At 39.1% G+C, this 243,306-nt stretch overlaps 5 protein-coding genes and 2 pseudogenes across 37 annotated transcripts; 1 reads left to right on the top strand and 6 right to left on the bottom strand.

Annotated features, from left to right (window-relative positions):
• Positions 1-18,103: 18,103 nt before the first annotated feature.
• WNT8A (Wnt family member 8A) lies at positions 18,104-66,772 on the bottom strand. Of its 5 annotated transcripts, XM_025432718.3 has the most exons (8): positions 38,640-38,761; positions 26,417-26,492; positions 26,054-26,227; positions 25,929-25,962; positions 25,557-25,695; positions 24,046-24,171; positions 23,012-23,154; positions 20,261-21,703 (listed from the first exon to the last, which is right to left on the bottom strand). In XM_025432718.3, exons 3-8 carry the CDS (start codon positions 26,119-26,121, stop codon positions 21,155-21,157), a joined length of 1,059 nt encoding a protein of 352 aa, XP_025288503.1. In that variant the 5' UTR covers positions 26,122-26,227; positions 26,417-26,492; positions 38,640-38,761; the 3' UTR covers positions 20,261-21,154. The 5 variants fall into 5 exon arrangements, with proteins under 5 accessions (XP_025288507.1, XP_025288503.1, XP_025288506.1 ...); XM_025432722.3 differs by lacking the exons at positions 26,417-26,492; positions 38,640-38,761 and adding an exon at positions 18,104-18,381 and having other exon boundaries at positions 21,246-21,703; positions 26,054-26,311; XM_025432721.2 differs by lacking the exons at positions 25,929-25,962; positions 26,054-26,227; positions 26,417-26,492 and adding an exon at positions 66,643-66,772 and having other exon boundaries at positions 38,640-38,794.
• LOC112650068 (transcription factor BTF3-like) lies at positions 43,863-44,915 on the bottom strand (annotated as a pseudogene).
• On the top strand, positions 60,910-147,620 carry FAM13B (family with sequence similarity 13 member B). Of its 18 annotated transcripts, none has more exons than XM_025432701.3 (25): positions 60,910-61,046; positions 85,655-85,821; positions 87,075-87,266; positions 87,738-87,950; positions 88,932-89,109; positions 89,410-89,551; positions 94,287-94,382; positions 96,777-96,937; positions 112,989-113,030; positions 113,894-114,049; positions 115,721-115,853; positions 123,178-123,242; positions 125,410-125,458; positions 126,075-126,225; positions 128,929-128,994; positions 130,379-130,589; positions 131,744-131,873; positions 132,469-132,550; positions 134,720-134,949; positions 136,891-136,974; positions 137,205-137,300; positions 141,244-141,327; positions 141,417-141,580; positions 143,435-143,536; positions 145,258-147,620. In XM_025432701.3, exons 3-25 carry the CDS (start codon positions 87,110-87,112, stop codon positions 145,379-145,381), a joined length of 2,916 nt encoding a protein of 971 aa, XP_025288486.1. In that variant the 5' UTR covers positions 60,910-61,046; positions 85,655-85,821; positions 87,075-87,109; the 3' UTR covers positions 145,382-147,620. The 18 variants fall into 18 exon arrangements, with proteins under 18 accessions (XP_025288486.1, XP_025288488.1, XP_048947767.1 ...); XM_025432703.3 differs by lacking the exon at positions 60,910-61,046 and adding an exon at positions 64,686-64,707; XM_049091810.1 differs by lacking the exon at positions 60,910-61,046 and adding an exon at positions 65,403-65,423.
• PKD2L2 (polycystin 2 like 2, transient receptor potential cation channel) lies at positions 145,703-179,861 on the bottom strand. 9 transcript variants are annotated; one of them, XR_003129921.3, is made up of 16 exons: positions 179,733-179,784; positions 178,926-179,027; positions 176,979-177,112; positions 174,838-175,094; positions 172,013-172,306; positions 168,691-168,919; positions 166,515-166,685; positions 166,057-166,238; positions 156,682-156,802; positions 155,403-155,504; positions 153,940-154,001; positions 153,286-153,337; positions 149,626-149,738; positions 148,914-149,034; positions 147,723-147,840; positions 145,807-145,997 (listed from the first exon to the last, which is right to left on the bottom strand). XR_003129921.3 is itself a non-coding variant. In XM_025432713.3 (15 exons), the coding sequence occupies exons 1-14, from the start codon at positions 179,761-179,763 to the stop codon at positions 148,938-148,940; spliced, it is 1,947 nt and encodes a 648-aa protein (XP_025288498.1). In that variant the 5' UTR covers positions 179,764-179,784; the 3' UTR covers positions 145,807-145,997; positions 148,914-148,937. The 9 variants fall into 9 exon arrangements, 6 of the variants coding, with proteins under 6 accessions (XP_025288497.1, XP_048947774.1, XP_025288500.1 ...); XR_003129922.3 differs by lacking the exon at positions 153,286-153,337 and having other exon boundaries at positions 179,733-179,786; XM_025432713.3 differs by lacking the exon at positions 147,723-147,840.
• A 1,539-nt stretch (positions 179,862-181,400) lies between these two features.
• On the bottom strand, positions 181,401-201,879 carry MYOT (myotilin). The gene is given in 11 exon segments (XM_025432349.3): positions 181,401-182,009; positions 182,234-182,367; positions 182,792-182,957; positions 184,855-185,062; positions 186,301-186,433; positions 187,258-187,304; positions 190,408-190,512; positions 191,605-191,779; positions 196,813-196,915; positions 196,918-197,375; positions 199,935-201,879. Coding segments are annotated over 10 exon segments (1,494 nt in total). The 5' UTR covers positions 197,168-197,375; positions 199,935-201,879; the 3' UTR covers positions 181,401-181,836.
• On the bottom strand, positions 197,387-239,390 carry LOC112649855 (palladin-like). Of its 4 annotated transcripts, XM_049091823.1 has the most exons (15): positions 239,263-239,390; positions 237,689-237,824; positions 235,139-235,336; positions 231,588-231,688; positions 230,228-230,313; positions 212,941-213,109; positions 209,979-210,040; positions 209,475-209,592; positions 208,652-208,714; positions 207,339-207,477; positions 206,151-206,174; positions 205,120-205,239; positions 204,790-205,027; positions 197,713-197,952; positions 197,387-197,588 (listed from the first exon to the last, which is right to left on the bottom strand). In XM_049091823.1, exons 7-14 carry the CDS (start codon positions 209,984-209,986, stop codon positions 197,916-197,918), a joined length of 747 nt encoding a protein of 248 aa, XP_048947780.1. In that variant the 5' UTR covers positions 209,987-210,040; positions 212,941-213,109; positions 230,228-230,313; positions 231,588-231,688; positions 235,139-235,336; positions 237,689-237,824; positions 239,263-239,390; the 3' UTR covers positions 197,387-197,588; positions 197,713-197,915. The 4 variants fall into 4 exon arrangements, with proteins under 4 accessions (XP_048947780.1, XP_048947778.1, XP_048947781.1 ...); XM_049091821.1 differs by lacking the exon at positions 212,941-213,109; XM_049091824.1 differs by lacking the exons at positions 197,713-197,952; positions 212,941-213,109.
• On the bottom strand, positions 239,190-240,746 carry LOC118350285 (glyceraldehyde-3-phosphate dehydrogenase-like; annotated as a pseudogene).
• Between the last annotated feature and the right edge of the window lie 2,560 nt (positions 240,747-243,306).

Genomic DNA, 243,306 nt, shown 5'->3' with positions numbered 1-243,306 from the left:
TGTACAGTTTAAAAACAAGTTTCCCACAGTTTTACATTTCACTTTTTTTCTTCAAAAGGAGTAAGTTGTATACTTTAGAGATGAGAAAGAAAGTAGAACCCACTTATTTATCATCATCATCATCATCATCTTCATCCTCCTCCTCATCCTCTCCATCTTCTAATCCTTTTTCTAATCCTTTTTCTGGTTTTCAGCTTTGAGGACTCTTTTTTTTTTTTTTTTTTTTTTGAGGACTCCTTTTTTTTGTCACATAAACTTATTTTTATATTTTATATTTCATATTTCAGCAATTTATCTGCTTTATCTATTTCTCCTCAGCAGCCATGTTGTCCTAAGACTGCTTGTCATCTGCAGCAATGCTATTCCACATCTCTCCCTGTTCCTTTGCAGCATGACCAGTGCATAGGCAGGATGTTCTCCTTGGATCAGGGGCATTACTCAACAAGACTCAATGTAGCCTCTTCGGTGCATCTGGATCCTTGAACTTTGTTTTTGTTTCTCCTTTAGGAAGAATGCAGTTATCCATTTCTTTTGCAACTGCCTTGTCTGCATTTGCCATGTCTTCAAAGTTACCTTCCTCTTCAGCAGACATGTCCTTCTACCTCTCTGGGCACTTTTTGTAAAACTCTGAGAAGGTGACAAGTATCTGGTTGCTTCTCGTGCTCCTCTTGGCAAGTTTGCACAAAGAATGCCTATGATGACGTTTTGCTTCTTGGTCTCTTAGGATCTTCTCTGCCTATGTATGGTTATTTTTTTTTTTTTTTCAGTGTAATACAGAATCACCCAGTGCCCATCTGGCTCTGACTTGCCCTGGTCCTGTCTCTTGGGAGCAGTACACTGCAATGGCTGTCAGCTTACGGTATGATTTTAACAATGATGTAACACTGAAGGATAGAAGACTGATAGAAGATGTTGCTTATTATTTTTTTTTAAGTTCGAGAAGTAGGACATGGAACTTTTTTTTTAGTAAGTTCTGCATGGAGCTTGAACTCATCACCCAAGTCACATGTTCTACCAAATGAGCCAGCCAGGCACACCACAACACAGAATTTTAGTTATATTTTCCTAAGCATATATCCTCCATCTAGATGCATAAATGATACACAGTTCACACCATTTAGTTTTAAAAGTATTTAAGTATCTAAATAATTATTTTGTATAATTAAAATGGTCTGAACTGTGTTATGATTTTAACTAATCATTTATATATATTTCCTCAAGTGCCCTCCAACTGTGACCAGACAGTAGGGTAGCAATTCACCCTGGTTTGCCTATTACTTTCCTGGTTGTGTAACTGAAAGTAATGCATCCTGGAGTTTCCTTAGTCCTTAGGTTAGTCCTTAGGTTAGTGTTTCCCAATTATATTTTTGGGATAAGGTATGAGTTGCAATGGAAAATGTAAAATTCTTACTTTTTAAAAAAGATTTTACTTATTTATGAGAGACACAGAGAGAGACAGAGACACAGGCAGAGGGAGAAGCAGGCTCCATGCAGGGAGCTCGATGCAGGACTCAATCCCAGGACCCCAGGATCATGCCCTGAGCCAAAGGCAGACGCTCAACTACTGAGCCACCCAGATGTCCTGGACCCTTGTTTAGACAGGGAAGCTGCAAAACACCTTTTTGAGGTAACTGGGAAGATTTGAATCCAGACTGAGTATTAGATGAGATGAAAATATATCGTCTTGGAAGGTAAAGATAAGTAACTGGAAAACATGCATTATAAACAATATGCACAGGGATGCCTGGGTGGCTCAGCAGTTGAGCATCTACCTTTGGCTCAGGGCCTGATTCGGATTCCTGGGATCACATCAAGCTCCTTGCATGGAGCCTTCTCCTCCTCTGCCTGTCTCTGCCTCTCTTTCCGTGTCTATCATGAATAAATAAATAAAATCTTAAAAAAAAAAAACAATTCAATGTGATCTCACTTTGATGAAAAAGATTCATATATGAAAAAAATATATATATAAAAAAATACATATATGTTGGGCAGCCCCGGTGGCTCAGCGGGTTGGCGCCGCCTTCAGCACAGAGTGTGATCCTGGAGTCCTGGGATTGAGTCCCACGTCGGGCTCCCTGCATGGAGCCTGCTTCTCCCTCTGCCTGTGTCCCTGCCTCTCTCTGTGTCTCTCATGAATAAATGAATAAAATAAAATCTTAAAAAAAAATTATAGTGGAGACGCAGAGGGGCAGAGGGAGAGGGAGAGAGAGAATCCTAAGCAGTCTCTACACCTAACACAGAGGACTGTGGGGCTCAGTATCACAACCCTGAGATCATGACCTGAACCAAAATCAACAGTCGGACACAGGGCACCTGGGTGGCTCAGTTGGTTAAATATCCAGCTCTTTTTTTTTTTTTTTTTTCCAGATTGTGATTTATCATTCATGAGAGACACACAGAAAGGCAGAGGGAGAAGCAGTCTCCATGCAGGGAGCCCAATGTGGGACTCCATCCCGGAACAGGGATCACACCCTGAGGCAAAGGCACAAGCTCAAGCCCTGAGCCACCCAGGTGGCCCAAACATCCAACTCTTGATTGCAGCTCAGGTCATGATCTGAGGGTCTTGGGATCAAGCCCCGTGTTGGGCTGGCTCCCTGCTCTTTGGGAAATCGGCCTGAGGATTCTCTCCCTCTCCCTCTGCCCCTCCCCCTGTTCACACTGTCTCTCAAATAAATAAATAAACCTAAAAAAAAAAATAGGCACTTAACCAATTGAGCCACCCAGGCACCCCTAAAAAGATAAACACCTCGATAGATATCAACTTAAAAGGGTTCTTTATTAATAGGCTATCTATCACCGAGATGTTTTACAAGTTCTTAGTGCTGGTGTAGATATGAATTTTTGGACATACTCCTCCTGAGACTGATATACCTGCTTCATTTCAGAACACTAGCATTGGGGGCTGAGAAGACAAACCTAAATATACATAGGCAGGGGGAGAAGTAGGCGCCATGCAGGGAACTGCATGCGGGACTCCATCCCAGGATCCCAGGATCACGCCCTGAGCCAAAGGCAGACCCTCAACCCCTGAGCCACCCAGGTGTCCCCAAACCAAAATCTTAATAAAAAATAAGTGATAGATTTTATATATTTTTAATATTTTTTAAAGATTTATTTATTTACAATAGACATAGAGAGAGAGGCAAAGACACAGGAGGAGGGAGAAGCAGGCTCCATGCCAGGAGCCTGATGTGGGATCCCGGGACTCCAGGATCGTGCCCTGGGCCAAAGGCAGGTGCCAAACCGCTGAGCCACCCAGAGACCTCCTAGATTTTATATTTTGAGCAATGGCCAAGAGCACTTAGGAAAAAGCAAATAGTTTTTATAATGAGATTTCAGTGTGACAGCTTAAGGCAGTCATTTCCACCACAAGAGGCTACTCTTGCATAAAAAAGGCAGTATTGTATATGGCAGAAAAATTCCACAATGAAGGGCAGCTCCAGCCTCCAGACACTTGTTTTTTGTTGTTGTTGTTGTTTGTTTTTAATGGAGTGGGGGGTGGGCAGTGGGCAGTGCCTGAGTGGCTCAATTGATTAAGCTTCTACTCTTGATTTCATCTCAGGTCATGATCTCAGGGTTGTGAGATTAAGCTTCATGTTAGGCTCCTCGCTCAAAGGGAAGTCAGCTTCTCCTCCCTCTCCTTCTGCCACTCCCCCTGCTCATGCTCTCTCTCTCTCTCTCTCAAATAAATAAATACATCTTTTAAAAAGATGGAAAGAGGAGGGGCACCTGGGTGGCTCAGCAGTTGAGCATCTGCCTTTGCCTCAGGGCGTGATCCCAGGGTCCTGGGATCCAGTCCTGCATCGGGCTCCCTGTATGGAGCCTGCTTCTCCCTCTGCCTGTGTCTCTGCTTCTCTCTGTATGTCTCTTATGAATAAATAAATAACATCTTAGAAAAGAAAAAAGAGGGGATCCCTGGGTGGCTCAGTGGTTTAGTGCCTGCCTTTGGCCCAGGGCGCGATCCCGGAGTTCTGGGATTGAGTCCCACGTCGGGCTCCTGCCATGGAGCCCGCTTCTCCCTCTGCCTGTGTCTCTGCCTCTCTCTCCTCTCTCTATGACTATCATGAATAAATAATAAAAAAAAAATTTAAAAAAAAAAGAAAAGAAAAAAGAATTTTTAAAAATGGAGAGGGGGTAACAAGAGAAATAGATGTATTTTGGAGAAGGAATAGACAAAACTAATAGGCAAATGGAAAAACTTATAGTTAGCTATAGAATTCTTGAATTGTAGACACATTTGAGGTAATTATTTCATTGATCACAACTGGGAAGTGTAGCATAGGGTGAATAGGAAAAACGGGAAGACTGCCTTCTTATTTATTTCCTAGGTAACTGGAGAGGAGAGAAAGAGCACCTTCCGACACAATCTTTGAGGCAGAACCAAAGCACTGCTATGCACACATTTGTCATAGTTAAGTGCTGGTGATTCAATGCATTTCTCTTACATTGAATAGTAGTGTGGTATCCGTATTAACCAATATATATTATTTCATTTATTTCCTTTCTCCAGGACTCGAAGAAACCAAAGATAACAGGCAAGCAGGCAACTCCATTATGACTTTCAACTAAGCATTTCAGATGTTTCTTTACTTCTGTGGAAGTCTAGATCTGGGATGGCATCTGGAAACTCCTATGCCTGTTACCAGTCTTCTTCAACTTGGCCAGGAAACATGGTACCTTATGTCTAACCTGGGCAGACCTACCTCAGCTGCTGTTGGGGGCATTTTGAAGACTAGAATATTGCTAGAGGAAGAGAGTCCAGGGCAGTAGTGTGTCTGCCCTGGGAAAAGGGTACCACAGATTAGCTTGATGTCAAAGTGTCACAGATGACTTTTGACAAGTACTTTCCTAGCTCAGAAATACTGCCACTGGTTTTATGCAGTTAACTGTTTGTAAGACCTATGTATGTTAAGCTTCGACTTTTGATTCAGAGATGACTCAATTTTTTGTTTCCTCCTTCTTGGACTTCAGATGCTTTTCCTGGATTTTTTTTAAGATTTATTTTATTTTAATTAATTAATTAATTAATTTTATTTAGAGGCAGAGACACAGGCAGAGGGAAAAGCAGGCTCCCTGCAGGGAGCCCAATGCAGAACTCCATCCCAGGACCCCGAGATCATGACCTGAGCTGAAGGCAGGCGCTCAACCACTGAGCCACCCAGGCTCCCCTTTTCCTGGATTATTTTGTTAAAACAACAGGCCCTATCCTAACTTTATACCTTTCGTTTTAGATCTATAATTGGTTTCCAAAAGGTAGTTAAATTTCCTAGACTGTTGGACTTAAGAGAGCCTTTAACAGAGTTTACTTCTAAAGGTAGAATCCAGTGATTTCTAGCAATTTCAGGTACAAAGTAAAAGCAAGATGGCTTTCTCCCACCTCACCACAAGACATGACTAAAGAAAGAGATCTTTGTGGAGCAGTCATGCATAGCTTTCCTATTAAATTAGACCCTTGGGTCCATTGGACTAAGATGACTATATAAAATGATATTGTCTTTCCTTTCCTGCTCCCAAGAGGACTCAAAAAGTTCTCTCCCATCCAAATCAAGGGTGGATGACACTGCTTTGATTGATGCCTTTTGTTCCCAAACCAAATTGTTTTTTATAGCCTACCCCCTGCCAGCACTTTCCAAAGTGCCACCGCCATCAGCTCCAGAGGGAGCCCTTTCCTCAGGCTTCCTGGCCAGCAGCTGCACTGTGATAGCTAGGAGCAGGGAATGGGAGGAGAAAGCAGCTTGCAGACAAATGGGCAACTAATCTGACCAACAGCCCCGTCACTAGAACCATAAAAAACTCCCCGCTCTTTTTTTTTTTTTTTCTACTTGCCTCATCTGCATTTCTTAGCTGAGGTGGTGGAATGCTCCTTGGAAGAATTATGGCTTCAATATGGTCTATCAAATCAGGCTCAATTTTAAAAAAATTTTTTTCTTTCTTAAACCAACTCTGTTTATTAGGCCCGATATTGTCAGATCACTACAGACCTTACAGATATTAAAAGGGCAGGGGCGCCTGGGTGGCTCCATCAGTTTAGTGTCTGACTAAGCCTCAGGTCACTGTCTTGAGGTCCTGGGATCTAGCCCCTCTTGAAGCTTCTTGCTTAGCGGGGAGTCGGCTTCTCCCTCCCTCTCCTCTGCTCCTCCTCCTGCTTGTGCTCTCTCTCAAATAAATAAATAAAATCTTTTAAAAAATTATAAGAGCGGGATCCCCAGGTGGCTCAGCGGTTTGGCGCCTGCCTTCGCCCCAGGACATGATCCTGCAGTCCTAGGATCGAGTCCCACATCAGGTTCCCTGCACGGAACCTGCTTCTCCCTCTGCCTGTGTCTCTGCCTCTCCCCCCACCCCCTGTGTCTCTCATGAATAAATAAATAAAATCTTAAAAAAATTATAAGAGCAATCAGGAAATATTATGAATAACTTTATGCCAACAAATTTGACAAACTAGATGAAATAGTCAAGGCCCTTGAAAGACACAGATTACCAACAATGTGTCAACCTGAATTACAATTTCTAGATCCTTCTTTAAACTTTCTATTATTACTGTCTCCGTGTTCAGCTTTTTATGACACAGCCATGCAGGGCTTACTTAATTAGCATTCTCAGCTGTTCTACAGGGATCTGCGAAGTTTTCAGCACAAGTTTTGTAATTGTGGGATAGAGAGGGTTAAGCTGTTTTTACAAAAATAATAAGTTATCTTAATCAGGATTGTAAAATCCTGATCTCTCTAGGTGGCCTTTATGTTCAGGCCTGAATGACAACCTCCCTGGACTTTATCCAGTGTTTCTGGTCCTTGCAATGTGAGAACATTTCAAGGAGTCTTTAACAAATATATGTGGTTAGAGCCTCTTGCACCATAAAATGGTTAGACAAGGACCAATATAAAACAGTCTACAATGAAGCTGAAACCTTGGAAACAAGCTCATGCTTGCTTTTATAATGTGTCATTTAGCAAATGGAGTGTGAAGAATTAGTCATGCTAAACTTCTAACCATCCGATGACTGGCTTTAGACTAAACATCCCAGTTGAAAATTTTTAGGCTTTAAAGTTCCAGTCTTTCCATTCAAAGTTCAATTAAAAAAATATTATATCTAATAGCCCCTCCCCCCCCCAATTCTAGTGTAGTTTAGCCTGTTAGCACCTTTCAGAGATACAAGTTCAACATACAAATGGCAAACCATTATGAGTTCCTTCATGCCTCTCAGGGATGTAAGAAAATGTAATATTTGAAACCATTGTTATCTTTGTGCTAAGAAATAAAATATACTTGAAAATATCATATTATTCAGGTATTAACTCATTGGTAAAATCACATTGTCACGTCCCCCTTTCTGTTGCTAATATGGTAGGTCCCAATCTGAATCCACTGCTGTATGCAGATAGCCAGACCTTTTGTGTAGCTTCCCATAGGTTTGAGCACCCCTACCTGTCCTCTTCTCTATACTCTTCAGGAGTTGCCTGATTCTGAGGGCTTGGCCTTAGGCTCTCCAAAGCCATCTGGCTGGCCTTTTCACTGGACTCTGTGCCCTTGGATCTCAGACTTTTCTTCCTTTCACAGCTCCACTATTTTCAAAGGCTGTTCATCTTTTTTTTTTTTTTTTTTTCCCTCACCTTCATCATTTCCCTTTATTTTTATCAGGGGGTTTGGTATTCCTTGACATGAACATAAACTGCTGTAAAGATTTGGGTATGCTAGGAGGCCTGGGTGGCTCAGTGGTTGAGCATCTGCCTCTGGCTCAGAGTGCATGTGAGCACCCTGTTTTTAACTACTTCAGTCTGTGATGTGCTTCATAATTTCAAACTCTTTGAGTTTTATTGAGATATAATTGACATATCCAAATCTTTTTTTTAAGATTTTATTTATTTATTCATGAGAGACAGAGAGAGGCAGAGACACAGAAAGAGGGAGAAGCAGGCTCCTTCCAGGGAGCCTGATGTGGGTCTGGATCCCAAGACCCCAGGATCACGGCCCCGAGCCAAAGGCAGATGCCCAACCACTGAGCCACCAAGGCATCGCAAATCTTTAAAAAAAGAAAAAGAAAACCTTGTTTTTCTCATAGGGTCAGCTAAGTGTTGTGTACAGACCCAGTTCATTCATTTAATGGATTTATTATGAATAAATCAGTGGAGTGGAACTTGGAGCTTTACTACGTTTATGCTGTTGCTTTTTGGGGCCTACAATCATAGATCATTTTTTTCCTCCTCCTTTATCACTTAAAAAGTGTCTCCAAATTCCTTTTCATTTTCTGTATCAGTAAAGGCCTGAATGCTTTTTTATACCTTGAACCACTACTCATTCTTGCTCGGCTTCACCAATGAATATTAAACTATCTAATACAACCCCTTCATTTATAATTGAAGCAAATGGGCTCAGGGAAGCTAAGAGACATGCCCAAGGTCACAAATGTAGCTAATGGCTGAGGACCCAGGTTCCTGGCTCACATCCAGAGTGCTACTTATTATGCAAGGAGCCCCTTGAAAAGATTGTTATCAGAAACTGTTAACAACCTCCACCTGCAGTCTTTTTTTGTGGTGTTAATTTAATAGTAAGCCCTTCTAAAATATAATATACAAATAAGCTTCCTTCAGCACAAAAAATCAAATTACTGAAATCTAATCATAAGACTGTATGTATATGAAGAACATCTTACTATAGCTGTTTTACATGCTGTAAGTTTCTAGAAACCGAAATTCATTCTAATTTATAACATATGGCCATTGGCATGGGACATCATATGAGCAGAACTGTCAGGATAGAGACACTTAGAGTCTCAGAATAGAATTTTAGAATTTCAAAAAAGTTTTGTGCATATCTAATGCATTTGAATCCAATCCCTTTCTTTTTATAGCAAAGATTTTGAAGCTCAGAAAGTGATTTGCATGGCGTTATAGTAAAATCTGCAGCAAAATCAGCAGTGCTTTTCCTGTAATATCAAATTGCCTCCTTTGATTACTTAAAATTATATTGTGTTGATAGTCCAGAGATAGCAGAAATAAATCCTTTTGAAAAAAAAAAAAGATAGCCAGGGAACTAAAATCAAACATTACCTTAATCTTTGTTGGAGCATGAACCCTCATATTATTCAGGCAACTTCACTGCATTTTCCTGGCTTTTTGATAGCCCTTATGGGTTACTGGCAGAATTGTTTTCTCACCAGAAACATTAGAATTCAGAAAAAGAGAAAAATGGAATTATCTCAGCTAAATGGGAACTTTGAAAAGCTCCAGATTGTGATCTATTCTAAAGTAGCCTCAGTTTTTAACAACTTCTGGGCATGGGAAGGACCCAGAATGTGTTTGGGTCATCCTCTAGGAAAATCAACAATTCTTTCCTAACGTTTTAGCCGTAGAGGCAACAGAAATATCTGCCTGTTCAGGAAAGCTCTAACAGTATTTTTTTTTTTTTTTTTTTTCTAACAGTATTTTTATCTTCACTATTTTCTTTAGGTTGTGGGTTGTGTTTATACACCTCTCAGAGCCCAGGATTTGGGAGAAATTTTGTATTGTTAATTTTTCAAGAAAACTTCATTCTTCCCAGTTTACACTCATATAGATTCAAGTCAGACTTTTTCCGTTGTTACCATACATACTACCCTCCCTGTGTGTAAAGAAATCAGACCTGAGAAGGAGGATTATAGGACACAGTGGGGAACTGCATCCATACCCCAGCCCACCCCTTTCCTTCAAACTCTAGAGATTATTCAGAGTCAACCCCAGGACACTGGTGAGTGTGGGAAGCTCTTGGAGGGGTGAGGAGTGGGAGGGTGCCAGGGACCTGAAAGATCTTACGAAGTTTCCTGCCAAGCTGGCCTAGGATTAACCCATCGTTTCCCAGCCAGGAGCTATCCCAGCTGTCTTGCTTTCTTGGGGCCTCTCACGTTAATCTATGGAATTGACCAACTGAGTTTGACCGTGACTGGCTTTGTTTTGCAAAACAAAATTGGTAAGGCAGGCCTCATGCTGATTGACTGAATGGTGTCATCAACTCAATTCAAGGGGTGCTACAAAAGCAAGGAAATGAAACTTCAATTTCCTCCTCATGTTAAATGATAGCTTATCATACTGATTATGACCCTTATGCAGCTCAGGGCAAAGTATTTTATTGCTTTTTTTGTGAACAGCAATAAACCACTCTCATCTTCCACTTTTTCCTCTGACTCTCACCCCACCCCACACCTGATTAAGGCCCATCGGAAAGGACTGTTCTCTATTGTCAATGGTCAGAGAACCAAAGCCTTGTTTTATCCCTGCCAACCTGTCAGGATTTTACCTTTATTCCAGAAAGCATAAGATTTGCTTTTAAAACAGAATCAAACAACCAAACAGAGGTGGGGAAAAAGCCATTCTGGCTTCAGAGCTCCCTTGCAAAATGGTCAGTTCCTCTCACTGCTTGAAAGAGCTTTGCTTCAGCTTTGGACCAGGCAAACATTACTTGCTGTCTTTCCTGTATTCACATTGCTTCCCTATGTCCCTCCACTACAATGCTCACCATAGCACATTTTTATGTGCACAAGTATGCTTTCCTTCTTGATTGGGAAGGACTATGTCCCTTCGTTTTTATATCTCTGTCCCACAGAAGGCATTCATTGAACGAATAGATTGAAAGAGGCCACCCACAGATTTGAGCTTGTCTACTTCTCTACCTGCCAGCAAGTCTGTACCTAGCGATTCCAGGGGTCGAAAAGAGGTTCAGTTGCTCAGCTTCCTCTTTGGGCACAGGTAGGCATCAGTGGGAGAAGTGCAGTGTTTCTTTGGACTTGAACCTGTACCCTCTTCCTTTCACCTCCTCCTCTTCTTAGGAAGTCTCATTTACTCCCATGACCTCAAGAGCTAACTCTGTATTCATGTCTCCTAGATTTACATCTCCATTTCAAATTTCTTCTCTAATTTATTTAGTCAGCTTTCCCAGATTTATTTTTATTTTTAAAGATTTTATTTATTTATTAATGAGAGACACATAGAAAGAGAGGCAGGGACACAGGCAGAGGGAGAAGCAGACTCCCTGCAGGGAGCCTGACGCGGGACTCGATCCCAGGTCTCCAGGATCACGCCCTGGGCGGAAGGCGGCGCTAAACCGCTGAGCCACCCGGCTGCCCCAGCTTTACCAGATTTAATAGCCAATTGCCTACTTGATATCTCCACTTGAATGTCTCAGAAAAGTCAGCATGCTTAAAATGGAACTCTTTGCAATCTATTTATTTAAAAGATTTTATTTATTTATTTACTTATTTGAGAGAGAGAGAGTGAGAGAACATAAGTGGGGTGAGAGGCAGAGGAGAAGGAGCAGGGAGCCTGATGGGGGGCTCAATCCCAGGACCATGGGATCATTATGACCTGAGCCAAAGGGAGAAGGCAGATGCTTAACTGACTGAGCCACCTAGGCACCCTGCCATTTATTTTAATTTTTATTTCTTTACGTAAGCTCTATACCCATAGTAAGGCTTGAACTCACAACTCTGAGATCAAGAGTCCCATGCTGTATTGACTGAGTTAAAATGGAACTCTTGGGGTGCCTGGCTGGCTCAGTCAGTACAGCATGGGACTCTTGATCTTGGGGTCCCATGAGTTCAAGCCCCACATTGAGTGTGGAGCCTACTTTAAATAAATTTAATTTAATTTAAAAAATTTTAAAGATTTTATTTATTTATTTATTCGAGAGAGAGAGAGAGAGAGAGAAAGAGAGAGAGAGAGACAGGCAGAGGGAGAAGCAGACTCCCTGCAGGGAGCCCGATGTGGAACTCAATCCCGGGACTCCAGGATCATGCCCTGAATCAAAGCAGTCCCTCAACCGCTGAGCCACCCAGGCGTCCCTAAATTAAATTAAATTAAAAAGACAACTGTTGGGGCAGCCTCGGTTGCTTAGCGGTTTAGCGCTGCAGTCAGCTAGGGGTGTGATCCTGGAGACCAGGGATCAAGTCCCACATCAGGCTCCCTGCATGGAGCCTGCTTCTCCCTCTGCCTGTGTCTCTGCCTCTCTCTCTCTCTCTCTCTCTCTGTGTGTCTCTCATGAATAAATAAATAAAATCTTAAAAAGAAAAAGACAACTCTTAATTCCCATGTTCCCATCAGCTCTAACCTGGTCCTCTCTCATTTTGCCTATGCCACTCACTAGAAAACCAGAGTTATCCTAGATCCCTCCTCTTCTCTCACCCACCACATTGAGTCCATCAGGTTCTACTTTATACATTCTTCTCATCTTCCCTGTTCTCTCTATTCACTCTGCCCTTACCTTACTCCAAGCCACCATCCGCTCTTGCCTAACTTTTTCTTTTTTTCTTTTTTTTTTAAAGGATTTTTATTTATTCATGAGAGACATAGAGAGAGAGAGAGGCAGAGACACAGGAGGAGGGAGAAGCAGGCTCGATGCAGGGAGCCTGACGTGGGACTCGATCCCGGGACCCCAGGATCACGCCCTGGGCTGAAGGCGGCGCTAAACCTCTGGGTCACCGGGGCTGCCCTCTTTCCTAACTTAATACAATTGCTCTTTTGTCTCCAAGCTTCCGTGTTTGCCTCTCTTCAGTCCATTTTCCATATAGCAGCCTGTATGAGTTTTCTTAAAAAGTATCTAGGATCCTATGACCACTTCACTTAAAATCTTTTAGTGGGGCAGCCCCGGTGGCGCAGCGGTTTGGCACCGCCTGCAGCCCGGGGTATGATCCTGCGGACCCGGGATCGAGTTCCACGTCGGGCTCCCTGCATGGAGCCTGCTTCTCTCTCTGCCTGTGTCTCTGCCACTCTTTCGCTCTCTCTGAGTAAATAAATAAATCTTAAAAAAAAAAAAAAAAATCTTTTAGTGGCTTCTCATTCCTCTGGTGCAAAATTCAGACTTCTTACTATGACCCCGTGGTTCTTAGACCATCTGACCAGTGCCTGCTTCTCTAATTTCGCTTCATGCCACCACATGCAAACCATGCCCCAGTCACATCAAACTTTGATCAACTCCTGGAATTTTTCAAGCTCTTTTCTGCTTTGGGCTTTATTACTTACGAGGGTACTTTCCGGATTATGCTTTCCTGAAACTCTTATAATTGGATTCTCTTCATCCTTTGGGTACCAGTTTACATGTCAACTTCACAGCCTTATCGGACCAATTCTTCTTTTCTTTTTAAAAAGATTTTATTTTTTATTTATTTGAGGGAGAGGGAGAAAGACAGCAAGAGAGCAGGAGGGCAGGGAGAGAATCTGAAGCAGACTCTCTGCTTGTCAATCCCACAAGATCATGACCTGAGTGAGATGATTGCTTAACAAATTGAGCCACCCCGGTGCCCTTCTCACCACTTTTTCTAAAGACTTTGCTGCCTTTTTATGACAGCTGTACTTATTTCTATCATGACAATTATCTCAACGTGTAATAATTTATTTTTTTATTTCCTCATTCTGTGTGTCCTCCACTAGAATGCCAGTTCTATGAGGGCAGAGACCTGTCAATGTCATGAACTTCTGTATCCCCTGTGTTTGTATTATGTGTATAACAGAGTAGGTGTTCAGTAAATATTTATTACATGAATGAATGAATAAAATAGGTTATAAATAGGAGCATCATATCTCCAAGCCAGGGTACTTTTCAGTGTGAAAGGAGACACATTTACAGTTATACTTGGGACAACAGACATAAACCATGAAGTAATAGAAGAGCACTGGGTTTCCAGAGATATCAGAAATCCAAGGTAACTCTGACTTTGTGCCCTACAGTAATTTTTTTAAAGTTTGTTTTTATTTTTATTTTTAAAATTTTAAAAAGATTTTATTTATTCATGAGAGACACACAGAGAGAGGCAGAGACACAAGCAGAGGGAGAAGCAGGCTCCATTCAGGGAGCCCGATATGGGACTCGATCCCAGGACTCCAGGATCATGACCTGAGCCAAAGGCAGACGCTTAACTGCTGAGCCACCCAGGCATCCCAAAGTTTGTTTTTAAATAATCTTTGCACACGACATGGGGCTCAAACTCATGACCCTGAGATCAAGAGCCCCATGCTCTTCTGACTGAGTCAGCCAAGTGTCCCTGTACCTCTTCTGCAAGATGAGAGGATTGTAGGAGATGATTAAGGTCTTCTCCATCTCTGAGATTCCATGAGCTGTTTAATGTCGGAAGAGCACTAATCATCTACCACATGCAAAGTGTTGTGAGAGGCTTATAGAGGCACAGAGAAGTAACATGGTCTTACCTCCAAGGGGAAACTTGTCAGCCCTATTGTTGAGACAGAAAAATATGTAATGACTAGATATCATAGGCAGTGATATTTAGATTTTATCAAATAAAAGGCAGGCAATTCCTGTTATCTTTTGGATTAAAAAAAAGGAAAGAGAAGAACATATGATGTTTCCCAAACATACCATTACCATTTATACCCAAGGGTAAGGAGAAGGTCTCAAATAAATAAATAAAATCTTGAAAGAAGAAAGAAAGAAAGAAAGAAAGAAAGAAAGAAAGAAAGAAAGAAAGAAGAGAAGAGAAAGAAGAGAGAGAAGAGAAGAGAAGAGAAGAGAAGAGAAGAGAAGAGAAGAGAAGAGAAGAGAAGAGAAGAAAGCTCTCCAAGGGTGGGAGCAGAGAGCAAGTGTGTCCTGATATTAGTTGCATGTTCTTGCCCCTGCACCACTGCCAGCCCCTGGTACAGGAGGACTTTGATGATTATGGTCCCAGCTGACGGAGGCAGGGATCAAGGCTACTTCACTGGAGTGAAGGGGGTTAGAAATGAACTCAGGCCATGGAGAAATGCAAGTAGGGCCTGATGGGTCGATCAAAACTCTATGACAGTGGAGATTAGGTAGATTCTTTAAATAATTGAGGACAAAGAGGTCATGGCAGTTGAGGCTTGAGAAGGGTATGTGGCCTGCACCCTACCTAACTCCTCATAGAAGCCTAGATTTGGTGCATTTGAAGGCAGTCTAGGAAAAAGAATGTGAGAGAGAAATAGTGAGAAACTAGTTAGGGGTTTTTAGCTTGGAGAAAAGGAGAATTTAAAGGCCTGAATCCATAATGAGAGGTCCTAAAAGATTTGGTAACCTTAAAATATAGCATTGATGACTCAGGTTAGACATGTAGCAAACATCCTGATAAGCACTTTAGCACTTTATCACAGGAGGAAAGGACTGGCTCCCATCTCCCTTGATAGTCTCTTTCTTTTTTCTTTCTTTCTTTCTTTCTTTCTTTCTTCTTTCTTTCTTTCTTTCTTTCTTTCTTTCTTTCTTTCTTCCTTCTTCCTTTCTTCCTTTCCTTCCTTTCCTTCCTTTCTTTCCTTCCTTCTTTCTTTCTTCTTTCTTTCTTTCTTTCTTTCTTTTTTTTTAAAGATATTATGTGTGTATTTGAGAGAGAGAGACCATGAGTGGGGAATGAAAGGGTCAGGAAAAGGGAGAAGGAGAAGCGGACTCCCCACTGAGCAGGGAGCCCATGGCGGGTCTTGGTCCTAGGACCCGGAGATCATGATCTGAGCCTAAGGCAGATGCTTAACTGACTGAGCCCCCTAGGTGCCCCCTCCCCTGATGGTCTTTCAAAACTGAGTATGTGGGCAGCCTGGATGGCTCAGCGGTTTAGCACCACCTTCATTCCAGGGCGTGATCCTGGAGACCTGGGATCGAGTCCCACATCGGGCTCCCTGCATGGAGCCTGCTTCTCCCTCTGCCTGTATTTCTGCCTGTCTCTCTCTCCCTGTCTCTGTCTCTATGAACAAATAAATAAAATCTTTAAAACAAAACAAAAAACAAAACAGAGTATTCAGTGTGCTTCTCTTCCTTAGGCTTTTGATTAGGAGCTGTTCTGTTGAGAAGCATGTGGCTGAATCAAGTGATCTCTTTTGGGCTGTAAGAAGCTCCTGGTGAAGAAATGATAAGGGACCTCAGTACCTCAGCACCTCAGCAGAGGTCTGCACAGGTACTGGAGAATCTGAGAGGAATGTGGTAATGTGTTTGGGGTCCTCGTATACCAGCAGGCCTTTTCCCTCACCCATATGCCTAGTTCCCTTACCCCTAGTCTCCCTATTCCCTCATTGACCAAGTAGAGTCTGAAGCTTCCTGGAGCCTTGACCTAATTTCCTCAATACTCGCATTGTTCATCCAATGTCCCTTTTTTGATGAAAACGGCAGTCTGACAAGGGTTGGCAAAGCACCAGCCATGGAGAGTGTTCAGGGCCTTGGAGTCTAGTGTTATCTCATCAGTTATCTTCTTTGGTGACATAGGGCTGGACACTTCTCTCCTCTAAACCCAGCTTTCCCCTTTTTTTGTTAGGGAATGCGACAGGATTAGCTGCTTTAGAGCTGTAGTTCTACTCAAAGGTCTTTAACTTCTCCTGAAGCCCTTTCTCTGGTTTTCGCTTTCACTGCATTTCCCCTCAACTCAAACATCTGTATCTGGGCCGAGTCTCTATCTTTTGTGATCAATTATTAGAAGTAGTTTGTGATCTGGGGCTAGAAATTTGTCTTTCTCTAGATCCTGTTTTTCCTTCCTCTACCCTCTAAAATAAACACTCCTCCTTTGACATTCCTTTGAAACTTTGACCTCTAATATAGACCATAATTGTTAGCTTTTTTCTCTGAGTACCCCCTAGTGAACCAGGATTCGCCATCCCAAGTCAGCAGGAGTCAGGCTATCTTGCTTTATCATTCTAAGGAAGATCTTTGCAAGTCAAAAGTTAGGTTTCCCCATTCTAGAGAAGGGCTGAGAAATTTAACTCTCCTACTTGCAGAAGAGGGAGGAAGAGGACACCTTTCACTGCATATGAATGGTAGTCATTCGGCAAAGCTGTCAAGACAGTTAAGAATGTCACCGGAGATGCTGGGCTCCCAGAGCACAAGTGGTGTCAAGAAAGAGTGTGGAAAAAAAAAAAAAAAAAAAAAAAAAAGAAAGCGTGTGGATTTGTGTGATCCTGGCCTGAATTCAAATCCACCTCCTTGTGTTTAATTTTAGGGTGAGTGCTTAACTTATCTGAGACATAGTTCCTCAGTAATAAGAGGGGAATAATTGTAACTCTTTAATTGGGTTGTTCCCAGGGATGAAGCATATAACATATATTAAGCCCTTGACACTTAATAGGTGCTCCATTATTTCCTTTCCACCCTTACTATTACAACCACTGGCAAGCCCTGAGGAGACTGGCAGGGCACCTTAGGAGACTCTAGGAACAGACCTCACAGTTTTCTTGGGAATCCCTAGTTCTACTCATGGCAAAGGTCAGATGGGAAGGAGGATGAGGAAGAGAAGGAGGAAAAAGAGGTGGGAGGGGGAGGAGAAAAAAACTTTATAGGGGCCTGGCAAGCATAAGCATATTTTCCTTTTAATCTAGACAGAAAATACAGGCTTCTGTTCTCCAGGCCACATGAAGCAGTGCTTGGATTTGAAATGGGTGAATAGGCTTGTGGACAGGTTTCCCTTATTGAGCTGATTCTCTTTTCAACAGGTTTTCAAGATCCACCATAGATTATGGCCAGTCTGCCTGTCTGGGGTCCTGAACGTACTGAACATAGGAGTTTTACTGTCCTGTCACCTCCATGAGAGCCCACTTGTCAGGGTGAGCCAAAAGGGAAGGAGGGGAGGGTTGTAACTAAGGAAGCTGAGTAACACCGTAAGCCATGGAATGGATCCCTGACAGGAAGGTGATGGATGTAAAGAAATCTGAATTCCTTTCCTTTCTGGCTCAGGGTCTATGTAGGAAGATTGTTGATGTGATTGATTGATGGCAAAGCATCAAGTACCTGGGTCCTTTGGATGGAGATTCCGTTAGGAATGAAGGGAGAAAATCTAGTTTGTTCATTTCCCTAGCACAGTTTCACAATTCGGATTTTATGACGGGCACTTTGGCATCTGTGTGCACTGGAGGATTGACCTCAATGCCACATAATTTTATGATTTTTCTTTTTCTCTGAGCCCCAGGTTAATCTTTTCTTTTGATTGCCTATTTCTTCACCATAATTTTTACGCTTAGATGGTGTCTCTTTCCCCTTTTCACTACCGCCACACACACTTTCTCTGTCAATAACTGTAGTGTCTTTCTGTAAACTTTCTTAGGAGAAAGGTAGAAGAAATCTTCCATTTTCTTGACATAGGCTGTACTTTAATGGATTTTTTCTTGTTTCCACCATCCGTGGGAGTTGTAAATGCACCAGAAGAAATAAAGACCACAGTAAGCTTTCAAGGTACCTGCTTATGGTTTCTCTCTCTCTCTCTCAAGATTTTATTTATTTATTCATGAGAGACCCAGAGAGAGACAGAGACATAGGCAGAGGGAGAAGCAGGCTCCATGCAGGAAGCCGATGAGGGACTCCATCCCGGGACCCCAGGACCACGACCTGAGCTGAAGGCAAAGGCTCAACCACTGAGCCACCCAGGCATCCCCTATGGTTTCTCTTGAGATGCCATCTTCCTTAATGAATATTTCACATTTCTATTCACTAAAAAAAAAAAAAAAAAAAAAAAAAGAAGAAGAAGAAGAAGGTTATTTCCTGTTGGCATTTAAAAAAAAAAAATAACTCATTCTTTTTTTCCAGAAGTATTTTATAAAAAGTATTTTTTAAATCTATCTTTCTTCCTTTTTTCTTTTGTCCTTTTGTTCTTTCTTGGTTTCTTGGTTTCTTTCTTTCTTTCGAGGGCTTGAACACACCACCCTGAGATCAAGAATTACATGTACTGACTGAGCCAGCCAGGTACCCCAGTAACGATTCTTTTTGATAAGAAAAATATTTATTATCGTAGACAAGTGTAAGAACACAGAAAAACACAAACAGGTAAACATATTACTCTATTTGGTACTACACAATAGCAAATATTTTCTTTCTTTTTTTAAATTTTTTTTAATTTATTTATGATAGAGAGAGAGAGAGAGAGAGAGAGAGAGAGACATAGGCAGAGGGAGAAGCAGGTTCCATGCACTGGAAGCCCAACGTAGGATTCGATCCCGGGTCTCCAGGATCGCGCCCTGGGCCAAAGGCAGGCGCCAAACCGCTGCGCCACCCAGGGATCCCTCTTTTTTTTTTTTTTTTTAAAGTCAGTTCTATGCCCAGTGTGGGGCTTGAACTCACAACCCTGAAATCAAGAGTGGCATGATGGGATCCCTGGGTGGTGCAGCGGTTTAGTGCCTGCCTTTGGTCCAGGGTGCGATCCTGGAGACCTGGGATCAAATCCCACGTCGGACTTCCTGCATGGAGCCTGCTTCTCCCTCTGCCTATGTCTCTGCCTCTCTCTCTCTCTCTCTCTCTCTCTGTGTGAATATCATGAATAAATAAATAAAATCTTAAAAAAAAAAAAAAGAGTGGCATGACCTAAGAACTGAGTCAGCCAGGTGACCCAGTTTTTTCAAGTTTTTGAAAACAAAATTGAGTTATCCTGAACATGCTGTTTTGTAATTAACTTTACTCACTTAATATATCATGTATGTTTTTCATGTTGCCAGGTATTTCTCCAAAATATGATTTTAATGGTTGATATTCCATTGTGGGGCCATGATTTAACTACTTTGCCCTACTGTTGAACATTTAAATTGTTTTCTAATTTAAAACATTAAGCTGAGAGGTTTCTTCACTCTTGGTGATCAGTCATTGTACTTGTTTATGGTTGGCCTTTGCACAAAGGGGAGACTCCTAAAGCTGAGATGCTCAAATTTAGGAGACCAATTTTTGAGCCCCCAAGGGCTCTCCACCCCAAGATTGCCAGTGGAAGATGTAGAAGTGCAAATGAGGAAGGTAGAATCCACAACTTTCCTAGTCTCTCTAGCCCAGGGTCTCCCTGAGGCATACAGACACCCCAGGAAGCCCAAGTTAAGAGAGCAAACACACTTTGAATATGGTTCAAGTTCAAAAGGCTTCCTTGTTCATCAAGTTTCTTAGGTTGCATTAAAATAACACCACCTAAATCCAGGAGTCTACATTGTTTTCCTATTGACCAGTTCCTGATTCTCAATTATATCATCTCTTAAACACTTATACCAAGAGGGTTGTGTATTTCCAGTTTTTCCCTTAGTTTTGTGCACAACTGGAATATACAAGCAGGGTTTTCAATTCCCTTTCTTTTTTTTTTTTTTTTTTTTTTTTTAATTTTTTTTTAAACTTTTATTTATTTATGATAGGCACACAGTGAGAGAGAGAGAGAGGCAGAGACACAGGCAGAGGGAGAAGCAGGCTCCATGCACCGGGAGCCCGACGTGGGATTCGATCCCGGGTCTCCAGGACCGCGCCCTGGGCCAAAGGCAGGCGCCAAACCGCTGCGCCACCCAGGGATCCCTCAATTCCCTTTCTTATCCTAAGGTTACCAAAGTGAGAAATAAAACGTCTCAGGTAGATGTATATTCTAGCATTTATTGCAAAATGAAGTTGAATTCCCAATCTGGGAAAATAACAAAAGAGTCCTTTCACAGCTCTTGGGGGCAAAAATCTCTCTCTTTGGGCAGGGTAATGGAGGAGAGCCTCCTCTAGATAAGTTGGGGTCACCTGCCCATTTGCTATGACCATTCTTTTTCCATGGCTACAGAGGTGGTTTCTGAGCTGGGAAAGTCCTCAGTTTATGTTGGGTCCTGGTTTCCTGGTTTTCCCAGGGTTTTGAGGGGAGAACTTTTTTTTTCAGTAAGCTCTGAACCCAGTAGGGCTTGAACTCACAACCCCAATATCAAGAGTCACATGCTCTTCCAACTGAGCGAGTCAGGTGCCCTGAGAACTTTTTAAAAGTGCATACTCAGATGAAAAACTCAATACCTTAAAAGCCACCCACTAGGTACATATATGGTTTCTGCCTCAATGATCTGCGTGAACACATAGTTGTTCTTTCTGGAGTTAGCCAGCATCGGGGAAGCTTGCTCCTTCAGAAGTCTGAACAGAACTCTTTGGTTTTTGCTTCCATTCCCTCTGAAACTTATGGTGACAAGTACTTTGAGGGTCCCTCTGGATAAGACCCCCAAGCCAAACTCCCCTTTAGCAAGATGCAAAAGTACAGACACAAAGTCCAGGAAACAGCTTGCAGGAGAGATTAAATGAGGTCTGCCCACGTTAGAATGCCACATTCCAATTTCAACTCTGTCAAGAATATGCTATATAACCTTGGGCCTCCATTTCCCCATCAATAGCAGATATGAAGAGAGCTACAGACCAACTATGTGATTTTCTAATTCACTCTTTCTGAGAAAGAAACCATGTCCCCTCCCATTGTCAAATTCACTTGCAACTAAGCAAGTGCTTGCTATGAAGCACTGCCCTTGCCTCTGGCCGAAGCGCTGCCCAGGGAGCTTGTGCAGTAGTACTTGTTCACTACGTGCCTACACTGGTCGCACCTGACTGTACAGCACCACTGGAATTTGCAGTTACAGCTGCTGATAGCCTCAGTTCTTCTCTCTTCCACCTGCAGGCCACACTCGGTGCATAGGCGCCCGCAGCTGTGTTGCTCCCACCTGGATGTGTTGTGGCTGTCCTGCAGACACTCCCGACCTTCTGTGCCATAGACGCCCAGACTGGAATTACGGGTACAGTAATCTGGTGACTCCTCTAAAAAGATCAGCTCAGCCTCTGCACTAGGAAGGAAGGCCTCAGTGGGGGCCCAGTGGCCCTCAGCACTGTTCCCAGCCCTCAACTGCCGCTTATCCATCTCAATTTTCAGGGCCTGCTTGTACTTGGCTTTCAGGTAGTCTCCCATTTCCCGGAAGTCAGCCAGCTGCAGCCAGCATGTCTGGATGCTGCAGCTCCCAGAGATGCCATGACATTTGCAGGTCCTTTTCATGATGGCTCTCACTGCCTAGAGAGAGAGGAAGTGAGAGAGGACAAAAAATAAAATGACATTGGGTAGGGAAGACCAAAGGCTAGTAATTCAATGGGATATTTTAGAGTTGTCCTTCTTAACTTTGGAAGAGCATCAGAATTACTGGAGAGGCCTGTGGGAAATGCTCGTTCCTGGGCCCCACCTCAGATCTTCTCAATTAGAGTATTCAGGGGTGTAAAGGCCTTATAAGGGTAATTTTATTTATTTTTAAAAGATTTTATTTATTTATTCATAAGAGACACACACAGAGAGGCAGAGATACAGGCAGAGGGAGAAGCAGGCCCCATGCAGGGAGACCGATGTGGGACTCGATCCCAGGACCCCGGGATCACATGCTGGGCCGAAGGCAGGTGCTCAACCGCTAAGCCACCTAGTCGTCCCTATAAGGGTAATTTTAAAGTGCTGTTGGGTATTGTATGGGAAAATCAAGCAAGTGTTGAAGAAGTTGCAGGAATAGGAAACCGAGGCTCTAGGCCCAACTCCATCCCTTGTTGAGCTTGTTTCTCTCTGTCATTGGAATAAGAATGATCAAGAAAGTTCCGGGTAAATTAAAGGAGAAAATATGATCATCGGCACTGTTATTGTCTTGAAGGTAGAGGCTGGAGTATTGGTGAGGGTTTGTCCTCTCCCAGTGGTAGGGGAGTTCATGCAGTCTGGACCTCTACCGGCAAGGCAATTACCCATGTGTGTGTAATTGCCTTGAAAATCTCTTCCCCTTGCCCTGGGCAATCAGGTCTTCCAGGTATGGGCTCACGGGGAAATTTTTATGCTCTTAGTTTTAAATCCAACTTGCTTGCACTTGAATTCAGAACACTCCAGAAGTCTTGGGTGAAAACAGCCCCTCCAGAGAAGTCTAGATAAGTCCCAATCCCTAGAAATCCAGACAGATTTTAGGATACAATTTGGATGATCTCCCTCCCCTCCCCCATTAATTTCCTAGAATACACAGTTGAAATGTTTAAAATTTTGTCATGAAAGCAAGGCATTGCTACCGTATTGTCCTGTGTTCTCAGAAACCTGCCTGCAGAAGGGGCTACATGGTAATGTTTCATAATAATACTAAAGTAGAAGATCTGAGTTTATTGCCTGGTTCTGATGCTTATTAGTTGTATTGAACTGACTTTGTCATCCAGAGAATGGCGGTGGCCATCCCAGTCCTGTTAGGTGGTATGAGGATGGCACATGGGTCTGAGACAGCTCTTGCTAGGTTGTAAAGGGCTGTGCACATGTGAGGCTATTGCCAATAGTGATCCTGATAGTTCACTGGGGGGCTCCTATACCTACCAGCCTGCCTGCCCTGTTGTTGTGAAGGTTCATCAGGGCTCTGGCATCTTTTCCCTTTTCCAGGCTGTCCACAAAGAGTTTGGAGATCCTTTCCCCAAATTCCACATTGTCGCTGCAGCCTCCCCAGATCCAGCCATGACCTCCTACACATAAGGAAACAATAAGTCCTACATACTTCTTTTATTTTATAAGTAAATCAAACTTTATTATTATTATTATTTAAAGATTTATTTATTTATTCACGAGAGACACAGACTGAGAGAGAGAGGCAGAGACACAGGCAGAGGGAGAAGCAGGCTCCATCACACCCTGGGCTGAAGGCGGCGCTAAATTGCTGCGCCACCGGGGCTGCCCAAGTCCTACATACTCCTCCTGGCTAAGTTTCAGAAGGGTCAAGGTCACTTTAGCTAACATAGCCAAACCATTCTCCAAGAGCCCTAGAAGCATGTAAAGCTGCAGGTGAGAGAGGGAAGTGGAGGTGAGTGGGTAAGGTCCTTTCCCCAAAGCCAACTGCCTACCCTTCAGGTACTTTCCATCTCTAGGCAATTAGTCTTTCTACGCACAGTAAATGTAAGCATACTGAGCCTGACCAAGATGATCTTACAGGTTCATTGCAGCTCAAATATTCTGTAATTGTGCACCATTATCCTACAGTAGTCTTGTTAGAGCCATCTTCTCCCTCTTTGATGACAAATCCGAGTCTCTTAGATCGTCTACAAATAATTGAGTAGCTCTGGATTATGGCCAAGCTGTTCTCAGCCTGAAATATGAGGGTTAGCTTTAAACTGTCTTTGGCCTTCTCATTCCTCGATGTCTTATTAGTTTTAGAGCTCAGTGCTACTTTGTGATCCTGGAATCAAGGACCCGGGCTCAACTCTTGGAATAGTATAGGTCCAGGAGCTCCCACCAAGAAGTTGCTGCTAGCATCTCGGTATCTGAGGGACCTGTGTCCCTTAGCCTTTCCCTGGAAGACGTTAACCTGCATGTAGCTCTGCATTCCTCGCTTCTTCCTACCCACACAGAGCACAGCTTACCTGTTTTTCCGTTTTTTGACTCATCACAGCCACAGTTTTCAAAGTCGCCCATGCTACAGTTCTTGGTGATGATGTACATGACTCCAGCAGAGCTGATGGCATGAATGAAAGAAGTCTCCCTGGTGGCTTTGGAGAGAAAGAGGGGACTGGAAACTTGGTGACTCAAAGCAGAGGCTTTAGAAAAGCAATTGTTTCTCTCCTCTGTCCCCTGTCCCTTTTGGGTTTAAAAGGATGCTCTTTCTGGGCATCTGGACGGTGCAGTCAGTTAAGCATCTGCCTTTGGCTTGGGTCATGGTCCCAGGGTCCTGGGATTGAGCCCCACATTGGGATTGCTGCTCAGTGGGGAGTTTGCTTCTCTTTCACCCTCTGACCCTCCCCCCACCACTCATGCTCTTTCTTTCAAGTAAATAAAATCTTACAAAAAAAAAAAAAGAGAGAGAGAGAGAGAGGATGCTCTTCTACTTGAGAGAACAATGCATGTCTTTCCAGCATCCTTACTTCATTCAGGTAGACAGTATCCCTATGGGGGTGAGGATAATAAAACCCAGAGAGGGAGTGATGGCACCAAGGCCACTCTCCTCACCACTTGTATTGGGACCAAGACACTGCTCTTCTAAAATCCAGCCTGGGCTTCTGTTCACTAGCCACTGCTTCCAGTCCTTGGGCAGTGGGGACTAAGGGCCATGAAGCTGACTTAGCAAAGAGAGAAGGGCCTTTTCTTTCTTCTGATATAACTCAGGAACTATTTAATAATAATAATGATCATGGCTACCACTTACTGAGCTCATATATTACTAAAAAACATTCTTCCGTTTCATTTCCACACACTCCACATTCCCACAGGAATCTGTAAAGAGAGTGTGGACTCTCTTCTTCCACATCTTCTTTACTCCCTTCTTGCCCCCCTTCTCAGGCAACTCTGTATTTTTTGTATATAAACGAACTTTATGCAAACTACTACACACAGTTATAAAGAACCAACAGGTGCGCGCTCACACACACACACACACACACACACACACACACGAGATACAGCTCAATATGATCTTTCAGCTTCTCTGTTGTTGGGAGTTTATGACAGCTGGGCAGATGGGAAACCCCTCAGCGGCTGCAAACACAGAACCCTTTCCCTGTTTTTATTTCATGCAACTCAGTGCAAGGTAAGTGTATACAAACACACACATACAGCCCTGCATTTTAAAAAAATAGAGAAATGATGACATTTGTATGGAAATACCTTTGTATCCACCCCATGCAACCCTCCTAGTATTCCTGGGGAGCTAAATAGAGCTGGCCTCATTGACCCAATGACAACACTGGGGTTGAAAAAGGGGAGGGGTAACTCGGTCAAGGTTTCACAGCCAGGAAGTGGCAGGTCAGTAGATCACTGATAACGTTTTCATTTCATTGTGCGTATACATGTCACACAAACGTACACACAAAACGTACACGTGCAGCAAGCGCACTATCACCATGCACAATATACCCCTTTGTGCGAGTGCACAACTTACCACTTCTCAGCCTGTTGTGAGTGGAGAGCTGGAGAGCACTTTCCGGGCAGTTCCAGCGTTCCCAAGCAAATTGGAATTTACACTCCTCTATGCCACTCTGGGCGCCCAGGGCCACGCTGGTGGTGTAGGTCAGATAGGCCTGGCAAAGGGAAAGTACTATGAAGGTCAGTCCTGACTTGGGTCAGGTCGTCCGGGGCTGCTGGGGGGCAAGCAGGACTCAGGTGGGCTCGCTCTCCATGAAGGAACAATTATGGGTTCCTCTGGGTGGGGAACTTCCGTCACTGTCTCCTTCCCCTTCCCTCTTTTCTTTCCTCAAAAAGAGTTCCCTTAGGAACCTGGGTGGCTAAAAACAGAAGCCAGAGATCATCCTACCTTGGGACCTGTTATCAGGAAATTGTTCACTGACCTGTCAAAAAGAGAAAAAAATGAAGCAGCGGTGAATGGGAATGAGATCATGGGAGCTTCCTGGGTGGGGAAGGTGGATGGAAAGTACTTACCAGGCAGAGGCACTGAAGGTGGCGTAGCATATGCCCATGGCCACCCTGAGCATAAACAGGTCCCCCATGGCCCTGCTCACCCTGAGGGCGCCAGGTCCAGCCCAGGGGCAACTCCTGAGAAGTGAGGGGAGAGCAGGGTCTTTCTCGGTATTTATGTGGGAAAATTCTGAATGGCTAAAGGGGAAAAACCAACAGCTCTTCTCATTTGTCCTTCCCTGGCAGGGCTGCAGGATCCACTGACCCAATGGGGGACCAGAAAGGAAGGACTCAGCCCCAAAGCCTCCAAGGAAAGCCCCGCCCCACCCCGCCCCACCAGCCCTTCTTCCCTCCCAGGCTGACCGAGGGGCTGAAGCCTTTCCCTACCCTTGAGGTTTCTTTCCTCTATAGATCAGACTGCTCTCTTTCTGCTACATGGTTCAATTTCTTAGAGTCTTGGAGCCTAGAGCAGATGAGATTCCTAACCCTGAAAGTAGGTCACTAGTTCCTGTGAGCTACCGTGTCCTCATCTGTCACCCAGACTTCACTCTTTGTCCTGCCTTCTTCCCCAAGTGTTCCTACTTACAGGGGGAACCCTATTTGGTGCACCCTCCTACTCATTTTACCAAAGTACATGGATACACCTTTCCTATCTCCTTCCTTGGTGGCTGTAAAGTTGTGGAATCATGGGACCATGGAGCAGAAACATTTCAGAGCCCATCTCCATAACAGGCCCTTCTACCACATTCTAAGTTCTGGCTAATTTCCTTCATTCCTAGGAGGGTTTATCATTTTATATGTGAAAATCAACCTTTGGGCCACCCAGGGCTGTATTTGAAAAACTGAATGCCCTTTTCACATCACTTTGTTGCTAGGATATCAGCTCCTTAGGCAGGAATTTCTCTTTTATTTAATTTTTTGTTATTATTATTATTATTTTAAGTAATTTCTGTGCCCAACTTGGGGCTTGAACTCATGACCCCAAGATCAATAGTGACACAATCTGGGCAACCTGGGTAGCTCAGTGGTTTAGCGCCGCCTTCAGTCCACGGCGTGATCCTGGAGACCGAGGATCGAGTCCCATGTCGGGCTCCTTGCATGGAGTCTGCTTGTGTCTCTGCCTCTCTCTCTCTTTCTCTCTCTCTCTGTGTCTCTCATTAATAAATAAATAAAATCTTAAAAAAAAAAAAGAGTCACACAATCTACCAACTGAGCCAGCCAGGCACCCCAGGAATCCCTCCTTTAGATTCACTTAAGTGCTTGAGAAGATGCCTGGATGACAAACAAATTAATGAAAGAAATTTGTGACCACTACCTAATAGGGACCTGAGGCACCATTTAGATAGGTTTGGGGTCAAGGAGTCAAGATCTTCCTTGGTTGATGGAGCTCTTTTCTAGGACTGGGGAAGGCAGTCCAGAGAGACTCAGAGGAAAATACAAACAGGAGGTCACCATCATGACTCATTTCCATGGTATCCAGATTACATCCCAGCCCCCCAGGGCCTGATTTGGTGAAAAAGGGAGCTCAGACATCCCCTCATCAAAGGAGTTCCAGGAGCCAAGGAGTCTTCTGGCTTTTTTACTTTTTAGGGCAGTGCATTCAAATTATGGGCTAGGATTGGTGTCATTCTGTAAACTGCTACCTGTTACTAAGTACAGAAATGAAAATATTAAGAAATTTTAAAAAAGATTTTATTTTATTCATGAGAGACATAGAGAGAGGCAGAGACACAGGCAGAGGGAGAAGCAAGCTCCATGAAGTGAGCTCGATGTGGCACTCGATCCCAGGACCCTGGGATCATGCCCTGAGCTGAAGGCAGATACACAACCTCTGAGCCACCCAGGTGTCCCAGTATTTAGAAATTTTTACAATGATTTGATGTAGTGATTTTATTTTACTTTTTTTTTTTTTTTTACTATTTTTAAAATGCAATTTTATTAATTTAATTTAATTTTTTTAAAAGTAGTCTCCATGCCCAGCCTGGAACCCAACATAGGGCTTGAACTCACAACCCTGAGATCAAGACCTGAGGTGAGATCAAGAGTTGGACGTTTAACCAACTGAGCCACCCAGGTGCCCTGATGTATAATTTTAGATATGTTGAATCTAATAATAAGACGTTTGGATTCCTATTTTGTATATATTTTTTCCTGTTACATTTTTCTAAGAGGATGGGCGCAAATGTCACAAAAGCAAAATGTCCTTAATGGACTTAAAGCTCGGCCTCTGAGCCCAGCAAGCTGTCTTCCTTTGCTTGGTTGTGGGCTCCTCTCCTTGGGGAAAAGAAGTATCTGAGACTTGAGTCACTTGGGAAAAGCCCCGAAGTTTGCTTACTATTTTCTCCAGTCAAGAATCTAATGTTTAACTTTTCCTTCTTAAGAACGTTTAACTTGGGCAGCCCCGGTGGCACAGCGGTTTAGAGCCGCCTGCAGCCCGGGGTGTGATCCTGGAGACCCGGGATCGAGTCCCACGTTGGGCTCCCTGCATGGATCCTGCTTCTCCCTCTGCCTGTGACTCTGCCTCTCTCTCTCTCTCTCTCTCTCTATGAATAAATAAATAAAATCTTTAAAAATAAATTAAAAGAAAAGAATGTTGAACTTTTCCTTCAACTGCTTAACAGACTAAGCCACACAGGTGTCCCTCTCCTTTAAAAAAAAAAAAAAAAAGGTTCCATGCCCAACGTGGAGCTTGAACTTACAACCCTAAGATTAAGACTAAACTCTATGGACTAAGCCAGCCACATGCTCCTATCTCTTTAGTTTAGTTTTTTTTTTTTTTTTTTTTTTAAGATTTTATTTATTTATTCTCTGTGTCTCTGTGAGAGACACAGAGAGAGGCAGAGACATAGGCACAGGAAGAAGCAGGCTCCCCATGGGGAGCCTGATGCGGGACTCAGTCCTGGGACCTTGGAATCATGCTCTGAGCCGAAGGCAATGAGCCAAAGGCAGATGCTCAACCACTGAACCACCCAGGCATCCCTATCTCTTTAGTTTTTAAGTGATGATCCAACTCTTCGTTTTTCTTTTCCAGAGAGGGAGATCTGGATCTGAAGACCAGAGCAGATGATGACAGGGAGATAGAGTGGTACCATCACAAGGCCATAACGTCTCTGAACCAGTGATGTGCTGGTAGACAGGTATTTAACAACCAGTTCTGGTGTGTCAGGAGCCATGATTGGTAGTGTTTGCTGATTTCCATGGTGTAAATACTCCCACCATGGCCTTTTTCAAACTACCAACGTGGGCTTGGGAAGAGATGAACAGTACCACATCATTATGTAATATTCTATCATATAGCTATAATAGATGTAAATTACCTTAAGAGTATTGATAATAGGGGCAGCCTGGGTGGCTCAACCGTTTAGTGCCACCTTCAGCCCAGGGCGTGATCCTGGGGACCCGGGATCCAGTCCCTTGTAGGGCTCCCTGCAGGGAGTCTGCTTCTCCCTCTGCCTGTGTCTCTGCCTCTCTCTCTCTCTCTCTCTCTCTCTCTCTCTCTGTGTCTCTATTTATTTATGAATAAATAAATAAAAAATCTTTAAAAAAAGAGTGTAGATAGTAGTAAAATATCAGAAAGTAATCAGGAAAAGATGAATTTTGAGTACTTGTTCTCTTTGTTTTTATTGGTTACGAAACTTAATTTTTTTAAAAAGATTTTATCTATTTATTCATGAGAGACACAGAGAGAGAGAGGCAGAGACACAGGCAGAGGGAGAAGCAGGCTCCATGCAGGGAGCCCGACGTAGGACTTGATCCCGGGTCTCCAGGATCAGGCCCTGGGCCAAAGGCAGCGCTAAACTGCTGAGCCACCCGGGCTGCTCAAGGTTTTATTGTTAAGTAATCTCTATCCCCAACATGGAGCTTGAACTCATGACCCCAAGATCAAGAGTCACATGCTATACCAACTGAGCCAACCAGGCTCCCCCATGTAATTTAATTTTTAATAATGACTGTGTTTAACAACCAGTTTGCAAAATTCCTGTCCCAGCTTTCTGAACTGGGACAAACTACCCCACAGCACACCGTTAGAGCCCTGTGTCCTCCCTCTAGGCCACTGGGAGATACAGTGCAAAAGATTTCGATGTGGAATTGAACACCATCTATTTATCATTTTGTTATATGCAAGGCTTTCACTCTTGCTGAGCCATAAATCTTGCTACCTGCCCTCAAGGAGCTTAGTACCTAGTAAACAGTAAATAGAGGTTTAGGTGTATATTTAACTATGATGAATGAACAAATGCATGTACCTCTGGAAAGGTGTTCATAGAACTAGAAAGGAAGTAGGATCAGATAGTCTTTTTTTTTTTTTAAGATTTTATTTACTTATTTATTCATGAGAGACACACACACTCAGAGGCAGAGAGACACAGGCAGAGGGAGAAGCAGGCTCCATGCAGGGAGCCCGATGTGGGACTCGATCCCAGATCTCCAGTATCACACCCTGGCCTGAAGGCGGCGCTAAACTGCTGAGCCACAGAGGCTGCCCAGGATCAGATAGTCTTAAAGGCCCCCTCTACCTCTACTGTTCAAGGATGTTGAAGTTTCAAGAATCCTAGGGAAAGCTCTGGGGATTATAATCAATGAGGAATAAGCCAGAGTTGCCCTTGTGGTGCCCAGCTTCAGGAAATCTAGAGGCCATCCAAAGAACAGTAGAGTATCTGAGCTAGAGGGTCCCATTTTCTGAACTACATGAAGCCCAGAGAGAGGAGACATCTCATGGTTACACAGTGAGTTGAGGCCAAGAACACTTGGATCCTACCATCCTGGTTTGCTCTAGATGAAAGATTTCCCATAGAGTGGAACTTGCAGTGCTTACATCCCGGCAGTGTTGGGCAAGCTGGGTGATTGGTCACCCTACAACGATGATGGTGTGCATCCTAGACCAATGTTTCTTTCCGAATGCACACTCTCACTAAACTCCCAAATTCCTGGTTCCCCTACTTTTCTTTTCCAGGCTCCTTCCAGGGCCCTGACCCTACTAGCACCACTTAGATTGTGGAGCAAGTTGGAATGGGGGCAGTAGAGTGAGTGGGTGGAGGTAGCCAGAAATAACAGAAGAGAAAGAGAGATAGGATTTCTGACTTTTTACACTCCTCTGCTAATTAGATAAGGGGGGATGGAGCAGGGGGGGAGAATATACCTCCATGCATATTCTTCTAAAGTGTGACACTGAGCAGAGCTCAGGGACTTTCAATCTCTGGTCTCCACCCCTTCTCCTTGGAGATTGGTCTCTTCCCACTCCCTGGGGATCCTCAACTCCCAGTCGAAATGCCACAGCTGCTTGAACCCTGGACCCTCCCTTTGGTCCCCCCAATTTAACTTCTCAATGACTTGCAAAGTTCCTCCACACACAGTATGTCCAAGGAAGGAAGAGGAGCATACTTTAAGTTCTCTGGCTCTCAGATCCAGAGTTCCAGGTGTGGGGAAGAAAAAAAGGGGGCCTCCTGTATGGGAAATGGAAACAGTTAGTTGTCTGTTGAACACATGGGCTTGTGAGGGCTGGGGTCCATCAGAGGATCTAAATCTGCAAGCTATTACTGTTTCATGTTTGAAGATGCTTCCTTCATCATTGTGAAAGCTCTGTAGGGTAGGCTTTGTAAATCCCAATCACAGGGGGATCTCTCAAGGGACAACAGCAGTTTCTCCCATTGGATGGAGAAGCCCAGATGGCAGAAGGTATATCTTCACTATTAGCCTTGGAAGGTTTGGAGTTGGAGGAGCTCCTCTGAAGAGAGATATCAGGTGGTTAAAACTTCTTTATTCTGTTTTTTTATTCTCTCACCATTCTAAACTCCCATCTGTGAGCCTTGGATAGGACACAGAAATTCCCAATTAATGTTTTTCAGTTGATTGTTGGGGAAGAAAGTATGGAGATGATTGTGGGATTTTTAGTTTTCAGAGAAGTATTCATCCATCTATTCATTCTAAAAAAAATGTATCTACTTGAATTCAGGCCAGGACTCAACACTTATGAGTCTAATATGAATTACCCTTAGCTGATTTTTTTTTTAAAGATTGTATTTATTTATTTGAGAGTGAGTGAGAGAGCATGAGCAGTGTGTGTGTGTGGGAGGGAGGTGGTTGCTGAGGGAGAAACAGGGACCATGACACAGAGCCCAATCCTGGGACCTCAGGATCATGACCTGAGTCAAAGGCAGATGTTTAACCAACTGAGCCACCCAGGAGTCTCTTAGTTGATGTTTTTATCCTGGACAAGTTTTCAGTCTGGTCTGAAAGAGACGTTTAAACAATTTATAATAATACAATGAGATAAATTACTTTGGTGGAGTAAGGAATGAAAATAATGAGAAAAAGTCCATAGAATGGGACTTCTGATGGAGACCTGCCATCTGGTGACAGTAGATGGTACAACAGGCTTCTTGTTGCTCTGATGGAAGCTTCACTACTGTAATTTCAGCCTGTATGAACCTGCCTGATGGATGGCCAGCCCATTGGTTGGCACGGTGGGGCACATACAGTAAAGCTTCTAAAATGATCTCCATCCTTGAAAAACTTGTGCTTGTGAGTGTAAGGCATAATTAAGGTAGTTATCAGCCAAATAAATACTTGATGTGCATGCATGAACAAATGAACTTTAAAAAATTTTGTATATATGATTCATGCTCGTTACCAAAAAAATTAAACAAAATGGAAATACATAATCTAAAAAATGAGTCTCACCCATCCATTCCCTGTAGATAACCATTATGAATTTTAGTGTGGATTCTTTTTTCTGCATGTTGATATATACATGTTATTTTAATTTAATTTAATTTAACTTTATTTATTTATTTATTATTGTTTAAAAAAAGATTTTCTTTATTTATTTATTCATGAGAGACACAGAAAGAGAGAGGCAGAGACATAGGCAGAGGGAGAAGCAGGTTCCATGCAGGGAGCCCGATGTGGGACTCGATCCCGGGTCTCCAGGATCAGGCCCTGGGCTGAAGGTAGAGCTAAACCACTGAGCCATTTGGGCTGCTCTGTTATTTAATTTTTTAAGTAGACTCCATGCCCAACTTGGGGCTTGATAGAACTCATGATTCTGAGTCCAAGAGTCACATGCTCTACCAATTGGGCCAGCCAGGTTCCCTTATACATATGTAATTTAAAAAGTAGAACTGTGTTATTATTCCTCAGCTTGGTTTTGAATTTTTCCTCAGGGACCCCTTTCTGTGACACTACAAAACAATCGACCTTATTTTTTCTTAATTTTTATATTAAATAAAAAACATGCTCCTAAGAGTTAAAAGTTTTATAGGATTTAAGAAAAGCACAGCCTTCAATTATACCCCCTTTTTTCTTCTTAAGAAGCAACCACTTTCAATTCTTTTTATTTGTTGCTATTAGTATTACTTCCATATTTTTTTTTTATATTTTTATTTATTATTATTATTATTAATTTTTATGATTTTATTTATTTATTCATGAGAAACACAGAGAGGAGAGAGAGAGAGGTAGAGACACAGGCAGAGGGAGAAGCACGCTCCATGCAGGGAGCCCGACATGGGACTCAATCCCGGGTCTCCAGGATCACGCCCTGGGCTGAAGGTGGCGCCAAACCGCTGAGCCACCTGGGCTGCCCCACATTTCTTTTTTTAAAAGATTTTATTTTACGTTTTTATTTATTTATTTTTTTAACTTAAAAAAATTTTTTTTTAATTAAAAAAATTTTTAATTTTACTTTTAAGATTTTGTTTTTAAGTACTCTACACTCATTGGGACTTGAATTCACAACCCCAAGGTCAAGTGTCACATGCTCAACCAACTGAGCCAGCCAGGTACCCCTACTTCTATATTTCTAAACAAAATATATTTGAATCCTATTTATTAATTTCTCAATTTTAGGTATTACCTGTTGACTTCCCACCATGGAAGTTGAGGATTTGCCTCTCTTTTCTTTCCCCATCTACCAAATAGAAATCCATCTTTTTCATTCTCTCATCTCCCAAGATAGTTAAACTATAATTTTACTTAGGAAAGTGTTCAGTGGGATGCCTGGGTGGCGCAGCGGTTTAGCGCCTGCCTTTGGCCCGGGGCGTGATCCTGGAGACCCGGGATCGAATCCCACGTCGGGCTCCCGGTGCATGGAGCCTGCTTCTCCCTCTGCCTATGTCTCTGCCTCTCTCTCTCTGTGTGTGACTATCATAAATAAATAAAAATTTAAAAAAAAGGAAAGTGTTCAGTGTTTACACTATGATTATATAAATACTATTTAGAGGAGGGGCATGTGGTAAACCAGCCTTACTTTTCTTTCCCTACAAGTCTTTCTGTCTTGCCTGGAATGAATAGTTTTCTTTTCTTTTGTTGTTTGCTTCTTTTCTATGTAGTTATTACCACTTCAGCCCCTAATTGTGCCACTCTTCTAAAATGCCTCTCAAGACACTGAATTCTCATACCCGCTCCAGTCGGGCTGAGCTGTTTCTCTGCATACTGAAAAGCTGTCATTTGAGTATCTTTTTTCACTATCAGGATAGGGTTCACTTTGCTTCTCCACTTTGTTATGCATCCTGTTTCTTAAATATTATGTTTTTTAATCTCTGTTTACTCCCTCATTTTGGTGGGTAACATATTTTAGTAGCTTCCTGAGAATGGGTGCATAGGAAACACATTTTTTGAGACCTCACATGTCTGAAAATCTTTATTCTACTCTCGCTTGTTGATATTTAATTTTTTTCTTAGATTAATATATTGGTAGGGTATAGAGTTGTAGGTTGGAAATAATTTTCCCATGCAATGTTGAAGTCATTTTTCCAATATCTTCTAGTTTCCAGTATTGCTGTTGAGAAATTTATGCCATTTTGAATGCTAGTCTTATATAGGTTACCTGTGCTTCTTCCCCCTACTCCCTTTGGAAACTTGTAGAAACTTTTCTTTTTCCTCAGCATACTGAAATTCCACAATGATGTGGCTTTGGTTTACAACTTTTTTATTTCTTGTTTAGTACTCATGCATTCTTTCAGTCTGTAAACATATGTCTTTTTGTTTTGGTAAACTTTCTTGTATTATTTCTTTGATAGTTTCTTTCCTTTCCTTTTCTTTTTTTTAAATTTTTATTTATTTATGATAGTCACAGAGAGAGAGAGAGAGGCAGAGACATAGGCAGAGGGAGAAGCAGGCTCCAGGCACCGGGAGCCCGACGTGGGATTCGATCCCGGGTCTCCAGGATCGCGCCCTGGGCCAAAGGCAGGCGCCAAACTGCTGCGCCACCCAGGGATCCCTCCTTTCATTTTCTATGTTCTTTTTCTACAATTGTATTTGTATGTTTGTGTGAGGATAACAGACTTCCTTGGCTGATCCTTTCATTTTATCATTTTATCTCTTCTTGCCTGGACTCCATCTGTTTTTGTTTTGTTTTATTGGTTTATTATCTAGGAGGAATTCCTCAACTTTTCTTCCAACCTTTATTTATTTTTGTTTACTTATTTATTTTTAGATAGAGAGTGTGTGTGCTGGGTAGAGTGGGGGGAGGAGCAGAGGAAGAGGGAGAGAATCTTTTCTTTTTTTAATTTTTTTTTTAAATTTTTATTTATTTATGATAGTCACAGAGAGAGAGAGAGAGGCGCAGAGACACTGGCAGAGGGAGAAGCAGGCTCCATGCACCGGGAGCCCGACGTGGGATTCGATCCCGGGTCTCCAGGATCGCGCCCTGGGCCAAAGGCAGGCGCCAAACCGCTGCGCCACCCAGGGATCCCAGAGGGAGAGAATCTTAAGCAGGCTCCACACCCAGTGCAAAGCCTGACATGGGGCTCAAGCTCATGACCCTGAGAGATCATGACCTGAGCCAAAATTGAGTCAGATGTTTAACTGACTGACTCACCTTGGCACACCATCTTCCAACCTTTAGATTACATTCTTTTAATTTCTGCATCAAATCTTTAATATCTAAGAGTTTTATCTTATTCTTTGAATAATGCTTTAAAAAATAATATTCTGGGGTGCCTGAATGGCTTAGTTGGCAATAAGATCATTACCAGAGTGGAAATCAAGAGTTGGATGCTTACCTGAGTTATCCAGGTGTCCCACCCTGACTGACATTTTTTTTTAAAGATTTTATTTTTTTATTTATTCATGAGAGACACAGAGAAAAAGAGAGAGAGGCAGAGAGAGAAGCAGGTTCCATGGAGGGAGCCCAACGTGGGACTCGATCCCAGGTCTCCAGGATCACACCGTGGGCCGAAAGCAGGCACTAAATTGCTGGGCCACCCAGGCTGCCCCTGACTGACATTTTTAAAAGATTACTCTGACTGCTGTGTGGACAATGAGTTGGTGGTGGAGGTGGTGCCAAAGATATTGGCAGATCTCTCTTAAGAAGAACTGACCAGTTCTCGTTACTTAATTTACCATTCTTCCTCGTTCCTCCTCAGTCCTAGCATTTTTCCAGCCTATGTGACTGGAGAGAAAGGCGATAGCATGACCTGAGAAATCAGGGCTTCTTTTGGTGAAAAAAGTGATGGCAGCAAAGCCCAATGGAAATGTTTGGGAGCTGGAAATTTGGCTGAGGAGCTGCAGAGAAAGGACAGAATTTTGAGTGTCTAGATTTCAGATCTCCTATGGAGAAGGAATAGTTGAAGCTGTGAGATTGTATGAACCATCTGAGAGAGGGGATTCAGAGAAAAGAGCAGAAGACCGAAGCAATGCCAGCAAAAGCAGCAGAGGGACAGTACTGTAAGGTTGCAGCACCAGGGCAGTGCAGAAATGCAGGACTACTTAAGCCAGAGTGCCGGCTGAGAGGTGAACACAACAGCAAAGGAGGAGCTATGCCAGGTTGGAATCCTCACAAAGGGTTGCGGCAGAAACAGGACTTGAACAGATATTTATTTATTTATTCATTTATTCATTTATTTATTTATTTTTAAGATTTTATTTTATTATTTATTCATGAGAGACACACGCAGAGAGAGAGAGAGACAGAAACACAGGCAGAGGGAGAAGCAGGCTCCATGCAAGGAGCCCAATGCAGGACTCGATCCAGGACTCCAGGATCATGCCCTGGGCCAAAGGCCAAACCATTGAGCCACCCAGGGATCCCCTTGAACAGATCTTGAAGGACAGGTAGACTGACTAGGTTGATGGAGATGAAAGCAGGGATTTCCAGGCTAAAAAGCCCAAGAACTGGCACCTGGGTGGCTCAGTCGGTTAAGTGTCTGCCTTTGGCTCAGGCTGTGATCCTGGGGTCCTGGGATTGAGTTCTGCTTTGGGCTCCCTGCTCAGCGGGGAGTCTGCTTCTCCCTCTGCTGTTCCCCCTGCTTGTACTCTCTCTCTCTTTGTGCCAAATAAATAAATAAAATCTTAAAAAAAAAAAGCCCAAGGACCAAGGTATAACAGAAATTTCTGACTATTGAGTATGTGTGCAAAGTCAGGGTGTTGTTGGGAGTTTGTGAGAGGAGGCTTCAGTCAGGAAATCATAAGTGATAAATGTGTGTAGAAGGAGCTGAATCAGTTAGTTGATCAACATGTATATATTTTTTTAGCATCCCTGCAAACTGTGCCCCAGGTCAGGCTCTGTGACTATATCTGTGAACCAAGAAACCAAGGCTCTGTACGTCAGAGCACACCCATTAGCAAATCAGACAGGTCTTCACAGGCAAGCAGAGGTGTTCAGACTTTATTCTATGAGACACTGCTCTCATGGGACCCTATAATGGGAGCTGGTTGGAAGGATGTCCCCAGCTTGTGGGGACATGACAGGGAGTGTAGGTAGAGGAGATGCAGACTGGTGAAGAGTTTGCATGTGCATGTGAGCCTGAACTGTGAACATAGACTAGGATGGATGCACTGGAAAGGCAGGGAATACTTTCTGAGAAAGTATTTTTCTTCGGAGAGATGGATGGCTGATTCATTAACCTTTGCAAGGGACATTTGCATGTAATGAGAGTAAAGTCTTTGGCTAAGCTGCAGGAATTAAACTCTGATGATGGAAATTTTTTTTTTAAGATGGTATTTATTTATTCATAATAGACATAGAGAGAGAGAGGCAGAGACACAGGCAGAGGGAGAAGCAGGCTCCACGCAGGGAACCCAATGAGGGACTCGATCCCGGCACTCCAGGATTGCGCCCTGGGCCAAAGGCAGGCGCCACACCGCTGAGCCACCCAGGGATCCCCGATGGAATTTTTAAAAAATATTTTATTTATTTATTCATGAGAGACAGAGAGAGAGAGGCAGAGACACAGGCAAAGGGAGAAGCAGGCTTCATGAAGGAAGCCCCATATGGGACTAGATCCTGGGACCCCAGGATCCTGCCCTGAGCCTAAGGCAGACACTCAACCACTGAGCTACAGAGGTGTCCCCCCGATGGAATTTTTAAAAACATTTTATTTATTTATTCATGAGAGACACACACAGAGAGAAGCGGAGACATAGGCAGAGGGAGAAGCAGGCTCCATGCAGGGAGCCCGACGCGGGACTTGATCCCGAGACTCCAGAAGCACACCCTGGGCCGAAGGAAGAGCTAAACCGCTGAGCCACCGGCGCTGCCCTGATGATGGAATTATTGACTTGAGGGAGTAAGAAGAGGTGTTTGTTGGAGGGACAGCACAGAACCATCCCTGGCCCTGAAATAACACCTTTTCAGGAGCTGTCTACTTACTCAAAGGCTAACTCTTACCTTCCATGTGATATGAGGAATACTGCTTTGCTCTCTGGACATCATTTTGACCACTGAGATGCAGTCATAGGACTTCTTGGTTTTATGGAGATAAACTCATGCCCTCCCAATTCCTCAAGGACTGTCACCCTGCTTGCCCTGCAGACTCAACTTTCCTAGAGAAAACAAGGGAAAGGAAATGAAGAGAAATAGGCAATAAGGAGGAGCACACAGTGCACAAAAATTCTGTGTAAGACTTGAAAGGGAAGTTAAAGGAAACAAACAAACTTTCTTCTTGAGCTTGGGATCAGCAGGGAATGATGCAGCTTCCTGAAGATATTTATAGAAAGCACTGGACAAGCAAAATCAAGAAGCAGAATGACCAACTCATCATGTTTTTCCCTGGACTTGCCCAAGTTTGACACCAAGGTTTCCATATTCTGGGAAAACTGAGGCAATTGATCATCCCATTAGGAGGCCTGGTTTCTATCTCTGCATCTGCCACTGAGTCTTCCCTTTGAGCCTGAGGGTTCCCCCTCATTTGGTAAAGTATAGTACCTGGACCACGTGATATCAGAGAGCCCTTCTAGCACTAATGGAACAATACAGAAATTTGCCCAGGCTGCCCTGACATCCACTTTCTGTGGGAGCTTGTCTTGAGTGTGGGCAGAACCAGTGTCACCACCAGAAGGTTCACCCAAGGGCTAGAGGACCACCAAATTCTTACAAAGACTCTCCTTTCTTACAGATTAGGACTTTTTTTTTTAAAGATTTTATTTATTCATGAGAGAGATAGAGAGAGAGGCAGAGACGCAGACAGAGGAAGAAGCAGGCTCCTTGCAGGGAGCCCAATGCGGGACTCGATCCCGGGACCCCAGGACCACAACCTGAGCTGAAGGCAGACGCTCAACCACTGAGCCACCCAGGCATCCCATGATTCTTGAAGTATTTAAAACCCATGGGATTTGTCTATTTTCACTTTTTAAATTTTGCCAAAAGAAAAAATGAGGTCCAGAAGGACTCTTTCCAATGTCACGTGAACTTGGCTGGCAATAAAATTAAATATTAAATCTTTGTCAGATGAGAAAAGCGCTAGATAGAACCTCTGTTTCCCCACTGTATCTTTCTTTCTTTCTTTCTTTCTTTCTTTCTTTCTTTCTTTCTTTCTTTCTTTCTTTCTTCTTTCTTTTTTTTACCAGTCCAATATTTATTATAACTTTTCATGGAGAAACATGCAGCTTTCATTTGAGTGGATGCCATGCTTCCTGATGGCACAACATCCATCATAGCCTGCGGAGTCAGTGCTCTCCCATAGGAACAAAATGCCTTGCCCTGAAAGAAGATGGAGAACTGTATTCATACTGGGTGCTTAACTCCTGTGTACCCACTCATTCTGATGCCTGCTTCTCTTTCCTTCCTCAGAAAGCCTGAAACCCTGGGTGCATAGCCAAAACTCCCCAGCTACTCCAGAAATGAACACTGCACTGATTTTTTAAAAAAGATTTTATTTATTTGTTCATGAGACACACAGAGAGAGGCAGAGACATAGGCAGAGGGAGAAGCAGGCTCCCTTGGGAAACCTGTTGCAGGACTCGATCCCAGGACCCCAGGATCACGATCTGAGCCAAAGGCAGATGCTCAAACATTGAGCGCCCCCAGGTGCCCCAAACACTGTGCTGATTTTGCACTGAGGCAGACTTGGTTTCAAATCCCCTTTCTGCTACTTACTACCCGGGTGGCCTTGTTGTGCAAGTTTTTGTGCTTCCACAGCTTGGGTTTGTGCATCTATAAACTAGGCACAATGCCATCAGACTCACAGTAAAGGTAAACATTAGCTAATAATATGCGGCCAACGGATTGTTCAACATGGTGAATGCAGAAGGACCTAAAGCATGTTGTAGTTTCAAGCTGGGTTGTCCAGGAAGCAAACTCTAAGATGGAGAGTAGCAGGCAGGGTGTTTATGAGACAGTGCTCTTGGGGTCGACACTTATAGAAGGAAGGAGAAGGAAACAAGATGGGGCAGAGGAGGAAGTGGGCTGTGTTGCAGGCCCAGGGAAGACCTCAGCTGACCTCCCATGGGGAGCTGTAGAGCTGGGATGAGCCTTCAGAACTTGCCAATTGTGGTGAGGGAGCTGGACCTTTCGTACTCCCATCTTGTCGCTTATGCAGTACAGGCTGTCCTGGAGGTTTTCTTCAGCCAAAGCATTCTCCAAAGAGGACTGATAGCTGAGGGTCATGGCAGCATTCCCAGAAGCTGAGGGAGATAAGTCCTGCATTCTTTTTTTTTTTTTTTAATTTATTCATTTATTCATGAGAGACACAAAAAGAGACAGAGAGAGGCAGAGACACAGAAGGAGGGAGAAGCAGGCTCCATGGAGGAAGCCCGATGCGGGACTCGATCCCGGGACTCCGGGATCACACCCTGAGCCAAAGGCAGGTGCCAAACCACTGAGCAACCCAGGGATCCCTAAGTCCTGCATTCTTGAAGTGGGATCTGGATTGTACAGTATAGCATTCATCACTCCCAAATTCCAGATCCTGCGTAAAGATCTCAGGGGCGCCTGGCTGGCTCAGTTGGAATAGCATGTGACTCTTGATCATAGCATTGTGAGTTCAAGCCCCACGTTTGGATATAGAGATCACTAAACAAACAAACAAACAAACAAACTTAAAAAGGAAACAAAAGATCTTGAAAGCTTTCAGAGGGGAAAAACAGGGCATCCAGAAAGGAACAGGAATAAGAATGACATCAGATATCTCAAAAATCCCAGTAGATTTTTAGCAAATCCCATTGCTAAAAGGCAATGGAGAAATGCCTTCAAATGTCCCATGGAAATTGGTTTCTAACCTAGAATTCTATTCTGAGTCTATCTATCAATCAGGTTTGAAGATACAGTAAAGACATTTCAGATATGCAGTTTTGGCTTTTTACTGTTTCTCAAGAAGCAGCTAGATGAAGAATCCAGGAAGTAGAGGATTTGCCAGGAAGATGTGAAGGGAAGTCTGAGCAGCAAAGGTCCCTGGAATAGGAGGCTGAATCCTGGAGGGAAGCGATTTATAGTCTAAGCCACATATTATTTATGGCTATGTCAAAGTTGGTAAAAGTTTGAAGAAAAATGAAGAAATGATGATTATAAAAATTAGAATAGAAGTTACCTCTACAAACAATGGTGGGGTTGTGATGGGAGAGGAGCTTTTGAGGTGTTGGTGATGTTTTGTTTTTTTGATCTGAGTGATGTTACATGACTATTGCTTTGTAACTTTTTTTTTTTTTTTTTTGAGTAAGCTTTTCACCCAACATGGGTCTCAAACTCATGGCCCTGAGATCAAGAGCCACATGCTCTACTGACTGAGCCAGCCAGGCAGGCACCTGCTTTATAACTATTTTAAAATATATAAAAAAATATATATATATTATGTTTATATATATACTTTATATATATGCTTTATGCCATATTCTGTGTATATATTTGAAAATAAGTCATTTAAAATTTCATATGAGGGCCACCTGGGTGGCTCAGTCAGTTAAGCATCTGCCTTTAGCTCAGGTCATGATCTTAGTGTCCTGGGATCCAGCCCCACTTCAAACTCCCTGCTCAGTGGAGATCTGCTTCTCCCTCTCCCTTTGCTGCTCCCCCTGCTTGAGCTCTCTCTTTCTATCAAATAAATAAATAAATAAAAATTTTTTAAAAATAAAATTTCGTATTAAAAGAAAATAAATAATAAATGTAGAGCCCTTAGCACAGTGCCTGGCCTGGCACACAGTACATGTCCAGAGTTGAATATCATCATCATCATCATCATCCTGACCTTGCTGTCCATTCCTGAACAAGTGCTTTCAGCTCTTGGCTTCTATAGAAGAAGAGTGTGGGATGTCTTCTAGAGGAGTGTGCAAAAGCAGGGGAGGATTAATGCCCAGCCAGGAAATGGTTTTATGTCTGCACAGAAAAAAATTGAATCCAGAGCTTCCTGTTCTGAAAACATAAAACTGCAGAGAGAAAATTAAGGGATTTTCTATTTTTTCTGTTTTTTTGATAGTTGTCAGGTGGATAGTAGGATGGGAAGATCTGCTATCCTATGTCCCCATTCCCCCCCCCTTTTTTTTAAAGATTTTATTTATTCATGAGAGACACACACAGAGAAGCAGGAGACACAGGCAGAGGGAGAAGCAGGAGCCTTGAAGGGGAGCCTGATGCAGAATTCCATCCCAGGTCCCCAGGATCACCCCTTGAGCCAAAGGCAGATGCTCAACCACTGAGCCACCCAGGGACCTCTTATGTCCCCGTTCTTACCTGCAGTTGATACTTATGAACAGCTCAGTGGGAACGTGGAACCCAAGAAGATGTTTTCTGGGAGCTATTGTTTTCATGAAAAATTTGTAACTCTAAAATTCCTTTGGAAATTTCAGATATACCTTTGCATGACCTTAACATGTTTGCCATTTGCTTATTTTAGTGCTTCTTAAAACTGCAGAAACATTTCTTGCACAAATGGTTCCTTGTTGCAACAGAAATGCAAAGACCACCAATGAGAAGAAGAACCATCATTCTCCTGGGCATTTCAGAAGCCCTGCCCTGAACTATGGGAGGAAGGTCAAGAGGAGAGGGGACTCAGGTGGTGGGGCTTTACTTGATAGCGACAAGATGCCCAAAAAGAGCAGAGAGAGCAGTGATTAGCTTGAAGATTAGTTCCAAATGGAAGACACCAGAGGGAGGAAAGTAAGTTACCATATGTACCCCAACAGCAGCCTCTGATCTTTGGAGGGTAGCCCTTCTTTGCTTCCAAGGACCCCATGAGACCCCACTTATGGGTACTTATTGGGCAGATTCTTCTTGGGGACACTTCTCCTCCTGTTAAACCCTCCTAAAAGGATGGTAGGCTGTTGGAATGGAGAGAGCTCTAGACTAGGAGCCTGGAAGCCTGGGCCCCAGCTCTGCCTTTAAGCAGTGTGCACCTTGGTCAGATCATTTCATTTTTCAGGCATTGGTTTTCCACGTGCTGAGACTATATCATGCCTCATATCCCCTCCAGATCTGAGAGTCTGTGATTCTAATATCCTGCAAAGCTGGTGAGAGGTAGCACGATTAACAGGATGTTGAGTCCAGTAGGCCTAGATAAATTTATTTATTTATTTATTTATTTATTTATTTATTTATTTATTATTTCCTAGGTAAAGAACTTTATTAACCTTGTTTCAAACTTTATTCCCAGGCTTCTTCAACTTAATTAGCTGCAAAGAATGAATATACAAAAAATAAAGTTTTTGTATAGCAAAAACTGAAAAGAGCTGCAGTGTCCAAGAGGCTTGGGCTTAAAAATATTAGAGATCTAGATTTTATCAGATCCATGAACAAAATTTTAAAAAGCAGTCATAATATAAAATAGCAGCTCCCAGTAACTTCTTCAAGTTTTATCTTCTTCAGAAGTTGACTCAATTCAGTTTGCTTCATTCTTGGAAGCTTCATCAAAATTCTCCACAAGATCTGGAACTTTATCATCATCATCCTCTCCAGTAGCAAGTGGTGTTTTTCCTTTTTTTTTTTTTTTTAAGATTTATTTATTTATTCATGAGAGACACACACACAGAGAGAGAGAGAGAGAGAGAGAGGCAGAGACACAGGCCGAGGGAGAAGCAGGCTCCATGCAGGGAGCCGGATGTGGGACTCGATCCTGGGACTCGATCCTGGGACTCGATCCTGGGACTCCAGGACCACGCCCTGGGCCAAAGGCAGGCACCAAACCGCTGAGCCACCAAGGGATCCCCCAAGTGGTGCTTTTCCATCCACGGATTGTTTGGGCAGAGCTTCAGCCAGTCTTCTTAAACTAGTCAGACTGTCTGCACCAAGCTGGTTTAAGAAACTGGGTAGCATTTCTGTCAGCTGCTTTGTCTCAGCATGGCCTGTAATGGTGAAAGTGTTCGCTGCCAGTGATGCCTGAACTTTAGGGTTGTTAAAATGGATCACTGTTCCTTGGTTTGTGAACATATTCACTTCTTCAATAACCAGAGATATTGTTTACCCGTAACTTCTTTAAGGAGAACTGAAGTTTTTTTATCATCTGCTGTAGCTGTTCTATGAACCACCTTCTTTCGGCGAGCAGTTCCTTTCCCACCAATGCGCAGTTGTGCTTGCAGTTTGGCGAGTTTCTCCTGGCTCGTGATAGTTTCTTTCATCTTGTTGGAGCGCAAATGGGACCGCGCAGGGACTAGGGTTGGCGCTCGGAGGGGGTCTCGGGCGGACCAGCTGAGGTTAGGCGCACACACGCGGGGACGCAAGATCCAGGCCTAGATTTAGATCCAGCACCACCTACTAACTATGTGAACTTTGCAAATTATTCAACTGTCCTCAGCCTGGTTGCCCAGATCTATAAATGTATAGCTGTACTCACAGCTGTTTTGAAGTTGAAGGGAAGCAGTGTATGTCCATGGTTCTCAAACTGTGTGTTCAGGCACCCTAAAGCTCTGCAGTGAAGTCACGCCAGACCACCGAGGAATTTTTCAAATTTCTGAGGCAAACACAATGAAGCAGAGGTAGCTTGTCATTTCAACATTAGATTGCACTATATTACTTGACGCCTTGTGATGCTTTGTGTATTATTTCACAAAGCGAGGTTTTCAGTACGATAAAAGGCAAGTAGCATGTGAAAATCTGCGTGGAACACAAAAGGAGGGCGATGGTATCCAATCCGATTAAGAAGCTGAGCAGTGTACTATAGGTGTGAACATCCCATTTGTAAATACTTGTAGTTATTTAAGAATAAAATAAAAATATTTTTTCAAACAACTACTAAGTTGTTAGTATATTAATGCATCTTAGTGTTTTTGGATCTAATTATTTACTACATGGAGCTGTTAGGTATTTCCTTTGGCCCAAGGGAATGGTGGCAAGCTTATTGAATTTTCCTATGGTTCTGTGAACAGAGGAATTTTGGGGACCTCTGATATGGAAAGTACTTGGCATACTGTAGGTGCTCAACAAATGGTAAAAAATATTTTTAAAAAGATTTTATTTATTTATTTGAGAGAAAGAGAGAGAGAAAGGGGAGAGAAAGAGAGAAGACATGGAGGGGAGGGGCAGAAGGCGAGAGAGAAGCCGACTACCCACTGAGTGTGGAGCCTGTCTTGGGGCTCGATCCCAGGACTCTGAGATCATGATCTGAGCTGAAGTCAGGTGCTCAACTGATTGAGCTACCCAGGTGCCCCAAATGGTAAAAATTATTAAGGAAGCTCGCAAAAGGGAACAGGGAGCTATCTCTGCTTATTTCTGGTGGTGGTGGGAGCTAAGCATGAATCAAGAGGTGTTTGACATATCTTTATAATAGTAGTACTAGGCACATGGAGGTGCTGCATACAGGCCACCTGAATGAGTGAAGGTGTCACAGATAAAAGTTTGGGTTATTTATTTCTTTAGTTAGTTAGTTTTAAAATATTTTTGTTCGTTTGAGAGAGAGAGAGAGAGCACGAGCAGTTGGAGGGAGAAGCAGACTCCCCCCTGAGCAGGGAGCCCGAAATGGGGCTGGATCCCAGGATTCCAGGATCATGACTTGAGCTGAAGGCATATGTTCAGCCAACTGAGCCACCCAGGTGACCCAAGTTTGGGTTTTTAAAAAGATTTTATTTATGTATTTGAAAGAGAGAGGGAGAAAGAGAGAAAGCACGTGAGCACATGAGCAAGGAGAGGGGAAGAGGCAGACAGAGAATCAGACAGAGAAAAAGGTGGAGCAGGGAGCCCAACTCAGAGCTCTATCTCAGGACGCTAGGATCATGACCTGAGCAGAAGGCAGATGCTTAACCATCTGAGCCACCCAGGTGCCCCGTGAAAGATTTTATAAAGCACCTGGGACAAAACCACCAAGGTGAGCAATAATTTTTTCAGGGTCCCTTCGTCTCTTCATCACAGTTTATACTTTGCACAGTGTATTTCCCCAGGAATCCCCAAATACAAGTCCATTCTCTCCAGAGGATTTGTCTTTAGTCTTGTTTTCTTTTTTTTCTTTTCTCTCTCTCTCTCTTTCTTCCTTCCTTCCTTTCTCTCTCTCTCTCTCTCTCTCTCTCTCTTTCTTTCTTTCTTTCTTCTTCCTTCTTCCTTCTTCTTCCTTCCTTCCTTCCTTCCTTCCTTCCTTCCTTCCTTCCTTCCTTCCTTCTTCTTTAAGTTTAAATTCTATTAGCTAACATGTAGTACATTATTAGTGTCACATGTAGTGTTCAATAATTTATCATCTGGGTATGACACCGGTGCTCATCACCTCATGTGCCCTCCTTTTTTTTTTTTTTTTTTTAAGACACTTGCATCTTTTTTTTTTTTTTTTTAAGATTTTATTTATTTATTCATGAGAGACACACACAGAGAGAGGCAGAGACACAGGCAGAGGGAGAAGCAGGCTCCATGCAGGGAGCCTGATGCGGGACTTGATCCTGGGACTCCAGGATCACATCCTGGGCGAAAGGCAGGCACTAAACCACTGAGCCACCCAGGGATCCCTCATGTGCCCTCCTTAATGCCCGTCACCCCGTTACCCTATCCCTCCATCTTTTAGTCCTGTTTCAATGTGGTAACATTGCTCTTCTGTAGAATTCGAGTTTGGAGAGTTTGCCACAGATTCGGAGACAATTGGAACTTGTTAGGTGCAGTCTGGACTGGGTTTAAAATAGGCTGGCCACAGAGCAGAGAGAGTCTTGTGTGGGAGTTACACTGTACCAAAGGGAGTCAATCCTCCTCTAGTCTCTTTCCCTAGAAAACAGCTGTTTAAAAAAAGGGGGGGATCCCTCGGTGGCTTAGTGGTTTAGCTCCTGCCTTCAGCCCAGGGCGTGATCCTGGATTCCCGGGATCGAGTCCTGCCTGGGTCGGGCTCCCTGCATGGAGCCTGCTTCTCCCTCTGCCTGTGTCTCTGCCTCTCTCTGTGTGTGTGTCTCTCATGCATAAATAAATAAAATCTTTAAAAGAAAGAAAGAAAGAAAGAAAGAAAGAAAGAAAGAAAGAAAGAAAAGAAAGAAAGAAAGAAAACAGCTGTTTTTAAGCCCTTAAAAAAACAACACCATGGAACAGTCCAGCGCTCTATATTCCATCAATTTTAAGTTTAAATCAATTTAGAATAAAAGGTATAATTATGTTTCCAAATAGCCTCTGCCTGTAGTGTGGAAACAGGGCTCCCTTCTCCAATATTCAGTTCTCAATATTTGATATTAGAGTGGTTTTCATGCCTGTTTGCCTATCAGTTCTTAGGTGAGAATGAACTTTTACCATGGAAACAAGTCTGTCTCAGGAGTTCTGCCTTCCTTTCCCTTGACTTTCATCACTAACTGCAAATAGTTTTTTTTTTTTTTTTTTAAGATTTTATTTATTTAGGGATGCCTGGATGGCTCGGTGGTTGAGCGTCTATCTACCTTTGGCTCAGGGCATGACCCTGGGATCCTGGGATCAAATTCTGCATCGGGCTCCTTGCAGGGACCTGCTTCTCCCTCTGCCTGTGTTTCTGTGTCTCTCGTGAATAAATAATAAATGAATCTAAAAAAAAAAAAGATTTTATTTATTTATTTGAGAGAAGAGAAAGCACAAGCAGGGGGAGGGGCAGTGGGAGAGGGAGAAGCAAACTCTCTCCCCCCTGAACAGGGAGCAGACCAAATCAGGGCTCAGTGGGGTCATGACCTGAGCTGAAGGCAGACGCTTAACTGACTGAGCCACTCAGGCGCCCCTGCAAACAGTTTTTGAAGCATACATCAAACAATCTTTTGTTCTTGATTCTGTTAAATAATGGGGTTTTGATAGCAGGAAGACGGGTTTACTGAGAGCTTTATTCCTTATAGGATTTAAGTCTAATAGAATGTTTGTCTGGTGATATTTGGTTTAAAAAAAATTGGAGAGCTCTTGGCCCTGCTTTTGCATCAAAAATCTACCTAAACTTCCTGGGAAGGAGGAAGGCAGGATCAAATTCTAGGTTGCAAATAAGGAAACCGAGACAGGAAGAATGAAGTAATTGTGGATGAGGTGGGAGTAATAGGTGAGTGCTTATCTCTGACAGTCCGGCTAGTCTGTGTTTATAAACTCACACACTTAAGAACTAGACAATAGGGATGCCTGGGTGGCTCAGGGGTTGAGCAGCTGCCTTCGGCCCAGGGCGTGATCCTGGAGTTCAGGGATTGAGTCCCATGTTGGGCTCCTTGCATGGAGCCTGCTTCTCTCTCTGCCTGTGTCTCTGCCTCTCTCTCTGTGTCTCTCATGAATAAATAAATAAAATCTTAAAAAAAAAAAAAAAAAAGCTAGACAGCAGGTGCCTGGGTGGCTTAGTCTGTGAAGTGTCCGAATCTTGATTTTTGGCTTAGGATATGGTCTCGGGATTGTGGGATTGAGCCTCATGTTGGGCTCAGTGCAGAGTCTGCTGAAAATTCTCTCCTCACCTCCCACCACTCTCTTTCCTCTTTCTCTCAAATTAAAAAAAAAAATCTTTGGGATGCCTGGGTGGCTCAGTGGTTGGGTGTCTGCCTTTGGCTCAGGGCGTGATCCCATAGTCCCGGGATCAAGTCCCACATCGGGCTTCCTGCATGGAGCCTGCTTCTCCCTCTGCCTATGTCTCTGCCTCTCTCTGTGTGTGTATCTTATGAATTAATAAATAAAATCTTTAAAAAAATCAAACTAAAAAAATCTTAAAAAAAAAAAAGAATTAGACAACAAATAGGGTGCCTGACTGGCTCAGTTGGGGGAATGTGTGACTCTTGATCTCAGCACTGTTTGAGCCCCGTGTTGGGTGTATAGGTTACTTAAAATCTTTAAAGAAAGAAAGAAAAAAACAACAACAAAAAAGCAAGACAACACACCCAATATAGCTGGTCTCCTTAAAGAAGTTTTTCATGGCTCACTGATTGAGCATTTGTATACAGTAAAGGATTTATAATCACATGGGAGAGAATTGATATGTAGAAATTTATTTTTTTTAATTAAAAAATATTTTTTTAAAGATTATTTAATTTTACTTATTTGTTTTGGAGAAAAAAAGAGGGTGGGGACAGACAGAGGGAGAGGATATCTCAAGCAGGCTCTAAGCTGAGCATGGAGCCTGACCTGAGTCTCTGTCTCATGACCCTGAGATCATGACCTGAGCCGAAATCAAGAGTCAGTTAAGCAACTGACTGAGCCACCCAAGTGCCCCTAAAAGATTTTATTTTTAGGTAATCTCTACACCTAGCATGGGGCTCAAACTTGCAACCCACGATCAAGAGTTGCATGCTCTGCTGACTGAGCCAGTGAGGCCCCCCCAGTAGGTAGAAACTTCTAAAAGAGAATTGCAGCAGGACATATTCATGTGGACTCTGAGACCTGAGGCTGACAGCATTCCAGAGGTTAATGGGCTAATCTAGCAGCTCTGTCAAGCACGTGATCAATCTGATTGGAAACATAATTTAGATGTCAGCATCAGTCCTCTGCCCTTCATGGTTGGGCTTCACCGAATGAGACTCTGGGAGTTGAAGGTAATGAAATTTTACTCCATCTTGCCATCTAATCCTGGGAAAGTGGCTCTTTTTTTGTGACCCAGTTTAACTGTCTTGAAACAGGAGAATTACCTTGAATTCAAAGAAGGATTTTGTGAGTGAAAGGCTCCCTCTAAGTATTTAAAAGGGTGGAGATGCCATTTACGATTTTGTTAATAGGGCAGCCCTGTTGGCGCAGCGGTTTAGCGCGCCGCCTGCAGCCCAGGGCGTGATCCTGGGAACCCGGGATCGAGTCCCACGTCAGGCTCTCTGCATGGAGCCTGCTTCTCCTTCTGCCTGCGTCTCTGCCTCTCTCTCTCTCTGTGTCTCTATGAATAAATAAATAAAATCTTAAAAAAAAAAGATTTTGATAATACTGTCTGAAGCATCCTGAAACCAACTCTTACCAGGGTCCCACTTGTAAAAGAAAGAAAGATCTCTCCTTCCTGGTCTAGCCCATCCCTCCAACCTGAAACCATGTTCTGGTCTTTTAGAGATCTGGATTTATCACAGAAAACAAAACAAAACAAAAAACATAGGAAAAATAAAAAGTAGATGGCTTCCAAGTTAAATTTGCAATAAATTGCAAATGTATTATGTGTTCAAAATACATTTAAAGTGCTTCATGACGTGTAACATGTTAACGTGATAACATGAGGGATTATTGCTCCTCAAAAGAACAGGAACTATGTTCTATTTGTCCCTGGACTTCTAGTGTCCAATCTAGTGTTTGGCACATAGGACTTTTTTATTTTTTATGCCACTCTGGAAAACTGTGTGGAGGTTCCTCAAAGAGTTAAAAATAGACATGCCCTATGACCCAGCAATTGCACTGTTGGGGATTTACCCCAAAGATTCAGATGCAATGAAACGCCGGGACACCTGCACCCCGATGTTTCTAGCAGCAATGTCCGCAATAGCCAAACTGTGGAAGGAGTCCATCGAAAGATGAATGGATAAAGAAGATGTGGTCTATGTATACAATGGAATATTACTCGGCCATTAGAAACGACAAATACCCACCATTTGCTTCAACGTGGATAGAACTGGAGGGTATGATGCTGAGTGAAGTAAGTCAATCGGAGAAGGACAAACATTATATGGTCTCATTCATTTGGGGAATATAAATAATAGTGAAAGGGAATATAAGGGAAGGGAGAAGAAATGTGTGGGAAATATCAGAAAGGGAGACAGAACATGAAGACTCCTAACTCTGGGAAACGAACTAGGGGTGGTGGAAGGGGAGGAGGGTGGGGGGTGGGGATGAATGCGTGACGGGCACTGAGGGGGGCACTTGACGGGACGAGCACTGGGTGTTATTCTGTATGTTGGTAAATTGAACACCAATGAAAAATTAATTTATTAAAAAAAAAGTAAAAAAAATAAAGACAATTTCGTCAAGAAAAAAATAAAATTTTTTATGATTGGAAAAATTAAATTTTTTGAAGGTAGAAAATATTTTATTTATTATTTTTAAAAACTATTTATTTATTTATTTATGATAGACATAGAGAGAGAGAGGCAGAGACACAGGAGGAGAGAGAAGCAGGCTCCATGTCAGGAGCCTGACACAGGACTCGATTCTGGGACTCCAGGATCGTTCCCTGGGCCAAAGGCAGGCACTAAACCGCTGCGCCACCCAGGGATCCCCAGAAAATTTTTTTTTTTAATTTTTATTTATTTATGATAGTCACACACACAGAGAGAGAGGCAGAGTCACAGGCAGAGGGAGAAGCAGGCTCCATGCACCGGGAGCCCGACATGGGATTCAATCCCGGGTCTCCAGGATTGTGCCCTGGGCCAAAGGCAGGCGCTAAACCGCTGCGCCACCCAGGGATCCCCCCAGAAAATATTTTAATGCACCTCCATGAACTGGCTTCAAACTGTTGTCAAGTCATTATATAGGCATTTAATCAATGCTTTTGGAAGGAAGAGAGTTTAGCAGTTTCTTAGAAATAATTTACCCCATCCTGCTTTATATATATATATATATATTTTAAATGGGGCCCAAACCCATGATCAAGATTTGAGCTGAGATCAAAAGCAGACACTTAACTGATTGAGCTATCCAGTCACCCCTCCTGTATTTCTCATTGGGTTAATCACTTTGAGGAAAAAAAAGGAGTGGAATTCTTGGAATTCTGGATTATTAAATAAAGAACTGTAAAATGAACGTTTCAACTTTATAGAAAGAAGAAACTCAAACTATTTGCTACTCATGTCTGTGATTAATAGTTCATTCAGATTCAGAGTTTTTGTGTGTGTGTGTGTGTGTTTTTAAAGATTTGCTTATTTATGTGAGACAGAGAGTGTGAGCATGCAGAGGGGTGGGAGGGGCAGACGGAGAGGGAGAGAAGCTTTAACAGACTGCACTGAGTGTGGAGCCCAACCCGAGGCTCAATCTCATGACTCTGAGATCAGGGCCTGAGCCACAATCAAGAGTTGGACGCTTAACCCACTGCACCTCGCCCCCATTTTTTTTTAAGACTCTAAAGCTGAAGGGGCGCCTAGGTGGCACAGTTGGTTGAGTGTTGGACTCTTGGCTTTGACTTAGGTCGTGATCTCAGGGTGGAGGGATCAAGCCCCATGCCAGGCTCCACATTCGCCATGGAGTCTGCTTGGGATTCTCTCTGTCTATCCCTCCCAATACTTTCTCTCTCTCAAATAAATGAATAAAATCTGAAAAAAAAAAAACTGTAATTTGGCAGGTGGGTGTTGGGAAGTAACTGGGAGACCATTTTACACCCTAAGGCTGACTTGAAGGGCCATCAGTCCTCTTCTTGGACTATGTGATATGGATGGAATGGGGCCAAAGTCTCTGTTTCTTGGTTTCTGTTTTATTTATCTTTGACCTTTGTAGTTTGTGTTAGTTCTTTATTTCTAAGAACACAGGTAATAGGCTGGCCGATCTGAAATATTTGCCTGAATCGCCTCTGGGAAATGTTGTTTTCTGGGAAGACCAGCGTAGTGAAAAGCCCACCAGTGGTCTACATTGAGATAGGCATCTAGCTACGAGGCTATGAATGTTTGGGTGAGTCACTTCCCTTTCGGTTTCCACATTTGGGCAAAATGAGGCTTTTTTTTTTTTTTTTTTTTTTTTAAAGTAGGCTCCCCACCTAACATGGGGCTTGGACTCAACTCTGAGATCAACAGTTGCATGCTCTATTGACTGAACCAGCCAGGTGCCCCTAAAATGAGGCTTTTTGATAAAGTGACATAGGAGAGAAGGGGCAGCCTCAAGAGTAAAAAAGACTAGGGTATGAATCTCATTTCTGTATGCTTCTTGTATTTCCCATCCACAGCATGGGTTGTTTTAAGACAAACTTTATTTTCAAGCATCTAGCATGGTGTCTGGAACACAGCCAAGTGCTTGAAATATAGTAGCTACGCTTATGATCAAAATGAGGAAGTTGCAAGCAGAAAAATCGGCCATGGAGTTGGATAGGTAATTCACTGAATAAGAAATACAGCAGGCAAGGAAGCATATATATGACTCTTTGTAATTAGGGAAATGCAAGTCAAATAATGTGCTCATCTAATTGACCAAAAATAAAAATACACATTATATCCATTGTTGGTGAAAGTTTAAGCAAATAGGCATCTCCTAGAAAGCCTCTTCTGAGGGAGGTTTGGTAGTATCTACCAAGTTTAAATGTGTTACTCTTCAAATCAGCAATTTTGTTTCTAGGAATCTGTTATACACAAGTATATACATGAGTATACAAACATTTATTCCACTGCTTTGTTTTCTCCTTTGTAAAGAATTTTATTGTGTGGCTTATGTAGGTTTCTTCATTCGACCTTTTTTTTGGTACAAGAATTTTTTTCACTATGGTTTTTAACGGAGAAAACTGGAAACAACCTATATTTTACTAATATGGATGAATTTCTATGGAAAATTATGTGTAAAAAGCATATTATAGAATATTACAGTATGATCCCATTTATGTCAAGAAAAGCAATTGTGTGAGTGTGTGCATTATATAAATGTATGGAAAGGAGTCTGGGAGAATATACTTCATAAAATTTACTTGTGGGGAGGAAAGTAAATGAGCAGGTAGAGAATTTTGCTTTTCATTCTTTCTTCCTTTTTTTTTTTTGTAAAGATCTTATTTATTCATGAGAGACAGAGACACAGGCAGAGAGAGAAGCAGGCTCCCCATGGGGAGCCTGATGTGGGACTCGATTCCAGGACCCTGGGATCACGCCCTGAGCCGAAGGCAGATGCTCAGCCACTGAGCCCCCCGAGGTGTCCCATTTATTCTTTATTCTAAATTTTTTGAAATTTTCTCAGTCACTATGTATTATTTTTCCATTTGAAAAAAACACAATTTTTAAAAAAGCGTGGCAGTGTGAATTAGACCATCTTTCAGCTACTGTGTAAGTTGAGTACTTCTCTAGATCCAACATCACAGTTGAGTAGAGCCATGCACTTCTTAGGTCTGGAAGGGTGCAGAAGCTTGTATTTGAGTAGGAAAACTTGGTTTGAGGTTTGGATTGATGGACTAGTGAACCCAAGTGACCCCTTCTGAAGATAGCATGTCTGCATGGGAATAAAGGAGAGGTGTTTCAGTAGCCTTCTGTCCTTTTCCCAGGTGCCCTTTTAAAAAGGAAAAGCAGAGAAAAGGAAAAAAGAAAAGAAAAGAGAAGGTCCTGGGTTTCTTCGGAAGAGTCAAGGCAATCTCGGAGTTGTAGTATCCCAGGATCCAAGACTCCTAGGCTGGGATAGAACCTTCTAAGTTCATCTGTCTGCTTATTCTCAGGTCAGCATGTCAGATTTTATCAGACATACCAGATCTCTAATAATGAAATTTTTCTTAGGTCTCAGGAAGCATTCTTGGATTATAGGTGCCCACTAACTTCTTTGTGATTTGCACATTCAGCTCCTACCACTGTGTACAATATCTGGGTGAGAACACAGACAAAATCTCTTATTTAAGATAGGGATAAGGGCTGAAAGAAGGGGAATCCTGTTTTCCTGCTCATGGATGACTTGCCCCTACTCTGAAAAGAGCTTATGTGGAGTTAGGAAAAGTATTACCCTAGGGACATGAGGCTGGCTTGGTCAGTAGAGCATATAACTCTCGATCTTGAGGTGGTGAGTTCAAGCCCCATGTTAGGTATAGAGATTACTTTTAAAAAGTAATGATAATAAAAAGAAAATATATCTGAGAAATAATGATAATAGAAAATATATCTGAACAATTGAAAAAATATATATTAAAAGAAAGGGTCACTCCAGTATTCTTCAGAACCCCCTGATTCTTAGATTGTACAAAGAGCAAGAATGGTGCCCAAGTACTGGTAAAGCTCTGCATGGGATGGAATGGTATACATTTTATCACATAGCTGAATATTTTAACACTTTAAAAACTGTGATCAGTACGAATGGAAGAGTATATAGTATATACATGTATATAGAGTTTGAAGGTTAATTATGAAAAACAAACCCTCTACCCAGCTTGAATAGTAAAATATTATAGAAACTCTGAAGTTCCCTGGTGGGGCTGCCAGCACTGTGGTGAGAGTTGGACCTTCATAAAGGTCCTAGCCAAGGGGAGGGAGATCTCCTGGAGAATGGGGTCTTTTCCTTGCGTACAAAGGCTGCCGGGGCAGACTGTGGGCCCTCTGGGCTCTTGTTTTTTAATTCATTTGCTCAAGAACAACCCTTTTCCTAGTTCCCATAGAGATGACTTACAGGCTAGTGTGGCCCTGTTCTTGGGGAGGGTGTCCCTCTTATATGCTCCATACCCTCCACTAGAAGTAACAATTATATTGGATTTTGAATGAATTATTCTCTCATTTTTTTGTTAGCGTTGTTAAAAAGAAAAAACAGGCCCATGGAGTCACCTGTGTATAGCCCCACCAAGACTTAATACTTAGCTCACATAATTGCAGTTTCAGCCTCTCTCGGGAGTGGAATTTTAAAAGTCAATCTGGAATTTCCTGGTCAGCACTAATGAGGTAATCTGTCTGATAAAACCTCAGCCTTTTCCTAAGGGAAGGTAATTTTGCCTGAAATAATCCAGTCTTTTAACTTCCTAGTCCCATCTTGCTTCTGCCTATAAAAATCTTCCATTTCAAACTCAGCGCTCCCCTCCCTCTCTTTGCTAGATGGGATGCTACTCAATTCATGAATTGTTCAGTGAAGCCAATTTTGTTTCTTAACAGCATTTTACAGTATCTCTATATATCTCTACATCTCTCTTTTTTTTCCTCCTCAAAATGCCACTTGCCTTTATATTTATTTTTTACTGCTGCTCTAACAAACTGCCACAAACTTAGTGGCTTAAAAAATACAAATTCATACGTGGGGGCAGAAGATATCTACAAAATCTCTTCCTTCTGCTCAATTTTGCTGTGAACCTAAAACTGCTCTAATGTCCATGTTTTTTGTTTTTTGTTTTTTAAAAAGGCATTAGGTACTAGCATTAAGGGAAACTGGGAGCTCTCTGTGTGATCTTTGCAACTTTTTTTCTGTTTAAAGATTTTATTTATTTATTCATGAGAGACACACACACAGAGCGAGGCAGAGACAGAGGCAGAGGGAGAAGCAGGCTCCATGCAGGGAGCCTGATGTGGTACTCCATCCTGGGTCTCCAGGATCACACCCTGGGCTGAAGGCAGCGCTAAACCGCTGAGCCCTCCGGGCTGCCCCTTTGCAACTTTTTTTAAGAAAAAAACTTATTTCTAAATAATCTTGTATACTCAACATCAGGCTTGAACTCACAACCCAAGATTGAGTCTCATGCTCCACCAACTGAGCAAGCTAGGCTCCCTTCTTTGCAACTTTTCTGTAAGCCTGAAATTATTCCAAGATATAAAGTTATTTTTCTTTAAAAAAACAACAACAACCATGACTTCGGTACCTTATGGTTCTGTAGGTCAGAAGTCTCATTTGGATCTTACTAGGCTAAAATCAGGGCTCTCAGATCTCTAGGGAGAATCTGTTTCCTTGCTTTTCTTGGCTTTTAGAAGCTGTCCATATACCTTGGCTCATGGCACTGGCACCCCCTTCCTTTTTCAAGACAGCAATGCACATCTAATCACTCCAAAACAAAGATAACTCCCCCTTTCAGATAACAATTGCAAGTAGAGGGTCCCCAGGTTTCCCCTCACTCCTGTCTGACTTGGCTGCAAATCAGGGGTGTTCCCACTACCCTCTCCTCAGGTTCAATAATTCCCTATAATGGCTCACAGAACCCATGGAAACACTTAACTCTCTATTACTGGTTTATTGTAAAGGATATTATAATAGATACAAATGATTAGCCAGATAGAGGTACTTAGGGCAAGGTACAGAAGGATCCTAAGTTCAAAAAACTGAGGAATTTGGGCTATACTACTGTCACAGCTCATGGATGCATTCACCTACTCAGAAGCTCATCAAATCTTGTTCCAGTTTTTATAGAGCTTATAATCTCTAGCTTCTCTCCTTCCCAGGAGGTCAGATGTGGGGCTGCCAAGTTCTAACCCTCTAATCATTTGGTCTTTCTGGCATCGGCCTCATATGGGCCTATTTAGGGGCCCCACTCTAATTCAACTTAGCATAAGCTCAGGTGTGATGGAAAAAGGGACTTGTGAATAATGAAATACACTCCTTTTACCCCTATTACTGAGGAAATGACAAGGGTTTTAGGAGCTCTGTGCCAAGAACTAGGGAAAAGAACAAATATTTATTTATTATATTACAGTGTCACACATATTTTATTTATATTCCATATCTGGTAACTAAAATCCTTGCAGTCATTGCTGGTATTATTATGAAATGCATGATTTCCTTGTTATTTTAGTAATATTTTATTATCAGTCATATTTCTTGGAACCTTACCTGTGGGATCTCCACAGAGGATTTTTACTTTTGCTTATGCGAGGTGCCTGGGGCACTAAAGTGATCAGCTTTTGAATTTTCATCTCAGTGTTTTCTGGTTCACACAGGTTGTATGAAATTTTGCTCCCCTCAATGTGCTCATAAAACTTGTTTAGGAAATCTCAGAGGAGAGTTTTCTTTTTCTTTACTCCATCCTCAATTAAGGCAGAGACCATCAAGTTTCCTTACCCTTTCCTTTGGTAGGTCAGATTTTTTTCATGTTCTCCTGTTGAGGGGGAAGTCTCCAATGTGAAATATGGGGAAGATGCCTGAAGCCCAGAGAAGACAGATGTTTTATCTAACCTAAATGAGGTCACAACGGATGCCCAGATAAAGTCATACTTAGGATATTTAAACTGGACTTAGGCTTATTGACATAATTACACTGTGTTCCCCACAAGGCAGGGATCGTGTCTAATGTGTTCACTGCTATTTCTCCAGCACTTGGCACAGTACATACTAGGTGCTCAATAAATATTTTTATTATTTATTTATTTATTTAGTAAACTTTTTTTAAGATTTTATTTTATTTTTATTTTTTATATATATATTTTAATTTTTATTTATTTATGATAGTCACAGAGAGAGAGAGAGAGAGAGAGGCAGAGACACAGGCAGAGGGAGAAGCAGGCTCCATGCAGGGAGCCCGACGTGGGACTCGATCCCGAGTCCCCAGGATCACGCCCTGAGCTGCAGGCGGCGCTAAACCGCTGAGCCACCGAGGCTGCCCTCAATAAATTTTTTTTTAATTTTTTTTTTAATTTATGATAGTCACACAGAGAGAGAGAGAGAGAGAGAGAAAGAGAGAGAGAGAGGCAGAGACACAGGCAGAGAGAGAAGCAGGCTCCATGCACCGGGAGCCCGACGTGGGATTCGATCCCGGGTCTCCAGGATCGCGCCCTGGGCCAAAGGCAGGCGCCAAACCGCTGCGCCACCCAGGGATCCCCCTCAATAAATATTTTTAAATGTATCAATGAGTAAGAAGCATCCAAGTAGTCCAGGTGAAGGAAAACAATACACATAAAGCAAATGAAGAAACCAATAGCAAAACCTTGTTAAAAGACAACAAATTTGGTTACGCTATGGGCCATTTCTTTTTCCAGCAAGTGTTTTGTTTTTGGTAAGACACTCATTCAGGATACAGGCAGTGCCGTTCTCTAAAAGGGTGATAGGACACATGCATAATAACTGTGATACTTCTGTCCAATGTACAGTTTGGTTTCTGTCACTGTGAAAGGCTGAAAGGAGAGTGTGAGCCTTCATACTTCAGAGTCTTTCTGCTGAGGAGCTTGGGAACTGGAAAAACACTAGATGCTTCTGTAAATCATTATATCCTGTCTTTAGTGGAAAAGAGCAGTCAGGTGTAAATATTTGGCAAAAATGTGGTTGCATTTAGATTGTAATCTGCAAATATTTGGGCTGTTAGTTTGCCAGAGAAGGTGTGGCCCTAATGAGTTTGAGGAGTCTGGCTGGTCAAATGGTAGGAAGATCCAAAAGCCTAAGGCCTTTGGAAGAGGAAGGGTATGCAGAATGGCAAGATCTTCCTACCTGGATTTCTGGATTTCTTTGTCCTACCTGGGTTTTGTGAAGGTCATAATCTCATCGAATCTCTGAGCACTTTTTAAATTTCCCCCACATGGATATAGGGAGAGGGGAGAAGAGAAAGGGATATCTTTTTTTTTTTTTTTTTAAGTAAACCCTACCTCCAATGTGGGGCTTGAACCCATAACTCTGAGATCAAGAGTTTACATGCTCTACCAAATAAGCCAGCCATGCACCATCCCCCGCTTTAATTTTATTTATTTATTTTATTTATTTATTTATTTATTTATTTATTTATTTATTTATTTATTCATAGGGACACAGCTAGAGAGAGAGGCAGAGACACAGGCAGAGGGAGAAGCAGGCTCCATGCAGAGAGCCCGACGTGGGACTCGATCCCAGGTCTCTAGGATCACGCCCTGGGCTGCAGGCGGCGCCAAACCGCTGCGCCACCGGGGCTGCCCTATTTTATTTATTTTTAAAAGATCTTATTTTTTTGACACACAGAGAGAGAGAGAGAGAGAGAGAGAGAGAGCGCCCGAGAGTGTAAGCAGGAGCAGGGGGAGCAGCAGGCAGAAGCAGGCTCCCTGTTGATTCTATGACCCTGGGATCATGACTTGAGCCAAAGGCAGATGCTTAACTGACTGAGCCACCCAGGCGCCCCCAACCTTCCTTTTTTAAAGCAGAAAAGTTCTGACTGGAAAAAAAATACCTACTTGACTACAGGAATTTAATCAAGAGACCAGAACACTAAAAAAAAAAAAAAAAAAAAAAAAAGAGAGAGAGAGAGACCAAAACACTTAGGTCTTTTTTCTTTCTTTTTCTTTTTCTTTTTTTTTAAAGATTTTATTGAGAGAGGAGAGAGCGGGGGGGGGGGGGGGGGGGGGAGGGGGGAGCAGGCAAAAGGAGAAGGAGAAGCAGACTCCCCATGAGGAGGGAGCCTAATGGGGTCTTGATCCTAGGACCCTGGGATCATGACCTGAGCTGAAGGCAGATGCTTAACCAACTGAGCCACCCAGGCGCCTCCCCACCCCCCAGTCATACAGTGAATTCTGAGTGATCAGGCCAAAAATGTGGACTTGGCAAAGATGAGAGTTACTGTTAATTGTTCTAGCTCCCCAAACTGGATGGTACCAGAAGCTGTGTGAGTGAATATGGAAGCTGAAATAAACATTATGTTAGCTTTGGTTCTATTCCAGAAATGTTCTATTCCAGAGATATGTAAGATGAAGCTTTTTCAGGGCAGAGATCATGATTATATCCCCTAACACAGTGCTGGACCCCTAATAGTTGCTCAAGAAATATGTGTTGAATAAATAAATGGCTCAAAGGTTACTTTAGGTTGCTAAGATCAGAACAGTATTTGCCATTATTTTGGATGTTGGCGTGGGATTTGTACACCCTGGAACAGTTTCTTCTCTTTGCAGCTAGTAATATTTTTTTTGTTTATGAAGAACATGCATTCTTGCACGCTGGCACAGTGGTCCTGGGGAAAGTGGCACAGACAGATTCCATTGCATTCCTCAGGAGAGCCAGCAATACCACTGTCTAATGGTGAGTTCCTTCTTTATGAGAAAATTTTAATTTTGTGGAGTTTTTAGTCCTTTCTTTTTTCCCAATATACACGAATACTTCAGGAAAGAGACAATTGGCAGAGTTTGATTGAAATTTGATAACATTTTACTGCTTTGTGGGAATCCACATAATTATAGCATTGTGTCCTGTGCCATAGTTTCTCCTGCACATAAAACTGTGTATGTTTCCCATTCTTATCTCTATGCATGTCTTCTTCTATAAGTGGGCAGTGTAAATATGCATCCTAAGTAGGGAGGCGGTATGCTCATATGGATTAGAATTCACAAGGTTCAGGGTTATCTTAAAAATAACACCAAGAGTTTGGGGGTTCTTAGTGGTTGTTGGTTTTCACTTAAAAATAAATTTACAAGTATTTAGCAACTTCTGCCAAGAAAGGCTTCCACATGGGGCTCATTGCTAGCAATAAAAACCCAGATGGTGGCAAAACATGTCCAGAGACTTCTTCAGGTCTCTGAAAGTGGCACAGGAGGGAGGAGTGAAAAGAATTGTACACAGCTTATAAAACGCTTTTATGCATACCAGTTAATTTCAGTATCCTCTTTCCTATCTTACCAATGGGGACTCTAAGGTGCATTTAGGTTAAGTACCTGGATCAGAGTCACATGGCTACTAAGTGAAAGGGCTAGAACTCAGATACAGGTTTTCTTATTACAAGTTCCATGTTCTCATTCCAGGTCCGACATTTGTGGGTGTTGAATGTTTTACTTTTTAAGTGATAGGATCAGTGGGGATGGATTATGCCTCTTTGGCTCTTGCTGGCTAGCATGGCTCCAGTTTCTTGTGAACACTGTATTAAAAAAGATAATAGCAGCCTTGAGTGAACAAAAGTTCATCTCTATGCTAGTCCTCAAATAGCCTTGGCTAGATAGGGGATCAGTAAGGGTGAGGAGGACACCTAAATAATCAAAGTTTCCTTACTGGAGGCACAAGAGCAGGACTCCATGTCCTGCTACATCTACAAGAGCTGAATTCAAAGTATTCCTTGGGTGAGGTGGGGGGCGGGGTCCATTTGCATCCTCCAGGAATAGTAAGGGTGTCCATGGTAGAGTGTCTAGAGACAGCTGCTCCCTAAGTTCAGTCTCATCCCGGTGACACTGGTGACCCCGGGGAAGCAGACAGGTTGAAGTCCCCCCCACTCCACCAAAACCCATCCCATCCCCCCAGCCAGCAGCTAGAATGTGTTCTGGGCATTGCAGCAACTAGATATTTCTTCTATAGTATTTGACTCCTGACTCTACTTCTGAGGGGCTGAAAGCCTCTGCTCAGAGAAGCTGGGTAAGGTATTTATTTTCCTAGACTATAAAAATCATCTTGCAGAGAAATACCTAAAAAAATTTCACCTGAAATAATAATTTTGTTGGCACGCCTCACTTCCAGAGGTAGTCCTGGCAACACACCAGTCACTTCTCATCCTGGCCATACAGCTATGTGAAATGCTGTTGTTGACATTAATGATATATTAAAATGTAACCTCTGCATCCATAGGTGAAACACTTGGAGGCAAAAGGAAGAAAAAAGTGATGTAATTTTGAGGTGTTTTCTTACTTACAGTGATTGCCAAGTGTAGAAATACTATCTGTCACAAGATGTTACATTTTCAGCCAGATAGTTCTTTGTTGTGGAGAGGGCTGTCCTCTATATCATAGGATGTTTAGCAGTGTCCTGGACCTCTGCCTGCTAGAGCCCAACAGCACCTCCCCCGCTAGATGCCATCAGCACCAATAGCTCATAGAAGTGTCTCTAGACATGGCTATAAAAATTGTCCATGGTTAAGAACTACTGTTTTTAATGAAACACCAGGATATTACAAAAAATATCCAACAACTGCCCCTTCCCTCCAAAATACTCATTACAGTGAGTTCTGAGATGGACTCCCCCTAGAAATTTAGACAGAATCACGTAGATAACTCTAAATGCTTAGAGCAAGTTGTAAAAAGTCAAGTGAGAATATTATTTCATTGGAGACTGTTGCTGCAATGCCATGAATTCTTACTACACACCTGCCTTAGTTTTACCTCAAGCTGAGGGAGGGAACCTTCAATGGAACTACTCAGAGTACTCTTGTGGTGAGAGAGGCACAGTGGACCTCTGTCTGATTCCTGCCTGGAAAATACAGAGGACAAGAGAAGGGCTGGCAACTGTTTTGGCAAAAGAGCAGAGGAATGCTGAAACCACACTGGGCTTGACCTGTGCTCCCCAGTCTGTTTGGGCCAGAAGTGCATAAGAGATTCACGCAGACCAGGTGTGGACCATACAGTGCTACCTCGAGCATAAACAGCACCATGAGAAAGAAGTTCTCCTTCATCCAGACACTTCACACTTTCCATTTATTGGAAAATACGTTTACTTTGGACAAAACACTTTACTGCCACCTGCTGGAAAACTGTCAAAATGAAGATACAAATCTACAACAAGGATGCTGTGAATGGCACTCCCTCGGGTGTGGAGACCCAAGCACAACTAGAAGGCGTGGCCCCCAGGGCCACTTGCAAATGGACTGATCAGTGTCAAGAGTGACCTTAGCTCCTAACCGACAAGGTCCTTACAGAGAAAAACAAGTTTCAACAGATAAGAAGTTGGAGGTAGACCTCCAGATTCCAAGGGACTGAAAGAGGGAGTAAAAGAACTGCCAGAACAGACACTTTTGTGCAAATCAAGGGAACTATGGGTAGGAAACCACCAGAGAATGGGGATGGGGTTGGTTTCTGGAGTAACCATACAAATATTCATGGGTGGCTTTAAACATCTGCTCAAGTGTGAAACCATCACGTGAAAGTAAAGAATCCTGATTTACCTCTGTCTCCCTCCCTTTGCCTCTGGGTGGGAAGCTGGGAGAGCACTAGAATGACCAGGCCTGGTGCCCCTCTAGGGAGAGCAGTGCGGGAGCTAGCCTCAGGTGAAGAGGCAAAAGGGTCACTCTTTGTGACTCAAGTACCATAAGACTTTATTTATTTATTTATTTATTTATTTATTTATTTTTAAGTAAGCTCTATGCCCAGCATGGGGCTTAAACTCATGATCCCAAGATCAAGAGTCATATGTTCCATTGACTGAGCCAGCCAGACGTCCCTCAGATACCCTAGGAATTTTCTGTTCCTGAGGGTGACCATGGAACTCATGAAACCTGCCTTAATCAAATATATAACAGATGTACTACTGCTGCCCAGGTTTAAAAGGATGGTGAAAGATAAAAATGAAGGGTTTTTGTTTTTTAAAATGATACTCCTGAATCTTGCACGGATTCATATTGGTCACATATCATTCTGGTTACATATTATAAAGCAGGATCTAGAAAAGATATCTTCCAAGGACATGTTCTTGAGTTTTACAGGGGAAAATGGTCATTCAACTGATTCGTTTGTTTTTTGGGAGCCCTTACTTTGTGGGAGTAGGGCCATAAATGCAGAGCATTCTCTGTTCCCTGGGAGCTTAGTCTTAGGTTGCATACTCAGAGTAATGTATCTATTACAGTCAGTTATGTCAACAAGAGCCTGTGTTGCATAGGTAGGACAGGTACAGGAAGGTTTTCATGCTACGGATTTACTCTAAATTTCACTGGCTTATGATTAAGCTTTAGAAGCAATCATGCTGCCCCTGTTCTTCAAGTATGGAACCACAGGTAAAGCTTCCATTTAAGATGTTTAAAGAAAGATGCCTAGGCTGCATCTTGATTGGGCTGCTATGAAACTGGGCCTATCTGGTCCTCAGTTTGGCAATATTCAGAAACTTATATTTCCCTTCACTTAAGCTTAATCAGGCTCTGAAAAATTAATATGGATAAAACAAATTTATTTTTGAATAAAACACCTTTATAATTCAACCCAGTGAACAGAAGCTGATTTTATAACCCTGATGTGAATTTATTAATTGAGAAAGAGTGTATAGCAAGTTTAACTAGTACTAGTCATGTGCCTTGGACAATTGCTTCTTAGTGGGTTTATTTACTTGAGACCCCTTAAGTGATGGGAAGACTACTTCATGGGTATGGCATCAGAGCCTGGGTCTTTGCATGTTCTTAAAGGATATCCAGAACTTAGGTTTGCTAGTATAGAGACTCAATAAGGCAGAGATCTTACTTGCTGAGGAGTACGAGAGGCTAGAACACAGTAAGTATTCAGTGAGTATTTGTTGAGTGAGGGATTTAAATTGAATTAGGTTTTTACCTGTCCTGATAACAGCTATTGGTCCTGGTCATTAGAATCAGTAGCCTCTCTTCTGGACAGAGTGGGGGCCCACACTACATTCTTACTCAGATTCTGCTGGTTCTAGGCTCTTGATGGACCCCACCCTTCTTTTATGACAGCATCCACTGGGCAGGTGACACTGAAGTTACAGGTGATTTTACTCTCTGATGAAATTTGGGAGCTACCCTGGCCTCTGTAACACATTTACAGATCATCTCATAGGGTGACTTTTTCTTTTCTTTTTTTTTAAAATCTCGTCCCAAGGTCTGTGAGGGTTCTTGTTTGGCATTTTCTTGGTTCTCGGTAGGTGACTCGCACCTCCGGGAGACAGGAGACGACCGAATTGTAGCCATTTATATTTTTACAGACACCCAGAGTTCTTTGTGCAGGTGTGGATCTACCAGGCATCAAGGAGTCCAAAAACAGGAATACCGTGTTCTACTTAGCGGAAGATCTCAAAGCCCTTAACACACTAAAGCAAAGAGGAGATTGGCTGAATATTCACACCTCTGTGAGCGCGTGGGAGCTGCAGGGTCGGTCTGGGTGGCTATGCAAGCTCACAGGGCGCCTGATTCCGCCTTCCAGCTCTGCTTTCAGACTCTGGTTCAGTATAGGAAACTCCCTGCGAGCATGTCGCCTATCGACGCGCATGTTCCCAGACGGTTTCCGCGCTAGAGGCCTGTATGTTCTCTTTGGAGTCAAGGTCTGGTCCTTCGGTGAAGAGGAAGGGTGGGGGCGGGGGCAGGGTCCCGATCTGACTCCCAACGCTGGGAAGTGGGCACGTGAGTCACCGCTTCGGCCTCCCTGGCGGTTTTCGGCATACCCCGTGCTCCTCACCTGGACAAGGGCACCCGGGTTTTCCTGGGCTTCTGCAGGAGGCCACGGCCGCCTCTGCAGAGACCAGGGGGCCTCGGTCTAACACATGGACACTGTGTCCCTCCTACGTCGCCTCCCGAGTTTTCTCTTCTTTCCAGCCTCCCCGGGCTGAGGACCCCCACACGCCTCCCTCAAGCGCGCGCCGGGCTTCTCGCAGCCTAGCGCAGGGGCCCAGGCTCGGGGCCGGAAAAGCAGACGTGGTTCTGACGCCCACAAACCCCCCGGCCGCGGCCAGGGCCTTCGGGGACCCCCACCAGCCCGCGCGCACGCCCCGCCCCCGCCCCCGCCCCCACCCGCGGCCCGCCCCGCCCCGCCCCGCCCCCTCCCACGCACGTCACGTCCGGCCCGGCCTCCGCCCGCCCTCCGCCCTCCGCTCTCCTCCCGCTCGCCGTTAGGGAGGGTCTGCGCCTCAGCCGCTGCTTCAGTCGCCGCTCTTGCCCCTTCTTCCGCGTCTTCGCCGCCGCCACCGCCGGGGGCATCCGGGGGTCGCTTACCGGGCTGGCCCCGCGCCGCAGCCGTCGCTTCAGCGTCCCGCCAGTGGCCGCCACAGGAGGAGGCTCGCCGGCCGCGGAGCCACCTGGGGCCTCAGTTCTCTCTCTCGTGCCGTCGCCGCAGGTCCTGGAGAAGCGGCCGCGGCCGGGGAACGGGGCGTCGTGGTTCCAACGGTAGGTGAACGGGCGGGTACCCTTCTCTGCGCATGCGCGGGTCGCCCAGCGCCGCGGCTCCCCCCCCCCCGCCCTGCGCCCCCCAGCGCCTTGTCCCAGCCGCGCGATGCTCAAGGGCGTTGCACGTCGGGGTGCCGGGGTTAGCGGCAGTGCCCTGCGGTGGGCGAGCCCGTAGAGCGGGCCCCCTTCCTGCCTGAGCTTGAGGAGGTGAAGCAGTGCCTGCTTCAGCGGGGGTGGGGGGGGAGGGGGTGTGGCAATCTTCGATTTTTCAGCCGCTGCAATGCGCGTGAGCTGGTGTGCCTTCTTATCTCCTAGCTCCCCCAAAGTCCGAGGCACAGCAGCCCACGCGTTTTCTAGTCTCGCCTGAACACCAGACTGCGCCACCTCCCTGCCCACTTCCTTGATGCTGGTCGGTGAAGTTGATGCAAAAAAAAAAAAAGTGTGGTTTAATCTAGGCTCAGCTGCGCCCCGTTTTAAGATCACGTGAGATGAGTGGTTGCTGACTTCCTTAAATTGCTAAGAGAATATAGCCAAAATTGGTATATTGGGGACTTGTCTAGAATGCACTCTGAATACGCAGCCCAGAGAGGGGTACAGCCTTAAGTTTCAGTTGGGGCGACTCTTTTCCGAAATAAGGTTATAGGAAATTGAATCGGTTGGCACACTTGAGAAGTGAGAAATTGGTAACCTTTGTCTGTGATCAATTAAAAATCACTGAATTTTAGGCAGTTGCAGAATTTCATTCGGTTCCTCATTATGCCATCTAATTGTCGAGAGAAGTACCTCAAGTTGGGCATTTACCTTCCTTTCAGGGAGCTGATAATCTAAAAATAACAGTCGGCACCAAGGTAATGCATACTATGGACGTTAAATAACTGGGATGCACTTTTAGAGGCAGACATTAAATGATAGTTTGAAGTAATGACTCTGAGTTAAATGTGAGGCTGTGTCTTCAGCTTTCCTTTTTGCAAGTGCAGTAGCCATACTTGTTGGCCTGGGTTTCTCACGGGTACTGTGTGTGCATTTACTAATTACTTGTTGAAATTGGATGGTCACTATTTGTATATCCATTGGGAGCTCCTTTATTAATCTATGCTGTTTTTAAAATTAGGGCAGTATTTTTTCCAGTTTGTGTCACCAGTTAGGGATTTTGACACAACCTAAGTCCTTAGAAAGATGTAGAAAGGCATATTAACAGTGTCAGAAGATTTTTCACCGAGTGAAGTAAATGTTACAGTATGTTTTTTTTATTAGACTGCCATTGTTTTAGGACAGAAAATGGCTGAAATTGAATGCATTGCGACTTGTCAGTTTTCCCTTACCAGTAAAATGACAGCTATTTTTATTTTCGTTTATGAATAACCACTCATTTTGTGCATGGCTTCTCCTTCATTGTACACTAACATTTGCTATTGGGGGATATAAAAATAGAAGTTACTGTAACTATGCTTGGAAAAAATTGTGGTAAATGATACTTAACAAAATTTACGATTTCAATCATTTTTAAATGTACAATTTACGGCATTAAGTACATTTACGGTGTTGTGCAACCATTACCATTATCTATTTACAGAACTTTTTTTTATCATCCCAGAGACTCAGTAGACAATAATTACTTATTGCCTCTTACTCTTAGCCCCATAACCTTTATTCTACCTTCTGTCTCTTTAAATTTGCCTATTTTTGGTACCCTAAGTAGGTGGAATGTGTTTGTCCTTTTGTGTTTGGCTTATTTCATTTAACCATGTTAGATGACCATGGTCATCTATATTATAGCTTGTATCAGAATTTACTTCCTTTTTAAGGCTGAATTCCATTGTATCATATACCACGTTTTGTTTATTCATCTATTGATGGACATTTGGATTGTTTTTACCTGTTAAAAAAGAAAATTCAATTGAACAAATTTTAACAATCTTACTGGCTTTATTCAACTATTCATGAGCAGCATCCCATGTAGCAGATCTAAAGGAGCTCTGAGGAGCTGTGCAAAATGGAAGGCTTATAGGCAGAAGGAGGCAGGATAAGGAAGTTACTAGCAAAGAGTGGGTTGTTTCGGGCAGGTCACCATACTTTGGACAGCCTGAGTCTCTCAGGCAGATTACTTCACTAGTGCTGACCAGGAAATTCCAGACTGACTGGTTAAGATTACATTCTTTGGGGAAGCAGCTAGGTAGATATAGAGTCTTGGTTTGGCGATGAAGGCTTAGTCTAGGTGACTCTGTTTTGGGCCTGTTGTCTGTCTCTTTTTCTTAAAGTAGGCTCCATGCTTAATGTGAGGCTTGAACTCATACCCTGAAGATCAAGAGTCGCATGTTTACTGACAGAGCCAGCAAGGTGACCATGTTGTCTTCCTTTTTAATGCACGTTTTGACTTTTGTGAATAATGCTGCTATGAATATTGATATACAAGTGTTTGTTTGAGTCCCTATTTTTGACTCTTTTGGGTATGTATCTAGCAGTGGAATTGCTGCATCATATGGTAATTCTATGTTTAACTTTTTGGGGAACATCCAAAATGTTTTCCAGGGCTGCTGTACCATTTTGCATTCCTATTAGCAAAGCACAAGGGTTCCATTTTCTCCACATCCTCTCCCAACAGTTGTTACTTTCTTCCTTTTTTTTGGTTGATTTATTTGTTTGGTAATAGCCATCTTAATGGAGTTGAGCTGGCTTTTATTTTCATTTCCTTAAGTCAGAAAGCTACTTTTCATATGTGTGTCTTTGGAGAAATGTCTATTCCTGTCCTTTGCTCATTTTTGAATTTTTTTGTTTCTTTGTTATTTTTAAAACAAGATTAATTAAAAATAGGTTCTTTTTTTTTTTTTTAAAGATTTTATTTATTTATTCATGATAGTCACAGAGAGAGAGAGAGAGAGAGAGAGAGAGGCAGAGGGAGAAGCAGGCCCCATGCAGGGAGTCCAGCGTGGGATCCGATCCCGGGTCTCCAGGATCCCGCCCCGGGCCAAAGGCAGGCGCCAAACCGCTGCGCCACCCAGGGATCCCTAAAAATAGGTTCTTAAGGTTATTTTATACATGAATTAAATCTTTTATCTGAAAACTGTTCCAAAAGTGAATGAAATACTGAAATTTAAAAAACAGACCTAGAGGGGCACCTGTGTGGCTCAGTGGTTGAGCATCTACCTTTGGCTCAGGTGGTGATCCTGGGGTTCTGGGATCAAGTCCCACATTGGACTCCCTGCATGGAGCCTGCTTTTCCCTCTGCCTGTGTCTCTACCTGTCTCTCTCTCTCTCTCTCTCTCTCATGAATAAATAAATTAAAAAAAAAACAGCTAGAAAATTTCTGTTTTATACGTTGGATAAACAACAAAGGGACTGATTATATCTGAAAAATATTTCCAATTATATTGTAAGTCACTCTTTATTTAGAACCCAAATAGATGTATATCAGTACTAAGAACTTATTTCCATCACTTCAATATTACAAAGGTACATCCATTAAATAAATGTCCTGTCTTCACCAGTGAGTAACATTAGTGCTCCTAAACTTAACTTTGTTTTTTGAGTGTTTTATTAATGTGGCTGGGAGCAAAGGAGGAGATTACTTGGTAGAGAAAAAGGAATTGTAGTATGCATACATGAATTTTTTTTTTTTTTAAGATTTTATTTATTTATTCATGAGAGACCAGAGAGAGAGAGAGGCAGAGACACAGGCAGAGGGGAGAATCAGACTCCATGCAGGGAGTCCGATGCAGAACTTGATGTGGAATTGATGTGGAACTTGATCCTGGGTCTCCAGGATCATGCCCCAGGCCGAAGGCAGCGCTAAACCAGGCTGCCCTGCATACATGAACTTGACCTGAATGAGTCATGGTTCCCCAAGGGAGGCAGTAGGCTAATAGGTGAATAGTTTCAATTTGGGGCCTTAAGGGAGAGCTGACTTTGATTGGAAATGGAAATAAGGAAGGATAATTTGAAATAGAATAGTAATAAAGGCAATTTTGCCTATGAAATCACATGGTACACTGAACACATAGTAGTAGAGTAAGTCATTATCAGATTGATTTATTCATTCATCAGATATTTATCTCCTTCTAAATTCCAGAGTTAACAAGTAGTCACTTGGTAACAGTTATATAACTTTGTAAATTTACTAGACACTTTCAAATAGTACACTTGAAAAGAGTGAATTTTGTGGTATGTAAATTATACCTTAATGAAGCCTTTTTTTTTAAACCCACCAGCAGACTTCATGGAGCTTATACTGTTTTGGGAGAAATAGACATATAATATGAAAGGAGTATATAGTAAAACCTGTGGTGAATGATTTGGAGCTAAGGAATGATAAACCTTGAGAAAATTTAACAGGCAGAGATCATTAGATTGAATGGATTGGAGAAAGCCCCTCCAAGAATGGTACTTGAGTAAGAGCTGAAGATGAGTAGGGTGAAGTGGGGACAGTGTTTTAGGTAGATAAACCAGAATGCATGAAAGTCTTCAGTTGAGAAAAATGAGGTGCGTTGATGGGATAACTTAATGAAATTTATTGGATTTCTGTTAGAGGGAAATACTCTAATCTTTTCTGTCAGGTTATTACTTAGCTCTAGTGTGTATTTTCTTTTCCTTGTGTATATGATGCATGATAATTCATATCTCTTTGATTTTAAACAACTTTCAGAGGAATGTCAAGTTTATTATTGTCCTCTTTAGGGAATTTAAAAACAAAACATCGAGCTGTTTACTTATTCTTAAAACATTTATTTTTGTTTATCAAGCTGCTGTTCCGTACATTTGGAGAGAAAAAGTAAAAAATAAAATAAAATAAAATAAAAAAGAAAACTTAAGGGCGCCTGGGTGGCTCAGTTGGTTAAGTATCTGCCTTCCACTCAGGTAATGATCTCAGGGTCCTGGGAAGGAGCCTACTTCCAGCTCTCTGCTCAGCCAGGAGCCTGCTTCTCACTCTCCCCCTGTCTGCCACTCTCCCTGCTTATGTTCTCTCGTCCTCTTTCTGTCAAATAAAATCTTTAAAAAAGAAAATAGCAGAAACAACTTAAAATTTCTTTTATTGTTGAAGTATAGTTGACATTGTAATGTTAAATTAGTTTCAGGTGTATATTACAGTGACTCAACAGTTCAATACATTATTCAGTGCTCACCACAGTAAGTGTGATCACCATATGCCACAACATTATTACAGTATTTTTATTTTATTTTATTTATTTATTTATTCATGACACACAGAGAGAGAGGCAGAGACACAGGTAGAGGGAGAAGCAAGCTCCATGCAGGGAGCCTGACATGGGACTCAATCCCAGGACCCCAGGATCACATCCTGGTCTGAAGGTGGTGCTAAATCGTTGAGCCACCGGGACTGCCCTTGATCTCAGGGTTGTGAGTTCAAGCCCCACATTGGGCTCCATACTGGGCCTGGAGCCTACTTAAAGAAAAGAAATTGGAAAGGCAAAAGAACTCAAATTTAGAATCAGATAAGATGAAAGAATTTTTATAGGAAAAGCAGACCATATTATGATTGATTGTAGAATCATTTTTGAAACTTATAATTTCAAAAGATAAACTTTTTTCTACTAAGGAATGTTGTAGTTTGAATAATGATTTTTTGGGTAGCAGGTACAAAATATTTAAGTGTTTTATAATTTTTTTTAAAGATTTTATTTATTTATTCATGAGAGACACATACAGAGAGAGAGGCAGAGAGACAGGCAGAGGGAGAAGCAGGTTCCATGCAAGGAGCCCGATGCGGGACTCCATCCTGGGTCTCCAGAATCACACCCCGGGCTGCAGGCAGCGCCAAACCGCTGCGCCACCGGGGCTGCCCAAGTGTTTTATAATTTACCTCCTGTGTGTCTTCAAACATCTCAGTGAAATTTTAAACAAAATTTTCAGTGATGATTGTAGTCATTGTTGCCTGAAAGAGAGCATCCACTTAAAAGATAGCAGTCTTAGAGTTCTAGTCACTAGTTCAGTGACTTTGAACTAGTTTTTTCAGCTTTCTGAGATTTTTTGTTTGTTTGTTTCTATTCTGAGAGAGGGAATGATGATCTATCCTGCTTATCTCACAGAAGATGGTTGTGAGGATTCATTTGGATAGTGAACTGGAAATGGAAAGTACACCAGAAATGATAGCATCAGTTTAGATATTGGAGTTCTCCTTTTGTTTAGTGTTCACAAATGGGTAAACAAGGTGAAGTCATATATTTTGCTCTCAAGGTTCATAATCTAATGGGGACAACGCATACAGAAATAAGTATATTAAGTGTTTTTTTGTTCATATGCTAGCTTTTCTTTCTTTTTTTCCCCAGAGAAGTTTCTTCACAAGTTTGTGCAAAAGGAGAAATATCCTGATTTCAAGGGACCCAAAGAAAAAGTTGTGAAATACCGACAATGCCCCTTACATGAAAAAAATGAAGTGTTACGGTTTTTATTTATGTGCAGTAGGAAATGATAAACTAGTCTTCCTAAAACCTTGTTCATTAGTTTGCAGTAGGCACTGGTTGTGCATATTTCCAGTGGAAAAGAGGTGAAAGGTTACTAGGATAGAGGAGTTTGGGAGAATCAAAATTTGTAAAAATTGAGATTACATGCACACATTTAACTGTCTAGAGTATGTGTTTTCAGTATATATGCTTTCTCACATGTTTTTTTGTTACCTTTTATTTTATATATTTTTTAAAAGTTTTACTTGAGAGAGAGAGAGAATGAGCAGTGGGGAGAAGAAGGAGGGAGAAGCAGGCTCCTAGCTGAGCAGGGAGCCCCATGTAGGGCTCCATCCTAGAACCCTGGGATCATGACCTGAGCTGAAGACAGGTACTTAGCTGATTGAACCACCCAGGTATGCCTTATTGCCACCTTTTAAATTGTAGTGCTATTTATTTATTTATTTATATTTTATTTTATTTTATTTTATTTTATTTTATTTTATTTTATTTATTATTTTATTTTATTTTATTTTATTTTTTTATTTATTTTATTTTATTTTATTTTATTTTATTTTATTTTATTTTATTTTATTTTATATTTATTTTATTTATTTTATTTTATTTTTATTTTTTTTTTTTTTATTTTATTTTTTTAGAGACACACACAGAGAGAGAGGCAGAGACACAGGCAGAGGGAGAAGCAGGCTCCATGCAGGGTGCCTGATGTGGGACTCGATCCCGGGTCTCCAGGATCACGCCCTAGGCTGAAGGCAGCATTAAACCGCTGAGCCACCCGGGCTGCCCTATAGTGCTATTTTTAAAAAAGGGTCACTCACTGTACAGATACTTAGTGTGAAGGATTAATTTAGCTGATAGTCACTTTGAGTTAATGGAAAATCATGCCATATTAGTGGACCAGTGACGCTGGAGTGCCTGTGGGAAAAGGGAACCTGTTGGGAGGCATCTTCCTCTAGCACATTACAGGCTTACCTTTTAATCAGGAGACAGGCATTACTTTACTTTATTATTATTATTTTTTGTGTATTTTTTTATTGGAGTTCGATTTGCCAACATATAGCATAACATCCAGTTCTCATCCCGTCAAGTGCCCCCCTCAGTGCCCATCACCCAGTCACCCCATTCCCCCACCCACTTCCCCTTCCACCACCGCTTGTTCGTTTTCCAGAGTTAGGAGTCTCTCATGTTCTGTCACCTCTCTTGATATTTCCAACTCATTTTCTCTCCTTTCCACTTTAATCCCTTTCACTATTTTTTACATTCCCCAAATGAATGAGACCATATAATGTTTGTCCTTCTCTGACTGACTTACTTCACTCAGCATTAACACCCTCCAGTTCCATCCACGTGGAAGCAAATGGTGGGTATTTGTTGTTTCTAATGGCTGAGTAATATTCCATTATATACATAGACCACATCTTCTTTATCCATTCATCTTTCGATGAACACCGAGGCTCCTTCCACAGTTTGGCTACTGTGGACATTGCTGCTATAAACATTGGGGTGCAGGTGTCTCGGCTTTTCACTGCATCTGTATCTTTGGGGTAAATCCCCAGCAGTGCAATTGCTGGGTTGTAGGGTAGCTCTATTTTAAAAAAAAAAAAAAAAATATTTATTTATTTATGATAGTCACACAGAGAGAGAGAGGGGGGCAGAGACATAGGCAGAGGGAGAAGCAGGCTCCATGCACCGGGAGCCTGACGTGGGATTCGATCCCGGGTCTCCAGGATCGCGCCCTGAGCCAAAGGCAGGCGCTAAACCGCTGCACCACCCAGGGATTCCTAGGGTAGCTCTATTTTTAACTCTTTGAGGAACCTCCACAGTTTTCCAGAGTGGCTGCACCAGTTCACATTCCCACCAACAGTGCAAGAGGGTTCTTCTTTCTTCACATCCTCTCCCAACATTTGTTGTTTCCTGTCTTGTTAATTTTCCCCATTCTCACTGATGTGAGGTGGTATCTCATTGTGGTTTTGTTTTGTATTTCCCTGATGGCAAGTGATGTGGAGCATTTTCTTACGTGGTTATTGGTCATGTCTTCCTCTGTGAAATTTCTGTTCATGTCTTTTGCCCATTTCATGATTGGATTGTTTCTTTGTTGTTGAGTTTATTTTTATGTTTTTTTAAAGATTTTATTTGTTTATTCACGAGAGACACACACACACACAGAGAGGCAGAGACACAGGCAGAGGGAGAAGCAGGCTCCATGCAGGGAGCCCAATGTGGGACTTGATCCCGGGACTCCAGGATCACACCCTGGGCCGAAGGCAGGTGCTAAACCGCTGAGCCACCCAGGGATCCCTTCTTAAGATTTTTAAGTCACTTGGGTTAGAAAGATGTGCAGTAGATTCAGCAGCATATTTTAGCATCACCATTTATAAATTTGAAGTTAGGTAAGTAACTTGAGGCTCATACTACTTTCACTTTTAAAAAATTTATTTAAAAAATTTATTTTTAAATTTAAATTTATATTTAAAATTTTATTTTTATTTTTATAAAGATTTTGTTTATTTATTTGAGAGAGAGCCAGGGAGATCACACAGAAAGAGAGGGAGAAGCAGACACACTACTGAGCAGAGAGCCCAATGTGGGGCTCCATCCCAGAACCCTGAGATCATGACCTGAGCCAAAGGCAGATGCTTAACTGACTGAGCCACCCAGGCATCCCCACTTACGCTTTTTTAAAAAGATTTATTCATTTGAGAGAGGAGAGTGAGCGAGACAGCACAGGGTAAAGAGGGGCAGAGGCAGAGGGAGAGGTAGTCTTAAGCAGACTCTGCTGGCATGGAGCACCACTCAGGCCTGGATCTCGTGATCTTAAGATCCTGAGATCACCTGAGCTGAAACAAGAGTCAGTTGCCCAACTGACTGTGCCATCCAGGTGCCCCACTTTCACTTTTTATATATGTAAAAGTGTCTGATTCACAGAATTATTCTAGGTGTGAGAAATAACTTGTAAAGTGCTTTAGATATTTTCATAACTAATAGTTGCTTTCCCTTCATGACTTGATTATCTTCGCTTATTGTTATTGTGGAAAGTAGATATGGCAGCCATTTTTGATGTTTTATTTAGTTTTTTTAATTTTATTTATTTTATTTTTTATTTTTATTTTTATTTATTTATTTTTATTTAGTTTTTAATCATGTAAGGAGATTCCCCTTGTTAATCTTAACTTTGAATAGACAGTATTTATTGAATAAAGTCTTTATTCAATAAATATTTAAAAAACTGTATGTCAGGCATTGGGTGAGGTGTTTAGTGTTACAAAGATGAAATGACAGGGTTCCTACCTTCACAGATCCTATCTATGGAGAGACAGACATACTTTTAAATTCTATGGTACTGCTAAAAAGGTAAGGTCCATCTGGAGCAAAGGAGAAGGAGAACTGCTTTGGCAATTAGGCAAGGTTTGACAGGAAATTAGAATTGGACTTGAAGATCAATAGAAGTTTGGTGAGTAAGATAGGATTGGTCAGAGTGGTGGTTGATTATGGTGTAGAGTTATGGCTTTAAGCACAAAAAATGATACGTGTAGAGCCTGAGAAGTGTAGATTGTGAATGTCATGTAACTTAGTATTGCTGGAGAGTAGAGTGAGGTCAAAGAGTGGCAGGAAGGGAGATTGTACTGGTGGGTGAAGTACTTGTAGGCCATGCAATGGAATTTAGGGTTAAGTTTGTATACCAGAAGTTCTTAAATATTTCTAAGCGATATAATGACCTGAAGAACTTATTAAACATACAGAGGTTCAAGCCATACTCTCAATGGATACTGGATTGGGGTTGTGGCTTTGTACTTTGTATATTGAGCAAAGCCCCTCCCCATCCCCAGACAAGTGAGAGAAATAGTGCTCTAGGTCACTGGTCTCAGAAGTGAGGGTACTGGCACTATTTTTTTTTTTAAACATAAGTATAGTTGACATGATATTGTATTAGTTCCAAGTGTACAACATAGTGGTTTGACATTTATATACATTATGAAATGCTCACTGTAGTAAGTATAGTTACCATCTGTCACCCTACAGAGTTATCACATTATTATTGACTGTATTCCCTATGGTGTACTTTTCATCTCTGTGACTTAATTTATTTTGTAACTGGAATTTTGTACCTCTTTATCTCCAGTTTTTTGCCCATATCCACCCCCCTCCCCAACCCCTGGCAACTACCATTTTATTCTGTTTGCAAATCTGTTTCTGATTGTTTTTTAGATTCCACATACACGTGATATTGTGTGGTATTTGTCTTTCTTTCTGATTTATTTCACTTAATGTAATATCCTCCAGGTCCATACATGTTGTCGCAAATGGCAAGATCTTTTTTGTTTATGGCTGAGTAATATCTCATTGCCTATATACACTACGTCTTCTTTCTTTCTTTTTTTTTCTTTTTTTTTATTTATGATAGTCACACAGAGAGAGAGAGAGAGGCAGAGATGCAGGCAGAGGGAGAAGCAGGCTCCGTGCACTGGGAGCCCGACATGGGATTCGATCCCGGGTCTCCAGGATCGCGCCCTGGGCCAAAGGCAGATGCCAAACCGCTGCGCCACCCAGGGATCCCATCTTTTTTTTTTTTTTTTTTTTTTTTAAGATTTTATTTTATTTATTCTTGAGACACACACACACAGAGGCAGAGACACAGGCAGAGGGAGAGGGAGAAGCAGGCTCCATGCAGGGAGCCTGATGTGGGACTCGATCCCAGGATTCCAGGATCACGCCTTGGGCCGAAGGCAGGCACTAAACTGCTGAGCCACCCAGGGATCCCCTATACACGACATCTTCTTCATTGACTGATGGACATTTAGGTTGTGTCCATGTCTTGGCTACTGTAGATAATGCTGCAGTAAGCATTGGGTTGCATGTATCTTTTCAGAATAGTGTTTTCTTTTTCTTTGGGTAAATACTCATGAGTGGAATTACTGGATTGTATGGTATTCCTGTATTTAATTTTTTGAGGAACTTTTTTGAGGAATACTATTTCCCATAGTTGCTGCACCAGTTTATTTGCCTACCAATAGTGCAGGAGGGTTCCTTTTTGTCTGTGTACTTGCAACCTGTGTTCTTTCTTTTTATACTAGCCATTCTGACAGGTGTTAGGTGATATCTCATTGTATTTTTGATTTACATTTCCCCGATTAGACTGATGTTATGCATCTTTTCATGTCTGTTGGCCATCAGTATGCCTTTTTTAGAAAAATGTCTGTTTAGGTCCCTTGCTCATTTTTTAATTGGCTTGCTTTTTGATGTCATGAGATGCTCTTGTACTTTGGAAGGACAAGATGATATATTAAAGTGTGCATGTGGGGGTGCCTGGGTGGCTCAGTTGGATAAGCATCTGCCTTCATCTCAGGTCATTATCCCAAGATACTGGGATTGAGCCCAGCATCGGGCTCCCAGCTGAGCTTCTCCCTCTCCCTCTGCCTGCTGCTCCACTTACTTGTTCTCTGTCTCTCTCTTTCTCTGTCAAATAAATAAATAAAATCTTTAAAAAAAAAATGTGTGTGTGTAGCAGTAGTAAAATTTACAGTTTTTAATTAATTATTTATTTTGTTTACTTTTTAATGATTTTATTTATTTGAGAGATACAGCCTGAGAGGGAAGGAGGACGGAGAGGGGGAAAGTGAGGAAGGGGGAAAAATTCCCAAGCTGACTCTGCACTGAGGGTGGAGCCCTGAAGTGGGGCTTGATCTCACGACCCTGAGATAATGACCAGAGTTGAAACCTAGAGTCTAATGTTTAACCAAATGAGCCACCCAGGTGCCCTAGAATTTGTGTTTTTATGTATATTTTAATCTTAAAGTTATTTTTGTGTATGTTTATTTTATGTATAATATACTAGTATATTATTTACTACTCTACTTTAGAAATATGCATATAATACAAAAATGAAGAGTGAATTCCTGTCTCTTTCCCTTATCAATAATTTGGGGTCCAGGACTCTAGGCAGTGGAACACAATTGTGGAATTTTGTGCCAGGGGGATTTGGGTTAGATTTTAGTTTTGAGGAGATTAGTGAGGAGAAGAGATGAGGGGACTTAGTTACAGGAGACTTCATCTCCCTCTGGTTTTATTACTTTGTTTTGATTGGAATAGCTTGAAGTCGTGGTTGGAGGTTATAAAATAATTGACTGTGGTCATGAAACCCTTTTGAGAGTTTTTCAGAATGAACCAGGCTGTTTACCAATAGCTTATTTCCAAGGGCAACCAATTTTTGCTTGAGTATGTTAAATAAGAGAGGAATAATAAGCTGTCTCAAGGTAAAATGGGTTACATTTAGTGAGTTTTAGTATTTGAAGTATATGTGCTATATCTAGTATAGTTTGGCAACTGTTGTCTTACAAAATAGGCTTAATTCCATTGCTCATTTTAGTTTTGTAAAATCACCACGGAGGAAGATTGTACTTTCAAGTAGTATATTAAAGTGCATTCAGGTGAACAAGTCCTCAGGCATAGGGGTAAAAATTGTCACAAGAAGTATTTCATACTCTTTTTTTCTGTTTTTTAAGGTAAAGAAGTTCCTAAACTTTTGAGTGTAATAATAGCTCTTTAACTTAAAAAAATTTCTAATACTGAATTGTTTTATACTATAGTCACTTAATGGCATAGTCAATATGAATTTAATAATTTAATTGACTTGGTGTTTTTCCTGATCAAAATAGCATCTATGAACACATGACAGGTAACTTTATGTGCTCTTGGGACATTTGTTCAGCCTTCCTTTTTGTTGGGTGTATTGTTAAGGGTTTCTGACAAATTAGTGCCTTGTCTGTCTGTTTGTTTGTTTGTTTATTTATTTATTTATTTATTTATTTATTTATTTATTTATGATAGAGAAAGAGAGGGGGGCAGAGACACAGGCAGAGGGAGAAGGAGGCTCCATGCCAGGAGCTTGACACGGGACTTGACCCCTGGATTTGACCCCGGGATTCCAGGATTGCGCCCTGGGCCAAAGGCAGGCGCCAAACTGCTGAGCCACCCAGGGATCCCCCCGTTGTTCAGTTTTTTACATCAGGAAGGAACACACTGATTTAGCATTTTGGGAATCTTTGTAGAGCCATCTTTGTTCAATTTGAATGAAAGAGGTGCTTTGATGAAATGTTTAGAGCTTGCTAATGAAAAGCTGAATGTGTGGAGCAGGGGTAAATTTATTTGTCTTAAGCTTTGGTTCATTGACTTAGGCAGTGTAATTGTCTACATACTTAAATTTCTGTTCCCAAAGTTTACCGTCTTTATTGAGGCCCAGCTCCCTGTTGGCTTTTCTCTCATAGTAAACAAGTGATAGGATGTTTTTTTTCTTTCTGGCATTAGCAATTATTAAGGTACCTCTTTTAAATTTTTCTGTGTGAATTGCGTCCTATTTTGTCAAAAGCATTTAGGGCAAAAGTGAATTTTCCTGTTCCTTTCTCCTCATTTTGAATGTAGAGGTTTTATCGTGGCAGATGCTGCTCTTAGATTGCTTATTTGCAGAATGATAAAACTTTATTTGTGTATCACAGATCAAATCTTATTACTATTAGTTTTCTGTTACATTATTTGCTTTGAAAAGACTTATCTTCAGTCCAATTTTAATTTTTCTTAATGCGATATAGAAAATGTAGTAGCTTCTAAATGTGCTGGATAATTTACTAGGGCTGAATAGGATAGGTTCTTGAAATTGGTTAAAATAGATCTTTAATTTTTCTTTTTTGGATGGGGAAGTACATTTTAAAAATGACATACCCTATAATGAAAATAGCTTGGTATTTGTTAACCTATTAAAGTGATGTTATGTCTTGATTTGTATGGTTTCTTTTTTTTTTAATTTTTATTTATTTATGATGGTCACAGAGAGAGAGAGAGAGGCAGAGACACAGGGAGAGGGAGAAGCAGGCTCCATGCACTGGGAGCCCGACATGGGATTCGATCCCGGGTCTCCAGGATCGCGCCCTGGGCCAAAGGCAGGCGCTAAACCGCTGCGCCACCCAGGGATCCCTGTATGGTTTCTTTTTAATATTTTCAGTTTTTTTGAAGTATCATTTATATGCAATAACAATTTTTTTTTATTCTTCTATTTTTACTTATCTATTCATAGAGACACACACACACACACACACACACACACAGAGAGGCAGAGACACAGGCAGAGGGAGAAGCAGGCTCCATGCAGAGAGCCTGATGTGGGACTCGATTCAGGGTCTCCAGGATCACGCCCTAGGCTGCAGGCGGCTCTAAACCGCTGCACCACTGGGGCTGCCCGCAATAACAATTTATGTACCGTAGCACTCATCAGTTTAAATGTCCAGTTCAATTAAAAAAAAAAAAAAGTTCAGTTCAGTAAGTTTGACATGTGCATTATGCATGTAACCACCACTATCACAGTCATGACATAGAACATTTCTGTCACCCCAGAAAGTTCTCAGTTTTTTTTTGGTTTTCTTGTCACTGAAATGGATATAATGAAAGTATCTGCATCCATAGAATTGTTGTAAGGATAAAGGAATTAATACATTTAAAGCCCTTAAGGGGTGCCTCGGTGGCTCAGTCTTTTAAGCATTTGTCTTCAGCTTGGGTCATCCTATCAGCGTCTTTTTTTTTTTTTTTTTTAAAGATTTTATTTATTTATTCATGAGAGACACACACACAGAGAGAGAGGCAGAGACACAGGCAGAGGGAGAAGCAGGCTCCATGCAGGGAGCCCGATGTGGGACTCGATCTGGGGTCTCCAGGATCACACCCTGGGCTGAAGGCAGTGCTAAACCCCTGAGCCACCTGGGCTGCCCCCTATCAGCGTCTTGATATTGAGCCCCATGTCTGGTTCTGGCTCAGCAGGAAGTTGGCTTCTTCCTTTCCCTGTATATTCTTTCCTACTCTCTTGAGTAAATAAATAAAATCTTAAAAAAAATAGCTCCTGGCCTATTGTAAGAGCTCAGTTATTTGTCCATCGTATTGATGTTGGTATTCTACCTTGTTTTTTTTTTTTTTTTTTTAAGATTATATTTATTTATTCATGAGAGATACGGAGAGAGAGAGAGAGGCAGAGACACAGGCAGAGGGAGAAACAGGCTCCATGCAAGGAGCCTGATGTGGGACTCGATCTCGGGTCTCCAGGATCACACCCTGGGCTGAAGGCGGTGCTAAACCACTAAGCCACTGGGGCTGCCTGCTACCTTTTTTAAAAAGCCCCTTTTGGGGTACCTGGGTGGCTCAGTGGATGAGCATCTGTCTGCCTTTGGCTCAGGGCCAGATTCCCGGGTTCCAGGATCTAGTTCCGCATCAGGCTCCCTGCAGGGAGCCTGTTTCTCCCTCTGCCTCTCTCTTTTTTTTTTTTTTTTAAAGATTTTATTTATTTATTCATGAGAGACACAGAGAGAGAGAGAGAGAGGCAGAGACACAGGCAGAGGGAGAAGCAGGCTCCATGCAAGGAGCCTGATGTGGGACTCGATCCCAGGTCTCCAGGATCACACCCTGGGCTGCAGGTGGCACTAAACCGCTGCGCCACCAGGGCTGCCCTCCCTCTGCCTCTCTTATATCTCGTGAATAAATGGATGGAATCTTTAAAAAAACAACAACAAAACAAAACAAAACAAAACAAAAAAACCCCAGCCCTCTCTGATAATTTTATTAGGTACTTAAAAGATTCTGTGCTATTAAAAAAGGTATATCTTGCTGTCATATATATATGTGTGTGTGTATAAGTGGGACTAAATGGAATGCAGAAATATCTTGCTCCTTAGTTGATAGCCTGGTATGTGAAGGTACGCTTTACTGAATGTACCTATCACCCACTGTTATTGAAAATTGGTATTTAATTGAGGTTTTTTAAATCACTTTTGTCTCATCATGTAAAATTCAAAATGGTTTCTTACTCGTCATTAGCACTGTGGGAGGCAACTGTCATTTGTATATAAGATTATTTTGCTGTTTTAGGGGTGCCAGGCTTGCTCAGTCATTAGAGTACCCAACTCTTGATCTTGAGGTCGTACATTCAAGTCCCATGTTGGCGGGCGGTGGTACAGTGTACTTAAAATTTTTAAAAGTCTTAAAATGGTTTTGCTGTTTTGATTTATAATAAAATTGTGCTTTTGGAAATCCTTGGTTATTTTGAAAGTGTGCACATTGTAATCTCTTGTGTCAAGCCTTTTTATTGATTAGCTGCTTTCTTTGCATTTATTGATCCTGTCTGCTAAGACATTTCATCAGACATCTCTTTGGGACATTTTTCTATGGTACGTGACACTATTTTCTTTGAGAATTAGATTTTGTAGTTTAGATATCACATGAATTTTCTAGGGGTTCCATGACAAATTAATACAAACAGAACTCTAAAACAGAAGTTGTTTTTCTCACAAATTTAGAGGCTAGATAGAAGGCTAAAATCAAAGCGTGGGCAAGGCCATATTCTCTCTGAAGTTTCTGGGGAGGAATCTTCCTTTGCCTCTTCCAGCTTTGGTGGCTCCTGGTGTTTCTTGTATTATGACAGCATAACTCCTAGTCTCTCCCTCTATCTTCACATGGCCTTCTTCCTTTCTGTGTTTCTCTGTGTGTCTTGTCTTCTGCTTATAAGGACACCAATCATTAGATTTAGGACCCATTCTAAAACCATGATGACTTCTTTTTTTTTTTTTTAAGATTTTATTTATTTGAGAGAGTCAGGAGAGAGAGAGTCAGGAGAGGAGAGAGAACGCAAGCTGGGGGAACATCAGAGGGAGAGGGAGTAGCAGGCTCTCCACCCAGCAGGGGCCTGATTCTAGGACCCTGGGATGATGACTTGAACTGAAGAAGGCAGAGGCCTGAGTTACCCATGCCCCACCCCCCCCACCCCCACCCCCGCCCCACAGGATGCTTTCATCTTGAGATCTTTAACTAATTGCATATGCAAAGACCCTATTTCCAAATAAGTTCACATTTTGAAGTCCTGGGTGAACATGCGTTTTTTCAGGAGCACAGTTGAATCCACTACAGATAGGAAGGGAATATTTACATGATATAAGCTCTGACAAGGAGTGGGGAACAGTATTAAATAAAGTCAAAAACTACTTTGCATTTTGCAGAAATGTTATTTTGGGCCACTCTCTAGTCTAAATACTAAATACTAGTCTAAATATGCACGGTGCTGATTCCTGGTTTCATTAACAAGATACAGAAACACTGAGTACCCATTTTAATGATACATAGAACTTGCCTCTGACAAGACTCTTCTAATGAGTGTTCATTTATTGTTCATCAAGCAAATCCTCTTTTTCTTTTTGTTGTGAAGGTATCAACCTGACTTTAATGTAAGTGCGTTAAACATTTTATCTCTGAAATTAACCTCTCTAAAGGATCTACTGCAACTTAACTTTGAAGTTGTGTTTCAGATGAATAGCCTACATGTTTTAGCAGGCATTTCAGGATGTTTGGAAAGTAATCATCTACTGAAGATTTGTTGTAGGAATGTGGTTTTCCTTCCTCTCCATTTTTCATGTTCTTCCTGGACGTATATGTTACTAATAAGACATTTTTATTTTTGAAAACCACACTGAATGGTAATACTCTTCTGCTTACCTGGACTCTTGAGTAGAGTGCTAGAGGGTAGTTTCCTGAGCTTATTAGAAGATTTTTTTTTATTAGAAGATTTTTAAAGTAGATTACTGCAACTCACAGAGGGTGATGAAACAACAATTCACAGATGAGATCATATATTAAATGTATTGTCGTACAGATCTCTCTCTTCAGTCTGTTTGCTAGCCTTTTAACATTTAATACAAAGAGAGAAAATTGGTTCTCTACTACCTGCATGTATTATCTCAGTTAAACAGCTATATAGGTATTACTCTTCTATAAAGGAAACCTAACATTAGAGACATGAAGACATGGAAGTTGTTCAGGTTCACATCTATCGGATGGTGTATTTAATACTTGAACGTCAACATTTTTGGTGCTTTTTTCCCAGCATGTGCTATTGTTTCTCCAAGCCATAAAGTTGAGACAACTACATTCTTGCTAAACAAAATATTTGCTGTATACAAAGAAAATAATAAAGTACATAGAGTGCTTTTCCAAGCTTAAAATCCTTTCTTCTGTTCTATGATCTGAAAATGTTTCTGCATTTTGTTCTGAGTATGTGGGGACCCAGTGGAGATGGGTGGGTCCTCATATGTGTTCAAATGAAGAATCTGTTGAGGAAAATGGATTATTTGAGTGGTGTAATCTCTGAAGGTTTGTACTGTTAAAGATTCTCCTTTGCAATTCCTTTATTTGCTTTTACCAGAAAGATTCTTGTCCAGGTTGGCCATCATAATTTGAAATCTTGTGCAAGATTTTCCCTCTAACTAGGTCACAGGCAAATTTTGAGGCCGAAGAATGATTTTCAGTGTAGGAGCCCTCCCTAAATGGATTTCACTGCTTATTCTAGTCCTTTCTCATAGTAAGAGATGGTTTGGAAAATGAAAAGAATTGTTTTTTTCTTCTAGATTAACTGCTGAAGTACTGATCGAGTTCTGCGTTTCTTCAATGAGGAACTACAGGCTGATCTTCTGCCATAATCTCAAACAGCCATAAATGACAAAAGAATGCTTGCTCAGTGAGGGTAGCTGGTGCAGAAGCCATTTTTTAAACTTAGGTGTTTAAGTACTCAAAGGTAAGTTTTTAAAATGATAACTCTTGTGCTGTATAAATCCAGAAAAAATTTGGAGATTATCTCCTGTTGCTATTTGATTATTAACTTGAGGTTTTGTAGTTATTAGCTGGCACTAGATATGTTGAAGAATGGGTCTTGCTTGTTTAAAGCTATGTAAATTTATGGCATTTTGCTTCCCCTAAGTTAATTTCTTTTGTTTCTGTAAGTAAGTGTGACACTCTTGATCCACTGGTACGGCTATTATGTAATAAATATAGAAGTTATTTTTGGAAACTTTAGAATATCGAGTAGTTTTATTTTTTTGCTCTGTTCTTTCTTGTGGTGAGAAAAGGAATTGTTTCTCTGGTGTGATCAAAAAAGCCAGCCCAGTTGGTGTCATTTTGTTCGTTAACATAACTTTTGAAAGGTTTTTCTTTCAAAATACCCATTTCCCACTTAAAGTAATAACTTTTATTTTAGGAAACAATTTTTTCTTGGGATTACTTGTTCTCTGTGCTTCAGATACTCAAAACATTGTTTTCTCTCACTGTTTTACTGATCGCTATTCCTACGAAGTTAAGACAAATAACTTATTTCTTCTGAACAAGACTGGCTATGGACATTTTTCTTTGAAATAATTAATGAAATAGCAGGCTTGATGAAAGAACATTCTCATTTGAAAGTTGATGTCTAAAACTAAAAAGTTTCTTTCATTTATAAAAATGTATTGTGGCTGCTCTGTCATGTAGAAAGAAGAACTGGTTAATCTTGCTCTTACTAGCCTGTTGTTGATGAAAAGTGATTATTTATCACTTTATAAAAAATGATTCTTTCCTATTTTGGGTGTTTATAAATTACAGGATTAGATGGGCTTCAGATAGCACAATGCAGAAATGATTGGGTTTGATTTTTTTTTTACCTGTGTCAATAAGCTTGGTCAATAAAGGTCCTCTTGGAGCCACATTTGCCCCTTAATTTGTCTTTGGGACATTAATGTCCTTTGTTAAGTTTAATGATGTATTTGCTATTGTTTGATAAATGTTCAAACACTGAAGGCAGCTTTCAAAATTAACTATACATACTAGAGAAAATGTTTGGATGATTGTATTGAGCTTTATTTGTAGAACATGTTGTGGGTCTGACAACAGGAACATATGTAATGATGAAAACACATTCAGGTGTAAAGCTTTTTTTGTAATGTATTTAAGCATATTGTCATCTGTTGATTATTAGTCTCTCTCTCTCTATCTCTATCTCTGTCTTTCATTTGGCAGAAAAGACAGCTTTGATTTCTGGCTGCAAAAAAGATATGAGGAAGAGCTCCTCCCCTTCCTTGAGTAACTGCAACTCCGTTCTTGCTAACAAAATATTTGGAATTCCACTTGATGAGCTGCAGCAGGGAGGACATCCAGACAATGAGGTTCCGTTCATAGTCCGCCACGTTGTGGACTATATTGAGGAACATGGTATATATTTCCTTACTTTGAGGGCTAGCCTTTGTTTTAATAAACACAGCTTATCCCTTTGACCTTGGATTTTTTTTTCCTTTTTTTCTTTCTAGTATGGAAAGTCCAAAATACAGTAAGGAAAAATGAAAGAAGTTTCTTACATAAAGTCAGACATGCCCAGCATAGAGTTTTTTTTTGTGTTTTTTTTTTTGTGTGTGTGTTTTTTTTTTTTTTTTTTTTGCATAGAGCATTTTTTAGTGGGATGGTGATATGAATATTTTTAATGGAGGTGGGGTGGATAAAATAGAATCTCTCTCAGGACAGAGATAGTATGTTTCTAAATGTGTGATTTGAAGGTGTTTAGCCCAATCAGGAGAGCCAAGAAGGACTTTTCAAATGTATGAATATTTTAAGTTGATTGGAAAATGAATATATATGGCCAGGTAGTTGAAGTTGAAGCTTACTTAATTTTTACTGTCAACTAATTAGGAGGTCTGGAGCAACAAGGACTTTTTCAAGTCAATGGAAATGCTGAGACAGTGGAGTGGCTTCGGCAGAGATACGACAGCGGAGAAGAGGTGGATTTGGTTAAGGAAGCAGATGTTCCCTCAGCTATTAGTCTTCTTAGATTTTTCCTTCAGGAACTTCCTGAACCTGTTATCCCTGGCAGTTTGCATATTCACTTGATGCAGCTTTCTCAAGGTAGTCTAATTTGATTCTTACCAATCAGTCCTTTACCATTAATTTCAAAGTCTTTTTATCTTGTGGAAATCTTGACATGTAAACAGTAATTATAATAGTTCTGAGATTAATTGCTTATGTTCCCATTTGGGGACTTAACGCTCTTTGGGTCTATATGGTCTAGCTACAGGAATGGCAATTTCTTAGATCTCTGTAGTACTATTTTTTTTTTTATGATGGTCAAGAAACCTAAGCTAAGGTTAAGGAGGGGGAGGAGAAAGAAAGGCAAGAGACAAGAATAAGGAATAGGATGGTTGGGAAAGAAGAGAAATACATATAAAGTGGTATGTGTGGCATACTATTCCAATAATAGCCAGTGCTGTTCCTTAGTGATGATGTTACTATAGGATATTATTTATCCCTGGTTTGATAGAGCTTCTAGCAAAAACCAGAAGACAACTTTGATTCCAGATTCAGAATATACTTGAAACTTATGCTTGGGTTCATGCCTGAAGGAAGTAAAATACCAAATTGGACATTGGACTTCAAATAAAGGAGAAAAAGGCTGATTTGTATTTGTTGGGTTAGATTTTTGGTGGTGCTGGTTAAATCATTTTTATTCACTCATAGTTGTTGATTAGCATTGGCCAGTGCATTTTGACTTCTTGTAGTTGGCACTGCTTTTAAAACACAGGTACAGTCATGCAAGAGGCAATATGATGAGAATGAAAAGTAATTAAATTAGAGAGTTTGGACCGATGAGTAACTGAGGGGAAAACATCCTTCAGCAATTGAGGGGTTGAGTTCCTTCTCTCCAACTCTTCTCTTCCACCTAAGTGAAATGCGAAGCTCTAAGGCATTTGGCCTCTGGTGGAGGAAGTGAAGAGGTTTTGAATTGTTAATAGTAAAAAGGTGATGTGGGTGGAGTAATGTGAACCTGGCAAAATATCTGAGCTTTACTTTTACTTCATTAAAAAAAAAACCTGTCATTATGTTTTGTAGATTATAATAATGAAGATGAATTTGGAAGAAAGTTGAGGTTCCTTTTACAGCAGCTTCCACCTGTTAATTACAGTTTGTTAAAGTTTCTGTGTAGATTTTTAGCCAATGTAGCATCACATCATGAAGAAATTTGGTCTGCAAACTCTTTGGCTGCTGTCTTTGGTCCAGATGTCTTCCAGTAAGTTTTTCCAGAAATTTTTATGTAATAAAAAAATTGAATTTGTGAAATAGAGTCATTATATTATTTCCCAAGAATCATAGGTTGCTTGGTAAACCATTATTTTTTATAGTAGATCTGATTAATCCTCCCAGCATTTCTGTGAAGAGGGTACAAATTAGGTAGGCTTAACAGATGGGAAAACAGAGGCACAGAATGACATAAATTGCTCAGGTTTATAAAGTGAGTCATTGGTTGTCTTCTAATTTTACGTGTATTTGATTTAAGGACTCTCAATTCAATGTGGACTTTTATTCGTAGCATTTATACAGATGTGGAAGATCTGAAAGAACAAGAAATAGTGAGCAGGATAATGGCTGGACTTCTGGAAAATTACTATGAGTTTTTTGAGAATGAAGAGGAAGATTTCTCATCTAATGATTTGAGTTCAATTACTGAACAGGTGAGAATATTTTAAATACTCGGAGCATATTTAAAGAATATGCTCTTTAGGGCTTGATGCAAACTCAGGTGAAATTTTAAAGTACTAAACAAAGCAGTTCTCTTGGTTATTATATGTAATAATATGGAGTGACACATCCATGTAATATATGAATGTGATTTTTTTCTTGTTCTCAATTTGAATAGTAAGGAAAAGGCATTGAAAGCAGAGTATATGTTGAGATATTTTGTGGGGTTTGTATGTTTTTCTTCTAACTTAAGCATTGTTTATTTTGTAAGAATAGGGTGTTCTTTTTTGCTTTTGTGAAGAACCAGCATGGAGGAATGTAGGCAAAGGGTGAGAAATAGAAGGGGGAGGGAAAGATTGAATACAAAGTTCACACAAACTTTTAAAAATAGGAAGCTTTTCTGGATTAAAGTCACAAGTCAATAGAGCAGTGCAATCATTGTCATTACTGGGAAGCATCATGGTAGTTTTTTAACTTTTATGTCTTTGGAAAGTTAGCATCCATTTCTCTGGCTACGTTATATTTTGTTTTTCTGCTATGCGTTAATGGTTGAGATGGTACAAGGACCTGATTACTTTCTCCTTCATGAAATGAGAATATTGATGCAGAGTCATTAATTTATTGTAAAGCCATATTAATTCAGAATTTTCATGTTTTAGGATTTGTAATTTAGGTCTGTGTGCAGGTTTTTCTTTTGCACTTAAGTGAAATAATTTGTCAGACTTTTTTTTTTTTAAGATTTCATTTATTTATCCATGAGAGACACAGAGAGGCAGAGACATAGGCAGAGGGAGAAGGAGGCTCCATGTAGGGAGCCCGATGTAGGACTCGATCCCAGGACTCCAGGATCACGCCCTGGGCCGAAGGCAGACACACAACCGCTGAGCCACCCAGGTGTCCCCAAAAAACTTCTATTAGGTTAAAACCTATGCAGTTACTTATATTTTGGACATGGGGTGGGGCTGCTATTTTTTTTTTTTTATGAGTAAATCATTCACCTGGTTAAAAAAAAGAAGTAAAATAGTGAAATTTCTTGATTTTACCCATACCCACTCCTTTGGCCCATTAGTTTTTTATGTATGTTTTTTTAGAGTTTTGTTATGCAAAGTAAATATTTGCTCAGTTTTTTATTTTTATTTTTTTTTAAGATTTTATTTATTCATGAGACACACACACACACACACACACACACACACACACACACACACAGAGGCAGAGACAGGCAGAGGGAGAAGCAGGCTCCATGCAGGGAGCCTGATGTGGAACTCAATCCCAGGACTCCAGGATCATGCCCTGAGCCAGAGGCAGACACTCAACCACTGAGCCACCCAGGCGTCCCTTTTTTTTTTTTTTAAGTATGTCAGCTAACAGTGTACTGTGGAATTCTTTTCTTTCTTTCTTTTTTTTTTTTTAAAGATTTTTATTCATGAGAGACACACATACAGAGAGAGAGGCAGAGATAGGCAGAGGGAGAAGCAGGCTCCATGCAGGAAGCCTAATGCAGGACTCAATCCCAGGTCTCCAGGATCAGGCCCTGGGCTGAAGGCAGTGCTAAACTGCTGAGCCACATGGGTTGCCCATGGAATTCTTTTCTTATTGGAATATAGAGAACATACTCTTTTGTTTACATGTGCATAGGTCCCTATTGTATGGATGCAACATTATAATTTGATTTAGTATACTGATTTCCATTAAAAAAGATGATAGTATACCCCTTTTTTTCAGAAGAGTTCTGGTTTATATTTGTTTCTCATGTAATTATTAGTAGCTCCCCTTTTCACTTGTATATATCCACGTTTTGAGGATTAATTTTATGGTCATTATTTATTGATGCACATTGGGTGACTTCATTTGCTTTTATTTTATTTTTATTTATTTACTTATTTTTTTAAGATTTTTTTTTTTTTTTTTTTTTTTTAATTCATGAGAAACCAGAGAGCGAGAGAGAGAGAGAGGCAGAGACACAGGCAGAGAGAGAAGCAGGCTCCATGCAGGGAGCCCGATGTGGGACTTGATCCCGGGTCCCCAGGATCACACCCTGGGCTGATGGTGGCGCATAACCACTGAGCCACCCAGGCTGCCCCTCATTTGCTTTTAGATTAAGAAGCAGCATCTCTTGAAAGTTAGTTTACCATACAAATTTTCATTAGTTTTTATAGGTGTTGATTCTGGTAATGTGAATTTAATAGTTTTATTTTCTGGATAGCCCATCGTTTTTAAAAAACAGTTTCTGTACTATTGTGAACTTCTATGGATAAGTCTTTTTAAAATACTTGGTGTTGAGACCTTCCTTAGTTTTTCATGTTTTCTTCATGTAGGCATTTGTATCTTTGTCTGATTTTCTCTCCCTCTTTCCCTTCTTCCCTTTTCCTTCTCCCCACCTCTTTTCTCTTTCTTTTCAAGTATTAGAAACTTTAAGGAAACAGTAACAAGCCAAATTGCAGTTTGTAATGTATGATCTGAGAATGAAAACATGCATATGTATACATATTTAAAGTAAAATCAAGTGAATGAAATTCATAGCCAGAATCAGTGATCATGGAACTTTTGGCATATTTTTTGAATTTCTATCATATACAGGTCCTGACTTAAAAATTTGGTACATCTCTTCAAAATTACTTAAAATTTTTTTTTAAGATTTATTTATTTGAAAGAGAGCGCACGTGCGCATACAGGCATACAAGCATACAAGAGGGGAAGCAGAAGGAAAAGCAAGTTCCCTGCTGAGTAGGGAGCCTGATGTAGGGCTCAATCCCGGGACCCTGGGATCATGACCTGAGCTGAAGGCAGCTGCTTAACCTACTGAGCGTCCCAGGTGCCCCTCTTCAGAACCCTCTTCAAGATTATTCTTGCGTTAAAGAAAATGACAAGAAGAGAGCAGGGAGATAGATATTCCTTAAACCTTTAATATCTCTTTTTTAAGATTTTATTCATTCATTAGAGAGAGCCAGAGAGAGAGGCAGAGACACAGGCAGAGGGAGAAGCAGGCTCCCTGTGGGGAGCCCGATGTGAAACTCCATCCCTAAACTGGGATCGCACTCTGAGCCAAAAGCAGACGCTCAACTGCTAAGCCATCCAGGCGTCCCAAACCTTTAATATCTTTTGATGCTCATGAGAAATCCCATCTTTGGGGACTTGTATGCTACCTTTCTTTTCTTTAAATTAGTTTTGTTTAGGGGTGTCTGGCTGGTGGAGCATGTGACTCTTGTTCTTGGGGTTGTAAGTTCAAGCTGTATTAAGTTGGGTGTAGAAATTACTTTAAAAAATAAAATAAAAAAAATATATTTTAGTTTAGTAATTTTTTTAGATAAAATTTATGGCTGCTCAGGATGAAATAATATGCATACATTTGTGTTACTCATTTCCTACGTTTCTAAGATGATTTGACTTGTAAGAAACTGATGATGCCAGTTTGCCCTAATATTTATATCTTGATGACTCTGAAGGCTTCAGGGTATGCCTTAACTATGTTTTATGTTGTGATCTAATTCCCTGATATTTCTGATATCTTGCAGCTTATGTATGGTCAAATAATTCACATCTAATGCATTTGTATTTTTATATTTGTTTAAGCACTAGAAAAATTGACTTAGGGATCCCTGGGTGGCACAGCGGTTTGGCGCCTGCCTTTGGCCCAGGGCACGATCCTGGAGACCCGGGATCGAATCCCACGTCGGGCTCCCGGTGCATGGAGCCTGCTTCTCCCTCTGCCTGTGTCTCTGCCTCTCTCTCTCTCTCTGATGACTATCATAAATAAATAAAAATTAAAAAAAAAATTTAGAAAAATTGACTTAACAAGTGTTGTGCTTTACATTAAATAGAATTGTGGTTAATTAACACCAAAACGTAATGTTGAATTCTGCACATTTATCTACATTTAATCATTTCTTAATGCCTCTTTCTTTGAGGTGGCTCAGTCAGTGGAGTATCTGACTTTTGATTTCGGCTCAGGTTTTCATTCTCAGTATTATGAGATCGAGCCCATGTTGGGCTCCTTGCTCAGTGCAGAGTGTGCTTGTCCCTCTCTCTCTGTTCCTTTTCTTGCACATTCTCTTTCTCTCAAATAAATTTAAAAATCTTTGGGGAAGAAAAAAGGGATGTTAGCATATTGAATAGAATATGCTCAATAAATGGAGTAGTGCTGTGGGTCCTAGGAAACAGTGATGCATATTTAATTATTTTGGCCCACATTACTAATCAACCAAATTATTTCAGAATTCAGATACCTGAAAGTTTGTTTTCTTGAAAGCAGATCTGGTAACTTTAATTTGACTTGTGAGACTGAAGTGATAATGTAGTGAGTGAAAGTAAAATTTCCTCAAATTTAGCACATTTTGGTTGTATTTTTAAATCGACCTGACTTAAATGCTGCTCATTTCTTTTCCCCATATTTAAAGATGTGGATAAACCAGGCCCATCTTTGCAGTGCTTTGATTATTTTTTTTCTACTTTTTATATTTGAAGGAAGCAAAGTTAATCTAGTGTTCTATTCTCTTGGAGTTTTATACCATTGATGCAAGTATTTGGCTGTTAGAGCCTTTTCAAGGTGGTAGATATTTTTATTAATAGTGTGAGAGAGATGACTGGGGATGATGAATAGGGAGTGTTTGAGAAATGACCCAGAGTTGGTGGACAGGTTCTTTGTATGGGATCCCTACATGAATGCAAATTCAGTAGAGTGGTTTGAAGATGTAGGTGATAATTATGTTTCTTTATACATTTGAGAAGGCAGGTAGCAGCGTTCTCCACAAGCTGGAGTCTGGAGAGCAGGCATTTCACGAGGCCCTAGAGAAGGGAATTACAGCAGTCAAAGAAAGAAGAGATGTAAGTATGGATGAGGATTTTCCATAAGTGGAGTGAGCGGTTTTCTAGAAGTGGAGTTGAGGCAGTTGCGTACATAGGCTAGGTTCAGAATAACTTAGGAACAGATTAGAGCAATGATAAATAGAAGGTCAGGCTGACCAGGAAAGGATTAAGAACTTGTGAAGTGTGGAGTGAGAGAGGGCATTTTTAAAGTTTTTAATACTCTCACTCAAAGTTATTTAATCATTTCTTACTGCAGGAAGTTATATTGGGAGGCCTGGGAAATGGGAAGAGGGGAAAAAGAAATCCCACTAGGGTATTTTTCATGTCATATCTTATTGGATGATTATTGGTGAAAATAGTGGGCAATGTCAATTAGTTTACATAAAGCTTATTGAATTGAATATAATATATTCAATATAATTGAGTATAAGGTATTTGTAGTTCCTGAGAGCTATTGACTACAGGCACAGAGTTGTTTTTAAAACATATGTTGTGCATGTTAAAATAGTAGTACCTCTGTACCAAAAATATGTGGACTGAATAAATACTTATTCTCGGCTTAAATAGCTATCTTAAATTTTTTTTTTTTAAATAATTCTGTGGTGCCCAAACCTTCATTGATCAGCCACAGTAATTCCCATTTAATACTACTGAAATCAGTATTTTCTTGCATTTTTTTCTTTCTTGAATTATCAGGTAGATACTAAGTATATTCTTTAATTTCATTTATTAAATACATATATGGAAATGAGGATTATTTTCCATTTGATTCAGTTTAAATATTGATTTATCATATGAAATTTTCACCTTCGTGTATAAATACTACCTTTCAGTTAATAATCATTTACTGTTTTTTAGTCTTTTTCATCACTGTTCAACATGATAGGGGATAGATGAGGGTTAGCTTTTAGGAGCACAACAAATTCAGCTGAATCTGCTGAGTATGCTTTATATATAAAATAAGTGGTTCACAAATTGAAATTATTAAGTATTATTATTAATAAGGAATTTTTAGTGACCCAGCTGACTGCTGACCTTGATACACCAGTGGTTGAGAGCTCCAGCTTTAGTTTGGGTGGCAAATATTGCCTGTCTTTCTCAAAAGAAGTGATGTTACATGTAGAAACTAGGCTCTGTGCTATATAGAAATAACAATTCCAGTTATAGTGATAGCTATTATTTATTGCTTATTATGTATAGACACTGTATAAGAGTTTGCATATATTACTTAATCCTTTCAACTAGCCTTATGACGTAGATAGTATATATGACATCTCCATTTTAATCATAGACTTGGAAAAATTAAGTAAACTGAGAGATAGTTAAGGGCACAGTAGGAGTGTGGACATACAACTTTCTGCCTTCAGAGTCTGGCTTTTAAGTACTTACTGTATTACACTTGAAAGCAGGCCATCTGTCCTTGCCTATTACGAGTGTGGTAGAGAATACCACAGGGAAATCACTTTTCTTCTGGTTGAAGTTTACTCTCTGGAGTATTCCAGAGAATATGTTTGACTATCTGGAAGGAGCACCACTGTTACACATAGTGGTGAATTTATTTTAGGTATTTCCAGTGCACTTGTCTAGAATGGATAAAGGTATATACTTTTGCTGCTCTGTGTTTTTAATGACTAGTATTAAATTAAAAGATGTCAAGACAATTTATGACTGGTTTCTTCTTTGGGATAGCTTGAAAAGTTATTTCTCATTTGGGAATATTTTGTTGGTTTTCCTTCTCTGATATTATTATTAGAGTGATTATTTATTTAGGTAGTCAGCTTGATAATGGAAGACATTTTATAGCTCCTCCCAAAATTAGAATTATAACCTTCTAACCTAAAAAATGAGTTGTGTTGAATGTTTTCAGTTGTGCTTATTGGCCAAAACAATGAGTCCTCCCTTGTAAGATCCAGTCTTTTCGTGAAAAATTCCGTCTGAATCATTTAGAAGTTAGCTGGCATTTTCTAAAATAAAGTTAACACCTTAAGGCAAAATTTATCTGCCCTTTTCCGACACTTCCCCTATATTAAAATCACTTGTTAAATGCACCTGGAAATCAGAGAGGTCAGTTAGAAATCTTCCTACGTATTCAGTCTGTAAAACTGAATGCTTAGGAAATGAAGCTTTCTTAATGTTAACTAACTGCAGTGTGCAAGCTTTTCATCGTTTGCAGTCTTACTCATGTTCTTAGTGATAGACGAAGGTCATCATTGCTTTGTGTTTTAAAACGTTACATTTGGTTTGCAGTTTTCTTCTAATATGAGAGAGTTGGCAATTACTTATTCCATTAGTAAAATTGGTCCTAGGAAATGAAGTAAAAAATGAGTTGTGTTGAACGTTTTCTTAGTTTATCTTAATGTCAGTTAACAGTTGTATTCATTTTTTATTTTCAATTTTCTCTTATTTATATAGGTTAATGAACTTTCTGAGGAAGAAGAGGAAGATGAAAAGTTGGAACAGATAGAAGAACTTCCAGAAGAGGGTGCAGAAAAATCAAGTGACATGGCAGAGGTGGTACAGTTAAGGATGACTGAAAATATCCTGGAACCAAATAGTGTTACAGCATCAACAAGGTAGTGTTTCAATGGAAAGAACTTTAGCCTTTGAACTTTTTATTCTAGATGTAGATTCACTGAAGCACTGAATCATACAAATTTTAATGATGTGTGAAAGATTGATTTATGTATGAAAAAGAGCAACAAGAAAATTTTAAGCAAACTTGCTAAGAAAATTTCAGGTGTCAGCATTTATATATTTTTTTCAAAATACAGCCTTTTACATTTCTTCTTAAAGTTTTTTTTTTTTTGAGTTGGGTAAAATTTCAGGACCTTTGGAAATGGAAAGATAAAGTGGTCAAATTAACTTGTATTTCCAGCTTCTAGACTAGAACTAGGTTGAGTTGGGCTGTAAGAAGAGAACTCTGTGATGCATTAAGATATTTCTTTCCAATTTTTTTTTTTGTGTGTTAAGGAATACTACTTACGTGGCATACTGTGTACTTTATAAATGTGGTAGGGTAGAGGCACTATGTTAATGCATAGCTGGAGTCATTGAACATACTGTTTAGGAAGCGTTGGAGAATTCGAGAATCCCATAGCTCTAGGTATGTTAGTTCTCTGTAAAGTTCTATGGTTTACTAACCCTTTTTTTTTTAATTGGAGTTCAATTTGCCAACATATAGCATAACACCCAGTGCTCATCCTGCCAAGTGCCCCCCTCAGTGCCCATCACCCAGTCACCCCAACCCCTCGCCCACCTCCCTTTCCACTACCCCTTGTTCATTTCCCAGAGGTAGGTGTGTCTCATGTTTTGTCAACTAGCCCTTTCTAATTAGGAGAGCAGCAGTATATATATATATATTTTTAATTTTTATTTATTTATGATAGTCACAGAGAGAGAGAGAGAGAGAGAGGCAGAGACATAGGCAGAGGAAGAAACAGGCTCCATGTACCGGGAGCCCGACGTGGGATTCGATCCCAGGTCTCCAGGATCGCGCCCTGGGCCAAAGGCAGGCGCCAACCCGCTGCGCCACCCAGGGATCCCAGTATATTTAAATCACTAGATATCTTTTATTAAATCCATGTTCAGTAGAATGATTGAAAAGCAGAGGAAATAATTTAACAGAAGGCAAAATGTCATTTAACTCATTACATAAAATAACTCATATCTAAGGGAGAAACTGTCCAATTTCATATAGGAAAATTATAAAACAACTTGAGATGTTTACTGCCAAACAGAACTATTAAATTTCTTTGTGGGCCTCTGGATCTTTATATATTATAAATGATTTCTTCAAACATGATTGTAATTGTGGTATATCAACATGTTTGTTTACTCTTTTGCCCCTGATTTAACATTATGTTTGTGCTTTTTCTGTGTACATGCTCTTCTTTTTTTTTTTTTTTTTTAATTTTTATTTATGATAGTCACAGAGAGAGAAAGAGAGAGAGGCAGAGGGAGAAGCAGGCTCCATGCACCAGAAGCCCGATGTGGGATTCGATCCCGGGTCTCCAGGATCACGCCCTGGGCCAAAGGCAGGCGCCAAACCGCTGCGCCACCCAGGGATCCCTGTGTACATGCTCTTCTAATTTACTTTTGGGAAGGGGGGAGCCTCTTAAGTATAATTACATATTAAGATATTTAGAAATTATATGCTGAGCTGTTTATATCTTAATTATATATTTCCTGTCCTTTTTTCTGGAAGTTTTGAATTATTGTAGCTAGCTTCTCTCTACTAAACTGCTACTGAACAACCTTTTTAGGTTTCTTAGGCCCCTTTTTCCTTCTTTTGAATTATTTGCATTCATTTATTAGGTTCAAATAGTGAACTTTTCTTTGGCCTAGTAAGTATTTCCAGCAAGCGTAAGAGACTTATCCTGATTTATATTGCCATTAGCATTTTTTTCCTCCAGGACCTGAAAACAGTAGATTAAATGAATATTCTTAATTTGGTAAGTTAGAGTTACATCTCTAATAGGTGGCTACTAGCTACATGTGGCTATTTAAATTTGAACTTGAACCAGTTAAAATTAAATAAAGTTTAAAAATCACTCTCACAGTTGTACTAGCCACAGTTCAAGTGTTCAACAGTCATATAAGTGGCCACTGTATTAGTGTTGATACAGAACATTTCTGTCATTGCAGAAATTTCTATTGAGTAGCGCTGATAGAGGGGAAATTTTTTCAGTATTTTTATTTATTATCAGCAAAGTTATTATTTTAAATGGATACTTCTAATAGTTTCGTCTTTTTGATTATCTTTCTAGTTTTGTAGACAGTCCTTCCAACTAATTTTTAGATTCATTGGAGATTTGGAGATAGGTAGTCAGGATTCCTTTAATTACATGTCACAAAAATGGACCTTGGTTAAAGGAAAGAAAAAAAGCAATTTATTAGAAGAATCCTGGATAGATTGCAGAGTCTGCAGATAAAGCAGAGATAACACAGGAAGCCCTGGAGAATTTAGTAGCGGGGTTATGGGAGAATCTCTAGCATGGGGCTGTTACTCAGAGAGTTCCTTCCAGTTGTTTCCTACTCTCATTCTGCTCAAGACCAGATTCCTGTGGGGTGGCAGGGAAGAGAGTCTGGTCTAAATTGGGTCAAGTGTCTGGTTAGATAGAGCTGGTCATTGTAATTTATGTATCAAGATTATTGGATGAGAAGAGGGATTAATTTGCCACAGAAAAATGGGGCTGTTTACCAAAAGAAAAGATTGGGGATATCAGGCAGCAAAAACAGGTGTGTCTACCAAAGTGGTCTTTGAGAATTAGTAATGATAAAAATTTCAGTTAATATATATATATTAATCTTTTATTGTAGTGTTGGCTGATTGCTTGCATAAAGGTAAAAATATACATTCTTTTTTTTTTTTTTCAAGATTTTATTTATTCATGAGAGACAGAGAGAGAGAGAGGCAGAGACACAGACAGAGGGAGAAGCAGGCTCCATGCAGGGAGCCCGACATGGGACTTAATCCTGGGTCTCCAGGATCAGGCCCTGGGCTGAAGGCAGCGCTAAACCGCTGAGCCACCTAAACTGCCCAAAAAATACATTCTTTGATTGTCTACCATAGATGAAAGAAAAATAGGGGAATGCATAAGCATAAGCCCTAGGATATAGGGAGCTATTAATAAATTTGTTTTAGGGAATTAGTGGATACTGGAGATTGAACTTTTGGTAACTTTTAATGTTCCATCTTTTTGAGTTTTTCTGGGAGGTACTTTATAAATATTTACTGGAGTATTAGGTAGCTACTCTGTTTTTCTTCACAAGTAACTATGGGAAAATATGTTAGAAACCTAAGGGAATAAACATTTAGTGATAGTTTAAAAATAGCAATTCTCAAACTTTTTGCTTTTAAATGTTACATTCTTAAAAATTATTTACAACTCCAGAGACCTTTTTTTAAAAAAAAAAATTTTTATTCATTTATTCATGAGTGACACAGAGAAAAGAGAGAGGGAGGCAGAGACACAGGCAGAGGGAGAAGCAGACTCCATGCAGAAGCCTGATGTGGGACTCAATCCCAGGACTCCAAGATCACTCCTTGGGCCAAAGGCAGGTGTTAAACTGCTGAGCCACCCAGGGATCCCCAAGACCTTTTTTTCTTTTTTTTTTAAGATTTTATTTATTTATTCATGACAGACACAGAGAGAGAGAGAGCAGAGACACAGGCAGAGGGAGAAGCAGGCTCCTTGCAGGGAGCCTGACGTGGGACTTGATCCCGGGTCTCCAGGGTCACACCCTGGGCTGAAGGTGGTGCTAAGCCGCTAAGCCACCAGGGCTGCCCCCCCCCCCCCCCCCCCCGCAACCTCTGTTAATGTTGATTTTACCTACAGGCACTTACCACATTATAAATTAAAGCAACATATTTAAGCCATTGGAAGTATATCTTTGTTGAGTTGTAGTTTGGAAGATGCTTGTATATAGCCATTGATGACCTAAGGGGCTTTTTTGTGTTTTGTTTTTCTTTTTTTTTTTTACCTAACAGTTTTTTGGTTGATAGATTACTCCTCCTCTATTAGGTTTAGGTCATTAGTTCTCAAACTTTGGTCTTATAACCCCCCTCACACACTTAAAAATTATTTAGGATCCAAAGAACTTTTGTTTCTGTAGCTTGTAACTGTTGTTATTTATTATATTAGGAATTAAAACTGAGAGATTTACTTATATATTTAAAGTAGTAATAAATCCATTACATGTTAATGTAAAATTCTAAAATGTTAACTGTTTTCCAAAATCTCCAAAAAACATCATAGTGAAAAATTTTTTAGTGACTTGTTTTATATTTTTACAAATCTCTTTAATGTCTGGCATTAGTAGATGACAGCTGAATTCTTTCATTTTCCTCTGCATTGCATTCGTTGCTGTATGTTATTTTGGTTTAAGTATATGAAGAAAATTTGCCATCACACCAGTATATAGCTGGAAATAGAACATTCATAGTCTTTTCAGATAATTGTGTCCATTCTTTCTTGATAATATGCCAAAACATGGTAAGTAGCAGCGTTTTAGAAGTTATTTGTATTGCATAACTTGAAACCATATCTGAGAATTTTTCATGCTCTGGTCTTTTGGTCGGTCTGTCTTGTGCTGTGGTGATTTTATTCATGCTTGATTTTGTAACATGGTAATTAGGCATTCAGAAAATGAGGCTTCAGGGAGTTACTTGGATCTTCCAAATGATGATACATTTTGTTACATAGTATCAACAGTTCACATTCTTTAATATTACCACTGATTGTATTAAAGACATCTTTTAAGTCCTGGGACATTAATGAGTTTATGGTAAAGATAAAGGTTTTCCAGAATTCAATTTTTTACTTGAAAACTCAAATCTTATCAGCTGTGTCACTTGTTTTTCTTGAAGTCTCAGTCTTGCTCATTTTTGAGAAAATGTCTGCCAGATTATTCAGGTTGGAATAACTATATATAGTTTGTCAGCCTATCTTTCAAGTGAAAACGGTGATCCCAGATAAAACTTGAGTTCACAATTCAAATAAGACAAGCATTGTACTACGCTGTGCAGAAGTGTTTTTCTAAATGTGCCTCCCATTTTGTCATACCAAATACAAAAATGAATTATACTCAGGGCTGAGGTAAAATTAATAATTTTTGCTCCTTCATCAGGACTGGTCCTCTTTTTAAAAAATTGCAAGTGAGTAGTGGTAAAGAATGCAGTGGCCATGGTTCAGTCTGGTACCACTTGCCTGATTTATGCTAAGACCCCAAGCATTTTTTTCTACCATTGATTTGGTATATCATGCAAAAGTCAGCACAGTGAAAAAGGTAAATATTATGAAAATAGTTTGTGTGTTTTGGTTGACTGACCACCTTTTCACAACCAGTGGTTTATTTTATTTATTTTATTTTTTTAAAAGATTTTATTTATTTATTCATGGGAGACACACACACACACACAGAGAGGCAGAGACACAGGCAGAGGGAGAAGCAGACTCCATGCAGGGAGCCCGATGTGGGACTCGATCCCGGGTCTCCAGGATCACACCCGAGCTGCAGGTGGCGCCAAACCGCTGAGCCACTGGGGTTGCCCAATTGTTTGTATTTCTTTGGTGTTTGATTGTGATCTCTCCTCTCTTGTTCATGATTTTATTTATTTGGATTCTTTCTCTTTTTGATAAGTCTGGTCAGGGATTTATCAATCTTATTCTTTGAAAGAACCAGCTCCTGGTTTCATTGGTCTGTTCTACTGTTCTTTTGATTTCTATTTCATTGATTTCTGCTCTAATCATTATTCTCCTGCTGGGTTTAGGCTTTATTTGCTGTTCTTTGTCTAGCTCCATTAGGTGTAAGGTTAGGTTGTGTATTTGAGGTCTTCCTTGTTTCTTGAGAAAAGCTCATATTTCTATATACTTCCTTCTTAGAAAATAGTTGTGTTTTGGGGCAGCCCTGGTGGCGCAGCGGTTTAGCGCCGCCTGCAGCCTGGGTGTGATCCTGGGGACCCTGGATCGATTCCTACATCGGGCTCCCTGCATGGAGTCTGCTTCTCCCTCTGCCTGTTCCTCTGCCCCCCCCCCCCCCCCGCCGTGTCTCTATGAATAAATAAATAAAATCTTAAAAAAAAAAAAAGTTGTGTTTTCATTTGCATTTGTTTCCATGAATTTTTAAAATTCTTCCTTAATTTTCTGATTGACCCATTCATTCTTTAGTAGGATGCTCTTTAACCTCCAAGTATTTGAGTTCCTTCCAAATTTCCTTTTGGGATTGATGTCAAGTATCAAAGTATTGTGGTCTGAAAATATGCAGGGAATAATCCCAGTCTTCTGGTTCCAGTTGAGAGTCAATTTGTGACCCAGTATGTGATCTGTTCCGGAGAATGTTCCATGTGTATTTGTTTTTGTTTTTTTTTTTTAAGATTTTATTTATTCATGAGAGAGAGAGAGGCAGAGACATAGGCAGAGGGAGAAACACACTCCATGCAGGGAGCCTGATTCGGGACTCGATCCTGGGTCTCCAGGATCACACCCCGGGCTGAAGGCGACGCTAAACCACTGAGCCACCGAGGCTGCCCCGTCTTGCTTTTTTTTCCAATCTGATAACCCGTGTCTTTTGATTGGAGCATTTAGCCCATTGACATTCAGAGTAACTATTGAAAGATAATGAATGTAGTGCCTTTGTATTACCTGCAAAGTCTCTGTTGCTATGTATTGTTTCTTTTCTTTTATGTCTGTGTTACTTTTGGGCTCTCTCTTTGCTTAAAGGATCCCCTTTAACATTTCTTGCAGGGCTGGTTTAGTGATCAAAAATTCTTTTAGTTTCTATTTTTTTTTTTTAATTTTTTATTTATTTATGATAGTCACACAGAGAGAGAGAGGCAGAGACATAGGCAGAGGGAGAAGCAGGCTCCATGCTGGGAGCCTGACGTGGGATTCGATCCCGGGTTTCCAGGATCGCGCCCTGGTCCAAAGGCAGGCGCCAAACTGCTGCGCCACCCAGGGATCCCTAGTTTCTATTTTTATCTCCTTCTATTTTGCATGACATCCTTGCTGGATAAAGTATTCTTGGCTGCATATTTATCTCATTTAGCACTTTGAATACCGTCCTGCCAGGTCTCTGTGGATAGGTTTGCTGCCAGTCTAATGTTTCTACCTTTGTAGGTTGTGGATCTCTTGACCCAACCTACTTTAAAGATTTTCTCTTTGTGCCTGAGATTTTCAGGCTTCACGATTAAATGTCAAAGTGTTGACCTATTTTTATTGATTTTGAGGGGAGTTTCTCTATGCTTCCTGTACTTGGATGCTTGCTTCTTCCCCCAGATTTGGAAGTTCTCAGCTATGATTTGTTCAATTATACCTTCTGCTCTCCCTATTTCCTCTTCCTCTGGGATCCCAATTATTCTAATATTGTTTTGTTTTATGGCATCACTTATCTCTCGAGTTTTTCCCTAGTGATCCAGTAGTTTATCTTTTTTCTCAGTTTCTTTATTCTCTGTTGGTCTTCTGTATGTATCACTGATTCTCTCTTCTGCCTCATTTATTCTAGCAATTAGAGCCTCCATTTTTTTTATTACATCTCATTAATAGCCTTTTTAAATTTTGACTTGATTAGATTTTAGTTCTTTTATTTCTTCAGAGAGGGATTCTCTAGTGTCTTCTGTTTGTTTGTTTGTTTGTTTGTTTTTTCCCAAGCGTAGCTGGTATGTTTATAATTGTTATTCTGAACTCTAGTTTTTAACATCTTACTTTTATCCCTACTGATAGGTCCCTGGCAGTCAGTACTGCCTCTTGTTCTCTTTTTTGGGGGTTCTTCTGTCTTGTCATTCTATCCAGAGAAGAACAGATGAATTAGAGAACAGAATAATAAAATAGCAACAAGGACCCAGAAAAATAGACACTAAACAAATCAGAAGAGACCAGAAACTAATAAAGGGGGTAGTGGTGGAAAGAGAGAATATAATCAAATAGGTGAACAGAACAGAGCAATACTCTAGATCCTTGGTGTATTTTGGTCTGTTTGTTACAAGAAACTAGATGCCAAAATTGTATAGAAGAAAAACTTACATATATAGAAAAAATAAAGTTGAATATAATGAAAGGAAACCAGAATTGAGAAATATATATACATATATAAATGTAAAAATGAAAATTTTAAAAGATTTTAAAAAGTTGATAAAAAGAAATTAGTTGAAAAGGAAAAAAATTTAAAATTGAAACACTAAAAGAATCATGAGAAAAAAACCCATGAATTCTATGTATTTTTTTCCCTTAGTGCTGGTGCTCTGCTTTATACTTCTGTGAGATCAGTAAACTTAGTCTCTTAGCTGGATGTTTCTGCTGGTCTTCTGGGGGAGGGGCCTATTACACTAATCTCAGGTATCTTTCCCTGGGTGGAATTGCACCCCCCCTCTTGCCACGGGGCTGGGTTCAGTGTAAACAGTTTCAGATTGCTCTGTGTAGCTCTTGTTCCCGGAAGGCTTTCCATGCTGCTTTTTTTTTTTTTTTCCCATGCTGCTTTGAGTGATGGGAATGAAAGAGCCAAGGAGCTGAAAGTTCACACACCCTGAGTGATGGGAATGAAAGAGCCAAGGAGCTGAAAGTTCACACACCCTCACTTTTCATTGTGCCCTCGTGGAAAAGCAGTCAGTCATTCTTGTCTGACTGTTCACAGACAAGACTCCACACTCTGTTCGCCTAGCCTGTGACCAGATGTTTTTATCTCAGGCTTGCGGACCCCCTTTCAAGTGTCCAAACTTTACAGACTCCTGTGGTGCACACACCTGTTGGGCTTCTCCTCTGCCACTTGTTGGATCCCTTCTCAGAGAACAGAGGTTGGACTGCGCCACAGTTTAAGGTTTATGGCAACGTTAAGCAGAAAGCCCATTTCTGGGCTCTTTGCAGTTAGCTTCCCTGCTCTGAAGCTTGAGAACTCTGCTGCACTCAGGCATGCCGGTTCTTACTGTGATCCCGGGGATCCCGAGACCACACTGTCTTATCTAGGATTATGCTCCACTTCACCACCTGAACAGCTTTCAGGCAGGGACGCCCCTTCGCCAGAGCAGACTTTTAAAAGTTTGGATTTCGCCCTCTGCTGCTGCTATATCACTTTCCAGTAGCTAGCGTCCAAGGGCTCCCTCCTAGTATATCCTCTCAGATTTACTTCTCTGCACCTCCTACCTTGGAAAATGTGGTTGCTTTTCTATTGGTAGAATTGCAGTAAATCTTTTTTTTTTTTTTTTTTTTTTTTAAGATTTTATTCATGAGAGACACACAGAGAAAGAGAGAGAGAGGCAGAGACACAAGCAGAGAGAGAAGCAGGCTCCAAGCAGGGAGCCCGATATGATGGGACTCAGTCCCGGGATTCCAAGATCACACCCCGGGGCCAAAGGCAGGCGCTAAACCACTGAGCCACCCAGGGATCCCGAATTGCAGTAATTATTTTCTTACATCTCAAAACCTGTTGAGTTCACAGATGTCCAGGTGATTTGATAGCTGTCAAGCTGAATTCCAGGGACCAGAGTAAACTCGGGTCCCCTACTACTCTGCCATCCTCCTCCTTTTCAGTAAATACTGTAGATTTATCCATGTTGTACGTCATTGTGGTTTATTTCACTGATGTAAAGCATTCCATCATATAATTATGCCTCAGTGATCTAGTTTAAATTTGGTGGACAGTTGGTTCTTTTTTTTTTAATTTTTTTTTTAAATTTTTATTTATTTATGATAGTCACAGAGAGAGAGAGAGAGAGGCGCAGAGACACAGGCAGAGGGAGAAGCAGGCTCCATGCACCGGGAGCCCGATGTGGGATTCGATCCCGGGTCTCCAGGATCGTGCCCTGGGCCAAAGGCAGGCGCCAAACCGCTGCGCCACCCAGGGATCCCCAGTTGGTTCTTTTTGATCATTTACTTTTTGAATAGCTTTTCTGGCTACTTTTTTTTTTTTTTAAGATTTTATTTAAAAAAAAAGATTTTATTTATTTATTCATAGACAGAGAAAGGCAGAGACACAGGCAGAGAGAGAAGCAGGCCCCATGCAGGGAGCCCGACGTGGGACTCGATCCGCGGTCTCCAGGACCACACCCCAGGCTGCAGGTGGCGCCAAACTGCTGCGCCACCAGGGCTGCCCCCATTTTTTTTTTTTTTAATTCAAAATCTTTTTATTGGGACAGTGTCCTATTCATCTTGATTCAGGGAGCTTTTAGTGCTGTTTCTGCCTGAAGGGGCATCCTTCTGTAAGCCTTGCTTTTCCTCCCGTGGCCTGGCAGAGGACGGTGGAGCAGCTGACACACAGAACTACTGTCTGCGTGGCTGAAGATGGTGGTGCTTTTGTAGAATCCCGGGCACTTCTTGTGGGGCTCTGCACCAGGTGCTTCTTCTTGTGCTTCCTTTTCTCTTCCGGGGATGGGTGCAGGAGGTCCTTTGTGAGGGGCATGTTCTCATGGGGAGGTCGTCACCATCAGAAAGGGCTGCCCGGTACATTCTTCTATACATCTTCTGGTGACACATGCATGCACATGAAGACATGAACCTGACTTTCAACTTTTTTTTTTTTTTTTTTGACTTTTAACTTCTGTAAATATTACCAAATTGTTTTCTAAAGTGCTTGTCCCAGTTTACACCCTCATTAACAGTGTATGAGCAGGGATCCCTGGGTGACGTAGCGGTTTAGTGCCTGCCTTTGGCCCAGGGCGCGATCCCGGAGACCCGGGATCGAATCCCACGTCGGCTCCTGGTGCATGGAGCCTGCTTCTCCCTCTGCCTGTGTCTCTGCCTCTCTCTCTCTCTCTCTGTGTGACTATCATAAATAAATAAAAATTAAAAAAAAAAAAACAGTGTCTGAGCATTCCCATTGCTTCACATCCTTGCTAACACTTGGTATTAACTATTCTGAAGGAATAGAAATAATATTTCCTTGTCATTTTAATAGGTTCATCCCCCCCTTTTTTTTCATCCCCTTTTTTTTTTTTTTTTTTTTATTAATTTTTTATTTATTTATGATAGTCATACAGAGAGAGAGAGAGGCAGAGACACAGGCAGAGGGAGAAGCAGGCTCCACGCACCGGGAGCCCGACGTGGGACTCGATCCCGGGTCTCCAGGATCGCGCCCTGGGCCAAGGGCAGGCGCCAAACCGCTGCGCCACCCAGGGATCCCTTTTCATCCCCTTTTTATATGTGTATTGTCGTCAGTTCTTTTTTGAAATAGCTCTTCAATTGTTTCCTATTTTTCTTTTTTTTTAAGAGGGGGGGAAAGCAGTAGAGGGGCTGAGGGAGAGGGAGAGAGAGTATCTTAAGTATGCTGCCCATCCAGTGTCGAGCTTGACATGGAGCTTCATCTTAGAATCCTGAGATCATAACCTGGGCCAAAATCAAGAGTAGAATGCTTAGACTAAGCCAACCAAGCACCCCTCCTATTTTTCTCTTGTTGAGTTGTAGGAGCCCTTTAAAAATATGTATTGTGCTAATCTTTTCTTCATTTTATGTTATGCCTTTTCCATCTTATGTCTTCTGAAGAAGAATTCATAATTTTAATCAAGTTTACTATACTTTTCCCTCTTTGGTTAATGCTTTTTGTGTTTTAAGAGATCTTTTCCTGAACATATATTTCCGTATTCTTTTTTTTCTTTACCAGTGCTTATATACATGTTTTTATTTTTAATTTATTTCTATTTTTAATTTCTAAATTTTAATTCTAGTATAGTTAACATTCCTGTATTAACTTCTAAAGCTGTATTATTTCACATTTCATATTTAGGTGTGTAATCTACCTGGAATTGATTTTTGTCTTTGGTGTGGGAAGTGTGGCCAAAGTACTTTTTTCAGTGTGGATACCAGATTGTGCAGTACTCATTTTGAAAAGATTGCCCTTGCTCTGCTTTCTGTAGTGCTACCTTTGTTCTTAAGCAAGTGTGTATGCATGGATCCACTTGTGTTCTGTTTGTTTCTTCTTGTGTTAGTGCTGTTATTTACTTTGGCTTTATTGATTTTTAGGTCTGGAGTGGGGTCTAGATCTCCAATAAAATAACATAACACTGCCACTCCAGGAGAGTGTGGCCATTGGGTCACATTCTTGTATTAGGGGTAGGGGTAGTAGAAAAGCCCCCGCATTTTGACAGTCTTTAGTAGCTTGTATGTAGAATTCTAAAAATACATTTAAAAATCTTTTTTATTTTTTAAAAAACACGTTTATTAAATGTAGCCATTTGATACATAGTTGCACACATTATTTATGCACATACAAAAACACTTTCTCATGTTACTTCCTGATCTTTATGAACATGGATAATTTCAAATTGGGCCATTGACTGTGTGTACTTTAGTCCATTTTATATATTTATTTCTTTGTTTTACTCCTTTTCTTTTTTTGAGAGAAAGAGAAGGGATGAGGGAGAGAAGTACAGAGGGAGTGGGAAAGAGAAAATCTTAAGCAGGCTCCATGCCCAGCAGGAGCCCACCACAGGACTTGCATGACCTAAGCTGAAATCAAGAGCTGGATGCTGAACAAAACTGAGCAACTCAGGCACCCCTATTTTCTGATATTTCTTAAAAATAATTTTGCAAATAGGGTAACTTAAATTTTTTTTAAAGATTTTATTTTTATTTATTTATTTTATTTATTTATTTATTAATTAATTAATGAGAGAGAGAGAGAGAGAGAGAGGCAGAGACACAGGCAGAAGGATAAGCAGGCTCTATGCAGGGAGCCCGACGTGGGACTCGATCCCAGGTCTCCAGGATCAGGCCCTGGGCTGAAGGCAGCGCTAAACCACTGAGCCACCCAGGCCACCCCTTTTTAAAGATTTTATGAATTTATTCATGAGAGACACACAGAGAGAGAGGCAGAGACACAGGCAGAGGGAGAAGCAAGCTCCCTGTAAGGAGCCAGATGTGGGACTCGATCCCAGGACCTCAGGATCATGCCTTGAGCCGAAGGCAGATGCTCAAACGCTGAGCCACCCAAGCGCCCTGTGGTAACATATTAATTAAGAATCGAGTTGGTTAAAAAAAAAAAAAAAAAAAAAAAAAAAGAATCGAGTTGGTATATCTGAGGGTGTTTATCATTTTTCAACTTTTTCATGCTTTTGGAAGTTTTTATAATAAAATAATGGGAAAAATGTTTCAAAGAAAATTTTATGGCACAAAATACTATTATTTTTTTTAATTTAGATTTTGAGAGATTTGATAGATTCTTTTAAAAAAAAATTTATATATTTATTCATGAGAGACACAGAGAGGCAGAGACACAGGCAGAGGGTGAAGCAGGCTCCTTGCAGGGAGCCCAGTGTGGAACTCAATCCCGGGCCCTGGAATGGGCCCTGGGATCAAGCCCTGAGCCAAAGGCAGACACTCAACCGCTTAGCCACCCAGGAGTCCCTTGATAGGCTCTAAATAGAGTGCAGTGTGGAAGTTTTGAGTCAAAGAGCATGCATTACTTTTAAAAACACCTCGCCAAGGTTCATCTGGGTGGCTCAGTTGGTTAAATGGTTAAGTGTCTGCATTGGGCTCAGGTCATGATCTCAGGGTCCTGGGATTGAGCCTCGCATCAGGCTTCTTGCTCAGTGGGGAGCCTTCTCTGTCTCTGTCTGCTGCTCACCCTGTTTGTGCTCTCTCTCTCTGTCAAATAAATAAATAAAATCTTTTAAAAACAAACAGAAACCATGTCACCAAAGTGATCTCCCTAAGAATTGTACTAAGTTACTTTTTCACCAGCAATGTATAATTGTCAGTTTCATAGCCTTTCTCATCATGAATGGTATATTAACATCAAAAAATATTAATTTTATATTAATCCTATTTTAAATTTGTATTTCTAGTTGTCGTGTTTCCATTTTTCTACTAGCATTTTGGTAATAACCTAATCTGACAAAAAAGGTGAGATAATTCCTCTGGGAGATTAAGTAGATGCCTAATAATGGCAAATTTGGAAAAGAACAGAAAGGATATAAACTGTAACAAAAGTTAAAATATGGTGTTAGGCTTTAGTAACATACTTCTGGACAAAGTAGCTGAGAGTTAGAACTTCTTGAGATTTTTGTGTAAGGTAAAAACCAAAGCACACTAGAAATCACAAATTAAATGGTGAAGGGAAGGATGTTGGATTTAGATTTGTTTTTTTTAAGATTTTATTTCTTTATACATGAGAGAGACAGAGGGAGAAGCAGGCTCCCTGTGGGGGCCCCGTGTGACCTGAGCCGAAGCCAGATGCTCAACCACTGAGCCACCCAGGCATCCCGGATTTAGGAATTTTCTTTACACCATTCAACATAACTACATTGTCAGTGGATTATAATTAGGTATTAAAATTACTTTCTTTTAAAAAAGATTTTATTTATTAATGAGACACACACACACACATAGAGAGAGAGAAAGAGGCAGAGGGAGAAGCAGGCTCCATGCAGGGAGCCCGATGCGGGACTCGATCCCGGAACTCCAGGATCACGCCCTGGGCCGAAGGCAGGCGCTAAACCGCTAAGCCACCCAGGGATCCCCCTAAAATTACTTTTAATACCTAAGCTTAGGAATTACAAATATTATTGAGTAAAATATAACTGATCAGACCATGTAAAGATTTAACTTTTATGATTAAATAGGCAACCTCATATATAAACAACAAATCATTGTAGCAAAATAACAGAGAAAGATCTAACCTTAGTTAACATTTAAGCTATAGGAAGAGCTTCATTTATCTTTTTTTTTGTTTTTGTTTTTTTTCTGCAGAAGTCACTAAATACTGACTTTAACCTGAAACTACTAGAAACAGACCCACAGCTAAACTCTTCTTTGTGCACATACATGTGATTTTTCTCCCCAGTTTCCTTCAGAAACAAAGTTCCAAAAAATGTCATTTAAATTTGAAAACTTAGGTTTAAGTACTTATCTTGAAAGTATTTTGAGCTGAGAATAATCCATTCATGAAAACTAGCCTAATGTTGGCAGTTAAATTTTTCTTATAAAGCTGAGGGATGTGGGATCCCTGGGTGGTGCAGCGGTTTGGCACCTGCCTTTGGCCCAGGGCGCGATCCTGGAGACCCGGGATCAAATCCCACGTTGGGCTCCCGGTGCATGGAGCCTGCTTCTCCCTCTGCCTGTGTCTCTGCCTCTCTCTCTCTCTCTTTCTCTCTCTCTCTGTGACTATCATAAGTAAATAAAAATTAAAAAAAAATAAAGTGGATGCAAGATATTAAAAAAAAAAAAATGCTGAGGGATGTTATATGTGCCAAACCAGGGTGACTTACTTTTGTCTTATAAAGCAGTTGTGCAATTTGCTACTCATGTGTTTGCTCTAAGGGAGACCTGAAGATTGCTGCATGATGTTTATTGGATTTTCTACAGAGAATCTTGAGAATATATTTTTTTCTTTTTTAAAATTTAAATTCAATTAATTAACATATAGTGTATTATTAGTTTCAAACGTAGAGTTCAGTGATTTATCAGTCTTATGTAACACCCAGTGCTCATTGCATTCCCTGCCCTTCTTAATGTCCATCACCCAGTCACCCCATGGGTGACTGTGAACAGTGAGCCTGATCCCAGGACCCTGGGATCATGACCTGAACCTAAGGCAGATGCTTAACTGAGCCACACAGGTGCCCCCAATTTTAATTTTAAACACTTAAGTGGTATTCGTATCTCATGGGTTTCACTTGAATTTTTAACTATGATGAAGATGAGGCTATTTATGTTTTTGTAAGTATTAGTAGATAGTGTGGTGCGAAATTTGCTAAGGAAAGTCTGTTAATGCTACAGTGAATGAAGTAGTCTAATTTTAGAATCAATTTTGCCTTTTTCGTCACTTGAGTACATCCTCTGAGTAGTAGCATATGCTGTTACTTCGGGCAAGGAGTACAGAGTGAACATTGAGGCCTTCATACCATCCTAGATGAGGTGGTTTTGTTGGGCTAGTAGTACACTTTTTTCCCTTCAGCCTTGGAATATAGGTCAGTGTTTCTCCAAGTGAGCACCAAGTGAAATAGTTGGCTACACATACACACAGATATGTATATTTAGTTTTTTTGTGTGGAAATAAATTCTTTAGAAAATTAGAATCCTATTCTGCCAGAAATGAATGTGAAAGTTGATTGTGTCAAGGTAGTGCAACTGTGACAGTTTTCAACACTTTTTGTCATTAGTATTGCAAAGTTTTATAGCTAATTTCTTTCTTTAATTACAGTGCCCATTTATCTCCCATCAGCATCTTACCAGCCTCTGCGGAGTAAGTAGTATACTTGTAGAAGACCATTTTTTAAAATTTAAAAATATTACTTCACTTTAGAAATGAAAATCATGTATTTATTGTGCTTAATTTAGGGGAAGGATTATACATAAGGCAGTGAACCTAGTTAATATTTTATGTACTGCAGTAGGAACAAATGAAGAAAGAATGCATTGCCTAATATATAAAATAAAAATTGAATTTTCTTCAGAGGATTTATTTATTTTTTTAAAAGATTTTATTTATTAATTCATAGAGAGAGAAAGAGAGAGAGAGGCAGAGACATAAGCAGAGGGAGAAGCAAGCTCCATGCAGGGAGCCCGATGTGGGACTTGATCCCGGGTCTCCAGGATCATGCCCTGGGCCGAAGGCAGGTGCCAAACTGCTGTGCCACCGGGGCTGCCAAAAAGGATTTTTTTAATCTTTTGAGATGATTGAGATATGTCATCTCTATTAAATTTTCTTAAAGAAGTAAACTTCATGTAAAAAATATGGGCAGGACTCTTAGTTTCTTTGATTTAGCTGAGTATTGACAAATTATTTTGCTTTATAAATGTAGCTTTGAAAAGTATTTAAATGGTTTTTCGGTATACTAGCAAGGAATGAATTACTGGGACAACTGATCCTTCCCACCTAAGTAGTAATAGTGATACTGTGATTGATTTGTATAATATCTATTTGGGTAAATTTCTTTTAAACTTTTAGCCCAGTATCATGAATTCCTTTTATGTTTCTTTTTATACTCTACCCACTTAAATACCCTGTTAATTTGTCTCCTTAGTCCACGTTTTAATGTTTGTATTTATGTGGACAAATGCCCAGTTCGGTGACTGGTTTTCACTAAAATGTGTTCTATTTTGTAGCATTTTAGAAAGAACAATTAGAGCAGCTGTGGAACAGCACCTTTTTGATCTGCAGAGCAGCATAGATCATGATCTTAAGAATTTACAACAGCAAAGTCTGGTGTGTAATAATGAAGCAGAAAGTATTAATTGTGATGGGGAAGGATCTAATAACCAGTAAGAAACTTTTATAACATTTTACTATTATTAACAGTTATAAAATTATTTTATGATCTTTTAAAAACCATAGTTTACTTACGTAATGGGATCTCATCTTGGGAATTTCTCGGTGTGTGTGGAAAGTGACTTTGTATATAAATTGTATATGCTCACTTAACATTGAAAATCTAAATCTTCAATTAAGTTAGTAGACATTAAGTTCAATACTGCCAGATTTTCCTCCCTGAACACCAGATAAAGTAGTGAACTTACCTCACTATGCTGTATGAAAAATGTTAAAAAAGTTAGACCCATACTATTTGAAACAAATGGTCACACCAATGAGAGACATGAAATGATCTAGACAGCTGGGTGCAGGGACAGCAGATCGGCATCAGTCATAGTCATTGAGTGAAATGGTGAGCAGAATCATTTTTTGCAATTTACATTTTATCCCTTCACCAGCTACTACCCTGCTGCCCTCCCTCCATACTTTTTTGTTGTTTAGCTGTTAATAGTTGAATTTTGTATCAGTTAAAAAGTACCTCTGTGTGCTATGCGATTTGTGAGGTTATTTCACTCTTCATCTGACTTGTTACCTTTAAATGGATGAAAGGTCTCCTCTCCTTTCCTGTTATCTCAGCCCTGTACTTGAGGGATATAAAGGTGTCTTTCTTTGAGACCATAATACAATAATTTCATTGTTTTTATTTATCAGATTTTATTTGAAGGACATATGAGAAAGATGTACAAAAAAATGGGTAGAGTGATTTTTCTTTTGAAGAGTTTGATTTTTAAAAGGCCAAATATATATAGTACACTCTAGAATAGCTATTAAATATTAAATGAAACTGAAAAAGTTAATAGATATGAAAACTAGTGGTTACAATATGTTTATTTTAGAAATACCATATTGTACAACTGCAGGTTTGCTGTGTAGTCTGAATAGATGGCATCATTAGCCTGTGTACCTCCATGGCCCTGATTTGTGTTGCTTTGAATGCATGATTAGAACTAATAAAACTGGATTGATCTCGACTATTGGGCTGAATATAAAGGAAAAAAGCAGTATCTGAAAAAAAACCCCCAAAAACAGTAGTTAGAAGTTGGAAATAATGGGAAAGTGTTCCAAAGGATAAAATGAATATAAGTAGATTCCTTAGTGTTTGTCTTTATTCTGGCTAGAGATCCTGAAAACCTTTGCCCATGCTCAGACAATATTTTTATTTTTATTTCTGGGGAAGTAACTTATGTTCTGACTTTATTGGTAGTATCATCTTTGTAAATCAAAGCCTGCTGCAGGATTTTTGCATATTCTAAATTCTATAACATGAAAAATCTACAATAGGAAGCTATTCCTACAGTACTTGGTAAAGTGTTTGATATTATTGTGTCTAGTGCTAGGCTTATATTTTATTGGAACAGATCATTATGATTGAGAGTATACATTTTTAAGGAAAATTATTTTGGCACATAAATTATCTTTTCAGATTTGTTTTTGAAAATTATAAAAAAAATAGAAAAAAATTATCAAAGAGAATAACAAACAAGGTAATTTTCTTACAACATTCCCTTGAGAGACAAAAATAAACTTAGTGTGTAAGTTTGAGATCATTGGTATTTATTTATTTTAAAGGTATTACATAATCAACATTTGGCCTGATCTGATTTTTTAATCTTCATTACTAGGGTTGATATTGCTGATGATATTATTAATGCCAGTGAAAGTAACAGAGACTGTTCAGAACCTGTGGCTAGCACTAATTTAGACAATGAAGTTATGCAACAAGATTTTGTATTTGAGGATGAAGAAAATAATCAGGTAAGAAATGCACAGACTAAAAAATCTTTGTGTAGGTATGCTAAACATACAACTCTGATTGCTTTATGTGTTCCTTTGATACCAGAAACTGACACACATACTTGTCTTAATTATAAATCCCAAGAACATAACTCTCTCTGTAAAGATCTAGAACCATCATTGGGTAGAGAATTATATATAAAATATTTAAAAATAGTTTTCCTGGAAAGAAACATTAAAATGTTAGCTGAGGTGGTTGGTGATGTTATGGTTGAATTTTCTTACTTTTAATAGCTTTTTCTATTTCCCAATTTTTTTCTGAAGAATGTGAGATCTCTTCTTTTTTTTTTTTTTTTTTTTACCTTTGAACCTTTTATTGGCCTCCTGCTCCTCAAAGGGTACTGTTTTGCTGCCTCAGTGCCTCAGAATTTTGGGGTCGTTGGCATGGGATCTTTTCATAAAGAAAACTGGTGAACATCATTTTAAAAGTAAATTGTTTTCATTGATGATAATTGGCATTGGTAACATTGTTTTTAAAATGGCAATAAATATACAAAGCAGTATCCTAAGACGTGTTTCAAAGTTTAGTTTTGATAACACTTTTTTAAAATAAGATTTTTTTTTTTAAGATTTTATTTATTTATTCATGAGAGACACACACAGAGAGAGGCAGAGACACAGGCAGAGGGAGAAGCAGGCTCCATACAGGGAGCCCGACGTGGGACTCGATCCCAGGTCTCCAGAACCACACCCTGGGCTGAAGGCGGTGCTAAACCGCTGAGCCACCTGGGCTGCCCTAAAATAAGATTCTTAATGAATAAGGAGGTTTTCTTCAGCATGTTTTCATACTAAAGCATAAACTTTAGGTGTAGGTGTAATAAAGAATTCAGGATCTGTCAGCTGAGATTTGTATTCTGGCTTTGCCTCTTTTTTTTTTTTTTTTTAATTTTTATTTATGATAGTCACACAGAGAGAGAGAGAGGCAGAGACATAGGCAGAGGGAGAAGCAGGCTCCATGCACCGGGAGCCCAACGTGGGATTCGATCCCGGGTCTCCAGGATCGCGCCCTGGGCCAAAGGCAGGCGCCAAACCGCTGTGCCACCCAGGGATCCCTGGCTTTGCCTCTTAATAGCACTGTGACTTTAGCCACATTACCCAACTTTCCTTATCTCCTCTTTGCTTTTCCATAGACAGGTGGGGAGTAATATTTATATTAGGGGATTGTTAGAGATATCCAGAGAAGTAGAAGTATACAGTTATTTTATAAGCTAGGAGACGTTTCACAGAAGTTAAGCTCACAGAAGTTAAGCTGTTCATGTTATTTTCACTGTACTTGTATATTAATGCTTTTACTTCTACTGATATGTTAGATCAATCCCTTTTCATCTATTCGTGGTTACTGCTTCTGTAGTTGTCTCCTTGCCCTTCTCTGGATTATCAGTTTCTGCCTATCTATTGGATCATTCCCACCAATATAAAATGTTATTTTCCCATGTTTAGGAAATAACTCTCTCTTGACTCTTCACCCCACTGTAGTTAAGCCCCTATGTTTTTGCTTCCCCCATAATAAAATAACTTGAATGTGTTGTCTCTTTAATTCTTCTCTTCCCACTCTGTCTTGAACCTCCTTCAGGTAACTTTTTGCCCCCATCATTCTTCTGAAACTGCTTTTGCAAGTTACCAATAATGTCTGTTGCATATTTTACTTGATATATGAGTACAGTTTAATTCAATTAATTACTCCCACTACCTTGATACCTTTTTTTCCTTGACTTTTAGGATCTCTCTCTCCTCTGGTTTTTTTCTACTTGACTGGCTGCTCTCTTTGTTGATTGCTTTTCATGTTCTGAACCTTTGAAATTTGGAATGGCTCAGTGCCCAGTTCTCAATATTGCTTATTTTCATTCACTCCCCCCATAATCTCATTTAGGCTAATGGTTTTTAAAATAGCATCTACTTGCTAAAGATTTCCAAATTTATATATCTAGGTGAGATCTTTCTCTTAAACTTAATTCCTGTGTCAAGTTGCTCTGCTTAACATTTCCACTTAAATATCTTATAAGCATTTTGAATTTTACAGGCACCAAACTGAATTTATAATCTTGTCCACATATCTGCTTTTCTCAAATCTCAATCTCAGTAAAGGAGAATTTCTTCCATATGCATCAGCCAGAAACCTTGAGTCATCCTTGGTTTCTTTCACTGCATATCTAGTCCTTTACAGAGAGGCCTTTTGGCTATACTTTCAAAGTTTATATGGAATCTGTTGCCAACATGTGGGTCCAAACCAATATTTCACCTAGATTAATAGATTGATATAATTTCCTGAATGATATCATCTCTGACTCCCTGTGGTCTTTTCTCAGCACAGCAGCCAGAGCGATTCTTTTCAAAGGAAAATTATATAATGTCACTTCTCTTCTCAGACTCTTCCAATGCCATATAGGAGTAGGCACTCAGAAACACTGACTGATGGACATCTTAGTATTAAGGTCCTGTATGGATTGCTGTTTTCCCAGGTGTTCCATGATTTGCTTCTTCCTTTGATCCTGCAGATGTTTTCTCACTTTTACCTTTTCAGTAAGGCTAAATCTCCTCATCACTCTGTTTTAGTATTAGGGGGTCTTCCCATTGACCCACTCCCATCTAGTCCTGGAGTTTCCTGTCCTTCTCCTCCTTGCACTTGGTAGTGTTATTACTGTTGTACATATCTTTTAAATTATTAGTTCATTGTCTTTCTGCCACTATTAGACTGTAAAACCCTAAGCCTTTATGAGGGTTGAGATTTTTACCTGTTTTGTTCATTATTGCATCCCCATTATCTAGAACACATAGGTATTCATTAAGTACTTGTGGAATATGTGACCAAACAAATGGAGAACATCTGGCTCTTAGAACAACTAAGTAAATTTGTTCTTGTTCTCTTCTCTTTTGTCTTTTAAGTAGGCTCCACACCTAATGTTTGGTTTGAGCTCTAAACCCTATGGTCAGGAGTCATGCTCTCCAGCTGAGCCAGCCAGGCACCCCCTAAGTAAATGTGTTGAATGAAAGTAGTGTATCGATTACTTTGATAAGAATGCAAGAATTTTTTTTTTCCAAAAACTTGGTTTTTTAGAGCAGCTGTAGGTTTACAACAAAATTGAGAGGGAGGGTACAAGTAATTTCCCATATGCTCCCTGCTGCAACACATGCACAGCCTCCTGCATTATCACTATCACTCACCTGAATGGTACATATTTTACCAAGGATGAACCTACACTGACACATTGTAAACACTCAAAGTCTAGTTTACCTAAAAGTTTATTCTTGGTGTTGTATATTTCCTGGATTTGAACAAATGTATGACAGGTATTCATTATAATATCATACTCTGGTTTTTAAACTGTCCTAAAAATCCCCTGTACTCTGTTCTTCTCTCCCACCACCCTGATTTTTTTGTTGTCTACATAGTTTTGCCTTTTCCAGAATGTCATATAGTTGGAATTATATAGTATTTGGTTTTTTCATATTGACTTCTTTTACTTAAGTCATATGCATTTAAGGTTTCTTCATGTTTTCTTCATGGCTTGATAGCTTATTTCTTCTTAATGTTGAATCATAATCCATTGTTTCAGTGTACCACAGCTTTTCTATCCATTCACCTACTGAAGGACATCTTGGTTGCTTCAAGTTTTGTGATTATGAATAATACTGGTACAAAAATCTGTTTCTTTGTGTAGACATAAGTTCTTAACTCCTTGGGTAAATACTAAAGCAGTATGATTGATAGATCATATGGTACAAGTTTTATAAGAATCCCACAACTGTTTTCCAAAATGGCCGTACCATTTTTATATAATATCAGTAATGTATGCATATTCCTGTTGCTCCACAACCTCACCAGTATTTGCTGTTACTGGTGTTCCAGATTTTGGCCATTCTAATAAGTGTGTGTAGTGGTATTTCATTGTTTTAATTTGCAGTTCCTTAATGATATACCATGTTGAGCATCTTTTCATATGCCTGTTTTCCATCTATATCTTCAGTGACTTCAGGCCTTCTGCCCATTTTTTTTTTTTTAATTTATTTATGAGTGAGAGAGAGGCAGAGACATAGGCAGAGGGATAAGCAGGCTCCATGCAGGAGCCCAGTCTGAGCCCAGTTGATCCCAGAACTCTGGGATCACACCCTGAGCCAAAGGCAGACGCTCAACCACTGAGCCACCCAGGCGACCCTGCCCATATATATATATTTTTTTTAATCTCTCAAACTCCAAGCTCATTTTTTAATTGGGTTGTTTTCTGTTGAGTTTTAGGAGTTCTTTGCATTTTTTGAGTAGCGGTCATATGATAAAAGAGGTTGTTTTTTAGATGTCACATGTAAGATCATGTGACATCTGTCTTTCTGTCTGACTTCTTTCACTTAGTGTAATGCACTGATGGTCCATCCATGTTGTGACCAATGGCAGGATTTGCTTCTCTTTTTATGGCAGAATAATACTCCGTTGTATAAGTATGTGCACTACATTTTCTTTATTCATTCATCCATTGATGGACTCTTAGGTTGTTAACACATTTTGACTCTTGTAAATAATTCTGCAGTGAAAGTGGCTGTGCAGTTATCTTTTTGAAGCAGTGTTTTTGTTTAAGTGTTTGGATAAGTGCCCTGAATTGGAATTGCTGATAATCATATGTTCTGGTTTTAATTTTTTGAGGAATATCTAGACTTCTTTCCATAGTAGCTGGACCAGTTTACATTCCTACCAACAATATATTGTGGTTCACATCTTTGCCAGCACTTGTTATTTCTAGTCTTTTTGATAATAGCCATTCTGACAGGTGTGAGTTGCTATCTAATTGTGGTTTTGATTTGCATTTCTCTGATGATTAGTGATGTTGAGCATGTTTTCATGTACCTTTTGACATTTTATATGCCTTTGGAAAAATTTCTCTTCCAATCCTCTGCCCATTTTTAAATCCTGTTGTTTTTTCCTATCGAATTATAGGAGCTCTTTTATCCATTTTGGATATTAACTCATTGTCAGATATATTGTGGGTTTGTTTTGAGAGCGTGAGTACATGTACTTGATCTGGGGGTGGGGCATAGGGGGAGAGAGAATTGCAAGCACATTCTATGCCCAGCGTAGAGCCTGATGTGGGGCTCAGTCTCACAATCCAAAGATTGTGAGCTGAAATCAAGTTGGACACTTAACTGACCGAGCCACTCAAGCACCTCTGTCAGCTATATTGTTTGGTAATATTTTCTCCGTTTAGTTGCCTTTTCATTTTGTTGATGATTTCCTTTACTGTAGTGACTTACATACACCTTAATCAGTAGAAGAAATTGGCTTAGAAGTATACTTTATATACTGTGTAGTAAGGTTTACTAAGCAAATTAAATGTGTAGAATGGAGTGGGGATATTTAGCTTACTTAAAAGAAAGTACCTTAGCATGCTTGGAATATTGGGTGGGTGGAGATGGGGAGATGCAGAACTAAATATTGTGAAATCATCAGTAATGGATGGATAAGGACTGGGGGGAAGCCAGAAAAATTACTAGAAATGCCCATTAGGCTTTAATTAGCTCCTGGAATTGAGCCCCAACAGCCCCTAAACATTGGCATTACAATTATGCTGCAGCTGCTGCTCTCAAGAGTACTGCCTCCACCACCACCACCACCACCACCACCACCACCACCACCACCACCACCAAAGCTCTTTAGCTTACCTTAACGGAGACTAGAGCACCTTAGACTTCCTTTTGAGGACTGATGGTTTGGGGGAAGAGAGGGGTAGGAGGAGGAGGTATGGGCTTGTTTACCGGCTAATGTTTTAGAGAAAACAAGTTATTTCTACCCATCTACAAAGGAATGAATGTTTTATGTAGAGTGAATTCTGAGGAAGTAAAATTCCTTTAAGTGATAAAACTCAAAGTTTTAGTTCTCAAAAAAGTATTGTTTATTTTCATCTGTTAAATTGAAGTCTGGACATACTTTAACCTGACCTTAATACCTCTTTTTTTTTTTTTTTTGTCCTGGGGCATAATGTAGAAGATAACTCTGCACCTTACTCTGAATTCCATCTGCCTTCTTCACTGTTAGTGTATCAGTTTTTGTCTTCTGTTATTGTGTCGGGCTTCGCTCTCCCTCTATTCACCTCCAACTCATGTGTGTGTGTGCTCACGCTCTCTCTCTAATAAATAAAATCTTAAAAATAATTATGTTGTCTAAATCTGGCTAGAAAGTATTATAGCAGTCTTTATATTTGTTTCCGTTATTTCATAGTATAATGAATTGTAGGTTAAATAGAGTTGGAGATATGATTGTATGTTTTTATAGTAGAACTTTGTGGGCAGCCCAGGTGGCTCAGCGGTTTAGCGCTGCCTTCAGCCTGGGGCCTGATCCTGGAGTCCTGGGATCAAATTCCGCGTCGGGCTCCCCACATGGAGCCTGCTTCTCCTTCTGCCTGTGTCTCTGTCTCTCTCTGTCTCTCTCTCTCTGTCTCTCTCTCTCTCTCTGTGTCTCTCATGAATAAATAAAATTTAAAAAAAACCTTGTTTTTCTTCTAAGCTATTTCTTTTGATTCACAGTAACTGTGAGATAGGCAAATAAATGATTATTCTCATATTTGTGATGAGAAAAGTAGAGCTGGGACTTGAACTTGGTTCTTTGAGTAAAACATCAAGGCTTATTTTAAATATTGTGTCTAGTAATGATTATTTCATGGGCCCAAATTTGAAAAAGTAAAGTTATATCCTAGACAGAAAGGTTGATGAAGTCTGATATGGAGATCAGTGATTCTCAAAGTTTGAGTCTCAGGATTTCTTGATACTCTTAAAAGGGTTGAGTATCCCAGAAGGGTTTTGTTTACATAGGTGTATCAGTATTTACCACATTAGAAAATAAAATTTAAAAATTAGAAAGTGTTTATTAAATTCATTCAAGGTACCATAAATACTATTGCTTTTTTTAACTTAATAAAAATAAAAAGCTATATAAAACTTTGTTTTTAAATAAAACATCTTCTAGAGCAGCCTGGGTGGCTCAGCAGTTTAGTACCGCCTTCAGCCCAGGACGTGATCCTGGAGACCCCTGCTTCTCCCTCTGCCTGTGTCTCTCTCTCTCTCTCTCTCTCTGGGACTCAGTCCCGGGTCTCCAGGATCACACCCTGGGCTGAAGACAGTGCTAAACTGCTGAGCCACCAGGGCTGCCCAATTACTCTCTTTAAAAAGAGATGCCAACACCTATAGACTACTATGAAGAATTTGACTAACTTGTGATCTAATACCATAATTTAGATGGGAAACTTCTCTCATATGTGAATATTGGGAGCTCCATTAATACAGTGGTGGTGTTCTTTTTTGTCAGTCTATAGGTATACTCTTAGAGCCATGCAGTGACCACGGTGATAGTGAAGATGGCTGCCTTGAGGGGTAAGCATTTTCTCTCATTACTAATTAATCATTTTGAGAATTAGAGCACTTTACAGATTTGGGGGTGAGATTTTTAGATGAATCTGTCATAACATATATTTTTGATAACCTAAAAAACCAACTTCTTGTTTTAGTAGTAAATATAAAGTATATTCATAAATACTCAGGGGAGCCACAGGTTCAGACAGACATTAGTTATAACTTGGAAAATGTTCAGAGGGAGGAAAACTGAGCCTTCTTGGAGACACTCAAAATTTTTCACTTGATTTGTAGCACAATTGGGAGTTTGTTGATATTAATATACCATTCAGTGAGTTAATTCATAGTCTTAGAACTATGATAACTAACTGAAGGATTATAGCATATTTGCTTTACCACATTTGTATAGGATATTTTTGTTCCCTTTCCAGCTCCACCTTGGTTTATCCCAGCATAGTCTTACATAGTTTGTGCTTGTTTACTTCCTTGGCCAGGAAAAATGGGAGGGAGATACTAAGGCAATGAGTATTTCAGCCATATGTAGTCTCCATAGATACTCAACAGATACAGTCCTTTGAACAGAAGCTTTCTAGAATGTTTTCAGTCACTGAATGGGTTTTGGATCTTGTTACCCTTTTTCTGATTCTTTGAACATTGCCAGTTACTATAACTTTCTTAGGAAGGATGATTGATATTCAGAAAACAGATCTGTAATAAATGCAGACTAGATTATAAATACTAAGGATTCTCAAATATTACTGATTTGATGATAGCTTGTTGGCAAAGGTAAACTTGTGTTAATGCCATTGTCTCTCTTAATTGTGAGTAGGAAACCTGTTTTCTGAGGGTAAGTAAATTCTTTGGAGCCATGTCTCTGGAGTGTCTCCATACTCTGAAGGTCCACAGATTTCCTGCTTACAGCAGTTCCTTGTGCTTCCTTTCAGGAGGCAGGAATGATCCTCTTCCAGCCCAGGGAGTATTGGAGCTATGGGCTGAAGATATAAGATTAACAGGCATCCCCAGAATGATGACATCTGGATTTGGTAGAACAATAAGGATCCATTTAGTGAGGACTCAATCTTTTTGGAAAAGCTCTTTCCTCTTCAACTTGTGTATAGGTTAGCAAACTTGTTTTTAGATCCAAAGAGTTCCTTGGTTAGTTGGATTACATTTTGCATGCCTAACACTCATGTTTCTCAAATTTAGGTGATTGGGTCTTTTGTAGTCGTAAGGTAGAATGTAGTTCATTCCACCGTTTGCTCCCACTCTAAGCAAGGGAAGGCCTTTGAGCTTGCCAGAGAATTTAATTTAGTTCATTTCTTATGCTCAGCAAGAATAAGGTAATTATGCATATGATGAGATGATTTGCCATAGTTAGGTCAAGACATGTCTTCTTGGTACACACTGGGAGAGAAACCACATCTGTGTATCATTGTAAATTGCCACCATATCTTTGGGGAGAAGAACTTTCCCACTGTATTAGTTATATTGCCAACCTACTGTGATACTAGATGCTCTGTGGATTGTTGGTCAAATAGGTAGAGATCATTTGTGACAGCTTGCTCTACTACTTGTTCTAAATAGGGGTTCATTTTTATGGGGGAGAATATGGGGTGAATTGAAATTTTAAAAAGATTCCTTTTTATATGTTACCATTATGTTTTGAGGAAGGAGAAGTTTAGAAGTAGAAATCTTGTTTTGATTGTGATAGAAAACAATCAGATTTAAAATATAGGACCATAAAAAAATATAAAGAACCATCGCTATACCTTTACAAAAAAGTCTTTAAGAGAAAGAAGTCCCAGAGTGGGGGATAATAAAGCTCTGGTTAAAGCTAATATTTACTTTACAAAATCTTTCCATTATTTAGTCAACCCCGTTTGGTTTCTATTTATTGTGGATTTTAATTTTACTCTTAAATGTTTTTCTTTTGGGGGGTGGTTGTGTGGGGGAGGGTGGTGAATGTTACTTAATTTTTCTAAACTTGAAGTAATTCTGTGGATCTTTTCAGTAGTGTGTGATTTTCAGATATAGGGCTCCAAAGAATGGGCATATGTTCAGTTGTCATTTTCTTCTCTCACATTATAAATGCTGACTATATGGGGAAGAGAGGAATCTAGGTAAGAAATGTGCAATGATAGTAACCTACTTATTCCTAAAAGACTAATAACTGTACTTGTATTTTTAGGAAGGAATGTGTGTCATTTGACAGTGATACATTGTCACACTTGATTCTGGTAAGAATTATTTTTTTCTTGTGATTCTTACAAATTTGACTAGGTTTAACCTACCAATTATTATATCTGGCCTTCAACTCTTAGGTTGAATAGGTTAAAGGAGATGTAAATACAGATTCTCTTACCAGGTATTTTACATTTAAGCAGCGACTTAATTAGTCACTTTTGATTATAAGTAACTTGGTTATAAAAACATTTTCTTGGGTGCCTGGGTGGTTCACTTGGTTAGTGCCTGCCTTTGGCTCAGGTCATGATCTTAGGGTCCTGGGATCAAGCCCCACATAGGGCTACCTACTCAGTGGGAAGCCTTCTACCTTTCCCCATGTCCCCCCTTTGTGCTTGCTTGCTCTCTTTCTAATAAATAGAAATCTTAAAAAATATATTAAAATTTTTTTTCCCTGAATTTGGGATCCAGACTTTGTCTTCCAGCACTACATATTATAAAATTGCAAATATGTATTTGAAAATAATTTCGATGGTGGGAGTGGGACAGCTGAGTATAGATAGGCACAATAATACACTAATGGAGACCATACAAGGATATATGCTGCTTGTTTTTAAGCTGATTGAGAAAAGCTTTGTGGTTATGAAATGTATTCTTTATTTTAAAATACAGGATTCTAGTAGCAAGATATGTGATTTGAATGCCAACACTGAATCAGAAGTACCAGGAGGTCAAAGTGTTGGTGTTCAAGGGGAAGCAGCATGTGGAACCCAAATTCCACATTTAGATCTGAAGAATGTTTCTGATGGTGATAAATGGGAAGGTAATTTTAGCCACACGTTATTTTCCTGATACTCTTATTTGTAACTGAAATTACCTAAAGCAATAATGAGACTACTGTTCTTTTCTGGACAGCCTTATTCATTTTGACTTTCAGTTCTTTCTTTCATATAAGAAGAGTGAGTGTTGTTACTCAGATGCACTAACGAGATTGTAGGGTGACTATCTCATATATACTAGAAGTTCTTATCTGATCCGTTAGCTTTGAAGATGAAGTTAGAAGTAAAAAAATAAAATCTCCAGGATAGGCTTTTGTTAATTGTTAAACCGGTGCTGTCTCCCAGTCTTTGAAAATTTCATATGTTAGGGCTTAGAGATTTCACTTTAAACAGGGGGCTTATATGTAGCTATCTTTCCTTTATGATCATCAGGAATACTTTTTTTTTAATGTTCTTTAAAGGCATTTCTAAGCAAATATACCATATCCCTGCACCTGTGTATTAGCATGGATACAGAGTCCTAACAGTTTTTACATAAAGAGAAAAGTTTAAAAAGCACGCCACATGTGTATGTGTTTGTCAGAACTCAGTAAATGTGTAAAGACTCGGATTTCGTTATATATAAGTTTTTCTTTTTTTAATCAAAAGTTGCAAAACCTAAATAAATATTGAACTCCAGTGAATGATTTGCATGCTGAAATGTTTATGAGGAATGTATCATTACTTGCAGTTAACTTTGAAATCCATGAAAAAAATAAGTTGATGGGATGGATAAATGTTAAAAAGCAAGTATAGTAAAATGTTAATGGTAGTATCTAGGTGATTGATGTTTGAATGTTCAGTGTAAAATTTTTTCAAGTTTATGGTATATTTATAAACTTTGAAATAAAATGTTGGGGTGGGAGAGTGGAAGCCAGCAACAAACTTGAATTTAGGAGTCCTGGATCATACACCTTCCTAGGTAAAGAGTTTTTGAGACACTCAGGAATCTTCAAGTTACTTATTTATTCACTTGAAGTCCCCTTGGTTATGTCACATTTGGTAAGTTAGCTGATGACATAGAGTAGCCATAACAAGAATTGCAGTGCTAATACTACGGGCTCGTTTTGCCACCTCAAGTCTACTCATTTGATCACAACTCAATTTTATTTATTTATTTTTTAAGGTATAGCTAATTTTTTAAAGCCCCAACCAAGTCATCGTCTGTGCCAATCTTTACTGCTGTCTCTCCACCCCCTTCCTTTTTTTTTTTTTCCTTTTTTGTATTAGATGTTTGGCATGCCAAGTGGCATATTATGTGTCTTAACTTAGACTAAATCAGGAAGTTGTCTTTCATTTGCTTTGTTCTGGGTCATTAGGATGTTTGGAATTTATGAAGATGCTCCCCAGAATTAGGGGATATGTTAGCATCCTGGTGGCAGTACAGATCAACCGTCCCTTTCATTTATTTACCCTGGCATAGTCCCTGAAAAGAAGTGGTGGTCAACAGAGCATCCTTGGAGCCAGCCGTAGTAGGAAAGCAGTCTCTGAAAGATGAGGCTGGGATTCTGACAGAGGGCGGATGCTTCACCCTTTTTGGAGAATGTAGATAAATAGCCTTTCATAATCTGTGGCCTGGGCCAAATTGATCTTAAGTTTTAAGCACAGAAGAGCACTTGTTTTCCATGGTCTGAGGAGATAGATTTTTCTGTATTCAGCTTCAGCTTTCTGGAGGCTTACCTAAAGAGAACTTAATGCCGGGCTCACTGTTTGCCTGTCAGAATCCACCTCTTGCAGCTTGTGGTACAGAAAGAAACTAACTATAGACTTCTAATTTTCAGTGCCTCAACTGCCCTGTTAGAAACCTGGCTCAACAGCTGTGACAAATCCATGTAGGCCGCCTGCAGGTTTTTACAGGAATAGGGGTCAATGACTTTCAGAGAGCCAGTGGCAATAGACATTTGGGTGAACTTCTCTGCCATGAACCCTGCATGTGCTTGGAAGAATGCCTGTTAGCAGACCATTTTGTTCCTTCCAACTTTGCTACCAACACAAAGATTGATTTTCTGTATCTAGGAATTAGGATGCTCTAATGAAAGTCTTCCTTAAGAGACCAAGTTAATTTTAGACACTAGGTACTTTGGAATCAGAGACCTACCTTGTTTAATAGAGAACTGGGGTCTCCACATAGAAGCCCACCTTACTCTTCCTTAGTATGTGGGTTTTGTTTTTTGTATTGCTCAAAGGATAGTCAACAGAATGCAGTTGGCAAGCAGGTAGTGCACGTCTACCCACCGGTTTGAATTTGTAGCAGCCAATCAAAAGGTTTTGGCTTTTAATGGAAGTGGGCAATATCTTTCCTTCAGATTCTCTCCTGCTAAAACTCTTGAATGAAATACAAGTGGTGTCTTTTCAAAGAGCAAACTAAGGGAGATATTTTTCTGTCAAATCGATTAAACTAAAAAGCTTCAAACAGTACTTGGTGTTAAAGAGTTTCCATTTCTTCAGTTTTATGTTTGAGTTTTAATAAAACAGCACTACTTTGATTTTTTTGCCTTGCTTGCTGAAATGGAAATGTATGTTTGTGTTTGTTTTTAAAGTTTGGTTAGTAGTAATTTCTTTGAATAAAGTTTTTGAGCAGAATGCCTAACTGGTTTTAGGGAAATGTTTTTGGTATCTTTGGCTTTGTGTTAGTTATGTGTATGGTTTGTTCTGACTGTGCTGTGTGTTCACTTTAGTATTTTTTGCCATTTTTTCCATTTTATTAGCGTCATGCCCTATCACTTTTCCCCTCATTGATTTCAAAACAATGCATCTGCAGAGAGATGGGGAGGGTAAGTATGGTTCACCATAGTTTAGTTTTTTTGCCTTTTTATGGTTCACTTTGTTTGCCTTTTTATGAGCCCTTCTCCTGCTGTCCACATATATTAGGAAAACTGTTCTGGGTTAAAAATGATACCCAGAAAAATTCATTTTTGTTACTTCCCTCTTAAAACAGGTGATTTCTCATAAAATGTTTATTACAAGTTATTTGCTGGGAAGCAGGTACAAGGGTTGCTTTGAAAATCACTTTATTGCTGGGTTTATTGTGGGATTGCACGCTTTTACCCAATTTTTAGTTATCAGATTGATCTGGGCTTTAAAAACTAAATTATGTTCTTATTACCCTGGAAAAATTATGTAATGCTTTTAGTTGCTAATATATAAATTAAAACTAAATTACTAAAGTAGCGATCCTTAGCTATTGTGTGAAGAAAAAACATCAGTCTTGTTTTTTGACACTGTCAAGCCATCTTTGCATCCAAAAATACTTAAAAACTCACTTTTACTATTGCTAATAGCCATATATCAAAGTTTTAAATTGTAGTTATAAATAAAGTTAATATGTAGATGGAAAAATTTTCCCCCTTCTGGATTCCAGTGATACTTGTATTTTTGTTCTTGGAGTATATTTGTGGATTGTATGTTTATCTGTATGTGTTTTGTATGTAATCAAACCTCATCTGTGCACAGACATCAAATATATCGGTGTGGTTTCATTTGCAAACATACAGGATAACTCCAGTAAGATAAATGTGCTGAAAGACTAATGCTGTTAAATTTTGTCTTGATAATACTGTTGAATGTTTAATTGTTAAGATATATATTAAACAGAAATTCTGTAATAAAAAATAACCACATTTAATGTTAGAGGCCAAGTGCTGTCAGGTGAGTTAGCTGCTCATTTGGAAATGTTAAGAATTCTTTTGGGGTCAGAGAGCTTCATTTAGTGAGTGTTGTGAATAGAATGGGGAATAGCTTCTTTCCACTTTTAAAACAGTCACTTGACAATGAGTGATAGTTTATTCACCTGGCAACTATTGAGGACTGTTGCGTGTTTACTCTATAAAACAGCACTTGAAAAATAATATAACTAATATAACTTTAAAGAGCTTGACAGTGTCCTTTCTTGCTTTGTGACTGGCTTTAGAAATTTAAGTATAACTCCTTATATGAAAAATAGAACTCTAAGCTAAAAAAAAAGAAGCATAGAAAATTATAAACGACAGTAGCTTTATGAAAGTCCTAAATCCTTTGTTTTTTTAAAGCATATAATAAATATTATATAAACCACTATATAATATGGTTTAAAGAAAATACAGCTGATAATTGTGTGACTTCTTTTCTCATGTGGAACCAAGAAACCCATGGGTACTATTCTTTGTGTTTGTTTTACAGAGCCATTTCCTGCTTTTAAGTCTTGGCAGGAAGACTCTGAGTCTGGAGAAGCTCAGCTTTCTCCACAAGCTGGAAGAATGAATCATCACCCCTTGGAAGAGGACTGTCCTCCAGTATTATCACACCGTAGTTTAGATTTTGGGCAAAGTCAGCGTTTCCTACATGATCCAGAAACATTGGATTCCTCATCGAAGGCACTTTCTTTTACTAGGTACATTGTTCTTACATATTTACGAGAGGCAATTCTTATTATGTCATTAAATCCTTTGAAAGATTTAATCCAGACTTTCCCCCCTGTATCATGAAAAATATTTTTGTAAGTTTTTGGAGGGGACTCCTCTAATTCTGCATTGAGATGTAGGGGTTTGCTTTCTAATAGACATTTTCTCACAGTATACATATTCATTTATTCACCTATGACTGAAATATGGAACTCTGGAAGGGAGGCAGGTGGAGCCCACCAATCTCTAGCATTTTTATTATTAAAACTTAAAATTGATTCTAAATGTCAAAACCTTTCCTTTGCAGTTTGAAGACAAAAAGAATTCTGAGCTGCTAGGCATTTGTTTCTTTTCTGCTTTTGTCCAAACAACTTTTGAGTGATTACAAATTGTTTTTAACAGTACTGATGTTAGCTAATGGTGTGGTTTCTAAAAACTATAGTGTAAAGTGTTTGTTTTTTAACTACTACCTGTCCTTTAATGTTAGGTACTTAATTTTTTACTTTAAAGATTTGCTTCTTGGCAACGGCGTTATGTTATATCAGAGTGATAAGAGATATAACTTGGAAAAAAATTTTTTGACTGGGTAGCAGCAGCAGCAGCTGCTGCTGCTTCTTCTTCTTCCTTTCTCCTCCTCCCTCCTCCTCCCTCCCTCCTCCTCCCTCCTCCTCCCTCCCTCCTCCTCCCTCCTCCTCCTCCTCCTCCTCCTCCTCCTCCTCCTCCTCCTCCTCCTCCTCCTCCTCCTCCTCCTCCTCCTCCTCCTCCTCCTCCTCCTCCTCCTCCTCTTCTTCTTCTTCTTCTTCTTCTTCTTCTTCTTCTTCTTCTTCTTCTTCTTCTTCTTCCTTTTTTTGACATATAACTAACATACACTATTCTTTTATTTCAGGGTGACATTCTGGCTCAGTTGGTAGAGTGGGCAACTCTTGATCTCAAGGTTGTAGGTTCAAGCCCCACTATGAGTATAGAGATTGCTTAAAAATAAATATAAAAATTAAATTAAAAATTCTGTTGTTTTCAGGTGTACATCATAGTAATTTGATAGTTTTGTACATTGAAATGAACCCCATGATAGATCATGCCCTACCATCTGTAATAACTCGAAATTTTAACACAGTGTTTGCCTTTTGTTTTAATTTTAATTCAGGATTCGGAGATCGTCTTTCAGTTCAAAAGATGAAAAAAGAGAAGACAGAACACCGTATCAATTAGTGAAGAAATTTCAGAAAAAAATTAGACAATTTGAGGAACAGTTTGAAAGGGAAAGAAATAGCAAGGTAAGTGTGTAACATTGTTCAGGATTTGGTAGATCTATTGGAGGAGGTTCCTTAGAGAGCATTAGTCCATCTCTTTCCTTATATAATGAAGTTGAGATGTGCAGAGAAATAGTGATCATGTAGATCTGAGATCATACAGATCCTTAGCACTCTAATTCCACACCACTATTCTTATCATTGCATCTTTATATTTCATTTGGCAAAAAAGCTTGTATAATTTTTAAAGGAAATACTTTACATTGACCACAAATAGCAAGGGGAGTGGGAGAGGGAGAGAGATTTAATAATTAGAACATGTGAAGTGGAAAGAATCCTGTACTTGGAGTCAGAAGACTCATATTCAAATCTGGCTTTTGTCAGTGGCTAGACTCTGCTCTGAGAGAGCTTTACTTTATATACCATCTGTATACAAATAAAATAAGATGAAACAAGGATGGAGTGAAATCTCTGCTGTGGGAACTGTGAAGTATTATTTAGGCATACATTAATAATTATTAAAAAAAAAAAAACCTCAAAACCAAAACAAATAACAAAAAAAAAAAAATTTAATGATTATCTCTTACCACAGAGGTGTCAGTGTTCCTTAATTTTTTAGCCCTCCTACAGTGATATTGCAGCCAATCCAAAGGTATTAAAATGGATGACAGAGCTTACCAAACTGCGGAAGCAAATTAAAGGTAGGAAATATATCATTTTTATAATATTATATGTGCTTTAAATGTATTTTTAATTCTCATTATTACAGTATTCTCATAATTGCATGAGAATTATATGAATTAATAATTCTATGACATGAATTAATGAGAATTAAATTCTACGACAATTATGGTTATAATTTTTGATAATTTAAATTTGAGATGCTGTTTGGCAAAAAAAAAGTTTCCTTTTTTTTATTAGTTTTTTTTTTTTTAAGATTTTATTTATTTAATCATGAGAGACACTGAGAGAGAGGCAGAGACATAGGCTGAGGGAGAAGGCTTCTTGCAGGAGCCTGATGTGGGACTCAATCCCAGGACCCCAGGATCATGATGTAGGCCGAAGGCAGATGCTCAAGGGCATCTGAGCCGCCCAGGTGGCCCTGTTCTTTTATTAGGTATGGTCAAAGTTATACTACTATATTCTTCTGTATGTCTTTTTTTTTTTTTTTTTTTCTCCTGTATGTCGTTCTGGTGTTTCTGTTAGTAATAGTCTTTTGAAAGGTGCCCTAGATTGTATATTTATAGGTGATATAATAAGGTTTATCTGAAATATAGTTCATATTAAACGGTTTTGATTTTTGGTAGATATTTCATTAAGAATTAAGAATTTTTGATGGGGGAATGCCTGGGTGGCTCATTCAGTTGAGCGTCTGTCTGCCTTTGGCTTGTCATCAGAGAGTCCTGGGATCAAGCCTTGAGTTGGGCTCCCTGCTCAGTGGGGAGTCTGCTTCTCCCTCCCCCTGCTCTTGTACTATGAGTCTTTCACTCTCTCTCCTTTTCAAATAAATAAAATGTTAAAAAAATTTTTTGATGGGTATTTAACACTATCACAATCAACTGTTTATACTACAGAGACCAAAAATTATAAGTCTTTAAATAAAAACTAGTTCTGTGTTATGGGTGTTGGCCTAGCACAGCAATTGCTAATTTATATTTACTTTGTGCGTGTTTAATCAGCATGTTTTTTAGTAATTGTTAATACTTAAAAATTATCTGCACCTACTATGGGTTTATAATTTGTAGCATCACATTTTGGTGTATTCATTTGAGTTTATTCAATAAAATTTTTACTGTCATTAAGTACCAAGTACTTGTAGACATCTGGGCCTTTGGCAGTGAATAAGACGGTATCCCTGTTGTCATTGAGTTAACATCCCTGTGGTTAAAATAAGCTTCCTTACCTCTTTAGACTTTCCCCTACAATTCTATGAAGCAGTTTCTTATAAAATGCCAGTTTCCAACCATCAGTCAAAATCATTACCTTAAATGTGTTACTAATGGTTATATTAAATTGACAAGCATTAGTCTCTTAACTAATTTTCCAGTTTTCTTCCACTTTTATTGTCTCAAAGTTCATTCTCTGCATAGCAGCCAGAATAAAAAACTTTGTTAACTATCTTTAGACCCCTCAGTAAGCTTCCCTTTTAACTTAAACTCCTTATAATGGAGAGAAATAGTGATCATGTAGATCTGAGATTATATGGATCCTTAGCTACCTCATTTCCTTGCCTACTGTGTCCTTAGCCATTTTATCACATTCCACTCTCATTTCCTGTTCCTTAAACATGCCATGTTTCAGTGCCTGTGCATTGGCTATTGCCTCAACTGGAAAAGATCTCTTTCCCTAAATCTTCTAGGCTGGGTTAGCTGCTGCTGCTTCCATGTTCACTTAGGGTGTTACCATCTCAAAAAGTCCTGTTTCAGTCCATTAAATATAATTGCTCTTCCCAAAGCACATTCCTTTTAGCACTGTGATGCCATTGTGTCTTCTCTCCTTTATAGCACTTAGCATTCTCTGAAATTATTTTATGAATCTGGTTACTTGGTTTTTATTTTTACTTTCTTGAATATATGCTCCAAAAGAACAGGGGTCATGTCTCTGTTTACTCCTGTATTACCAGTGCTTATCAGAGAATCTTACTTTATGGTAGGCTTTCTATGAATTGTCATTGAAAGAACGAATGGTATAGCTTGCCACATATAGATTTCAGTATTTCATATAACCTTGAAATATCTGAGCCTGTGTGCTGTTAATGTCCACTATCCTGTTACATATCTTGCTTATTACCCTTGGATTTTTTTTTTTAACCCTTGGATCTTTAGCAAAATCATTACTGATCTATCTGTCCTCTTGGTTCTGAAATATAGATGCAAAACACAAAAGCTCTGATGGAGAATTTGTACCTCAGACACGCCCACGTAGTAACACTCTTCCGAAAAGCTTTGGCTCTTCTCTAGACCATGAAGATGAAGAGAATGAGGATGAATCCAGGGTCATTCCGAAGGAGAAGAAGCCATCTAAGGAAGCAACACTTGAACTTATTCTGAAAAGACTGAAAGAAAAACGTGTTGAGCGGTGTCTTCCAGAAGATATCAAAGTAATCTTGAGCTATGATTTTGCCCATACTAGCCTTTAGAGTCCCTAAAACAAAAAAATTACCCAGTGTCATGGAGATGTGTAGGTAGTCTTACTGGCCTGAGTCTGCTCCCCAGGTTTATAGATAAACAACATGTTTTTATCTGAACACCAGAAATGCCCAGTCATTCTGGGACACAATCATAATAGTAAAACTAAAGGGCACCTGGTTGGCTCAGTAGGTAGAGCATACGGCTCTTGATCTCAAGGTTGTGAGTTCAAGCCCTGCATTGAGAGGTTACTTAAAAATAAAATCTTAAGAAAAAGGTCGTGATCTGTTCATATATATTAGAAACAATAGGCAAGATGAGTGTGTATAAAGCTTAAACATAACTGAGCTTGAATCTTGGGCCTTGTATCTTAATAGTTACATGTATTGAGCTCTTAGCTTTTGCCAGGCCCTGACTCATTATTTTATTTGGGTTCTGCCCTTGAGTCCCTTCAACTGTCCTATGACAGATATGGATGTCTGTTAAAATACTAAGACAATATGGTTGTTATGAGGATTGAATAAATGAATTTTTTTGAAGAACCATTCCTCAAAGCCCAAGCCTAGGGCAGTCCTGGTCAAAGCACTTGGAAACCCAAATTATTTATCAGATGAGGTTTGCTGCAAGAATACAGAGATGGCCTCATGTAAACTTTTGTCTTGGCAGTAATGAGCCCTATGGCTCATTCCTATCTAAACAACAGAGTACACCTCTTTCATGGTTTAAATATTGGAGTGTTTTATCTCCCTTGATCAGGGCTGGATTAGAAATTTTAATCACTCCCTTCCCTTAGCTTTTTTTGTTTTTTAATTTTGGGTTGAATCAGCCAACCTTCTTTCCCTTCCTTCCACCCCTTTTCCTAGAAATGATTTTGATTGGATTAGCTTTATTCACATTTATTGTCCTAGATTTAAGGTGCATGCTTGAGGTTGAAGTCAGTGTTTTGCAGTTTACCCCAGCTATCCTCTACTGGATGTACATAATCTAAATTTATATTTGTTAGAGGAATATACTATACATAATCTAAATTTATATTTGTGAGAGGAAAATTTATTTTTTTCTTTTTTTAACCTCTATTCCACTCTGATGAGAAATAAGATAGTATTATCTAATCCTGAGAATAAGTAGAGAGTTTATGTCTAGATTCAAAAGGGTATTTTATGGAATGTTAAAGGTGGTCCATTGGAACAAATTGGGAAGGTTCTGCGGACAAATAAATTTGGGATACCCTTCCTCCTCTGTAATTTAGAGTACTAAAAGATAGGAGATGAGTATTGCAATGTAAAGAAAGTGTCATAGGAAAGGAAGCTGAGCTCATAGATTAGAAGTTTAGGTCATAAACTGGCAGTGTACTTTTTCAGGATCTTTTCCACTTACACTGCTGCCAGATTTACTTAATAGTTTAGTAGAAATACTGAATTACAAGATCTGTGCTGTTGGTATATGTATGTTTTGTGTGTTTATACAAAATTAGAAAAAAAACAATTAGAGTAATAATGCCAATAAAAGACTGTAAAATTAAACAGTAGGCATTTGTGTGTATTTCTTGTGTGGTAGGTAGGCACTGTTATAAATTATAAATGCCTTTTAACATATCAGCTCATTTAGTTCTCATTAGAGCCCTGATAGGTAGGGTGAAGTATCCCCATTTTATAGATTAGAATATTGGACAAAAAGCATTTCAGTAACTTATCCAAGCTCACCAAGAGTGGATATCTACTTACTTGAAGACCAGATTCTACAGGCGACTGAAAACTGTTGTCTGCAAATTTGTAAGGAAAGGCTGTATCCTTATTAGTGTAGGCTGGAGTGGTGATGGGCTGCCCTTTTCACCCTAATTATTTACATTGTGATATTGAGGAAAATAATGATGGTGCCAATGAGTGTTTTTCTTTTTTTCTTTTAAATTCTAGAAAATGACAAAAGATCATTTGATAGAAGAGAAAACTTCTCTCCAAAAAAGTCTTCTTTACTATGAAAGTCAGCATGGAAGGCCGGTAAATGTCTCTTTTGCTAAAGAAATTTCATTTTCTACCTTAAAAAAGAGCATGAATTTCTTTTGTGGCCCACATCTTGAGCTAGTTTATAGAGACTAGTTTTCTGCATTTATAAGATTGTCTACTTATTTAAAATAACTTCTTAAAAGTTGGTAGAAAGTCATATTGCTTAATGTTTTGGACATTTAGAATTTCTTATGACTAGGTAATTTCCATTTTTCTTACTTTAGGTGACCAGGGAAGAAAGGCACATTGTGAAACCTCTTTATGAGAGATACAGACTTGTAAAACAGATGCTGACAAGAGCTAGCATCACTCCTGTCCTTGTGAGTAAAACACACAAAGATTTATCTAGTTCATTTTATCAAGACCTACTATGTAAGGTTAGGTTACTACTTTTAAAAGAATAAGCAATTAATAATCAGTGCCTACCTACCATCTCTCAGGCTCATGTAAAAGCATTTTATGTATGACACTAAATGAAGATGTCATTAAATCCTGACAAGTCACAACAAGTAGCAGATGATGGCATCATTTTACAGATGATGAAACTGGGGCAAGAAGTGATGTGCCAGGGTCATCTACCTTGTGAAATTAAAAAAAGAAAACAAAACAAAACATATTTCAGACCCTGGCCTAGTTTCTTTCAAATTAAATTATTGTGTTTGAAAACATACCAGTTTTGTGATGGCTCTTATGATGATATTGACTTAATTACACAGTCTAATAAATTCCTTTTTTTTCAAGTTCATCTTTTTATTTTTTATTTTTTTTTTATTTTTATTTTTATTTTTTTTAAGTTCATCTTTTTAAATGAAAAAGTATTAATGCGTATTTACAATTGTGTATATTTTTAGAGAAAAAGTAAAACTCAAATACTTATGTGCAGATTAAGTGCTGTCTCCAAATTAACCAATAGATAGTATGGCTCTAGATTTCTCTTAGGCTTAAATAGAAAACAGCATGTAGCCCATTCTGAATCATCTTGTAGGAATTAATTCAGTGGAGATATGGTTTGCTTAGGCATGCAAGGTCATTTTTAAATCGATAGTCACTTGCATGGGCATTTCTTTCAGGCTTTGACTACCTGACTACTCATTATTAGAAGGTTCATGTTGGCCTTCTGAGCATTTTTTAACCCTCAGAAACAGATTCTTTTTAAATGGCTGTTTTTGAGTTGGTCATCCCAACACTATATATAATCAATTATTTTGAACAAGAAATCCTGTATAGGTTATGTTCTTTGCACATAAGACAGTTTCATACAGTTTTGACCCTTGATTACAAAGCTTTTTTGTGTATCATTGACATATTCATAATTCAAATTCAATTAGCCTTTGAATTTCTTTATGAAAACCATTTTAGAACTCCACAAGTTTGTTTTTAAACTGAAGGAATAGCAAGTATTGCTAGATCTTATGGACTCCTAAATATGACTATCATACAGAGAAATTTGAAGTATAAAAGTTAAGCCAAGACAGTTGCATAGGAAAGAACAGTTTATCAACAAATGGTACTGGGACAATTGGGCATTCATATGCAAAAAAAGATAAATGTAGATCCTTATATGACACAGTTTAACTCAGAATGGTTCATTGACTTAAATGTAAGAACTAAAACTCATAGGAAATAGAAGAATAAATCTTTGTGACCTTGAATTAGGCAGTGTTTTCTTGGATATGACACTAAAAACACTGACCTCATTAAATAAATAGGACCTTTAATTTATTTAATTTATTTATTTAATTAATTAAATTAATTAAATAAATAGGACCTCATTAAAATTAAAAAGTTTTGCGCATCAAGAACATTTTTTTTAATTACTTATTCATGAGAGAGGCTGAGACACAGGCAGAGAGAGAATCAGCCTCCATGCAGGGAGCCTGTTGTGGGACTCGATCCCAGGTCTCCAGGATCACACCCTGGGCTGAAGGCAGGTGCTCAACCGCTGAGCCACGCAGGTGTCCCAAAGGACATTTTATTTATGTATTTATTTTTAAAGATTTTGTTTATTATTATTATTATTATTATTATTGTTATTATTATTATTTATTCATGAGAGACAGAGAGAGAGAGAGAGAGGCAGAGACACAGGCAGAAAGAGAAGCAGGCTCCATGCAGGGATCCTGATGTGGGACTCGATTCCGGGTCTCCAGGATCAGGCCCTGGGCCGAAGGCGGTGCTAAACCGCTGAGCCACTCGGGCTGCCCTATTTATTTATTCTTGAGAGACACAGAGAGGTAGAGACACAGGCAGAGGGAGAAGCAGGTTCCCCTTGGGATGCCCCACGTGGAGCCCCATGTGGGACTCTATTCCAGGACCCCTGGATCACGACCTGAGCCAAAGGCAGATGCTCAAGCACTGAGCCACCCAGGTATCCCTCAAAGTACATTTTAGAAAGTGAAAAGACAACCCCCAGAATGGGAGAAAATGTGTGCAAATCATGTATCTGATAAGGGATTGGTATCTAGACTATATAAAGAATTCTTATAGTTCTGTAATAAAAAGATGAATAAATCAATTAAAAATTGGGGAGGGGCACCTTGGGTGGCTCAGTCTTTTAAGCAGCTACTGATTTCAGCTCAGGCCATGATCTCAGGGTCCTGGAGTCAAGCCCCATTTCAGGCTCTGCCTAGCAGGGATTCTGCTTCAGGATTCTCTCTCCCTCTGCCCCTCCCACCACTTGCTCACTCAAGCTCTCTCATTTGATTTTAATTTTTTTTAAATATATCTTTAAAAAAATTGGGTAAAGGACTTGAATAGACATTTCTCTAGAGAAGATAAGTAAATTGCCATTAAGCATGTGAAAAGATGATCAACATCATTAGTTACTAGGAAATGCAGATAAAAACCACATTCAGATGCCACTTTATACCCACTAGTATAGCTTTAATGCGAAAAGACAACAGTTTGACAGGATGTGGAGAAATTGGAATGCTTACATGACACACTGCTGATGAATGGAAAATGGTACAGCCACTTTGATAAATAGTTTGTCAGTACCTCAAAGGGTTAAACATAGGGTTACCATCTGACTTAGCAGTTCTCCTAGGTATATGCCTGAAAGAATTGAAAACACGTCTACACAAAAACTTGTACACAAATGTTCATAGCATCATTTATAATGGTTAAAATGTAGAAGAAATCCAAATGTGCAGCAGCTGATGGATAAACAAAATGTGGTATATCCATATAATGGAATATTAGCCATGAAAAAGGAATGAAAGTACTGATCTATGCTACAATATGAGTAAACCTTAAAAACATGCCAAGTGAGAGAAATGAAATACAAAAGACCACATATTGTAGGGTTTATTTATGTGAAATTCAACCTAGAATAGGCCAGCCCATAGAGAGAAAGTAGGGTAGGTAGGGAGAGAGGGCAAATTAGTTAATAGCTAAATAAGTACAGAGTTTCATTTGGGGGTGTTGAGCTATTCTAGAATTAGAGGTGGTAGTAGCACAACTTTGAATATACTAAAAACCACTAAATTGTACACTTTAAAGGAGTGAATTTTATGTTATGTGGATTATATCTCAATGAAGCTGTTACTTTTTTTTTTTTTTTAAGATTTTATTTATTTATGAGAGACACAGAAGGAGAGAGAGGCAGAGACACAGGCAGAGGGAGAAGCAGGCTCCATGGGCGGAGCCTGACGTGGGACTCTATCCTGGGTCTCCAGGATCACACCTCCGGCTGAAGGTAGCACTAAACCACTGAGCCACTGGGGCTCCCTGAAGCTGTTACTTTTTAAAAAGGAGTTTAAAAGGTGTCCTAGACCAAAAAAGTTGACAGCTCTTGTTAAAAAGGAAAATGCTCTGAATAAAATTACATGTGATACTTTATTTTTTACTTATTGAATGAGCCATTTTAGATTATCCAGACATAAATGATCAATTAGCATTTGTGTGGGTACACAACAATTAAACATAAGCAAAAATGAATTTAGTAAGGAATTGCTGAAAAATTTTAAATTGTATGATTAAGATTTTGAAAATAAAGTTTAGTATCTGTTCCGTAGTGAATGAAGCTTTCTTTGAATGATTTAGATATTTATTATTATTTAAAGATTTTATTTATTCATGAGAGACAGAGAGAGAGGCAGAGGCAGAGGGAGAAGCAGACTCCATGCAGAGCGCCTGATGTGGGACTCGATCCCGGGACTTCCAGTATTATGCCCTGTGCCGAAGGCAGGCGCAAAAACCGCTGAGCCACCCAGGCATCCCTGATTTAGATATTTAAAGTATAAACCATGTTTAATGTTACAGGGATCTCCATCTACTAAGCGAAGGGGTCAGATGCTACAACCAATCATAGAAGGAGAAACTGCCCATTTTTTTGAAGAAATCAAGGTAATCCTTAAGAGAAATCTTTCTCTCGTATCTTCCTTAAAAAGTTGAGAGTCGTGGCCTGTTTGATGATTTGTTTGATATCTTTTTAGGAAGAAGAAGAAGATGGTGTTACCCTGTCCTCTGAGCTAACTGATATCTTGAAAACTGCTGTACAGGCACAATCTTCATTGGAAAACTCTGAATCTGATGTTGAAGAAAATCCAGAAAAACTGGCTCTGGATCTCCGATTGTCAAGTACTCGAGCAGCTTCTATGTATGTGTGCTGGTTTGTGATTTTTTTTAATCTATTTGTATAATGAAATTTACATGGCAAGAAATTCAGTGTTATATAATCAGGCACTTGGAGGGAATTAATGTAATGCTCAAGAGATACACCCTTCTTGGGGCACCTTGGGGGCTCAGCAGTTGAACCTCTGCATTTGGTCCAAGGCGTGATCCTGGGGTCCTGGGATCGAGTCCCATATCAGGCTCCCTGCATGGAGCCTGCTTCTCCCTCTGCCTGTGTCTCTCATGAATAACTAAATAAAATATTAAAAAAAGGGATCCCTGGGTGGCGCAGCGGTTTGGCGCCTGCCTTTGGCCTAGGGCGCGATCCTGGAGACCCGGGATCGAATCCCACGTCGGGCTCCCGGTGCATGGAGCCTGCTTCTCCCTCTGCCTATGTCTCTGCCTCTCTCTCTCTCTCTCTCTCTCTGTGACTATCATAAATAAATAAGAATTAAAAAATAAAATCTTAAAAAAAAAAAAAAAAAAAAAAAAAATATTAAAAAAAAAGAGAGAGAGAGATACACCCTTCTTAAAGGGTGTGATTTACAAATACATGTTGTCATTCACATTTTCTTTATCAAACATTAGTGTGTTTTAAAAATTAAACTAAAATCCTACATTTGTTTCATAACACAGTGCTGAAACTAGCTGAAAGTTAGGTTTGTTCTCTGCCAGCCTCTTTCCCTGTTAACGGTGTGTGATGGTGATTTTCAACCCTTGCTTCGCCTTTTTTATATTAAAGTATAATTAGCATAAAATGTTATATTAGTTTCAGATATACAGTGTGTGATTCAGCAATTTTATATATTACTCAGTGCTCACCACAATAAGTGTAGTCACCATACAATGTTACTACAGTATTATTGACTACATCCTGGTGCTGTACTTTTTGTTTCTGTGACCTGTTATTTTATAACTGGAAGTTTGTGCCTCCTAATCTCCTTTACCTTTTTACTTAGCTCCCCACCCAGCTCTCTCCCTCACAGCTACCTAGTTTGTTCTCGATATTAGTGATACTGTTGTTATATGGTTGTTTTATTTTTTGGATTCCACATATAAATGAAATCATAGGGTATTTGTTTTTCTTTCTATGACTTAATTCATTTAGCATTATACCCTCTAGGTTCATCCATGTTGTTGCAAATGGCAGGATTTCATTCTTTTGTTATGGCCAAGTAATATTCCATAGTGTGAGTGGTATGTGTGTGTGTTTGTGTGCACATGCACGCATACCATACCTTCTTTATTCATCTATTTTTTTTTTAAGATTTCATTTGTTTATTCATGAGAGACACACACAGAGAGATACAGAGACACAGGCAGAGGGAGAAGCAGGCTCCATGTAGGGAGCCCGATGTGGGACTCAATCCTGGACTCCAGGATCATGCCCTGGGTGGAAGGCAGGCGCTAAACCATTGAGCCACGCAGGCGTCCCTATCCATTCATCTGTTGATGGACATTTGGATTACTTCCATATCTTTGCTATTTAAATAATGACCTAATAAACATAGGGGTACAGATACCTTTTTGAATTAATGTTTGTGTTTTCTTTGGGTAAATAGTAGTGGAATTACTGGATCATATGGTACTTCTGTTTTCAATTTTTTGAGCAACGTCCATATTATTTTCCATAGGAGCCTTGGTTTCACTTTAATTTTTCTTTAAATACTGATGCAGAACCCTACTTGGAGCTATTCCCTTTTAGTTGGTCTGGGCTGTAGCTTAGGCATGGGTGATACTCTAAATGCTCCCCAGCTGACTAGTTTGCAGCCAGGGTTTGGACCTCTGCTAAGAACCATAGTGCTCTTTTAGTAATGTTTTCTTCCTATTAAAATTTTAGGCCTGAATTACTGGAACAACTTTGGAAAGCCAGAGCTGAAAAAAAGAAACTACGTAAAACATTACGGGAATTTGAAGAAGCATTTTATCAACAGAATGGAAGGTTTGTTGAACATCACAAAACTGAGTCCTTTCTCCTTAAACTTATAAGTGCCTATATGCTAAATTAAAAGAATGTATAGGAATAGAAATAAATGGTGCATGTAAGGATGTTACCATTGAAAATAAAAGTATAAAACATACCTTCTTACTTTGAAGGCCTGCTATTAACTGCAAGAAAAAATCAGAGTAAACATCTGATACAGTATTTCAGAGTTGTTCTAGGCTTGGTTGAGTGGCAGTTATGTTGTGTTTTTGAATTCTACATTCTCACCCTTTTGGAAATGTTTGTGAAATAAGATGTTTTCCTTTTATTTTTGTTTTTCCTTCTTTTTAAAGATTTATTTATTTATTTTAGAGAGAGGGAGGGGAGAGAAGGGAGGGAGAGAGAATCGCAAGCAGACTCCCAGATGAGCATTCTCAGAACCCTGAGAATCACAACATGAGCCAAAATGAAGAGTCAGACACTCAACTGACTGAGCCACCCAGGTGCCCCTATTTTTCCTTTTTAGGAAAGGTCCCTTAACATGATTGGTATTGTCACCTAGTGTGGATCTTATACTAAGACCATCGCTGGTTAGGCTACCTATTGGGCCATTCCAGGTTCCCCATTTCTAAGATATGTAACAGGGTGCCAGTCAGCAGTGTGGCTTCTAGAATACAATATGGCATGTGCTTTTATCTAATTGGGCACAGCTGACCCAGTGGAACTCTTTGAAAAGTAAGAAAAATATTCCTTTTTTTTTTTTTTTTTTTTTTTTTAAGGAAAGTACATTCTAAATCAGATGGTGGCCAGAAATGAGTGTTATCTCAGGCCTCAGAAAAGTTTTTCCATGTTTGTAACTGGGCGGTCTTACCAAGCCAGTAGCTACATTACAAATTCCAAAATGTGTTTACTTTGAAACTTCTGTGTAGTTGGCAAAAATGGTTTAAAAAAAAAAATCTCAGTGTGGGTGCCTGGGTGGTACAGTTGGTTAAGTGCCAGCCTTTAGCTCAGGTCATGATCCCAGGGTCTTGGGATCGAGCCTCACATCAGGCTCCCTGCTCAGCGAGAAGTCTGCTTCACCCTCTCCCTACTCTTCCCGCCTGCTCATGTCTCTCTCTCTTGCTCTCAAATAAATAAATAAAATCTTAAAAAAACAAACAAACAAACAAACAAAACCCTCAGTGTAAGAATGCATTTTTCAAGTATCTTCTTATTTTTTTTGTCTGAATGGAAGAAAACTTTGCTTATAATTATACTCAGGATGGTTTGATGCTTTACCTAGAGATTAAACTGAAATGCATTGGGTCATTAATACAAAGTGAGGAAACTACTTTTTTCTGTGGGTAAGATGTTTTACATGTCACTTCATTGAAGCCACAGTTTGGTAAATGTATGAAATGACTGTAACCTCTGGCGCTTGACATACACTCATAGACCTGACTGAGCTTAGCAGTGCATATCTTAATAAGATATTTAATTACTTCCTAGTTCTTTGCAATGATCATTGATAAAAATATAGCATTATTTAATCTGTCAGCAGAGAAATTCGTCAGAAATAGAAGTTTTTTAGGAATGTTTCTTGGAGATGGGGGGAATTAGTCCAGTAATCTTTTTTCTTGCAGAGGAATTTTTTACTGGAGTTTATATTTGATAACATTGTGTCTCATATTAGGACAGCTTCTGGAACTTTATTTTTCAGATGATCTCTAGAATATTACAGATTTTATTTTCTTCCCTAGGAATGCCCAGAAAGAGGATCGTGTTCCAGTGCTTGAAGAGTATAGGGAGTACAAGAAAATTAAAGCCAAACTTAGGCTTCTTGAAGTTCTTATCAGCAAACAAGATTCTTCAAAATCCATATAAAGTATGCTCTTTGAAAACATCATAAAAATCAGTTGTATTCCCTGAAGCTATCATCGTGTGTACTTGGCTGGTACTTGAGTTCATTTTGTCAGGCACTCCAGGAGTATCATTTTGTACTTGGTTGTGGTGCCACTAGAGAAAAATGGGAGGGTAAGTAGACCCTCTTTAGGGAGCGTGGTGTTCCATATTAACCACAGACTGTCCTCTCCACACCTTTAGCAAACATCCAGTTTTCTTCATTGTTTTGTACTACAGATACATCCTGTTAGCAAAAGACTAGTACTTTATTCTTTCAACTTCAAGAACTTTGGAGATACAAGCTTTTTGTTATCATCAACTTTATTTTTATTATTTTTTTAATTACTGAAGGAAATTCAGAGGAACATCTTCACATTGAATTCTTCGGTTGCCTTTTTCTTACAGAATGACTGAAAATTTGAAAGAAAAGCATATAAATGTGCACAAATGCAACTATGTCCTATGTTTTCTTAGAAAACCAAAATCAACTGAAATTTCAAGTCCTACTGTGGAACACATTTCTGTTTGATTTCCAAAGTGACACTTTCTCACAGGTCGTATGTTAGCAAAATTTTCCAATTCACTGGTCACACAGCTCCTGGATGAAGATAACAGAGGGTAGACCAAAAAGTGACCTTGTTTTAGTATAGTGAAAACACACACCACACATCAACACAGAACTGAATCATATCACATGCTGCCTATGGGACATAAGTTACTGTTTCCTCAGTTACTGTTTATTAGCTGGTGATGATGTGCTTTGTCTGAATCAGATCCTGTATTTTTTCCCCCATCCACCTCCAGAAAATGTGAGAAAATAGCCATGTGTCTGTAGGAACACTGATGGTGCTCAGCTTTGTGTGTTCAGTCAGATGGGTCTAAGTTGGCAAAAAGAATCATTATGCCTGAATTAAATCTTTTCTTAACAAGGGCTATACCACTGCATTTTTACATGTACCTTCAGGGGGTTGCATCATTTTTTTTTTCCTCTTTTAATCAGCAAAATCCATAAAACATCCTCTTAACAGGAACACTTTGCTCAGTCACATGCTGTTTAAAGCAGTTGTGTAGTGGTGTTCAGAGATGCGTAGTGGTATGCCCCTTGTCATATACTCTAAGCTTATCTTTTTTTCTTTAGCTTTGCATGGCTTTTCTTCAGGTACTCTTCTGGTATTCTGCTAATCATTTTCACAGATCGGTGACTTTATTTGGGCTAAGAATATAGTTCATAACAGTGTATTCTGGTTAGGCTTAATCTAAGTGTTAATTTTTTTCCTGGTGCTTTTTTGGATTGATGAGTGTCTCACTTTGTGCCCATGTTTTGCATGCATTGACTCATGCATGGTTTTCTTAACTAGAGAATACTAACAGTTCCATATAAAAATGGGACTTCTGCAACATACTTTAATCAAGTGAGGGAAGCATGAACCTCATACTTCTGGCACTATTACATAGTAAGCACATGAAGTAGCTCGAGAATAAGTAGTGTTTCTAGTATTTCACATTTCACTTGTGTGTGCAATGCCTTTTTTGGGGGGGAAGGAATGTTCATTCGTGGTGAACATGTAGTTCGGGAATAAAGCACTAAATCCAGCCCTTTCCGTGTGATTTCCTTTTGATAACAGCTAGATTATTCATAATGTATACCTAGAAAAATGAATTGAAAATGCCAAAAGAAATTATCACTTTGATTTGAATCCAGCATGCAGTGTACATTTAATTTCTTTCAGTCTCCAGACAGGAGTATATCCAAACATCTGATTTAATGTGCACTGTATATTGTTTTATATGAATGTTTTATATACCACATGCAAAAATGTCCATATGCACTATTTAAATGTTTTAAATAATATATTCCTTCTTTATAATGCTAAATCTATATGAGTACCATATTTTTATAAGTCAGTGGCCTGATTGGTTTCATTTTAGAATTAACAGCTGCTTCATGGTATTGGTTATTCACTGTTAATGTTTGGCTGCGAGTAGAATAGTCAAAAGTGGCATGGTGGCACGTACCTGCTGCGTGACAGTATTGTGTGTCATAGTGGAGCAGTAGGTGGTAGAATTAGGCAGTTGTGATAGTTTTACTTTGGTACAAGTAGAAGCTGTATATCTATATACAAATAATATATAGATATATATGGCCACCAATATAATTGCATTGCTGTGTCTGGCACTTCATTGTATAGACTTTTGTAATAAAAGAACTTGAGTGTTCTAAGTCATTGTAAATGTTTTTTGTTTTGTTTTCATTAGAAGTTAAAGAAAATGGAGACCTTAAGTGTTTCCTTCCCTTAATGTTCTTAGGCTTTGTTTGAGTTACCTCAACCAGGGACCATGTTGGGGGACAAGAGTGTGACTAAGTCTCTTGGCTGGCAGCAGCTCTGAGGATTGGTAAGACAAGGAAAGGCCACGCTGTTTGTTGATAGCTTTGTGGAAATCTAGGGGGAAGATGCAGAGAGAACCGTCAGCACTTCTTACTGCAAGTGAACTATCCTTTTTTTTTTTTTTTTTTTTTTTTTTTGAACTATCCTAATAAGCAAACTTGAGGTACTATTTCTAAGAGAAAAGGTTGCCCTGACTGAGGTGGATAGATTTAAAATTGATTGAGCACCAACGTAGAAGTTGAGTGTTATGGTCTCATGTTGTTGTTTGGGCCAAGAGAACATATGGCTCTTTTAAGGGGGCTTATGGAAGGAACCTACTAAAGAAATTAGAAGAGTTACTTCACACATTTTTCCAACCACCCAAGCAGGGTGCCCTTATTCATACTTCTCCTACATTAAGTTGACTTCTCTTAGCCCTGATACTCCTACCTAGTTCTTTGTTTTTTAAAGTATATTTTGCTTTTAGAGTAGTTGAAGAAACACTTTTAGGAAACCTTAAATGTGTTACTTTAGAAGCTTTCTAGATGAATTTCCAGTGTGTATTCCAGTATTAGTGAAATTTCTGTAGGAAATTGGGAAGTTTGTTCTTCTACATTTTAACTTTTTCTAGGTGACCTCAAATTGGGAAGAATGGAGATGAGATTATTTTATTTGGGGTCCATATTATATAATGGTTTTCCAGAATCCTAAGGATTTATTAATTTATCCTAGAAGAAGTTACAACGTATGGTACATGATAAAAGCACCAACATTTCTATATTTTAGGTAACATTAAGAAAACTGTTTTTATCTACTTAGTGACCTATTAGAGATCTTCCCCACAAACCATAAGCAGCATTATTTTGTACTTTATCTTCACATTGCTAGAATTTAATAAATCTCATAAAATCCTTTATGTGTTACAGTGTGTGTACTCTGGATGCTTGCTGTAATACGCACGGATCGAACAGGAGGTCCCATTCAAGGGCACTTAATATTTGGAAATCTCTTGGGATTATCATTGGCTCTGAAAATAGTTTGATGATAGATAGGTGTAGTGTTTTTACAGTGTATCTATAATGGGCACATGTTTACCAAATAATTCAGTACAAGGAGAAATCTTTGTTAGAAATGCTCAGTGATCATACCATATGTTCTCACATGCCCTTGTCTCAAGATTGTAGAGCTGAAAGCTTTCGCATCACTCGGTTTAGTTTTAAACTGACATAGTGTAATTCCTTCTCCAGCTCCACGGCATATAAAAAGAGTCTAGAGGATGAGTAACAGAGAATGAGTAACATACGTTTGTGCGTAAAGAGTCAGCAGGTTGTTAGTACCTACCGTGAAGTACTTGGGAGTTTCTAAAACATGGCCTAGTGTGGCCAAGTATGGATCTTCTATTCTAAAACTGGAGAAGAGTTTCTGCCATTCATATCCAATATAAATAGCAGTCCTCTTTGGAGATAAAAGGATAAAAACAATTGGTTTCACTCTCACCTTAGATCTAAACAAGTAGAGTTGTGCTTTCTGTTCAATTTCAAAGTTGTGTAAAAAGGGCACCTGGGTGGCGTGGTCAGTTGTGTGTCTGCCTTTGGCTCAGGTCATGATCCCAGGGTCCTGGGATCAAGTCCTGCATTGGGCTCCCGGCTCAGCGGGGAGCCTGCTTCTCCCTCTGCCCCTCCTCTTGGTCATGCTCTTTCTCAAATAAATAAAAAAATATTTAAAAACAAAAAGCTGGGTAAAAATGAGAAAAAGGGGTGGCATCTCCAAAAGGTCTAGTTTCAGGAAAGTACTGTAGCTTGTGTCCCCAGTCCCCCCATATCATGATAGCCCACAGTGCCCTGGTTGGAAGTTACTTACTCTCGAAATTCTTGTTGAGTGACAGGCTGGTAGTCATCTTGAATTTCTGTGGAATAGTACTTTTTCTCAAGCCTGTCTTTCCACTTTTTCATCTGCTCTGCACTTTGGATCTCCTGTCAAGGCAGAGGACAAATATAGTTGCCATTTGTAGCTGCAGCCTTTAAAATTTTCTGTCTTAATGAAGTCTTTGGCACACAAGCACCATGGGGTTGAGAATCTTAAACTAGTCCACTCTCCAGGGCTGTGATGTTGAGCCCCATGGATGCCCTACCCGGCTTTCAGGTCTGTGAGTCGGCAGATTCATTTGAGAGGACTTGGTGTAAGAACTGTTCGTTGGAACTAGGGTTTTTTTTTTTAATTAAAATCATCAGCTTATTCTTGTTTTACTGCCTCTTCTCTGCTTCTCTGGCTGAATTTCTGATGTTCCCTGTTCTTCGCTTGGCTAAGGCTAAGCTGTTCTTTTCTGTACTTCTGTTGTTTAATGAAGTCAATGTACTTCTGAGTACATCTGTGGGTATTTGCCCTCCCAGCTGCTTGGAAGCCACACCCCTGTTGCCTTACCTGACTAGAGTCCCCAGGCGCCTTTTCCGTATTACTGCATCAATCTGCGCACTCCCAATCTGTCCACAGACCCCAAAATAAGTTCGGCATACCAGAAAATTCTTGTTGCTGCGTTTGTCTCTGCTCCTACAGAGTCCTTCCTGTTTTGTCCTCACCACCACTCACTTCCCTTTTCGTGTCCAAAGAACTTTTTTCCAGCTTTAGAAAAAATGCACTCTTAGGTTGTAAAAAAATAGGGATAGCACTTTAAAAAAAATAGGAAAGAGGACACCTTGTGTCCAGAGGTGATCCAAAGACTTCTTGGTGAATCAGTATGATACTGCCCTACTCCAGCAATAATGTGAAGTACCAAAGTTACCGAAGTTGATCCCTTTATGAGGATTCTTTTTTTTATTTTTTATTTTTTTTATGATAGTCACAGAGAGAGAGAGGCAGAGACATAGGCAGAGGGAGAAGCAGGCTCCATGCACCGGGAGCCCGATGTGGGATTCGATCCCGGGTCTCCAGGATCGCGCCCTGGGCCAAAGGCAGGCGCCAAACCGCTGTGTCACCCAGGGATCCCTTTATGAGGATTCTGATTACATTCCCCAGAGAGGATGGTGACACCAAATTTGTACACTGTTTACGGGATAAGTGTGTGCTGTTCTGGTTGGAGAAACTACTCCATCAGATAGTCTGTCTTTAGCCAACATAGCATAAGTAGGAAAGGATGGCTTCCAATCCTGCTAGTTTTACTTTGCCCACAAAGCATTCGTGTTCTGACATAATCACTTACACTTTAATGTGGTGTTGAGGTGGCAGGCCCTGCAATTCTTTCTAAATGACCAGGCCTGTTAAAATGTGACTGTATCAGTGCTACGAGTTAAATAGACAGCCTAGTTAACTTGACTCATTGTTCAAAAAAACCACATCTCAACCATCACTACTTCTGTGAAACCCGCCTTGATGTTCACGGCAAAGTGGTGCTTTCCCTCACGAGCCAAGCAGCGATGCTGGGGCTCTTTCTCCCGGGTCTAAGGTCCTAATCATCTCCTATCTTCCCTGTGGATAGCAGCTGCCTCTTACTGTCGTCTCTGCGCTTGTTAAGTGTCCAGCGCTGTCTTCTTGCATGTTTAAAACTACTTGAGCCTTTACACTTGAAGCAGAGGTCTGCTGGATATAAATATGCTTGGCTTACATTTTCTTTCCTTGCATATTGTAGATATGGTTCTTTTGATTATGGTGTTGAATGTTGTCATGCTAACCTGGTTTTCTTTCTCTCTTGTAAGTCCATATTTTACTTGGATGAGTATTATGTTCATTCTAGCTGATTTCCCCTGGGAACACAGTATGATTTTCAATTTACATCATCTTTTATTTCAGAAATGATTTAAAGACTCTCAAACTTAGGGAAAACAATACACTTTTTTTTCCTTCGAACTATCTGGAGTTGCCAACACGAATGTCCCATTGTCCCTGAGCACATCGGTGTGTATTTGCTGCTACAAGGACATTCTCCTTTATAATCACAGCATAAACATCAGAATCAGAAAATTGATATTGATAGATTATTATCCTCTAATGCTGAGTCTCCCATTCGAATTTCCCGGTTGTCCCAGTGATGCCCTTTATAGTAAAAGGATCTAGAGTCCAGGATTAGGCATTACAATGATTTGTCTTTTACTCTCATTCAGTCTGGTGTAGTTCCTCAGCTTTACCTTGGCTTTCTTGATACTTTTGAAGAATACAGGCCAGTAGTTTAGTTTTGTGTGATATTTTGTTATGTTACACATCTTTGGCAAGAGCATTATAAAAGCTGTGTTCTCTTAGCATCTTATCAAAAGATGTATGATTTCAGTTTTTTCCCATACTGACCAAGGCACTGTCTGCCAGATTCCCCCACCCTGACATAACTCCTTTTTTTTTTTTTTTGTAATTAATATGCATTTTGTGGAGAAGTATGCAGAAGTTCCATTTTCCTCCAATTTTTGTCCATGTATATGTTTAGGTCAGTGGAATCCTATGTTATTCAATGGGTTACACATATTATTCATTATGGTGCTTAAATATTCCCAGATTTGGCTAGTGAGGGCCCCTTGAACCTGACCTTTTGTCTTTTTAACAGATCTTCATCATTCTTTGAGCGCTTTTACTTTCTGGCTCAACCAGATATTCCAGACTCACGTTGTATTTTCCAGCCCTGGAATGTAGCCATATCTCCTCAGAGGCCCTGGTTCCTTTTAGAAGAGAATGGTATTTGGAAACCAAGGTCTGGGCAACTAACCTAGTTTTTACTTCTAGACTTAGTGCGTAGATAGAGCTATAGAATACACACGCACATCTACAATTCTAATCCAACACCACAAAGTTCATTTTAACCTTCAGCCTTTCCATTTTGGGACTCCCTTACCTCAGAGTTGGAAACCTCACTCCAGTACATGTACCACTGACCTCTGAACAACACAGGGGCACCAACCCCTGTGCAGTTGAAAATGTGTGTGTAACTTTTGACTCCCTGAAAACTTAACTAATAGACTATTGTTGATTGAAGCCTTACCTATACTATAAACAGTTGATTAAAACATTTTCTGTATATAATATGTATTATATACTGTATTAAGGTACTGAGAAGATCATAAGGTAGAGAAAATACATTTGTAATAAATATTGTATTTTTTTTTAAACCCACATATAAGTGGACCCGTGAAGTTTAAACTGTGTGGGTCCACTTACACATGGATTTTTTTTACAGTACTGTAAACATAACCTTTCTGTTGTTCAAGGGTCAACTGTATAAAACATTAAAGTGATTCATCACATTAATGATATCAAGAGGAAAATTATATAATCATGTCAATAAGAGTATACTCACTAAATCCTGTGTGATAATCCCACAGCGACTGTACAGCTGTAGGACCAGGAATCTGGCTGAGAGCAACAATAAGACAGGTAGCTTGTAGCATTGAAATGACTTGTTCTAAACAAAATAGCTAGACTGGGAGACGTTTTTGGAGGTGGCAGCTACTGCTCTAAAGAATGCAGATCATTTCAATTATTAATCAGAACTCCTGTAGGCATATTTCTAATAAAGCTATCTTTATGAGAAAGTTAAAATCTTACATTTTCATCAAAGCCTTCTCTTCTGGCTTGCTCAGCCAAATCTCCTTTCATACTAAGAATATAAAATAAAAACCAGAGACATATGACAGTAGAAAAGGAAATGCCAACATAAAATATCAGCTCTATAGTTAGGCTCTGAACTGCATTTTTGGTCTTTTTGATAACACCAGTCATTTGGAAAATGTGGTCATTAATAAGTTCTCCAGAGTGTCACATCTCTAGATATAAAAAAGTGTTTATATTATGTCCCATGGCCACAGGCCTGGTCTTGGGAAGCATTTTGGCAGCAAAATGATTTATTAAATATAAAGGTATCCTTAAATATTTTGTATAAAAATGTTTTTATTTTGATAGCTAAGTCAGTGTGCTTAGTGCAGACTAAAATTTTTAACTACCTTTTTAGGGGGGTCTGTATTGTCCTGTCCAGTTTTCTGCTAAAGCTTTTTCTGAGTGGCATGGCATATGTTCTATTAATTTTTAATTAGCTTAGCTTAGAATATCATAGCACTCTCAGAATTAGGCACTATTGGAGGATGTATTGACAACATATTTGGAATCAACACATTGGATGGTGATTGTTTTGCAATCAAGACCTCACTTATTGTGAGTTTCTCATATAATATACAGTCTTAAATGGTAAGTTAAAAACCCTACCTTATGTCTTCATCCTGTTCAGGTTTCTTTAATCTGAGCTTTTCAAGAGCATTGTTGTAACTCTAGACATAATTAAAAATAGTTTAAAACTTCAGCAAATAAATATCCTATATTCTGATCAAGGAAAAAGAAATATGGAATGCTTGTCTCTAGGGACTACTACAACCCTAAAGAAATATGGAGGCAATGCTATGATTTTCTTTCCTTCACTTTGTCACTGCATATGTTTTCTGCCTGCTAGTGAAAAAAAGGGGTGCTCTTGTGGGCATCACACTTGAAAAAAATGATTAAGAAGTTTTATTAACATTTATTGCATTTAAGAATATTAACACTTGAGATGCCTTGTGGCTCAGTGGTTGAGTGTCTGCCTTCAGCTCAGGTTGTGATTCTGGAGTCCTGGGATCGAGTCCCACATTGGGCTCCCTGTGTGGAGCCTGCTTCTCCCTTCTGCCTACATTTCTGCCTCTCTCTGTGTCTCTCATGAATAAATAAATAAAATCTTTAAAAAAAAAGAATGTTAACACTCTAATGCACATTAGCAGCATGGTAATCAAGAGATGAAAGATGAGGGATCCCTGGGTGGCTCAGCAGTTTAGCGCCTGCCTTTGGCCCGGGGCGTGATCCTCGAGTCCCTGGATCAAGTTCTTCACTGGGCTCCCTGCATGGAGCCTGCTTCTTCCTCTGCCTGTGTCTCTGCCTCTCTCTCATGAATAAATAAAAAAATCTTTAAAAAGATGAAAAAACCTACACTTTAGCTCACTGGAGGGCATATTAATAGTTTCATTTTACAAGTGAGTTCTGGGACGGTTTTCAAACACTAATAACCTCACGTCTTTTAGGACTTTTGCTATGTGAAGTGATGTGATTAGAGCCATGGCTATGCAGAGGTGGGCAAGATGGCACACTCATGACTCTGCTAAGAACTCAAGTGAAGTAGGTGCTGAAGAAGACAGGGAAGATGCCAATCTGTCAAGGAGAACAGAATGTCAGGATGGAGGGAGCATTGCTGGGGTCAGTGAGTGACATGAGCAGAGGCGCAGGGGGAGAGGTACAGCAAGAGATGGTACACAGCATTGTGCTCAAACACGAGCTGGGACATAACAATGCTGTAAATGGAGTTGAAGGTAGGAACGCTATATGTAGTTCAGTGATAGTGATTAGAGAGAAGTTGGGACTGTGAGACTTAAGGAGGCCCTTGGACTTATTTGATGGGCCCGGAGAAACTCTGAAGAATTTTGGCAGAGAAGTGATAACATAGCTGGGCGGGCGCAGGAATGAGGCCAGAAGATGTTACTATACTCAAGGCTGGGTGAAGAATATGCGGGGGGCCCTAATCCAGTGTCGGCAGTGAGAATTCAACATGTCCTTGAATCTTGCAAATGTGAACTAAAGCCTCCTGTGTCTCTCATGAATAAATACATAAAAGCGTAAAAAATTTGAGTTAGGAAAAGACTTGGACATACCTTTTTAATCATTTTACCAAGTTCAAAATCTGGTCGTCTGCCTATTGAGTAATCAGCTTTCACTTCAGAATAGGTATCATTAATAATTGCCAAGAACATGTTCTGAAAAAAAAAATCACATAATTATTTCAGTAAAAACTTACATGTTAGTGACTCTGATGAGTGCTGGGATTTGTAAAATTAGATTTAAAAATTTAAAGTAGCTCATATGGGGCAGCCCTGGTGGCTCAGCTGTTTAGCGCTGCCTTCAGCCCAGGGCGTGATCCTGGAGACCTGGGATCGAGTCCCATGTCAGGCTCCCTGCATGGAGCCTGCTTATCACGCTCTTTATCTCTCTCTGTGTCTCTCATGAATAAATAAATAAAATCTTAAAAAAAAATAAAAATAACGTAGCTCATATGATCAGTAATAGAGAAATGGCCATGCAGACTATAACATAGTAGAATGAGGAATGTATAGAGTGTGGATATAGGAAAATATGTTTATGGTAAATGAGAAAATATAAAATATGCATATGAACTGGTATATATGTATATATACACACATGCAAATACACTAATTGGTAAACATTGCATATCAGAAGAAAATAGAATAATGTAACTATATGTTCATAAGAGTATTTTTTTAAAATTCCATAAGCTGTTTAAATGCACAGCCATACTAAAGCTCTTATGAATACTCTGTTCAGATAATACAAACAGCTGTGGTAAGGGTATTTTACTCTCTGCCTACCATTCGCTGAGGCCCAACTCTGTCACTCTGAGGACTTTTGGCCACCACCAGGGCATAACTGCTGCACGTTGACAAAATGTTTTTAAGGAGGACTACAGCAATGCCTGGACTAGGAAAACAAGTTTTCCTGATTAGGAAGACCAAATAAATTTGTCCTGAGCACACATGGAAGACCCATCCTGGAGACTTCTAAAAATCACAAAGGAGCTTTTAGCTATGGGCAGAGCATATTCATCCCTACCAGTGTGGGATGTCTCGGGCTGGAGAGACCTGGGATATTCAAGTTATATGTGGAGAAGATTGAGCACATGACTAGCACACGGGAGACACCAAGATAGTAACTACTGTGATTATGGTCTCCTTTGGACAAATTGAAAACATCTAGACACAGGACATAGCCTGGATTCTTAGGAATCCACACAATTCCTAATAAATGTAAAAAGTTCTGACAGCTAAGCAGTGATACTGTAATTTCTTCTAAGTCAATTTCATTTTTTTATTCTAAAAAAATATAAGCAAAAAAGGGAACATATACGGTCATACTTACCAGCAGGACAAAGAACACAAAAAAGATGAAAGTGATGAAGTAAATGGGTCCCAGGATACGATTGGCTTGCTGAATACCAGCAAAATTAAAATCTCCAAGAACAATTCGAAATTGTGCAAATCTTTGATAGGAAGAAAGGAAAACATTATATCCCCTCATACATAAATGACAACTGATGGGGGTTACCACTGTGTCTAGGAAAATATCCATCCAGCTGCATATGGCATAGGTTCTCTGGTGTTAGTCATGTTAGCACAGTCCTATAAAACTAGGTGTGGAAAGTCGCCCCACAGTTAAAGTACTTCAATAGCTCAGCGGTGATTCAGGAAATGACAGGCTGCCACATACTGAATGTTCACCTGCAAGATTTGGCCCTTGAGATACCTGCTTACCAATTAATCTTGGCTATAGCTTTCTTAGCCTTTCCTGTGCTCTTCTAAAACTTAGAATACCTGACCTTGTCCAATCAGGATTTTCAACTTGTACCTAGACCCAAGAACCCTAAAATTTCAAATATCAAAAATGTGCTGTTTAAATTATACACCTCTTCTGCTAAAATAAGATGCAACAATTTGTCACTTGCTGAGTCTCAAGTGCTGGTAATGATCCTCAAATATGATCTGGAGTTTTTTTGTTTTCTTTAGTTTTTTTGAAGGAGAGCACATGCCAGTGAGCAGGGAAAGGGGCAGAGGGAGAGGATGAGAGAGAGAAGACTCCCAGCTGAGTGCGGAACCCAACTCAGGGCTCAATCCCAGGACCCTGAGATCATGATCTGAGCCAAAATCAAGAGTCAGATGCTCAACCAATGGAGCCACCCAAGCGCCCCCTGAGGTTTATTTTATTCTCTTCAATAACTGTAAATCTTGGATTTGATGTAAAATAATATTTAAGATATTACAGATCTTCATTTTATTAATACTAAAGGTGGAAAATTAAGAAATTAAGGCTTTGAATGAGCACAGTAGTAGGAGAGGTAGAATTAGGATTATTTAACACCTTATTTTCTCATCATTAATTTGCAATGGCATTGCCAGACATGCCAGGCATATGTTATACATTATGTAGATTATTCATTTTTTTAAGTTGAGAACTGTTTCATTTCATCTTTATTCATATATTAAACAATTAATTTTAAAAGTATTTGGGGGATCCCTGGGTGGCGCAGCGGTTTAGCGCCTGCCTTTGGCCCAGGGCGCGATCCTGGAGACCCGGGATCGAATCCCACATCGGGCTCCTCGTGCATGGAGCCTGCTTCTCCCTCTGCCTGTGTCTCTGCCTCTCTCTCTCTCACTGTGTGCCTATCATAAATAAATAAAAAATTTTAAAAAAAGTATTTGGATCTTTCTTTACAAGTTAAAATGGTTTTCTTAGGAATAATTATCTTTTTAGCTGTAATACAAACACTGAGCAATCTGCGGAAGCAAGTTAGAATTTTGCATAAATGGTGATAAACATAGTTAAGGATTGTTGCTTGGGTTCTGTATTATACCAGCAATTAAATTTCAGCATTATTTTAATTAATGTTAATAGAGCCAACAGTCCCAGGAATCAGATTTAAACTAAATTCCAAAGGAAATGATACCAGATTTAACCTATATTCCAAAGGAGGTCATTGGGTCAGTAGGTTATTAAGTTAGAAAAAGATTTGTCGTTTCCATTTTTAAAACCCAGGTTCCTGAGTTGATCATTTTAAATTAATAACTTAAAAATTACTAATAATTAGATGAAACTAAATTCTTTTTCTTTGTATTATGTGAACAGTACATAGGAAAATAATCTCTGTTACTCTTGCTTTGTAACAGTAACATGCTTCTTTATTACTCATATTTTCTGGAATGGATAACATCTATTTTATGTTTCATATGTATAGCCAGGACTCTAATATTGGACAATTAAAAGAGGAAAAAGCAGTCCGGTTTTTCTAATTATAATAATAATGCATGTTCATGGGAGAAATTTTAGAAAGTACTAAAGAAAAGTTTTAAAAATTCATAAGCTAATTAGGAATAACCACATTTTGAAAAAAGGAATAACCACATTTGATACTTTTGCCTTATTTGAATATATGTTTGATATATTTTGATGCCATTGTTACTGCTATTAGATGCTTAAAATGAGTTCTTTATTTTATGGGGAAGCCTGGGATGGAATTTTTTAGTAGTATGTAGATACTTTGCTTGATTGGTTTGTCAGTCAAAAGGAGGAAGTCTTCTTATTCCTGGTTGCTTTTGCCCAGCATGTAAAGGGAGCATATAGCTGTAAACAATGAAGGAAGAAACTATGAAAAGAGCCTGGATGTCCATCCACAGATGAATAGATAAAGAAGATGTGGAATATAAATACAATGGAATACTACTTAGCGATCAAAAAAATGAAATCTTGTCATTTGCAATGATGTGGATGGAACTAGAGGCCTTATGCTAAGTGAAATGTCAGAGAAAGACAATTATGATCTCACTCATATGTGGAATTTAAGAAACAAAACAGAGGATCATAGGGGAAGAGAGAAAAAAAAATAAGACAAAACCAGAGAGGGAGACAAACCAGAAGAGACTCTTAATCATAGGAAACAAAGTGAGGGTCGCTGGAGGGGAGGGAGTGGAGGGATGGGGTAACTGGGTGATGTGCATTAAGGAGGGCATTTGATGTGATGAGCACTGGGTGTTATATAAGGCTGATGATTCATTGAATTCTACCTCTGAAACTAATAATACATCATATGTTAATTAATTGAATTTGAATAAGACAAAAAACCAATGAAGGAAGAAAATGTATTTAAAGAAATTGGCTACTTGGACTCAAGAGTTACCTGGAGTTTCATCCTGGGTACCTAAGACACAATTAAATCATACTTAAAGTGTTTATTCAGCCTTTCCTTCTTTTCTTTTTTTAAAGATTTATTTATTTTAGAGCAAGAGAGAGCAGGGGGGAGGGGCAAAGAGAGAGGGAGCGTCTTAAGCACACTACAGGCTGAGCCCGGAGCCTGACACTGGGCTCGATCTCATGACTCTGAGATCACGACCCTGAGATCATGACATGAGCTGAAACCAAGAGTTGGCCACTTAACTGACTGAACCACCTAGGTACTCCATTTATTCAGCTTTTAATACTGTTTCATAATGTTCTTCTATACAAGATAGAAAAAGATAAGCTGACCTGGAAGAAGAACAAAGTCTCTTAACAAATATTTTTTCCTCTCTGGTATAGGAGATCAAGCTTGATCTGTAATCTTTGAGGTGTATTTATAGGAGAAACGTTAAGGAGGCATCATTTCTCTTCTCCAGAAATTAGCTCATTAACTACAGCTCCCATTCAGCCCTTCTGTATCAGGAAAATATCCAGATACCCCTGCTGTGTAAGTAATGTGAATAACAAAACCCTAACCAATTTGCTGAATGGTTATAATCAGGAGACTTCAAACAATGTAATTGTCATTTTTCTCCTCCTAATTGGAGTTTATCTCCTCCCACCCTCCCACCCTAAGCTAAAAGGAACACCATGACTGCTTTGCATACAGGGTTATGTTGAATGAAAATACTATTTTTACCCTTGGTAACTTTCTATAGTTCTCTTTTACTGAGAAAACTTCCAGCTAACAGATTATTCCATAATAATATATCATTATGGTTAATACGACTTCACATGCCTGGATACTTAGCTATTTCTCAGCATTCTCCAAATATTGCCTAGTCCACTATCTGTCTTCTGTAACTCAAGTTAAACATGTTAGGCCTTCTTGTTCCAGTCTATCTCATACCTTCTCCCACCTGATGTATCTCTACGCCACATTTTCAGTAATTCTTTGCTGACCTATTTTTTACTTTATTCATTATCTTAATCTCTTACTTGCTGTCAAACCTGCTGTCAAACCAACTAGGGTTTTTTTTTTGTTTATTTTTTATTTTTAAGTAGGGTCCATGTGCAGCATGGAGCCCACTGTGGGCCTCAAATCCACAACCCTGAGATCAAGACCCCAGCCAAGATAAAGAGTCCAAAGCTCAATTGACTGGGCCACCCAGGTGCCCCATGTCAACTAGGTTTTAAATCTCAGTTACTACAATTTTCAGTTTTAGAATTGTTTTTGATACTTTTTCAAATATGTAATTTTTATACTGTCCTGTTCTATAACGATATTTTCTGACTTATGTTTTATTTCTCTAAATATAGGAAGTATTGCATGGTTATTCCAGTATCAGAAGTCTTTGAGTCTGTTGTTTGTTATCTGCTAATTCTTGCTTATGATTTCTTACCCCTTCTGTACCAGGTTGGTTTTGACTATCAATAGTAAGTTATATTTGAAAAATTGCTTGTAGAAGTAATTTGAGACTTAGAATGAATAAACCTTTCTCCAGAGAGGTTTTTTGTTTGTTTCTGCAGATGCACACAGACCTTCTAGCCCAGGACCATCTTAATCCAACTTTAAGACATGAAATTCCCTGGATACTGGGTAATTATGAGGGATTGGTTCACCTTTAACTTGAGGCACTAGCACTTCAGTTTCCTTGCCTGATGTGTGGAGAAGTTCTCAGATAAGCCCTCTCCTTGACACCCCCCAGGCAAGCTCTGGACTTTGCCTTCTGTTTCCTTTCTGGGAGAGGTGGCCAGGAGCTCAGTTTCGTTTCTTTTCTTTTCTTTTCTTTTCTTTTCTTTTCTTTCTTTCCTTTTTTTTTTTTTTATAAATTTGTTTTTTATTGGTGTTCAGTTTGCCAACATATAGAATAACACCCACTGCTCATCCCATCAAGTGCCCACCTCAGAGGAGCACAGTTTCTTGACTATTTCTCTGGATCATCAAAAATGCCTTCATGGTGGAGGGTTTGAGGAAGGTGGTGGAGTAAGAAACATTAGGACTTACTAATGTAAGTCCCCACCTAGACAACAATGACATAGGCAGAATTTGGTGTAACTGTTTTGGAGCTCTGGAGCCTCGTTAAGGCTAGCAATGGTCAGGGGATGGCTTAGACAACTTTGGTCTATTTCAGGTTTCAGGTTGGCAAAAACTACCTATCTCCCACCCCCGAGCCCATGGCAGACAGCCATGCATGTATCCCTGGGGCAGCTTGCATGCAACCTCTGGGAGTGAGGGTGGGCAATCAGGACACTGTTCTCCAAACATTAAGGGTCTGTGTTCTGATTGCTGATAGCTCCTTCTGATCGTAGGGGTGCAGACAGAGGTGGGCATATTCCCCTGTCTGTTGCATGTCCCTCTCCCTCTTGCTGAAGAAATGTCCTTGGGATTAAATGGCTGGTGCCCTCCCCTCCTCCTTCATTTTTCCTTTTTTAAAGAAAAGGAGCCAGACATTAAAGACATCAAAAGCAACTGCATATATAGAGGAAATTAGAAAGTCACCATGCATCTCCAAGAAACATGCAGGCTCAGAAAAGACCTAAGAAGACCTTTACATGGGGCACTTGGGTAGCTCAGTTAGTTAAATTTCTGTCTTCGGCTCACATCATGATGCCAGGGTCCTGAGATCGAGCTCTGTGTCGGGATCCCTGCTTCTCCCTCTCCCTCTGCCTGCCACTCCCCCTGCTTGTGTGCATGCATGCTCTCTGTCAAATAAATGAATAAAATTTGTTTACAAAAGAACTTTTACACTTTAGGCTAATCCTCGGTATGAAGACAGTATATAATAATAATAATAATAATAATAATAATAATAAAAACAGGAAACCTGGTGAAGGGCAAGAATCTTATTTCCAGGGTTACCACATTCTGCATTCAAATGTCCAGTTTTCAACAACTAGAAAAGACAGGACATACAAAGAAGCTGGGAACTATGAACCCATCGAAGGAAAAAAATAAACCAACAAAAACTATCCCTGAGAAAAACCAGATGGCAAGCCTACTAGACAAAGACTTTAAAACAGCCATCTTAGAGATGCTCAAAGAACTCTAAGACATGGAGGAAGTCAAGAAAATGGTTTATGAACAAAATGGAAATATCTATAAAGATATAGAAAACCAAAAGAAACCAAGAGGAAATTGTAGAGCTGAAAAATACAATAATTGACATCAAAGTTCATTAGAGGGAGTCAGAGGGATATTTGAGTAGGCAGAAGAAAAAAAAATCAGTGAACCTAAAGATAGGATGATTGATATTATCAAGCCTGGGAAACAGAAAGGAAGAAGATTGAAGAAAAATGAACAGAGCCTCTGGGACACCATCAAGAGACCAACATATCCTAAGGACATGAAAAGATGCTCCATATCACCAACCATCAGGGAAATGCAAATCACAACCACAATGAGATATCACCTCACACCCATTAGGATGTCTACTATTAAAAAAAAAAAAAAAAAGCAGCCCAGAAAATAACAAGTGTTGATGAGGATGTAGGGAAATTGAAACCCTGGTGTACCATTGGTAGGTATGTAAATGATGCGGCCACTGTAGAAAACAGTATGGTGGTTCCTCAAAAAAATTTAGAATAGAATTTCCATGGGATTCAGCAATTCCACCTCTGGGTGTACACCGAAAAGAATTGAAAGCAGAGTCTCGAAGAGATTTGTATGCCCATGTTCATAGAAGCATTATTCACAAAAGCTAAGACTTGGAAGAAGTCCACGTGGCTATTAACAGATTAATGGATAATCAAAATGAGATTTATATATAGAATGGGATATTATTCAGCTTTAAAAAGGGAGGAAATTCTGACATATTGCTCAGCACTGATGAATCCTGGAGACATGCTAAGTGAAGTAAATCAGTCATGAAAAGACAGATACTGTATGATCCCACTAAGAACCTAGAGTTAATAAGAGGGACACACACACACACACACACAAGGTAGAATGGTGGTTACTGGGGAAGGGGACATGGAGAATTCTTGATTAATAGGCATAGTTTCAGTTTTACAAAAGGAAAAGAGTTCTGGAGATGGATTGTGGTGATGGTGGCACAATATGAATGTGCTTAATATCACTGAATTGTACACTTAGAAATGGTTAAGTGCAAATGAAGAGACTGAATATTGACTATTTGAGACTAAAAATATAAAATATTTATCTGCAAATGAAGAGACTGAACTAAATTAATCCCAAAGATCCTTTCCAATGTCAAACAGCCTATAATCTGCGAAGTTTAATTAGCTTTCTCATGAGTGAATTATGTTTGCAGTTCCTACTTCTTGGTCCTTTCCTAGGATCTTATTTCAAGCATTACTTAATAATAAAATGTAGTAGTATTGGACATTGAATATAAATGCAGTAATTTAAAGAACCTGGAGGGATGCCTGGGTGGCATATATATTTTAACACAATAAAAGAAATTCTTATCAACTTAAAGAAAAGCCTTTGGGGCAAGAGAAGCCTTGGATGCTGAGCTTAGTTCTCTGGGTTCTTGCTCTTTGGTTCTGATCCACTATCTATTTTTTTGGTTAGTTCTTCAATGTTATCTGATTTTGTCTAGCTTTTTATTTTTATTTTATTTTTTACTATTTTATTTATTTATTTGAGAGAGAGAGAGCTAGCTAGAGAGCACAAGCAGGGGGAACGACAGAAGGAGAGGGAGAAGCAGTCTCCCCACTGAGCAGGGAGCCCAACTTGGGGCTTGATTCCAGGACCCTGGGATCATGATCTGAGCTAAAGGCAGACACTTAACTAATGGAGCCATCCAGGTGCCCCTCATCTAGCTTTTTAAATTGTCTGAATGGAGGTTGATCTGAATAACCTAGCACATTATTACCAAAAGCAGAAGTCCCTTCATTAATGCAATCTAAAGTTGTCTACCTATTTATTCTGCGCCTTATACTTCCTTTCTTCCTCACTATATCAAGTAAGACCAATTTCCAGGTTCTTTATTTTATTTTTTAATTTTTAAAAAAGATTTTATTTATTTATTCATGAGAGACCCAGAAAGAGGCAGAAACACAGGCAGAGGGAGAACCAATGCGTGACTAGATCCCCTGGGATCATGACCTGAGCCGGAGGCAGACACTCAACCGCTGAGCCACCCAGGCATCCCTCCAGGTTCTTTAAATTACTGCATTTATATTCAATGTCCAATACTACTACATTTTATTATTAAGTAATGCTTGAAATAAGATCCTAGGAAAGGACCAAGAAGTAGGAACTGCAAACATAATTCACTCATGAGAAAGCTAATTAAACTTCGCAGATTATAGGCTGTTTGACATTGGAAAGGATCTTTGGGATTAATTTAGTTCAGTCTCTTCATTTGCAGATAAAGAAATAATGGTCTAGGGACACCCAGGTTGATGGGTGGTTGAGCATCTGCCTTCGGCTCAGGGCATGATCCCATGGTCCTGGTATCGAGTCCCACGTCGGGCTCCCTGCATGGAGCCTGCTTCACCCTCTGCCTGTGTCTCTGCCTCTCTCTCTCTGTCTCTCATGAATAAATAAATAAAATCTTAAAAAAAAAAAAAAGAAATAATGGTCTAGAAAAGTTGAATAGCTGGTGGCAGAATTGGAGAGTAGAGCTATATCCCCTTGGTTCCTAGTCCACTGATTAATAAAGGATTCCAGAAATTATTATGGTATTTCTTAGAACTGGCACTTCAAGGATTTCCATGTGGATGGTGAAGAGAGAGCAACCTAAAACGTTTCTTTAGACCAAAGTTCTCCCAAAACCAAGTAAAAGGGAATCGACAAGTAATTTTTTCTAACCTAAAGAAGTTTCTTGCAGTTTTCCTCAAGGCTGTATGTTAATATGCACTGCAAATTTTCAAAAGAGTGATGCCAAATTTGAAAAACTTATTTAAATATGAAGCCACTTCCCCCCAATCTTGATCTAAGTTACACAGAACATATTTTGAGAATTGATATTTCAGACTATTGTAATTTTCTTACACAAACAGAACTTACTTTACCCAAAAAGGAGAGCAAATTTATTTAAATTATTCACTTAAAAAAAAAAAAAAAGCCTGAATACTTTCTAAGGATTCTACCTGGTAAGTGGTATAAGTTCATTGCATGCTGATTGCTTTATGTGTATAAAAATATTTTCAAAACACAGCTTTGCCAGGTCAGCAAAGAACAATCAGGTGAGTATCAGTAAAAGGATTCTGAAGGTAGAGCCCTTAAAGAAAAACATTTAAGCTTTCTTTTCTCCAGACAATAAATATCATAGAGACATAGAGGCCAATTTCTGTTATATCTGATAAAATTTTTACCAGTGAAAAATTATTTTTCTAACTTGACCTCTTAACATTTAAAAAATGGACTGTACTATCCATTTGGATCTTTTAATGCTAAATACTACTTTGAGTGTGACCAGGTATTTTGCTATCAGTGAAAATAAAAAGCCAAATCTAAATTTATTAAAACATATGTTACTACTTATTATAGGCCTTTCCATGATTTTTCTTTCTTAGAAGCTAGTAAATACAATTACATTTACACTAGCAGCTTACATGGCATTTTGAAAAGTGGAAAAGTCGTCAACTTGTGATCCAAAAACGAGAAATCCTAACTGAGCATAAGCAAAGAATATTATAAAAAACATGATGGCAAATCCTACTATGTCTTTGAGACAGCGAGACAAGGTTGATGACAGCTGAGACATTGTCTTATTAAAGCTTATAAATTTGAATATCTGAAAAAGAACAAAGTTAATTGAAACAAGAATAATATAATTATTTAGAGTGAGTAAAATTAATTTCAGAAAAAAATTGCTTCAAATTAAAGGAAGTACTTAATGATAGGAGTGTTTGAGGATTTGCCCGCAATCATTGCAAGGCCAAGCTACTTTTAAAATTACTTTGTAGTTAAGAAAATCCTTCCCCCCCCCTAATTTGCAGCTTTAGTTCCTGTTTTGCTATCCAATACAGTAAAAAATATATCTGGTGTATTTAATATAAATTATAAATACCTTTATCCATGCAAAAAAGATGGTGATAGCAATTACATTGTTGTAATAAGTGTGCCAATATGCAAGAAAATAGAAGTCTGAATATTTTTCAGTATTTTTTAACAGGTCTCCAAGTAAGAGAAAAATTTGTACATTACAGTATATGTTGAAGGTAACAGTCACAAAACACAACTGAGTGGAAAAATAAGAAAAGTTAAATTAGAGACAATTTCTACTTCTAAATCTCCTGCAGCCTATGAACAGACACAGGAAAAAGTTCCCCAGAAGTTTAACAAAAAAGAAGGGAGAATTAAGGTGAAGGCTTTTACATGAATGGAAATAAACCTCAACTTAAGTTTATGATAGCATCAGGATCACAAAAGTATAAAAATACTGATCACCTGACCAACCTAATCTATCTGCCTGAGTCATGAAACACAAATTTATATAATATTCTGATAAGACTGCATTTCTGCCTCATGTAACCATGTGATTCTTAGAAGCCTATTTTTATTTGTCTTTCATTCCAATGTAGTTGACAGGTAGTGTTATATTAGTTTCAGGTGTACTGTGTAGTAGTTCAACACGTCCATACACATGATACCTAAAAGTTTAATATCTTCTACCTTGCCACACTAAAAAGAATTTTTCCTGTGGGGGAAAAAAAAAAAAGCCCTTTGAGAGCCCTTTGACAATTCTTCTGGAAGAGGATTTCAGAACCAGGGTATGTCAGGCATCACAGCTTTCTAACTGTCATGAAAATCTTCCTTTAACATCCTTGGCCTGAAATGATCATAGTTAAACATTCAATGTCATGTTGTGTGTTAAATGCTAAATGAGGGGATCCCTGGGTGGCGCAGCGGTTTAGCGCCTGCCTTTGGCCCAGGGCGTGATCCTGGAGATCCGGGATCGAATCCCACGTCAGGCTCCCGGTGCATGGAGCCTGCTTCTCCCTCTGCCTATGTCTCTGCCTCTCTCTCTCTCTCACTGTGTGCCTATCATAAATAAATAAAAATTAAAAAAAAAAAAAAATGCTAAATGAGGACACCAGAGATGTAGATGGAACATTTCCTCACTATGAGAAACTTTTTTTTTTTAAAGATTTTATTTATTTATTCATGAGAGACACAGAGAAAGAGAGAGGCAGAGACACAGGCAGAGGGAGAAGCAGGCTCCACGCAGGGAGCCTGACGTGGGACTCGATCCTGGATCTCCGGGATCACGCTCTGGGCTGAAGGTGGCGCTAAACCGCTGAGCCACCCATGCTGGCCAAGAAACTTTTAATCTCATTTTGAGAAACAAAACCTGTATCCTGGATTGGCTCTAAGTGTCAATAGGAGCGTAGAAGCCAGAAATGTTTGTTCATTGTTCCTAAGACTAATGTCTTGCCATCTGCCGACCTCTTTGTATTTTAGTACGTTCCAGTGATGAGAACTGGCAGTTTCTGGAATTTCTTTCAGAGACTGTCTCCCCAGTCCTGGTGTTCTCTGTACCTAGGAGCTACCCTCTGTTGCTCACTACCACCTGCCCCTCCTCTCAGTATTCTTTCTAGGCTTGATTTTGCATATTCTTTCAAAATTCAGTGTAAAGAGGAAAGTGGATTAAGGCAACATAGCAGAGCACATGTCCAAAAATAACCACAATTTTCAACATGAGGTGCTATAAGAAACACATTTTTTTTGAGGGGAGGGAGACCTGTACACATTAAATCCTAATACCTATACAATCACCTGTTCTTCTAAGTTTATGCTGATTATTTCAAGGATCAAATCAGGAAGGAAAAAAGAAATAAGACTTCTAGGGATCCCTGGGTGGCTCAGTTTGGCCCAGGGCGTGATCCTGGGGTCCTGGGATCAAGTCCTGCATCGGGTTCCCTGCATGGAGCCTGCTTCTCTCTCTGCCTGTGTCTCTGCCTCTCTCTCTCTCTCTCTCTCTCTCTCTCTGTGTCTCTCATGGGTAAATAAATAAAATATTTTATTTTATTTTATTTATTTATTTTTTTAAATAAAATATTTAAAAAAAAATAAGACTTCTTAGTTTTGGAAGCATACTAATGGTGTGACAGTTCTTTTTATGATCGATACTTGCAGCTTTTAAAGTAAGTCCCAGATGAACAGAAAATCCTGCTTTTTATACCTCCCTCCCTGGAGAGTTCAGATGTGATTCCCTCCAACCATACACAGGAATGTATACTTACCACCAAGAGTAGTAATTCTAGCCAGTTCCAAACACTTTTGAAATAGGCAGACTTAAATTCTCTTATTTTTTGGGCTTCTTGTGTTGTGAAGACAATAAGAAAAATACAAAATGTGATTTCACAGGAAGCAATGATATAATCATAGTAGCTAACGTATCTGAGGAGCTTCACAGAATAAAACTGCCAGGAAGTAATTATTCCTCCGGTTGCCGGGAATTCTGCCGCCAATCTGTAAAATTAGGTTGTGAGGGTGACTGTGCATTTATTTCAAGCATTTCGATTTCAGTGCCTAGCTCAGTGTGAAACTTCTGGGATGATGTGTACTGTAATAATCGGTTATTTTGTACAAAATATGTCCTCTTGGGATCATGTTGTTTAATACACACGGAATTCTAGTGCACTCACTTATCTTTTTAATGGCTCCGCTTCTTTTGTACTCTGAATATTCAGTGGCCAAAGACCAATGTACTTGAGAAAAGTAAGATGTGATTTTAGCCAGACATTCTTTCTACTCTGTGTTCAGCTTGCTTGGTCATAACAGGGAATACTATTTTATCTCCACAGGAGAATGAGATGATGTTCAAGAAAATGCTATACTGTTACTTACTGGTTTTTTTTTTTGTTGTTGTTTTTAAGATTTTATTTATTAATGAGAAACAGAGAAAGAGGCAGAGACACTGGCAGAGGGAGAAGCAGGCTCCATGCAGGGAGCCCGACGTGGGACTGGATCCCAGGTCTCCAGGATCAGGCCCTGGGCCTAAGGCGGCGCTAAACGGCTGAGCCAACTGGGCTGCCCACTGTTACTTACTGTTATTAATCAGTACTCCTCCCCCACCCCGCCCAGAATACATAATTCTTGAATATTTCAGAAAAGGAAAATACCCTCTCCCCCTTTAGATTATCAGAGACATGTCTTGCTTCTAAGGGTCAAGATTACATATTCTACTAAAACAAATGTTTCTTGTTTACTTTAGGCACACGATGTTGGATTCAAGGATCTACAGGCAAATACAAGGATAAAAATGAATTCCAACACTAAATTTAAAGGTTTTGAAGTTGTTCACTGTATGTCTAATCTTCTCTGTAACTTCAAATAACTAAGAATTGGCAGTAATTTAAGGAACCCAGTATCTCTATCACAATGTAATTATTCCGACTGTTACTCCTATATTAGCAAATACTGGTAGTGGAAGAAGGTGCTGCCAAAAAACCCCAAAAACCAGTTAAAGAGAAAACAGAACTGTTTGTTTTTGCTTTGCATGTAGTAGGTGTGGAATGGTGAGTGAGTGCAGTGAGAGGAATTCAAGATTTTGATCTGAAGTTGTACACTCGTGGAAAGGGAAAAAAAGAACAGCATTCAGTTCAGTTTGCCAGACATGTTTACAAAAGGAAAATCAATGGATAAAGTCTTAAGTAACGTGTTCCCATATAACTACTTACTAGGTATACAACCCGTTTAAAGTTTCAAAATCTGGTTTCTAAAAAGTAGCATTTAAGACAGAAACATAGAATAAGCAGAAACCCCGGAGACAGGAAAGCTGCACTTAGTCTAGTGTAACAAGGAGTTCTCCACATGATTTTAAGCCAGTTATCCCAATGTTTTTCCTCATATTTAAAACATAAAAATGATTTGTATTCTTCACTTTATTCTGAACAGGACTGTTGGAAAAAGTGATTAATGTTGGTAAAAAAGCTCTGATTTAATAAATTTATTTAAAAAATAAAAATAAAATCTTTTAAAAAACTAAAAAAAAGAAAAAAACTCTGATTCCCTGAAAGAAGAGAAAAAAACTATAAATGACATAATGTCCATTGGCTACTTAAGACAATCGATTTGTTTTATTCATTTTATTCATTTTTCCAGATTTTAAAGGCCATGGTTGTGTTTCACTGTCCCTGTTGAACAAAATCCCCTTATCAGAGTAGACACCAATTCCATATTCCATTCAGAGTAAAAATGTAAGACTCATGGGAGAGATGTAAGGCTCACTGAGATTTCAGTAGATACTACTGTTTGCTTGTCTAGTGGTCATTATCCCATTCCTCTTTTCTAACAGAACCCTGATTGTATCAGGTATCCACTCATTCCCAGATCACTCAGAGGAAGCTGATTCAACCTGATCCAATCATGGATTAATGGATCCATGGATCAAACAGATCCAATCATGGTAATCCTCTTTCCTTTGTCAGTGTTTGATTCTAGAACATGGGCCTAAAGCCAATTAACATGGTCCACGTTAGGCAAATGACCTAAGATCATCAGACTAATGGAAAGAATTTTTCTCTTTAGAGGGTTCTCTCCCCCTGCCTTCTCTTTCTCCTTTTTCTCCTCCACCACCTCCTCCTTTTCCTCATAAGGGAATACCTCTTATCATCTTCCCTGGGTCCAAATCACCTGGGTGTGTCCTTCTCATGTAATGATAGAAATGCAAGGGAACAGGTTTAAAATACAAACTCATTTCAAACTTCTGCTTGTATCTCATCTGTTCCCATTCTGTTGACCACATCCAGTCACAAGGCTGAGCCCAGCATCAGGAGCTGGGTGTAAGTGTACCTGGCCTTGGGTGGCAGAGCACTGCAAGGTTACATGGCAAAGATGTGAAGAATGGGGGCCATTTTTGCAAATCACCACAGGCTCTAATCATTTCTAGGATATGGGCTATTGGTGTATATTGTTTGGAACTTATATTGTTCATTCTTGAGACAAAAATTAATAACTTAATGAAGAAGCTCATTCTGAAAGGACATCAACAGATTTGAATGATCTAGAGGAAGAAATCAAGACTAAATGTTAGATCTGCACAGCTGCAGAATGACAATAGGACTATATATCATTAATATAAAACATACTATAATTCTCCATTTTCTTGAATATATCTCAAAACAGTGAAACAATGAATATGATGTTGCTTTACCATAGTTTTCATTATTGGCATAACTACATTATATTTGAGGCTTATGATTTCTTTTTTTAAGTAGGCTCCAGGCCCAGTGTGGAACCCAACATGGTGCTTGGACTCATGACTGTGAGATCAAAGCCTGAGATGAGATCAAGAGTCAGATGCTTAACCAAATGAGCCACCCAGGCACCCCTGGGGCTTATGATTTAAATCTCAGTACACACACAAACTGGAAACCCTAATGAGGTATCTGGATGTTATATATGCATGCATGTATTTGAAATAGGCTACACACCAATGTAGGGCCCAAACTCATGACCCTGAGATCAAAAGTCCTCTGCTTCAGTGACTGAGCCAGCCAACCACCCCTTTGGAAGCTTTTTAAATTCAAGAGGCTAATAAAGAGGTTTTGAGTTACTTACCTGATAATGCAAAACAGGTTTACGTTAGCATTGTATAATGAAAAATCAATAAAAATAACTCTAGTCCCTCTTGTGATCCAGCTGTTCAGTTTAAGGTCAACGAACTTGTTTTTTGTTTCAGATTTTGATTTTGATAAAGTGAAAATAAATCCCCCATTTTGGTAAACACCAACAAATCCCCAGTGCCAAGGGGAGGAACTAGTAGGAGCAGCATACTTCCATCTGTTAGGTATAAAAAGAATAATGGAGAGACGAGAAAGCCTGACTGAGATGTATTCTAAGAATTTACGGTACCTTAAAAAAAAAAAAAAGCAGTATTAAGTTTATAAGTATTATAGTAGTTTTGAAGCAAGACAATGAGTTAAGGATTTAGTATGTTTTCATTTTTTAGTGTTTAGTGTGGACAACACACTGGACTAGATGCTATGAGAAAAGGTTTTAAAAAAATCCATCTGTTGCCTCAAGGAATTTATAATCTAGAAAACCATGACTGAGTTTTTTTTTTTCTTTAATACATGTTTCTGTTGTCTTATGAGATCTTTAGTCTTTTTGTAGGACAAGAATATCAAGCACTATGATTCAGAAATACTGGTCTCCATACAGTAAAAGAGGAGCTTCGTAGTCTGTCTTCTACAGGTCATATGCCATGTATAAATGTCAATAAACAAGGGCTTTCCTACAATGTCTAGATCGTTAAATAGGTATTTTAATGAAAGTTCATAAATCAAAGTAAAATATGCATAACTGAATTTTGTTTCCATCTATTTATTTATTTATCAAGAACGAGCAAGCACACGTGAGGTGGGGAGGGGAAGAGGGAGAGAGAGAGAATCCCAAGTGGACTCCATGCTTAGTGTGGAGCGGGAGGCTGGTCTGATCCCCCAACCCTGAGATCATGACCTGAGCTGATATCAAGAGTCCCATGCTCAACTGAATGAGCCATCCAGGCGCCCCATCTTTTCTACTTTTAATTATGGGATATCAAAAAATAAAGTCTTGACTCCTCATTTAAGTCCTTGTTCGGTCTCCCCAAACAGGATTTGAATGATTTCCCAAAGGTGCACTGCACTGCTTAAACTCATTTTTCTATTAATATTAATAGTACTGTGTTTGTTTTCAGGAGGGGGGAAAAGTGATACCACTAAGAAAAAATACTCAGATTTAATGAAAATTCCATTGTATTTTTGAGTGTTTTCCACATGGTTGTTAAACTGGAACAAAAACATTTGTTACACCAATCCTCTCCTACTTCCAATTTTTTATGTTTTTAATTAGTGAATGTTACATTTTAGATAGACAAACATGCCCAGACTGATGCTTATTTTGGTTGTTAGGGAATAACAAGTACTGTAATTCCAAATCTGTGGTGTTAATTTTGGTATTTATTTATTTTTAAATATTTTATTTATTTATTCATAAGAGATAGAGAGGCAGAGACACAGGCAGAGGGAGAAGCGGGCTCCCTATGGGGAGTCCGATGCGGAACTCGATCCCAGGATCCAAGGATCATGCCTTGGGCCGAAGGCAGACAGTCTACTGCTGAGCCACCCAAGTGTCCCTAATTTTGATATTTAAATTAATTGTAGTTGTTTGTGGAGATTTTGGAATAATAGAATACCTAACAGATTAGTTTTCAGATTCCAATTTAAGATGTGCAATTGAATAACTGATTTATTTTGTAATTTTTCATTGAAAGAGTAGTATATAGTACTGTAGTATCTAAGATAATGTGTCACCATGCTTTTGAGTTTATTATATTTCTAAGAATTATACAAGCACTTTATTATTCTAAAGTATAACCAAAAACTTAACACAAAGAAAAAATGAGTCAACAAAAACTGCAAAGCAGTGATTAATCTTGGGGCTACAGAAGAGGTTGTTGAAGAAAAGCAATGTAATCATTGCTCATATTTATAATATAAACATTGACTAATGATTAGCAAAAATTAAGATCTAACTACAGGCCAAGAGAAATGGGAAGTTATGTGTAGAGGGAGGGACACAGGACAGACACCTTTTATGACGGAGACAACAGATACATATAACTGTAAAATCAAGTAACAGCAGGATAAGCACATCATTTAGAAATAGGAAGTACACCAGAAGAAATAACTAGAAGAGCTCAAAGAAGCTGCTTCTAGAAAATTGTATCATTTTGATAAATATTACATTAAAAAATTTGTTCCCTCTCCCTATGATTTTCATAGGATCATAAAAGCAATGATACCAGAATCTTCTGTATTAAGGGGAGGCAATGTCAGTGGTTTTGGGTTTTATGTTTTCAGTATAGACATGAGTGTACATCAGCATTAGCCTCAGCCAATTTGGAGAACACTGCTGTAATATCTTTAGAAGACATCATCAAATGCAATGCCTTCAGAGCATAACTGCTCCTCTTCCATATTGGCAGTAACACAAGATATCACTGAAGTGAGCCAGAGTGAGGAAGGAGGAAAGCAGCAGGGCACACCTAAGATACTCCCTAGGGGTCCCAAGACACTTTTGGGATGTGTTTGAGGGAGTCTGGTCAGAGACAGAAAAACTGATTGAGTATTGTAAAAGCAAAAATGGATGCTTTACCTTATGTCCAAAATGACTTAGCACTTCACACTCTGTTAGAAAAAATACTCTTAATATCCTTTGGTAATCAAAATAACACATTCACTCTTACTTTTCTAAACACCGCTCCTTCCTTTGATACTATTATTAAAATAGTCTCCTTACCTGTCAGACCATTGTTGGTATTATTTGGAAAAAATATATATTTTCCTAATTTTTTAAAAAACATACAATGGTAAGATGTTAGAAAAAGTTACATTACTTACTCAGTTTCCTGTTTAAGGCCAAATTCATCCATGTCTTCACTTTTAGAAGTATATTTATCATAACATTCATTCATCAAAGACTGAAAAGATGAATAGACTTTGCATGTGTTGTTGCGGACTTTTAGTTGACGAACTCTGGGGACTCCTAAAAGTATGTTCTCATAGTAGATGCGACTGCTGTTCTTTAAATCATACAACGTCTTGTTAGTGTACCATGAGTCCCAGTACAGACCTTCCAAAAGGGGTCCTTCCATAAACTTCATATAGAAAGATAAATGTTATAGGAAAAATATTTTCATGTCAATTGTATAAGAGAATCTACATTCAAAATGTTATCTTAAGACCATGAAAATCAGTGATTTTCAGGAGTATGAAAACTACTGACCAAGTCACCACTAGTATTAAAGGAAATGAATTCAATGATGATAATGAAGATGGTTAACATTCACTAAGCTCTGTGTACTATGCATTGCTCTAGCATTGCCATTTAAGGATTTTTAAAATTACAAATATTAATTCATTTAATTTCACAACCCTTCTTCTCTGTTTGAGGGTATATTGAAAACTGTCCCCAATACATGAGTATATAAACCCATAGTCACACACTCATGGTGTCATGGCCACAAATCATGACTTCCCCTCAAAGTTGTCTGTTCTCCTTTCCCACCAGCTCCAGTGGTGATGACTGCTACTCCTTCCTGGCTTTGCCCTTGTAAGAGATCCTAAACCCAGGATTCTGTTTTTTCTCTCCTGCATTTGTCTTGTCATTGGCCATGCATACTTCAAGACAGCACGATGAAAAAAAGCAGGGTGAACTCTATTCCTAGTCTTGGGGAAGATCTCCTTGTTCTTTTCTATTTCATCTGGCCTATACAAATGACCTCTAATCATCTGCTTCTCATCTCGAACTTCCCCTCTAACACTAAAGAAGGACCCTGCCTCCTTCCTAAGTTTCAGATTCCCAGCATGGCATTCATAATTTGACCTCTGTTCAATTCATAGTTTGGCCTGTTTTTTTAAACCTCATTTTCTATATTCCTATAATGCCAAACATAGCTCCATGTGTAGAATTACTTATAGCACATAACCTAAAACGCCCTCCTGGTATGCATCCTTGAAAACGCAACTGAATTGTAATCAACTCTGGAAAACCTTCCTATCTCTTCCTTATATGTCCTAATGTTTGTGAGTTGGTACCTGAAAATTCCATTCTCTTAATTGTTCTTTCCTAATAATGTGAGCATCTTGCTAAGTTAAATGTAATGGAAAAAACAAATCTATTCCAAAGCTGAAGGAGTTATACTCTCACATAATTAAAAACACTATAAAGTTATATTTTGCATATGTACTTTATTATTATACTTGATTGTATACTGTACACTACTGTAATACACACAGTACAGGGCTGTATACCAAAATTATATACATTTCACTTAATGGGCCATTTAAGGATTTTTTTAAAGTTTTACTTTTTTATTAATCTCTACACCCAAAGTGAGGCTTGAACCCATAGCCCGGAGACCAAGAGTTCCATGCCCTTCCAACTAAGCCAGTGAGGCATTCACACTTAAGGATTTTTTTTTTTTAAAGATTTTATTTATTTACTCATGAGAGACAGGCAGAGAGAGAGACAGAGAGACAGAGAGATAGAAGAGGCAGAGACACAGGCAGAGGGAGAAACAGGCTCTATGCAGGGAGGCTGACATGGGACTCGATCCCAGGTCTCCAGGATTAGGCCCTGGGCTGAAGGCGGCGCTAAACCGCTGAGCCACTGGGGCTGCCCCACACTTAAGGATTTTTTAAGAATAATTTTCACTGTATACAATTACAGTGTGACACATATCCTAACCTCACATAAGCAAGTCTACTATTTTCCAAATAATAATGTTAAAAAGGATAATTTTTTAAATTATGCAATGATAATGTTAAAAAAGGGATAATTTTTAAAATTCTAAGAACTCTGTTACAATGAGAGCATACGTTCTCAATATACACTGATTGGCTGATTCTAAAAGTTTAAAGGAACGATATTCATTTTTATTCATTCCTTCAACAAATGTCTCCAGTGCCTATTATGTGTGCCAAGAGTTAGTTTATGCAATACCAAAAGCTACTTCATTCTCAGTCACATGATACCTTACCTTCCAAAAATCAGTTATGCTGCGTATAGATTTAAAGTTGGTTCTTTCATCACCAGGCACAGAAGTGTCCAAAAATAAAGATGACATAACTTTGTTTAAGTAATACATATGTGGGTTTACCATCCCAAAAGTCACTAAAGAAAAGAATTTTTGTTTAAAAATTTATTTTTAAAAACTGTTTATCAGGATTAAAAATTAAATTTTGTTCCCCATTTTGTTTCGAAAATTCAAATTTTTTGACTAATTATAAAAGTAATTAAAAAAGGAAACAGAAATATACAAAACAGGAAGAAGTTGCTAGACTTAGGTTTAGCATGTATTCTTCAGATATTCCCATATGCCTACACATTTATAAAGAAAATAAATTTATTTTTACAGAAATGAGATCACATTATGCATACTATTCTCCAAGCTTTTTCTCTATTTTGAGTAGACAATGTAATGTAGTGAATAAAGCTATGGACTCTAAATTCAAACAGATAATGATTTGAATCCTAACATAAGGATGACATCTCCTCCCTCATAGTTTTGAGAAGTGAGGTAATGCATATGGAACATTTAAAACCATGTTTTGGCATATGATAATAATTTTAAAAATTAACTAGTATTTGTTCTATTTCAAGGGTAGGTGGGTAGGTTTTATAGCAGGGTCTTTCTTTTTTTTTTTTTTTTTAATTTATGATAGTCACAGAGAGAGAGAGAGAGAGAGGCAGAGACACAGGGAGAGGGAGAAGCAGGCTCCATGCACCGGGAGCCTGACATGGGATTCGATCCCAGGTCTCCAGGATCGCGCCCTGGGCCAAAGGCAGGTGCCAAACCGCTGCGCCACCTAGGGATCCCCAGGGTCTTTCTTCAGTATGACTATTTAGTCATATTTAGACCTATTTAGGTCTTTTTTTTTTTTTTTTGCTAGAAGCCTTTTAGTTTTTACCAATATCTATCTTCAACATTATTCTATAGCATATAAGCCTATGCCATACTTTATAATGTTCCATATTATTTCATTGTAAATACCAAAATGTTAAACAAATCCTGTCTTTTTTGTTTTTTTTTTTTTTTTTTACAAATCCTCTGTTGATAAAGATTTAAGTTGCTTTCAGTTCTTCCTAATTATAAAGATTTTTTAAAATGTTTCTGAATAGTGAGATTTTGATTTTTATATTTTTCCATTCCCTTAATGTTCTGTAAGAAGCATTTAAAAACCAGTCTAAGTTGTCTTAATTTATAAGATCTAGAATTGTCTTTTTAATCAAGATCTTACTCAAACTCACTCCTACTCCAACTAGTTAGCTGATAACATAATTGCCAGTATGCAGGCCATATCAACGTGAGAGAAGTCTGGCCAATGAGCTTATACCTACTATTTGCTGGGTGCTCTAATGATGAGGTGCTCTTTACTACTGAGTCAGTCAATGCTCTTGACCCACAGAAAGGAGAAATGCAGATTGAGATGTTTTCCCAGTCTCCTTAAAGATTTGCATTGATCCATACATACCTTCTGCGACTCAACACCAGCATATTTTACTAACTGTGCAATAGGCCAGAGAAAGAACAAAGCAGACACCAGGACTAACTTCTTTGGTCTCGTGTGTAGAATGACCTATGAAACTGAGCAAATGTATTCACATGGCTCTAGCAGAAATCGTGTCAACATTGCCAAGTCAAGGGTACAATTATATTCAGGATAGAACTGAAAACTGAAAGGAACAGTTCAGTGTCGTCTATGAAAGGTTTTCATTACATCTGTGACCTCAGCAAAGCTTTGCCCTTTAAGAAATGGAAACAGTACCATCTACATGAATTAGAGGTAAGTCTAAAATGTGGTCGCTATTTTATTGCACAGGTCTTAGTCTGAGAGCCTATGGTTCATAAAGTGCGTGTTTTATTTTTCACCTCCACATAACGTCTTAGTTCAAACAGTGTCTTCATCTACATCTGCATACTTACATATACATAGGTTTATTAAAAAAATAAAGTAGAGTGCCAACTCCTGAAGTGTGGTTCTAATTTCTACTTCCTTTCTGTAATGCAGCTTAGGTTTCGGAGTCCCTGCGAGACACAAAACAAACTGGTTCCTTACATTATTACGCAGTTTATAATGTATACAAATTACGATGATGGGAAAACACGGCCACTTTTAGCTGATAACACTCTGTGAAGGAGAGCTCCAAGGGCTTCTGGTTATTTATTTTTTTTACTGTCACTTTTAGGAGGAATAATTACTAACATTTCTCACGGAGGGTGAGCGGGCGGTCACTTTACGACTCAACACTAATGAATTTTATGTATTACGTTTCCTCAGAAGCCCTGTCTGAAAGTGAAAAAAGCAAAATACAAAAACAAAAAAAAACAAAAAAAAAAACCCCACCCATTTGTCCCTAGTCGTTTTCTCTACCGTCTACACTGCTGCTCGGGAAGGGCTGGATCCTGCTGGAGGAGGAAGGACCCCGCCTGGGTCTTATAAGGGAAGACTCCCCAGATCAGGAAAGGGCATCGCAGGAGGGCCTAGCGACGGCCTGTGTGCAGCCCGGAGCCTCCAACTCGAGCCCCGGCGCCATATCGCCTCCAAGCGTCAGTTTTCCCATCTGTGAAAAGGGACCGGTGTCCACCCCTCCTCACGGGAAGGCTGTGCGGGCTAAACGTGCTGGGAATCCTAGCTTTCCCGTGAGCACACACGGGGCTCCGCCGCTCCTTCCACGCTCCTTGCAATTGCAAGTCGGCCCAGCCCCACCACGCCTTAGGGTCACCCCTCACCGCCTCGGTGCCACCTCGACGCCTCCGCCATGGCGGACCTGGACAACGACGCCCGTTCGGCCTGCCCGGCTGGCCGCGCCTGCGCGTAACTTTGCGACGCGCGCCCCCTGGCTCCTGCGCCTGCGCGCCCCCTCACGCTCCTGCCCCGGCGCAAGCCGCGCTACAAGTGGCCAGCGCGCGTGCGCACCGAGGATGCTCTGGAAAGCCCGCGGCCGAGGCGGGGCTGGGAGTTGCGGCGTTTGTCTCTGGCGGAGGGAGACTCGGCTTCTCGGGCGAATCTGGCTTTGGGCCTGGGGTTGGTCGTAAAAATCGTAGTAATTAATTCTAGCGGGCTACTGTGTCTTGAACACCTTTTACATTTATTGGCTTGTTTAGTCTTCACATCCCCCCTTCCTGAAAGGTAGGTGTTTTATCGTCATTTTAGGTCTGGAGACGCTGAGGCGCCGAGAGAGAGAGAGAGAGAGAGAGAGAGAGAGAGAGAGAGAGAGAGAGTCAGTGACTTACCGAAGTGCACAGGTGGTCGGGGCAGGTGTGCTGGACGCCAGAGCCCACGCCGGTTCTCGTTAACCGAGAGCTGCTGCTGGAAATAGCTTCCACCCCGCTTGCCACCCAGTGTGGCTAAAGAAGGCGATAAATTAAAGAAAAAAAAAAATTTCCAGCTCTGAAGTGATTAGGTCTTGGATGAGTGAGGCCAAACAGGAGACCTTGGGAGCCCAGACTCCTACCTGGCCCAGAAGCTTTGCAAAGATGGGGAACGTTTGTAAACCAAAAAAAAAAAAAAAAAATGGCTGTAAATGAAGGCATCCAAAACCCCACCAGGATATGAGACAGGAGAGACTCTCATGTCGGAAAAAGGGAAAATGAAATGGAATTCAGTAGAAAGGCCCTAGGGCTGGCCAGCAAAGAAAAACCATCAAGCTGTTGGGGAAGTAAAAAAAAAAAAAAAAAAAAAGAAAAAAAAAAAGGCGCTTTTGTGATTTCTCTGAAAGAGATGTTGAGTGATGTTGATAAATGCTATTTCATGTGTAGATAAAAAGCAAAACGAGGCCACACAGCAGTGAGGGTCAAAGACTACCAATGATAAAAGAAATAGAGGCCTAGCAAAAGGCCATGGCGAGTGGACAGGAGGCCTAAGAAGAAAGGGCTAATGTCCTAGCTTAAGAATTGTGTAATAAAAGGATTTTCCCTTCCTGTACTTAGATTCTCAGATGCTCACAAAATTATGCCTTCTAATGTTATAGGTTATCTGCACTTGAAATGTAGGAAGAACCCCCCCTCCCCCCACTGGCATCAAAATTTACTTAAGATACAAAAATTCGGCAGGTGGCTCTATAAACTTCTTACTGAGCCGTTGAGCTCAGTAGGCTCCAAGATCTTGAAGGCTTAGGGACTTTTTTGGTTAAAACAAAATCACAATTTCAGGAGAGATCTGTCGGAATTTAAGTTATTGTGGTTGCTTGCTTTTGAAGTGAAAACCATAGAAAAGTCTAGCCTAATGTCAGGAATTGACTGAGCTGTAAGTGAGCTTCATTGAGACACAGTTCTAGAACATGATATTGTTGCTTTTTGGGACCTTGTTGTTCTTAGGTTTTGCTAAGTGTTGTATAGTATGTAAAGACCAGAAAGTTACATTTTAAATATCTAGACTTTTGTGAAGAGAAGACAGTCTTTGAAATATTTGAAATTTTATTCTCTTTTGACATTGAACTATGGAACACTCAGATAATCAATGCCTTGTTAGTATTCCTATAAGAGAAAACAGGTAAAACGGTATTTAGAAAGCAGTACCGGTAAACCTTATTACAAGCATTAGATGTGCTTAAAAAGTTGATGTGTATGACTTAAATGTTAAAATCTCACATTTTGAGATGGATTCTACAATTACAAACTCATATGCCCAGATTTTCCAGAGGCTTCGCAAACCAGAGAAGAAGATAGAATGTGCAAGAGTCAAAGGATAAATATAAATGTATATTAGTTATATTACCTAATTAAAGCCATAATCTGTTAATACTGCCATGGATTTATTTATTTTAAAAATTTAATTTAATTGAATATATTACTAATAATGTAGTTATTGTGTTTTCCAGTGTTGGTAACCTCATTAAAGTTCTTCACTTTCATAGAGTCCAGATTGAGCTGCCAGACGCTGAAATTCTCCTTCAGGGTTAAAAGCTTGTTTCACATCCAGACCTCTACCGTTAAGTGCGAAATATTTACTGAAAGTTGGTCGAACACGTAACTGCTTAGGGGCCGGAAGAGTTTGGTTTTGACGGACTGAAATAGATCAAATAGAGGTTAATTCAGAAAACCTGTTCTAAACAAATGGGTTGCACTAGGTATTCAGTATCAGACAGGAAAAGAAAAAAAAAATCAGAACTGATTATGGGGAAAATGTCATATTTTATACTATACATTTTTATATTTTGCTGGGATTTGTGTTTCTAACTAAATGTTTCTGATTAGTCCTTTATAATGCTTGGGTTTATAGCATGACATACCTGTAACATCTAATCTTGTGTTACATGTGGTCACTCCAGCTTCATTAACTGCAGACACAGTATACCACCCAGCATCTTTCTTGTTTACATCTTTTATCAGTAAAGTAACTCTTCCAGAGTTATCATGATATAAACTGAAAAGAAACAATAATAAAAAATTGAAGTATAGGAATTAAGTTTCCTGTGAATGTTTATTTATGATGCCTCTGACCCAGGGGGTCTGATTGTTAGAAAACGAAGCATTTGGAAATTCTGAGACTGCACCTAGTCAATGCCAAATAGGTATTGGTTTTATGGAGTTTAATCCCCCCTTTAATTTTGTTTGTGTCATAATTTCCTTGAGCCATCTTTCTTTATTGATAGTAAAAAGGTAAATCCTAGCTTTATGCCTTAAATTTTTTATTAGTAGAATCAGGGTTAATGAGGTTTATTGTATTTCTACACATGGTTTAAGAACTAGACAGTGAGATTACAAATGCATGCCATTTATAATGCATTTCAAGTGCAACTGCATTCACCCAAATAAACTAGAGGAACATCTAAAAATACTTATCCTACCTTATTCGATCAGTGTTGAATTGTACCATTTCATTATTTCTTTTCCAGAAAAGCTTTGGTGGAGGTACAGCTGAGATTTGGCATTCTAGCTTCACTGAGTCTCCCTCAAAAACTTTTTTGCTTTGTGGTTTGTAGATAAACATTGGTGCTCTTCTATGTTCTTTTGCTACATATTAATAAAAAATTCAAGTATTGGAAATATTATAAAAATATAAGTCAAACCAAGGTGTTATGAAATTTGTATGTTGACATAAAAAGTTTAAAAAACACTAATTCAAGAAGATTGGAAGCTTTATGTTTTAGCATTAGTTAAAACAACATACAGTAATACTATTTGGTAATATACCAATTAGAGTTCTAAAACAGTAATGTAATGTATTGAATTTATAATCATGTTTCATTCAAAGAATTTAAGTTATAGTCTCATTTATGTCTCTTCTATAAGGAAACATCATCAGTGGTGGCAAGACTAGACAGCTTAGGTTCAAATTCTCCATTTGCTCCACCAGCTATGCCAAATTGGGAAAAATTTGTTCAGTTTCTCTGAAGCTCAGTTTTATCTATTGTAAAATAGTTAAATAGATAATGCACTCTAAAATACATATAGGTAATAATGACTGCTCTGCCTACCACTACCTTTCAAAACTACTGTGAGGATCAGCTGGGATGACGAATGAAGAAGCATTTTGTAAACTGTAAAATAGTATACGAATGTCTGTAATTGTTACGTCATTTCTTTAATTACCTGAGGGAAAAGAGGAATTGATACTATACTACTGTAACCCTAGCTTTTCTGAAGGAGAAATGAAATTGGACAGATGCCTGCCAAAGCCTCTTTCAGCTCTAACATTATAGTATTTCTGGAGCTCTTGGCACAAAAAGGATTTGCCCAAAGTTAATCACCTGAATTGGATTTTTTTTGATTCCCAGATCACTAGTTTTTCCGTTAGGCTGAGGCCCTTTATTAATTGTATCATAGAATAATCTTAAAGATTTTTCGTTGTTCCGAGTAGAATGCAAACTCAAGGAAGTTGTCCATCCTTCAACTTGATCAAGATTTTATATAATCATCAGTGAATTGTAGCAAAATATCTCTTCTGCAATATACTAGGGCTTAAACCATTACAAATGAAATATATATTTAAAGTACTTAAGCTGTAATATTTTAAAGTAACTGCATAAGTTTTCTAAGAAACTGCCTTACTGAAAAGAAATCCGAGGCATGAGTTTAGCCATACCTGTTTTCTAAAGCAAGTACGCATGTTTTTGTTATAATTAGAGACTAGTTTCATAGTAAAGAAAACATAATCTAAGGCTAAAAGTTAACGTTAATTCCTCAGTTTTAAATTATGTGTGTTCATGACAATTCTGTAAAAATAGGAATCAGATTATTTTGGACTATATGTCAGAGAAATGATTAGACTAATAAACTTTAGATCCTTTAGTTAAATTTAAAAATGCTTGTATAGTTGACCCTTGAACAATGCTAGGGCGTTGGAGCACCCCCCACCCTATGCAGTTGAAAATCTGCATTAACTTTTGACTCCCCAAAAACTTAACTACTAATAGCGTACGCTTGACTGGAAGCTTTAATGATAATATAAACAGTCAATTAACATATTTTGTATGTTAAATGTATTATATACTGGATTCCTAAAATGAACCAGAGAAAATATTTAAAAAATCATGAGTAAGTGAAAATAACATATTCAGTACTGTGTTGTTAAAAATTTGCATGTAAGTGGACATGTGCTGTTCAAACTGATGTTCAAGGGTCAACTGTATGCCTTATTTTGTCTGAAATTGCACCATTTCTTTATTTCTTTTCCTGAAAAACTTTGGTTGTAGCTCTGTCATTGAAGTTTCACTGAGTTTCCCTCAAAAATGCTCCCTTCTCTTCTACCACCACTACTCTGTGGCTTTTAGATAAAAATTGGTATTCTGCTGGGTTGTGTAGACATTAACCTTAAATATGAAGTCACCTGGGCTTTTCTTTTTTAACACTTGCTTTTAAAAATACTGCTAGATTTTAAGGAGCTCTTGTAGATCTCTTTGAAGCTTACCCAGGACATCCAGCTGCACGGTAAAGGTGGCTTCTCCTGCTCTATTCTTGGCAACACATGCATAAGCACCTGCATCTGAAGCTCTGACCACTTCAAAGATGAGTGAATGAAAACCCTTTTCAGACACTATCATTTTGTGAAAATCATCTGATTGAACTGGTCTTCCATTCAGATACCATGACACATCAGGAGCTGGCAATCCGCTTACCTGGAAAGGAAAACAGAAGATGACAGTATTTTAAATTATATCATCACTGGAACCTATTTGTCCTTTTACAGATTTTAACCATTCTAGTATATGAGTGGGTTTGTGATGCAAAATGCAAAGCAAGAGCTTAAAAAGGTATTTGGTTTCAACGATTTTTTTTTTTTTAACAAAACAGTGGAAATTAAAACTCAAAATTAACTTAGTATTTTCAGACTACCTCAAACCAGATCTAACCCTTTTGTATGTAACCTCAGGCTCCTTAAGATCTCTCAGTTACTATATTTAGAATATCAATTTATGTTATGTAGGTCTCCACAAGAAATAGGAAGTGCTATGGCATTTTTCACTAATGGTGACTGCAAATGAAGTCCCACGGGGACATACATGTGACGCTTGCTGATCTAATGAATGACTTTACCAAAACAGAGTGTTCTTGAGCTATAATTCTGGTTTTTAAATGCCAGTTTGTTAAGTGTTTTTCTTTAACCCTTAATAATTAAATCCATATACTTTGATTCATAAGGAATCCAGAAAAATATTTTATAAGAAAAGGATTCCAAAATGAGGATAAGTAAAAAATGGAGGTCTTTCTAAAGATCCCTTCTAGCTTAAAGAACTCTTCTAGGCCAACTGAGTAGGTTAGCTTGAATTTCTTAATGGAGAAGAATTAAAGAGGCATTTTGCTTTAGAAATTCTATTGTTTTTAAAAAAAAAATTCTATTGTTTTGGTAGCTTCACTTATGGAGTACTTTATGCCTGTTTACTCAGTTAAGCCTCATAATTTTATGAGGAGGTACGTTTGTTACTCCCATCTTACAGAGGACACAGAAAACAGAGAGGTTAATTGCCCTATCTGAGGTTACACAGCTGGATAGTGCCAGAGCCAGGATTAAAACCCAGGTAAGCTTGGCTCCAGAATTTTTGTTCTTACCCACTGTACGTGTTATTTGTTAAGGTGTACAGTAAGTTATTTATTTATTTTGCGGGGGGGGGTTGGGGCGGGCAGGGGCAGACTGGGAGAGAGACTCTTATACGGGCTCCATGCCCAGCCCAGAGTCTGACGCGGGGCTCAATCTCACAGTCCTGAGATCAAAACCTGAGCCGAAATTCAGAGTTGAACACTTAACTGACTGAGCCACCCATGTGCCCCAGGTGTGTAGCAAGATATGAAGAGCAAGAGGACGTTTTCCAAAACGTAGTGTCTTGGTAATTTTCCTCCAGTGTTTTTGAGCTCTTACTTTGAAATCCATTCTGCAGAATCTTCCTTCTTCAATTGACATGTTCTCTGGCACTTGAATGAAACGAGGTGGGTAAAATTTCTCCTGGATTGCATCCTGATCATTCACATCTCCCCTTGAAGACGACCTACTTCTACAAAAATATTTTAATAATCACTATGTAGGAAAGTTGTCATTGTTCTTCCTTTTACACAAATATAGTTAAGCCACTGGATTGGAACCCAGAGTGTCTAGTGTTTGATATGTTGGTGTAATAACAATAGAGAGAAGCCTTGGAACTCCTATTTAGCAGTGGCATATTTGTTGATTATTAGAAATGGTAGCAATCTAGAAACATCTGGTACAAATTATATATCTTTGTGTTTTCTATACAATGCTATAAATTGATGAAGAAACTGATTACAATGCAGAGTACCCCATGGACAGTTCTTTTTTTTAATAATAAATTTATTTTTTAATGGTGTTCAATTTACCAACATACAGAATAACACCCAGTGCTCATCCCGTCAAGTGCCCCCCTCAGTGCCCGTCGCCCATTCATCCCCACCCGCCGCCCTCCTCCCCTTCCACCACCCCCAATTCACTTCCCAGAGTTAGGAGTCTTTATGTTCTGTCTCCCTTCCCATGGACAGTTCTTATGTGCAATGATTTAGTAATTGGAATTGGGTTTCAATTACCATGAGAAAGTTGCTTAACATGGACATGTGGCCCTGGCTTATTTGACCAAAACATATAAAAAAAACTTCCTCTGAGATCTAGCTCTGATAATTAACAGATAAAAATTTTGATCATCCTCTTAGGCATTAGAAAATTCACATTTTTAAAAATAAAAAGTGTAGAAAGCTTGTAAGGCTTTATAGATACTACATTTTTAAGCTGAAAATATTTTTGGTAGCAAAATAAATGTTTCTTTAAGAATGAGAAGAAAAAAAAAGTGAGAAGAAAAATTATTTTTACCTTACTTGTGATGTAGGAACTTGCAGTCGTGCATGTTCTAAGTTGTGCTGCTTGAAATTAGAACAAAGTGAGATTGTCAACATGATTGTTAGCTTGAAATGAAGCAGAGTTAAGTATCATAGTTGAACATCTCTTTGTTGACTGTATTTGGGCAGTCATGGTTAATCACATATATAGTTGATCCTTTGACAACACTGGTTTGAACAGCACAGACTCACTTATATGAAGGTTTTTTTTGAAAGATAAATATAGTACAGCACAGTACTTTATATTTTCTCAGCATCTTTTCCCTCTATTTTAAGAATATAGTATATAATACATATAGCACACAAGATCTGTGTTAATCTACTTATTGGTAAGGCTTCTGGTCAACAGTAGGCTATTAGTAGTTGTTGGGGAGTCAGAAGTTATATGTGGATTTGAACTATTGTTGGGGGGGCTCAGCACCTCTAACTCCTGCATTGTTCAAAGGTTAAGTATTAAAAACAACTGAAATATAGTACACTGACCTCTAATACTCTAGCAAGAAATCCCCGTAATTAATAGGACTATTCAACAGGCATGGTATATGAAAATTAGCTAGCCTTGGAATTTTTGGTGGTTCATTTTTCATATGAGTATTTTACAACAAAGGGTGATGTGTCCCCCTGGTGTATTTGAAATGAGAGCACATAGTACAGATTGTCCTTTAGTAAAACAGGAATAGACATGAAGTCACTTGTGTTGGCAATTTATTCAGGGTATTATGCCTACTGTTCAAAAGTGCACTAGCAGCAGTTAACACATATTAGACTGGAAAATACTTCTCTTTTTAGCTTATGGCACAAAATCATGATGGACACCATGAAAGGTATGTGTAGAGCTATGAGAAGGTTTGAAGAAACATTAAATATTTCCTGCTTAATAAAGGTATATTTAAGGAAACTTTTTTTTTTTTTTTTAAGATTTTATTTATTTACTCATGGGAGGCACACAGAGAGAGAGGCAGAGACATAGGCAGAAAGAAAAGCAGGCTCAATGTAGGGACCCTGAGGTGGGACTCAATCCTGGGACTCCAGGATCACGCCCTGGGCCTAAGGCGGGTGCTCAAACACTGAGCCACCCAGGCATCCCAAGGAAACATCTTTTAGGATTTATATTTGAGCCCCAGGAAATTATTTCCATTTGGGAATAAAACCAGAGATTGATGGAAATCATAATTAAATATCTTCTCATATACTTAGTACTTATTTTGTGTATTTCACAAAATACATGTGCAATGATAAATTTACTTATTGGAATGAAGCTGATCAGGAACAAGCCTGTGGGATTGCACAGTAGGCAAGACAAGTGAAAAATATATATGTATCCAAATACCTGGAAAACATTTATATATATAAAAATTGCACACACACACACACATATATATATGTGCAACAAATCTGAGTATAAGTTATTTTGTAATGAATATGTTTAATGTATTTGGTCATTTTAAAATAAAATTCTTAAAACTAACAAATTTTGACTAGTCTTAAGGTTATCTAAGCAAAATGTCAAAAAAATTCATTTATCAAATCAGCTGAGTTTTTGATGAAGTCATCTGATTAAACCTCAAATATCCAATTTTTGACTTTTTCCTATAGTAGTGGTTTGAATATATATATTCATTTTCAGAATTTAATATTTCAGTTTTACATAATTTGATGACATCTTAGGTTATTAGAATGTTTGAAGCATACAAAATCTAGGATTTATTTTTTCTGATTTCATAATATTTTGCTGCTATCTTTTTTCTTGGTATCATCACCTTCATTTTAATGTATTTAAGGAATGTATGAGAAAAATGATACATTGGTGCCCTCAAAACCATACACTGAATTTATAACATTGGCCATCAATATAATGTTGTTTTGAGTTCCTTCTAACAGAGTTAGTTTCACATCTTGTAATCTGTACAGTCCAGAGCCCAACTCAGAGTAGGTGCTCCATATAAATGAACTAATCGAATGAATGTATGGACTGTTGAGTAGCTGAAAAGAGATTCAAGTTCTGTTTTCATTTTCTCATTACTTGCCCTATTAGACCCTGCTCTATCCTTTTTAGTAGGTCTAATCATCTTTAACAAAACAAAAATTCTATTTTCAATTTCCTGTGCTTAGAGGCTTGGGGTTCTTGGGTGTCGAATCTTATCCCTTTGGCTCCCAGTTTCTTGTGGAGTTTTTGGCAAGAAATGAGAGGTGACTACACAAGGAAGACAGCAGTAACAGTTCAGTCTGTTCTTCAACTGTGTATTTGTCTTCAGGGTTAAGTTTACTTGTTGGAATGAAGCTGATCAGGAACAAGCCTGTGGGATATTCACTTTATGCCCTCCATGAAGTTTATCTGTTCTTTGAAAGGATCCTTTTGTTAATCTTAGAGCCGTTACTCAAGGCTTTTTATTGTTGCTGTTGCTTGTTTTGTTTTTACTAAGAATTTTTGAATACAGGAACAAAGGGAATTGGATGTTTCATTAGTTTCACAATTTTATTTAAGATTTTGTTTGTTGTTTGTTTGTTTGTTTATTTATTTATTTATTTATTTATTTATTTATTTATTTATGAAAGAGCACAAGGAGGGAAAGAGGCAGAGACTGGGAGAAGCGTACTCCCTGCTGAGCAGGGAGCTGGAAGTGTGGCTCAATCCCAGGACCCTGAGATCGTGACCTGAGCTGAAGTCAGACACTTAACTGACTGAGCCTCCCTGGTGCCCTCACAATTATATTTTAAAACGTTGAAATGATTAACAGCTTACGAGAAAAGGTTATAATTACTATAGCTTAGAGTTTTAACTTCTGTCATATTAAAGATTTACAACTCATAAATTGTCTATCCCTGCAAACCTTGGAAAAAGAGTTGTAGGTGTAACAGACTACTAAATGTCCAGATGAAAAGTGACACTCTTAGCCTTTTGATATTTTGACTTTGTGACATTTCATATGCTGATATTAGAAGGCAAGAAAATGGGGTAAAATTTTAAGTTTGTATATTTTAGCCCATGTGGCCTCTCCTTTTTATACATAATGGAGCATGGAAATGATTGACTTTTGCTTCAAATGGTATTTGTAAGCATTTGGAAAACAAGACATTTAAAAATCACACCAAAGAAAAGTAGGTAAAGATGATTATAATTTACCTGTGGTGAGTCTTGTGCCTCACTGTCATTTTGAGCTTGAAACACAGCAGCTGCATTCTGTGGTCCTAGCAATCTGCGAGCCATCTTCTCCTCATATGTTAGCCGCTTTAAATAAATCATTAAGGAGATAGTAATGAGATGTAATAAAACTTGTTTGCATATCTTTACCTTAAAACTACCAAGAATTACACTAAAGAAGTATAGTTCTGTCGAATTACAATTATTTATTATGTTTTAAAACTTTGTTTTCATTCAAAGCATTTCCCTTCCATTCTAGTGCTACCTCCCTCATCTGTTTTCCTCTTGCTCTTAGGAGACGCAGGCATAACCACCCTTAAGTAAGGCTATCCCAAGTCAAGGGAAGTTCTTCACCTTCCTTTTTGTTCTGCATGTTCTCGTTTGCTCCATCTTTGAAGATTGTACAACATATCCTCACATGGAGAAATAACTTTTATTAAATGAACTTTTATTAAATATTAGATTTAATTTCTGTTTGAAAGCAGTGCAACTGGTATGTTAAATGTATTTGGATTTAAGGTGTATAGTACTGTTTCAAAGATAAGTGACTGATATAGTAGGTACAGAAGAGTTGTCTCATAAATCTCATATGTCCAATAGCTAATATGTCCAATAGTAAATACCACAGCATACGAAGAAGTCGAGAGTATTTCCTATTGGTTATTTGGTCATCAGACATATTTTATGAGAGAGTAATGCTTAAAATTTCTATTAAATTTTTCAGATTTCTTTTTCTTCTCGTGCTTCATTCTTTTTTTAAAGATTTTATTTATTCACGAGACACACACACACACACACACACACACACACACAGAGGCAGAGACACAGGCAAAGGGAGAAGCAGGTTTCATGCAAGGAGCCTGATGTGGGACTCGATCCCAGGTCTCCAGGGTCACACCCCAGGCTGAAGGCAGCACTAAACCACCGAGCCACCAGAGCTACCTGCTTCATTCTTTTACATTGTTTTACATTCTCTACTTCTTTTGTGTCATTCTACTACTACTGAAAACCAAGAGGTGGTTTAATGTGTAGTATTTGATATTGGATCCAAATAGTTCTTCATTTTAGATAATCCTATCCCTTGCGGATTATATGGACATAGATCTGTGAGATAGAATTTTCTTAGATTAGATTTTATAGTTTAATTGGCTTTTTGTGTAAAATAGACATTTAGCTTACTTGATTTCCATTATGAAGAAGACTGTCTTTGCATTTTAGCTTTCTCTCCAAATCTTGAATCAGAGCTTCTTTTGATCCTTGTATTTCATGGTCAGGAGTCCTTGGGATGGGCTTAGCATTTGTGCTTTGGGATGGCTTAGCATTTACAGGTTGGCCAAATGAGGGTTGTTGGTAGCTTTAAAAAGAAAAAATATATTTTAATAAAGTTTTTATTTAATCTCTATACCCAACATGAGGCTTGAAATCAGGACCTTGAGATCAAGAGTCACATGGTCTGTGACTGAGCCAGTCAGGCACCCCAGAAAGATTTTTTTAAAAAGGTCTTCAAAGTAAGATGTACTAAAACAGAATTGACCTTACTCTGTCAGTTACCTTTATACAGGTTGAAACTACCACTTAGTACTATTAGCATTGTTAAAAACAATTTTCTAGCAACAGTCAAGAGGGATTTAATAAGAATGGTTACTAGCTTTTTTTTTTTTGTCTTGGCAAATTAAAATTTAGCGGCTGGAGGAATGAATTAGATTAGGCATAAGGAGGATGTCCTTCCTGGAAGATCTTCCCTAAAGTAGTGAGAGAGTAAGTCTAGTTACTGGCTGCTTGAGAGTTCTTACAGTCTTATAATTCAATTTGGTAAGTTTGTTTCATGAATGAATACCATTCTCAGCTCCCTATGATCTCATGTTGAAGTTTGAAATTGGTGATGATGGGAGTATGTACAACAGGAAAATTGGTAAAATAGCACAAATCATAGCTCCTTTCTCCAGGGCTGATTGTTAAACATTTACCAGCGTGACCACTGGTATTTAGTGAATATTCTGTTGATTTGAATGTAGTCTACAGTTGACATAGTCTGGCTTTTCTTTTAACTTCCAATTCCTATTAATTTGTTAGCTTACACAATTCAAATGTGGTGCTATGTAACAAATAGCTTTTACAGTAACTGATTTCTTAAATGTTGCTGACATGATTTTTAGAGAAAGAAAGGAATGATTAGAGGAGGAAGGAGTAAGAAATGTAACCTGAATGAAAAGGGGAGTTGGAGGGAAAAAAGCAAATTTGAATAGTAGTTGAAGAGTTTGGTTTAAATCCGTATTCCAAATTCTGATCCTAAGTTATCTTGAAAGATGTTTTAACCCCTCCCTGCATTCCCTGGTTGATTGTGACAGAGTGCAGGGGGTAGGGATTCCTGTATTACTAGATTTGTTAGGTAGCTTGTACTTTACCAGTTGTTTGTTCAGATTTCACCTGGTTTATTCATTTAGGGCCCAGCAGGTAAGCACTTAAATCTGTTTAATGCAGGATAACTGGTCACTACCCTCACTGAATATTTTAGCAGTCTCATAATAAACCTCTAGTTACCAAGATGAGGCAGCTTGGATCTCTTTTCTGACCTGTTCCTGTCCAGATATTTTCAAGGCATTAAAAGAACTTACAAGCGGGTCCGTGGCTGGCTCAGTCTGTTAAGCGTCTGCCCTCTCCTCAGATCATGATCTGGGGGCCCTGGGATGGAGCCCTGTGTCGGGTTCCCTGCTAAGTGGAGAGTCTGCTTGACACTCTCCCTCTCTGCTCTCTCTTCCATATGCATGCTCACTCTCAAATAAATAAAAAATCTTAAAAAAAATAAAAGAACTTACAAGCTAAGTGGAAATTTATCTCATTTGAGAGGAGATGGAGTTTTAATTCTTGCAGGCTTTGGAGACTTGGTTAATCTCTAGATTATAAACATTCTGAAGTAAAAAAGATGGCTTATTACTGACCATTGTAATGTTTATTTTCACACAAGAAGTTATGGTATAGGCATTACTCTATCAGTTGAATGAATGATGTTTTAATTGTATTCAGGATGCTCTGTATTGAAGGTTGATGGTACACATTTCTCCCCTTTACATTTTAGGTCTTCAGGGCTGTCTATATTAATGCTTAACTAAAGTCTAATTTGTTCAGTTAAGTAAATAAATCAAGTGTTTAAATAAATAGTTATTATTTTTTAAAATTGAATTCTCATGTCAAAATGGTAAAATTCCTTTGGTCTTACAGATCTATTATTCTTACTATATGAAGTTTTGATAGCCTATTTTTTTAAGATTTTATTTTTTATTTATTTTAGAGAGTGGAGAGAGAGAGAGGGAGAGAATCTTAAGCAGACTCTGCACTGAGTGCAGAATTCCATGTGGGACTTGATCTCTCAACTCTGAAATCATGACCTGAGCTGAAACCAAATTAGACATTTAACCAACTAAGCCACTCAGGAGCCCCATAGCCTGTTTTCTTTTCTTTTCTTTCTTTTTTTTTTTTTTTTTTTTGATGTTAGCCTACCATCTTTATAAAATTTACATTTGTTAAAGTGAATTAGAATCAAATAAAGTTGTTTTTATACTGTCATAATATAATGCAATATATCTAAGAAATCTTGAAGGATTATCAGAACCAAGTGTGAGAATTACTGATATGTATGTGATCTAGTCACATTATTCACTGAATTCCCCTATCAATTTATTTTTTATTTTTTTAAAGATTTATTTATTTATTTATTCATGAGAGACACAGAGAAAGGGAGAGACATAGGCAGAGGGAGAGCAGGCTTCCTTGAGGAGCCTGATGTGGGACTCAACCCCAAGACCCCAGGATCACAATCTAAGCCAAAAGAAGATGCTCAATCACTGAGCCACCCAGGTGCCCCTCTCTCATGATTTTTTTTTCTTTTTTAATATTTCATTTATTCATGAGAGACGCAGAGAGAGAGAGAGGCAGAGACACAGACAGAGATAGGAGCAGGCTCCATGCAGGGAGCCCGATGTGGGACTTGATCCTGGGACTCCAGGATCACACTTTGAGCCAAAGGCAGATGCTTAATTGCTGAGCCACTCAGGTGTTCCCCCCCACCTCCCATCAGTTTAGATGGCCTAAATGTTAAGACTAGATATGTGCTCACATTTATAAACTAATATTATTCTTGAACCCTGCTTCATAGGTCTTTTTATTCCCTATCATTAATCACCCACATTAGTAATTTTGTTCTAGATCATAAAACTGAATCACCGAGCAGGTAAGGCACACTTGCTGAATGTCACACAGCAGGCTTTTTGAATGGAATAATTAGAATTAGAGATATCCTCAATTTCTGATCGACTGAATAAAATGTTTGCTTAAGGGTTTCCTCCTGATGAAAAGCTAAATAAAGCTTTCAAAGCAATCTAGGTCAGAATCCAAGGGATTACTTTTGAAGGCAGGGTGAACTTCAGGCCACCATAACAATGAGGGAGCTGTGCACAAATGTTCAAAGGGCCAGAGCTTTCCACCCTGTGCAGCTGGACACCCAATGGATATCAAGTGGCTGTGGGAAGATTAAAAGAGTTATCTATGATTGCTGCAAATGGAGCAGCTAAAGCTGTATCTTTGATCTCTGGTTTGGGGACTTCCTATGCTTATTTCTTATCCTCTCCATTTTTGCCTTTTTCTTTCAGTTCTGTGCACAGAGCCAGGAACATGATTGAGGTTCCATAATATTTGTAGCTTTCTTTTCTGGGCAGATATTTGGAATAGGGTTGAAAGACTAAGGCAAAGAGTGTAGTCAGAACAGGTTGTTTATTTATTTGGCCTGGGTCCCCAGAAAAGATGATTTTAGATTAAAAATGCTCAATAGGAGATCTGAAAATAATAGAAAGGTAGATGAAAAATGATCATTGGGGTAAAATGTAACAAGAAAAATCTACAATGTGTGATGATGGATATAACGGAAATTTTGGAGGGAAGAGAAAGAGAGGGCTCCTAATTCTTAAAGGCATCTTCAAAAAATATTAGGTTGGGATGCCTATATGGCTCAGTGGTTGAGCATCTGCCTTTGGCTCAGGTCGTGATCCCTGGTCCTGGGATCAAGTCCTGCATTGAGCTCCCTGCAAGGAGCCTACTTCTCCCTCTGCCTGTGTCTCTGCCTCTCACTCTGGGTCTCTCTCATGAATAAATAAATAAAATCTGTTAAAAAAATATTAGGTCAAATGAATACCATTTTTTGTAGGTGAAAAATAGTTGACTATCAGCCATTTCAAGTGGTTCAACCTAATATATATAGGATTCTAACATATTTTTGGCTTTCTTCATTTTGATTTTTTAAGATGTTGTATTTTTTGCAGATTACTTGCTGTAGTTCAACTGTTTCCAGAGTTGTCACCAACAACAGGAATCTCTAGAAAAATTAGCCTCCATAGAAGACTGAGGGAAATTATCAAGCATCTCAGCAAATTTGTTGATAAGTCTGTAACAAAACATATTCCATCAGACAATTTTTCAGATGCCTCTGAATTAATTATCCGGTGTTTTAGCCAGCCAAGGGATAGGAAAACTGATATCTCTAGGTTTGCATAAGCACAAAGTATTTAGTTCATGTTTTAAAAAAAGCACAGCAACCGTGTCCTTATTCATATCAGGTTCTCCTAGGATAGTTTTGGGACTTTGCAAGTAGTACATGCTTGCATAAGGCACCAGGTATTCTTCTCTTTATTTAGACAGAACAATCAGCTCAACCAGTTTGGATGAGTGTGGTTTTAATTACCAAAGGGAATCCTAAGGTCATGTATCTGTTCAAGCCTTTCTTCTGATTATAGTAAGGAAAATTCATACACTTCAGCATCTGAATCCCAGGTTTTTATTTAAAAAAAAAACAAAACTATTTTTTTTTTTTTTTTTTTTTTAGCCAACTGGATATTCAGGGTCAGAGGGGAAATGGATAATAGGAAGAAAAGACTGAGACCGAGAAGACATTTAATAGCCTCTGCTTGTGTGAGAGGAAATCCTATCTGAGGAAGAGCAGACAGGTGTTCTTCATCTCAGCTGAGCCCAGAACCAGAGGAATTAAATTTACAGCATGAGAACCTTAACTTAGAACTGGGAGAGAATAGTTCACTGTTCATGGGTATGTTAGGAATCTTTTTTTTTTTTTTTGAAGATGGAAAATAGGTAAGTAATAGTATGTGATAATAGGTAATTTGGGTCTAGCTTAATATAAGCACTAAAGAATGGATCAGATAAAACCTCTTACTGCCGGCATCCTGATTCAAGGTGTCTTAGGAGAATGATGTGAGACCTTGAGGTCGAGTTGCCTGTTTAGATAACAAATAGAGAACCAGGACATCCCCCCGCCCCCCACTCTTCAGATGCAAGGTCAGTGTATATGCAATATATAGTTATACATAAAAGAAATTCACTTACTTGGAGTCCACGTTGGAAGGGATTTTACTGCTACTATAATCAGGCTGTGATGGTAATATGGAGCTGAGGAAGCTGGCTGGGGACTGGTTATAGGTGGCTGTAACCTTTGGCCTGGGTTGGAGCCAGCATGCTGCTGGGGAGAAGCAGGGAAAGCAGAGGAGGACATGGTGACATGAGAGCTCACTGTTGAGGAGGCACAATATCTTTGCTCTGAGCATTGGCGGGGCTGGATGATAATGGAAGACTGTTTGGTCTGGCTAGAATAGCTGGAGGTTTCCGGTCCGGGAGGCTGCAGTCTGGAGCCACATGGATTTTGGGATTGAATGAAGTGTTTTGGACGTTCGTAGTTAAACATGCTTAGCTGGTATATGGAAGATGAAGGCAATTTATTACTGTAATAATTTGCTCCTGGAAGGGTGGGGTCCTTAATTTGGGATGGCAAGCCTGGAATCACAGACGGTCCCAAGGAATCAGAAGCAGTCTTGGTCTGCCCCTCGTTGAGATCTTGGGAATATTGTGTTCCTGTCTTTGATGGAGTAGACTTCTCTTGAAGAATATTGTTCCTTCAAAAGGCAAAAAAAAAAAAAAAAAAAAAAAGATTCAGTTAAAATATTTTCATAAAAAACTATTGTTTGTTTTACATCTTTAGGAGCGTATACAGCTTGGTTTTTTTTTTTTTTTTTCTTATATGCTTTCAAGGTCACCTCAAGGTGGAACTTCCCTGGCTTCTAGGCCTCTTCCTTTAGCTCTCTGTCTTTGTACAAATGACTTTTCTCCTGAGAACAAGAAGAAATGATTTATTAATATTTGTTTGCCTCTGGGTAATTCTTAAAGCATGCCCAGTGACTTTCAAGATAAAGGAGTGGGAAGTTTGAGTTTGCCAAGTGGTTGGTTACTTACGGAAAGAAGTTCTGTGATGTTGCTCAGTGTGATAATTTTATGGTTTTAAGATTAACTTTTGCCCAGAAGATTCAGTTTTATTAACCACAGAGATTTAATGATTTAAATTATTAGCTGTTAAATATCTAACATGTCAACTCCCATTCAGTCTGTATTTTTCCTGTTGCTCATGAAGACCAATGAAAGCTCTTCTGATACATCAGTTAATTAATGTCCTGGTGATCTGTGATGAATGATGTCCTGGTAAATCAAGGGGAACAGTAAGCTTTTTTATAAAGAACATGAGCGTCTGCATTTACTCCTTCATCCTTTTAGAATTTCATAAAGTAGAAGGAACATGTATAAATCATTGTTGTCAACTTGGAGTGTAATCTTTTTTTTTTTTTTTTTTACCTTTCAATGTACTGCCTCTTTTTCTTTCCTTGATTCCAAATTGACCATAGTGCCAAACTAAATGATAATTAAGGAATCTGTGTCTTTCTTTGTGTATGTATGTATGTCTATTCCAGAGCATTATATAAATTCTTGTTATTTTTAGATTATCTAGTTATTGCTGTCAATATTCTTAGTTTGCTTTCTATTTTTTCATATTTCATGTGTATTTTAGACTAATTCTGAAATTGTTTCAGCTTCTCTTTTACTTTTTTCCCCAAAATGGCAGACAAGGATGTATAGAAGGATGTAAGGCAGTATGAAGCTAGTTATGCCTTACCAGAAAGGATGGGTGCTATTTCTCTGACTTAATTCTGCATTGGTTCTTCTGACTTCCTATGATCCCCATTTTTCCTTAGATGAATCTTTTGCCCCTAAAATCAACCTTGAAGGATTATATTTGTCTCTGATTTCTTCCATTATTATGGTAAGTCTAAGCGGAACTATATGTAGACATTACACACACAGACTAACCCTATGAATTGTGGCGTTAATTCTGTCTCTAATCAAAATATCAGGTAATTTAGTTCAAAATACATTTAATTTTACATAGTATAAGCCAACTCTGAGATAATGATAAATTAAACTTTTAATTGATAAAGCTAACCTGTCATCATCAAAATGAAATCTTAAAGTTGTTTAATTTCCTATCTTGAAGAACGTATCATTTTTAATGAACAAAATTCAGACCAAATAGCTTTATCCTAAGGCTATGCATGTAGTTTAGAGTTAAATTAAAACTAGCAGTTTTAGGAAAGAACAAATGTGACTTAACAGCGAAGAGGAAGATTCTGTTGAAAAAGAACACTTAAAAATCCATATATTCCTTAATTTCAAGTTTATGAACACAAACATGTTCAATTAGAGTGCATTTTAGTAATTAACTATATTAGGCCTTTAAATTGTTGGAGGAAAACATCCAGAAGGAGGCTTTAATTAGATCTTCTCAAAAAAGGGCTCTATTTCAAGGCAGTAGTTTTATAGTTATGGGCTTATTCATTGCATTGCAGAATCAAATTCAAATTTGGTTCTTAAATTCCTTTTTAGGAAGGCAAATCATTCAGATTCATTTCATATAGCAAGTAATAAACTGTTTAACAAATAGCCAGTAGATATTTTCCAAATGTTCCCTGTTTTTTTTTTAATATATGTTTTTAGAATATCAACTATCTTGTACATTTTGGTATCAGCCAGCATAGTTAACAATTACTGTTATTTTCAAAGCTCAATTGAAAATATGTTCTTTCAAAAGTTTCATTGTTCCCATGTTTCAACAAAATTTTATGCAGTTGCTCAAATAGATAACTCTGAGAAGCTTTTCTTCATATTTGTAGTCACTGTCCAGACTTAATTCTATAATAGATTCTTTTACACAACAGTATCATTTTATTCCAAATAATCGTAAATACATTTCAAAGATTTTATAAGTAAAATACTATGCAGTTTCCTATTTAAAAATCTTAACTTTTTCTTTCTAATATAGTTCAGACTTGCACAAAAACTGATTGAGGGTATTTCCCAGGACATCAATTACAGTCAGACCAAGTATCCCAGAAAAAATGATTTAAAAATACTAACACATGACCATCTTTCCTTGTACCTTTTCTATAATGCCTTCCAGTTTCAGTGTAATGAGTAAGTTACTTTCTCCTCACATTTCTGTATAACAACATGATGTTGTGACTTTCAAACATCTTATGTGAAAATCATCTTTGTGCACATTCCTCTGATTTGGACAGAAACACAAAAACAAAACCCAAAACTGTAGCAGAAATAAAGATGGGACTTACCCGTCGTTCCAGAGGGTGCCAGCTGGGTTTAACCCACTACTGAAGGGAAGGAAGAGGCAACCCCTTCCCTCACAGACTAATCTAGTGGCTCTGTGCTTAGTATTATAGCGCCACTGACTTTTATCAGCTGCCAAACAGTGACATCTGATGTGCTTGCCTGTCCATCTACCTATGCTGGCATGTCAAAGTAAGAGTCCACAATCTAAACAATATCTCAGATGTCTCAGTGATATTTAAGGAGTGGGATTACATGAGCTTCTCTTGCAGGCCTCTTTATTTTAGATGCGAATTTTGACTGTGAGCTTTAGCAAGCTCATGCAGGAGGAAGAGCAAAGAGTTGGGAAGTGGAAAAAAGTCTAAAGAAACTCAAGTTTCTTTATTGTGATGAGGGCTTGGAATCTTTCCTATTTAAGAAAGGACTAAAGGGGAGACTGTATTCCAAGACTGATGTTCTATCTAGTAAAAAATTTTCCAGAAACAAGACAGGGATTGATGGGTTCCAAACTGATTTGTATTGGGTAGTTGTTCTTCTGAAGGCTCCCCACCCCCCTTGCCAAATAGAAGTAGGGGTGGAGCAAAGTCCAAGCAGTTTGTTTCAAGAGACAGGGTGTGGTCTTGGCAAAGCAAGAGAGCATGGTGATGGTGATGTATCACTGGGAAGGTGGTGAAGTGGAAAAACATGATTTGGTTTCTTAGCAAGTTTTCTGAATCTGTATGGCATATGCCTCTATGACCTTGTTCTTTTGTTCTTCAAGAGTTTTGAAACACGTAAGAAATTACCAGACCAAAAAAAAAAAAAAAAAAAAAAAAAAAGAAATTACCAGACAAATAAGCATTCTGTAAATTTAGGGCTTTATATTGTCAACTCTTTCCCTCATCTCCCTTAACTCTTAGCAGTTAAACAATTTCCTTTCTCTTTTAACTGAGGAGACTGTCTTGGTATTTTGGTTTCCATTTTTGTTAGGGAACTAAATAATTACAGAGGAAGAAACTTTCAGATCAACAACAGAAGTAGTAAAGAGGGGTAGGTGGCATGAGTATCAGATCAGTTGAGTGGAATTATCACCATTTAGTGTTTTCAATTTTGGTATGTTTCTTCTGTTTAAAGCATATCTATTTATTAACTTCCTTCATGGGTGCTCCAGTATTGATTTAATTACCATGTACATTAAGGTCCAATTGATGTTTGAGCGCTTATGAGCCATATAAAATTCTTCACAGCTGACCATGTAGGTGTATCTTCCTTTGGTGTTCAGAGAAAGTTTGATAATTGCTTCCTGGGCACACAGCCATTACTTAGTGGAAAAGGCACACTAGACTGGACGAGTAGGTGTTTGCCTACCAAGTCTTATTTCAGGAATTTCCCAAAATATTTCTCTACATCTGTTTACTGATATTTCAGATTCCATTAATAGGGACAAAGTGTTTTAATCCAAATTAAGGAGACTTAAAATGTAAGTGCAAGTGACAATCAAAGTAGCAAGAATAACCAACAAGTAATAGCATTTACTATGAGTAGGGCTTTGATGTAAGCACTTTAAGTATGGTATATGTGACTGATACTTGGTTCAGAATGGTATGGAAGAGGGGATACTAGATTTGAGGTATCTTAGTACCTAAAAGTTTAAGTTGTTATGCTACCAGGTGAGTAGGGAAGATGCCCAGGACAAACTATGAAGTCCCTAACTTTGCCTAGGGCAGATTCTAAACATACTATAGTTGAGGAATTTTAGTTCCATTTACTGTTTATCCTTTAAGCTTTATCTCTTTTCTTCCCCTATGCCTGTGTAAGATGTAATGTTGGTTTCAGTGTAGTAGCTCTGTGGTACGTCTAGTCTAAAGTTCTTGCCACAGTAAGGGAGTCAAGGACTGATTTTACAAAGGTAAAGAAAGTCTTTGAAGGCCCCATGCTCAATATAATGGTCTATATTTAATAATCTGTTATGGATCTACTTTTCTTCTTTATAACGGTTGGTTTACTTTTTTGAATGGTGTTTTGTTTCCTCACAAATATGGCTATTTGAAGGTTTAGTTGCTTATTTAAGAAAAATTGTCCCAAAACTGAAAGAATCCATAAGATGTCACGTGAGTAAACTATATTCCAACCTATCCTCAAAGACAACCTTTTCCATTTATTTCTCTGAATTATCAGTAAGGGCCTCTGGTGAATCATTCTAGTGCCTAACAATATGTAGGTAACTTCCTTTTTTTAATTTTTTATTTATTTATGATAGTCATACAGAGAGAAAGAGAGAGAGGCAGAGACACAGAGGGAGAAGCAGGCTCCATGCACCGGGAGCCTGACATGGGATTCAATCCCGGGTCTCCAGAATCGCGCCCTGGGCCAAAGGCAGATGCCAAACCGCTGTGCCACCCAGGGATCCCTGTAGGTAATTTCCTACTGTCTCACGGAACCATCTCTTGTTGCATGTTAGGGGAATTCTTTATTGTCCTGTCGTCAGTGGAAGGATGGCTTGGCTATTTAGCTGTCACTCATTCAGAGAGTTTATAGCTCTTGTTTTTTTAAAATATAAACTATACACACACACACACACACACACTATTGTAAAATGGTGCTTGGAGGTTTGTTTAAAGTCAGATGTCAAATGTATGTGATGAGGCTACTTTCTGTTGTATCAACCGAGAGAAGGCAAATGCTACATTGCAATGAAAGAAGTAATGAGTGAAGACCACTTCATTTATTTTCAGGTTATGCATAATTCACTATCATTACTGGAGTTCTGTCCTAATGTAGCACTTGTAATTTGAAATCTCCTTTTGAGCACTTGATTTGATCTTGTATTCTTTTCAAGCGAGAAATAATGGACATTACACTAGGTTTGGACCCCAGCAGTAAAAATGGTTACATTACTTTCGTTAATGTTCTGTAATGTTGTAGACCCATTAATCTTATTATCTGTATTGGAGGCCTGAGTGTAAGTGCCCACTATGCCGTATACCGTATACTTGCGATGTAACTTTAGACAAGTTGCTTAAACTCTCTGAGCTTTAATAATTAACTGAAAAACAAAGATAGTATCTGTTTTACTAACCTAATCAGAGGCTTGCTGAGAGACTCAAATGAAACAGGAAATCATATAATGGACTCTTACGTGGTTTAATGTATCTCTTCAAGTTAAATGTTTTCTGAGGGAGACACTATTTATTTTTTATCTTAGCCTGGGACATTGTGGGTCATAGTTGACATTCAGTAAAAACTGGCTAACTTTTTTGGAACTTGCATTAATTTTTTTCCACAGATGATTTTTTTTAATGAAAAAGATGGTCATCTCCTATGAAAGATCACATAAATTCAATGTCTTTTTAGGTCTTAAAGGCTCACTACTAAACATAGGTAGTCATGGAGAAAAGTTTTAGATATCTGTGTTGGCTGTCTTCTCAAGGGAAGTCTCGCACCGAAACTGACATAAACGCATAGAATGTGCTTAATAAATATTTGTTGAATAAATTGCAGTCTTTTGTCTCACACACTCATTCTTCTTTGACCTCATGAGAAATCTTTATTTAGAAGGGTAGCTATATCCAGGCAACTAGAGATCCCAGAAGGTAAAGGGGTTCCAGGAGACCAACTGAGAAATGACAGTCATAGACTGTTATTGGAGATTCATTGATCCTAAGAAAAAAATGCAGTGAAGTAATGGCGACTATTATGAATCCCTACTCTGTACTTCACATATGTTGGATATCTGTTAATACAAACTCTCCAAGTACAAACTCTTTCCTTCACTGTCTTCATTGAGAAAAATGTGGAGGAAGTACCTATCCCCAGGTCATAGAAGAATGGTAAAACAGCCCTCAAAAGTATCAGCCAGTCGGGATGCCTGGGTGGCTCAGTGGTTGGGCTTCTGCCTTGCCCAGGCCGTGATCCCGGGATTGAGTCCTGCATCGGGCTCCCTTCAAAGAGCCTGCTTCTCCCTCTGCCTGTGTGTCTGCCTCTCTCTGTGTGTCTCTTATGAATAAATAAATAAAATCTTAAAAAAAAAAGTCAGCCAGTCATCTACAATTTTAGTCATTTGCAGAATAAGGAACTTCCATGTAGGTGACCTCCATTCCTTTCCTCTCTAATGTGATAAATTTATTCACTTGATAGACCCAGATACTACTCAAGAAATCTTTTCTTCAAAGAGAATTCATTATCTACATTTAATTATACTAGAAAACAGGAATGTTTATTTATTAGGTTTTATTAAAGGTATTTAACCTAAATTCAACCTAAAGGTAACTTTAGATTTGTAAAATATTCAGTGTACTATGTTAGACATTGGTAAAACAAAAATTTTGAATGACTCTTTTAAGTATCAGGTCCTCCACCATCCCAGTCCCTCTTTTGGTTTGAGGTTTGTGTTTGGGGGTTGGGGATGATGGTGGATTGTTCTGAATATAGCCTGGTTGGCAAATTCACCTACTGAATTATCTTTCCATTTATATACTTGCCTTCTAAATGCAAGGACAATTCTGTCCGTTTTCTAAGACAACAAGAAGAAACCTGTATCACAAGATGTTTTATGTGTTTATATTGAGATAGAACCCTGAATTATTTTGGGGGAAAAGATTCTACTTATTCAAAGTCTTGTGCTATTTTAGCACTGCTGTTTTTTTTTTCCCCCCAGTAAGTCTCTGTAACAAACCTTTAAATGTGAATCTAAGCACATGATTTACTATTTCAGCCCTGGTGAAAGATTTGATGGAGGGCAAGGGAGAAATGACAGAATTAAGTGATTCAGCTCAGAAGGCAAGCACCCTAAGAGCAGGAACTTTGTCCTGTCCACTGTTGTATCTGCAGGACCAAGAACATTTGTTGAATGAGCAGAGTGTGAGGTCTGTCTGCCCTTACCATTGTGGTTGTAGCTCAGGGAAATTTTCATTGCAGAGATCCTCCTTTGGAACCTGGATCTCATGTTCATTGAAACTGGCTGGTTCAGTAATAGTTGAAGTAATGTTCATTGGGATATCATCTGGACTTTTGTCCTTTGTGTGGGTATCATTGCTCCAGGGAAAGGAGGCCAGTTTTGGAGAAAGTTTCCTCATGGGTAATGTTGGAGAACTCTCTGATTTCTCCACTTCTTTTCCTCCTGAAAAATATAATTATGTACCTTAGATAGAAACAGAATCTTCCTCCTCCTCTTGGCTGAATTGGAGCAAGGAGATCCTGAAAAGTAGTTACCTGGGGAAATGAAGAGTCTTGCTGTGGAGACTGCAGTCCCAGCCTCATTTTCTGCAACGCACTTGAATTCCCCAGCATTTTCAGGAAATGCTTCTGTGATAATCAAGGTGCAGACTTCCTCTGGCAAGACAAGAGATTCAACTTGACCAGAGTATTTGGAGACCCCAAATTAACAAATAGTGTGGATGAATGTCAGGAAAGTAGGTACTAGAAATACAAATCTCAGTATTTCTGAGATTTAAAAAAAATCCATCTGATTAGACTTGTTATTTTTGAGTGAGCTCCTGAAGATACATCTTAAAAATGCAACCTAAAACAATCCCAACAATGTGCCTATCAACTGTCTGACACCTCTGCTTACTACTGTGAGTTCAGGGTCCTATAGACAAATTTTCTGAGCCGATCTAAAAATTGTCATTGCCAGGATAGTTTGTTAGTATAGTAATAGCCACATTGTGATGAGCATTACACCTACTTCTTGGACAGCCAACAACTTGGATGTTTGATGTCAGCATACCTCTTTACTGTCTCTCTGTAGAGCTCATGAGTCCCAGATTAGAGGATGAATACATGCTCTATGAGTGCAAAGACCTCCTCAGTGCCCAGAATGGAATGTGGTATCCTCTGAACTAAGTTGAGTGAATGAATAGATGAATAAATACACTGACAAATCCCAGTTATCTTGCTGCTTTTGTTGTGCCAGCTCAAGAGTTGTTATAGCCTCAAAACTACTCAAGAAGGCAAAGTGATTAAAGGACACAAAGTCTTCTGATGGTAATTTCGACTTAATCATTTATTGTCAAGATGTTGAAAAATTGGGGACGCCTGGGTGCCTCAGTCGGTTAAACGTCTGCCTTCAGCTCAGATTGGGATCTCAGGGTCTTGGGATCGAGCCCTGTCAGGCTCCTCGCTCAGTGGGGAGCCTGCTTCTCCCTCTCCCTCTCTCCTACTTTCCCTGCTTGAACTCTCTCTCTTTCTCTCTCTCTGAAATCAATCAGTCTTAAAAAAAAGAGATGAAAAATTGTGCTTACCGGGAACGGATGATAAAGAAGCTTCTGAAAAATAAAACAAGGGAATAGAGAATTTAAAAGTTGATAATTAATTTAATTTGGAGAAGGGACTATGTGTATATGATAAAAATCTTGAATAAATAAAGCACATACAAGATTGACTGTAATCTGGAGTCACAGATTATAAACTGTGTGGAAACCCAGAAAAAAATACATGATGGAATGAACACTTGGCAGGGTGCCAGAAAAACTGTATTTTTGTCTTTGTTTGCTCTGTGATTTTATGAAAATTACTTCTCTGGGCTCTAGTTCTTCATCTCTAACATGAAGAAATTATCTGTTCTCTGAATGGGAACCAATTACTGAACCCCTGGTCCTGTGGTGCTCTCTTTTTCCCAAGAAAATGTTTTCTTTTAATCTAATTAAAATACAGGTGAATATTACATTATAAATGTAGTATTACTGTAGAAAAATATACAAAAGATTAATAATTTGGGTGGTGTGGGCATGAGTGACTTAAAATTTCTTCTTTATGCTAATACTACATTGTGTAATAGAGGTTTTTCTTCCCTGGATGTGGTGTGCAAAAGTTCAGTTGTGCTTTATCAGTATTTAAGTGAATACATTTTCTTCACTTGGGGTGAGAACTATTTTGGGCTTGAACCCTGGCTACAGCATTTATTAGCTTTGTAACTGTGGGTAAGGCATTTAATAGTTCTGATTTCAGTTTTCTTATAAATTGGAGATAACAATGCACACTTCAAAATTTTGACATGAAGATTGAATGAAAGGTTGCTTATAAAGTATGAACTTCATGTTTAGCATGAAGTATGTCATCATACTTGTTATTCTCTAAATTTACATTAGGTAACATTAATAACAAAGTAGAAAGCTATACATCACTATTTGTTTTACTCTAAAAAATGTTTATTCTCACATTTCTTGTTTATATGTTAAAAACTCATTAAGAAAATAGTTAATTTACGAAAATAAACCAGTCTTTTCACAGCTTTTAAAACTATTGTTTCATCAAAGAAACACTGCTGTCTTTTCTGATTGTATTGAGGAATCCTTTAGATTTGAAATCATAATTATTTAACAATAGAAATTTCTGAGCCTGTAACAAGTCAGCTATTAAACTTTAAAACATGAATTAGATTTCAGGGTTAATTGAAATTAAAAAGCAAATTGAAAAGCTTATCACAATACTTCTCAGAATCTGGAAGTCCTCAGAGTCTGCTATCTGCTCTTTCTCTCTGTACCAGTGAATTTGAACTGTGGTTGTTGCCTGGACTCGGCATTCAAATGCGACAAACTGACCGCTGGTTGTAGAAATGTCTTGAAGATGCTGAAGAACAAACAGAATTCACAGAATGGAAGAAACTTTCACCATATACAATGATTTGGAATGCCAGTTTCAGTAAGTAGGCTTTTTGCCAAAATTATTGACAACCCTTCTGTACTTTAATCAAAACAAAGAATTGCTGGGATTTTCTAGTGCTTTATAGTGTGCTTTACAGTCATGTATAAGTTATCTTTACTTAACTTCATAGAGAAAGTTATTACTCATTTCCCCAAGGGCCATTTTTCAAAATACGAAACAGAGTAGTTGAAAACTCTCACCTTTGCTTCATTGAGTACACGTACAGTCATAGATATAACCTTCATTATCAGTCAGATAGTGTGGGCAGTATTGTATTTGTTAAAGATCCTGAATCATGACTTAGAGGACTGGACCAGTATCTCAACTCTGCCACTAGCTGGTTGAAGCCAATCATAGGAACGAACTCAGAAACTCTTAACCTCTGTGGAACTCAGGTACTTTTATCTGCAAAATAGGGCTGGCAAGATACTCAGCCTTTTTTGAGGTTTTGAAGCTCACTTCAGGTAAATAATCTGAGGACTTTCTTTAAGGAGTGAAAAGTTACATTGTTACATAAAAGTCTATAAAAATAGGTGGTTTGGTCTCCCAGAGCACAGATGAATGGGTGGCATTTGTGGTAAATATGGCTGTTAAGTTCAGATCTCCCTTCTCTCCTGTTTGCAGCTGCAGAGTCTTCTAGAATCTAGAATAACCTTACAGGTTATAACTTGGCTGAGAGGGAGTATTCTGAGTATTCTACCAGGTGAGACACAGTGACCACCAGCCCTGTTACCCAAGGAGGAAATAAATATTGCTTTTCTTATTGACTACCTCAAAAAAGTGTCTTATGGCTAGTTGGGAGAATCAGATGAACCTTGTAGTCAGGTAGAGCAATGTCTGCATGGGGAGGACAGTCTGAGCATTGCCCTTCAGAGCTACGGATTGATGACAGCAAAAGCCTAAAGAGTATATGAAAGACCCTGAGTTGCTCTGTGACATTGAACAGTAATTTCACCCCTTCTGGGACTCAGTTTTCTGATACATAAAATAATAATTTCTGAGGTTCTTTTTAGTTTCTCCTTTTCCTTCTCACCCTTTTGATGATGCCCACAATTTATTGATAAAATCCTAACTGCACCATGCAGGATGGATAGATTACCTTGGTGAACACAGGGGCCACAACATAGGTGGATCCGGACAGGCTACTGCAGGGACTCTGCATCTGGTTTAAGAAAAAGAGACCCTCTCATCCATACGGCCAAGGCCCTGAGACCTAGGAGGATCGTGCTAATGAGCCAACCGAATCAGTAGTTGGTAGTAGTTGCACCCAGTGAGTTTTAGCTGCTACCAGTGGGTAGTAGTTGCACCCAGTGAGTTTTAGCATGCTACCAGCCATACCCCAAGTGTCCTCTTTGAAAAGGATAATGCTTTTAATTTAAATGTCATTTTGCTTATCTGCTCCAGTGCCACCCTTTTTACCTCCCTGTCCTCCATCATTCCATTAGCTGAGATGGTGAAATATAACACCGAGCAATTAATTTGAGAAATGAACTTTGGCAGTTATTTAGAGACTGTATGTAAAAGGCATAAATAACTTGTAAATTTGACTGACTAGATATTTTCCCCCTAGATTTTTATACAGTTGCTCTTGTCTGTTAGGTTTCTGTAAAAGCATCTCCCCTCCCCCACTTTTTAATTAAAAGGGAATTCATTCCATGAATAGTTGCAATGCTCTGTTATGGACTAAACTCCTAGAAACCAACTGTCTTATGGTTTGGCACATAGACAAATGGTCAACCCACAGAACTACCATGGAGTTATTTCTGAGATCAATGAATTTCTTTTCTTATTCTATTTGAGGTCATACAGCTGGAGGCTCTGTTCATGTATGCTTTTCAAGAAAGTTACATTGATTCCTTTTTCTCTGGGCCTCTGTCTCCATTACTGGGACCTCTCAGAAGGCTTTTTAAAACTGAACATACCCTTTGGGAGTCAATACACAATGGTTGAACTAAGGTAGAGTAACTTGATCTGATGTTGGAGGTTTCATTAACCAGGGAACCGATGGTCAAAGAAACTCTAGTGGTTTTCTTCTTTATCCTATTGTGGAAACAAAACCAAACACAGTCGGTGAAAGATTAGAGGCAGCTTTGATAGAAATGCCTCACTGTATTCATTTGGCATGTATCACATTTTTACTTATAGTCCTTATTTTTTTGATTTGCATAATAATTTCCATTTTTTTCTTTTTGAACAGCTAGTGGATTATAGTTCTTAATAGTTTTGCTTTAAATTTTATGTCTTAGTCTGATAATCAGTGAGCTGTTACTAAACACAAATTATGCAGAAGAAATAATATATAAGGCAAATAATCACTTTAAAATTTGGGAAATTTTAGGGGTTTTTTTGGTTATTTTTTCAAAGTAGAATTTCCTGTATATTCGTATGACAACAAATGCACATTCACATGCATGTTCTATACTTACTCTGACATTTCTGTAGCATATTCCAAGCACAATTAGAGAAATGTTTTCTTCCCACTTCCCTTCTAAGAAAGAGAAAAAAGAAAATTCTGTGTGGATCTCCTTGTAATTTAATAAACCGTGGTTCCACTTGTATTGTATGCACAGTACAACTAGCAAATTAGTTAGTTACAGGCAGCAGATCAATCCAGAATGTCTGAATTCTTTTTTTTTTAATTTATTTTTTATTGGTGTTCAATTTACTAACATACAGAATAACCCCCAGTGCCCGTCACCCATTCACTCCCACCCCCCGCCCTCCTCCCCTTCTACCACCCCTAGTTCGTTTCCCAGAGTTAGCAGTCTTTACGTTCTGTCTCCCTTTCTGATATTTCCCACACATTTCTTCTCCCTTCCCTTATATTCCCTTTCACTATTATTTATATTCCCCAAATGAATGAGAACATATAATGTTTGTCCTTCTCCGACTGACTTACTTCACTCAGCTGTCTGAATTCTTGACTAAACATGGGACTACTTTAATATTCCTAATTTTAAAAATCCAGATGTTTACCTTTACAGAGCTATAGTAGTTGCACCCAGAACAGGTATTTAGTTCCCCAAAGCAGCATTTTATAGGGCAGATATTGTTGTCTTGTGAATTTGTTTTGGTCTGACGTCTTCAGTATATTTATTTTTTAAATTTTATTTATTTCAGAGAGAGAGAGAGGGAGAAGCAGACTCCTTGCCGAGTGGAGAGCCTGACATGGGGCTCAATCTCAGGACCCTGGGATCATGACCCAAGCTGAAGGCAGATACCTAACTGAGCCACCCAGGCGCCCCAGCATATTTGTTATAATAGGAAATCTGTTGACAGATTGCTGCAATGAAGGATATTGTCAATGTTCATATTATCTCTATATAAGTACTCAGTAGAGAAATCTATCTCAATTCTGAGTATCGAGAATAATCAGGGGGCACTTGGGCGGCTCAGTCAGTTAAGCTTCCAACTCTTGGTTTCTGCTCAGGTCATGATCTCAGGGTTGTAAGATTGAGTCCCATGTTAGGCTCCCTGCTCAGTATGGAGTCTGCTTGAGGTTTTATCTCTCCTTCTCTCCCTCACTCAGGTGCCTCCACACACACACACAATCTCTCTCAAATAAATAAATAAAATATTTAAAAAACCCATATAATTATGTTTCTGTGCTACTAGCTTAGTTTTTCCTCGGAGATACTGGAAATCTTAGTATTGGTTATATTTACTGTTAGCTATTTGAAAGTCTGGTGTTCATCTCATAGCCAGTAATTCAACAGAGTTTGGAGTCAGGATCTCCTAAATTTGTAACCTGATATTTTTTCCTCACTATGCCTCTAATGATTTATTTATCTAAATTGATAGTTAGATCACATGACCCCATAAAGAACTTCTATGTTATTTCCAGGTGAAAGAGATAGGTTGGAAGTTATATAGACCAGCCTGAATAACAAAACACTATAATTTTCAGAAAGCTGTTGGCTTATGTAAATAGAATATTTGAAATTGTACTTATTCTAGAAAAACCTAGTCTGTAATGTGACTTTATACTACAGTGCTTTATTTTTTTTTTATTTTTTTTTTTATTTATTTATTTTTATTTATTTTTTTTTATTGGTGTTCAATTTACTAACATACAGAATAACACCCAGTGCCCGTCACCCATTCACTCCCACCCCCCGCCCTCCTCCCCTTCTACCACCCCTAGTTCGTTTCCCAGAGTTAGCAGTCTTTACGTTCTGTCTCCCTTTCTGATATTTCCCACACATTTCTTCTCCCTTCCCTTATTTTCCCTTTCACTATTATTTATATTCCCCAAATGAATGAGAACATATAATGTTTGTCCTTTTCCGACTGACTACAGTGCTTTAATGAAAAAATTATTTCCTGCTTAAAAAAATCTTGTACATACAATGTTTGATATCATCCATTTGTATTAGATTTATCTAATATCCTTTTAATCTTAATATATAGTGTCATAATTCTTGCTGGCTTTTTCAGTCTTTAAAAACTCCCTTAGGGATCCCTGGGTGGCGCAGCGGTTTGGCGCCTGCCTTTGGCCCAGGGCGCGATCCTGGAGACCCGGGATCGAATCCCACATCGGGCTCCCTGCGTGGAGGCTGCTTCTCCCTCTGCCTGTGTCTCTGCCTCTCTCTCTCTGTGTGTGACTATCATGAATAAATAAATAAAATCTTTAAAAAAAATAAAAATAAAAATAAAAACTCCCTTAATTTGAAGTTTAATAACCATTTTGTGCTTAATTTGCTTTAGGCTAAAATTTCAGCCATGTAAAAGATGTGCTAATACTATTTCATGCTTCATTTCTAAAGGTGGACAGTGGCTACAGAATGTACGTATTATTATGTAGAAAGCATCCCATAGCCATTCAGTAGTGAGGAATGCTCTGGGATCAGATTGTCAGATTGTGATCCCATGGGTCATGAGATTGAGCCCCATGTCAGATTCCCTGCTCAGCAGTGAGTCTGCTTGAACATTCTCTTCTTTTCCCCCTCTACTGTGGTCACCCGCACACACACTCTCTCTCTCTCAAATAAATAAATAAGTCCTTTTAAAAAAGTGCAAATACATTACATTTACTACTGTCTGTATATAGTATTTTATAATTTGTCAGATTAAAAAAAAAATCTGGGGCAACTCCAGTGGCTCAGCAGTTTCGTGCTGCCTGCAGCCCAGGGTTTGATCCTGGAGATCCGGGATCGAGTCCCACGTCAGGCTCCTTGAATGGAGCCTGCTTCTCCCTCTGCCTGTGTCTCTGCCTCTCTCTGTGTGTCTCTCATGAATAAATAAATAAAATCTTAAAAACAAAATCTGTGAACTGGAACTGCCTTTTCTTTTTTGAAAGGGTAATTATTCTCTTGTAGTTCAGAAGAAGATGAGTTCAGTTCTGTGAGTATACATGTGCTAGAGGAATCACAGACATGCATAGATTACCTTTATGTCCAAAACTGATCATAGGATCTATACCTATAAACTGTCGAAACAGGGCAGAATCAAACTTGAAAGTGTTGGCTTTATTTATTTGACTTGAATCATTTTTGTAATGAATGAAAACTTCACAAACACTTCAGGTTTTGAACTGTAGACGACTTCCTGATGTCTCCTATGCCAGGTCCCCAGGAGTAACACAAAGGAGTTAAAGTTAGCTGACACAAACTGTATGAAAAGATAAGTTGTGCAAAAGATGCATAATAATAACAACGATAATATAGAAACTACCTAAGCAGGGTCATAAGACATTAATAACATTAATGTCGTAGACATTAAATAATATTCAGGGACATCACAAGACAGCACATCATCACCCAATAGGCTGTTGGAAATAAGTGCTATCACTGACAGAGACTGAAGCTCGACTGGTGTAGGAAAACTTCTCGCCCACAGTGGGACCTTCAGTTGAACTTTGAAGAATGTTAAAATTGGGAAACCAGAGATGTGTAGGTATGTGAGTTGAGAATGTGAGTTAATAGTGGTGGGGTAAAAAATAATAGTGGTGGGGTGAATAGTGGTGGGGGATGGATAGAAAAAGGAAGTAAATGACATTTAGGGAACATTAAACTGTGTGCCAGACACTGTGCTGATCTCTTTATGTCACATGGGGAGAAAGCATCCCATAGCCATTCAGTAGTGAGAGATGCTCTGGGTTCAGATTGTCCAGATTTACTCTTAAGGTATGTTAGGCTTCTCTTTAAGTGTCACGTTTCCCAGTCTGTAAAATAGGCACAATAATAGTATTTATTTCTGGGGTTGTTTTGAGGATTAAGTGAGATAGCCCACAGAAGCACTTAATGCATGCCATGTGCCATGTTATCAGGTGCTTATTAAAGGTTAGCTGCTATTATTATTATTATCGTGGTTCTATAGAGATCCAGATGAAGTTCTACCTTTTCTCACAAGTTTCTAATTTAGTTCTCTTTGATTTTCTTTTCTTATGAACTTAAAACCTCTTTCATATGCTTTTGTTTTCATTATTTATTATTGTATATTTTCATTTAGAAGTTCCTTAAGATTAAAGATCTTTTCAAATGTGTCCCATCCTCAAAGTATCTTGCCTAGGGTTGAAACACATAGTAGGTGTGGAGATGATTGATTTCATAGATTAACGCATAGGGAGATGCTATTAATCTCCCTATTAATTAGTCATAGGAGATGTGTGCTGTATTGTGCTGTTTCCTTCAACTCCATCCTACAAATAAAAGCAGTTGAAATAGATTCCTCCTCTTCTGATATAAGTCCTCATACCACACCAGCCATCTTAGGTGGAGTTAACCAATCACCAATCATTGCAGACCAAGAAAAGACTTTGAAATCTTGTCTAATGACATCTTCAAAGAATAAAACTAAGGGCCAGAGAGGTTAGATTATTTGCTAAACGTCATGTAGTCTCTTGGTACAAGAGTCAGGATGAGAATATAAATCTCCTGTCTTCTAGTGCAATCCATATACACTTCTAGCAAATGGATTCTGTATTACCAGATAAATGTAAAACTGGATATTAGTCTGAGTAGTTGAGCCTGCAGTGATTTTTTTTCTTCTGTTAGGTACAGTGTATTCATGGTTCTGAATTAAGTGGGTAATCAAACAGTCCTTTTACTTTGTGTATAACCTGCTTGAGGTCAGAGACTTAGTCTGTTTTGTGTATATCCCTGGTTGCCTAGTATAGTGGAGTTGGCTGAGACTTGAGCTGAGAATGTTTGTGTGGCTTCTAGAGATTCTAACCTTGGCGTGTTAGACCCTGAAGAGAGAAACCCTGTATACATCAGGGACACTCTGGCTGTGGTAGGAAGATAAAAATGAAGTGCTTTCCCTCATGGGAAGAGAAGGATCAAATGAAAGAGTGTGTATGAAACTTTTGGGACTTCTTGGAAGAAACATACCTTATAATTAAATATAAGGTCAATTGGTTCAAGAGGCTAGAGTTTCTTCTAAGCCCCTTGGCACATCTCAAAGGAGAGCTGGAAGATATCAACAGAATAGTTTTGGTGGCACATGAGTTTGAGGTTTTATTTTTTTTTTTTGCCCACCTTGACATGTCCAATGTCCTAGGCTAATGAGAACAAAGAGAAGCTCCAGTCCTTATAAAGGAAATTTCAGTAATACTGGGCCTCCTAAATCCCAGATGCTTCCTGTTGTAAGTAGGAACAATCGAACTTCCTGGGCAAGGCACCAGATAGCCCATACTGTCATTTAATCCACGGAGTGAGGAGACCTGGCAGGACTTCTCTCCTGTCCCTGATCTTCCAGCCAATGAAAGGAGATGGTGATAACTAATGGAACCAAGAACTACCCAGCACTTACTTTGGGATACACCACTGGTTAACATGAATTAGATAATCTGTGTCTGAAGATTATATAGAAAAGGATGAAAATAGGGGATCCCTGGATGGCTCAGTGGTTTAGCGCCTGCCTTTGGCCCAGGGCGCGATCCTGGAGTCCCGGGATCGAGTCCCGCGTTGGGCTCCCTGAATGGAGCCTGCTTCTCCCTCTGCCTGTGTCTCTGCCTCTCTCTCTCTCTCTGTCTATCATGAATAAATAAAAAAGAAAAGAAAAGAAAAGGATGAAAATATAGAGAGGCCAGGTAGTTTGGGAGAGAGAGAGAGCACTAATTCAGGACTTGAGAAAAATCTACATTATGATTCTAGATTAGTCGTTAACTCATTATATGACCTTGGGGAAGACTCTTTGGGGTCCTAGTTATTGCATGTTTAATAAGAAGTGAGAAGTGAAATGGTCCCTAAGGTTTCTTCTAAGTCTGTTAGCTCTTTTTAAATATTTTTAAATTCTCAGAATCTGATTGTGCTTTAAAAATCTCTGATTTTTGTAATTACCAGAGCAGATGAAGTCACATCAGAGGATAAGAGAAAGAAAGATAAACATTGGACCTAAAAGCAGAAGTGATCAGAGTTTAGGCTGCTCTCAAACCCTGAGATTTGAAAGATGAACTGAGCCTTAGAAACTACTTAAACAGTTTAAAATGTTATTATGAAAGCAAACCTTTCAGAACTCATTTGGTTCAGTGGTAAAACAAAACTGAACATGAGAACCACTTCCAGAAAAGGATGAATTTCTAAAACAGAGTTCATTTTAAAATATTGACTTCTCTTGCTAAAGCTACTGTAGTCTTTACATTCAGTTCTCATGTATTTTCCTCTGGGGGATAGAAAAGGAGGTTTTCAGAGGAAAAAAGAAAACCAACAACCCTTTATTTGGCTGCTGTGAAATAATGCCACCCTCCAAAATATTAGAGTGAAAATGTGGATTCTCAGTATGTGTGGGCCCTCCCTACATGTGACCTGTCCTGAAGTGTTCCTTCTTGATTTTAGGTAGCACTCGGGATGTCCTTGAGAGAAAAAATAGCTAGGGATTTTACTTTCATGATGAGTTATGCTAGCAGGCTTCATGGCTCACGTAAATGGTAACCTTTGCTGAGTGTAACCCTAGCTCTTTGTAAAGAGAACAGAATTAGACTCCGCCAAATGAAGAGTCCAAGACCTTGGCAGTCTTACCTTGGAAAGATTACAAGATACATAGAGATCACACAAATGAACAATGCTGATGCCCTTATAACATTGCCTGGATAGCTAGGATATCTGCAGTGTTCTACTAGCTTCATGGATATAATGTAGGTTCAATGGTTTGAAAAGTAGAATGTTAGAGTTATTTAAAAGTGAACAGCTAAGAATCTGATAGAAGCTGCATCAGGCAAAATTTGGGCAAAGAGAAGTGTGATATAAGGCAGATTAGCAACATAAAATGTTTTATTTTTGTTATTTTTTGTTTGAGAGAGAGCTTGCATGTGTATGTTAGTTGTGGAGAGGGGGCAAAGGAAGAGAGAATCTCAAGCAGGCTCCATGCCAAGTGTAGAGCCCAACATAGGTCTCGATCTCACAACCCTGAGGTCATGACCTGAGCCAAAATCAAGAGTCTGATTCTTAACTGACTGAACCACCCAGGCATCCCTCACATATTTTAATGTCACATGAAAGAAAACTTAGTAAAATTCACATAAGAAGCTAAAGTTGGTGTATCTTTACTAAGTGTTACTTATTTGACTTGATGAGAAGTTTACTATGTTGTTACAATATGCTTTCTTTTGTTTGCCTATTTTATGACTTAGTGTTTATTTTAAATATTTATCTTTTGCTTGATAACAAATGCTGTACTAAATAACCTATGTTCACAGAAAGCTAATTAATGTGCATTGTCTACAAAGCACCAGAAACTGTGGAAGACATTATTTTCACATTATACCTAACAGAGCAAGAGGAGGAAAAAAAAACAGTTGATGAAAGAAGTACATGAGGCCAGTCAGAAAGGAGGTGATGAGTTGTACGTATGTGTGATGATTTCTGTCACTTTTTGAAATATGGCCCACCAGTATCAGTCCCTTTAAAAATGAATGAATTTGACTTGTGAACATACTTAGGTTTTAAGAGAAGATGATATTTGACATCCATTGAGGGTTTTTTTGTTTTGTTTTTGGAGAGGATGAATATGCATACAAGCTGATAGGGGGTAGGAAGAGAGAGAGAATATCTCCAGCAGGATCCACACCCAGCATGGAGCCTGACTTAGGGCTGGATTTCACCACCCTGAGATCATGACCTGAGTTGAAACCAAGAGTCAGATGCCCAACCCAGTTGCCCCAATTGAGTATTTTGATGATGTTTTCAAAAAGTTCTGAAGGAAGTTTTAGTACATAGGAAGTTTTACAAATGCACTGTATCATTTCTTCCCTGTATTTTCTAGACCATTTTCTGGCGATAGTGGGTTTTTATTTTTATTATGTCTTTGTGCTTTACCATACTACTTTCATGTTTGGCTCTGTCATTCTTTTTCCCTTGCTTTTCAGAAAAAAGAAATAACCTGTTTTTATTTATTTATTTTATTTTATTTTTATTTTTATTTTTTTATTTTATTTATGATAGTCACACAGAGAGAGAGAGAGAGAGGCAGAGACACAGGCAGAGGGAGAAGCAGGCTGCATGCACTGGGAGCCCGACGTGGGATTCGATCCCGGGTCTCCAGGTTCGCGCCCTGGGTCAAAGGCAGGCGCCAAACCACTGCGCCACCCAGGGATCCCAAATAACCTGTTTTTATTTTCAACATGTTAAAATAATATGAAGGATAGGCTATTGCTTTCCAGATGACTAGAAATTTTACCTGATCATACTTAATGTTTTGGGTCTTCCCCAGAATTGGTCAGATTTCTTGCTTTCACACTGTGCCAAGCAGAGTATCTGTATCAAGGAGTGTATCAGTCATGTCTTTCCATGTTAGAGTAAAATACTCACTGTTATTTGGACATAGTTGACATACGATGTTACATTAATTTCAGGTGTACGATGTAGGGATTCCTTTATATCACATCTCTAATATACTAATCTCATCACAAATGTAGCTACTATCTGTTACCATATGATGTTATTACAATATCATCAACTGTATATCCTGTGCTGTGCTTTTAATTTCCATGACTTAATTATTTTGTAACTGAAAGCCTGTATATTCCACTCCCCTTCATCCATTTTGCTTATTTCCTCACCCTCCTTCCTTCTGGCAGCTGTTATTTCTCAGTATTTGTAGGTCTGACTCTGCTTTTTTGTTTATTTATATTCATTTGAGTCATTTTGTGTTATTTGTGTTATCAGTGAAATCATACAATATTTGTCTTTCTCAGTCTCACTTATTTCACTTTGCATAATACCCTGTAGGGCGATCCATGGTGTCAAAAATGGCAAGATCTCATCCTTTTTAATGGCTGTGTAATATTCCATTGTGTGTGATTTGTTTGTGTCTCTTTATCCATTCATCTACAAAGGTATTTTAAAAGATAACTGCTACATTGTAAGTAGCATACAGATTTCTGTTTGAATATCTGTGTATCTCAACCTTACTGTACTGTTTTTTTGGTTGTCAGGTCCACATTGTACGTGGCCTTTCTCAGAATGCTTCTCCCATCAAAAGATATAATGGTCATGATTAAAAATGTCACTACTTCCTCTCCCTGATGCTAAGATCTTTGTGGGCTTGAAAAAACTGAGACATCTCTTGAAACTCTTGCTAAGGAGTTCTTTTGGGATGTGTGGTGTTTCTCCTGTGACTTGCTATTTTAGGTCAGGGATTTGGAAAGCATTAGGTGGGTAGTTCCTTTCTGATTTGAGTATTGTCAACTGGAGCAGATGGGCCTAGAAGGTACTTTTTTTCCAAGATGGTTTCCTTACTAACAAGTCTGGCAGGTTGATGCTGCTTGGTGTCCATCTTTCTGTCTTTGTTTTTCTCTCTCCACATGGTATCTCATTCTTCAGGGCCTCTTCATGTGGTTTGGGTTTTTCGTACCACAGTGGCCCTGGGGTTGTCAGATTTCTCACCCTAAGGCTTAGGGCTCTAAGAGCAGGTGTCCCAATAATAACCTTTCTCTTTTGAAGGAAAACTTCTTTTACTTTGTTCTGTTGTGATTTCTTGGACCTTCAGCTGTGGCATTACAGGAACTAGTTGCCAAAGACCCAATTTATGTAATTCTTATAAAAAAATTCAGGTCTTAGGGCTCAGATACCAAGATAAACAAATGTTTGGTTTGAATTATGTGGCAAGCCACTTTTTACTTTGCTTTGTTAGAAAACTTGGATTTAGGGGATCCCTGGGTGACTCAGTGGTTTGGCGCTTGCCTTTGGCCCAGGGCGCGATCCTGGAGTCCCGGGATCGAGTCCCGCGTCGGGCTCCCGGCATGGAGCCTGCTTCTCCGTCTGCCTGTGTCTCTGCCTCTCTCTCTCTCTCTCTCTCTCTCTGTGTCTATCATAAATAAGTACATCTTTAAAAAAAAAAAAAAAAGAAAAAAAAAGAAAACTTGGATTTAGCTCAAGATTGAGTTCAGTAGATTTTTTTTTCTTACCTGAGCATAAAATAATGAACTTGAACCAGCCCTGTGGCAAAGGAACAGTGGTGGCAGAGACCTAGATTCTAAGAAAATAATCTTTAATACTTCCTGGCCTCATTTTTCAGCATCAGTCATGACTGTGCTGATGAGAGATGTCAGGAGAAGAGTTGCCTAGAGTTAACTGCCTCGGAAGCAATAAACCACCTTCATTCCAACTTTTGGCACAACTGCCAAATTAATGAAAGTTTATATTTTGTAAGCTCTCCCCACCTCTGTCACTGGCTTGCTCGCCACAACCCTTTCTTGTAGTTAGTGTTTTCTTCCTTTAGATTGAACCTTTGAAAGCTATCACATCCTCAAGCTCACATCAAAACTGATATTTTATGTATATTGTATATATTATAAAACTATATATTTTATGTATATCTGACAGAGTGGTTCAGACAAAGACACCAATTTCTCCGTTGGAGGTATTCTACCCCTTCTTTTGTCTTTAAGCAGTAAGAATGGTTACTTTAGCCCACATGACACCCTCTCTGGTGGTGGCAGTCTGAAGCAGGTAAGCCATTTGGCAAGTCTTGGAGGTAGAGAGGTAGAGGAGATCCCTCCTAATCTCTTTCACATCCCGCTAAGTTCAGAAAAGAATGATATTTAACCTTAAAACTTTCATTTCCTTTGATGTTTAACCAAAAGCAGAGGATATTTGTCCTTTTTGATGCCACTGGCTTGAGTGTTTGAGTTTTTATGTTAAAAGATCATGCTTGATTTTTAACGGTGACTGTTCCATTTCTGTCTGCCCTGCACACATACAGAGTCATTGCCAAGAGAAATACTGTGCACAGGACAGCTAAGACTGTCATTAGCTGGGAGTCAGGTTACCTACCACATGGACAGCAGCATGTGCTAGAGTTATATGTAACTAGAAGAGTCCTAGAGAGGAGAATCTGTAGCATTAAGCAGGCTTTGCAAATTAAAAAAAAAGATGACTTACAGTCCTCCCTGAGTGTTGATTTTTAACAATTCTAGAATGAGATTAATACCCAGACACTGTATTAACCACTTTATATGCATTGTGTCGTTGAATCTTCGCAAAACCCCAAGATGTAGAGATACTATTATTTTCATTTTACAAATGAGGAAACATAAGCTTATAGAGGTCACACAAATTGCCCAGAGTCACATAGCTAGTAAGTGGTGGAGCCAGGAATAAAATCCACATAGTCCATCCCTATGGATGGAGGTTAAGAGCTCTTAACCTTTCTTATAAGAAATATATTTCCTTGACCTGTGTATTTCTTGGGAAATCAGAGGAAAGGTTACCCAGGTTCTAAAGGAAAGCCTGAAGTTCAACTTTATAACTAGCTCTTGGGCTCAGGAGGGACCTTATAAGGATATGAACAGAAATGTTCATTAATAATCTTCTCATACACTGGACAGCGAGTCAAAAACTTAACTCTGATAGTGGTTTCTGTTTCTTGTTTAGACATATAAGAAAAATATATGTGGTGGTGAAATAAATTGAGCTGGACAGTGTACAAAAAGCTGTTTGCAAAATGTGACAGAGACATGTGGCGATTGATTGCATTTTTGAGATGTGAAATAACTTTGGGTCAAAGCCCCCAAGACCCATGTCCAGGACCTTGGCAGAGGCAGAACTGAGAATGTGTTCAGTGAATGAAAATATTTAACAGATCCGAAGGGCAGATTCTCACTAGCTCGCACTCTTTCACTATAGAGTATGATGTAATGATACACCATTTCACTTCTCTCCAGAAAGTTCCTAAAGAATTATACACTGGAAGGAGAAGAGGATGATGAGGACAGGTTAGCAGGACATCTTTCTCTCCTCACTTTCTTCTTTTAGCACAGTTTAATTTAGCTCATTGCCACATTGGCAGTGTTGAACTGTGTGAAAGATTGAGAAGCTAAGCACAGACTAGGGGAGAGAAGTGTGACAGTGACAAGCTCATGGAGGCAAAGGGCCGTTTTATGTGCCAGGAAGGTGGGGGAGGGGGTCATAATAGTAGATACATGTGCAGAGTGGGAGCTTTTCAGGAAGGTTGCAGAAAAGCTAGGATTTAGAGAGAACTAAGAGAGGAAGGCAGGCTTTGCAGCTTCAGACTTAATCTTAGGGCTGTCCCAGGTCCCTACAGTCACTTTTGGGACAGTGCACAAGTGATGTCCTTTAAGTCGGAGAATCCTTAAATATTAGAGTCCAAAATGACCTTAGAGCCCATCAAGTAAATCTAGGCCCTCAGTTTGAGTTTAAAGGAACTTAGAGCGCTTTGTCTAGCTGACCCAAAAATAGTTTGGATAGTTCTATCAGACTTGAACCTCACTCTCTTTTACAGGTTTTTTTTTTTTTTTTCTGTTAAGGATCCTCTCCATAAAAAGACTGTGTATCCATGCCTATGTATGCTTGTGTGGATGTGATGTCTGTGTTTGCTCTGACTTGTCAGACCGTAAAGAGAAGGATGGTAAGTTTAGTTACCTTTTAGGCTGTAGAACTGGAACCAAATTAGCCAACCACTTAGTATATTAGTATATTCCTTTGCTTCTGAGGGTTCAGCAGCCTACCATAGGTATGTCATTTGGATAGCCTCTTGCTTTCTAGTTACTCATGTGTTTTGTAGGAGGTAAATAATAACGGTGTAAGCACCATGGAAAAGCATTTGCTCATTTGACAGCAGTTCACACAATCCAATATTGATTTGCAACTCCCAAGAATCTTGTTGAAATGCAGATTCTGATTCACTAAATGTGGGTTGGGGCCTGAGTTCCTTCATTTCTCACAAGATCCCAGATAAAACAGACTTTGATAAATAGCACAAGCAGAGTCTTAACATTGGTTAGAATGTGAGGCATGCATAGGGCATAGCAAGTCTGTTTGACAGGAGAGAGAAGGTTGGAAAGATTGGTTAGGATCAGATCTCAAAGGGCCTTGAGCATCACGGTAAGGGTTTAGATGATCTATGTGTTACGGAATCACCGTGAGTTCTGTACTGGGTATAGAATGACATGACAGGACCTGTACTTAAGGGAGATTTATCTGTCATCATGTATAGGACACATGGGGTAGAAGTTTCATATAAACTATAAAGAGCAGAGACTCAACTTCTGGCTCTTAATACCAAGTGAGAAGTGGCAGGAAAGAGAGAGAGGAGGGGGCTGGCAACCAGGAAGCTACTTGTTTTAAAGAGTGGCCCTGGGTCAGGGGTGGGGGTAGCAGGGGGAGTTGTTTAGATCACAAATCTCTTTAGTCTGCCCAGATTCCAAGAGATCCCCACCAGTCCCTTGTTTGTTGTTTGTTTGTTTGTTTGTTTATTTATTTATTTATTTATTTATTTAGGTTGGAGAGTGCTTTAATGGGGAGCGCTCCTGGGCGAGGTTCCATGACTCGGAGAGGTGGCCAGAGTCAGGGAAGTTGCCCCCTTGTTTATTTAAAGACGCAGTCATAAACTGTGTGCTTGGTAAATCTTTTTGCTAGATCCAATTCAACCAAAATATATTGAGGGCCAGGTTCAGTGCTTTGCTCTCTCAGGTATCTGTATTTCCCAGAGTGTGTGATGCAGGGTCCTGCCCTTCGTCAACATCATTGTAATGCTAATAGCTGAATGAAGGAATTCATCCTGTTTAATAATGGCATTTTATTTTATTATTATTACTTTTAAGGATTTTATTTATTTATTTGACAGAGCGCACAAGCAGGGGGAGTACCAGCAGCCCCATTGATGTGTGGCTCAATCCTAGGACCCTGGGATCATGACCTGAGCCAAAGGCAGCCGCTTAATTGACTGAGCCACCCAGGTGCCCCCTAATTCTGGGCATTTTAACATAAGACAGTTAACATAATCTATACTTGATAGGACTATTTAAAAAAACAAGGACATGATAAATGCAAAATAAAGAATTGTGGTTACAATAGACAGAAGGCCAATAGGGGTTAGGTTTAGGGGGAGGAGCCCATAGATATTGTCAGTTATTGGCATTTTTCCAGTTCCTGGGTGGAGTGATGAGTTCACAGGATTTGATTTATTATTTAAAATAAGATAAGGAATAAAGCAGGAAATAAAGTAGACGAAGATCAGGCATGTTAATTTACCATCCATGATATAAATTATACATGTCATACAGCTGAGGTCTTTTAAAAAAATAACACATGCACACACTTAAAGTCCTCAAAAGTAATATCATGAAGAATCCATGAAGAGAAGGAAATTAAAATCACCACCTCAGCCTACATCTGTGGAAGGCTTTTCTGTGTAGTATGCCAAAATGCAGATAATTGGAGTAGTTCTCTCCAGCCTGAGGTATGGTGAGATCAGGTGAGATAGTAGTCCCAATGAATACACTGATATTCTACGAATCTAAATTTCTTTTCCATTTAGTAACATACAGAGTACTTTCCCATATCAGAACATGCTTGCTTGTCATTTACTTAGTCTTAGGTCCTTGGATTCTTCAACCTAAGGTCAGAGGTTTTCTTTTCCTTTCCTTTCCCTTTCCCTTTCCCTTTCTTTTTCTTTTTCTTTTAATTTTTTTTTTATTTATTTATGATAGTCACAGAGAGAGAGAGAGAGAGACAGAGACAGAGACAGGAAGAGGGAGAAGCAGGCTCCATGCACTGGGAGCCCAACGTGGGATTCGTTCCCGGTCTCCAGGATCGCGCCCTGGGCCAAAGGCAGGCGCCAAACCACTGCGCCACCCAGGGATCCCCTTCTTTTTCTTCCTTCCTTCCTTCCTTCCTTCCTTCCTTCCTTCCTTCCTTCCTTCCTTCCTTCCTTCCTTCCTTCCATTTAGTATGGTTGACATGTTACATTAGTTTTAGGTGTACAGCTTAGTGATTTGACAAGCTTACACATTGTTATGTTCACCACAAGTGTAGCTGCCATCTGTCCTGTTACATTGCTATTACAGTATCACCGACTGTATTCCTTATCCTCCGCCTTTTATTCCCATCACTTCCTCGTCCATAACTAGAGGCCTATATCTCCCTTTTCCCTTCACTTATTTTGCGCAGCCTCTTACCACTGTTCCCTCTGGCAACCATCACCTCATACCTGTTAGAATGGCTCAAATCCAAAAGACAAGAAACAACAAATGTTGGTGAGGATGTGGAGAAAAAGGAGCCTTCATGCTCTTTTGGTAGAAGTGTAAATTGGACTGTATGTTATAGTATATGTTGGCAAATTGAATTTAAATTAAAAAAAAAAGAAATGTAAATTGGTACAGCCATTGTGGAAAACAATATAGAGGTTCCTCCAAAGATTAAAAATAAGAATACCATATGATCGAATAATTCCAGTATTGGGTGTTTACCTAGGGAAAGTGAAAACACTAACTTTAAAAGATTTATGTATCCCTATGTTTATTGCAGCATTATTTAGCCAAGACATGGAAGCAACCTAAGTATCTCTCGATAGATGAATGGGTAAGGAAAATGTGATACACACGTACACACACACACACGAATATTACACGGCCTTCAAAAAGGATGAGATTGTCCCATTTGAGACAACTTTAGGATAGACCTAAAGAGTATTACACGAAATGAAATAAGTTAGACTGGAAAGGACAAATACCGTATGATTCCACTCACGAATAGATCTAAAGAAAAAGAAACAAAAAGCACAATCAGACCTGTAAATACAGAGAACAACTGATGGTGCTACAGAGGTCTTTTTTATGAATGTCTTGGAGGAATTTAATGTTCTCAGAGTATTGTCATACTTAATATTCTTCCCACATTAGATCATATAGCATTAAGTCTTTTTAAATCATTGAAATGATACCAAGTTATGAAGAAATGTATCCTGGAAGGTCAAATCTACTTACTTTTTTTTTTTTTTTAAGATTTTATTTATTTATTCATGAGAGACACAGAGAGGGAGGCAGAGGGAGAAGCAGGCTCCTTGCAGGGAGCCCGATGTGCGGGACTCAATCTCAGGACCTGAGCCAAAGGCTCACTCAACTGCTGAGCCACCCAGGCACCCCAGGTCAAATCTATTTTCAAAATTAAAGAGAGATATGCAATAGTTTCCTTTTTGTTATCTGTCATAGTAAATGAATGGAATTCTGGCCAATTCTACCAAACTTCAGGAATTACCAGTTTTTAGAGAATCAGAATACAGTGGAATATAGTCAGTGTTACAAACTACTCTGAGTATAATTTAATTCTTTTGATTTATAAAGTACCTTTAGGGGACTTGGGATGTTCCATGCAAATAATTTTCCAGAAAATTGAAATGAACCTATGAATGCCAAGGGATTTTTTTCTTTTGCTAGAAGATTCTAAAAAACACTAGTAGCATATGTTTAAGGCAAAAATTCCAACAATTCAGAGCATACAGAAGGTATAAAGTACAAGTTGGTCCTTTCCAGGCTCCAATTTCTATTAACAGTTTCTTAATATCCTTCCAGATGTATAATTTTATACATGTACAGCTCTGTATATAATTTTATTATTTTATTATTTATATTATTTTATTATTTCATAAATACAACCATCCTATATATATTATACCTTGCTTTTCTGAATCTAATTTATTCTTCTAAGTTTCTACATAGAATTTTTTATGTAATTTGTAATAGTTTTCTTTATCTGTTTACTGTTGAAGAATATGGGAATTATTAAAAACAATACTTAAGTGAGCATCTTTATAAATACACCTTTGTATCTTCTTGTAAGTATAACTCTAGCAGTGGAATTATAAGGGGGAAATAAGGCACATTTTACATGTTAATAGTTATGGCCTACTTGCCCCTTTGTGAAATAGTGCATTCTCAATAGTTATTTGAAAATAACTTCCTGGGGCACCTGAAAGTTAAGTGGCTGCCTTTGGCTTGGGTCATGATCCCAGGGTCCTGGGAACAAGCCCTGCATCAAGCCCTGCATTGGGCTCCCTGCATCAAAGCTCCCTGCTTCTCCTTTTCCCTCTGCCTGCTGCTTTCCTTGCTTGTGCTCTCTCTGTGTCAAATGAATAAAATCTTAAAAAAAAAAAATCCTATTTAAAAAAAGAAAGAAAAGAACTTCATTTTAATCCCTCTTAATGTGGTTATCTCGTTATTTCATAGACTTGTATTTCTTTAATCATAAATGAGGTTGTACATGTTTTGTGCATTTATCAATCGCTTTTGCTTTTTTCTCTTGTAAAACGTCTGTTGAGAAATAATGATCTTCTAAACTGAACGGAGAACATTAGCAATGTATTTTTTTACATTGCTATGCTTTTACAATTAGATTTTAGTCAAGGTGAATATTAAACAAATAATCTTTTTTAGAATCTTGAGATTATTTTTTCCTTTTTATTACTTTTTTACAGAATACATTGTCATACCAAACGTCTAACACTGAGATGATGACATCTGGTCTTTACTGTTTGATTTAATGAACAGTTGTACCTTATCCAGACTTCAGTGTAATTTGAGTCTCATGCATATTTGGAAAATTCCTATAATGGAAAGCTCCAGAATAAAATAGTGGTGGTAGTTGTGATCGTTGACTTCCCTCATTCCCTGCTCTGTTGAAACAGTACATACTTTCCTCCCATTTGGGTGAGAAGTCATCTTGGAAATAAGTTTGTACTCATGGGTGTAATTCTATATGTTTAGGGCACATACTTTTTTTTTTTTTTGTAATATATGCAGTTTCTACCACACTGTGGCTGCTTAGGAATTGTTCAAGAAAAACAACCATAATGCTGTTATTTGGTTTGTCAGTTGTGGCTCAGGGCATCAGTGGGACATAGACCAGAATTCTTGCAGAGAAATATGATCCTAACTTGATTCTAATTTTATCTTTGTGGCACAGCTTTTAAATATGAGAACAGCTGGTGTTGGATAAATCTGTCCTCACAAGCTGTATAAGATTGAAATAAATTTAAATATTTGGGGTTAAATCCAAATGCAAAAATGTGGAAATGACTGATGAATATTTTGATATTTCACTTTCTGCATCTGGGTGAAAAGATACTTTCTATTCATTGTGAATTCCTAGCAACAGTCCTATTTGAAGCTCAAGATAAGCATAATGTGTGCCTTAATTTAAGATCTAACATTTTGTGAGAGGTAAAACTGAATTCTTGCTTTTTACCCTATCTTCCACCCTGCTGATAAAAATGATAGATGGTAGATACCTATTTTTGTTAGCAGCCTCTCTTTGTCTTTTTCTCATGAGTCAAAGATTGCTACCAGTGATTACTACATGCTTCCACTTGGGTTGGGATAATAATCTTGTGTGGTCTCTGAAAGTTTGCAAATGATGGGACCCTAAACCTCTAGTAGATTCTCCCCCAGATGACTACATGTCTTGCTGATTGCTAAGGGATAAATAAGGGTTGTGAGCTCAGAGAACAGTCAGGTTGCTGGCTTTTCTTCAGCTTACCGGATTACTAAGGTAGAAAAGCACTAAAAATAAATCAGGACACAAATTCTCCTGCCAGAGGTTGAGTATTGAGATAACTTATCTTCTCGGCTGGTGTTGACATCATCTGTTTTCCTAACGCACCGTGCAAATGAGAGCCAGAGTGAGAAACAGTTTTGGCCATGAGCTAGTGTCGACAAAAGTTTGTAGCCTTGTCCTGATTGACTTATTGTTAGTTCTTGTCAGGCTCAGTTAATTAGTTCCTCTAGCTCCTCTAGGAGGTAGCTAAGCACATCAAGGTGAGAGAGAACTTGAAACCAAACTTGGGGCCAATCTCAGGGGAAGTCACTTGATATCTTCTAGTCTCAAATAGATCTTTGCTAGGTCTCTTCCGCATCAGTAGGGTTTCACTGTTCCCCCCAGGAGGTCAGATTCTACCAGAACTGGAAGGGTAGGAAGATCTCTCAGGAGCTCAGTTCCAGGACATGAAGATTTCACAATGATACAAGTTACCTGGTGTGCAGTAAAGATTGTTACTGCTGAATTTCTGGTTCTGTTTTTTTTTTTTTTTTTTTTTTTTTCTGGTTCTGTTTTTGCTTCAGAATCTGCCCTGAGCAGAGAGTGCCTTTGACAGTCACAATTAATCTGTGGATTTCACTGGAACTTAAATGGAGGGGAAATCCATTTAAAATCTCTACCTTCTTTATATATATCCCTACCCTCTTAGTTTTCTAGAAAGTTGGAATAATACTTGGAAAAATACTATCTCACACTAATTAAGTGCTTGATACTTACAAAACACTTGTATACATTTATCTAGTGACCTTCAGAACTAGTCTTGTAAGGAAGGCAGACATGATTATTCTCTCCAACAGATCCAGAAATTGGCAGAAGTTGGTGTTAAGCCCTGGGAGCTCTGGGATTTCTTGATCTACTCAGCAATGTCTAGTCTGACCCAAGGCCCTCTCTCTCAAGTCTGGAGGTTTGTTCTATTTTTATAAAATAATTTATTTAAATATATCTATAAAAGTACATTCTCACTATAGAAAAGTTGGAAACTATGGCAGAGAAGTGAGAGGAAAAAAATCAGCCACAGCTCTAGTACTCAAAAACAAATTTCCTGGGTTTACGTAGGTTTTTAACTATCTGTGAGATGGAAGGAGAGGTCTTCAGTAATGCTTATTTTGTCTCCACCTGTTCCATTGCATTTAGCATAATGTATATCATGGATAATTTAGTCTAGCTCACAGATAGCTAGATATGGACTCTGGACCTTCTAAGATAAGCTCTAAAAGCTGAACCAAAATCCCACTGCCATCCTTGGTAGAGATCAGTTCCTCACTTTTCTCCTTTGGTTACTCCCCCCTCCCCCCCCCCCCCCCCCCCCCCCGCCCCAAACTTATTTCCTTTCTTCTGGCTTTTTCACTAGTTTCTATTTAACTACAGTTTCTACAACGTATCATTTCCAATCTTAAAATCACCAAGCTGTGCTTTCTGCAGATCTTTCTTCAAATTCTACCCAGCTTCCCTTGTGCAGAGTTAAGGGCCCAGATAGCACGAAGGAAAATGAAAGATCTCCTCTTTCTCTAGTCTCCCATGCACCCAGCTTGGCACTCAGAAGGTACACCTGATCAAAGAGAGAGGTGCTGGGGAGTGCATGCACATTAGCAGCTCCGGATGTTTGGACCCAGAAAATAGTAAATTCCAGTGTATATTTGAATCCCCTCCTGCATTTGTTTAGTGCTTTAATAATAAACATTAGGTAAGTGTTTACTGATGTGTGTGTGAGTATGTGAATGAGTGAGTGTAGTTGGTCCTGAGAGTAGAGGTGGGAAGCCACTGTGCTCACTTCCTATAAATTAAGAGCACCAGGAGTGTGCTCTCTGTCCTGTACCCAAGGAATTTTTTTTTCCTCATCAGTAGGATCACTATGATACAAGAAAACCCAGCCAACCAGTAGCCTTGGTGTCAAAGGTACTCACAGCTTCCACGTTGTCTGTCTGCCAGGTCCTGATGTCTTCACAGAAAACGCCCCTCAAGCCTGGGTTTGTTTGAGGTAGATCCTGCCCTATGGCAAGGAGGGGCATAAACTGAAATGACAGCTGTTTGCAGAGAGGCTAGGGTATCAACTAGAAGGGATGGGGAAGGGTCTCCCTATTCTGCTTTATTTGGTGCAGCCGCAGCTTTCAATTAACCCCACTCAGGGAGTGTGCCTTCTTGTGCACATCCTCTCAGCAGAAGGACAAAATGTGACCCTGAGTTAACCACTAATAATTACACATTGAATCTAAATGAAAATGAGGAGAAAAAGGCAGGGCAGAAGCCAAAGTCTTATGGTAAGCAAAGCATTTTTAGCTGGAATGTAAAGAATTTTGGTATTGGCATTTCAGGGAAATTCAATCTGCCCTTTCTCTCAATCCAGAAGACAGGAGGTAGCTCACAGTTGTTTGGGTCAAGATTACAGTTTTACTGATTTCAGAAATCTCATATTAATCTTAGCACTGGCTCTGGTGGAAGATATGTGCAGAATTGTAGATCTTTGTGGAAAATTATGTGAAACAGCACATTTTTTTTCTTGGATGCTTAAAACGTCTGTTTTACACACTGTAGATGTGCTTTTGTTTGTGCTACATGGATCAGTACACTTAAATATAATAATAACTTAGTCCAACAAATAGAGAAATATGTTCTCATGAGTAAGCAGAGTATTTCTGTGACAAGTATAGACTGCCACTCTCTGTAATTATGTGATTAAACAGGAAGCTTTGATTGAGGACCTACTCTGTGCCCAGTCCTGGACAGCTGAAGAATGCTGTCGAAGAGCTAGCAGAAGGAAGAGATGTCAGAGTCATACTGCATTTACAGTAAACTGTGTCCTTAGTGTAATTCCTAGTAATCCTTAGTTTTCCTGAGTAAGTAATCCCTAAGTAAGTAATACAGCGTTGCTGTAATGCAGAAACTAAGTACAAGTGATCATAGTCTCTTCTCCCTCCCAGTGATAGAAAGATGTCAAAAGCCATTCAACCTAACCAGTACTTTTTTTTTTTTTTTTTGGAAATTGTATGTAGGTAAACTATTTTGTTTTGTTCCATAGATCCAGACCACTTCTCTTTCTGGTTTCAGTCAGTTGTTTAAAAATTAAACGATGCGTATTAGTCATGACAGAACCTGGGGGAATTCAGTATAATCCTATTTCCAGTAATTGTGTAAAAAAGGCAAATTGTCTTGGAGTGGTTAATTAGAAATATGGTCTCCTTCATCATGGAATGGTATGTTCCATCAGAAGAAAAGTAATTTATGTGATGTGATCCTGAGTGCTGGTGGCTTAAAGGGCTCTGTTACCTGTAGGAATCTCTGACTCAGCATCCTGGCCCTTAGAAGTTGGTTGTTACCAAGCTGCCAAAGATCAAGATAGGCTTTAGGTCATCCCAAGCCAGTTCCTTCTAAAATAAAATAATAAAATAAAATAAAATAAAATAAAATATAAATTTAATTTTTAAAATTTTAATTTTATTTGTTTTTAAACACACAAGCGCCTAAAGTCCAAGATAAAGAAGCCATTTGTTAAGGTGGTGAGTTACCTTGAATACCAGAAAAATGTTAGGAAAAATTGTGAAATCTGGGAGGAAAAAAAATCCCTTGGTATCTTTTAGAATGCTAGGTATTGACGAATGTATCCTTCAAGTTACCTGGTTTATCTTTCATTATCTTTGAGATATTGAAAACTCTGTAAAGTTGTAGAAAACTGAGAGTAATGCAGACTATCCTTGTCTGTAGAAAAGCAATCAAATTTTGTGTTGTGGAGATGCAGTTAATCACCCCCCTCCCCTGCCTCGACCCCAGGAAGCTTGTTTTCTATCTACTAACAAATATATAATCAGTGTTTCTTCTTACCTCTTGAATCAGTCTTTAACGTCTTACTGTTTCTGTCTTAAATTAATTAAGTAAAAACCTTTGACATGTGTTCATTTTATATTTGTATGACATAGTTTTACCTTACAAAGTTATGCTTTAAGAGGAATAACACTGTTCCTTCCTTCACTATGAATAGAGGTCCTGTTTATACGGGTTTCTGAGACAGTTAAACAGTCACTTATAATATTTTTCTTCTACTTTTTAAACTTTTATTTTAATTTTTTAGAGAAGTTGAGAGCAAGCAGGAGCAGAGGGACAGGGGGAGAGAGAATCTCAAGCAAGCTCCATGCTGGGTGTGGAGCTGGTCATGGGTCTCAATCTCATGACTCTGAGATCATGATCTGAGCTGAAATCAAGAGTCAAATGCTTAACTGACTGAGCCACCCAGGTGCCCCAATATATTTTTATATATTTATAGAACATGTGGATAATGTCTTCAAAAAAAATAACTTACTGAGATTAATTTCATGTAACCTGAAACTAATCTTTTATTTTTTTAGAAGGTTGGTTATAAAACTTTTATTTTTAAAAAGATTTTATTTATTTATTCATGAGAGACACAGAGAGAGGTGGAGACACAGGCAGAGGGAGAAGCAGACTCCCTGTAGGGAGCCCAATGCGGGACTGGATTCCTGGACTCGGATCATGAGCTGAACAGAAGGCAGATACTCAACCACTGAGCCACCCAGGCGTCTCATAGTTATAAAACTTTTAAAGTGAACAATGCAGTGGCATTTAGTACATTCACAATGTTCTACAACTACAACTCTATCTAGTTCCAAAACATTTCTATCACTCCAAAGTAAAACTCTTTATCTATTAAGTAGTTTCACCCTATTCCACCCTCCCTGTAGCCCCTAGCCTCCACCCATCTACTTTCTTTGTCTATACATTTGTCTATTTTACATTCTTTTTTTTTTTTTTTTTAAATTTTTAAAATTTATTTATGATAGTCACAGAGAGAGAGAGAGAGAGAGGCAGAGACACAGGCAGAGGGAGAAGCAGGCTCCATGCACCGGGAGCCTGACGTGGGATTCGATCCCGGGTCTTCAGGATCGCGCCTTGGGCCAAAGGCAGGCGCCAAACCACTGCGCCACCCAGGGATCCCTATTTTATATTCTTGATATAAATGTAGTCTTATAGTATGTGACCTTTTGTATTTGGCTTCTTAGTGTAACATATTGGAGATTTTTTTTTTACGTATTGGAGATCTATCCATGTTGTAGCATATGTCAGCAATTCATTTCAGAATCCAATTCTTTTTATGGCAGAATAATATTACAGTGTATGTATATACCACATCTTTTTTTTTATCACTCATCCATTATTATTTTTTTTAAAGATTTTATTTGTTTATTCATGAGAGACCAGAGAGAGAGAGAGAGAGGGGCAGAGACACAGGAAGAGGAAGAAGCAGGCTCCATGCAGGGAGCCTGACCTGGGATCCGATCCCGAGTCTCCAGTATCACACCTTGGGCTGAAGGTGGCGCTAAACCGCTGAGCCACCCGGGCTGCCCTATCACTCATCCATTAATGGCTATTTCTGCCTTTTGGTTACTGTGAATAGTGTTGCCATGAACATACATGTATGCCTCACTTGATGAAGTACCTGTTTTCGGTTCTTTTGCATATATATCTAGAAGTGGAATTGTAGCCTTATATGGTAATTCTATGTTCAACATTTGAAGAACTGCCAAATTATTTTCTGTAGACAACTATTTTATGTGCCTACCAGCAACGTACGAGGGTTCCAATTTCTCCATCTCTTCTCTACCCTTGTTATTTTCCATGTAAAAAGTTATTAGCCACCCTTGTAGGTGTGAAGTGGTACCTCATTTTGATTTGCATTTCCCTGATGTCTAAGGATGTTGAGTATCTCTTCATGTGCTTGTTAATCATGTGGAATTTTAAGTAGTGCATCATTTTTTAACGTTTGGAAAGCTGGCCATTGAAAAGATGACTCCCATTGCAATACAAGTAATTATCCTTTATGTTTCTTAATTTAAGATTTTGTACATTAAATTTTATCAAACGATTCTATAGAGCAAGTTAGCTTTATTTAATTAATTAATTTATTTTTTGCTTTAAAAAAAAAGATTTATTTATTAATGAGAGAGAGAGAGCACGCGCACGGCAGAGAGACAGGCAGAGGGAGAAGCAGGCTCCATGCAGGGAGCCCCACGTGGGACTCCATCCTGGGTCTTCAGGATCATGCCCTGGGCTGAAGGCGGTGCTAAACCTCTGAGCCACCCGGGCTGCCCGCAAGTTAGCTTTTTTGAAAATAAACTGGAAAGGATTTTCTCCACTCTCTTTACATGGTGTTTCCACAGACCATGTCTGAACCTTCTACAGCATCAAGCAAGTGTTCTTAAGGAACTCAGAAAAATATTGCCATGGTGATAATATCTGTCCTTGTGAAACACTGCCCTGTGAACTGTTTTATACCCTAAAATCTTGCCTGGAGCTTTTAGTTTGTGAAATTTATTTGCTGATTTGCTTTTTAAGTGTGGATATGCAATACATTTTTAATATTAATGATAACAAGTAGCATTTATTGAACATTTCTTAGGTGCCAGACTCTGTACCAGGCATTTTATTTGGATATATCCTTTAATCCTAGTAGCATGTTAGCTCCCCCAGGTAGGATCTTCTATTTCTTTTCTTTTCTTTTCTTTTTTATTTAAGATTTTTATTTATTTATTCATGAGAGACAGAGAGAGAGAGTGGCAGAGACACAGGCAGAGGGAGAAGCAGGCTCCATGCATGGAGCCTGACGTGGGACTCGATCCCGGGTCTCCAGGATCATGCCCTGGGCCAAAGGCAGCGCTAAACCAGTGAGCCACCCGGGCTGCCCGGATCTTCTATTTCTTGTCTTTTGTTGTATCCCTAGCATCTAACACAGTATCTGCTTAAGAGCAAGTGTTCAACAAATGTTACTGAAGGAGCAAACAACTCTTTGAGATGGCTTCTGTGCTTACCTTCATTTTATAAATGAAGAAGCTGAGTCTAAGAAATGTAAAGCAGTTTTCCCAAGGTCATATAGATGGGCAGTGGCAGAGCCCAAATCAGAGTTCAAGCAGCCTTCTCCAGAGTCACCATACTGCCTTTTAAGTGATAGCATTCAGAACAGCACGTTGACCCCTTCCTTCCACATTCTACAGAGTGGCCAGGTGATTCTGTCACAGAAGAAGAAATTGAATTCATTTCACTTCAAGAAAGTATCTGTTAATGGCCATTTCTGTGTCCAGATATTTGTTGGGTGTAATGTTAAGAACTGGGAGTTAAGAAGATTCTATTATGGGGTCTGACACTAGCTGGGTGACCTTGAGCAAATAATACACTCTTATCCCTAGACTTTGGATCCTCATGTGTAAAATGGAAAAGTTGGGCTAGATGATCTAAGTGTTTTCCAGCAATAGAATATGGTAACTTTAAGAAATGGCACAGATAAGCCCCCGTTGAACTTGTTTGCTGGGGATGGGGTGGTGAACTGGTGGGAAGTGTCATTGGTTTATATATCTTAATCTTTGATCTAGAAGGAATGAAGAAGAGGAAGGGCAACAAAGTGGTAAACATATGGTGACAGTGCTAGAGTATATGATCTAGAAGAGAAAATAAAGCAATTATCGAAGTAACAAGGAAATCTCAGCTCATCTTTAATTTTAAGAAATGAGATTTACTTCTATCCTGGACCTTACCTTTAAGAACTATAGTAGCCTGAAGTTATTTAATATTTTATGATTTCTCAATGCTTCCCTCCTTTGTGCCCTGTAAGTCTGCTGAGAAGAAGTTTGGGGATAATTGGAAAAACCAAGGACTTGGCCAAGATTATACAGTTGTGTAGTGATTCTTGATCTTTTCTTTTTATACCCTAGTCTGTCTTACCCTGGAACTTGAAGAAAATGTCAGATTATTATTTTTTTAATATTGTGAATTTTTCTCTTGAATTCGTTTCATCAAAAAAGAATATATGCCTCATGACAGCTTTTCCTTTGCTTTGTAGAACTGGGGGTTATTGTCTAATAACACATAATAACAGAATACCAAAATTTCAAAAACGGTGTTATTTTTTTAAGGAAAAAATCTTACAGATTAAAAGGCACACTTTATATTTTAAATTTGGTTAAGTGCTTATACTTCTTAATCTGCAAGATTATGCCTGGTGTATACAAACCACTATGCTGGATGCCAAAGAAATTCAAATATGATCCTTGCCCTCAACCTTGTAAAAGTTGTGAAACCTACACAACCAACCATACATGTGATAGGATGTTATGAATACCTCAAGCTAAATCTAAGGTGTTATGGGGAAATCACGAAGATACCCCTTTCAGCTACAGTGGTTGAGAAAAAGCTTCATGGAAGAGGGGATACTGAAACTGAGTCTTGAAGGATGTATATATTAAGAGTGAAGGGAGGGAATAATTTGAACACATGCTCAGAAGGAAGAATACTTGGCATGTATATGGGGAACTATAGTTCATGGGAGTGGAGGAAAGTTATGGAAAGACGAGTAGTGAGAATAAAGAGAAGAAATGAATTTGACGTGAACAAGTTTGTACTCCCTGATAAAAACTCTTGAAAGATTCATCCAACATTGGTTTTCTGGAAATCTGTCAGTGTTCCTTTCCCATTCCTGCCCCACTCCAAATAAAAGAATAGACAGTAATTTCTTCATGCAGCAACAACTGAATACCTGCTCTGTCCCAGATACTTTGCTAGGAGCATAAGCTCTAAAGATAAACTAGACACAGTCCTTGTCCTCAAGTAGGCCACAGACTGAGAGGGAAGACCAACTCTTAGTTAGAAAGGGGATACGTATAAAGTGCCCATTTTATTTGAAATGGGGCCACATTGAAAAAGAATGATCTTGGCTGCAATGGGCTGATCGCCTGAGCTCTGTTTTTAGCCCTTGGGAGCAACCTTAGGATGTGTGGCATACCAGAAGAGCAGCTGCATACTATATTCTGAATATGATGAAAGTGACGCCTCCGTTTTTCCAGACCCACAGCAGAGACTGTTCCTGGGAAGGAGAGCCAAGCTCTTTCCTGGCTTGTGCCATTGGGCACATTGTTCCATAAAATTTTAGAGGGGAAGTTTCAGAAAGAAGACACAGAGAAAGAAGGGATAAGAGACTAAACTATAGAGTAATTTTAAAAAGTGTACAGAATTCAACCATTAGTATCTCTTAGATGCAGCAAGATAATAATAATGATAGATGATAATTACTGAGTGTGTACTTTGCGCCAGACACCCTGATGAGGGCTTTAACATACATTACCTAATTTAACCCACATTGTAGTCCTAAAACTTTGCTACTACTTTCAATCACCTTTTACAGAAAAGGAAACTGAAGCTTAAAAAGATTAACTTTCCCATATCACATTGATCCTAAGTGGACATGATGGAAAGTATATTGGGATGGGTTTTATGTTTCATGTTTTAAGAGAGCACTGAAGCCTAGAGAGAAGTGAGTAGTTCATAGGTACAGAGCAGAATGATGTCAGAGCCAAATTTAAAATCCCTACCTTGGGGCACCTGGTGGCTTAGTGGTTGAGCATCTGCCTTTGGCTCAGGTCGTGATCCCAGGGTCCTGGGATCAAGTTCCGCATCGGGCTCCCTGCAGGGATCCTCCTTCTCCCTCTGCTGTCTCTGCCTCTCTCTCTGTGTCTCTCATGAATAAATAAATAAAATCTTTAAAAAAATCCATACCTAACTTTTATAACTCTTGAATAATTTTTAAGTTCTTTTATAATAGAAAATTTCAAAAATATGTATCAGTCAGCTTCTACTATTACCTATTTGTGACCCATCTTATTTTATCTTTACCCACCTACCCCATCATACTAATTTGAAGCAAATATTAAACATCATATTATTTCATCTATAAATATGCCATAATGTTTCTCTAAAAGAGAAAATAATAAAAAAATTGTAATACTATTACCACACCTAAAATTTATAACGATTCTATATTACCATCAACTAGTTTGTCTAGTTTGAATGTAAAATTCCAATTGTTTAAGTGTCCTAATTTTTTCTTAGAGTTTAGTTGTTTGAATCAGGATCTGCATAAGGTCCACTCATTACAATACATTGATTTATCTTAAGTCTCTTTTAATCTATAGCTTTCTTTCCATCTTTTAAATTTTCTTGTAATTTGAACTGTTGAAAAACTGGTTGTTTGTCCTACAGAGTTTCCTGCAATTTTGATTTTATTGATTGTATCATTGTGTTGTTAAGATGTTCTTCTGTCTTCTGCATATCCTATAAATTGGTAGTTATATCTAGAGTCTTGATCAGATTCAAATTTGATATATACTTTTTTTTTTGTAAAACTACTTCACAAATGATGCATCATCAGAAGGCTTTTGATTTCTGATTATCTAATTTATTGTAATGTTAGCAATCACTGATGCTTAATGCATTAATTTATTTAGAGTTGCAGGCCTTCCATGATAGAGTATCAGGAAGAGAATTTACTTCTCACCTTAAATGACTAAAAAAACCCAACAAGAAATATTTTAGACATTGGGCAACAAGGTATCATACAATTGTGATCTCTAAAGGAATGGAAATGACACAATATCTGGCTTCTAATAAAAAGTTACAGGACATGCAAAGAAATGGGATCATACATTCATAACATGGGTAAAATTCAATTAATAGAAACCAAATCCAGAAATGAGAGCATAGAATTAGTAAACAAAGATATTAAAACAGCTATTATAAATTAAGCTTCAGCTGTTAAAGAGGCAGAAGAAAACATGAGCATAACAAGGAGAAAAAAATGAAAGACATAAAAAAGAGGCAGAAGAAAACATGAGCATAACAAGGAGAAAAAAATGAAAGACATAAAAAAGATAGTAGAAATTAATATTAGGGATAAGTATTTTGGATGGGATTAATAGATTAGACACAGTAGAAGAACAGATTAGATACTTGAAGGCATAAGAGTAGAAGCTATCTGAAATAAAGCACAGAGAAAAAAGACCGAAGAAAAGCAACGCAAAAACAATAGAGCATCAGTAAGCTGTGGGACAATATGTAATTGGACCTGGAGAAGAGCAGTGACAGCAGAAAAATAAAGGAATAACGGCACCTTAAAAGGATCTGGAGACCTCTTTTTCTGTTGTGATGAAAGATAAAATTGCTTCTTAGCAGATAAAGAATGGTTTCATCATGAGCAAGCAGAAAGCTCTAATCTACAGACTGACTCTTTTGGAGTACATTATGACCTTCTACATGATAGTCTGTATTGCCTTCCTTTTAGGACCTTAATGGAAAAATTATGATGTTTGTCTTTTATCTTCCTCTCTCTCTCTTTTTTTTTTTTTTTGCTAGATGCAGGATACTTTATTGATGGTATGTGACAAGGTAGGGCTCCTCAAGCCCTTCCCCTTCTTCAGGGTGTCTGGATAGAACCAGGAGGTTCTCAGTGTGTTAGGGGATAAATTGGGGCAAGAACTCCCCAGCAGTGGAGGGCTTCTCTCTTCTTGCTCTCACTGGGGCTGGTGGTCCAAGATCCAGCACCTGGTTGCTGTAGTCAAATTCATTATCATACTGGGAAATGAGCTTGACAAAGTAGTCACTGAAAGTAATGTCAGTGGAAGCGTGCGTGTCACTGTTAAAGTTGTAGGAGGCCTGGTCCTCAGTGTAGCTCAGGATCCCTTGAGGGGGTCCTCCAATCCTTGCTTCACCATCTTTGTGATGTCATCGTATGTGGCAGCTTCATCCAGGTGGCAGGTCCAATCCACAACTGACATGATGAGGGTGGGACATGGAGGGCCATGCCAGTGAGCTTCCCATTCAGTTCAGAGATGACCTTCACTCCAGCCTTGGCAGCACCATTAGAAGCAGGAATGATGTTCTGGACAACCCCTTGGACATCACACCACAGCTTCCTGGAGGGACCATCCACAGTCTTATGGGTGACATTGATGGCTTGGACTGGGGTCATGGGTTCCTTTATGATGCCAGAGTTGTCATCTGGATGACAACTGTGGATGCTGTGGATGTCACCACAGCTTCCTGGAGGGACCATCCACAGTCTTATGGGTGACATTGATGGCTTGTACTGGGGTCATGGGTTCCTTTATGATGCCAGAGTTGGTCAGAGGCACCAAGCAGTTGGTGGTGCAGGAGGCATTGCTGATGATCTTGAGAGAGTTGTCATACTTCTTATGGTTCATGCCCATCACAAATAGGTGGGCATCAGCAGAAGGGACAGAGATGGTAACCCTTTTAGCCCCACCTTTCAGTTGAGCCTCAGTGTCCTCCATGGTGGTGAAGATACCAGTGGGCTCCAAAACATACTCAGCACTAGAACCACCCCATTTGATGTTGGTGGGATCTTGCCCCTGGAAAATAGAGATGAGTTTTCCATTGATGACAAGTTTCCTTTCTCAGCCTTGACTGTGCTGTTGAATTTGCTGTGGGTGGAATCATACTGGAAAATGCAGACCATGTAGTTGATGGCAACAAAGGGGTCATTGATGGTGACAATATCCACTTTGCCAGAATTAAAACTAGCCTTGGTGATAGGCTCCCAGTACAATCAAATTCCTTTACACCAACCTTCACCATTGTGTCTTAGGGATGTGCCTGGCACTGTATCAGAAGATGTGACTATTTAATGAGAAGGAGCAGAGAGCCTCTCTTATCTATTTTTTTTAAGTTTGTTTATTTGATAGAGTGCACAAGCAGGGGATAGTGGCAGAAGGAGAGGGAGGAGCAGGCTCCCCACTGAGCAGGAAGTCTGACACAGGGCTTGATTCCAGGACCCTGAGATCATGCTCTGAGCATGAGCCAAAGGCAGATGCCTAACCAACTGAGCTACCCAGGTGACTCCTCTCTTACCTACTCCTAAAGTGATTCCTTTCAATTCCCCACTGAATACTCCCGAAGTGTCCCTGGCTACCCAAAGAAGTCCTACAACCATTTTCTGAGCTGCTGCCTGGGTACCAGGATCCTTTCATTTATTCCTGCTTCCCTTCCCAGCCTCCCTTAATGAAATTTTGACCCACTTTGATCTGGTCGGTTCATATTGAAGGTTAATCCTTGATAATCAATCCTAGTGGGTTCCAATGATTTCATGTACAACATTAATAAGTTAGTATCACATTCAAAAGGCCATCCAAAGGTACACTTTAATTTCTATTTATTGATTTAAAGTTAAACTCAAATACATTTTTTATTCAACAGTAATTTCATATACTGAGTCATATACTGTGTTAGGTGCTAGGGCAGAATGAGTAAGATCTAGTTTCTGTCCTCTGGAGTCTCTCAGACCTGAAAGGCGGACTTACAAAAGTGATATCACATAAATACAGTAAAGGAGATGTCAACAGAAGTTCTGAGTACTCGCTAGGAAACAGCTGGCATACCTGTGGCACTTAAGAGATTTTGTGATGACTCTAAAGGAGAAATAGGAATAAAACTGAGAAGGTGAAGGGAACAATATTGGTGGCTGTTTATTAAGTCTTTATGTGTCAGGTGCAAAGCCAGGTGCTTTATATACATTTGTATCACTTGGCTATCACAAAACCTTTTTTTTTTTTTTAAAGAAAGACTTATTTATTTGAGGGGGAGAGGGGCAGATGGAGATGAATCTTCAAGCAGACTCCCCAGTGGGTGTGGAGCTGGACCTCGGGCTTGATTCCAGGACCCATGAGATCATGACCTGAGCTGAAACCAAGAGTTGGATACTTAACTGACTGAACCACACCAGTGTGCTTCTCAAACATTTAATATTTACATCTCACAGAATTTTCAATTATGTTCTTTCCTTATTTCCCTCTTTTTGCCACTAGGCAACAAGGTCTTAATCAAAAGGGTACTGTGACAAAGTACCCTTTTCATTTAGTGAAAGTGCTCTACTCAGTGAATGAATGAACAAGTGAAGCTAAAGTAATGGTGGGCAGTTTAAGTACTGGGCTTTACAATTCTCTATCAAAGAAGTTATGGTTGCTTTGGAAAAATTGGAAAGTCTCAGATTAATTTGAGGCCATACCTATATGCCAGTTGATAAGTCCTACAGCCCCAGCTTTGCCCTTCACGTTTCAGTGATCATGACACCATAATGGGACAAGCCAATTGGGCTTCCACAAGAAAATTTGAAGTGAGCCACCAATATTATGAGCTCTAACACAGGACAGAGCAGCACTCCCACTAGTTCTTGTGTATTTCTGGGTGCTGTGGCTCCCCTGACTAGGATCCATTTGGTATTCAGCATTTAGCTATAAATAAGTCTCAAGCCCCTATGGATGCTCTGGGCTGGGCAGCGGAGGGGAGGCAGAGCAGCTGGAGAGGCCTAGAGATGTTAACCAAGAATGTGCTAACTAGGAAGAAAGGCAAGAATCCAGGCTTATTTGGATGCCCTTTTCTCTAGACCTACAGCCTAATTATGGTCTTTGGCCAGTTTTGTCTGTGGAAGAAATGGGGTGTTCCTTTTCGTAAGCCTTACCCTCTCAAATTCCGAGTCCCATAAAGAGTGTACCTAAACCTGTGTGATCCCTACCCTGCACAATGAGCTCAACAAATGGCCTGATTTAGAGTCAGGAGGTGTGGGTTCTAATTCTGACTACCATTTAGTAACTGACTTTAGGCGAGGGACAGTCTCTAACATTGTAAGATGGAGCTCTACCTCCTTCCTGCTGTTCCACATGGTTGTTGAGAGGATGAAATGAAATAATAGGGTTGGAAGTGTTTCCATGAGTTATGAAGCTCTGTGTAAGAGAGGAGCAGGATGTGGTTTCCTGAGGGGCATTTAGACTGGGGGGCTCAGATTAAGTAAACCCTTATTTCTAAACTGCCCAGTGGGCCACAAGGTGGCAGCAGGATCCCATCTTTGCTCCTGTCTTTAGGGGGAAAAATAGGAAAGGGTTTGGATACTGCTTTGCTCTGCTCTGCAAAGGTGAAGAGGATTTATTCCTTTACCACTGCCTACATTTCTCACTCCACAGAATCCTTCAACTCCACATAAAATAATTTCTCAAAGGACTCACGGTCTTAAATCTGAATCCCGGGGCGCTTTCCCAACTGTGTAAATTAATTCAGCCCTAGCAGGTTTTGGTTAATGGTTGTAAATCTGTTCTGAGCTTTGGAGTTTCATACAATTCTTGCCCTCCTGGTATTTGACTGCTAT

The sequence above is a fragment of the Canis lupus genome, chromosome 11 (genome assembly GCF_003254725.2).
Source record: "Canis lupus dingo isolate Sandy chromosome 11, ASM325472v2, whole genome shotgun sequence".
NCBI lineage: Eukaryota > Metazoa > Chordata > Mammalia > Carnivora > Canidae > Canis > Canis lupus.
Note: the sequence above shows the minus strand (reverse complement) of the source record. Positions and strands in the feature narration are given on the sequence as shown.

Bases quoted from the DNA above. Each gene is read 5' to 3' on its own strand.
- WNT8A (XM_025432718.3), bottom strand. From the start codon at position 26,121: ATGGGGGACCTGTTTATGCTCAGGGTGGCCATGGGCATATGCTACGCC. The intron at 25,963-26,053 runs GTAAGTACTTTC...TCTTTTTGACAG, and splicing joins ACCTTCAGTGCCTCTGCCTG to GTCAGTGAACAATTTCCTGA. The intron at 23,155-24,045 runs GTAAGCTGTGCT...CCTTATGTGTAG, and splicing joins GTCAAAAAACGGAAAAACAG to GAGGTCATGGCTGGATCTGG.
- LOC112649855 (XM_049091823.1), bottom strand. The intron at 207,478-208,651 runs GTAATCTATCCA...TTTGTTCTTCAG, and splicing joins TGGCCCCTGTGTTCACCAAG to CATCTTCAAGACATTTCTAC. The intron at 206,175-207,338 runs GTATTGTGATAA...TTTATTTTTCAG, and splicing joins GGACTTCCAGATTCTGAGAA to AAGCTTCTTTATCATCCGTT.
- FAM13B (XM_025432701.3), top strand. From the start codon at position 87,110: ATGAGGAAGAGCTCCTCCCCTTCCTTGAGTAACTGCAACTCCGTTCTT. The intron at 94,383-96,776 runs GTAAGTATGGAT...TTATTTATATAG, and splicing joins CAGTCAAAGAAAGAAGAGAT to GTTAATGAACTTTCTGAGGA. The intron at 131,874-132,468 runs GTAAGTGTGTAA...TTAATTTTTTAG, and splicing joins AAAGGGAAAGAAATAGCAAG to CCCTCCTACAGTGATATTGC.
- PKD2L2 (XM_025432712.3), bottom strand. From the start codon at position 179,763: ATGGCGGAGGCGTCGAGGTGGCACCGAGGCG. The intron at 179,028-179,732 runs GTGAGGGGTGAC...TGTGTCTCGCAG, and splicing joins GTCGAGGTGGCACCGAGGCG to GGACTCCGAAACCTAAGCTG. The intron at 166,686-168,690 runs GTAAGTATACAT...TTTTCCACTCAG, and splicing joins TAGAATTACTACTCTTGGTG to TTGTGTTTTGTGACTGTTAC.